Source organism: Anolis sagrei, chromosome Y (assembly GCF_037176765.1).
Source record: "Anolis sagrei isolate rAnoSag1 chromosome Y, rAnoSag1.mat, whole genome shotgun sequence".
NCBI lineage: Eukaryota > Metazoa > Chordata > Lepidosauria > Squamata > Dactyloidae > Anolis > Anolis sagrei.
In genome coordinates, this window is record NC_090035.1 from 33,516,837 (window position 1) to 33,745,471 (window position 228,635).

Sequence of the window (228,635 nt, forward strand, 5' to 3'; positions counted from 1 at the left end):
TGTACTGTGTTTAAAGTAAACTCTACAGAAAATGCTTCAGCTGTACTTCATAAATAGCTGATTTATTATCACTGTTATATTTTATAACTATTTTATATACATATATACCTGAGATCCCATACACATTTCTCAGCTGAAAAGAGGCCACAAGTGGAAAAGGTTTAAGGAGCCCTGGGTTACAGCCAGTCCTTGGGGATTTCACACTAGACTTGGTGTCACCTGATGTGGCAGAGAGCGCAGTGGTGCAATGGGTTAAAACCTTGTGCCAGCTGAACTGCTGACCTGAAGGTCGGCAGTTTGAATCTGCAAGATGGGGTGAGCTCCTATCTGTCAGCTCCAGCTTCTCATACAGGGACATGACAGAAGCCCCGCACAGGATGATAATACATCCAGAAATCCCCGGGGCAATTTCCCTGCAGACAGCCAATTATCTCACACCAGAAACAACTTGCAGTTTCTCAAGTCACTTCGGACATGATTGAAAAAAAATGCAATGTGGCAACCCATGGTATCACCCCCACAGAACATACCACAAGACTATAGCTAAAATAGGAGAAAAACCTAACAATGAAAACTGTATGTTTGGGGCACATGTAGATTCAAAGAATCGTGATAATTGCGTAATAATGACAACTCTGGCCAAATTACATGCAAATTAGAAGGTTCAAAAGTACATGAAAATTCAAATTAAGCCTTGTAGGTATAAAGACATGATACATGTAAGGTAAAGCTGGGATATTTTTATTTTAAGATAATTCTGCTGAAACACTGTGGAAAACCCTTCTATTGACATCACCTGGTACAGTCTGCACCTCCTGCACCCTCCTTAGTGATGCCACTGTTTACATACTTGCTAACATTTTTCCTTCCTCTTTCTTTAGGTTGGAAATGGTAGAAATTGAAGCTTAATGTGAGGAGTGATACCTACTGCCTATCCCCAAGGTTATGCTCTGACTTCTATCCAATGAGGGACATTGATTTCAATGGAGGACTTAAGGTCAATAATAGTAGTAGTAGTAGTTGTAGTAGTAATAATAATAACCTTTATTTATACCCCTCCACCATCTCCCCAATGTGGACTTGGGGTGGCTAACATGAGGCCAAGCCCATTTAAAAATACAGTACAACACAGTGAAATACAGAATACAAAAAAAATGCATCAGAAAATAAATTAAAATAACAAAAAGTAATAATAGAGCAAATTGACACAATATAGGATGGGCAGGCTAAATGGACAAGATAAAATGATAAAACCTTGCGTGAGGTAGGAATATTTATTTATTTATTTATGCGCTTGTATACCGCTAATATCTCAGCCTAAATCGGCAACTCATTGCGGTTTACAACACTTAAAAAACAACAATATTCAGTTTAAAAGCATAAAACACATATACAATACAAATTATTGGGCCACCAATAACCATCCAATGCATCTCGTAACTGGAGTCGCAATCCAAATTCATCGTCCATGATTACCAGTCCTTTAGTCATCATAATTCGTTGCAACGGATTAACCGAATGCTTGTTTAAACATCCATGTCTTCAATCTTTTCCGAAACACCATCAGCGAGGGGGCTGATCTTCCAATGTATGTCCAGCACTGTGGGTGGGGCCAGATACCTGTTGGGACAGCCCCATGGTTGCCATGGTAACATGAAGTCCTGAGCCGCTCCCGATAAGAAAATATATAATTGATGTGAGCCCAAGAAATAGAATAAAACAGTGAGATGAGGCTTTCCGTTTAGAATGGGGGAAAGTGCATCATAGGGGGCACGTTATTGATGGGGCAACAAGATTGGGATGGGTGGTCAATAGCAATGTTCAGCAGTAAATTTTAAATTCATCATGATAATCTGCATATCTATGCCCTGAAGAAGGATCAGAGAGTGTAGCCAGTAGGCCTGGGTAACAACGGAAAAATTTGTTTCTAAAATCGATTCGTTTTCTGGGGTTTTTTGCGTTTCGATTTTTAAAAGATTTTCGAAATTTTCCTTTAAAAAAGTTCGATATTTACGAAATCTCGTTATTATTAACGAATCGATTCGTAAAAATGGCGGGCGCAATTGCGCATGCGCGAAAACGGACTTTGGAAACTTCGTTATTAAATACAAATTGATTCGTTATTAAAATGATAACGAATTGATTCGTTAAAATGGCGGACGCGATTGCGCAATGCTGAATGCTCTACAAACAAAATCATTTCATAAAATAAAACAAATCAAATAATCAAATAGAATAAGATATTAAATTAAAAAGTAATAAGATAAAGTAGCCAAAACTGAGTCAAATAATATAATGAAATAAACAATAATATAATAATAACATTTAAATAAATATAAATAATAAATTTTAATAATTTATAAATAATAATAATAAATTATAATAAATAATATAAAATTATATAATATATATTATATAATATAAAATAATATAATATATAATATATTATTATATAAATGAAATAAATAATAATATAAATAATTATTATATCATATATTATAACATTTAATAATTATTTAATATTTATTTAAAAATAATATATAAAATTAAATTATAAATTATTAATAATATATAAAAAATAATGTTATTATAAAAACGAGCACTGTATTATAGCACTTTGTGTTGGCCAAAGGGCCGCACTGGTTGGAACTACACAAATAATGAGCACTGTATTATAGCACTTTGTGTTGGCAAAAGGGCTGCACTGCTTGGAACTACACAAATAATGAGCACTGTATTATAGCACTTTGTGTTGGCCAAAGGGCCGCACTGGTTGGAACTACACAAATAATGAGCACTGTATTATAGCACTTTGTGTTGGCAAAAGGGCCGCACTGCTTGGAACTACACACAAATAATGAGCACTGTATTATAGCACTTTGTGGTGGCTAATGCGCCGCACTGGTTGGAACTACACAAATAATGAGCACTGTATTATAGCACTTTGTGTTGGCAAAAGGGCCGCACTGCTTGGAACTACACAAATAATGAGCACTGTAATCACTTTGTGTTGGCAAAAGGGCCGCACTGGTTGGAACTACAGAAATGAAGTGCTTGCCCTGTAGTGGGGCAAAATATTTAGCAGAAAAAGTTTAAAAATAGAAAATTAACACAATGCTTGCCCTGTAGTGGGGCAAAAACAGCCACAACAACTGGGTGAAACACCTTTTGTTTCACCAAAGAGAACTGTGCTTTTTTTCTTTTTTTAAAATATTTTTTTAATTTTTTAAAATAATAAAAGAAATATTTAGCAGAAAAAGTTTAAAAATAGAAAATTAACACAATGCTTGCCCTGTAGTGGGGCAAAAACAGCCACAACAACTGGGTGAAACACCTTTTGTTTCACCAAAGAGAACTGTGCTTTTTTTCTTTTTTAAAAAATATTTTTTTAATTTTTTTAAATAATAAAAGAAATATTTAGCAGAAAAAATTTAAAAATAGAAAATTAACAAAATGCTTGGCCTGTAGTGGGGCAAAAACAGCCACAACAACAAAGACAAACACACACACACAAGAGCAGCAAGCTAGCAATGCCTCCTGTTCCCACCCTCCTCGCTCTCCCTAGTCCCAAGCAGCAGCCACAGCCAGCCAGCAACGCTTTAAAGCCACCCGCACCTCCCGGCTCCTCGCCTCAGCCCAGACTGAGCAATAAGGACACGCGGAGCCGCTTTTAAAGGGCAGCCCACCCAATCAGAAGGAGACACGGTGCTTGGGAGCGCCGGATTGGCTCCCGGCACACCCAGCATCCTTCCATCATTAAACGTTATTTCCGAAACGGTTGGAAGCTCGTAAAAAAAATGGAGGATGCTGTTTCGCTATTAAAAAACACTTCCGGGTTTGAAAATAAGTTTTGAAATCATTTTGTAGATAAAAAAAATAACGAATAATTAACGAATTACAAAATTAACGAACGAAACCGTCCAGCCCTAGTAGGCAGCTGTTATGAATCCACAGGGAGAAAAAGAGCAACTTGCATTCCATTTGAAGCAGGGCTTTTGTAGAGCTAACGGCTCTTCATTCCCATTCAAAACCAAATGCATCAGAAAACAGAGAATTCACAACACACTATTGTTGCTGGGAAAGACTTGTATCTCTGTCACACACATACACATCACTCTGTGAAGGTTGCAGATTATCTCAATGAGATTAAAAAGAACTGCAATGTGCACTGTAGCCTATGCTTAAGTGAGGTTGAATGGGCCTTAAGAAGCATTGCTAACAACAAGGCAGCAGGAGACGGCGGGATCCCAACTGAACTGTTTAAAATCTTAAAAGATGATGCTGTCAAGGTGATCCATGCCATATGCCAACAAATATGAAAAACACAAGAATGGCCACCAGACTGGAAAAAATCAACTTATATCCCCATACCAAAAAAGGGAAATGCGAAAGACTGCTCAAACCGTACAGTGGCCCTTATTTCTCATGCCAGTAAGGTAATGCTCAAGATCCTGCAAGGAAGACTCCAGCAATACATGGAGCGAGAGTTGCCAGATGTTCAAGCTGGGTTTAGAAAAGGCAGAGGTACGAGAGACCAAATTGCCAATATCCGCTGGATAATGGAGAAAGGCAGGGAGTTTCAGAAAAACATCTATTTCTGCTTCATTGACTATTCTAAAGCCTTTGACTGTGTGGATCATAATAAACTGTGGCAAGTTCTTGGTGGGATGGGCATCCCAAGCCACCTTGTCTCTCTCCTGAGGAATCTGTACAAGGACCAAGTAGCAACAGTAAGAACTGACCACGGAACAACAGGCTGGTTCAAGATTGGGAAAGGCGTACGGCAAGGCTGCATACTCTCACCCAACCTTTTTAACGTGTATGCAGAACACATCATGCGATGTGTGGGGCTTGATGAATGCAAAGCTGGGGTGAAAATTGCTGGAAGAAACATTAACAACCTCAGATATGCAGATGACACCACTCTGATGGCTGAAAGCGAGGAGGAGCTGAGGAGCCTTCTAATCAAGGTGAAAGAAGAAAGCGCCAAAGCCGGGTTGCAGCTAAACATTAAAAAAACCAAGATTATGGCAACAAGAATGATTGACAACTGGAAAATAGAGGGAGAAAACGTAGAGGCCGTGACAGACTTTGTATTTCTAGGTGCAAAGATTACTGCAGATGCAGACTGTGGCCAGGAAATCAGAAGATGCTTACTTCTTGGGAGAGAGAGCAATGTCCAGTCTCGATAAAATTGTAAAGAGTAGAGACATCAGACTGGCAACAAAGATCTGCATAGTCAAAGCCATGATATTCCCTGTAGTAACCTACGGATGTGAGAGCTGGACCTTAGGGAAGGCTGAGCGAAGGAAGATAGATGCTTTTGAACTGTGGTGTTGGAGGAAGGTTCTGAGAGTGCCTTGGACTGTGAGAAGATCCAACCAGTCCATCCTCCAGAAAATAAAGCCCGACTGCTCATTGGAGAGAATGATACTAGAGACAAAGTTGAAGTACTTTGGCCACATCATGAGGAGACAGCAATGCCTGGAGAAGACAATTATGCTGGGGAAGGTGGAAGGTAAAAGGAAGAGGGGCCGACCAAGGGCAAGATGGATGGATGGCATCCTTGAAGTGACAGGACTGACCTTGAAGGAGCTGGGGGTGGTGACGGCCGACAGGGAGCTCTGGCGTGGGCTGGTCCATGAGGTCACGAAGAGTCGGAGACAACTGAACGAATGAACAACAACAAGAATCATAGAGTTGAAAGAGACCTTTCAGGCCATGCAGTCCAACCCCCTGCCAAGAAGCAGGACAATCGCGTTCAAAGCACCCCCAATAAATGGCCATCCAGCCTCTGTTTAAAACCTCCATAGAAGGGGCCTCCACCACACTTCGGGGCAGAGAGTTCCACTGCTGAACAGCTCTCATGATCAGAAAGTTCTTTCTAATGTTTAGGTGGAATTTCCTTTCCTGTAGTTTGAAGCCATTGCTCCACGTCCTAGTCTCCAGGGCAGCAGAAAACAAGCTTGCTCCCTCCTCCCTATGGATTCCCCTCACATATTTATACATGGCTATCATGTCTCCTCTCAGTCTTCTCTTTTGAAAGCTAAACATGACCAGCTCTTTAAGCCGCTCCTTATAGGGCTTGTTCTCCAGACCCTTGATCATTTTAGTTGCCCTCCTCTGGACACATTCCAGCTTGTCAATATCTCTCTTCAATTGTGGTGCACAGAAATTATATGCTTCAACCACAGTATATACTTGCAACTAGCAAGTGAGTGGTAGAGATTGCTGTACTCTACATTTTGATTCCTCTTGTGTACAGCCTTGCACTATGTTGACACTGTGGCAATGCATCTTCTGGAACTTGATGTGGCAGAGTAGATGTCACACAGTTGTCTCTGACAGAGGTGGGAGCCTGATGTGGAGAGAAGGCACAGCCATCTTGGAATGTTTCTGCCTCTTATCCATGTTATCAACCACACATTTATGTTCTTTAGTTCTATTCTGATTGTTTATTTTTGGGATAACATGCCAAAAATCATAATCCTTGATCTGTTTCATCTGCCCAGGGTGAAGAGTGTGATGGTGCGAGTGGCGCCACCTATGTGTAGAACTGTTAGTTGCAAGATTTAAACTGTTGTATCATGCTTAATCCTGCCTTTTTACCTTGCTTATGTATAGTTGGATGGATTGGTTACTTATAGCTGTCAATCAGTACAGTTTGGCTCCACCTCTTCCTGCAGGAGGGGAGTGCTTCCTTTCTTTTCATTCTGTCATCAGAGTTTCTACCAGATGGACGTGAGTAAGAGACTTGACTCTAAAAGACCCTGATTTAATTACCTCTCAGCACCAGTTCTGACGTTTTTTTACCCTTGAGACTTGTGCTTCATGTTCAGACCAATCTAAATGACGTTAGAAGTCTCATCGCCTTCAAACCGGTTCTTTTGGCACCAGAGGAAGATCCTGAGTCATCAAACATAGGCCATCTGAACTGGGGTTGTGGTTTGCTCCAGCATTCACAGCCATTGAGGAAAGAGGAAACTTGGAAAGGCTTCTCAGCTTCAAACACCTTGGACCCAGGACTAACTGAGACTGTAACATATATTTTCCTTCACCCCTCTGAAGTTTCCAGCTCATTGCTTTAAAGAAATAACTATTTGTGATCAATAAAACTTATTTTGAGTTATTTATGGTGTTTTGGGTTTATGAGAGTTCCAGTTTCCTATAGGACGGCAAGAAGCAATCCCCTGGGGAAAGATGCCACATCCATGCCTCCTTCATTAAGAATTATAGCCCCTAGGTGTGACGGCACAGTGCTGAGAGATAAACAGAGTGCTTAGAGAAACCTTCTTTTCCAGAAGTGCTAAGAAAGGAAAAGAAAGAACCAAAGCGTCTTATTTTGCCAAGCTTATAGTTTTCTAAAGAAAAAATAGAATCAAAAGGAAGCCTGCCTTTCCCTTCAGAGGGGAAGCCCAGCCTTTGCAAAGTGGATACATTTTCCTGGGGTTCCCGCCTTTTGCTTCTCAAACAAGCCACAGCAAATGGCAACAACCAGATTTTGCAGCTCAGCCAGCTCCTTCTGCAAGGTGTTACTTCTACAAGGTGTTACTTCTGCAAGTTGATACATTTTTGCAAGGTTTCCAGCTTTAGAAGCAAGTCTTTGCATCTCAGAAGTAAGCAAACCTTCTACAAAGCTACTGTTTCTTCTGCCACTTCCCGCCTGTTCCAGAAGCAAGGCTTCTACAGCAGGTTGCAACATCCAGTCTTTACAGCCAGAAGCAAGCAAATTTTCTGCAGAGTGTTTCTTCTGCAAAGTTTCCTGCCTTCTGCAGTTCCCACCTTTTTTGCAGAGCCAGCCTCCAGCCCTCCAGGATTGAGGGATGGGAGGAACCAGTCTTTGCTTGCCCAGCAACAGTTCCTGAGAGCTTTCAATAGGCTAAACAAAGCAAGGTTTACCTTCTAAAGAAAGCAGCTGTTGTAATTGTTCTTTTCAAAAGATTGCATTGCCTTTTTTTGTGTGCTTTTTCCATTGTATGCTTAAATTGTATTGCATTTGTACTGTTTAAACTGCGGGATAAGTTTCCTTTGAATTTTGCATTATGGCAAGTCAAAACTTTGAGATCCCACAAGTTAGTCAAATCCCCTCCCCCACCCAGCCAGAGAAAGGCATCGCACACAGAAGGCCATGCTCTGTCTTTTGCAGCAGGAAAGCCAGCTCCATCAAAAACTTAAAAGAGCTTGGAAGAACTTCCTCATTTTACATTATTCAATTGGGGTTTCTCTTTGCCCAAAGGAAAAAGAAGTTCTTAAACAAGAATTTTTGAAGGCCTTCAATGATGGTGGCACTATCGCAGAAGAAATAATTTATGTACTGAACAAAATTAATACCCCAGAGTCTTTAGATAGGGCTAAAGAAATTTCTTTTAGCCTACAGGAAGAGAGGAGGCACTACAACGCGGTTCTATTGGAACTAGAGCCTAGTTCCTTATTCAAAGGTGCAGAGGAAAGGGTTCAAGGCTCCTCATGTGTAAGCCTTAGATCCAGTCTGCTTAAGTTTTCATCTAAGGCTGCTAGCATTAGATCCAAACATTCATCTAGGCATAGCAGTTCCTCCCAATCCACACATTCGTTTTTGGCACATCTTCCAAAGCAGTCTACTACAACAGAGAGGCTGTCCATTTGGAAATAAGGAAAGAGATTTGGAAGCAGAGGCGTCTGCGGAGATGGCTAAGCAAGGTCTAGCATTCAACGAGGAGCTCCTCCTTCAACAGGCTAAAGCCCGGCAGGAACTGCTTCTGGCACAGGCTAGGGCCCAACAAGAAGCTGAGCTAGCACAGGCTAGGGCCCAGAGAGAGATAGAGCTTGCAAGACAAGCAAGACAAGCTACAACGGGACCTAGATCTGCTCCAAACAAAAAGAAACACAGCACAGAAAATAGTCACAGCCAATGTTCTAGCCAAAGCTCTATCGCAGGAACTAATCCAAGAAAACCTTAGCCTCCTGCCATCACAAGAGCCTATAGCAAAGGTCTCAGCACACCTGCATCTGGAACCACCTGTAGTGAAGGGTCATGTCTTCTTTGACCATTCTGAAAATTGCTCACCTGTTCCAGTGTTCGCGACTTCAAAGCCAGCCCATTTTCCCAAAGTGCAGCAAAGTATGGCCAAGAGGGTGCCATCGTCTCTGTCAGAGTCCATCCCTGTAATTAGGCCTCAGAGATACCGTCTGTCTACATGGGAACCAAAGGATGACATCTTTCAACAGGATCCAGATGTCCCCTCAGATTGGCAAAGCATGACCGGGAGTGAATCACCACATCCACTTTTGCATACCAAGCCTATTGTCCCTTCACTGAAGACAAAAGCTTCAGAGGTACTGCCTGCCAACAATCTGCTGAACCCAGCATCCCTACCATCACAACAAGACGTGTTCAATCAAAGAACTTTGACTTTGTCACACCACAGCAGACTCCTCAGATGTTCCCCTACTCACCGGATTCACAATTGGGCTCTCTCCTGCGAAATCCAAGAAAAGACATCAGAAACAAAAGGGTCCAGAAATTCGCTGACTGGCCAGATGACTACCTTCTGTGGAAAATTACCTTCAAGAGGGCCATCCGAGATTTCAAGCTAGAAGCGGATGAAGAATTGTCCCTTCTTATGGCGTGGCTTGGACCCAGCTCAACCGAGCAAATAAAAGAGATTTATGCTGCTCATGTGGCAGACCCCCAAACAGCATTGTCCACAGCGTGGTCTTGCTTGGACCAGGGCTACGGTGCAAGCACCGAGATAGAAGCATCCCTTATGGATCGACTCAACAGGTTCCCATCGCAGTTATCTGGATCCCTAGATATTTAATTTTTGGGACAATTTGAACTTTCCCTTTGTTTTGTATTTCCTCTTTTTCCCTTTCTTCGATATTTTTGACTATTGCTTTTGTTTTTCCCAAGTTCATTCTAAATCCTGCCACTTCCCAGTATTTTTTTATTTCTTCCAGCCAAAGTCCTGTTTTTTCCTTTGGGTTCTCTATGACACAGATTATATCGTCTGCGAAGACTTTATATTTGTAGTCTAATCCCTGTATTCTAGCCCCCTCTAAAGTCTTTTCTTCTCTTATCCTTTTTAGCAGCACCTCTAATGATAGGACAAATAATAGGGGTGATAAGGGGCATCCCTGCCTAGTTCCCTTTTCTATTTGAATCGTTTCTGTTTCATGTCCATTGATTATAATTTTGGCCTCCTGTTTTTCATAAATTGCTTCCACCGCATTTCGAAAATAGTATCCTACGTCAATCTCCCTCATTAAAAATTTGAAAAAATCCCAATTGACATTATCAAATGTTTTTCAGCATCCACCGCCATAAACATAACTTTTTTTTTATGGTAAATTTCATAGTATTCAATCAGGTCTATTACCGTCCTTACATTATCTTTCTGTTGTCTATTAGGTATGAAGCCCGCTTGATCTTCGTCTATATATGTTTCGAGAATTTTTTTTAATCTTTCTGCCATGATACTGGTAAAAATTTTGTAATCCACATTGAGTAGTGATATTGGTCAATAATTTTTGACATCCTCTGGGTCCGAATTTTCTTTGTAAATTACTGTTATATTGGCCTGTCTCCATGAGCTTGGTTTTCTTTATTTATTCTTGCATTATTCATTATTTTCTTGAGATATGGTGTGAGTTCTTGTTGGAATATTTTATAATATCCTGCTGATAGCCCGTCCGGGCCCGGTGCCTTGTTAGGTTTTAAGTTTTTTATTGTTATTTTTATTTCTGATTCCGTTATTTCCTTATTTAGGATTTCCCTTTGTTTGTCTGAGATTTTTTGAATTTTTTGCTCTCCTAGGTATTGGTATATCTTTTCCCTATCGATCTTCTCATCCTGATATAATTTCTTATAAAAATTGAAAAATTGATTCCTAATCTCTTTTTCTTCAATGTATATTGTGTTTTTATCTTTTATCTTTGTAATATGGGATTTCTCTCTTTTTTTCCTTAGTTTGTTCGCCAACCATCTTCCTGATTTATTTGCGTTCATAAAATAATTTTGCCTTATATATTTTAGTTGTTTTTCTTTTTCTTCCAAATCCAAGTATTCTAATTGTTTATGAAAATTTTCTAATTTGTTTTTTATTTCTTTATTTTTTGGGCTCTTTTTGAGTTTATCCTCCTCCCTCTCTAATTCTCTCATGATTTCATCCCTCTTTTTCCTTTTTTGTTTATTTCTATATATTTTTTGTTGTATGAAGTGGCCCCTCATTACAGCTTTACTTGCTTCCCACAGAATTGTTGTATTTGTCTCCCTGTTATCATTTAATTCGAAATATTCTTTTAGTTTGTTTCTAATTCTCTCAATATCTTCCTCTCTTTTTATCAGATTTTCATCTAGTCTCCATTTTTTTGTTTTTTCTCCCAATTCTATCCTTAATTCTAGTGGACAGTGATCTGAATCGATCCTTGGTAGGATCCATAAACTCTTAACTTTCCCTAATATTAACGTTGTTGCCCACATCATGTCGATCCTCGACCAATTTTGGAATCTTGCCGAATAAAATGTGCAATCCTTTTTGTTTCCATGTTTTAATCTCCATATATCTCTCAAGTGTAATTTTTCCATCATTTTTATCAGTGTAATCGGGAGGTTTCCTTTATCTTTAGATTTCTTTATGGTGTAATCTGTCTTACGTCTATCCAGATCTCTATCTATGACCACGTTAAAGTCCCCCATAATTATTAGGTGATCATAATTTTGGTCCTCTATCTTCTCTTTTAATTTCTCAGCAAATTTTATCTTGGAGTCGTTGGGCGCATAAATAGTACAGATTAATAATTTCTGATCTTGCACTTTTATGTTTACCCCCAAAAATCTCCCCTCTTCATCTTTAAATGCTAATTCAGCTGGGATATCTTTATCAACATAGGTTACCACCCCTTTCTTTTTTTCCTGTGCTGAAGCTGTGAATGACTGACCCAAGCTTTTGTTTTCTAGGTATTTTGTGTGTTCTTTCTTTATATGTGTCTCTTGTAGTGCTATAATATGAAACTTTTTCTTTTTTAGGTTATAAAAAACTTTATTTCTTTTATTTGGAGAATTTAATCCATTAATATGGTTTGAATATAGTTTTAATTCCTTCATTTCTTGTTTTCTTCTTCTCTTCTCTCTTCTTCCTTTTCCTCTCCTTCTTCTTCTGGCTCTTCCCTCTCTTCTTCTTTCTCCTCCTCACTCTCCTCTGCTTCTCCTTCTCTTGTCACTTCTTCTTGGGGTCCATCTTGTTCCATACTATTTGGGTTTCGTCCATCGCTATTTCTTTTCGTGGCCCTCTCTCGCTCTTCCTTCTCTCTCTCACTCTCCTCCTTCCCTGTTTCTTCTTCTATATTTTTTTCTTCATTTTACCTTTTGTAATGTCTTTATTCTTTTCCTTTTCTTCCCTTTTTATCTTCTCTAAAAATTCTTTTGCTCTTTCTGTATTCTTAATCCAATATCTCTGGTCTCCATAGGATGCCATCAGGCCTTCCTCTCATTCCCATCTATATCTTATTCTCCTCCTCTTGAGCTCTTCTGTCAAAAAATTATATTTTCTTCTTTTCGTTAGGACCGTGGATGGATATTCCTTTAAAACGATGATTTTTTTCCCTCTGTAATAGACTGTTCTTCTGTTATTTGTTTTTAGTACTTTGTCCCTTGTGGCTTTCTTCACAAAATGCACCACAACATCACGAGTTACTCTGTTTCTTGTCGCAAAGTTTGTGTTCACTCTGTAAACCCTGTCTGTTTGCTCCTGCATTTCCTGGTCCGTGTATTCTAGGAATTCAGCCAAGATTTCGATTACTTTCTCTCTTATATTCTCTTTTGGGTCTTCATCTATATTTCTTAGTCTCAGCTGAAACTCCAATTCCTTTGCCTCCAACCTTTCACATTTTTCTTCTAGTTTTGTCGCTTTCTGTTCTAGGGTTTTGATTTTCACTTGTAGAACTTCCTGTGTTTTCTTGATTTCTGTCTTTTCCATCTTTAACTCTTTGAATTCTTGTTGCATTGATGTCAGTTCCTTTTTAACTCCTCCAATTTCTTCTTTTATTTCTCTTTTCGTCAGCTATCTGTTCTTGGGATGCTTTTTGTGCCGCATCCTGTTTCTCTTTAACTGACTGTAGTTCTGTCATCATCTGCTCTGTCATCTTCTCCAACATATCTTTTAATGTTTGTTCCTCTACTAGAGAGATTCTCCTTGTGCTACTTTTTGCTTCCTTCTGCTCTTTCTCGCTCTTTTCATTCCTCTCTCCCTTTTCCATCTTCTCCATCTTATTTCTTGTGTTATACATTTTTCAAATATTCACCTGGCTCTTGTCTTCACTGCTCCTCCTTGCCTCCACTTCCTTGTCCTTCCTGTATATTCTTTATCTAGTTTTTTGGAATAGTAATTGCAGTTATTTTGATAGCAGGCTACTTCCTTTTAGTTAATTACCTCCCCTCCCCCTTTTACTCCTCTAGAGAGGGGAGTAGAGAAGATTTTTTCCCCAATTACGTTTTCTTATTGATTATTGTTATTATTAATATTTTGCTATTATTTCTTTATTTCCTTGAATTTATTCTATTTTCCAGTTTGCTTTACTATTTCTAATTGGCTTACAGTTCTTCTTTGTCTAATGGTCCTTTATCCTTGTGTATCCTTGTGTTATGTCTTATAGTATCTGATTCTTTAATTTTTTTATTTTATTGTTATTACTATTTTCTTATTAGTATTATTGTTGTTAACCCACCTTCGCTTTTCAGCCATCTGTATTTTTGCAGTTCTTCTCTCTGTTTCTTTGGCTCCCCTTCTCTGTGCCGCGATTTGTGCCCCTTCCTCAGTCTTGCTTTATTCTGTATTTATTTGGTTAAATTTCCTGTCTCACTCTCACCGCTTCTCGCGATGCTTCTCCTATTCACTTCCTGGTTCTCTTCCCGTTGAGGCTCTCGCGATCTCTCCTATTCTCGCTGTGTTTGTGTCTCCTTCTTTTCGCTCTTCTCGATGGCCCCCACCTTTTTCTCCTTCTTCCTCGCCGCTTCTCGTGATTTCTCGGCGCGGGTTCCCGCGCGTTTTCCCTGCGTGCTTCCTTGCCTTGGCGTCGCCACAGCAAGGTGGCGCGGTCACATGGCTACCCAACAAGCGGCTCGTCAACTCGGCGGGGATGTCGGGGCTTCTCCAGGGTCACCTCCCCCTCGATGCCACTTGCTGCCACTCCTCCTACCCGCCACCTCCTTGTTCTCCTCACCTCTCCCCAGTCAAAACACTCCTCGCTTCAAGGTCAGTTGGGTTTGTCTCCTTTGTTTACTTATTCACTTGGCCGACTCTTCTCTCTTCTGTTTCAAGGTCAATCCAATCCAATTCACGTCAGTTTTAAGTAGATATTTAATTAGGTTAACTATTCAAGCGATTTCTGAAAGACTTTACTGATCTTATTTTTATATTGATTTACTTGTATATATATTGGGGTCTTCCTTCTTCTTTTCCTTCCCCTTAGTTCTTGCTTCTTATTTTAATTTTAATTTGTTTTAATTTGTTTCCTTATTCCTTATCTTTGTTACTCCGTTTCCTCTTGTTCTCTCTCTTCCCTTTCCTTCCTTTCCTTCCCTGTCTTGCCTTTTCTCTGTAGTTACATTCAGTTAAGTTATGTTGTTGTATTATTATATCTTTCCTTTCCTTTAATATGGACTTCCGATTTCAACCCCTCCTCCTCCTTTCCTTCCTTCTTCCACGTTTAATATTTCTCAATCTCCTTTCTTTCTTTCTTCTTCTGGGAAAGCTCTTTAAAGACCCCCATCCGATACCCTTTTCTTCCTTTAATTGCTCTTACCTCCTCCTTCTTTCCTTCTTTCAAAAGAGCATGTGGCTGGAGATATGCAGGCTTTTCAGTCTGCTGCGTTTTGGAGCAATCCGCCGTACCTCGGGGCCAATACCGGGTCCGTTCGGAGATCTCCTCTTGAGGAGAAGACCCCCTTTTGGACCATCGGCTGACCCACCCGGTTTCGCTGTTCCCTCTGTATCGATCCACAGTTGGGAAGGGAGCTCAAGCTCTACCCGATCCACTCCAACGCTCACACACTTTGCAGAGCTCTAGTGTGTGCGTCTCTCCGCCATCTTCATGCACCCGGAAGTCCCAGGATTGGCATGTCTGGACCAGCACACGTCGCAGAGTGCCATTCTCTGCAAACTTCCCTTTCCCCTTTGAGAAGCTTGGGGAAAAGAGGTATTCAACTACAAGGAGGTGAATACAAATGTATACCCGCCCTTCAACTTTTTGGTGGATTTCGTTACTAAAGCAGCCCAGGAGAGGAATGACCCTCAAACAGGTCTTCTTGCTTTTTACCAAGGCCTAAAGCCTGAAAAGACTTCCAAAGAAGACAAAGTTCAGGGCAAAGAACTTAAAAGGAACTTGAGTGTCAAGATGACAAACACTACTCCTCCAGCTTCGGTTCAACCAGTCGGCAACAGCAGCATCACTTGTTGCATTCATCAAAGGCCACACAGCCTAGCTGAATGCAGAGAGTTCGCGAAGAAGCCCTACAAAGAATGGCTCCAAATAGTCCAAAAGGCCAAGGTGTGCTATAGATGTTGCGGCTCCACTATTCACTTCTCCAAAGACTGCAAGGAGAAGGTGAAATGTCAGCACTGCAATAGCCTCAAGCATTGCTCTGCAATGCACAACTTCAATTCTGCTCAATTCAAAGCAAAATCGAAGTCTCCTGTCAAAGAAGAAACTAAAGATGACCAAAAGCCTACAGAACCTGAGGTAGCCCTCAAGTCTCCTGCTATTGGCTTCACCAAGCTTTGCCAAAATAACAAGCCCAGGATTTGTCACCCAATCTGCCTGGCAGAGGTGTATCCAGATAAGCAGCCGTGGAACAGAAAAAAGGTCTATGTTGCCTTGGATGCCCAAAGTGATGCTTTTCTTGCAACCCCAGAGTTCTTTGACATGCTAGACCTTCACAGCAAGACAGTGGAGTACACCATATCCACTTGTTCAGGAAAGAATAAGATGTATGGCAGAGTTGCAACAAAGTTCAAAATTTCACCTTTTGAACAAAAGGCCAGTTACGAACTTCTTGACCTTATAGAATGCAATCTGATCCCCACGAACAAAGAACAAATAGCCACAAAGGAGGTGGTACAAGCCCATCCTCATCTCAAAGGCATCCAAGATCTAATTCCAACTTTAGACTTGGAAACAACATTGTCATGCTTATCGGCGCAGATTGTCCCACGCTGTTCCGTATTAGCAAACAGATTGAAGGTCCTAAGGGATTGCCCATAGCATGAAAGATTGCAAACAGCAATGGATGGACGATGTTAGGCCCAGTCTGCCTGAACAAGAAGTTCCAGCCTGTTACAAAAAGGCCTTCACTAATGCAAGGATGTGCCAGCCACATTTCAATTTGTTGCCAGGGAGTAATGCCTGATTACTCTTCCATCTTCGAAGTCACAGAGAGAGATGAGCAAACAGCCTTCTCTAAAGATGAACAGAAGTTCCTTGAGATGATGAACAACCAAGTCACTCAAGATCCTCAAGGTAATTGGATAGCATCTTTACCTTTCAAGCCGGAAAGACCATCTGTACCCAACAACAGAGATGTTGCCCTTCATCATCTCCTGTCCTTAAGAAGAAGGATGCTAAAGGATCCTAAGGTGAAGACGCAGATCACCCAGTTTGTGGAGGACCTTTTCAGCAGCAACTATGCCGAACCAGCCAGTGCCTGTGCGGAGGGAGAAGAGCAGTGGTTCCTGCCGTACCACAAAGTGACACATCCTCAGAAACCCGACAAAGTCCGCATTGTTTTTGATGCTAGTGCTGAATGTCAAGGCAGAGCTTTAAACCATGTTCTTCTTAAAGTCCCTGACTTGCTTAACAGCCTGCTTGGAGTTCTTTTAAGGTTCAGAGAAAAGAAGTATGCAGTAATAGCCGATATACACAAAATGTTTTACGCATTCTTAGTTTGCCCAGAACATCGAAGGTTCTTGAAGTTTTTATGGTTTAGACATACTGAGTCCCTCTCTGATGTGACCAAATACCAGATGAGGGTTCACGTGTTTGATAACACTCCATCTCCAGCAGTTGCCAATTATTGTTTAAAAAAGACTGCAGACAAATGTGACCATTTGTTTAGCCAATCAACATCAGTGATTGTCAACCAGAACTTTTATGTCAATGATCTTTGTAAAGGAGCGTAAAATTACTGCCACCAAATTTGTGAGGAAAGCCGGTCAATGATCAATATCAGCTTAAGAGTTGGTTTATAAGGGACTATTAATTACAGAAGGATTTATTCATTTGATAGCGTAGTGTTTACTGTCGCTGGTTTGGTTTTACTTCTTATGCAGGCTGTTTGACTTAGGAGAAACTGTATCAGGCAAGGCTTGAGGAAAACAGTAACAAGTTTATTGGAACAAGCAAGGTATAACAGATTCGATGTTTCTTCTCTAGAGGCACAAATCTTGAAAGGTTACATTAGTAAGGTTTCATGAGTAACTTTAGGTACAGACTTTAAGAGATTTCTTTGAGTAGATATATCTTTCTTCAACAAGTGTTCTTTTACTACAAATAAGCCACCTGACTTATCTAACTATATTGGATCACAGCCAAACCCTGATTCTTAATATTAAAGAACCAGTCTTCCCTATAGTTCTCTAACTATAGTATTCCTGATGGTTTTCCACACACCACAGGATCAACTACCTCTCCTGTAACTCTTTGGTCACAGACTGCCACTTTCAAACAGCTGCACCGTGAAGTGACAGTTGGCTCCGCCCCCATTGCTATGGCAACTCTGCTCAAGCCAAACCAGCCACTATCTCTAACAAAATATAATCCTACATACTTACCATTTATTAACTACTGTTTAAACAACACATAACCATAAGAATAAAAGTTACACATTGTCACAATCTTCTTACGTCCTTTGATTCTGCGCAGCAAGCTTCAAAGACAGTTAAAGAAATTCAAGAATTGCTGAACAAGGCCAATATTCGCCTTCACAAGATAAATTCAAATAGTCCAGAGATACTTCAGGCTTTCCCACCAGAAGACTTGGTGGAAAAGGATGCATCAAAGTTGTTTCAAGACTTGAACGCTCAAGCCAGTCTAGGTTTGTTATGGAACGTAGCTACAGGCTGTTTTACTCTAAGAGCCCCCAAATTGGGCAGAGTCACCTCCAAAAGACTTATGTTGACTGCCATTTAGGATCCTTTGGGTATAGTGTCTCCAGTAGTCATCTCAGCCAAATTGCTTTTCAAACAGGCAATCCAGCATAAGCTCACCTGGGATCAAGAGTTTCCTCAGGATCTCATGTCACAATGGAAAAATTGGACTTGCCAAGCCCAAGGCATAGAAAACATACAACTGCCAAGACAGTACATAGTAAACAGTTCCTCACCTTCAGAGATCATGGAACTGCACATATTCTGTGATGTATCCAGCAAGGCCATTGCTGCGGTTGCATATGCCAGGCAAAGAGGCATCAGTACCTGCTCTTCAGGATTTGTGATGTCAAAGGCTAAAGTAGCACCCATGGACTCTACAGTGCCCAGATTAGAACTCTGTGCCACTGTCTTACCCACTCAGTTGAGTCAAACCATCAGAGAAGAAACTGGACAATTGTTTCAAATGATATTCTTTCACACAGACAGCATGGTTGTGTTAGGTTACCTACAAAACACCACCAATAGATACAAAGTTTATGTTTCAAACAGGATTAACACCATCCTGAAGAGTTCCAACTGCAATCAGTGGCATGACATATCCACTTCAGAAAATCCGGCAGATGTAGCATCTCGAGGAAGATCAGCCTCAAAGTTGTCTAAGTCATCTTGGATCACCAGTCCCAAATGTCTTCAAAATCCTTCTTTTCCAGAAAGCATCACAGTGCCCAAAGACACTGAGTTGCCAGAAATTCAGTCTTGCAAATCTACCATCGATGGCCAAGACTCACCAAGGCAAGGTTTAAATCCAACCAAATTTGAAAGATTCAGCAAATGGTCTAGACTTATTATTATTATTATTATTATTATTATTATTATTTGTAACCCGCTAGCATCTCCCGAAGGACTCAATGCGGCTTACAAAGGCCAAGGCCTCAAAACACAACATAACAATACAAAACCTAAAGCAAATTAAAAACAATTAAAGCAATAAAAAACAACAAGCAATAAACAATACACCAAGACACAATAAAACTGGGCTGGGCCAGAGTAATGGGTACAGAATTAAAAGTGCTGATGTGACAGGTGATATGTAAGGATTATAGGGTAAGTGCAGTGTGCAGTGTGCAGTAGTCTTAATTCTAAAAAGTGCTTCTGGAACTTGTTATTGGAGTTTTCCTATTCTGGAAAGGCACATCAGAACAGCCGTGTCTTCAAGTTCTTTCTAAAGACTGCCAATGTAGGGGCCTGTCCAAAATCTTTGGGGAGGGTGTTCCAGAGTCAGGGGCCACCACAGAAAAGGCCCTGTCCTGCATCCCCACCAAACGCGCCTGCGACACAGGCGGAATCACAAGCAGGGTCTCTCCGGATGAACAAAGAGTGCGCATGGGTTCGTAGACGGAGATGCGGTCAGGCAGGTAGGATGATCCCAAACTGTTTAGGGCTTTGTATGTAAGCACCAGCACCTTAAATTGGGCTCGGAAAATAAACGGCAGCCAGTGGAGCTCCTTGAACAGGAGGGTTGACCTCTCTCTGTAGGGAGCACCAGTTAACATCCTGGCCACTGCCCGTTGGACCAGTTGGAATTTCCGAGCCGTTTTCAAGGGCAGCCCCACATAGAGAGCATTACAGCAGTCCAATCTAGAGGTGACCAAGGCAATGGACCACCCCTGCCAGATCAGCCTTCGCGAGGTATGGTCGCAGTTGGTGCACGAGTCTCAATTGTGCAAAAGCCCTCCCGGACACCGCCGACGCCTGAGCCTCAAGCGTAAGCGATGTATCCAAGAGGACTCCCAAACTGCGGACCTGTGGCTTCAGGGGGAGTGTAACCCCGTCCAACACAGGTTGCCACCTTATACCCCGATCAGGTTTACAATCGACCAGGAGGACCTCTATCTTGTCGGGATTGATCTTCAGCTTGTTCCTTCTCATCCAGATAGACACAGTTGCCAGGCACTCGTCCAGCACCCGAGAGGCCTCCTTGGAGTTAGGTGGAAATGAGTAATAGAGTTGTGTGTCATTTGCATAGAGGTGGCACCTAATTCCAAAACTCTGGATGACCTCTCCCAGCGGTTTCATGTAGATGTTGAAAAGCATGGGAGACAGAATAGATCCTTGCGGGACCCCACAGGTCAAAGGCCAGGGGTCCGAGCAGGCATCTCCCAGCTTCACCATCTGGGATCGACCCTCCAGGAAGGATTGGAGCCACGACAAAACCGTGCCCCCGAGACCCATCCCAGAGAGTCGACCCAGAAGGATACCATGATTGATGGTATTGAAAGCTGCTGAGATGTCCAAGAGAATCAGCAAAGTCACACTCACCCTGTCCAGCTCTCTATGGAGGTCATCCACCAAGGTGAACAAGGCTGTCTTGGTACTGTGACCAGGTCTGAAACCAGACTGTGACTGATCTAGGTAGTTGATGTCATCTAAAAAGCCCTGGAGCTGGGAGGCAACCACCCACTCCAGCACCTTACCCAAAAAAGGGAGGTTGGAGATCGGTCTGTAATTGTTCAGCACCGTGGGGTCAAGGGAGACCTTTTTAAGGAGTGGACGAACCACAGCTTGTTTCAATTGGGATGGAAATATCCCCTGCTCCAACAATGCATTAATGATCAACACAAACCAATCAGCCAGCCCCTCCCTGGCCGATTTAATTAGCCAAGATGGGCAAAGGTCTAGAGCCGACATGGTCGCCCTCACAGCCCCAAGGACCTCTTCCACGGTCTCAGGAAAAACAAGTGACTGACCACTGTAGTTTTATATTTAGTGTTTTTATATTTAGTGTTTTTAAAGTTGTTTTGTAATTTGTGATATATGATATTTTAATGAATGTATATGTTTTTATGGATGTAAACCGGGCTGAGTCCCTCGACGAGGTTGAGAAGCTCAGTATACAAAACTGTGAAATAAATAAATAAATAAATAAATAAGCCTAAAAGAATCCCACAAAATTGGACAAGCAGGTGCCTCAATCACCTCCTCTGGCACTGTGATGAAATTGGAGTCGAGCTCAAGGCGTATCTGAGCAACTTTGCCTGCAAAATGGTGTGCGAACTCGCAACACCAAGTTGCTGGGTCGTCGAAGGTCTCCTCCACCACAGGTGGCTGAAGGAGTTCCCCGACGACCCGAAACAACTCCAATGATCTATTTGCTGCAGATGCTATTTGGGCAGTCGTGAAGGACTCCTTGGCTACCCATATAGCCACGGTATACACCCTAAGAGAGGTAGTAGCCCGTGCTTGGTCAGACACATCCCGACATCTCCTCCAAATGCGCTCTAGCCCCCTTCTCGTGTGCTTCATCAGAGCCAACTCCTCGGTGAACCAGGGAGATGGCATGTCATGAAGCAACGTGATGGGGCGTTCGGGAGCGATCAGCTCTATCGCCCTGGTCATCTCCCTGTTATAGAGATCGACCAAGACGTCGACAGAATCGCCAGGCTCCATGGCAGGAAGAACCCCAAGATTCCTCAGGAATCCCTCCGCATCCATCAGTCTCCTGGGGTGGACCATCTTAATTTGTCCTCCACCCCTGCGGAGGTTAAGGGTCGCAGAGAGTCTAAAACTGACCAGATAGTGATCAGACCATGACACAGGAAGGATGTTTGTTCTTCCACTCTGATCATTCCACTGTCCACCACAAAAACTAGGTCGAGTGTATGTCCAGCCTGATGGGTGGATCCAGATATGATTTGTGATAGCCCCATGGTCATCATGGCGGCCATGAAGTCCTGAGCTGCACCAGTCAAGGAGGTCTCAGCATGAATGTTAAAGTCTCCCAGCACAACCAGGCGCTGGAGACCAAGGCCGAATTAGAGACCACCTCTGCTAGCTCAGACAGGGAAGCTACTGGGTCACAGGGTGTGCAGTACACAAGCAGAAACCCCATGCTATCATGGTTCCCCACCCTCAGGTGGACACACTCAAACCCAGATGATTTCAGAACAGAACATCTGACTACGGTGATGGATTGCCGATAGACGACTGCGCCCCCTCCTCCCCGCCCCCCCCCCCAGCCTGGCCTGCTAATGCACTCCGAAACTCGGTGGGCACAGTTGAGTCAGATTTACTCCCCCCAGCTCGTCCAATCAGGTCTCGGTAATGCAAGCCAGATCTGCCCTCTCATCCAGGATCAGGTCCTGAATGGCAGCGGTCTTACCATTGATGGATCTGGCATTGATCAGCAAGACCTTAAGACCGAGGGGTCTGCCATGGGGCCTACCACTTCCTACCTTCTCCAGGGTTGCAAGAACTCTGTTGCGCTTCTCCCTGGGGCGTTGGTGACCAGTAATACTCCTCCCCCACATGACTTGGATGGTGCCCCCCTCCTCCGGTCCCCCCCCCCCCAACATGGTTGGAATCTGTGGCTAGTCAACTTTCAGAAGTAAGGCTGGAGTATAATCTCCCTTGGATTTCAGATAGGGATGCTTCCGATGTTAAACTGGAAAGGGAGACATCAAGGGAACTGAGTGGGCTGAAAAGGGGGAGTATTCTTGGGCGGGAGAGTATGGCCGATTGTGTAGGGGCAACTGGGGCAGATGGGGTTTCAAATTGATACAGTCCTAGAGGGGAGGCCCTAACTGGAGAGCTATTTGTGGATTTATCACAGGGACCTGATGGAACAGAACGAGAAGGTACCACTGTGTCAACAAGGGGGCGAATATGAGGGTCCACAACCACCCTTCTGATAATGGTAATGCCCCATTTCTTTATGCAGGATTGTATTGCCAGCAGCTCGCCAAGCCATAAGTTGTCTTCTAGTGTAATTAGGAGGCAGGTAGAGCGATCAAATTACTGATAGTCTCTCTGCAACCAAGTTATGGCTTTTAGTCTTATTTCCCATGGTCTTTTTGACAGGATTTGGGCCAAAGAATCACAAACTGCCCTCCTAGAGGTCCATCTGCTTCTATTAATCATTGTCAGCAATCTCTACCGCAAAGGTGTCTGATCTTAAAAGATGTTGGTCCTGGCCACAAACTGTGGTCGGCTGTTACATTAGCAGCTGTCCCCTGAATGTTCATGGATGTCACCTGCCAATCCAAGATGTTCTCATTCCCATGCATGCAAAATAGCCCTCCCCTTCCCTCAGTCACCTCATCATCCATCCCTCCTTCCAACCCAAAGTCCGGTGTGTCTTTCTCACCAGGCAGCCATTGCTAGGTTCATACATTACATCACTACAAAAAAACAGTGGTGTTACTTAAACAAAAAGATGCTCCTAGACACCAATGGGCTAAGGGTATTGTGTCAAAATGATATCCTAGCTTTGACAATAGAGTGCGCAGAGCCCAAGTTAAGGTCATTTCTAACTAAAAGGTTTCCTTATTTGACAGGCCTATTTGCGACATGGTTGTGTTATTTTCGCAAGACATACAGTCTTAGAGTTATAAAAGTTAAAGGTATTTAACTTCATTTTGTTTAGATTTTGGAAAGTCCGAAAATCTAGGCCGGTAGTGTGATGGCGTGAGTGGCACCACCTATGTGTAGAACTGTTAGTTGTAAGATTTAAACTGTTGTGTTATGCTTAATCCTGCATTTTTACTCTGCTTATGTATAGTTGGATGGATTGGTTACTTATAGCTGTCAATCAGTACAGTTTGGCTCCACCTCTTCCTGCAGAAGGGGAGGGCTTCCTTTCTTTTCATTCTGCCATCAGAGTTTCTACCAGATGGACGTGAGTAAGAGACATGACTCTGAAAAACCATGATTTAATTACCTCTCAGCACTAGTTCTAAGGTTTTTTACCTTTGAGACTTGTGCTTCATGTTCAGACCAACTTAAACGACGTTGGAAGTCTCAAGCGCCTTCAGACCGGTTCTTTTGGCACCAGAGGAAGATCCTGAGTCTTCAAACATAGGCCATCTGAACTGGGGTTGTGGTTTGCTCCGGCATTCACAGCCATTGAGGATAGAGGAAACTTGGAAAGGCTTCTCAGCTTCAAACACCTTGGACCCAGGACTAACTGAGACTGTAACATTCCTTCACCCCTCTGAAGTTTCCAGCTCATTGCTTTAAAGAAATAATTCTTTGTGATCAATAAAACTTATTTTGAGGTATTTACAGCGTTTTGGGTTTTTGAGAGTTCCAGTTTCCTATAGGACGGCAAGAAGCAATCCCCTGGGGAAAGATGCCACATCCATGCCTCCTTCATTAAGAATTATAGCCCCCAGGCATGATGGCACAAAGAGACTTGCCAGATGTTCCTGCAAACAAACAGATAAATTCTGCTATACAATGTAACTGGCAAAGGTTTTAGGACAGGCTCATCTGATTTCTCTGCTGGAAAGATTCTAGGGCATCCAATAATTCATTGGGTTTCCTGAAATTTCCAGGTCAGATTGTTATCAAGCGTTGCAACTAGAGATACAACAGGTTCCAAAATCTCCTTCATCTTGGAGTCCTTGTGGACAACATGTTTAAACATGAGCCAACAATGTGATGCAACATCTTAAATAGCCAATGGTATTTTGGTCTACATAAATAAGAGTCTAGTGTCTAGATCCAGGGAAGTCATGCTACCATTCTATTCTGCCTTGGTCAGACCACACTTGGAATCACACTGTGCCCAGTTCTGGGCACCACAACTGGGCACAGTGTGATTCTAGGTGTGGTCTGACCAATTGAAGGAAGATGTTGACAAGCTGGAAAATGTCCAGAGGAGGGTGACTAAAATGATCAAGTGTCTGGAGAACAAGACCTATGAGGAGCAGCTTAAAAAGCTGGGCATGTTTAGCCTGCAGAAGAGAAGGCTGAGAAGAGACATGATGAGGGCCATGTGTAAATATGTGAGGGGAAGTCACAGGGAGGAGGGAGCAAGCTTGTTTTCTGCTGCCCTGGAGACTGGGATGCAGAACAATGGCTTCAAACTACAGGAAAGGAGATTCCACCTGAACATTAGGAATAACTTCCTAACTGTGAGAGCTGTTCAGCAGTGCAACTCTCTGCCACGGAGTGTGGAGGAGGCTCCTTCTTTGGAGGCTTTTAAACAGAAGCTGGATGGCCATTTGTCAGGGGTGCTTTGAATGCGATTTTCCTGCTTCTTTGCAGGGGAGGGGGGAGTGGACTGGATGTCCCATGAGGTCTCTTCCAACTCTATGATTCTATGACTCATACTACACATAATAATACTTCAATATCACTTCAATTACAATGTTCCATCCAAAGGAATAGTGACATTTTTAGTTTTGCAATAAATTTAGACTTCTTTGGCAGAGACCTCTAGTACTTCATCAGCTACAAATCCCAGGATTCCTTGGAAGAAGCAGTCCTGGCAGATAAAATGTAATCATAGTATTGTAATTGTTTAGTGCTGTGGTTCTCAACCTTTCTAATGCCACAACCCTTGAATACAGTTCCTCATGTTGTAGTGATCCCCAACCATAACATTATTTTCATTGCTACTTCATAACTGTAATTTTGCTACTGTAAATAGATAATATGCAGGATGTATTTCCATTCAGCAGACCTAATTTGGCACAAGGACCCGATATGCCCCAATTTGAATACTTATGGAATTGATTTTGTCACCAGGGAGTTGTAGTTGCTGCGATTTATAGTTCACCTATAATCAAAGAGCATTCTGAACTCCACCAACGACGAAATTGAAACAAACTTTGCACACAGAACTCCCCTGGCCAACAGAAAATACTGGAAGGGTTTGGTGGACATTGAACTTGAATTTTGGAGTTGTAGTTCACCTCCATCCAGAGAGCACTGTGTACTCAAACAATGATGGATCTGGACCAAATGTGGACACTGGTGGAGTTTGGGGAAAATGGACCTTGCAATTTGGGAGTTGTGGTTGCTGGGATTTATAGTTCACTTACAATCAAAGAGCATTCTGAACTCCACCAACGATGGAATTGAACCAAACTTGGCACATAGAACTCCCATGACCAACAGAAAAGACAGTGTTTTCTGATGGTTTTTAATTACCCCTCTGACACCCCCTCGCGACCTCCCCCAGGGGTCCCGACCCCCAGGTTGAGAAATGCTGGCTGTATGTGAACAAGTCCAAACTTTACCAGGAAGTGGACAGAGTCTGACAATGGGGTTACTTGACAACCATCAATGATTATAAAAACCAAAGTTATACCCACCTTAAATCCAAATCTGGGAGAAAGATGGATCATAAATCCAATGCATGCATACTACATACATGCATCTACAGGGAGAAGGTGGTAGTACCTAATGACAAATACTAAATTACTGGTAATTAAGCTTTCTTTGTATTAAGGGAAAAGAAGAGAAATGGTAAAGAGGTACAGTTTTGTATTTTAGTAAAGACCCACCTACCAACACCTGCACACGTCAGACTTCAAGCTATGACATTCCTGCACATTAGCCCTCTTATCTATGATTAAATTGTGAATGAGCACAGTCTGGCATTTGTGTGCAGCACTGAAAGGGTGGTGGAGGAGAAAAGGAAACCAGGCAACTGAGAACAAAGGAATACAGAAGCACAGCAGAGCTGAAAGATCTCTCTTCCGGCTACACACCCCATTCTGGGCTTTTTCTACAGCCCTGATATGTCAGAACAACAACAACAAAAACAAATCCTTTCAAAAAAGACACCAGTTTCCAACCCATATTTTCATACACAAATGGCATTGCAGATGCAATCCAGTTTTACAGTGCAAGGCTGTAAAAGAGGATTGAATCTGCAATGCTGTTTATTAGGCATAGTTAGTTAGGTATCCTCAGAATCTTTTATTATTATTATTATTATTATTATTATTATTATTATTATTGTGCACATTTTCTTATTACATAAACAAGGAACAATGAAACAATAGAGCATTTCAGAAGAGCCGTGAAAACGTGAAGGCAGAGAAAAAAAAGGAAGAAAAGACACACAAACAGATAAAGCACATCCCCCCACCACCACCCTCCCTCCCCGTGCTGCGACTTCCCATCATCTTCAAAGAGTTCAGTATTGTAATTAGTAATATATCTGCAGTTCTGCGATTACCGGCGTTTCTTCGATACTTGGGATTCCTTCAAATGCTGGATATGTCTATCATAAGTGTCATCTTCCTTTTGGCTGTAATAAAGTCTTTGAAACCCTCCTAGTTTGTCTTTTTTGACGAGTTGTTCAGGTGTTGTGATAAGCTGTCCATCTGTATTATATCAAATATTTTTAGGATCCAGTCCTCAATTGTTGGAGTGTCTTTTTGTTTCCATATTTTGGCTAGAGTTATCCTAGCAGCTGTACTTAACAGAAAAAATATTCTATCTTGGTTCACATTAAATTTTTGATAGGAAATGCCCAGAAGATACATTTCAGGTGATGATGGAAAATTGACTTTTAGAATTTTTTGTGTTGCTAAATGTATTTCTCTCCAATATTTCTTAATTTTTTTACAGGTCCACATTGGTGGAAGTACGTCCCTGTCTCTTTTTGACATTTCCAGCATTTATTTGAAATAGATTTGTTGAATTTGGAGATTTTTTCTGGGTAGTAGTGCCATCTATAGAACATTTTATACCAATTCTCAGTCAGATCATTGGCAATTGTATATTTTAATTTCCTATTCCAAATATCTTCCCACTGTTTCAATAGGATACTATGTCCTATGTCTTTTGCCCATTTTATCTGGCAGTTCTTGATTTGTTCTTCTTCTGTTTCCCAGCATAGGAATTGTTTATATAGCTATTTAATTAGGTTCCTTTCTTTTTGCATAATTACTTCCCAGATTCCTTTTTCCTGGCAAAAGCCCAGCCTTTCATCTATTCTAAAACTCTCATGCAGTTGATGATATTGTAGCCATGTGAAGTTGGGTTTTATTTGCTTTATTTCCTCTATTGATTTGATGGTTAATTTTCTCTCTTCTGTTACTTTTAAAATTTGTTTATATGTTAGCCAATTTTCACATCCTAATTCCCTTTTGTGTCTTGCCTCTATCGGAGAGATCCAGGTTGGTATTTTGTTGTATAATCTTGGTTTGTGTTTCTCCCAAGTTTTAATTATAGCAGCCCTTACGTAATGATTATTGAAATTCTTTTCCACTTTTCTCTTTCCATACCATATATGCCCGTGCCACCCAAATCTAAGGTCAAACCCCTCCAAAGCTAGTAATTCTTTTTTTTTAATTTTTTTATTGGTTTGTGGTGCATACAGAAAACAAAACCGACACCAAAGGAAAACCGAAATAAGTAAAAAGTAAAAAAGAAAGAGAGAAAAAACAGAAAAAAAGAAAAAAGAAATACAAAAGAGTATGCCAGTTAGCAGAATGGTATACAGTCAGCGCTCATTAAACATATACAAAATCAACTTTGACTGTACAGTTATAATACATTAACATTTATTGTCCCTCTAACCCCACACCCGTGAACCCAACCCCTGTGACCTCCGACACCACTCCGTATGGATCCGTATGGATCACATAACTAACCCGCAACTACCCATGTATCTTCTTTCACTGAATCCCCTTTATGGAATCCTCAAATCTACTTTTGTCTTCTTTTCGAGATATCCAATTGCCAACCGCCATTTTTCAACAAATTCTTCATTATTTCCACCTCTGCTGCTATTTGTCAGTTTGGCCATTTGGATATAGTCTACTAATTTATCTCTCCAATCCTTAATATTTAACTCTTTTTCCCCCTTCCACGATTTAGCTATTATTAGTCTCGCAGCAACAAAACAATACTGACAAATTTCTTCATCTCCTGTGCTAATACGCCTCCTAAATATTCCTAATAAGCATATTTCTGGGTTTTTCTTGATTTTTTTGCTGATCATTTTGTTTGTTTCTTTCATCACTTTTTTCCAGAATTCTTTAACTATGTTACAGGTCCACCATACGTGGAAAAAAGATCCCTTCACCTTCTTGCATCTCCAGCAAGCCCCTTGTCCTGTTTTCTCTATTTTAGCTAGTACCTCTGGGGTTATATAGGTTCTGTAAAACATTTTAAACATATTTTCTCTAATTGAGCTGGCCACTGAGAATCTAAAGCCCTTATTCCAAAGACATTCCCACTCTTCCAGATCGATATTTCTGCCAACATCTTGGGCCCACATGATCATAACGGATTTTATTTGGTTGTCTACTACTAAGTTATATTCTAAAATGTATTTGTAAAGTCTGGATATTAGGCTTTTGTTGCCCTTCTCGAAAATACTTTCTAACTCCGATTTATTAGAGGCAAATCCTAGTTTTGCATCCTTCCTAAATCTGTCGTGTAGTTGGAAAAAACTGAACCAATCTTTTAACCCAGATTCTTCTCTGCTTTTAAGTATCCATTGTCCTTTCTCATTGACCAAATAATCCTTGTATGTGCCGGAGTCAGCATGTGTGGCCGGTCTCTGGACTGCTTCCAATGGGCACAGCCATAAGGGGTTTTTTGGCTCCATACCCTTCTTATATCTTTTCCATGTTGCTAAAAGGCTGGCTCTTATTACGTGCCCGTTGAATTCTTTATTCACCCTGTCCTTATAATCCCAAAGATAGGCGTGCCATCCGTATCTTAAATTATGGCCCTCTAACTTAAGCAACTCCTTATTGTCCATTTTAATCCATTCCTTTAGCCAGCTGAAATTTGCAGCTTCATAGTAGTACCTGAGATCTGGCAATGCCAGGCCCCCTCTGTTTTTCCCATCAATAAGATTCCTGTAGGCAATTCTCGCTTTTTTCCCTTTCCAAATGAATTTGACCAGATCTCGTTTCCATATTCCGAACACCTTTACTCCCTTAATAATTGGTAGGTTTTGAAACAACAACAGTATTTTGGGCAATACTATCATTTTTATCACTGCTATACTCCCTAACCAGGTGAGTTGAAGTCTTTGCCAATTTTCCAAATCTCTTTTTATCTCCTTTCAGGTTTTGTCGTAATTATATTGGTAAAGTTTACTATTTTTGTTACTTAGCCATAGTCCAAGATATTTTACTTTGGGGACTACCTTACAATTAGTTATATTCTCCAATTTAACAATATCACTTTTAGATAGGTTCTTAGTTAGAAATACAGATTTCTCCTTGTTAATTTTAAAGCCTGACACAACACTAAATTCATTAACAATTTCCAATAAGGCATGTATGCTTCTTAAAGGTTCCCTTAAAAAACAGACCAGATCATCTGCATATGCCTTCCCTTTAAATTCATACCCTTTAACCTTAAATTCCTTTAATTTTATTAACTTCTCTAATTCTATTATTCAAAATTTCTAATATCCAAATGAACAGTAAGGGCAACAAGGGACAGCCTTGTCTTGTCCCTTTTTGAATTTCTATATAATTTGACATTTGATTATTTATTTTTAATTTGGCTTTTTGCCTTGAATAAATAGCTCCTATTGCCTTTCTGAAATTTTGACCTACTCCGAAATGGTCCAATACTTTAAACATATAATCCCACCACATATTATCAAATGCTTTCTCAGCATCTAAAAACAGTAACGCGATCTCTCTACTTGGATCATGTTCGGCATATTCTAGTATATCTAACACTGTTCTCACATTTTAGCTCATATGCCTACCTGGGAGGAAGCCTGCTTGATCCCCGTGTACTATTTTGGTTAAGATTTTTTTCAACCTGTTCGCTAGAATTTCTGCGAATAACTTATAATCGTTATTGACCAATGAAATTGGTCTATAATTCTTTACTTGCTCAATATCTCTATTTTAGGTAATAGAACTATAGTAGCTTCCTCTCAGGACTCAGGCATCTCTCCTTTTTGGAGCACTTGATTCATTGTAGAAAGCAATAGCGGGCCTAATTCTTCTTTATACACCTTATAAAACAGAGCAGAGAAACCATCTGGACCTGGGGCTTTATTTAATTTAGCTTTATCTATAGCTGTGCTTAATTCCTCCCATGTAATTTGTCTATCCAAATCTGATTTCATATCTTCTGTGAGCTTGGAGACATTCATATCAGCTAGGTATTGGTCTATTTTTTTAGTATCTATTGGGTTATTTTTGTAGAGGTTTCTGTAATAGTCTTCAAAAACTTTTTGAATTCTTCTTATGTTTGTAATTGTCTCTCCTTTGTGCCTTATCTTGGCTATTATTGGTCTCTCCCTGTGATCTTTCACTTGCCATGCCAAGAGCCTGCCCGGTTTATTAGCATTTTCAAAAAAATTATGTCTATTATACATAATTTTCTTTTCTAATTCATTTGATAAGAATAATTCATATTGCTGCTGAACTTTGGCTAACTCTTGTTTTGCTTTTCTCTTATCCCCCTTAGACATCTCTAATTCTTTTTCTTTCTCTCTAATTTTGGTAAGCATCTCTAATTGCATATTGTTTCTTTTTTTTACACCAAATAGCATGTTGTTGAATTAGTAAACCTCTTACCACCGCTTTTCCTGCATCCCAAACTGTCTTTTCCGCTATGTCCTCGTTACTATTCTCTTTAATGTAATTTTGTATTCCTAACCTGATCTTGTCCTTAATTTTTTCATCTTTCAGTATATAATCATTTAGTCTCCAAGGCTTCCTTTCCCAAATCCCCCCTTTTAATTGTAACAACATCTGGTTATGGTCTGCAAACACTCTGGGAAGGAATTCCACCTTTTCAGTTTTAACTACCAATTCTTTAGTAGTAAAAATGTAATCTATTCTGGATGATGACCCATGTCTATGAGAGTAGTATGAATATTCCCTTCTGTCTAACTTTTGTATCCTCCATAGGTCATATAAATCCCCGTATTTTAAGTCTGCAAATAGGGTGCCCGGGAGCCTTCCTTCCTTAGAGTCTTTTTTTCTTTTACAATTCCTATGTATTTTTGGATTGATTACTCCATTAAAGTCCCCTAACCATAGCATTTCTTTCTCCCCTACTTCTGCTACGATATTTGATAACTTTTTATAAAACATTTTTTGATTTGTGTTGGGTGCATAGTAGGCCTGGGTAACAATGGAAAAATTTGTTTCTAAAATCGATTTGTATTTGGGGGGTTTTTTTGTTTCAATATTTAAAATAATTACAAAATTTTCCTTTTAAAAAGTTCGATATTTACGAAATTTCGTAAATGGTAAAAAATTAACGAATCGATTTCCGAAACAATAACGAATCGATTCGTTAATGGTGGACGCAACCGCGAAATATGCTAAAAAACCTCCAAAGCCTTCTGAAGCTTCCCTCTCCCTCTGTTGTTGACTGTTGGTGTGATATTATAATTTTTTTTCACTAATTAAACCATAAAACTGGCCCAGACATGCGGAAATAACAAAACGACCTCAAAACAATAACGAAACGAATACAATATCGAAATACGAAGCATTTACAAAACGTTTTTGAAAATTCGTTTTTTTAAATAATTGCTCCAGAATGGTTCGTTATCGTTTTGTAATTGAAAAAATTAACGAATTATTAACGAATTACGAATTAACGAAACGAAACCGCCCAGCCCTAGTGCATAGATCCCTACTAAAAGAATATATTTATATTGCAACCTAACTTTAACCATTAATATTCTACCTTCTTCATCCTCAAATACTTTCTCTGGTTTTAGATCCTTATTTATATAAAACAGTACCCGTTGGTTTTCTTAACATTGCACGCCGTAAATAACTGTCCCAATTTATCTTGGACTAATAAGTGTTTATCTTTTGTTACAAAATGGGATTCTTGAATGCAAGTTATGTCCACCTTATTTTTATGTAAGAAGTGAAAAACCCTTTTCCTCTTAATACAGTTGTTCAAACCATTCGCATTCATAGAAATAATTTTTAACCCTTGTGATTTCATCTGTTAACCCTCTCCTCCTTCTCCCTCCCCCCTCCTCAAACCGCCATTTCCCCCCACCTCTTGTTACCCTTAATTTTATACCCCCCAAGATATTACACAGTATCAAAACAGTCTCATTTATTCTTCTTCTGCTTCTTCTCCTTCTTCTTCTTCCACTTCTTCTTCTGCTTCTTCTTCCTCATCATCATCTGTCCCCTTCTGGCAACTCTGATCTTCCCCATCTGCATGTTGGCTCAGAGACACAGCTGAAGATCCCTGGTCCTTCTGCATCCCCTTTCTTTGCGGGCAAATCTCCTCTCGATCAGTGTCCTCAAAATCCTTGTTGTATTTACGTAGAAATTGTTCTGCTTTTGTTACGTCCAAAATTGTGTGTCTTTTAGATTTATAGTAGAATGATAAACCTTGAGGGAATTGCCATCGGAAGACAATGCCTTTCCTCTTCAATTTTGTCACTAAAAAGGCAAATTCTTTTCTTTTTCTTAGCAGCCTCGTTGGGATCTCCTTGAGAAACAGGAGTTTGCGTCCTTCCACCATTATTGGAGTTTCATATTGCTTACTTATAATGAGCTTTTTGAAGGATTTAGAAATGAGATGGAGGATACAGTCTCTAGGCACTTTCTTAATTCTTGCGTAGGCTGTGTTGACCCTATAGGCTGCTGACACCATTGTGTATACCACATCTGTATCTTTTTCCTCCAGAAGTGTTGTGATGTTCTGAATCAGATAGGATTTCAAATCTCCTTTCTCAACTTCCTCCGGCAGGCCTCTAATTCTAATTGAACATTCGTTAACCTTTAGTTCCAGTAAATCCATCTGATCTTGTAATATCTCATTTTTCTCTCGCAGTTCACTTATCTGATCACTGTGTGCCGCTACCTTTTTTTTCAGGGATTTGCCTTCTGTCTCAAGTTTTGTTACTTTATTTTCGATGACATCTTGTCTTTCTGTGATTTTCTTGACATCTTCCTTTAGTGAGTCCATGCTTCCTTGTAAGGCCTGGATCATAGATCTAATTTCCAGAAGTATTTGCTCAGGGAAGCCACTAGAAGGAGTATTGGCACTTGGCTGCTTTTTGGCTTTTCAGCTCCACCCACCACTGTGACATATGATGTCATCAGCCCTTTGGCATTCAGCCTGGACAGGCGAGGTGATTGGGCTTTTTTCTCCATGACTTTTTGGTGCTGAGCAGCTTCCTTATCTTTCAAGGCCACACTTAGCCACAACAATGAAGAAAAAGCTGTACTGAAGTTGAGGGGGGAGGGAGTGTGAGTTTTATCCTTTAATCATGCAAAGTTCTCTTATTCCAACTTAAAGTTCATTAGCAAGACGAAATAGCACTATTCTTTAGAGTATTGGTTAATTCATGATAGGGTCCCACTTAACATAGCACTGATTGAGTTTGCATTTGCGTTTGAATCCTTTTCTGTCTTTTGGATGGGCTGAGATTAAAGTATGCAATATGAATCCAGACAATTAAACTCTTTTTCATCAGCCAATAGAGGGAATTAAACAGTCTATCTTTCTTTAGCCCAGGGTATGAATGCAAACAGATCCTCTTTGAGTGGTGCACTTTAAATTTCTTTGAGAAGAGCAAAGAAAAGAAATAAACAAAAAATGTCCTTACTGTAGAAATGAAACGAAACCGGCAGCCAACTCTGCTGGAGAGAGAGTGAGACAGGAGCTCCTTTGGAACCTTGCTGCTGTTTAAAATTGATGAAGAAGGATCCTCCGTTTCTTAAACTTCTAGCTTTTTTTGATTCCAGTTATCTCCTCACGGTCTGTTTATATAACAGATTTGAGTTAGGCACGGGAGAATTAGTGTTATCTCCCAACTGTCTCAATAAATCAGCCGAGGCTTGATGGTATGCGACCTCTCCGCTCCGCTGCCGGCCGGAAGTCCAAAGCTAGTAATTCTTGATTTTTTAATGTGGCCCATTCCTTAAGACCTACTAAGTTGCATGCCTCATAGTATGCTTTAAAGTTTGGTAATCCCAGACCACCTCTTTTTTTTCGTCAGTCAAAATTTTGTAACTGACTCTGGCTTTCTTGTTTTTCCATATAAATTTAATTATGTCCGAGTTCCATTTTTTGAAAAGAGGGTCGTTTCTTATAACTGGTAGTGTTTGAAATAGGAAGAGTAGTTTGGGTAATATATTCATTTTTACTGTGGCAATTCTTCCTAGCATGGAAATATTTTGATGTTTCCATCTGTCTATATCTTTTTTAATGGATTTCCATAGGATTTCATAGTTATTCTTTAATAAATTAATATTGTTTGGAGTTATGGTCACCCCCAGATATTTTATTTTGTTTTCAATTTTTAGGCCTGATTTTTCTTGCAATAATTCTTTGGATTTTTTATCCATATTTTTAACTAACATTTTGGTTTTTTGTTTGTTAAGTTTAAAGCCAGCCAAATTTCCGAATGTTTCAATTGTCTTTATCCAATTGTTTATATATTTTAAAGGATCTTCCGCAATACAGACCACATCATCGGCGTAAACTTTTAATTTGAATGGGTATTTTTGGATTTTCATTCCTCTTAAATTTGGGTCCTCATTTATGTTTTTGATCATTGTATCCATTATTAATATAAATAGCAACGGTGATAATGGGCAGCCTTGCCGTGTTCCTTGGTTAATTTGTATCATGGTGTTTAATTCTTGCCCATTAATTATTAGGGTAGCTTCCTGTTTTGTGTAAATGGCCTCTACTGCATTGCTAAAATTGTAGCCGATGTCGATTTCTTTTAATAATAGTTTTAAATAATCCCAGTTAATCTTATCAAATGCTTTCTCAGCATCGATAAATAATAATGCCAGTTGCTTTTCATTATGTTTTTCATAGTACTCAATAGTATCTATTATCATCCGGGTGTTGTCTTTTATATGCCTATTTGGTAAGAAGCCTGTTTGTTCTGTGGATATCCAATCTTTTAATAACATTTTGAGTCTGTTGGCCATAATGCTTGTGAATATTTTATAATCATTGTTTAAAAGGGAAATGGGTCGGAAATTTTTGATTTTTGTTGGGTCCGTGCCCTCTTTGTGAATTAAAGTTATGTTGGCCTTTTCCCAAGTCTTAGGGATTGTTTTGTTATCTAGTACGTTATTTAGTATTTATTGCAGCAAAGGGGTTAATTCATCTTTATATCGTTTGTAGAATAGTGAAGTATAGCCCTATGGGCCAGGTGCCTTGTTGTTTTTTAGATTGTGGATGGCCTTATCAATTTCTGCTACTGTTATGGGACCATTGATTAGTTCCCTCTGTTTTTCTGTTAATTTTGGTAGTTTGGATTGACTTAGGTATTCTGTGATACGTTCTTTTGGTGTATCGGTAGCCTTATAGAGTTCCTTATAAAATTTGGTGAATTTATTTATGATATCATTGCTCTCTGTGTAGATTCTTCCTTCCGATTGTATCTTTGTAATATATTGTTTTTGCTTTCGTTCTCTCAATTTGTTTGCTAACCATTTTCCAATTTTATTTGCGTTTTGGAAGTGATTCAATTTCATATATTTCATTTGTTAGTCTAAGCTTTCTCTTTCTAATAGATTCAATTGTTTTTTGAGTATCCCTAATTGTAATTTTATTTTTTTATCTGTTGGGTTCTTTTTTAATCTTTGTTCCTCTTTGTCTAATTCCTCCATAATTCTTTTAGATTCTTTGTTTTTGTTTGCCTTTTTAATCTTTTCTTGTTGGATGAAGTAACCCCTCATCACTGCCTTCATTGCTTCCCATTGCGTGATTTTTGTTATTTCTTCCTTATTATTTAGATCTAAGTATTCTTGTAATAGTTTCCTGTTTTTTTCTATATCTTTTTCTGAGGATAGCAAGTTGTTCTTTAACCGCCATCTATAGGGGGTCTCTTGTCCTTTTATTGTGATTTCTAAAGCGCAGTGGCCAGAAAAGAGTCTGGGAATTATTTTGATGTGTTTTAAACTTAGGTTTAATGTGTTTGTGGCCCAAGCCATATCTATACGGGACCATGTTTTGTATCTTCCTGAAAAATATGTATAGTCTGTATCTGACCCCTTGGAGTGTCTCCACATATCGATTAGATTTAACTCTTCCAGGTGTGATAGAAAATTTTTGGGTAGTTGACTTGAGCTGTTTTTGCCAGGATTCCCCCCCCCCTTTTTTGGTGGGATTTATCTAATTTTGAATCTACCACTCCATTAAAGTCTCCAGTTATTAGTAATTTGTCATATTCTCGTTTTGCTATTATTCTCTTTAATTCTTTTATAAATTTTAATTTAGGACCATTTGGAAAGTAAGTATTACAAATCAGAATTTTTTGATTGTTTATTTCAACTTTAATTCCTAAAAATCTTCCATCATCATATTTAAAAGTCAGTTTAGGGTTCAACCATTCTTTGACATATGTAACAACGCCTCTCTTCTTCTCACTTCCAGAGGAGTGGAATTCCTTGCCTAATTTTCCGTTGGTTAGATGTTTGACATGTTTGTCCATAATGTTGTCTCTTGAAGTGTTATGACATCTAAGTTTTTTTGTTTTAGATGATTAAAAAGTTTCTTTCTTTTATTCTAGGAATTCAGTCCGTTAATGTTATTCGAGTAGATTCTTATGTTCTTATTCATTGTTGTTGTCCTGCATTTCCCACTGGATCACTTCTTGTGGGAGCACAAGTTAGTAATTTTCCGGTGAGAATTCCCTCAGTCTCTTAGTATCTCTCTCTTTATGTTCTCTTCCTTCTTTGTTGTATTTGTTACTTCCATCATCCTCAATTTCTTCAGTTGTGGTTCCTTTCCTTACTTCTGCCGTGCTTTCTTTGGGTTGGTACTCTGTATTGTTACTTTGAAATTTCCTCTGTGGTGGGTCTTCAGTTTGTTTTTGGATGTAATTTGAATAGAAGGCTCTGGCTTTCTCTTCTGTATTCAACCAAAATCTTGTTTCGTTCAGATTACAGTTATTCCTTCCGTTTTCTCCCATCTAAATTTAATTTTCTTTTTGATAAGTTCTTCCGTTAGAAAGGAATATTTTCGACGTTTTGCAAGGGTATATTGGGTGACTTCTTTCATTATTATTAGTCTTTTGTCTTTGTAGTAGATGGGTTTCTTAGCATTTTCTTTTAGAATTTCGTCCCGAGTGCTTTTCCGGCAGAAACTTACTATGATGTCTCTTGGGGTCTTGTTCTTTTTTGCGTAACCTGTGGGTACCCTATAGGTCCTGTCCACGTCTTGTCCAATGATTTCTTCACTCACTTCCATTAGATCCACTAGTAATTCAATTATTGTTCTTTTTAAGTTTTCCCCTTTCATTTCTTCCATGTTTCTTATCCTTAGTTGGTATTCCAGTTCCTTATTTTCCAGGATGTCCAATCTTTGCTGCATTTTCTGGTTGATATCCTCTAGCTTATTCACTTTGTATTCCCATTTTCCCTGGGCCTTGATTATCTTTTGATTTTCCTTTTTTATGTTGTCCACATCTGTTTGTAATTTGTTTATGTCTTCCTTCAGGTCTGTCTTTATTTTTTGGATTTCCTGTTGTAGTTCTTTATGTTGTGTGTCTTGTTTAGCTGAAAGACTCTTGATTTCTGCCAGAATAACCTTGAGAATAGATTCTTCTGTTATAGAATCTTTTTTTGTGTGTGTTTGTGTAGGGGTTTGCGGCTGTGTCTTAACAAGTTGTGTTTGCTTTCCTTTGGAGCTTGGTGTAGTCATCTCTTATCGTTGGGTCTATGTGGATTGTTGGATGTATGTTTTGTTATTATGTAGTTTCTCTTGTTGCCCTTCTGTCAGGGTTAGATTTCTGTCAAAATTAGGTTTACAAATTGGGGTTCTCTAGTTTCTTACCTCCTTTTCTCTCTGGCTTGATCTCCTCCCTCTCTCTGCTTGGGTCTTCTCTCACCTTTATCACCCCCTTTCTTTCCTTCTCCCACCCTTGCCTCCTTTGTAGTTCCTGGATTATGATCTTCTCTCTTTCTGTATTATTTCTCTGTATATCTCTATTAATCTCTCCTTGTTGGGGTCTTACCTGCTTGCTCTTCTTCTAGTCTCCTCCTTTATTTCCCTTTGGTTATTATTATTGTTATTTTCTGTCTTTTATTCAAAGTTTCTTCAAAGTTCCGTCCACCTTTCGTTCGTCTTCGGCCCCTCTTCCGCCCTGCCGAGATTTACTACAGAGTCTCTTCTCGCGTGATTTGCTTGGTCCTGCGAGGCTTCCCCCTCCTTTTTCCTTCTCGCTTCTTCTCGCACAGTCAGCTTGGTCTCGCGAGAGTTCTCTTTCTCCTTCTTCTTCCTTTTCCCCCTCCTTGTTGCTCTCGCGGTGCATGGCGCATGAGAGGTTTGAAGTCGCGCATGTAAGTGGCGCTGCGTTGCCTCCCCCACCTCGCTTCTGCCTTCATGTGGTGCTGTTCCTATTGTTCCTATTGTTTGTTGATTCGTCTGGCCTTGATCCCAAGGTTGCCCTCTTTCCTCATTTGGCTCAGCTCTAGTGGTGTTTTGGCTTCAATTTCCAAGGTCAGTAAATAGTCTTATCTTTTATCCCGCTGGAATTGATAAGGGGTAAAGGTCTTGCCTTGCTTTAAGAAACTTTTATTGGGTTACTTCCCCTTTCCCAGTTTCAGAGTTTTAAATTAATTAATTAATTTGTAATAGTTATATTTGTATTTCTTTGTAGATATTTGCAGTTTTGGGATGTTTAAATTGTCTTCACCTTCACCTTTTACTGTATACAGCCCGCTATACCTGGGTCTGATGGGGTTCTTCGGTCGCCCCTTTCCAGGGGCGATCTTAGATATCCCCTCTTACCCTTTGTCGGTTTTGCTATCCCTATAAAGAGGGAGGGAGCTTTGTATTAGCTCTACCCAGCTGTATCAGTGTAGCAGTATGAAGGTCCGCTTGAGTTGATATACTTTGTCAGAGAGTTGGCGGATCTCGCCCTGTCCTTCTTTTGTCCCTTATATTTTGATATTGCTTAACGTTACCTTTGATATCTTGTTTTCGGGAGGGTTCCCGTAGTTCTCTCCTTGTCCCGATAAGTCGTTTCGTCTTGCAGTATTCCAGGTATTTGTTGTTGTTGTTCATAACATAGTCATGACGTCGATTATCTGCTTTGAAGATTGATGCCTTGTACTTTAAGAGATACTATTTTCTTCTCTTCTCACCCTTTTCTCACTAATCTTGTATCGGTGGCTATGGAGGTAGTTGGACGCCTATGGCGTCCTGCCGTGGAGACGGGTCGGAACCAGATGTGCCACGTTGCCGGGTATTTTTGGGGATCTCCTTGAGGGGGACCCCTCTTAAATACCGTCGGCCGTCTGCACTACTGGGTCACTGCTTCTGTGGCCTTAGACCACCTACCAGAAGGAGGGGGGATACCCCTCAAATCCATCAAACCAGGCTATCTCTTTGGAGAGCCGGAGAGACACGTCCTCCACCATTCAGCCACCAACCGGAAGTTTTCCAGTATCCTCAGAATCTTGGTAATTCGGAATAAAGTCGGAAAAATTACCTTTTTGAAGCAATTTTTAATTTTTTAAGAACTGGAAATCCCTTTGCCCTTCCGAAGCTTTTTCCGCCATTTTTTATTACGACTCATGAAGTGAGTTGGAAATTATTCAGCTTTCCCCTGCTTTTGGTCCCTGGGCTTGGCTCAAGCCAGAGAAGCCAGTTTTAAAGCCAGAGAAGACAGTTTTAAACCAGAGAAGGAAGGAATTTCCTCCGCTTGCTTTTCCCTGCTTCTGGAGTAAAACAACTATTTTCAAAGAAAAACCACCCAATGAAACAGAAAATAACACTTTCAAACAATTAACAAAATGATTCATAAGTCTTGGAAGTTTCAAAAAGTTTTGAACATTTTTTTCTGTGAAAATTTGAACTGACTTTAGAATCAAACCACCAGCACCCCTACATCCAAAACGAGTTTTTAACCCTTGGGTGTTTTTTTATCAACCAAGCCTACTGTTTATGTATGAAAATTCACATGATGAATTGGATTTCATGGCAGTGTAGACTCATATAATCCAGCATAAGACAGAAACACCTGCATTTGAAAACATATTTGAAAAGGTTTAAAAATAAATGAGTACCTGTAACCATTTATGTTCTTAACAAGCCATCTGTTGATGAGGAGCATCAACTGCCCACACTAGACAAAGTGCCAGTATTATTTGCTTTGAACTGGATTATATGAGTCTACACTGACATAAAATCCAGTTCAAAGCAGATAATCTAGATTTAATATGGCAGTGTAGAAAAGACCCAGGTCTCCTTCCTCTGATAACCTTCTTTACTCCATTACAATTAGCCACTCCGCAACCCAGAAAATCAAATTCTGTAATCTGATGTGAAAAGCAAATGATGACATTACCAAAACCAAAACATTACACTCATTAGATTTTAAATAATTTAAAATGAGCTGATTTTCATCTTATCAGCTTGTCCAGCTTTTACAGCCATATATAGAAATGGGAAATATGATAATGTACATAATTTTCAGGGATATATCTTTATACTGCAGGATTTTGACTCAGGCCTTCCAAACTGAACATTTAATGCAGTTCAAACTGCAATAAATGTTCAGGGTAGACACATATAATGCAATTTAACTGCATTGAACTGCATTATATAATAATGCAATTGGAAATGCATTCAGTGGTTAGTGTAGATGGAGCCTAATTTCTTCCGTCTGGTCTTTTTCTGATTTCTTGACTGCAGTCTTCATTCCTATTAATGACTGACCCAAGATTTTAAGAAGCCTTAAAATTATAAAAAGATTTTAAATCCTTGTGTAGTAAGCCATATTTATTGTATTAAAGCAGGTTTGTTGTTTTTTTTCTTTTACAATGATCCTTAACTTTAAAGTATACTAGCTTGGGGACCCGGTGCTGCCTGGGTTATTAGAAAAGGAATTGTGTATCAAGGTTGATCTTTATCAGTTATTTATATGGCTCGCAGTGGTCTCAGGAAGTTAGTGAAGGTACTGCGAATCCCATTATCTGTGGTCCATCCTCCTCCAAATTGCATCAGAATGGAGAGTGGGTCGTGGGGGCTCTGTGTGCCAAGTTTGGTCTTGATCAATCATTGGATGAGGGTCACAGTGGTCTCAGAAAGTGAGTTTAGGTACTGCAAGTCCCATCATCCATAGTCTGTTCTCCCCCAAACCTCACCAGAATGTTGAGTTGGCCAAGGGGGCTCTCTGTGCCAAGTTTGGTCTTTCTTGATATGTTGATAAATGTCACTGTGGTTTCAGGAAATGGGTGAAGGTACTGGAAGTCCCATCATCCATCGTCCATCCTCCTCCAAACAGCATCGGGATGTAGAGTGGGTCATGGGGGCTCTTTGTGCCAAGTTTGGTCTTGATCGGACATTAGATGAGGGTTGCAGCCATCTTGGGAAGGGAGTGGAAGTACTTGAAGTCCCATCATCCATGGTCTGTCCTCAAAAGTGCACCAGGATGTAGAGTGGGTAATGGGGATTCTGTGTGCCAAGTTTGGTCTTGATCAGTCATTGGCGAGGGTCTCAGTGGTCTCAGGAAGTGAGTGAAGTGACTGCAAGTCCCATCATCCATTGTCAAATTCTTCCAAAGTGCACCAGGATGTAGAAGGGTCATGCGCGCTCTCTGTGTAAATTGTGGTCCTGATCCATCATTGTTGGCAGTTGTAATGGTCTTCGGAAGGGAGTGCAGGTATTGCAAGTCCCTTCGTCCATGGTGCATCCTCCTCCAAACCACAGAAGGATGTAGGGTGGGTCATGGAGACTCAGTGTGCCGTTTGGTCTTTATCAGTAATTGGATGAGGGTTGCAGTGATCTCAAGAATTGAGCAAAGGTACTGCAAGTCCCATTATCCATGGTCCATCCCCGGCCAAACCACACCAGGACCAAGTGGGTCATGAGAGGTCTATGTGCCAAGTTTGGTCCTGATCAGTCATTGGATGAGGTTAACAGCAGTCTCAGAATGTGAGTGATGGTACTGCAAGTCCCATCATCCATGGTTCATCCTCCTCCAAACTGCAGTAGGATGTAGAGTGGGTCATGGGGGCTTTGTGTGCCAAGTGTGGTCTGTATTGGTAATTTTCTGATGCAGCTCCTGCCCTTTTCCTTTCCTCTGTTTGTCATCTCGGAATCTTGGAATTGTGGCTGGCCAATCAGAGACCATATGCAAATTTCCTTCTCTCATGTCTCCGTTTCTGTTATGAACCCTTTTCTCCACCAGGGGCTCATCTTGAAACTGGCCAATCAAAGACCATATGCAAATAGCACCACAGTGGCAGCCAATCAGAAAGCTGCCACATATCCCTCTGCCCTACGTCCGCCGCACTTCCACCGCATACAAACTTTGACTTTTATTATATACTAGCTTGGGGTCCTGGTGCTACTGCATGTCCCATCATCCATGGTCCATCCTCCTCCAAACTGCACCAGGAGGTAGAATGAGGCATGGGGGCTCTGTGTGCCAAGTTTGGTCTTGATCAGCCATTGGATGAGGTTCACAGCAGTCTTGGGAAGTAAGTAAAGGTACTTCAAGTCCCATCATCCATGCTCTGCCCTCCTCCAAACTGCACCAGGATGTAGAGTGGGTCATGGGGGCTCTGTATGGCAAGTTTGGTCTTGATCAGTCATTGAATGATGGTCACAGTGGTCTCGGGAAGTGAGTAAAGTTACTTCAAGTCCCATCATCTGTGGTCCATCCTCCAAACTGCACCAGGTTGTAGAGTGGATCATGGGGGCTATGTGTGCCAAGTTTGGTCTTGATCAGTCATTGGATTAGGTTGAGCCACTCTCGGGAAGTGAGTGAAGGAACTTCAAGTCCCTTCATCCATGGTCCGTCATCCTCAAAATTGCACCAGGATGTAGAATGGGTTATGGGGGTTCTGTGTGCCAACTTTGTTCTTGATCAGTCACTGATGAGGTTCGCAGCTGTCTCGGGAAGTGACTGAAGGTACTTCAAGTCCCATCATCCATGGTCTGCCCTCCTTCAAACTGCACCAGGATATAGAGTGGGTCATGGGAGCTATGTGTGCCAAGTTTGGTCTTCATCAGTCATTGGATGAGAGTCATAGCGGTCTCAAGAAATGAGTGGAGGTACTTCAAGTCCCATCATTCATGGTCCAGCCTCCTCCAAACTGCAGTAGGATGTAGAATGGGTCATGGGTGCTCTGTGTGCCAAGTTTGGTGTTTATTGGTCATTTTTGGGAGCCTCAGTGGTCTCTGGGAGCCGAAGTGTTGGAAAGTACTATAAATCCTATCATACATTGTCCGCCCTCCCCCAAACCTCATCAGGATGTAAAAGGGGTCTTGGGGGTTATGTGTGGCAAGTTTGGTCTTGTTCAGTCATTGGTTGAGGGTTGCTGCGGTCTCAGAAAGTGAGTAGAGGTACTTCAAGTCCATCATCCATCGTTCATACTCCTCCAAACTGCAGTAGGATGTAGAGTGGGTCATGGGGGCTCAGTGTGCCAAGTTTAGTCTTTATCGGTCTTTGTTGGGGGCCACAGTGGTTGCTGGGAACCACACTGTTGGAAAGTACTACAGATCCCATAATCCATGAAACACCTCCCACAAACTGCACCAGGATATAAAGGGGTTCATAGGGGTTATGTGTGCCAAGTTTGGTCTAAGTGCGTCACCCATGTTGGTCACAGTGGCCTGTGAAAGTGGCAGCCAATCAGAAAGCTGGCACATACACTTCTGCCCTTCCGCCCTCCACACTTCCGTCCTCCGCATACAAACACTCTCTTTTATTATATACTAGCTTGGGGACCCGGCGCTGCCCAGGTTATTTGAGAAAGGAATTGTGTATCAAGGTTGGTCTTTATTAGTTATTTATATGGTTCACAGTGGTCTCAGGTAGTTAGTGAAGGTACTGCAAGTCCCATCATCTATGGTCCATCCTCCTTCAAACCCCACCAGGATGGAGAGTGGGTCATGGGGGCTCTGTTTGCCAAGTTTGGTCTAGATCAGTCATTGGTTCAGGGTCGCAGTGGTTTCACAAAGTAAGTTTAGATACTGCAAGTCCCATCATCCATGGTCCATCCTCCTCCAAACTGCAGTAGTATGCAGAGTGGGTCATGGGGGCTCTTTGTGCCAAGTTTGTTCTTGATTGGGCATTAGATGAGGGTTGCAGCAGTCTTGAGAAGGGAGTGGAGGTACTTGAAGTCCCATCATCCATGGTCTGTCCATCTCGAAAGTGCACCAGAATGTAGAGTGGGTCATGGGGACTCTGTGTGCCAAGTGTGGTCTTGATCAGTCATTGGCGAGGGTCTCAGTGGTCTCAGGATGTGAGTGAAGTCACTGCAAGTCCCATCATCCATTGTCAAATTCTTCCAAACCGCACCAGGATGTAGAGTGGGTTATGCGGGCTCTCTGTGTAAATTGTGGTCCTGATCCATCATTGTTGGCAGTTGTAATGGTCTTAGGAAGTGTGTGCAGGTATTGCAAGTCCCATCGTCCATGGTGCATCCTCCTCCAAACTGCACCAGGATGTAGAGTGCGTCATGGAGACTCAGTGTGCCAAGTTTGATCTTTATCGCTAATTGGATGAGGATTGCAGTGGTCTGAAGAATTGAGCAAAAGTACTGCAAGTCCCATAATCCATGGTCCATCCCTGGCCAAACCACACCAGGACATAAAGTAGGTCATGAGAGGTCTGTGTACCAAGTTTGGTCCCGATCAGTCATTGGATGAGGTTAACAGTGATCTCAGAATGTGAGTGATGGTACTGCAAGTCCCATCATCCATGGTTCATCCTCCTCCAAACTGCAGTAGGATGTAGAGTGGATCATGGGGGCTCTGTGTGCCAAGTTCGGTCTGTATTGGTAATTTTCTGTATTGGCCTTTTCTTTTCCTCTCTTTGTCATCTCGGAATCTTGGAATTGAGGCTGGCCAATCAGAGATCATATGCAAATTTCCTTCTCTCTTGTCTCTGTTTCTGTCATGAACCCTTTTCTCCACCAGGGGCTCCTATTGAAGCTGGCCAAACAGAGACAATATGCGAATAGCACCACTGCTTATGATTTACTAAAGAGTGCCTTAATGACTGAACCTGTGTTGATAGCGCCTAATTTTGAGCAACCTTTCATTTTAAACACAGATGCATCCAAGGTAGGACTTGGAGCAGTGTTAGGACAGGAAAATGAAGAAGGTGTGATGCACCCTGTGCTGTATCTCAGTAAGAAATTAATAGAAAGAGAACAGCACTTATCTGTGATTGAAAGGGAGTGTTTGGCTATAGTGTGGGCCATCACTAAGCTAAAGCCATACTTATGGGGGAGAAGGTTTACTCTTTGCATCATTCACCCTTAAGGTGGTTACATCAGGTTAAGAGCACTAATTGTAAATTAATTCGATGGAGTTTAGCACTCCAAGATTATGATTTTGATGTAAAACATATAAAGGGCACTCAAAATGTCATTGCAGATACGTTGTCCAGAGCCATGAGCTAAAAATTAGAGTCCAGGATGGGAAAAGGTATTGTATGTTGTGATTGATTGTTTATTTGCATTATTATAATGTATTTAACATGTTTTTTTCACAGGAATGCATTTATTGTGTATAATGTATTGATTGCTTGATATGTATAGTAGGCCTGGGTAACAACGGAAAAATTTGTTTCTAAAATCGATCCGTTTTTTGGGGTTTTTTGCGTTTCGTTATTTAAAATAATTAAAAAATTTTCCTTTTTAAAAGTTTGATATTTACGAAATTTCGTTATTATTAACGAATCGATTCGTAAGATGGCGGGCGCATGCGCAAATCACTTCCGAAACTTCGTTATTGAAACGGGGTCAATTCGTTAAGGTAATAACGAATCGATTCGTAAAAATGGCGAAGCGATTGCGCATGCGCGAAAATGACCTCCGAAACTTCGTTATTAAAAACGAATCGATTTGTTATTAGGATAATAATGAATCGATTCGTTAAAATGGCGGATGCGATTGCGCAATGCTAAATGCTCTATAAACAAAATCATTTCATAAAATAAATCAAATAAAATAAATAAAATAAAATAAATCAAATATAATAATCAAATAGAACAAGATATTAAGATATTAAATAAAAAAGTAATAAGATAAAGTAGCCAAAACTGAGTCAAATAATATAATGAAATAAACAATAATATAATAATTAAATTTAAATAAATATAAATAATAATAATAAATAATAATTTATAAATAATAATAATAAATATTAATAATAAATAATATAAAATTATATAATATATAGTAATATAAAATGAAATAATATAATAATATATTATTATTATATATAAATGAAATAAATAATAATATAAAATATAAGTATTTAAACAAAATATAATTAAATTTATAAAATATTTATAAAATATAATTATAAATAATAATAAAAATAATATATAAAATTAAATTATAAATTATTAATAATATATAAAAATAATGTTATTATAAAAACTTAGAAAGTAAATATAAGAAATAAATAAAGAAAAAGTAACAAAAAGTAACAGAAATTGCACTTTGAAAAAACTCTGAAAATTATCTGGGAAGTATTGCATACATACTAATTTCTGTAGCAGTATTGCAAGGTAAGTAAGAAGGACCAATTCCCACTGGGTGGGTGGGTGGTTGGTTGGTTGGTTGGTTGTTTGGCTTCAAAATCGAAATCATTAAGTATATAATTTAGAAATTAATTTATAAATGAAAAAACATTACATATCCGTCCCCTAGGGAGACAGCATCTAGGACCTCCCGGGGGGGAGGGGGGGGCTTGACTCCAAGATCTTTTTCACACGTACTGCTCTCGAGCCAGGCATCCCCCATTCTGTATATTTGCATTTCATTTTTTCTGCCAAAGTGGAGTATCTTGCATTTGTCACTGTTGAACTTCATTTTGTTAGTTTTGGCCCATCTCTCTAATCTGTCAAGATCGTTTTGAATTCTGCTCCTGTCCTCTGGACTATTGGCTATCCCTCCCAATTTGGTGTCGTCTGCAAACTTGATGATCATGCCTTCTAGCCCTTCATCTAAGTCATTAATAAAGATGTTGAACAGGACCGGGCCCACTTGTCACTTCTTTCCAAGATGAAGAGGAAGCATTAGTGAGCACTCTCTGTGTTCGTCCACTTAACCAGTTACAGATCCACCTCACCGTAGTTTTGCCTAGCCCACATTGGACTAGTTTCCTTGCCAGAAGGTCATGGGGGACCTTGTCGAAGGCCTTACTGAAATCCAGGTACGCTACATCCACGGCATTCCCCGCATCTACCCAGCTTGTAGCTCTATCGAAGAAAGTGATCAGATTAGTCTGGCATGACTTGCTTTTGATAAATCCATGTTGACTATTAGCGATGACTGCATTTGTTTCTAAGTGTTTGCAGACCGCTTCCTTAACAATCTTTTCCAGAATCTTGCCCGGTATCGACGTGAGGCTGATCGGACGGTAGTTGTTTGGGTCATCCTTTTTTCCCTTCTTGAAGATTGGGACCACATTGCTGGAATTGCTCCAATCTGCTGGAACTTCTCCCGTTCTCCAAGAACACTCAAAGATAGTTGCCAATGGTTCCGAAATGACTTCCGCTAGTTCCTTCAATACTCTGGGGTGTAGTTGATCTGGCCCTGGGGACTTGAACTCACTAAGAGCGGCCAGGTATTCCTGGACGACTTCTTTCCCAATTTGGGGTTGGATGTCCTCCAATCCCTCATCCACTCCATCTTGCTGAGGTTGAAGACTCTCTTTTTGTGAGAAGACCGAGGCAAAGAAGACATTAAGTAGTTCTGCCTTTTCCCTACCCCCTGTCAGCATTGCCCCATCTTCTCCGCGAAGAGGTCCTATCGCCTCCTTGTTTTTCCTTTTTCTACTGACATAAGAATAGAAGCCCTTTTTATTGTTTTTAATGTCCCTGGCAAGTCTGAGCTCGTTTTTTGCTTTAGCCTTGCGGACCTTTTCCCCACTGGTGTTGGCTATTTGTTTGAATTCTTCTTTGGTGATTTCTCCCTTTTTCCACTTCTTGTGCATTTCTCTTTTGTGTCTTAGCACAGTTAGAAGTTCTTTGGACATCCATTCTGGCTTCTTTGCACTTGTCCTATTTTTTCTCTTTGTTGGCACGGTTTGCAATTGCGCCTTGAGTATTTCACTCTTGAGAAATTCCTATCCATCCGTAACTCCCTTGTCTTTTAGTATCTGTGTCCACGGAATGCTGCTCAGCGTTTCCTTCATTTTTTGGAAATCAGCTCTCCTAAAGTCCAAAATGCGGGTTTGACTTGTCTTAGTTTTGGCCTTCCTTTGTACAAATTGCAGGAGCACATGGTCACTTGCCCCTAAGGATCCTACCACTTCGACCGCATCGATCAGATCCTCCGCATTTGTTAGGATGAGATCAAGAGTAGCCAATCCCCTTGTTGCCTCTTCTACCTTCTGGACCATGAAATTGTCTGCAAGGCAAGCAAGAAATTTGTTGGACCTTGTACTCTTGGCCGAGTTTGTTTTCCAGCAAATATCGGGATAGTTGAAATCGCCCATGACTACTACATCTCTTTTCTGTGCCTGTTTGGTCAACTGTTGGCAGAAGACTTCATCAAGTTCTTCCTCCTGGCTTGGGGGTCTGTAGTAGACACCTACAACAACATCTTTTTGAGTCCCCGTTCCCTTGATTCTCATCCAGATGATTTCAAGCTGGTTTCCCAGATTGCTGTCTTGAATCTCTTCTGCAGCATAAGAGTTTTTGACATATAAGGCTACTCCGCCTCCTCTCCCCTTTGTTCGGTTTCTGTGAAAGAGGTTATACTCCTCGATATCTACATTCCAGCCATAGGAGTCATCCCACCAGGTTTCAGTGATGGCTATGATATCATATTTGTGGTGTTGTGCTAAAAGTTGGAGTTCGTCTTGTTTATTTCCCATGCTCCTTGCATTAGTGTAAAGACATGTGAGCCCCTGGGATCTTCCCTTGAGCTGTTTAATTGGGATTATTGTGCTTTTGGTACTTGGTCCTTGTTGTGTTTGTGCAGCCCAAAAGCTCTTTCACCCAGTTGTTGTGTGTCCTGTGGCTGTTTTTGCCCCACTACAGGGCAAGCATTTTGATAATTTTCTTTTTTTAAACTTTTACTGCTAAATATTTCTTTTATTCTTAAAAAAAATTAAAAAAATATTTTTTAAAAAAGAAAACACTGCTGCACATTTGTCTTTGGTGAAACAAAAGCTGTTTCACCCAGTTGTTGTGTGCCCTGTGGCTGTTTCGATCCACAACAGGGCAAGCATTTCTTTTGTGTAGTTCCAACCAGTGCAGCCCTTCTGCTGCGACCCCCAGTTGAAGACTTAAAGCCAAATTGACACACATATTAACCACAATGACCCGGTTTATTTTCTTGCAAGATTTGGGGGAGGACAGACAATGGCTTAAGGGAAGTTTACTAGGGCTGGGCGGTTTCGTTCGTTAAAATTGTATTTCATGATTTTTTCGGGGTTTTTTTTAAATAAAGAATTGATTTTGGTTTTTCTTTTAACCAGGAAGTGTGTCTTAAATTTCAAAGCATCCGCCATCTTTGAAACGACTTCCGCCAATTTCGGAAGTGACATTACAGATGGTAGGATGCTGGGAGCGCTGGTAGCCAATACGGGGTTAGTAAGGGCGGCCATTGCCCTTTAAAAGCGGCTGCGCGTCCGCGTGGCAGCATTGTAGCTGAGGAAGCGAGGGTGGACGGAGGGCTTTTTCTTGCGCAAGTGGTGGGGCTTTGGCGTGCATGGGGCAGGGGACAGGGAGCTTGTAGCTGTCTGCCTCCCAGTCCCTGGCTGTGGCTTGTGCTGGCTTTTTTTTGGGAGGGGAAGCATTGGGTTAAATTGATCTTTTATTATTGTTTTTATTTGTAATATTTATTAACAATTATTAATTATTTTTAATTCATTATAACGAAATAATTTCTTTTCTTTTTTTTCTGAAACTGGTGGAAGTCATTTCAAAGATGGCGGATGCCGTTCCTCTTTTTTGGTGCCAAGGGGATTTCTCCCTGGTAATAAGTGTGTTTTGGAAATCCAGTATTCTTTGCTTTTCTGTTAACTCAAAAGTAGTTAATTACAACCAGTGACTGTCTGCGGCCTTTGTGGCCCATTTTGGTCCAGCCCTTTTTGAAATATAATTGCCAGATAATTTGCAAGATAATTTGGCCATCATTCAATATCTTCATAGTTTGTTTCAACAGGAGCAGGGAGGGAACAACTGGGGAAAGGGTGTATGAAAGGGAGTGGGGGGGGGGAAGCGTACACAGGAGTAGAGGAGTGCCTCTTTTCCGGGCACTCCAGAGGCGATGCCCAACAAACAGTTAAGGAGTCAAAGGCCAATAATACCCTTCCCAGCCTTAACCAAGTCCTCCCGGGGGGGGGGGTCATTGACCCCCCGGTAGTGTCTCTCTGCAGTCATCTTTCACAGCATATCAGTCGCGCTCCAGTGAGACTGCCTGCAAGGGGCGACCGGTAACGACTGGGGAAAGGGTGTATGAAAGGGAGTGGGGGGGGGGGGAGCGTACACTGAGGTACAGGAGTGTCTCTTTTCCGGGCACCCCAGAGGCAATGCCCAACAGGCTGAAAGGGGAAAAAGGAAAAAAAACAGGGGCACAGAGAGATTGAAGCCAAGAATACAGTGGCCATGCTCTAGGTATGCTGCAGCATTCGATCAGAGGAGAAAACCAACACTGTTTGGGATGTCAAATAGAAGAGGAAGAAACCAGGCGCCAGCTATGCATAGAAAATGTCATCCAAAGACAAAGGAAACTTCTGAGAACATCACTGTGTGGCAACACAAAGCAAAGTAAACTTGATTTTCAATGTTCCCACATTGATTTTCCCGAATTGATTTTCAAGAAGGGCAGGAAAACAGTGGGGCACTGTATTACAAAATGATACACTGCAATAAGTAAATAAAGTAAGTAAAAAAGTAGTTTCCAAAAAGCACTGATTGCCAGGGATAAATCCCCTTGGCAACCAAAACAAAGGATCAACACTACACTACTAAAGTACTAACTATTTATTTATAATTATTTGCAATTTTTATTTGTAATTTTTTTTATTTTTTTGGTAATTTTTAAAAAAAATTGTATTTTTTTAATTAAATAAAAATATTATATAACGCTAAAATAAATTGTTAAAAATAAAAATCAACTAAATGCTTGCCCTCCCAAGATTCAGTAAGGCAAGCAACAGCCACAGCCAGGGACTGGGACTTCTCCGTGTCCCCAGCCCCAAGCAATCAGTGCCACCAGTTGAAGGAAAAAAGAACCCAAAAAGGCAGTCACAAAGGCAATGTTGTTCCCGCATACAGCAGGCAATAGTAATTTTAGGCAACACAAAGCAAAGTAGACTTGATTTTCAATGTTCCAATGTTCCAAAATAATGCGTGGGGCTCTCCATCAAACTTCATAGGCACGTTCATAAATTTCATTAAGTTCTGGGTGGGATGGGCATACCAAGCCGCCTTGACTCTCTCCCAGGGAGGAAATAAAATAAAGAGTACGGAAAAAATGTAGCAGCTCTGTTCTCTGATAAATAATACATGCAAGTCCCTTCATTTCTAATGGGTTTTTTCATTTTTTTGTTTGTTTTTTGGGTGGGTTTTTTGTGGTTTTTTTGTGGGTTCTTTTGCGGGTTTTTTTGTTTTGTTTTTTGGGGGATTTATTTCTTGTTTTTTGTGGGGTTATTTTTGTTTTTGTTTTTGTTTTTAAATTAAATAAATATATAAATAAATAATAGCAGCATTTTTTGTGAGTTTCTTTGTTTTCCTTTTTTAAATAATTAAATAAATTAAAAAATACATAAATAATAGCAGCTGTTCTCTAATAAATATTAAAATAACAATATACATGCAAGTTTTTTGTTTTTTGTGGATTTATTTCTTGTTTTATGTGGTTTTTTGTTTTGGTTTTTTAAAAATTAAATAAATATATAAATAAATAATAGCAGCAGTTTTTTTGGTGAGTTTCTTTGTTTTCCTTTTTTAATAATTAAATAAATAAATAATAGCAACTGTTCTCTAATAAATATTAAAATAAAAATATAAATGCAAGTCCCTTCATTTTTAATGGGTTTTTCATAAGTTTTTTTGTGGTTTTTTGTGGTTTTTTGTGGGGGTTTTTTTGTTTTTTGTGGGGTTTTTTGTGGGTTTTTTCAGGTTTTCTTGTGGTGTTTTGTTTTTTTGTGGATTTATTTCTTGTTTTACGTGGTTTTTTGTTTTGTTTTTTTAAAAAATATTAAATAAATATATAAGTAAATAATAGCAGCAGTTTTTTGGTGAGTTTCTTTGTTTTCCTTTTTTAATTAATTAATTAAATAAATAATAGCAGCTGTTCTCTAATAAATATTAAAATAAAAATATACATGCAAGTCCCTTCATTTTTAATGGGTTTTTCATTAGGGTTTTTTTTTGTGGTTTTTTAATGAGGTAGGTAGTTTATGGGTAAGGGAGTTGGGGGGAAAGCGTACACAGGAGTAGAGGAGTGCCTCTTTTCCGGGCACTCCAGAGGCAATGCCTAACAGGCTGAAAGGGGACCGGCAGGGAACGACTGGGGAAAGGGAGTTGGGGGGGGAGGGTTCCAGAGTAATTGCAGTGCTTGTATTTGGATAGATCCAACCGATCGAGACTCACATTTTTCCTCACACTATTACGAAATGGATCTGTATTCGATTGTAAAATAATTTAATTTTAAATCATTAACGAAATACAAAATTATCGAACGAAAACGGCCAAGCCTACTAAGTCTTTCGAGGGACCCAAATGGGTACCGTGGTTGGAACTTGCGATCGAGCTGGTGGTCTGCTGCGAGGCAAGCTACCACCAGTCCCAGCCCCTGCCTCTCGGCGCTCCCCCCGTGCTCTTAAATAAGTGTCCCTGTGGTCCGAAACGTTTACTTTGAAAAAATTAGTGCGTTCAAAGCAGGCCGCTCACATTAATCAAGAACGAAAGTCAGAGGTTTTTGTTTTTTTGTGGATTTATTTCTTGTTTTTTGTGGTTATACATATTTTCTATTTAGAGGTGCCTGTGGCGAGGTCAAGCTTGCTTTCGAAAGAGAAACTTGCCTAAAAGTCACCATTAAAATCATCAATAAAAAGAAGTGCTTCCACAAAAATGTAGAGAGGACGGCTCTCCCCCGATGCTCTTAAATGAGTGTCCCTGTGGTCCGAAGCGTTTACTTTGAAAAAATTAGTGTGTTCAAAGCAGGCCGCTCGCATTAATCAAGAACAAAAGTCGGAGGTTTTTGTTTTTTGGGGATTTATTTCTTGTTTTTTGTGGTTATGCATATTTTCTATTTAGAGGTGCCTGTGGCGAGGTCAAGCTTGCTTTCGAAAGAGAAACTTGCCTAAAAGTCACCATTAAAATCATCAATAAAAAGAAGTGCTTCCACAAAAATGTAGAGAGGACGGCTCTCCCCCGATGCTCTTAAATGAGTGTCCCTGTGGTCCAAAGCGTTTACTTTGAAAAAATTAGTGTGTTCAAAGCAGGCCGCTCACATTAATCAAGAACAAAAGTCGGAGGTTTTTGTTTTTTTGTGGATTTATTTCTTGTTTTTTTGTGGTTATGCATATTTTCTATTTAGAGGTGCCTGTGGTGAGGTCAAGCTTGCTTTCGAAAGAGAAACTTGCCTAAAAGTCGCCATTAAAATCATCAATAAAAAGAAGTGCTTCCACGAAAATGTAGAGAGGACAGTGCTCCCCCGATTCTCTTAAATGAGTGTCCCTGTGGTCCGAAGCGTTTACTTTGAAAAAATTAGTGAAAGCTAAGGTCACGCAAACACTGGTTGAAACTGACAGCACGCAATACTTATATTACAAAAGCCCTATGCCTGGCCCTCTTTTCCGGGCACCCCAGAGAAACGTAGGCTGAGAAGTGCACCCCAGAGGCGATGCCCAACAGCTGCCTTTTTGCCTGCTGTGAGAAGGCCAAAACCTTCCTGGCCTTCATGCCCTCCGGGGGGAGGGGCATAGGACATTCACAGCATCTTTCACTGCATCTTTCACAGCATCTCAGCCATCCCCCAGTGAGACAGGCTGTAAGTCCTCCCGGGGGGGCTGGGGCTCTTGACCCTGCCCCCAGGATTGGTTGCCTTTTTGCCTGCAGTGAGAAGGCCAAAACCTTCCCGGCAAACTCCATGCCCTCCCGGGGGGGGGGGCATTGGACATTCAACCCCCCCCCCCCCGGAGTGTCATGCTGTGTACTTATCTTTCGCAGCATCTAATCCCAGCCATCCCCCAGTGAGACCGACTGTACGACCTCCCGGGGAGGGTGCCTTGACCCTGTCCCCCTGGGAATGGCTGGCTGCCTGCTTTGTGAAGGCCAATTCCCTTCCCGGCATTCTCCAAATCCTTTCAGGGGGGGCCTTGACCCTGGCCCCCCCGGGATTGGCTGCCTTTTTGTCTGCTGTGGGAAGGCCAAGACCCTTCCCGGCCTTCTCTCATGCCCTCCCGGGGGGACATTGGTCAGTGCCCTCCAGGGAGTGTCGTGGTGTGCACTTATCTTTCACAGCATATCAGCCGTCCCCCAGTGAGGCAGTGAGACAGTGAGACAGACTGTAAGCACATGCTTACGTTGCGTCTGAATGACTGCTCCTCTGCAGTGATGGTGCCTGGTTTCTTCCTCTTCTCTTTGTCAACCAATGCTGTGTTGACACCCCAAAGAATCTCTGGCTGTACAGGAGGTCAGGGTATGAATATGCCCATAACGTAATCAGGCTGGGCGGTTTCGTTCGTTATTTTCGTATTTAGTTTTTTTATATAATGATAACACAACGATATCGATGTTTTTTTCAAACCCGGAAGTGTATTTTCTAAATCGAAGCATCATCCGCCATCTCACAGGGAGCTTGTAGCTGTCTGCCTCCCGGTCCCTGGCTGTGGATGCGGCTTGTGCCACCTTTTTTTTGGGGAGGGGAAGCATTGGGTTAAATTGATATTTTATTATTATTGTTTTTATTTTTAATATTTATAAACAATTACAAATTACTTTTAAATCATTACAACGAAATAATTTCTTTTCTTTTTTTTCCTAAACTGGTGGAAGTTGTTTCAAAGATGGCGGATGCTGTTCCTGTTTTTTGGTGCCAAGGGGATTTCACCCTGGCAATAAGTGTGTTTTGGAAATCCAGTGTTCTTTGCTTTTCTGTTAACTCAAAGTAGTTACAACCAGTGACTGCGGCCTCTGTGGGCCATTTTGGTCCAGCCCTTTTTGAAAATCCACTGTTCTTTGCAGTGGCAGAGCAAGATCGAACTTGGCGCACAGAGCCAACATAACCCACTCTACATTCAGGGGATGAGTGGAGAAGGAATAACCATGCATAATGGAATTTGATTTGCAGTACCTTCACGAACTGATAACCGATAAAGAACACCTTTGTAACATTATGCCTTTCTCAAGTAATCCTGCTTGTGCCATGTCCCCAATGTAGTTTGTAATAAATGTCAATTTGTAACACCACGAATGAGGAAGACAAGGAATCCTTTAAGTGAATTTATGCAGCACTCCTTATATCGGGTAACACAAAAAAAAGACAAAAAGGTAACTCATCAAGGAATGTCGAACAGAGCACAGATTCATAGAGTGCAATCAGTTTGCAAACTGTGAGCAAGTAAGAACCACTAACACCCTTCAAGCAGAGGATGATGGTTATTCAGGAGGCAAATCTGGGATGAAACATGATTTTCTTCACCAAGGGTCTTATGACTCTTATTCATTAGAGAAACGTGATGGTTGTACCATCAAGGTACATCCTCCGCCGATAGATCCAACCTATCCACAACCGATCCACACTCACCCAGTAATCAAGCAGTAGTTGCCCGGAGACAAAGGAGATAAAGAGGGAAGTTTGTTATGGGTGGATAGCAGACAGATTGGAGTTCCAGGAGCAGGGAGGGAACAACTGGGGAAAGGTTGTAGGAAAGGGAGTTGGGGGGGGGGGAGGGTTGCAGAGTAATTGCAGTGCTTGTATTTGGGATGGCAATTTGCATTGCATTGCATTGCATTGCATTGTAACATGGGATGAAGTACTGGCCTACACACAGCAGCCAAGAAGACATTTCAAACCAGAGAATTTGTACATTTTCCGAAACGGCAAGAGAAGATTCACAGAACTGTCCTGCAAGAAATCGTGCTTGAGAAGAAGAATCGACGACTAATTGCAGAAAGCTTCCCAAATCCACCTAGAACGAAACTCTTGCAGGCTAAGGGAAAGCACATTGGTTCCACCACGGAGGAGTGCACTAATAAAGCAGTAAAGCAGACACACGACCACCACAACACAGCAGACATACTGAGAACCCTCAAGGAGAGGAAACCTACGGTAAGCTCCAGAGGTTAGAGAGTATGCAACTGAAGCAGACTCTTGAAAACCTTGGAAGGCTCAGAACAAGCAAGAAGCATTGAGCAGAGGATACTGTATTCCAGTTGAAACTCTGCGAAAAAAGAACTTGCCTACACAAAGCAGCCAGGCAGACACAACCCTCTGGGTACCATACTACTAAAGCATTAGGAAAACTAGTTTCTTAGGAGTACTCATTTTTTATAAACAAAAAGAAATTAGGAGGCCACCCAGGAATTGCACACATAAGGTGATGTGAGGCAATCAGAGTAATTCCGGATGACAGCGCAGGTAACACAGAACTTTGTAATGCATCGGAAGATGGGAAAGACGATTACAGATTTCCGAACTAACGATCACGTAGTGGTCCAGGAGGGAGGAGAAACGGAGATTGTAACACTTGCACCAGACATACAAAAAAGTTACAAAACAATTACAAAAATTGGAGTCATTAATTTGATTCTTCATTGTTCCTCATACTATTACAAAATGGCTCTATATTCGATTGTAAAATAATTTAAATACAAATCATTAACGAAATACAAAAGTATCGAACGAAACTGGCCAAGCCTAGTAAATCTTTCGAGGAAACAGAAAGCAAAATAAAATTCATTTTCAATAAGTGCTGGACACCAAAGGGCCAATGTCCCCGCAATAAGTGCTGGGATTTATTAAAAGTGCGGCCAATGTCCCCGCAATAAGTGCTGGGATTTATTAAAAGTGCGGCCAATGTCCCCGCATGCAGCAGGTGTGTGTGTCTGTGTAACTCATTTGAGGTTAAAGTAAAGCAAAGCAAAATTGATTTTCAATAAGTGCTGGACCCCAAAGGGCCAATGTCCCTGCAGACAGCAGGTGTGTGTGTGCGGGCAGGGGCTGTGGGAAGGGGCTCCAGGAATGCCTGCCTGCTTGCCTGCGGTGAAAGCTAAATGGATCTTGGGATCAAGCTGGCGGTCCGCCGCGAGGCGAGCTACCACCTGTCCCAGCCCATGCCTCTCAGCGCTCCCCCCATGCTCTTAAATGAGTGTCCCTGTGGTCCGAAGCATTTACTTTGAAAAAATTAGTGTGTTCAAAGGAGGCCGCTCTCATTAATCAAGAACGAAAGTCGGAGGTTCAAAGACGATCAGATATCGTTCCGACCACAAACGATGCGGACTAGCGATCCACCACAAAATGCTTGCCCTGTAGCGGGGCAAAAACAGCCACAACAAATGGGTGAAACAGCTTGTGTTTCACTACCAAAGAGAAATGTGTTTTTTTCTTTTTTTTTGGAATATTTTTTGAATTCTTTTTAATAATAAAAGAAATATTTAGCAGAAAAAGAAAATTAACAAAATGCTAGCCCTGAAGTGGGGCAAAAACAGCCACAACAACTGGGTAAAACAGCTTGTGTTTCACCACCAAAGAGAAATTTTTATTCTTTTTTTTGGAATATTTTTTAAAATTTTTTTAATAATAAAAAATAACAGGACAGACAACAACTGTGCAAATGTGCAGTGTATTCCTTTTTTCCCAGTATTTTTTAATTTTTTTTAAGAATAAAAGAAGTATTTAGCAGGAAGTTTTAAAAAAGAAAATAGTCAAAATGCTTGCCCTGTAGCAGGGCAAAAACAGCCACAGGACACACAACAACTGTGCAAATGTGCAGTGTATTCCTTTTTTTACAGTATTTTTTAATTTTTTTAAGAATAAAAGAAGTATTTAGCAGGAAAAGTTTTAAGAAAGAAAATAGCCAAAATGCTTGCCCTGTAGCGGGGCAAAAACAGCCACAGGACACACAACAACTGTGCAAAAGTGCAGTGTTTTCTTTTTTTTTTTTTTTTTAAATATTTTTTTAATTTTTTTTAAAGAATAAAAGAAATATTTAGCAGAAAATTATCTAAATGCTTTAAGGCAACACAAAGCAAAGTACACATCAGGACAATGTTCCCGCATTCAGCAGGCAGTAGTAATTTAAGGCAACACAAAGCAAAGTACACATGGTGATCAATAAGGGCAGTGTTCCCTCATTCAGCAGGCAATATACCGATCTACGGGACAGAGCAAGGGTTAGGGTTAGGGTAAGGGTAAGGGTTTCAAAGTAATTCAAATCGGGTTTTTGAAAACAGGAGGCTACTAAGGTGATCTACGGCACGGAGCAAGGGTTGCTGTCGAAATCAATCTCAGGGTAGCCCAAAAGTGGCAAGTTGGCCTTTAAGAAGACCAGCTTTTCCACCGCAAGGGGGTCGAGCGAGGTACGTTGGAGGGTGACGACATCTCCTGCCAGGCTGAAGACCCTCTCACTCTGCACGCTAGTTGGTGGGCAGCTGAGATACTTGCGTGCAACGGTTGAGAGGTCAGGCATGTATTGCTTCGGGAGGACCAGTACACCAATGGATCGCTGGGTACAATCTCCTGAGGCTCCTAGAAGTAACAATTGACAGAGAACTCTGCCGAGTCCATCTTTGCCGCCTGGGCCGACAAAGATGTTCCTTGCCCTGCCATCAAAACGATACTGTCGGTTATGAAATGCTCCGCTCTCCTCTTTTTCAGCTGCACTGCTCTTCCTTCATCCCTGGTAGGTGGCAAGGTGGGACTAATGTTATCGGTGCTGCCGTAACCGCTGGTGTTTCAGGGAGTAACGGCAGCAGGAGCGTTCCCCCACCCTCCGAGAGTATTCTTCTCTCACGAGCGAGAGAGCGCAGAGTGCTGCCAAAACATGAGTCTTACTCTCCGTCAACGGTAGAAGACGTTTACGGAGGGCGAAATTCAACTTTCTGACCACCTCCTGGGCCTGTGGAGTCAGTGGACCAGCCATAGACTGCAATGTACTGTGTCCACCCAGCGACTCCAAATGGCTCTTCAAACGCAAGATGACTGGGACCACATGGCTGAGTAGTGCTTTCTGTGCTGAAAGTTGTTCGGTGGCCAGTTTGAATGGTTCTAGGATCTCAACCAGCTGAGTGATGGTCATCCACTCCTGGTTGTTGGGGACCAGCTTGTTTATCGGAGCCGCAATTGATAGTGAGACAGCATGGACTGCCCTCTGTTGCTCCACCATGCGCTCCAACATGATGTAGGTGGAGTACCAGCGGGTGGGGACATCCTGCAGTAACCGGTGTTGTGGGAGGCACTCCAGGATCTGCCTGTCATGCAGCAGTTTTGCGGATTTAGAGCTACGGTGGAAGAAGCCCGTGATTCTGCGGCAGCTCTCAATGCGTTCAGTGACGGCGGTGGCACTGTTCTCATCGGGCCCCTTGAAGCCATTTTTTACACAATTATGCAGCAAGTGCGCCATGCATGTTACGTTTGAGAAGCCGGCATTTTCGACTGCCCGGATCATGTTCCTTCCTGCGTCTGTGACCATGAATCCCGAGTTAGTACCACTGGAATGAGTATGCCGCATCCAGTCTCTCATCATCTCTCACAAGTACTCAGAAATGGTGTCGGCCCTGTCATCCGTATCGATCACCTCCAGTGACAGGAGTGCCCAACGATGACCCGAGTCTAGGCAACCCTCCATCTCCCACCAGTGCGCGGTCAGGGACAAATAGGAATGCCCTCCTCCCATGCTTGTCCAAATGTCCGAGGTGAAATGTACATGGACGGGTTGTGATTTGTTCAACAGGGTTCTGAGACGTTGCTTGCATCCCTCGAACAAAGCGGGAATGACCGTTCAAGAGAAAGTTCTGCGACTTGGGATATTGTACCATGGTGCCAGGAGGTGAACAAATCGGCGGAAACCTTCCCGTTCCACCATACGGAAGGGCTGGTGGTCCAGAGCCATCATCTCTCCCAGGCAACGTGTTATTTCCTTCACTGATGGCGGCTTAAATCCAGATCTCACCCTTGTAACTTGGACTCCCCAAGCATCGAGGGTTTTCTGCATGGGGCCTGTTGGTGTGGTTGGAGTGCTCTGTGTACTGCTGCATGTGCTGCCGACTTCTACTGCGTCCAACTTCACATTTGGGTGGTGTCTCTTAATGTGCATCCTTAGCCCTGTTGTGGCAAGATGCCTCATATCCTTTCCTCTGCTGACGCTCACACCGCAATGCCTGCAAACTGCCAAAGTGGCCCTCTGATTATGGACGTCGTAATGATCCCATAGGAGCAATCTCGGCCTACCCCTACTACGCACTTCAGGTGTACTCATGCTCGTGTTTGGACTGTCGGTGTTTGTGGAAGGGAGTATAATTGTTGGTTGTTTCCGTAGCTCGCCCTCCAGCAGCATGCAGTCCTCTTGAGCACTAATTCCTGTGGTGGAATCAGATTCCATATTGTCTTCCACCCATTCCTCTGACACGTCCGCCTCCTCGCCCTCCTCTTCATAACAAGTAGTATCTGAGGTACTTGGAAGGACATCAGGTTCTGAACATAAAGTCTTTTGAACTGATGATGAAGAAGGTTCTGCCATCTCACAGCTGGTTGAAGCATCTGTGGGTGTTTCAATAACCATCTCGTTGGTTGAATGTTCCCTTCTTGTCAATGTGTTCATCTTCAGTCCCCTGCCTTTCTTAGGTATTCGCGATAGCACTTGGCCCTTGCGACTAGAAAAGCCGGGAAGGAAGCGTTTCATCACACTGGTTGGAACTACACAAATAAGGAAGGAGCACTGTATTATAGCACTTTGTGTTGGCAAAAGGACTGCACTGGAACTACACAAATAAGGAAGGAGCAATGTATTATAGCACTTTGAGGTGGCTAATGCGCCGCAGTGGTTGGAACTACACAAATAAGGAAGGAGCACTGTATTATAGCACTTTGTGTTGGCAAAAGGACTGCACTGGAACTACACAAATAAGGAAGGAGCAATGTATTATAGCACTTTGAGGTGGCTAATGTGCCGCAGTGATTGGAACTACACAAATAAGGAAGGAGCACTGTATTATAGCACTTTGAGGTGGCTAATGCGCCGCAGTGGTTGGAACTACACAAATAAGGAAGGAGCAATGTATTATAGCACTTTGTGTTGGCAAAAGGACTGCACTGGAACTACACAAATAAGGAAGGAGCAATGTATTATAGCTCTTTGAGGTGGCTAATGTGCCGCAGTGGTTGGAACTACACAAATAAGGAAGGAGCACTGTATTATAGCACTTTGTGTTGGCAAAAGGACTGCACTGGAACTACACAAATAAAGAAGGAGCAATGTATTATAACACTTTGAGGTGGCTAATGCGCCGCAGTGGTTGGAACTACAGAAATAAGGAAGGAGCACTGTATTATAGCACTTTGAGGTGGCTAATGCGCCGCAGTGGTTGGAACTACACAAATAATGAGCGAGCACCGTTGTGGAGCAAAAACAGCCACAACAACTGGGTGAAACAGGGACGAACACACACAGGCACACAAGTTTTTTTTCCTTTTTTTGGAATATTTTTTGTTTTTTTTAAGAATAAAAGAAATATTTAGCAGAAATATTTAAAAATAGAAAATTAACAAAATGATTGCCCTGTTGTAGAGCGAAAACAGCCACAGGACAGCCACAACAACTGGGTGAAACACAGCTTTTGTTTCACCAAAGAGAAATGTTTTTTTTCCCTTTTTTTGGAATATTTTTTGTATTTTTTTAAGAATAAAAGAAATATTTAGCAGAAATAATTAAAAATAGAAAATTAACAAAATGATTGCCCTGTTGTGGAGCGAAAACAGCCACAGGACAGCCACAACAACTGGGTGAAACACAGCTTTTGTTTCACCAAAGAGAAATGTTTTTTTTTCCCTTTTTTTGGAATATTTTTTGTATTTTTTTAAGAATAAAAGAAATATTTAGCAGAAATATTTAAAAATAGAAAATTAACAAAATGATTGCCTGTTGTGGAGCGAAAACAGCCACAGGACAGCCACAACAATTGGGTGAAACACAGCTTTTGTTTCACCAAAGAGAAATGTTTTTTATTCCTTTTTGTAGAATATTTTTTGTATTTTTTAAGAATAAAAGAAATATTTAGCAGAAATATTTAAAAATAGAAAATTAACAAAATGATTGCCCTGTTGTGGAGCGAAAACAGCCACAGGACAGCCACAACAACTGGGTGAAACACAGCTTTTGTTTCACCAAAGAGAAATGTTTTTTTTTCCTTTTTTTGGAATATTTTTTGTATTTTTTTAAGAATAAAAGAAATATTTAGCAGAAATATTTAAAAATAGAAAATTAACAAAATGATTGCCCTGTTGTGGAGCGAATACAGCCACAGGACAGCCACAACAACTGGGTGAAACAGGGACAAACACACACACAGGCACACAAGTTTTTTCCTTTTTTTAAAGAATATTTTTTGATTTTTTTTAAGAATAAAAGAAATATTTAGCAGAAATATTTAAAAATAGAAAATTAACAAAATGATTGCCCTGTTGTGGAGCGAAAACACCCACAGGACAGCCACAACAACTGGGTGAAACAGGGACAAACACACACACAGGCACACAAGTTTTTTTCTTTTTTTAGAATATTTTTTGTATTTTTTTAAGAATAAAAGAAATATTTAGCAAAAATATTTAAAAATAGAAAATTAACAAAATGATTGCCCTGCCCTGTTGTGGGGCGAAAACAGCCACAACAACTGGGTGAAACAGGGACAAACACACAGGCAGAGCAGCAGGCAAAGCCTCCCCGCTGCTCCCAGCTCCTTAAACCGCCCTCGCTCTCCCAACAGACACTGAATGAATGCAAGCAAGCAGCCAACCAAGCCTCCCTCCCGAACCTCCCGTCTCCTCGCCTTCCCCAGCAATGAGCAATGCGGCCACGTGGAGCCGCTTTTAAAGGGCAGCCCGCCCAATCACAATGAGCCACGGTGCTTGGGAGCGCCGGATTGGCTCCCGGCGCACCCAGCATCCTCCATCCCAAAACGTCATTTCCGAAACGGGCGGAAGCTCGTAAAAAAGATGGAGGATGTCGTTTCGATATTTAAAAACACTTCCAGGTTTGAAAATAAGTTTTGAAATCATTTTGTAATTGTTAAAAATAACGAATAATTAACGAATTACAAAATTAACGAACGAAACCGCCCAGCCCTACTCTTTACAAATTGCTGTTGAGTGAGTTGACTTCTGTTATTTTTCTCTTGCAGATTGTTGATACAATGCTCTTTGGAAAGGACCATTTGTTTTGTAAGTAAGTTGCTGAATTAAGCTACATTTTATTTTGAATGCTGAAGGATTATATTTTTTGCTACATATGGATAAAGCTGTTTATTTTCTTATCTGTTGTAAAGAGTAAATGATTTTTCTTTTTGCACAAACCTACTGCTACCCTGGTGTCATTTTATCTTCTAAGGAGACTGCAATTGGACTTTGAGTTTGTTGCTATAGAGGGATGGATTGTTTTTTGGAACTAAATGCAACAAGATGCTATCAACCTGTTTCCAGGATTGAAGTCTTGCATCTCTTCACAGGTGTAAATAATTTTGACCTATAATGTTATTCCACTCCTCTCATGTTTGGTCTATTTCTCTAAAATAGCTTATACCCCTCATATTCCAATTATAGGACCTTTCCAAACCAGGTTTCAGTTATGTCTATTACATCGTAACTGCCTATTACATCGTAACTGTTTTGTTGTGCTAAGAGTTCAAGCTCATCTTGTTTATTTCCCATGATCTGGGCATTCATGTAAAGACAGCTAAGCCCGTGGGACATTCCCCTTAGCTGTTTATTTGAGAATATTGTCCTTTCACTGTTTGGTACTCTTGGTGTTTGTCCAACTCTCTCTTTAGCCTTCTGGCTATTTAATCCGGGCCTTGATAAACTATTGTTCCCCAAGGATAATGTCACCCTCCCCCACACAACCTAGTTTAATGTCCACCTTGTTAGGACTGCCAGTCTCTGAACAAAACCATTCCTTCCTACTTCTGTGAAGTGCAATCCATCCTGTGCCAGTAGGTCATCTTCCTGGAAGAGCAGCCCACGATCCAAGAAGCCAAATTGTTCTTCCTGAAACCAACATTAGAGCCAGTTATTCGCCTCTACTATTTTCCTCACTCTTCCTGGGCCGCGTCGTGCAACGGGGAGGAAAGATGAAAAGACCACTGTCTTCTGGCTGTCTTCTGAGAGTTTCAAAAGCCTTTCTGATCTTTTGAAGTCTATGCCTTGCAGTATCATTGGTTCCTACATGAGCCAACATGGAAGGGGGGGGGGGTCAGTAGGCTTGATGAGCTTTCCTGTTATTATCTTAACAATCATATATTTTTAAAATATATAAATAAAAGGTTTTAATAAGACATGTTGTGTCCTCTGACTTGCTAGCAAAACTGAATTACCATGTTGCGAAATGAGACATGTCTAAAATGTTTGTCATCCACTTGAAAGGTTTGGAAAGCTTGGGAGTTGAATCCGTATCATGGAGTTTGATAAGTGGCATTCTAGGGGTCTATATACTGACCAGCTTGAAACTACATGGAATAGCAGCATAGATCCAGCCACAAATATTCATGGGAGGGAAAAGCCATCCTCTTCATCTCCTTGCCTGCCTATGGAAGTCAAACAGAGAAGCAAGGGGTGAATATCTTTTGCCTTCTCTGCTGCATTCGTGTCCCCGTTAAATAGTGATAGAGGTCTAATTTCCTTAGTTTCCGAACAAAGTACAACGTCCTAGTTTTAACCTTTAAATGCTCTACATAGTTTGGGTCCTGGTTACCTACTGGATCACCTTCTCTTGCACAATCCATGGCCATTTAGGACATTGAGGACCTCTGGTGGATGCTGACTCCAACCAGCCAGAACCCAGAGGAACCCCTTTTTCACAGCTACCCGAAGTCTTTGGAAGACCTGCCATAGGCCAACATTCAATACCTTTACAATCATATACAAGGAGACACACAAACACAAAGGCAGAGGCTTCTCTTTTCATTTCTAGCTTCTGGAGGTGGTGCTCATCTCTGGCTCTGGGAGGGGGGGGGGTGCTTTTTCTCCGTTTTCAAGCCAAGGAGCCTACGTTGTCACCTCCTGGTTGTGTGACCAGCAAGCAGAGGAGGCCCTAGATGATTTTCAATAGTAAGCAAACAGTATTTTGCCCCCCCCCCCAACCAATCACTGATACATATTTTCTATTTGTTGTGGGAGTTCTGTGTGCCATATTTGGTTCAATTCCATCATTGGTGGAGTTCAGAATGCTCTTTGATTGTAGGTGAACTATACATCCCAGCAACTACAACTCGCATATGTCAAGGTCTATTTTCCCCCAAGAGCACCTCAAGAGCGTCCCTGGGCAAAATCAACTATACTGCAAATGCTTACTTTGCGTAATGGGTTGAGCCACCCCTGCCGGCAAGATTGCTTGGAGTGTCGTCTCTTTGCCTTTTCCCGGTACCTATTTATCTACTCATATTTGCATGTTTTGAACTGCTAGGTTGGCAGGAGCTGGAGCTGACAGATAAGTGATTGTGCTGTCCATCTGTGTCATCCATCTGTGTTGGCCATCCCTTACCATCGGACTGTCCGGCTGTGGCCAACGACCACCACCGCGGACGTTAATTTTAGTCCCGGAAGGACCAATATCATCCACCCCTGGATCCGCTTTCTGTCGTCTATTGTCCTGTAACTGTTTGCCTTAATATCTTTGTCAACATACCGAGTGCTGCGGTTAATCTGCATAATTCCAACATTTTAATCTCTCAGCACCTTAATTTTCCAGCACTTTAAATTGCTATTTGTACTTTATTGGTCCATTACCCTGCTCAACTTAGCACTTTAACTCAGTGTTCTAGTCTTCTAGCACTTAAATCAGCAGTCCTCCATGACGCACCTTATTGTAGCACTTTAGAACAATCTTGTTAAACCTATCGCACTTTAAGAACTGTGAGGTTGATACAACTACCTGCTGCACTTTAAAAACTTGGTAGCTCTATTGATAGTGTTTAACACTCACCTACTGCACTTTAAGAACTGTGAGGTTGATACAACTACCTGTTGCACTTTAAGAACTTGGTAACGCCATTGAAAGTGCTTAACATATATCTAACGCACTTTAAGAACTGTGAGGTTGATACAACTACCTGCTGCACTTTAAGAACTTTGGTAGCTTTGTTGATTGTGTTTACCACCCACCCAACATTCATGCTGTTCCCGATTCCCTGGTACTTGCTAACCCTTCTGTTAATTATTTGTGGGGGAGGTAAGGAGGGGAGTGAATCGGAGATTTCTGGAAATAGCAGAGTCCGGGTAAGAAATGAATGGAAGGGAAAACTAGAACGAATTGTATCAGTAACAAATCAGATAACCAGCAGCGAAGCATGGGGTGAAATTATGGATGTGAATTGCGTCATGGAGGAGGGAGGGTGTTCCGTTGGTTGGGGAGCCCCCATAGAAGTCGTGGTGGGGAGGGGGAGATACGGGAAAAGGAGACCCCGAATTTGGCCTAGGGACCGTACAACAATTTTAGTAATTCCAAATCGGTCTCCCGATACGGTAAATTGGTGTAACCAGGATGGCGGTCCCTCCGAATTGAAGGTGGTGCTGTTGAACGCCAGATCTGTCAATGGCAAAACAGCCTTCATCCAGGATTTAATCCTGGATGAACGGGCAGATCTGGCGTGCATCACGGAGACCTGGCTGGACGAAGCTGGAGGTGTGAATCTGACCCAGCTTTGCCCGCCAGGTTTCTCTGTGCAGCACCAGCCAAGATCCGGAGGGCGGGGAGGTGGGGTTGCAGTGGTCTATAGAGATTCCATTCTTCTGACCAGGCCCCCCATCCCGCAGTCAACAAATTTTGAATGCGTCCACCTGAGGGTGGGTGACCGGGACAGATTAGGGATTCTGTTAGTGTACCGTCCACCTCGCTGCACTACAGACTCCCTGACTGAGCTAGCGGGGGTGGTCTCGGACCTGGCATTGGAGTCCCAGCGGCTGCTTGTGCTGGGGGACTTCAATGTCCACGCTGAGACAGCCTTATTGGGAGCGGCTCAGGACTTCATGTCTGCCATGGCAACCATGGGGCTGTCCCAACAGGTATCTGGCCCCACCCAGTGCTGGACACACATTGGACTTGGTTTTCTGCCAGGGATGGGAGGAAGGTGGCGGTGTTGAGGAGTTATCCATCTCTCCGTTGCTGTGGACCGACCACCACCTGGTCAGCTTTTGACTAACTGCACCCCCTAACCTCTGCAGAGGTGGAGGACCCATTAAGTTGGTCCGCCCCAGGAGGCTTATGGATCCGGATGGATTCCTGACGGCTCTTGGGGAATTTCCCGCCGCCTCGGTTGGTGATCCTGTCGATGCCCTGGTCGCTCTCTGGAATGGGGACATGGCTAGAGCAATAGACACGATCGCTCCAGAACATCCCCTCTCAAGTAGCCAAGCTAAACCAGCTCCTTGGTTCACTGAGGAGCTGGCAGCGTTGAAGCGAAAGAAGAGGGAACTAGAGAGTGTGTGGCGTTCGAATCCGAGCGAGCCAAATCGAACACGGTTTGTGTCCTTTTTAAGGGCATATGCCGCGGCAATAAAAGCCGCAAAGAAGACTTTCTTTGCGGCTACTATTGCGTCTGCAAAGAACCGTCCGGCTGAACTGTTCCGAGTTGTCAGAGGCCTTTTAAAACCCACCATCCAGGATGGGTGCCCTGATGACTCGGCAGTTCGCTGTGAAGCCTTTGCTCAGTTCTTTGCAGACAAAGTCGCTTTGATCCGCTCTGGTCTGGACACCATATTAACGGCAGTCTCTGAGGATGTAACACGAGCATCTGCTTGTCCGGTTTTGATGGATTCATTTCAATTGGTTCAATCCGAGGATGTGGACAAGGTGCTTGGAGGAATGAGAGCTACCACATGCATCCTAGACCCCTGCCCATCCTGGCTTCTGAAGGAGGCCAGAGGGGGATTGGCCGAGTGGGTGAAGGTGGTGGTTAATGCCTCCCTCCGGGAAGGCAAAATTCCAGCCAGCTTAAAGCAAGCTGTAATAAAACCGCTGTTGAAAAAACCATCACTGGACCCCACTCAATTTGTCAACTTTCGGCCTGTTTCCAATCTCCCCTTTTTGGGCAAAGTCTTGTAACGTGTGGTGGCCTCACAACTCCAGGCATTCTTGGTAGACACGGATTATCTGGATCCGGCACAGTCTGGCTTTAGGCTGGGGCATGGTACCGAGACAGCCTTGGTCGCCTTAGTGGATGATCTGCGCCGGGAGCTCGACAGGGGGAGTGTGTCCCTGTTGGTGCTGTTGGATCTCTCAGCGGCCTTTGATACCGTCGACCACGGTATCCTTCTGGGACGCCTCGCGGGGATGGGTCTTGGAGGTACTGTTTTACAGTGGCTCCGCTCATTCCTCGAGGGCCGGTCTCAGAAGGTGTTACTGGGAGACTCCTGTTCAACCCCACAACCTTTGTCTTGTGGGGTTCCTCAGGGTTCAATACTGTCTCCCATGTTATTTAACATCTACATGAAGCCGCTGGGTGAGATCATCCGGAGTTTCGGAGTGCGATGTCATCTGTACGCGGATGATGTCCAACTCTGTCACTCCTTTCCACCTGCTACTAAGGAGGCTGTCGAGGTCCTGAACCGGTGCTTGGCCGCTGAGACGGTCTGGATGGGGGCGAACAAATTGAAATTGAATCCAGACAAGACAGAGGTACTCCTGGTCAGTCGTAAGGCCGAACAGGGTATAGGGTTACAGCCTGTGTTGGATGGGGTCGCACTCCCCCTGAAGACACAGGTTCGCAGTTTGGGTGTGATCCTGGACTCATCGTTGAGCCTGGAACCCCAGGTTTCAGCGGTGACCAGGGGAGCATTCGCACAGTTAAAACTTGTGCGCCATCTGCGCCCGTACCTTGGGAAGTCTGACTTGGCCATGGTAGTCCACGCTCTGGTTACATCCCGTTTAGACTACTTCAACGCTCTCTACGTGGGGTTGCCTTTGAAGACGGCTCGGAAGCTCCAACTACTCCAACGCTCGGCAGCCATGATACTAACAGGAGCGGAGTGCAGGGAGCATACTACTCCCCTGCTGCACCAGCTCCACTGGCTGCCGATTTGCTACCGGGCTCAATTCAAAGTGCTGGCGCTGGCCTTTAAAGCCCTAAACGGTTCTGGCCCAAGCTACCTATCCGAACGTATCTCTGCCTATCAGCCCGCCAGGACCCTAAGATCTTCTGGGGAGGCCCTGCTCTCTATCCCGCCTGCTTCACAGGTGCGGCTGGCGGGGACGAGAGACAGGGCCTTTTCTGTGGTGACCCCTCGGCTGTGGAACACCCTTCCCATGGAGGTGAGATCAGCCCCCTCGCTAATGGGTGTTTCGAAGAAGATTAAAAACTTGGATGTTCGAACGGGCATTTGGATAAACAGTGCAATGAATGTGATGATCACAGGAATGGAAATATGGACGACGAATTGGATCACGACTCTAGTGATGAGATGTATTGGGTTCTTACTGTTGTGTTAATATTTTTATACTGTGTTCTTATGGTTTTAAATTGTATATCGTTGATTGACTTTTTACCCTTGTTGTAAACCGCATTGAGTCACCTGTTGGGCTGAGAAACTGTGGTATACAAGTAAAGCAAATAAATAAAATAAATAAATAAGAAGAGAGGGAAGGAGGGAGGAAAGAGAAAAGGAAGGAAAGACAAAAGGGAAGGAAGGAGAAAGAGGGAGGAAAGAGGGAAGGTAGGATGAAAAGGTGGAAGGGAAGAAGGAGAGAAAGAGGAAGCAAGGGGGAGAGAGAAAGAAGGAAAGAGAAGGAAAGAGAAGGGAAGGAAGGACAAAAAGATGGAATGGAAGGAGGGACAAAGAGGGAGGTAAAGATGGAAGGAAGAGAGGGAAGGAGGAAGGAGAAAAGGAAGGAAAGACAAAAGGGAAGGAAGGAAGGAGAAAGGGAGGAAACATGAAAAGATGGAATAGAAGGAACGAGGAAGGAAAAGGGAAGGAAGGAAGGCAGAGAGGGAAGGAGGAAGGAAAATAAGAAGGAAAGGCAAAAGGGAAGGAGAAAAAGAGAGAGGGAGGGATGAATGAAGGAAAGACAAAGGGAAGGAAGGAGAAGAGAGAGAGAGGAAGAGGGAAGGAAGGACGAAAAGATGGAAGGAAGGAGGGAGAAAGAGGGAAGGAAGGAAGGAAAAGAGGGAAGGAGGAAGGAGAGAAGGAAAGAAAGACAAAAGGGAAGGAAGGAAGGAGAAAGAGAGGAAAGGGAAGAAGCACGAAAAGATGGAATGGAAGGGAAAAAGGGAAGAAAGGAAAGACAAAAGGGAAGGAAGGAGAGAGGGAGGGAGGAAAGAGAAGGAAGGACAAAAAGGTGGGAGGGAAGGTGGGAGGGAGAAAGAGGGAAATAAGAAAGGTAGGGAGAGAGGGAAGGAGGTAGGAAAGAGAAGGAAGGAAAGGCAAAGGGAAGGAAGCAAGGGAGGGATGGAGGGGAAAGAGAGGGAAGAAGGAAGGAAAGACAAAAAGGAAGGAGAAAGAGAGGAAGGGAGGAAAGAGGGAAGGACGAAAAGAGGGAAGGAGGGCGGGAAAAAGAGGGAGGGAGGGAGGGAAGGAGGGAGGAAAGAGAGAAGGAAGAATAGAATGGTGAGAAAGAGGTTGTTCATTCATTCAGTCGTCTCCGACTCTTCGTGACCTCATGGACCAGCCCACGCCAGAGCTCCCTGTCAGCCGTCACCACCCCCAGCTCCTTCAAGGTCAGTCCAGTCACTTCAAGGATGCCATCCATCCATCTTGCCCTTGGTCGGCCCCTCTTCCTTTTGCCTTCCACTTTCCCCAGCATAATTGTCTTCTCCAGGCTTTCCTGTCTCCTCATGATGTGGCCAAAGTACTTCAACTTTGTCTCTAGTATCCTTCCCTCCAGTGAGCAGTCAGGCTTTATTGCTGGAGTCTTCCTTGCAGGATCTTGAGCATTACCTTACTGGCATGAGAAATAAGGGCCACTGTACGGAAGTTTGAGCAGTCTTTCGCATTTCCCTTTTTTGGTATGGGGATATAAGTTGATTTTTTCCAGTCTGATGGCCATTCTTGTGTTTTCCATATTTGCTGGCATATGGCATGCATCACTTTGACAGCATCATCTTTTAAGATTTTAAACAGTTCAGCTGGAATCCTGTCGTCCCCTGCTGCCTTGTTGTTAGCAATGCTTCTTAAGGCCCATTCAACCTCACTCCTCAGGATGTCTGGTTCTAATTCATTCACCACACCGTCAAAGCTATCCTCAATATTATTATCCTTCCTATACAGATCTTCTGTATAGTCTCGCCACCTTCTCTTGATCTCTTCAGCTTCTGTTAGGTCCCTGCCATCTTTGTTTCTTATCATACATATTTTTGCCTGAAATTTACCTCCAATGTTTCTAATTTTCTGGAAGAGGTCTCTTGTCCTTCCTATTCTGTTGTCTTCCTCCACTTCCATGCATTGCTTGTTTAAAAATAGTTCCTTATCTCTTCTAGCTAACCTCTGGAATTGCGCATTTAACTGGGCATATCTCCCCTTTTCACTGTTTCCTTTTGCTTTCCTCCTTTCTTGGGCTACTTCCAGTGTCTCAGCAGACAACCATTTTGCCTTCTTGGTTTTCTTTTTCTTTGGGACGTACTTTGTTGCCGCCTTCTGAACAATGTCGCGGACTTCTGTCCATAGTTCTTCTGGGACTCTGTTTACTAAATCTAGTCCTTCAAATCTGTTCTTCACTTCCACTGTATATTCGCTAGGAATGTTAGTGAGATCATATCTAACTGGTCTGTGTATTTTCCCTGATCTCTTTAGTTTTATTCTCAATTGAGCAATAAGAAGTTCATGATCTGAGCTACAGTCAGCCCCAGGTCTTGTTTTCACCGACTGGATGGATGTCCGCCACCTTTGGCTGCAAAGGATGTAGTCAATCTGATTTTGGTGCTGACCATCTGGTGAAGTCCATGTGTAAAGCCGTCTTTTAGGTTGCTGGAAGAGAGTGTTTGTTATACTCAACGAGTTTTCCTGGCAAAATTCTATCAGCCTGCATCCCGCTTCATTTTGTTCGCCCAGACCATGCTTGCCTGTGATCCCAGTTGTCATTTGACTTCCCACCTTGGCATTCCAGTCTCCTGTAATAAAGATAATGTCTCTTTTTGGTGCATTATCCAGTAGGTCCTGCAGATCCTCATAGAACTGATCTACTTCTGCTTCTTCAGCAGCTGTGGTTGGGGCGTATATTTGGATCACTGTGATGTTGAAAGGCTTTCCTTGCACTCGAATTGAGATCATTCTGTCATTTTTTTGGGTTGTATCCAAGCACTGCTTTAGCGAATTTCTTATTAATTATGAAGGCTACTCCATTTCTTCGATGTTCCTCTTGTCCACTGTAGTAGATCTGGTGGTCATCTGATGTGAAGTGGCCCATTCCAGTCCATTTCAGTTCGCTGACCCCCAGAATGTCTATTTTTAGTCTTGACATCTCACCAATAACAACATCCAATTTGCCCTGGCTCATAGATCTTACATTCCAGGTTCCTGTGGTGTGTTGATCTTTAGAGCATCGGATTCGTCGTTCACCTCCAGTACCGTCGGCCGCTAGCCTTCCTTTTGGCTTTGAGCTAGCTGCGTCATCACATCTGGGGCTAGATGAACTTATCCTCTGCTCCTCCCCAGTAGCATTTTGGTCATCTTCCGACCTGGGAGTCCCATCTTCCAATGGCATACCGACATATCTCTGGTTGTACTGGTCCATTTAGTTTCCTTGGCAAGGATACTGGGGTGGTTTGCCATTGCCTTCCCCAGGGATCACGCTTGGTCTGACCTCTCTGCCACGACCGTCCTGTCTTGGGTGGCCCTTCACGGTTTCGCTCATGACATCATTGAGGTGCTCAAGCTCCAGCGCCACAACAAGGCGGTGATCCTTTGCTGGAGAAAGAGGAGGGCCTGAGAAAAGGGCATCCGGCCCCTGGGCCTGGGTTTGCTCAGACCTGCTTTAACTCCTATAGTGTGTGTCTGGTTTACATCATGATTGTATATCTTTTATATTCATATGTTTTTGATAGTGGTTCCCTTGTCTCCAGCTATTAAAAGAAGGGGGTAGAATAATAATAATAATAATAATCATCATCATCATCATCATCATCATAGAACACCAGAAGTGACTTGCAGTTTCTCAAGTCGCTTCTGACATGAATAATAATGATAATGAAATATAATGATACAACAATGATACAATATATGTCTATGTATTGCTATGATTGTTTCCCGTGGCCCCTCCCGCTCCGCCTGCAGCCAGGGCCCGCCCCAAAGGGAGGAGCCTGAGTGGAGTCTCGAACTCGCGACTGGGTCTGGGTCTGGGGCTCCTCCCTGCGGGGCGTGTCGTGCCTGCAGGCAGAGCAGGAGGGGGGCGGCGGAAAGCTGCAGCAACAGCAGCGGCGGGCAACAGCAGGCACAGCAGCAGCAGTGTCGGGGCCGGCGCCTCCTGTCACTCACTCTCTCACTCCCTGTCTGCCCAGCTGGTGCCCAGAAGCCGGCGAGCCCCGAGGAAGGCATCCGTCCGCTTGGAGAGCCTCTCCTCTTGACCTGGGAAAAAAAGAAGAAAGGGGGAAAACCCCACCTTCGGGGGCTTCGGGAAAAGGAAAGGCGCAGGGTGGCTTGAGCCATGGCCGAGGGCGCGCGGAGCCTGCTGGCGGTAGCTTCGCTGCTCCTGGTGGGAGCCAACACCCAGGTAAGGGGAGGGGATCGGGGAGCGGGAAGTGAGGGGAAGGGGCTCCCACGGTCACTGGGCCAGCAAGGAAGAGACCTGGCTCCCCGGTGATGGATGTCCCCGGTTTCCATTCCCACTCTGATCCTCTCCATGGATAAGAGGAGTCTTTTGCTTTGGAGGGGGCTTTATGTAAGAATCCAGGAAAAGGGATTGGATGGGCAGCCAAAAAGGCACCCTCTTGCAATGCCTTAGTTTCTGCCAATGCCTTGGTTTTTGCCAATGCCTTGGTTTCTGTGCTTGGAGCAGGACTGCATCCCTCCCACCTTTCAAAAGGAGACAAGGGCCTTGGCATGGCATCCTTTCTTCTCTCCCATCTGCCTCCCTCCTCCTCCACTGCAACATCATCCTCCAGGTTGAGAAGGGAAAGCCTTAGCTTGCCCAAGGCTGAAGGGCCTGCAACCAAGCAGAGACACCTGACAAACACACCCATGCAGTCACCCCTTTGTTGCTTTCCCCCCTCTGCATGTGGCCCTTTGGTCTTTTCCTGACCTCTTTGCAAATAAACCTCACTGACCTGACTGTGTTGTCGAAGGCTTTCATGCCTAGAATCACAGGGTTGCTTGGAGTTTTCCCTGCTGTCTAGCCATGTTCCAGAAGCACCCTCTCCTGATGTTTTGCCTGCATATATGGCATGCATTCTCATGGCTGGAATCACTGGGTTGCTTTGAGTTTTTGTAACTGTATGGCCATGTTCCAGAAGCATTCTCTCCTGACATTTCACCCACATCTATGGCAAGCATCCTCAGAGGTTGAGGGGTTTGTTGGAAACTAGGCAAGGAATGTTTATATCTCTGTGGAATGTCCAGGGTGGGAGAAAGAACTCTTATCTGCTCGAGGCAAGTGTGACTGTTGCAACTGGCCACCTTGATTAGCATTGAATGGCCTTGCAGCTTCAAAGCCTGCTGCTTCCTGCCTGGGGGGAATCCCTTGTTGGTAGGTGTTAGCTAGCCCTAATTGATTCTTGTCTGGAATTCCCATGCCTTTTGAGTGTAAGTATTTTTTTGATTCTTATGTAAGAATCCAGGAAAGGGATTGGATGTCAACCTCTGCCAATTCCTTGGTTTCTGCCAGTGCTGTGAATGTTGCAATTGGCCAGCTTGATTAGCATTGCCTGGCCTTGCAGCTTCAAAGCCTGACTGCTTTCTGTCTGGGGGAATCCTTTGTTGAGGAGGTGTTAGCCGGCCTTAATTGATTCTTGACTGGAATTCCCCTGCTTTTTGAGTGTAAGAATTTTTTGATTCTATGTAAGAATCCAGGAAAAGAATTGGATGGGGAATTAAGAAGGCACCCTCTGCCAATGCCTTGACTTCGGCCAATGCTGTGGCCTTACTTCCTCTCTCCCGGGGGAGGGAGAGAGGAGGTAAGGCCCGCTGACACTGCATCAGGCCTGCTAGGCCCCACCGCCGAGCGCCCTCCCTCCCGCCGACCCGGGGGAGGGAGAGAAGAGGCAAGGCCTGCCGACGCCTCATCGGGCCTGCTAGGCCCCACCGCTGAGCGCCCTCCCTCCCACCGACCCGGGGGAGGGAGAGAGGAGGCAAGGCCCGTCGACACTGCATCGGGCCTGCTAGGCCCCACCGCCGAGCGCCCTCCCTCCCGCTGACCCGGGGGAGGGAGAGAAGAGGCAAGGCCCGCCAATGCTGCACTGGGCCTGCTAGGCCCCACTGCTGAGCGCCCCTCCCTCCCATCGACCCGGGGGAGGGAGAGAAGAGGCAAGGCCCACCGGCGCTCCATCGATTGTGCTGACCAACTTCCTGGGCAGACCGACCCGTGTGTAGACCAACTTCCTGTGCAGGCCGACCCGTGTGTAGACCAACTTCCTGTGTAGACCGACTCGTGTGTAGACCAACTGTGCGGCCAGGCTGTGTGTGGATCAACTGTGCTGACCAGCACTGCTGACCGACCACCTGTGTTGACCACCTCCGGAAGAACTAAGATCCATTCATTGGTTTACACCATCTGTCCATTGTTTACATCTATGACCCACAATAACTTCACCTATGATTACTGGTCATTAAGATTTTTGCAGAATTGCTTACGATTCACCTAGCATAGCACTTTATTGCTTCTTAGTCCTATTTGCTGCTACTCCCAACTCAGCACTTTAAATATTCCATTCCTTCCATGCCGCACTTTAAGTAGCGCTAGCGCTAGACTTCGGTTCTCTTGCACTTAAGAACTGCACTTTAAGATCGCATTTTAGGTAGCGCTTAGTGCTAGATTTGAGTTCCTTGCACTTTAAGAACTTGCACTTTAAGATCGGCTCCAGCTGTGCGTAGTCTACCACCACTAATGTGGTCCCCTACTTCCCATTTTTATTATCCTTGGTGCTAATTACTTGTGGAAGGGACACGGGACGAAACGGGCTGGAGGTTGTGGGAAATGATAAGGCGGGGGGGGGGGGGGGGATTAAAGGGAATGGAAGAACGTGGCAAAGTAAGACCTTAACAAAGCATACAACCAATAATGGGATAGAAATAAAGATCGTAGAAATGGACTGCGGCATGGAGGAGGGGAGGTGTTCCACTAGCCGAGGAGCCCCCATAGAAGTCGTGGTGGGGAGGGGGAGAGGCGGGAAAAGGAGACCATTAATTCGGCCTAGGGATCGCACAACTACATTAGTAATTCCAAATAGGTCTCCTAATATGGTAAATTGGTGTAACCGGGGTGGTAGTCCCTCTGGATTGAAGGTGGTGCTGTTGAACGCCAGATCTGTCAATGGGAAAACCATTACCATACAGGATCTAATCCTGGACGAGCGGGCAGATCTGCATGCATCACGGAGACCTGGTTGGACGAAGCTGGAGGCGTGAATCTGACCCAGCTTTGCCCACCAGGTTTTTCCGTGCAGCATCAGCCGAGATCCGGAGGGCGGGGAGGTGGGGTCGCAGTGGTCTATAGAGATTCCATCCCTCTGACCAGGGGCCCCATCCCGCAGTCAACAAATTTTGAATCCGTTCACCTGAGGGTGGGTGACCGGGACAGAATAGGGATTCTGCTAGTGTACCGTCCACCTCGCTGCACTACAGTCTCCCTACCTGAGCTAGCGGGGGTGGTCTCGAGCCTGGTATTGGAGTCTCAACGGCTCCTTGTGCTGGGAGACTTCAATGTCCATGCAGAGGCGACCCTCTCAGGAGCGGCTCAGGACTTCATGTCTGCCATGCCAACCATGGGGCTGTCCCAACAAGTATCTGGCCCCACCCACTGTGCTGGACATACATTGGACTTAGTTTTCTGCCAGGGATGGGAGGAAGGTAGCGGTGTGGAGGAGTTGACCATCTCTCCATTGCCATGGACCGACCACTTCCTGGTAAGATTTAGACTCACTGCGCCCCCTAACCTCTGCAGAGGTGGAGAACCCATTAAGTTGGTCCGCCCCAGGAGGCTTATGGATCCGGATGGATTCCTGATGGCTAGGGTTGGTGATCCTCGGTAGGTGATCGGTAGGTGATCCTGTTGATGCCCTGGTCGCTCTCTGGAATGGGGAGATGACTAGGGCAATTGACACAATCGCTCCGGAACGTCCCCTCTCAAGTAGCCGAGCTAAACCAGCTCCTTGGTTCACTGAGGAGCTGGCAGTGATGAAGCAAAGGAAGAGGGAACTAGAAAGTGTGGCGATCGGATCCGAGCGAGCCAAATCGAACACGGTTTGTGTCTTTTTTAATGACATATGCCGCGGCAATAAAAGCTGCAAAGAAAACTTTCTTTGCGGCCACTATTGCATCTGCAAAGAACTGTCCGGCTGAGTTGTTCCGGATTGTCAGAGGCCTTTTAAATCCCGCCCTTCTAGGCGGGAACCCTGACAACTCAGCAGCTCGCTGTGAAGCTTTTGCTCGGTTCTTTGCAGACAAAGTCGCTTTGATCCGCTCTGGTCTGGACACCATATTAAGGGCAGTCTCTGAGGATGTAACACGAGCACCCGCTTGTGTTACATCCTCAACGGGTACATCCGCTTGTCCTATTTTGATGGACTCATTTCAGTTGATGAAGCCCGAGGATGTGGACAAGATACTTGGAGGAATGAGACCTACCACGTCCATCCTAGACCCCTGCCCATCCTGGCTTCCAAAGGAGGCCAGAGGGGGATTGGCTGAGTGGGTTGAGGTGGTGGTAAATGCCTCCCTTCAGGAAGGCAGAATTCCAGCGAGCTTAAAACAAGCTATAATAAAACCGCTGTTGAAAAAACCATCACTGGATCCCACTAAATTTGACAACTTTCGGCCAGTTTCCAATCTTCCCTTCTTGGGCAAAGTCCTGGAACACGTGGTGGCCTCACAACTCCAGGTATTCTTGGGAGACATGGATTATCTGGATCCGGCACAGTCTGGTTTCAGACCGGGACATGGAACCGAGACAGTCTTGGTCGCCTTAGTGGATGATCTGCGCCGGGAGCTCGACAGGGGGTGTGTGTCCCTGTTGGTGCTGCTGGACCTCTCAACGGCCTTCGATATCGTCAACCACGGTATCCTTCTGGAACGCCTTGCAGGGATGGGTCTTGGGGGCACTGTTCTACAGTGGCTCCGGTCATTCCTGGAGGGTCGGTCCCAGAAGGTGTTATTGGGGGGACACCTGTTCAACCCCACAACCCTTGTTGTGTGGGGTTCCTCAGGGCTCAATACTGTCCCCCATGTTGTTTAATATCTACATGAAGCCGCTGGGTGATATCATCCGGAGTTTCGGGGTACGGTGTCATCTGTACGCAGATGATGTCTGTGGCGATGTGTAAGTTTTATTCTTTGGTTATGTGTAGTTTAGACAGTGGTTTTGGGATGTTAAGTATGGGAGAATATATTTTGTTAGAGATGGTGGCTAGTGACTTGAGCTGAGTTGCCATAGCAACGGGGGCGGAGCCAACTATCACTTCACGGCGCAGCTTTTTGAAAGTGGCAGTCTGTGGCCGGTGAGCTACAGGAAGAGACTGATTTCTCTAGTGGGAGAAACAGGGAATTAGTCAGTGGCCGGAGAGCTACTGAGAGAACACTGAATCTTTTGGTGGAGATTCAGGGAATGTGTCTGTAGCCAGTGTGCTATAGGGAAAAACTGAATCTCTTGGAGATTCAGGGAATCAATTGGTGACCAAAGTGGTTGCAGAGAAGGACCCGGTACAGGGGGTTGTTGATTCTAAATTAAGAATCAAGGTTTGGCTGGGTTTAAGCCTGTTGTGCCAGCTGTGAAACCTTATGAAGTGTTTGCCTGAGTTTACTCATGAAACCTTTCCAATGTATCCATCAAGATTTGTGCCTCTTTTGAAGAAACAGTTAAACTTATTAAACTGCTGTTAAAATAAACTTGTTACTGTTCTCCTCAAGTCTTGCCTGATACAGTTTCTTCTAAGTTGAACAGCTTGCAATAGTGCAGTCAGCCAGAGATAGTAAACGCTACGCTATCCACTGAATAAAACCTTCTGTCATTAACAATTCCTTTATAAAATAGCTCCTAGGCTGATATTGATCGTTGCCCAGCTTCCCTCATAGATTAGGTGGCAGTGGGTGTTTTACCACTCGCACCTTCACATTTGGTGATATGCGGTGGCATTAAAACGGTCTCCTTTACAATTGGTGACAGCAGTTTAATAACGACTCCTTTACATTTGGTGGCAAGCGACGGGATACGTTTAACATCTGATTTAGTGCCTAAGATCGCCTAAAGGAAAAATCTTAAGGTAAAAGTTGGAGCCAAAGATGGCAGCTAAAAAGCAAGGCAAAGTAACAAAGGAGGTTGAGGCTTATCAAGAAGAGGGAAGCTCAGACTCAGACCAAAATCCTATGTCTGAGTTACAGTGCAAATATCAGCTGGAGTTAAGGAAATTGGAAATTGAGGCACAGGACAGGGCAAGACAGGCAGAAATGGAAGCCCAAAAGGCTCAAATGGAGTTTGAGGAGAGAGAAAAAATCAGGCAGGCTGAATTACGAAAAATGGAATTAGAAATTGAAAAACAACGTTTAACTCTCCCTCAGACACAAGTGAATATACAGGAGAGACCAGAGGAGATCCCTATGGATCATATTTTGAGAAAATTCCCAAGATACAATAAAGAAGACAATATCGAAAAGTTTTTAATTTCCTTTGAACGATGTTGTAAAGACTTTAATGTAGCTGAGGAAAAATGGATGGCATATTTAAGGCCACAGATTTGTGGTAAACTCCTGGAGATTTACAGCGACATGGCAGAGACAGAACATAGAGATTACTCTAAGTTCAAACGACAAATTCAACAGAAATTGCAGCTGACGCCTGAATTTTATAGGATGAAGTTCAGGATGATCAAAAAAGAAAAATATGAGAGTTATTCTCAATTAGCTTCCAAGCAGGCACAATACTTTGAGAGCTGGATCAAAGGCGCTGAGGTAAATTACTTCCAGCAGCTCAAAAACTTAATTCAAAAGGAGCAGTTTTATCAACAGGTCCCCCTTGATTATAAATGGATTATACAGGATAGAAACCCTGAAACTTCAACACAAGCAGCTATCACGGTGGACCAGTTGATTACTTTAAAGGAAGGATTTAAAGAAGAAGAAGGAGTCAAAAAGGAAACAAGACAATCCCAACCACCATTTAAAAAATCCCCTTACAGTCAGCCAGGGAGAGGCTTTTCAGTAGAAGACCCCACCTGTAGGATGGCAGGTGCCATGCAGCCTAACAGTGCTGAGGGAAATAAGGCTTGTTTCCATTGTGGAAAATTGGGACATTTTAGGTCCCAATGTAATCTCCTGAGAAAAGAGAAGTCCACCTTCTTCATTAGAGAAAGAAATACCCCTGGAAAAGAAATGGAACCCAGTGCTAATGAGGATTGCACTGAGGTGGTTCAAAAAGGGGAACAGGTGGAAAGACAGTGTTTGGTTGTGATGCTAAACACAGTCCCAAATGACTATTTGGAACCCATCAAAATAGATGGAAACCTGTTACAAGGGTGGAGAGACAAGGGTTCCAAAGTTTGTGTAATTCATTCAAAGATGGTACCTGAGAGGTATCGAAATCCTACTTCTCAGATTAATTTAAAAGGCTTAGGACCAGCGATTACTTCAAACGTGGTCTCTTTACCTATAAAATATGGCAATTGGACAGGCATGTGGGATTTTGTCATGAGTTCAGAGATCCCTTACTCATGCTTGATTGGAAATGACCTGGCCAGAAGAATTTAAAAAAATTACCTAAAGAGGGAAAGGACCTGACTGTGGAACAGACTGGAGAATGAAACACTTCATGTTTGCCTATCTGTCAACCTCTGGGACAGAAACCCGAAGCAAGCTCTATTGTAACTGAGTTGGTTCAAGGGACGAAAGGAGAAAATGAAATTTCTAAAGAACAAAAGGCTGATGACACACTTCAGACCTTGTTTGATACAACTCAAACCGAAAAGACAGAGTTAACCTCAGAAAAACCAAACCAATTTGTAATCAGAAATGAAGTTCTATGCAGGGAAGTTTTGGACCACAAGTCTCCAGCTGTTTCTTACACTCAAAGTGTGGTACCTCAGAAACATGATGACCACCCAGATAGAGCCAGTGATGAGAATATAGAAACAGTGGTTCCTGCAGAACAAGTGATAAATTCTGAGGAGAAAAAAGAGCTGAAAGAATCGTTAACTTTGGAGGAGGTATTACCTTCAGCTGCAAGTAAGGAGATTGACTTTGCCGAGTTCATTGACAAAGACAATGAAATACAATCAGAAGAAAGAGTCTTCTGTGAAGAAAAAATCCACACATCTGAAAGATTAGTTGAAGTGAAGATAACTTCCAAACATGATTCGTTCACTATGGAGTTTCCAGATGATCGCACAAAAGAAGTTTTGAAGATCGGAACTGTGATTGAAGTTAAGAATCTAAGTGAAACTTATCGAAAAGAAGAGATACAGTTTGCTGAGAATGAAACATTGGATCAGCTTCTTCTTACTAAACCTGAACACTTTGAAATGCCTACAGATGAAAAGAAAATAAGCAGAGAGAGAAGATCTCATCATATATCGGAGGAAGAAGAGGATAAACACCAAGCTGATGGACTGTTAAGAAAAGTGATATACACTGACTATGTTAGTCTTGATAAAAAGACAAATCTCCAGTCCCAAGGTTTAAAGGTTCATCCAGACAGCAGTGATGAGACTACAATAGAGAAAGACAATGTTCTTGTTCGTTCTTCCAATGATGGCGAATTCTCTTCAATACCAAGAAGAGATGTTCAAGGAACTACAAATTCTTCATTAAGACCTGATGATACGTTAAAGCAAGCCTTTATTCGAGCCTTAAAACTCAATGAAAGCAGAACTGTTCCTGATAATTGGAAGGTCAGGCTGAAGGAAGAAGCTCCAGCAGCAAAAGAAGAGAAGGGAGAAAATTTCCTACAGCAGCGTAGTAAGTTCGTGGAGAACCAAGAGACTCTTGATTGTGAACAACCTGTGATTGACTATAGAGACTTAAATCTCTTCAAATTGTCCAAACTTGCTCATAAGTTTAAAGGACTTAATGATATTGTAGGACTGATAAATGTAAAAATATTGAGAAGGTATGTCAGTAGAGTCACAGGGAAATTAGCCAAATATGTTGCAAAGGAGATGGGAGGAATGTTAGAGATGTGAGACTTTGATATTGCATACATGGATGATATTGAATAACTGATCAATATATGGTTTGTATATAGTTATATGATGTTGATATTATCCAAATTATTTTTGACCATTCTAGTCGGTAGAAAAGTCAAAAATAATCCCTATGGGTTGGGAGGTGTGGCGATGTGTAAGTTTTATTCTTTGGTTATGTGTAGTTTGGACAGTGGTTTAGGGATGGTAAGTATGAGAGAATATATTTTGTTAGAGATGGTGGCTAGTGGCTTGAGCTGAGTTGCCATAGCAACGGGGGCGGAGCCAACTATCACTTCACAGTGCAGCTTTTTGAAAGTGGCAGTCTGTGGCCGGTGAGCTACAGGAAGAGACTGATTTCTCTAGTGGGAGAAACAGGGAATTAGTTAGTGGCCGGAGAGCTACTGAGAGAACACTGAATTTTTTGGTGGAGATTCAGGGAATGTGTCTGTAGCCAGTGTGCTATAGGGAAAAACTGAATCTCTTGGAGATTCAGGGAATCAATTGGTGACCAAAGTGATTGCAGAGAAGGACCCGGTACAGGGGGTTGTTGATTCTAAATTAAGAATCAAGGTTTGGCTGGGTTTAAGCCTGTTGTGCCAGCTGTGAAACCTTATGAAGTGTTTGCCTGAGTTTACTCATGAAACCTTTCCAATGTATCCATCAAGATTTGTGCCTCTTTTGAAGAAACAGTTAAACTTATTAAACTGCTGTTAAAATAAACTTGTTACTGTTCTCCTCAAGTCTTGCCTGATACAGTTTCTTCTAAGTTGAACAGCTTGCAATAGTGCAGTCAGCCAGAGATAGTAAACGCTACGCTATCCACTGAATAAAACCTTCTGTCATTAACAATTCCTTTATAAAATAGCTCCTAGGCTGATATTGATCGTTGCCCAGCTTCCCTCATAGATTAGGTGGCAGTGGGTGTTTTACCACTCGCACCTTCACATTTGGTGACATTCTGTGGCATTAAAATGGTCTCCTTTACAATTGGTGGCAGCCGTTTAACAACCACTCGTTCACAATGTCTGTCACTCCTTTCCTCCTGCTACTAAGGAGGCTGTCGAGGTCCTGAACCGGTGCCTGGCCGCTGTAACGGTCTGGATGAGGGCGAACAAATTGAAATTGAATCCAGACAAGACAGAGGTACTCCTGGTCAGTCGAAAGGCCGAACAGGGTATAGGGTTACAGCCTGTGCTGGATGGGGTCGCACTCCCCTTGAAGGCGCAGGTTCGCAGCTTGGGTGTGATCCTGGATTCATCGCTGAGCCTGAAGCCCCAGGTCTTGGTGGTGACCAGGAGAGCATTTGCACAGCTTAGGCTCGTGCTCCAGCTGCGCCCGTACCTTGGGAAGTCTGACTTGGCCACAGTAGTCCACGCTCTGGTTACATCCAGTTTAGACTACTGCAACGCTCTCTACGTGGGGTTGCCTTTGAAGACGGCCCGGAAGTTCCAACTGGTCCAACGTGCGGCAGCCATGATGCTAACAGGAGCGGGACACAGGGAGCATACAACTCCTCTGCTGTACCCCCTCCACTGGCTGCCGATCTGCTACCGGGCTCAATTCAAGGTGCTGGCATTGGCCTATAAAGCCCTAAACGGTTCCGGCCCAAGATACCTAACTGACCGCCTCTCAGCCTATGAGCCCACGAGGACTTTGAGATCTTCCGGGGAGGCCCTGCTCTCGATCCCGCCTGCATCACAGGCACGGCTGGAGGGGACGAGAGATAGGGCCTTCTCGGTGGTGGCTCCTCGGCTGTGGAACACCCTTCCCGTGGACATCAGGCTAGCCCCCTCCCTGTTGATATTCTGCAGGAAGTTAAAGACCTGGCTGTTTAAGAAGGCATTTGAGCAAGAAGTGCAATGACCGGTAATTTGACCATAGGAATGGAACAACAGAAATGATATCAGATTGTGGGTTTGATGATGACACAACTCGGAATGGATTTTGTAGTAATGTTGATGTTGATAAGATGTTTTTCTGATAATTGTGGATTATTTTATACTATGTTTGTAATTTGCACTGTTTTCCATGTTGTACACCGCAATGAGTCGCCCTCGGGCTGAGAATTGCAGTCTATAAGCGCAGTAAATAAATAAATAAATGTTGCAATTGGCCACCTTGATTAGCATTGCATGGCCTTGCAGCTTCAAATCCTGGCTACTTCCTGCGTGGTGGAATCCTTTGTTTGGAGGTGTTAGCTGGCCCTGATTTATTCTTGTCTGGAATTTCCCTGCTGTTTGAGTATTTACTGTCCTGATTTTAAAGGGTCTTTAAAAAAAAATATTGGTAGCTGGATTTTCTTCATTTGCATGGTTTTCTCCACATGCTCATGGATTTCAATGGCTTCTCTGTGTAGTCTGACATGGTGGTTGTTAGAGTGGCCCATTTGGAAGAACTTCTCGACAGCGACAGGATATGCTGCCGCAGAGTGTGTAGGAGTCTCCTTCTCGGGAGGCATTTATGTAGAGGTCGGGTGGACCATCTGTTGGAGTTGCCTTGATTGTGCTTTTCCTGCATGGCAGAAGGGGGTTGGGCTGAATGGCTATCTTCCAAGGATTCTATGACCTGCTGTATTAGTCATAGCTGCAAATGGTTACTCCTGCCTTGGATGTCCAAAACTTGGCCAGGTTATTTGGGCAAGCATCTCTGAATAGAAGAAAAACAAATGCAGCAAAAGATTGTAGAGGTGACCGCTCGTGCCTTTTCCTGCGAACCAACACCAGTAAACATCTTGCTTGGGAACAGCAGACCCCTGGGAAAGGGAACTACTCAAAATTGCCAGGCCTCCGCTTAGGTCGAGAGGAGGAGCCCTTTGATTTATCTACCTGACACAATGATGAGGGTTAAAGAGAGGTTCTCCTGCCTCAGGACAGCAAAGTGTCAGATGCAAACACTGTGAAAACCAGCGTAGATGCCCTCCCACCCTTTAGGATGAGGGCTGCAGAGTTCTTCCCATCTGCTTGGTAGGGAGAGCCTGGTGGGAGCCAAACCATGCCTGGTGCTGCTTTGAGTCCTCCCATCTGTGTGGTCAAGGCTGCCACTCTCCGGTTTCTCTGGCCAGCCTGCAAGTGTAGGCCATCGTGTGTTTCTCCAACCAGTATTCCCTGCCCAGGATCCAGTGCTGACCAGCTGCTGGGTTCTGAGTGGGTCTTCTCTTACTATATATCTTCCTTGTATTGTCGAAGGCTTTCATTGCTGGAATCACTGGGATGTTGTGAGATTTCCGGTCTGTATGGTTTGAGAAGCATTCTCTCCTGATGTTTCGCCTGCATCTAGGCAGGTATCCTCAGAAGTTGTGAGGTCTGTTGGAAAATAGGAAAATGGGGTTTATATATTTGAAGAATGTCCAGGGCAGGAGAAGTCACCGCCCAACAAAGGAGGGATAGCCAATAGTCCAGAGGACAGGAGCAGAATTCAAAACGATCTTGACAGATTAGAGAGATGGGCCAAAACTAACAAAATGAAGTTCAACAGTGACAAATGCAAGATACTCCACTTTGGCAGAAAAAATGAAATGCAAAGATACAGAATGGGGGATGCCTGGCTCGAGAGCAGTACGTGTGAAAAAGATCTTGGAGTCCTCGTGGACAACAAGTTAAACATGAGCCAACAATGTGATGTGGCGGCAAAAAAAGCCAATGGGATTTTGGCCTGCATCAATAGGAGCATAGTGTCTAGATCTAAGAAAGTAATGCTACCCCTCTATTCTGCTTTGGTTAGACCACATCTGGAATATTGTGTCCAATTCTGGGCACCACAATTCAAGAGAGATATTGACAAGCTGGAATGTGTCCAGAGGAGGGCGACTAAAATGATCAAGGGTCTGGAGAACAAGCCCTATGAGGAGCGGCTTAGGGAACTGGGCATGTTTAGCCTGAAGAAGAGAAGGCTGAGAGGAGATATTATAGCCATGTATAAATATGTGAGAGGAAGCCACAGGGAGGAGGGAGCAAGTTTGTTTTCTGCTTCCTTGGAGACTAGGACGCGGAACAATGGCTTCAAACTACAAGAGAGGAGATTCCATCTGAACATTAGGAAGAACTTCCTGACTGTGAGAGCCTTTCAGCAGTGGAACTCTCTGCCCCAGAGTGTGGTGGAGGCTCCTTCTTTGGAAGCTTTTAAGCAGAGGCTGGATGGCCATTTGTCAGGGGTGATTTGAATGCAATATTCCTGCTTCTTGGCAGGGGGTTGGACTGGATGGCCCATGAGGTCTCTTCCAACTCTTTGATTCTATGATTCTATGATTCCCCCAGGCAGTAAGAAGCCAGACCTGTCAAGCCATTAAATGCAAATTAAGGTGGCCAATTGAAACAGTCACACCTACCTCCAACAGACAACAGTTCTTTCTCCTGCCCTGAACATTCTACAGATGTATACATCCTATTTTCCTAGTTTCCAACAGATCTCAAAACCTCTGAGGATTTTTTATCATGAGCGACTTGAGAAACTGCAAGTCGCTTCTGGTGTGAGAGAATTGGCCGTCTGCAAGGATATTTCCCAGGGGATGCCCAGATGTTTTACCATCCTTGTGGGAGCCTTTTCTCATGTCCCTGCACGGGGAGCTGGAGCTGACAGAGGGAGCTCATCCATGCTGTCCCCAGATTCGAATCTTTGACCTGCCAGTCTTAAGTCCTGCCGGCACAAGGGTTTAACCTATTGTGTCACCTCTGAGGATGCCTTCCATAAATGCAGGCAAAACATCAGGAGAACGGCTTCTCTGTGTAGTCGGACATAGTGGTTGTTAGAGTGGTTCAGGATTTCTGTGTACTCAAATAATATGCTGTGTCTAGGTTGGTTCACCAAGTGCTCTGCTATGGCTGGTCACCTCCCAACAAAGGATTCCCCCAAGCAGTGAGCAGCCAGACCTTGAAACTGGAAGGTAGCCAATTGCAACATTCACACCTGCCTCAAACAGACAAGAGGTTTTTTTTTTTCTTCCACCCTGGACATGCCACAGATATATAAACCCAATTTTTCTAGTTTCCAACTAGGGCCAACTAATGCCTTCCAACAAAGGACTCCCACAGGCAAGAAGCAGCCAGGCTTTGAAATTGCAAGGCCATTAAATGCTAATCATGGTGGCCAATTGCAACATTCACACTTGCCTCAAGCAGACAAGAGTTCTTTCTCCCACCCTGGACATCATTCCATCCATCTATCTATCTATCTATCTATCTATCTATCTATCTATCTATCTATCTATATCTATGTATACAATAAAAGTCAAAACTTGTATGCGGAGGACAAAAGTGTGGCGGGAGGAGTATGTGCCAGCGTTCTGATTGGCTGCCGCTGTGGTGCTATTTGCATATGGTCTCTGATTGGCCAGCTTCAATAGGAGCCCCTGGTGGAGAAAAGAGTTCATGGCAGAAACGGGGACATGAGAAGGAAATTTGCATATGGTCTCTGATTGGCCAGTCTCAATTTCAAGATTCCGAGATGACCAAGAGAGGAAAGGAAAAGGCCAGAGGGGGCTGAGTCAGACAATTACCAATACAGACCACACTTGGCACACAGAGCCCCCATAACCCACTCGACATCCTACTGCAGTTTGGAGGAGGATGAACCATGGATGATGGGACTTGCAGTACCATCACTCACATTCTGAGACCGCTGTTAATCTCATCCAATGACTGATCAGGACAAAACTTGGCACATAGACCTCTCATGACCCACTTTACGTCCTGGTGTGGTTTGGCGGGGGATGGACCATGGATTATGGGACTTGCAGTACCTTTGCTCAATTCTTGAGACCACTGCAACCCTCATCCAATTACCGATAGACCAAACTTGGCACACTGAGTCTCCATGACACACTCTACATCCTGGTGCAGTTTGGAGGAGGATGCACCATGGACGATGGGACTTGCAATACCTGCACTCCCTTCCTAAGACCATTACAACTTCTAACAATGATGGATCAGGACAACAATTTACATAGAGAGCCCGTATGACCCACTCTACATCCTGGTGCGGTTTGGAAGAATTTGACAATGGATGATGGGACTTGCAGCCACCACTCACTTCCTGAGACCACTGAGACCCTCGCCAATGATTGATCAAGACCAAATATGGCACACATAGTCCCTATTGCCCACTCTACATCCTGGTGCACTTTCGAGGAGGACAGACCATGGATGATGGGACTTCAAGTACCTCCACTCCCTTCCCAAGACTGCTGCAACCCTCATCTAATGTCCGATCAAAACCAAACTTGGCACACAGAGCACCCATGATCCACTCTACATCCCAATGCTGTTTGAAGGAGGACGGACGATGGATGATGGGACTCCAAGTACCTTCACTCACTCCCTGAAACCACAGCGACACTTATACGAATACCAATAAAGACCAAACTTGGTACAGAGAGCCCCCTTGGCCAACTCAACATTCAAATGAGGTTTGGGGGAGAACAGACTATGGAGGATGGGACTTGCAGTACCTAAACTCACTTTCTGAGACCACTGTGACCCTCATCCAATGACTGAGCAAGAACAAAACTTGGCACACAGGGCCCTCATGACCCACTCTCCATTCTGGTGCAGTTTAGAGGAGGATGGACCACAGATGATGGGACTCGCAGTACCTTCACTAACTTCCTAAGACCACTGTAAGCCATATAAATAACTGATAAAGACCAATCTTGAGACCCAATTCCTTTCTCAAATAACCCGGGCAGCGCCGGGTCCCCAAGCTAGTCTATATCTATACATATAATAAAGGTGAAAGTTTGTATGTGGAGGACAAAAGTGTGGTGGTGCGACGGGAGGAGTATGTGCCAGCGTTTTGATTGGCCAGCCTGAAAGTTCCAACATTCTGATTGGCTGCCGCAGTGGTGCTATTTGCATATGGTCTCTGATTGGCCAGCTTCAAGAGGAGCCCCTGGTGGAGAAAAGAGTTCATGGCAGAATCGGGGACATGAGAAGGAAATTTGCATATGGTCTCTGATTGGCCAGCCTCAATTCCAAGATTCCGAGATGACTAAGAGAGGAAAGGAAAAGGCCAGAGGGGGCTGAGTCAGACAATTACCAATACAGACTACACTTGGCACACAGAGCCTGCAAGACCGACTCGACATCCTACTGCAACCATGGATGATGGGACTTGCAGTACCATCACTCACATTCTGAGACCACTGTTAACCTCTTCCAATGACTGATCAGGACCAAACTTGGCACGTAGGCCTCTCATGACCCACTTCACGCCTGGTGTGGTTTGGCGGGGGATGGACCATGGATTATGGGACTTGCAGTACCATTGCTCAATTCTTCAGACCACTGCAACCCTCATCCAATTACCGATAAAGACCAAACTTGGCACACTGAGTCTCCATGACCCACTCTACATCCTGGTGCAGTTTGGAGGAGGATGCACCATGGACGATGGGACTTGCAATACCTGCACTCCCTTCCTAAGACCATTAAAACTGCCAACTATGATGGATCAGGACCACAATTTACACAGAGAGCTGGCATGACCCACTCTACATCCTGGTGCAGTTTGGAAGAATTTGACAATGGATGATGGGACTTGCAGTCACTTCACTCACTTCCTTGAGACCACTGAGACCCTCGCCAATGACTGATCAAGACCAAACTTGGCACACAGAGTCCCCATGACCCACTCTACATCCTGGTGCACTTTCGAGGAGGACAGACCATGGATGGTGGGACTTCAAGTACCTCCACTCCCTTCCCAAGACTGCTGCAACCCTTACTAATGTCCGATCAAGACCAAACTTGGCACACAGAGCCACCTTGACCCACTCTACATCCCGATGCTGTTTGGAGAAGGACGGACGATTGATGACGGGACTTCCAGTCCAGTTCAGGGCAGGATGGGCCACTAATGATGGGATTTGCAGTACCTTCACCCGATTCACTTCCCACAGAACATTGTAGCCCTTACAAATCACATACCAGGCCCAAACTTGGCACACAGAGTACTCATGGCCCACTCTACATCCTGATGCAGTTCTAAGGGGGATGGACCATGGATGATGGGATTTGCAGTATCTTTACTCACTTACTGAAACCACTGCGACCCTCATCCAATGACCAATCAAGGCCAAATTGGCACACAAAGCCCCCATAACCCACTCTACATCCTGGTGCACTTTCGAGGAGGACGGACCATGGATGATGGGACTTCAAGTACCTCCACTCCCCAAAACTGCTTCAACCCTCATCTAATGACCAATCAAGACCAAACTTGGCACACAGAGCCCCCATGACCTACTCTACATATTGCTGCAGTTTTGGAGGACGGTTGACCATGGATGATGGGACTTTCAGTACCTTCACTCACATTCTGAGACCTCTGCGAACCTCATCCAATGACTGATCAAGACCAAACTTGGCACATAGACCTCTCATGACCCACTTTAGGTCCTGGTATCGTTTGGAAAAATTTGGCGATGGATGATGGGACTTGAAGTACCTTCACTCACTTACTGAAACCACTGCGACCCTAATCCAATGACTGATAAAGACCAAATTTGGCACACAGAGCCCCCATGACCCACTCTATATCCTGCTGCTGTTTGGAGGAGGGTGGACCATGGATGATGGGACTTCAAGTTCCTTCACTCACTTCCTGAAAACAATGCAGCCGTTATCCAATGACCAATAGAGACCAAATTTGGCATATAGAACCGCCATTACCCACTTTCTCTAATAACCCGAGCAGCGCCGGGTCCCCAAGCTAGTATATAATAAAGAAGAGTGTTTGTATGCGAAGGGCGGAAGTGCGGAGGGCGGAAGTGTGGAGGGCGGACGTGTTTGTGGCAGCTTTCCGATTGTCTAGCCTGAAAGTTCCAAGATTCTGATTGGCTGCCGCTGTGGAGCTATTTGCATATGGTCTCTGATTGGCCAGCTTCAATAGGAGCCCCTGGTGGAGAAGAGGGCTCATGGCAGAAACGGGGCATGACAGAGGGAAATTTGCATATGGTCTCTGATTGGCCAGCCTCAAATCCAAGATTCCGAGATGAGAAAGAGAGGAAAGGAAAGGCCGGGGGCTGGGTCAGAACACTCCCAATACAGACCGAAATAGGCACACAGAGCCCCCATCACCCACTCTACATCCTACTGCAGTTTGGAGGACTATGAACCATGGATGATGGGACTTGCAGTACCATCACTCACATTCTGAGACCGCTGCTAACCTCATCCAATGACTGATCAGGACCAAACTTGGCACATACACCTCTCATGACCCACTTTACGTCCTGGTGTGGTTTGGTCGGGGATGGACCATGGATTATGGGACTTGCAGTACCATTGCTCAATTCTTGAGACCACTGCAACCCTCATCCAATTACCGATAAAGACCAAACTTGGCACACTGAGTCTCCATGACCCACTCTACATCCTGGTGCGGCTTGGAGGAGGATGCACCATGGACGATGGGACTTGCAATACCTGCACTCCCTTCCTAAAACCATTATAACTACCAACAATGATGGATCAGGACCACAATTTACACAGAGAGCCCGCATAATCCACTCTACATCCTGGTGCGGTTTCGAAGAATTTGAAAATGGATGATGGGACTTGCAGTCACTTCACTCACTTCCTGAGACCACTGAGATCCTTGCCAATGACTGATCAAGACCAAACTTGGCACACAGAGTCCCCATGACCCACTCTACATCCTGGTGCACTTTTGAGGAGGACAGACCATGGATGGTGGGACTTGAAGTACCACCACTCCCTTCCCAAGACAGCTGCAACCCTCATCCAATGTCTGATCAAGATCAAACTTGGCACACAGAGCCCCCATGACCCACTCTGCATCCTGTTGCAGTTTGAAGAAGAATCGACTTTGGATGATGGGACTTACAGTACCATCACTCACATTCTGAGACCGCTGTTAACCTCATCCAATGTCTGATCAGGACCAAACTTGCCACATAGACCTCTCATTACCCACTTTACCTCCTGGTGTGTGTTTGGCTGGGGATAGACCATGGATTATGGGACTTGCAGTACTTTTGCGCAATTCCTGAGACCACTGCAACGCTCATCCAATTACTGATAAAGAACAAACTTGGCACACTGAGTCTCCATGACGCACTCTACATCCAGGTGCAGTTTGAAGGAGGGTGCACCATGGACGATGGGACTTGCAATACCTGCACTCCCTTCCTAAGACCATTACAACTGCCAAAAATGATGGATCAGGACCACAATTTACACAGAGACCCAGCATGACCCACTCTACATCCTGGTGCGGTTTGGAAAAATTTGACAATGGATGATGGGACTTGCAGTACCTTCACTCACTTACTGACACCACTGCCACCCTCATCTAATGACTGATAAAGACCAAACTTGGCACACAGAGCCCCCATGACCCACTCTATATCCTGCTGCTGTTTGGAGGAGGATGGGCCATGGATGATGGGACTTCAAGTACCTTCACTCACTTCCTGAAAATAATGCAGCCGTTATCCAAAGACCAATAAAGACCTAACTTGGCATACAGAACCGCCATTACCCACTTTCTCTAATAACCCGGGCAACGCCGGGTCCCCAAGCTAGTATATAATAAAGAAGAGTGTTTGTATCGGACAGAGGAAGGGCGGTGTGTGTGGCAGCGTTCTGATTGGCTGCCACTGTGGTGCTATTTGCATATGGTCTCTGATTGGGCAGCTTCAATAGGAGCCCCTGGTGGAGAAGAGGGTTCATGGCAGAAATGGGGCATGACAGAGGGAAATTTGCATATGGACTCTGACTGGCCAGCCTCAAATCCAACATTCCGAGATGACAAAGAGAGGAAAGGAAAGGCCGGGGGATGGGTCAGAACACTCCCAATACAGACCGAAATAGGCACACAGAGCCCCCATGACCCACTCTACATCCTACTGCAGTTTGGAGGAGTATGAACCAAGGATGATGGGACTTGCAGTACCACCACTCACATTCTGAGACCGCTGTTAACCTTATCCAATGACTGATCAGGACCAAACTTCGCACAGAGACCTCTCATGACCCACTTTACGTCCTGGTGTGGTTTGGCCGGGGATGGACCGTGGATTATGGGACTTGCAGTACCATTGCTTAATTCTTCAGACCACTGCAACCCTCATCCAATTACCAATAAATACCAAACTTGGCACACTGAGTCTCCATGACGCACTCTACATCCAGGTGCAGTTTGAAGGAGGATGCACCATGGACGATGGGACTTGCAATACCTGCACTCCCTTACTAAGACCATTACAACTGCCAACGATGATGGATCAGGACCACAATTTACACAGAGACCCAGCATGACCCACTCTACATCCTCGTGCGGTTTGGAAGAAATTAACAATGGATGATGGGACTTGCAGTACCTTTGCTCACTTCCTGAGACCACTGAGACCCTCGCCAATGACTCATCAAGACTAAATTTGGCACATGGAGCTCCAATGACCCACTCTACATCCTGGAGCAGTTTGGAGGACAACAGACCATGGATAATGGGACTTCAAGTACCTCCACTCCCTTCCAAAGATTGCTGCAACCCTCTTCTAATGACCAATCAAGACCACACTTGGCACACAGAGCCCCCATGATCCACTCTACATCCTGCTGCAGTTTGAAAGGGGATGGACCTTCGATGATGGGACTTGCAGTACCTTCACTCACTTACTGACACCACTGCCACCCTCATCTAATGACTGATAAAGACCAAACTTGGCACACAGAGGCCCCATGACCCTCTCTATATCCTGCTGCTGTTTGTAGGAGGATGGCCCATGGATGATGGGACTTCAAGTACCTTCACTCACTTCCTGAAAATAATGCAGCAGTTATCCAAAGACCAATAAAGACCAAACTTGGCATACAGAACCGCCATTACCCACTTTCTCTAATAACCCGGGCAACGCCGGGCCCCCAAGCTAGTATATAATAAAAGTCAAAACTTGTATGCGGAGGACAAAAGTGTGGCGGTGTATGTGCTCGCTTTCTGATTGGCTGCCACTGTGGTCTCTGATTGGCCAGCCTGAAAGTTCAAAGATTCCGATTGGCTGGGCAGCGGTGCTATTTGCATATGGTCTCTGATTGGCCAGCTTCAAGAGGAGCCCCTGGTGGAGAAAAGAGTTCATGACAGAAACGGAGTCATGAGAAGGAAATTTGCATATGGTCTCTGATTGGCCAGCCTCAAATCCAACATTCCAAGATGACAAAGAGAGGAAAGGAAATGCCGGGGGCTGGGTCAGAACACTCCCAATACAGACCGAAATAGGCACACAGAGCCCCCATCACCCACTCTACATCCTACTGCAGTTTGGAGGAGTATGAACCATGGATGATGGGACTTGCAGTACCACCTCTCACATTCTGAGACCGCTGTTAACCTTATCCAATGACTGATCAGGACCAAATTTCACACAGAGACCTCTCATGACCCACTTTACATCCTGGTGTGGTTTGGCCAAGATGGACCGTGGATTATGGGACTTGCAGTACCATTGCTCAATTCTTCAGACCACTGCAACCCTCATCCAATTACCGATAAATATCAAACTTGGCACACTGAGTCTCCATGACGCACTCTACATCCAGGTGCAGTTTGAGGGAGGATGCACCATGGATGATGGAACTTGCAATACCTGCACTCCCTTCCTAAGACCATTACAACTGCCTGGATCAGGACCACAATTTACACAGAGAGCCTGCATAACTCACTCTACATCCTGGTGTGTTTTGGAAGAATATGACAATGGATAATGGGACTTGCAGTCACATCACTCACTTCCTGAGGCCACTGAGACCCTCGCCAATGACTCATCAAGACTAAACTTGGCACATGGAGCATCAATGACCCACTCTACATCCTGGAGCACTTTGGAGGACGACAGACCATGGATGATGGGACTTCAAGTACCCCCACTACCCAAGACTGCTGCAAAACTCATCTAATGACCAATCAAGACCAGCGTTGGCACACAGAGCCCCCATGACCCACTCTACATCCTGCTGCAGTTTTGGAGAAGGGTGGACCATGGATGATGGAACTTCCAGTACCTTCACTCACATTCTGAGACCTCTGCAAACCTCATCCAATGACGGATCAAGACCAAACTTGGCACATAGACCTCTCATGACCCACTTTACATCCTGGTGTTGTTTGGAAAAATTTGGAGATGGATGATGGGACTTGCAGTACCTTTGCTCACTTCCTGAGACCACTGAGACCCTCGCCAATGACTCATCAAGACTAAACTTGCCACATGGAGCTCCAATGACCCACTCTACATCCTGGTGCAGTTTGGAGGAGGACAGACCATGGATGATGGGACTTCAAGTACCTCCACTCCCTTCCAAAGATTGCTGCAACCCTCTTCTAATGACCAGTCAAGACCACACTTGGCACACAGAGCCCCCATGATCCACTCTACATCCTGCTGCAGTTTGAAAGGGGATGGACTTTGGATGATGGGACTTGCAGTACCTTCACTCACTTACTGCCACCACTGCCACCCTCATCTAATGACTGATAAAGACCAAACTTGGCACACAGAGCCCCCATGACCCACTCTATATCCTGCTGCTGTTTGTAGGAGGATGGCCCATGGATGATGGGACTTCAAGTATCTTCACTCACTTCCTGAAAATAATGCAGCCATTATCCAAAGACCAATAAAGACCAAACTTGGCATACAGAACCACCATTACCCACTTTCTCTAATAACCCGGGCAACGCCGGGTCCCCAAGCTAGTGTATATAATAAAAGTCAAAACTTGTATGCGGAGGACAAAAGTGTTGCGGGAGGAGTATGTGCCAGCGTTCTGATTGGCTGCCGCTGTGGTGCTATTTGCATATGGTCTCTGATTGGCCAGCTTCAATAGGAGCCCCTGGTGGAGAAAATAGTTCATGACAGAAACGGGGACATGAGAAGGAAATTTGCATATGGTCTCTGATTGGCCAGCCTCAATTCCAAGATTCCGAGATGACAAAGAGAGGAAAGGAAAAGGCCAGAGGGGGCTGAGTCAGAACATTACCAATACAGACCAGACCTGGCACACAGAGCCCCCATGACCCACTCTACATCCTACTGCAGTTTGGAGGAGCATGAGTCATGGATGTTGGGACTTGCAGTACCATCACTCACATTCTGAGACCACTGTTAACCTTATCTAATGACTGACCAGGACCAAACTTGGCACATAGACCTCTCATGACCCATCTTATGTCCTGGTGCGGTTTGGCCAGGGATGGACCATGGATTATGGGACTTGCAGTACCTTTGCTCAATTCTTGAGACCACTGTAACCCTCATCCAATTACCGATAGACCAAACTTGGCACACTGAGTCTCCATGACACACTCTACATCCTGGTGCAGTTTGGAGGATGGTGCACTATGGACGATGGGACTTGCAATACCTGCACTCCCTTCCTAAGACCATTACAACTGCTAACAATGATGGATCAGGACGACAATTTACACAGAGAGCCCGCATGACCCACTCTACATCCTGGTGCGGTTTGGAAGAATTTGACAATGGATGATGGGACTTGCAGTCACTTCACTCACTTCCTGAGACCACTGAGACCCTCGCCAATGACTGATCAAGACCAAATATGGCACACAGAGTCCCCATAACCCACTCTACATCCTGGTGCACTTTCGAGGAGGACAAACTATGGATGATGGGACTTCAAGTACCTCCACTCCCTTCCCAAGACTGCTGCAACCCTAATCTAATGTCCGATCAAGACCAAACTTGGCACACAGAGCACCCTTGACCCACTCTACATCCCGATGCTGTTTGGAGAAGGAGGGACGATGGATGATGGGACTTTCAGTGCAGTTCAGGGCAGGATGGGCCACTAATGATGGGATTTGCAGTACCTTCACCCGATTCACTTCCCACAGTACATTGTAGCCCCTACAAATCAGAGACCAGGCCCAAACTTGGCACACAGAGTACTCATAGCCCACTCTACATCCTGATGCAGTTCTAAGGGGGATGGGCCATGGATGATGGGACTTGCAGTATCTTTACTCACTTACTGAAACCACTGCGACCCTGAACCAAGGTACTGATCAATACCAAACTTGGCACACAGAGCCCCCGTGACCCTATCTATTTATTTTATTTATTTATTTGGAAGTTTTCTATACCCGCCTTCTTTACATCCTGTTTAACACCAAACTTGGCATACAGAATGGCCATCACCCACTTTCTCTAATAACCCGGGCAGCGCCGGGTCCCCAAGCTAGTAGATATATAAACCTCACTTGCCCAGTTTCCAACACACCTCACAACCTCTGAGGATGCCTGCCATAGATGCAGATGAAATGTCAGGAGATAATGCTTCTGGAACATGACCATACAGTCCAAAAAGCTCACAGGAACCCACTCATAAGATGGTGGGTTGCTGTGTAACATCTGGAGGTTCACATATTGCCCATCCACGTGGCACACAGTGGTGCACAACTTGTGACCCTCCAGGCATATTGGACTTCAGCTCCCAGAATTCCTGATTATTAGACAAGCTGGCTAGGGCTTGTGAGAGTTGGAGGATCTCACAACCTCGGAGGATACCTGCTATAGATGCAGGTGAAACTTTAGGAGAGAATGCTTCTGGAACATGGCCATACAGCCTGGAAAACTCACAGCAACCCAGTAATTCCAGCCATGAAAGCCTTAGACAATACATACCATAATGGATGCCTCAGTTTAACTCCTTAATCTGTTGCAATTTCTACCTGTGTCCATCCCAGATTTAGCAATTTGCTGACTTGGATGAGTTTAGAGCAGGCATGGGCAAACTTCGGCCTTCCAAGTGTTTTGGACTTCAACTCCCACACATGCACATGCCTGGTTTAAAGAGCATAACTAGGGAAGAATTGTTCTCTCTGCAGGTCTTGGAAAGGGGAGAAAGTCAACAAACTGATCCTGTCCAAAAGTGAAGGTAACTTGACCAAACCCTATTTCTTGGGGGTAAGATTGCCCATAATGTGGAGTCTATTTACTATTACCTTCCCCTTGTCTTTTGACTAGCAAGCGTGAAGAAGGCCTGTCCCCTGCTGCTCCTCCCTTCCTCCATCTCAGCACAGCCAGCTGGGGCTGGAGATGATGCATTGAGCAACTTGAATCAGCTGGAGGGAGATGTGGGATGGGTTGGGGTGGGCAATTTCAAAGAGATGCAGAGAAAACAAGAGAACCCCTTTTTATCTCCCTTCCCCATATTCAGATGCACCACAACATCTGCCTCTTTTAGGCTTACATCAGACTACAAGGCAAGGTTGGGGGTAGTCACAATCGCCTTTCCACTCTCCCCACCGCCTTGCTTTTTTGCACAATGCCATCTCTACCCCACCCTCCCAGCCCACCCCAGTTAAGAGGTCCTTGTGGTATAGTTGGAAGGGAAAACAGGTGGACGCTTCCTCTCCCCTCCCTCCTATCTCATCTCGCTAAGTGCTGTGCAGAGGGCACAGGAGAAGAGGGGGATTAGCGCTGCATTTATTAATCCCAGAGCCAATTAACTGCTTCCATGCTGCTCTGTATCCAAGAGACTCTTTGTTTTGTCCCCACCGCCCTCCTCACGCCCCTGGCTCTTAAACAAGATCAGAGAGGCAACCCAGCCTCCTTTTTTCTTCTTTTTTGACCCCCCTTTTTTACCTCTTCCCTGCATGTCTGATGTCTAACCCCACTCCACCCTGGCCTGGAGGGAGGTCAGCCTTCAACCAAATTGTAGCAGCTGCTTAATTGCTCGGAGCACAAGCTTAGTCACGGGATCCAACTTAATCCAGGCCTCACTTCTCAATTGTCCTCCCCCTTCTATATATACACATACACTTATGCGCACGCACACACAGACATAGTGCTTAGTCTATTTCTTTAAGCCCAGAGGAGAAAATGTATTTGGAGTTTGTATACACCCCCATATATTTAGTATATATGCGGTATATATACACCACTTTTCCATTGTCCTCCGCCTTATATATGTACACATATACCTGTGCACACAGAGAGAGAGACACAGTGCTTAGTCTATTTCTTCAGGCCCGAAGAGAAAAATGTATTTGAATTATGTATTTGGAGTATATGCCCTCATCTATTTGGTATATATGTGGTATATCTATGTCCTCCTCCTTAAATAATAATAATAATCATCGTTGTCATCATCATCATCATCTTTATTTATACCCCTCCACCATCTCCCCGAAGGGGACTTGTGGCAGCTAACATGAGGCCAAGCCCAAAGATACAATACAGCAAAATAAAGTGCAAAATACAACAACAAAAATTACATCACAATAAAGTACATACAGTGGCAAAATAAAGTAAACAAAGCAAAATATCATAATAGAAAATCAAACACATATATATGATACACATACACTTACATGCACAAACACACATAGTGCTTAGTCCAGCTCCTCAAGCCCAGGGAGGAAAATGTATTTGGAGGGTATGCCCTCATATATTTGGTATATATGTGGTATATATATGCCACTTCTACATTGTCCTCCCCTTTATATGTACATGTACCCTTATGCACATGCATGAACACACAAACACACACACATAGTACTTAGTCTATTTCTTCAAGCCCAGAGGGGAAAATGTATTTGGAGTTTGTATACACCCCCATATATTTAGTATATATGTGGTATATATACACCACTTTTCCATTGTCCTCCGCCTTATATATGTACACATACACTTATGCACATACGCACGCACACGCACACACACAGAGCACTGAGTCTATGTCTTCAAGCCCGGAGGGAAACATGTATTTGAAGTATGTATTTGGAGTATATGCCCTCATCTATTTGGTATATATGTGGTATATATCTATGCCACTTTGCCATTGTCCTCCACCTTATATAATAATAATAATCATCATCATCTTTATACCACACCATCATCTCCCCAAAGGAGACTCGGGGCAGCTAACATGAGGCCAAGCCCAAGGATACAATACAGCAAAATAAAGTGCAAAATACAACAACAAAAATTACATCACAATAAAGTACATACATTGGCAAAATAAAGTAAACAAAGCAAAATAGCATTATAGAAAATCGAACATATGGTACACACATTTACGTGTACAAACAGACATAGTGCTTAGTCTAGCTCCTCAAGCCTGGGGGGGAAATGTATTTGGAGAGTTTGCCCTCATATACTTGGTATATGTATGTGTGTGTATATGTGTGTGTATATGTGTGTGTGTGTGTGTGGTATATATGGTATATATGTAGTGTATATATACGCCACTTCTCCATTGTCCTCCCCCTTATATGTACATGTACACTTATGCACATGCGCGCGCACACAAACACACACACACAGAGAGCTTAGCCAATTCCTTCAAGCCCGGAGGAGAAAATGTATTTGGAGTATATGCCCTCATATATTTGGTGTATATGTGGTATATATGTGCCACTTCTCCTTTGTCCTCCCCCTTCTATATGTACACATACACTTAAGTGCATGCGCGCATAGTGCTTAGTCTATTTCTTCAGGCCTGGAGGGGAAAATGTATTCAGAGTACATATTTGGGGTATATGCCCACATATATTTGGTATATATGTGGGTTTTTTGGGGTTTTTTGTCGTGTCAGGAGTGACTCCTGGTGTGAGAGAATTGGCCGTCTGCAAGGGCATTGCCCAGGGGATGATTTTGATGTTTTTGTCATCCTTGTGGGAGGCTTCTCTCATGTCCTCGCATGAGGAGATGGAGCTGATAGAGAGAGCTTATCTGCCTCTCCCCAGATTCGAACTTGCAACCTGTTGGTCTTCAGCCCTACCGGCACAGGGGTATATGTACGCCACTTCTCCACTGTCCTCCACCTTATGTATGTACACATACACTTATGCATACAAACAGTGCTTAGTCTATTTCCTCAAGCCTGGAGGGGAAAATGTATTTGGAGTATGTATTTAGAGTATATGCTCCCATATATTTGGTATATATGAGGTATATATATGCCACTTCTCCATTGTCCTCCGCCTTATATATGTACACATACATTTACGCGTGCACACACATAGTGTTTAGTCTATTTCTTCAAGCCCTGAGGGGAAAATGTATTCAGAGTATGCATTTGGAGTATATGCCCTCATATATTTGATATATATGTGGCATATATATTCCACTTCGCCATTGTCCTCTGCCTTATATATGGTACACATACACTTACGTGCACATGCACACATAGTGCTTAGTCTAACTCTTCAAGCCTTGGGGGTGGGGGGGATGTATTTGGTGAATGTATTTGGAGTATATGCCCTCATATATTTGGTATATGTGTGTGTGTGTGTGTGTGTGTGTAGGCCACTTCTCCATTGTCCTCCCCCTTCTATATGTACACATACACTTATGCACATGCATACACACACATAGTGCTTAGTCTATTTCTTCAAGCCCGAGGAGGTGAAGGGGAATGTATTCAGAGTATGTATTTGGGGTATATGCCCTCATATAATTGGTATACATGTGGTATATATACACCACTTCTCTATTGTCTTCCCCTTTCTCTATGTACACATAACACTTAATGCACACATGCGTGCACACATAGTGCTCCGTCTTTTAGAGTCAAACTGCAGGTGGCAAGTGATTCCTTGTTTTTCTTTCATCCAAACTATTCCGACTATCACTTTTCCCTTCAACCAGAGGCAGGAAGTGGAGGCTCCATAGTTAAATTCAGCGAGAGCTGTCTGGGACTGCAAGGAGAGTGGGAGTGGCACACACAGGCACACGCTACAGATACACATTTTGTATCTGTGCTGACACTCTGCAGGCCTGCTCGTTGTTATTGTTATGTGCCTTAAAGTAATTTCCAAACCTTTTTCCAGTTCTTCTGTGGTCTCCCAGTTCCCAAACCTCCAATCCTTTCCTTAGGTTTGTTCTCAGTTGCAGCCATGGTTTCTAGCCTTCAAACCCTTCAAGGCTTTTGTTGACACTTGGTTTGACTGGTCCCCATTCTTTTTTTTTTCTTTTTTTTTTTGGACAAAATATTTGTTTATTGGTAAACATTTCTGAGCCTGAGGGCCCTTCCACATAGCCCTTTATCCCTTTATCACAGGATATCAAGGAAGAAAATCCCACATTATCTTTTTTTTTTTTTTGAAATGATTTTTATTAAGTTTTTCACAATCCACACAAGGAAAGAGGGGGAACAAAAAACAAGAGGATAGATCAGTAGGAAAGGGAGAAATACACACACAAAAAAAACAAAAACCCACCATATCTAACTAACATCTAATACATACAATACAACTACTCAAACTATTCTAAAATGACTTCCACTCCAACCTCAGAATCTTTTCAAAATATTTCTTCACCTTAATATCTATTCTCATCCCATTGTTTTTTCAGCTTTCTTTTCATAATCATATATCAGGGACCAATCTGTCCTCCTCAAAACTCTTCCTTCATTTCTTCTCAACAAAAAAGTTAGTTTGTCCATGTCTCTTATTTCTTTAATTTTCTTCCACCAGTCTTCGGTACTCGGAACCTCACCATTCTTCCAATATTTGGCAAAAACCATCCTAGCCGCCGTTGTGCAATAGGTAAATAATTTATCTTCATTCTCATCCAGTTTACAGTCATCATCTGTAAATCCCAGAAGATAATATTCAGGTTTCTTCTTAAAACTTTTCTTTAATATTTTTTGTAACTCCTCATGAATAATAGACCAGAACTTTGTTGTTTCTTTACATGTCCACCACATGTGGTAAAAAGTGCCTACTTGCTCACTACATTTCCAGCACTTATCTGATACATTTTGATACATATGGCTCAGTCTACTCGGAGTCAAATACCACCTATAAAACATTTTATACCAATTTTCTTTTAAGTCCATAGCGTATGTATATTTCAGTTTTTTATTCCATATCCTTTCCCATTCCCCAAAGTGGATGGGCCTTCTTATATTTTCCGCCCATTTAATCATAGAGGTTTTCACCTGTTCTGTTTCTGTCATCCACTGGAGCAATTTATTATATAATATTGTAACCGTTTTCCTTTGTGTTTTTAATATTCTATCCCATGTATTCTCATTCCAATCAAAACCTGTTGACTGGTCCCCATTCTTGACTTGCAACATGCCCACCACTTCTTTCTCTATCTTTTGCCAACCGTAACTCCCCCTGGTCTTATTTGTCCACTAAGGTCATTGCCCATGTTTTTTGATTTGATACCTTGAGAACACCATTATTATTATTATTATTATTATTATTATTATTAATTATTTTATTATTATTAATAATAATAATATCAGAAGCAAACCAAGGGTACAGTTGTAATGTATTTTTAAAACGCTCATAAAGTTTAAAAACTTGGCATTATACAAGATGTCCTTTGACCAGTAGTTAGCTACTTGGAGTGCCTCTGGTGTTACTGTAAGAAGGTCCTCCATTGTGCATGTGGCAGGGCTCAGACTGCATTGTAATGGATCATTTGCTCTTCTCCACACTAGGGACATGAGAGAAGACTCCCCGCAGGATTGCAATACATCTAGGAGTCCCCTGGGCAACGTCTTTGTAGACAACTGATTCTCTCACACCACAAGCAACCAGAAGTGATGATTATAATAATATTCAACATCTTTGTTAATGACTTATGAAGGGTTAGAAGGCATGATCATCAAGTTTGCAGACGACACCAAATTGAGAGGGATAGACAATACTCCAGGAGGCAGGAGCAGAATTCAAAATGATCTGAACAGATTAGAGAGATGAACCTAAACTAACAAAATGAAGTTCAATGGGGACAAATGCAAGATGCTCCACTTAGGCAGAAAAAATGAAATGCAAAGATACAGAACGCAGAACTCCTGGCTTGACAGCAGTACATGTGAAAAAGACCTTGGAGTCCTTGGGGACAACAAGTTAAATATGAGCCAACAATGTGATGCTGCAGCTAAAAAAACCAATGGTATTTTGGCTGGTATAAATAGGAGTATAGTGTCTAGATCCAGGAAAGTCATGCTACCCCTCTATTCTGCCTTGGTTAGACCACACCTGGAATACTGTGTCCAATTCCAGGCATCGCAATAGAAGAGAGATATTGACAAGCTGGAATGTGTCCAGAGGAGGGTGACTAAAATGATCAAAGGTCTGGAGAACAAGCCCTATGAAGAGCAGCTTAAAGAGTTGGGCATGCAGAAGAGAAGGCTGAAAGGAGACTTGATGAGGGCCGTGTATCAATATGTGAGGGGAAGTCATAGAGAGGAGAGAGCAAGCTTGTTTTCTGCTGCCCTGGAGACTAGGATGCGGAACAATAGTTTCAAACTACAAGAAAGGAGATTCCACCTGAACATGAGGAAGAACTTCCTGACTGTGAAAGCTGTTCAGCAGTGGAACTCTCTACCCCGAAATGTGATGGAGGCTTTTAAACAGAGGCTGGATGGCAATCTGTTGAAGGTGAATGTGATTTTCCTGTTTCTTGGCAGGGAGTTGGAATGGATGGACGATGAAGTCTCTTCTAACTCTATGATACTATCTATACATATAAAATGCTTAAGGGCATCCTTAAGCGGTCAAAAACAGAGAAACTACCGGACGAGATCTCACCAAATTTGCCCTGCTCATACCTCTTCCCCCAAGGTATGACTAACAACCCTCAAAACACCAATATGCAACAACATAAACGCACAATACCTGAAAAACACAGAGCATGCGCAGAGGCCTAAGGGGGAATACTATGAGGAGGAAGGACTCCACTTCCCAGCTTCCGCCACGCCCAACTGGCCCTCCACATACACACTGCCACCTGCCTCCCTCCCTCTACCCCATCAGTCCCGCCGCTACTCAGATACACAGACAGAAAAAGACCAGGACAGATTGCGAGCGCCCACCAGCCCGATGTAAGCACTAACAGCCAGGGAGGGCATGGAAGCTGAGGTGGGCCGCCGAGGGCAACAGAAACAACACGAGACGGGAGGCCCGCCATCTTCTCCTAAGCCGGGGCCTCGATTTCTCCCACGGCCCGACGCCCCTCTTGCCTTCGGCGGCCTCCAAACCTGCCCGGTGGGAGGTGGGTCTCTCCCAACTGGTTCTCCTGCCCGCTGCTTTTTCATTTTTATAACAATGTACTCCTCCTTTCTGGGATTAATGGCTTTGAACCACACTTGCCACACTGAACTCCCATGACCAACAGATAATACTGCAAGGGTTTGGTGGGCATTGACCTTTTGTTTCGGCATTGTAGTACACCTATATCCAGAGAGCACTGTGGACTAGAGCAATGATGGATCTGGACCACACTTGGCACGAATATCCAAACAGATGGACTTTGGGGAAAATACACCTTAACATTTGGGAGTTGTAGTTGCTGGGATTTGTTCACCCACAATCAAAGAGCATTCTGAACTCCATCAACGATGGAATTGAACCAAATTTGGCACACAGAACTCCCATTACTAACAGGAAATACTGGAAGGGTTTGGTGGGCATTGACCGTGAGTTTGGGAGTTGTAGTTCACCTCCATCCAGAGAACACCGTGGACTCAAACAATGATGGATCTGGACCAAACTTGGCACAAGCACTCAGCATATCCAAATATGAACAGAGATGGAGTTTGGGGGAAATAGACCTTGACCTTTGGGAGTTGTAGTCACTGGGATTCACTGTTCACCTACAATCAAAGAGCATTCTGAACCCCACAAACGACAGAATTGGGGCAAACTTCCCACACAGAACCACTATTACCATCAGAAAATACTTAAGCCCATCCAATCCAACTCCCTTCATCAGGGCAAGAAAATGTAATCACAGTCCTCCTGACAAAGAGCCATCCACCCATAGATAGATAGATAGAGATAGATAGATAGATGATAGATAGATAGATATGATTCACACACAAACAGATATAGTATCATAGATTTGAAAGGGACCCCTAAAGAAGGACAATAATATGTTGCATGCTCTAGACCAGACAATCTCTACATCAACACTGACAAAGAAACAGCAAGAAGTACTGTTTACCCACAAGAAGAAAGAAATTACATCTATTAAAAACCAACATTTTCTCATTACTTTATTTTCCAGATCAACAGACTGGGCCACAGCAACGCATGGCAGGGCACCGCTAGTGATTCTATGAATCTATATAAATAAAAATGTAATGTTTGTTTGTGGGATTAACATAACTCAAAAACCACTGGACGAATTGACACCAAATTTGGACACAAGACACCTATCAGGCCAACGAGTGACCATCACTCATAAAAACACAACAGAAGGGAGTTAAAAGGCAAAAAAAGCAAAAAGACATTACAACACATGTGCAAAAACAATTCCTTCTGGCAAACAAAACTCACTAAAGCATATCCACACTCTCTTCCGGACTACAGCTCCCAGCATCCCGTACACCAGGCCCTTTAGGAGAAGAGGATGATCCAAATGCACTGATTCCAAGATGCAAGCTTTCTTCTCCTTGGATTTCTTTGAGAGCATCCCAATCCCTGCATATTTCCAATTTCCTATTACTGAACTCCAGATAGATTAGATAAGATAGATAAGATAGAGATAGATAGGTAGATAGATAGGTAGGTAGGTAGATTGATTGATCAGTCCAAGAATAGGTAAAGAAGGAAGAAAGGTTAGAAAGAAGAAGGGAAAGAAAATGGAAGGAAGGGAATAGAAAGAGAAGGAAGGAGAGAATGAAAGAAAATAAAAAGGAAGGAAGGAAGGGAGGGAGGGAGGAGGGAAGGAAGGAGAGAAAGAAAGGAGGAGAAAAAGAAGGAGGGAATGTTGGCCACAGCAACATGTGGTGGGTACAGCTAGTAGTAGTAGTAGTAGTAGTAGTAATAATAATAATAATCATCATCATCATCATCATCTTTAGTTGTATACCTCCCTATCTCCAAGGGGACGGTTTCCAACATATAAGGCAAAACATTCAATTGCCAGAATAGAAAACCATTCAGACAAATTAAAATGAACATTATAAAGCATACAATCTCAGTAAAACATACATTAAAAAAATAAAAATCAATTCCATTATGCCTCCATCAGAACGGTTCAAAATACTAATGGCCAGAATGACAAAATAGACATGGTAAATATTAAAGGGCTGGGCAAGGGATAGTGCAACTATATTAATGGGCCATTGTTTGTTCTTTGAGTCAGGCAGTAGGGATTATGAAGACAGATTTATCATCGATCCTGAGCCAGGCAGATGTTGGTGTTTCAGTGGCCTGTTGGTGATGGAAGGGAAGCACCTTCTTCTCCACCCTCAGCTCTGTAGGCTAGGATGGTGGGTTCTGGCACTGGGGAAAATACCTCACCTTTGCATCTATGGTAGCACACAATGAAAATGCTGAAGTACTGGGGGGAATCAAGGAGGGGGATGAACTGGAGGATGAACACCCACCGGGAGAGGGATGAATGGGGATATGGAGAGATTTGTGGGCATGGAAGGTAAAAGGGGGAGGAAACGATTGGAGTGGGGGAGGATGGGCTGGCTAGTGGGACCGGGCCCAAGACAAGAAATTGCTGAGGGAGGGGCTGGTGATGCAGTATTAATTTCCATTTGGGAGCTGGTCTCCATGGCAACAGCGAAGATCTGGCAACTCCATGGGGAGCAGTTACCACAGCAACAACATCCCTGTGGTTGCTGAGGAGGAGGAAAAGAGAGATTGGTGGTGCAAACAAACATGGGAGGGGGGAAGGAAGGGACAGGAAGTGAGAAGTCAGGTAGAGGCGAAGATTTTGGGTGGAATTGGGGTGTGTCCAAGACCCCCTTTCCATCCAAGGTCTGGATGATGCCTGAGCTTCCTTTCCTACTTGCTGTGTGATGTAAAACATGTGCCCTTGGCGTTTTCATGGAAGGTGCCGGCTGATCATTTCTGCTCTTCTTGTGTGTTGCAGGGGATGGGAGCGGCCCTTGGCCCGGCCCTTGGGACCCCCCAGGTGGCCATGTTCTGTGGGAAACTGGTCTTGCATCTCAATGTACAGACAGGGCGCTGGGAGCCTGATGCTTCCAGCACCCACACCTGCCTCCACACCACCGACGAGATCCGCAGCTACTGCCAGGAGGTACACTTCCATCTTTGCCTCATGTAAAAAAAAAAAAAAAAAGAATCTCACTAAAGCCCTCTTCTTTTTGTTCACTACACTATTTCTTCAACCGACCTCTATTCCTGCCTCTCTTCCACACTGCCTATCTCTATCTGTGTTTTGATCAGACTAAATCCCTATTTATGGTTCCATTTTATTTATATTGTGTGTCCCCCACTCCCCACCCCCATGTTGCTTAACATATGCATGAAACCTCTGGGAGAGATCATCCAGAGCAGTGGTTCTCAACCTGTGGGTCCCCAGATGTTTTGACTTTCAACTCCCAGAAATCCTAATAGCTATCCTAATAGGATTTTTGGGAGTTGTAGGCCAAAACACCTGGGGACCCACAGGTTGAGAACCTGGAGTTGAATGTCATCTGTATGCAGATGATGTCCAACTCTACTACTCCTTTACTCCTACCGCTAAGGAGGCTGTTCTGGTCCCGAACCGGTGCTTGGCTGCTGTGACAGTCTGGATGAGGGTGAACAAATTAAAATTGAATCCAGACAAGACAGAGGCACTCCTGGTCAGTCGTAAGGTCGAACAGGGTGTAGGATTACAGCCTGTGTTGGAAGGGGTTACACTCCCCCTGAAGACACAGGTTTGCAGCTTGGGAGTAATCCTGGACTCATCACTGAGTCTGAAACCTTATGTTTCGGTGGTAACCAGGGGAGCTTTTGCACAACTAAAGCTTGTGCGCCAGTTGCGCCCATACCTTGGGAAGTCAGACTTGGCCACAGTAGTCCATGCTCTGGTTACATCTTGTATCTGGTTACTTCCCATATAGACTACTGCAACACGCTGTACTTGGAGTTACCTTTGAAGACTGTTCTGAAGGTTCAATTGGTCCAAAGGGTAGCAGCCAGAATACTCAGTGGAGCAGGGTATAGGGAGCATACAACTCCCCCCCCCCCCCCCCCGTTACACCAGTTCCACTGGCTATCAGTCTGCTACTAAGCACAATTCAAAATGCTAGGTTTGGCCTATAAAGCCCTAAACCAGTAGTTCTCAACCTGTGGGTCCTCAGATGTTTTGGCCTACAACCCCCAGAAATCCCAGCCAATTTGTCAGCTGTTAGGATTTCTGGGAGTTGAAGGCCAAAACATCTGGGGATCCAAAGGCTGAGAACCACTCCCCTAAACGGTTCCAGCTCAGCTTACCTGTCCAAATGTATCTCCCTTTATGAACCATCTTGGCGGTTAAGATCTTCTGGAGAGGCCCTGCTCTTGGTCCCACCTCCTTCACAAGTGTGATTGGTGGGGATGAGAGACAGAGCCTTCTCAGTGGTGGCTCCTCAGCTATGGAACTCCCTCCCCAGTGAAATTAGATCAGCACCCTCCCTCCTTGCCTTTGAAAGAAAATTAAAAACTTGGATATGGGAGCACGCCATTGGGCAGTAAGCAGTACAAGGAATGATCAGGGATTATGTGCAATAGATATAATATTTGGAACGGCCTGGACTATGATTGTTGAATTGTGTGATTTTAATGTTTATATTGATATGTTTTTAATTCCATGACTTATTGTTAAATGATGGTGTGTTTTATAATTTAATTGATAATTATATGTTATTATCGTTATGCTAGGTTTCTGTATGTGACACATTAAATTTTGCCCTAATTATGTTGGAAACTGCTTTGAGTCTCCTGCTTGGGGAGAAAAAGCAGTATACAAGTGAAGTAAATAAATAAATTAGTTACATGTTATTACTATAGTGAAATAATATCAGTGTACATAGCTCTCTATTCTCCTGTTTTGCCATCACACCAGGGCCAGATCAGCCAGTGAGCTTTCTGATTCATTGGAGACTAGAATATGAACCTCCCACATCCTGGTTGAACACCATAGCCATTACATCCACTGTAATACATATCATTGTGTTCTGATCTTGTCTGGTGTGATGGTAAAATGAGAGAGCTATGTACACATCACAGCTATGTATCTGCATATAGACTTCATGTCTGAATATTGGACTTTGCCAGGATATATGAGGAAGTACATTACAATCCATAGAAGCTCATGCAAAAATAAATCTTTTTTTATTTTCAAGATGTCATATGACTCCTTTTTTTCTTCACCCAAGCATTTTTATACTGGGACAGATTAATGTAGCCATATAATTAAAATTATTACATCATCCATGGTATTAATCTAACTTCAGTAATAGCTTTTCCCACTTGATCTTCCAATGGTAAATCTGTTTCTGTTCTAAAACCAAGTCCCAGTGGTCTGAATGGTACTTGATAGAGCCAGGATCACTGCCATTATCTTGCTCAGACTATGTGCCTGTTTGGCCAAGGATTGTCCCACTATGTTTGACAATAGCTTCCCAGGGAATTGGGGCAGAGAATGATGTACTTCACATCATCTACCACCTTTAGGCCCTTTTTCTAACTGAATTTATTTATTTATTTATTTATTTATTTATCGCATTTCTACCCCACCTTTCTTACCCTGGAGGGGTCTCAAGGTGGCTTCACAAACAGGCATTCAAACACAATGTACATTTAAATAAATATTAAAATAGAATTTAAAAGTACATTAAAAACAATTAAAATATTTTAAAACAATACATTCAGAGTTAAACACATAATCCACAAGTGTAATCCGGCCATTCCAATGGTCATTGCACATTGTTCCAAGTCTATTGATTGCACAAGTTCTCTAAAGGCTTGGTCACAAAGCCACATTTTCACTCTCTTGCAGAAGGTCAGAAGGGAGGGGGGTTGATCTACTATCCCTGGGGAGTTCCACAGCTGAGGGGCCACCACTGAGAAGGCCCTCAGAAGTTGTCAGAAGTAGATCAGCAAGTAAAACTTTCCAGGCCTAGATGGAAGAGCTGCCTGGACACTCTGCGTGCCCATCTTCCAGGTTGTTGAAGAAAACAAATCTTGGTGTCTTGGTTTTTAGGCCTGTACCTCGGGGTATTTGGGGTGCTGATTCAGAAAATTGCATTGGATGGACCACATCAGCTCCAGTTTCTTAGATATGAATATCATGATTTTCTGTGAGTAAGTTGATGGCAACTGGTATATGACATATGTTTCAAAAACTAGAGCTGATAGGGGGAAACTGGAATCAGCATGTCAAATATACCCAGACACAAGTGTAACTTTTGAGGCACAAAAATATGTGTTTAGCTCGTGATCTCAGCTCATCACTAGCTGAGTGCAAATTTCAATGGCAACTGGGTGCAAATTTCAATGGCAACTTCATTTCTGCACAAACACAAAACAATCTATGCGTAATGTCAAAGTGTATTATCAAAAAAGCATATAATATTCCATTTACCAAAATCCCCAGCACATAGCTCAATTCAGTGGTACACAGAAATCAAAAGGAGCAACCGCTCTCAAACGTAACAGTTCTAGGTCTGGATAAGGATTCCACTGTATATAGGCTTCAGGGATACATTCAATGAGAAAAGTCATATAAACAAAGTAAGCATTGAGTCATGAGGCTATATGTAAACTGAAAACAATAATGAGGATTAAGTGCCACTCTCAAAACAATCTTCATGGAAAAGATCCAACTCAAGTCCAGTGAAAAATGGAGCACTGCTTCTCAAAATAAGTTTTCAAAGGAAAGTCCCAATGGCATTCAACAGGGGTGCCCGGGTATTTTTGTACCCTGTTTTGGGGAAAGCAATCCTCTTCCTCAGGAGTTGATAAATTCAGCAACTCTAGGCTTTTATCTATAACAAAACATAACATCACATAGAGTAACAAGTATTTTCCAGTACAATTACAGTAGTAAAGATAATGGATACATCAAACATATAACATATACATCATGCCAGGTAGCTTATGCAAAAAGTGACTCTGCTTGAAGTAAATTCACACTGCGAGTAATTCTGAAGGATCATCCATAGGTTTATAAAAAGTAATTAGAAACTTAAAGGAAACAGCTAAAATTAAGTGACTCATTAAGTCCTTGAGGGGAAACATTTCCCTTTGGGATAATAGTTCTTCCAAATTCATATGGGGTTTTGGTGTGATGCATTCCAGAGCACAAAATTTAAGAGAATTGGATGAATGTTTGTATTGTGTAAAGTGTGAATATAGAAGGGACTCCATAGATAAACATTTTATTCTAGATTTATGTTCAGAAATTCTAATTCTCAGAGGTCTGGTGGTTTTTCCAATATACCACAAACCACAGTCACATGTTAGAAGGTAGATAAGATTACTGCTATTACAAGTGGAAAAATGTTTGAGCGTGGTGCCCACTTTGTTCCTATAGTTGTGTACCTCCTTAGTTTTCCATCATTGCAGACAACATTTACAGCGTCCACAGGGGTAATGGCCTTTCAAAGTGCTTTTAGGTGTAGTAGTAGAAGTGGTTAAATCTATATGAATTAACAAGTCTCTTATATTTTTAGTACGCCTATTACCGAAAATGGATGGTTTTTGGCAACCTGGAATATCTTGAAGAAGATGCCAGTGCTTTTTGATGATTCGGGTACTCTGTATGGAATAGTGCGATAGTTCTTGTGTCCAAATAATTTGATTTTTTTATGGGTTTAGGGCATTCTTTCAGTAAGGTAGTCCTATCTATTTTATCAGCTTTGGTTAATGCTTTTCTTATTACATGTTTGGGGTGGCCTCTATTTCTGAACTCATGGCTTAAAGTGACACTTTCCTGAATAAACTGTTCTTTGGTGCTTGAGTTACGTTTAAGTCTGAGGAGCTGTGAAAATAGAAGATTGGTTTTTAAACTAAAGTGGTGGAAGCTGTTGTAATGAAGATAAGAATTTTTATCTGTGGGTTTAGTAAAGTTCTTGACCAAAAGTTTATTGTGAACTTTATAGACTGTAACATCCAGAAAATTAATATGTGATAGGTTGAGATGGCTGGTGAACTTAATAGACGTATGTATGATGTTGACCCAATTAGAGAACCCTACTGCGGCCTCGGTTGATTTAAATACCATGAATATGTCGTCAATGAATCATCTGTAATATATAATATTGGTGTGATACATATTTAAAGATGGATTTAATAATACAGTCTTCTCTAAATTTGCCATAAATAAATTGGCAACAGAGGGGGCCAATGGACTGCCCATTGCCACACCAAAGATCTGAAAGTAAAATTGATTTTGAAAACGGAAATAATTTTTCTCCAAAACTATATCTACCAGGTCCATAAGGAAATGTGTGGGTGGGTGTAACTTGGTTCTGTTATGGAGCACATTCTCTATGGTAGTACGGGCCCCATCTAATGGAATGTTGGTATACAGTGAAGTGACGTCAATAGTTACTAAAACACTATCCTGCTCTATTTTGAGATTTTCTATAACATTAATGAAGTGCTTTGTGTCTTTGATATAGGAGTCACAGAGAGGGACAAAGGGTTGGCAAAAAGAGTCCAGATACTTAGCAACTGGTTCCAGCACTGAAGATGAACCTGAAATAATGGGTTGGCCTGGGGGGGGGGGGGGATAACACCTTTGTGGATCTTTGGTAAAGTATAGAAGATGGGTATTCTAGGAAATTCTTTCTGTAGATATTTAAATGTGGAAGAAGAGATAAATCCCAAGGATAATCCCTCTTGGCACACAACCCTGATAAGGGACTGTATGTGTTCAGTGGGGTCTGAAGCAACAGGTTTATAAAATTTACTATTAGATAACTGGAGGTTGATTTCCTTAATGTAATCTTTTTTTCTGAGTAACACTATGGCTCCCCCTTTGTCTGCTGGTTTCCAGACTACCTCTTTAAGGTTACTCAGTTTGTCCAAAGTGGTTCTTTCAATGTCTTTCAATGTCAGACAAATTAGAATGGAATTGAGCTATGTGCTGGGGATTTTGGAAAATGGATAAAATGGAATATTATATGCTGGGTAAATGGAATATTATATGCTTTTTTGATAATACACTTTGACATTACGCATAGATTGTTTTGTGTTTGTGCTGATATCTTACAAGTACTCTGGGATATTGTGTAGTAACTTCATTTCTGCAGCAGCTTTGCCACAGAGCCTGCCAGCTCCCATCACACTTCTGGAGCTGCTCCATTGCAAAACGGCTGTAGAAATGGAGTTGGTGCCAAAAAAAAAATCCGCCGGTGGCAACACGGTTAGCTTCTTGTGGTTGCATTGCCCTCCATGGTGCAAGCCGGCCAATGAACACTTCACCCTCCATGTAATAAATTAGGGGGGGGGGGGGTAACCAGGATGGTGCAGTGTATGGGTAAGGGGTTCCCACGCTCCTGGACATGTACCGCCAGAATCACCATGATCTATGGAGATTCCAGCGACACGCCTGAAGAGGTCCCTAGAAAGATTCCTCTGCACATTGCATTCCCTATATAACTGCTTAGTATTTGAACTTCCATATTTATGTTATGGGTGTGAACAACCACAAGTCTCGTGCTATGTCAATGACTAATAGTTTATTATAGAATGACCCTTCATGAAACATATTTATTAGTTCATTTATATTCCGTCCTTCTCAACCCCGCAGGGGACTCAGGGTGGCTTACACAAAAAGCACAATTCGATGCCACTTTTACATAATAAAACAAAACAAAACATATACTTAAAAATCAGTAGTTAAAACACATCATCTTTAAAACAGTTACATTAAAAACCACACAGTCCAAAAGTATATTCCAGGAGCCATTCTATAAATTGCACTATTCCACAATCACTTATTTTGCAGATCACTTATTGATTGCAGATTACTGTCCAAAGGCTTGGTTCCACAACCATGTCTTCACTTTTTTTCTGAAGGACAGGAGGGAGGGAGCTGATCTAATTTCTCTGTGGAGGGAGTTCCATAGCCAAGACAACACCACTGAGAAGACCCTGTCTCTCATCCCCACCAAGCATCTCTGCAAAGAAGGTGGGACCGAGAACAGGGCCTCCCCAGAAGATCTTAACCTCTGAGATGGTTCATAGAGAGAGATACGTTCAGACAGGTAAGCTGGGCCATAGCCATGAAAGTTGTCAGACAATCACAGAAACCTTGTGCCTGATAAAATTAGACACAGTAGTTTTTAAAGTGTCACTTTTTCAACAATAGATATGTCTTTCTCCCAGTGAATAGCTATTGTCATGAGTGGGTTAGATACATGAACTGTCTAAATACAAACAATGTATCAGGTGTCCATGATTTAAGCTAATACTCCAGAAGACAAGAGCAGAATTCAAAACAAACTTAACAAATTAGAGAGATGGGCCAAAACTAACAAAATGAAATTCAGCAGGGACAAATGCAAAATACTCCACTTAGCAAAAAATAAAATAAAAATGAAATGCAAAGATACAGAATGGGGGATGTCTGGCTTAACAGCAGTATGTGTGAAAAAGATCTTTGGGACCTCATGGGGAACAAGTTAAAGATGAACCAACAATGTCATGTGGCAGTTAAAAAGGCCAATGGGATTTTGGCCCCCATAAATAGGAGTCTAGGGTCTAGATCCAGGGAAGTCATGCTACCCCTCTATTCTGACTTGGTTAGACCACACCTGGAATTGCACTGTGTCCAATTCTTGGCACCGCAATTAAAGGGAGATGTTGACAAGAGGATGGCGACTAAAATGATGTTTCCAGAGGATGGCGACTAAAATGATCAAAGGTCTGGCGAACAAACCGTAAGAGAAGTGGCTTAAAGAGCTGGACATGTTTAGCCTGCAGAAGAGAAGGCTAAGAGGAGACATGAGAGCCATGTGAGAGGAAGTCATAGGGAGGAGTGAACAGGCTTGTTTTCTGCTGCCCTGGAGACTGGGATGCAAAACGATGGCTTCAAACTACAGGAAAGGAAATTCCACCTGAACATTTGGAAGAACTTCTAACTGTGAGAGCTGTCCAGCAGTGGAACTCTTTGCCCCAGAGTGTGGTGAAGGCTCCTTCTTTGAAGGCTTTTAAACAGAGGCTGGATGGCTATTTGTGGGGGTGCTTTGAATGTGATTTTCCTGCTTCTTGGCAGGGGATTGGACTGGATGGCTCATGGGGTCTCTTCCAACTCTTTGATTCTATAACTTGCACATTCCATCTGAAATGAAGTGCTGCTAAGTCCAGAAAAGGACATGTCAAGCATCCAGGACATTTACACCTTGCTGGATTTCTCTCTCTCTTTTATTATCATTTTCACTCACACACATACCAAGCAGTCTGCTCTTCCCTAGCATATCAATGGATTTGGAAGATGACGTGAAACAGCTAACTGTTTTAATGTATCTATAATTGTTTTTAAAGTGATTAATTGTATATTATGCTTGTCTTATTGTTTGGCACCGAATGGTGCCTGTTGGTAGCCAACCTGAGTCCCTCTTCGGAGGCAAGAAGGACAGGATAGAAATGCTCCTAATAAATAAGTAAAGAATAAGTATCTGCACCATTTGCAATAAATCATTGCTCCATCTAGATTACAGTGTGCTCCTCTCTCCCACATGCTTAACACCAGCTTCAGGCACTGCCACTTACAAATACAAATACAATTTGTTGTGACTATATCCACAATTGCACCCAGTCTCAGATGTACGCAGGTGTGCACATGTGCATACTTACGTAGTCTTTTAGGTACCCAGCAGCAGCTGCACTCTGTCCTTTTTGTTAACACAGCCTTGTTAACCTCACTTGCAAAAATATCTAGTTCTAGCTGTATACACATTTTTACTGCTGCGGTGGTCTTAGGCTTTTAAACACCATCTTGGGCAGCTCTTAGTGGAAGAAAGGAATTAAGCTTTTGATAAACAAATCCATGACAGTGATAAAGCTCAACTTGGCTGATTTCGTGAACAGTTGAGAATTTGAGAAGCCATGTTGGCTCATTCTAAAGGCCTGTCTGATCCAGCAGCATTTTCCTATAATGACCTGTGAGATGTTCAAAAGCAGGACATGAAGACCTCTCACTTGCACTCTCCAGCAAATGAAGAAAGTGGCTTCCTTCAGACTGATCCACCCTACAGGGTTGTTATGACTGCATGAGATCAGCTCAAATCAGATGTACACAGGAAAAAAACTTTTGGGATAAAATAATGGAATCTGAAAAAAGTTGATAACAATGATATATATATAAAAAAACTGCTAGTCAATGGAATTAAAAAAAGAAAAGAATTATATGAAAAGATGGAATGAGAATATAAGAAGGAATATAAGAGGAGAAGATGGGAGGAAATATGGAAAAGAAAGATAAAGTTTACATATGCAACAGACCTGAAAGAGAACTGGGTGAAGATCTCACAAAGATGGTACATGACTCCAAAAAAACTGGGAAAATTTTACAAAAATACGAGCACAAACTATTGGAAATGTACAGTAAAGGAAGGTTTCTATTATCACATGTGCTGGACATGTGAGAGAGCAAGGGAATATTGGAAGGGAATACAGAAAGAGACTGAAAAAAATGTTAAGAATACAAATCCCCTGAAACCAGAAATATTTTTATTAGGTATGTACGATACAAAATTAGAAAGAAATACAGACAAACTATTATTTTTGATCGTGATGGCAGCAAGAATGTGTTTTGCAAGAAGATGGAAACAAGAAGTACCAGAGGAAGATGAATGGTTGACAAAATATTAGAAATCAGAAACATGGATAGGCTTACCTACCTGATATCAAAGAATAAAGGAACAAGAACGATAGAAACAGACTGGAAACAAGTAATGGATTATTTGAGACAAAAGAAGAAAATGATCTTGACCTAAAAATTGATAAAGAATGAAGGGAAAGGAAGGAAGAAGGAAAGAAAAGAAGAGAAGATGAATGTGAAGAAGACATATAGAAGATACCAGGGAGCAAAAAATCTATCACTTCTCTATTTCTATCTCTTATATTTTTTTTCTTTTTCTTTTCTTTTCCATTTCTTATTATGATTTTATATAAACTTATATGATGGAAATTCTCAATAAAGATAATTAAAAAATGATTGCATGAGATCAGCTCAATGAATAGGAATTCTTGGAGGTGCAATGGGTCAAACCCTTATGTCAGCAGGATTGAAGACCAACAGGTCAGAGCTTCGAATCTGGGGAGAGCATGGATGAGCTCCCTCTGTCAACTCCAGCTCCCCATGCGGGGACATGAGAGAAGCCTCCCACATGGATAGTAAAACATCTAAACATCTGGGCATCCCTTGGGCAATGTCCTTGCAGATGGCCAATTCTCTCACACCAGAAGCGAGTTGCAGTTTCTCAAGTCACTTCTGACATTATTATTATTATTATTATTATTATTATTATTATTATTACTTTATTTGTACCCCGCTAGCATCTCCCGAAGGACTCGATGTGGCTTACATAGGCCAAGGCCTCAAAACACAACACAACACATGAAAAAAGCTCAATAAATATGACTGGAATAATAGTGTAATCCATCTTCTTGATAAAGGAAATATAGAATTTAGTGTCCAAGAGACTGAATGAATTACAAGTCAGTACATCATCAGTTTTTAATTTCACATCTGAAAAAATGACTATGTAGCCAAAGCTGTGCCACTGCCCCTCAGCCTAACAATTCCACTGTATTGCATATGCAATAGTCAAAACACTTCACTTCTATTTGCATGCTGCTGTAATTACAACACCCCTTTTTAAGTCAAGTGAAAATGCTCTGTTGCTCAGGGGATTGCAAACAAAAAAAGGGATGCATGTGGGAATACATCCAACAGCACATTGCTCTCATTTTACAACACAACCTATTAATGTATTGTGTCTCTCCTTCTCAGACATGATTTAACAAGGCACTTAACAATTGCGAGGCAATATTTTCAGTGATAGATTTTTGGGGTGCTATTAAGCATGTCAGCCCATAAAACTCCCTTTTGTTTCTTCTACAGATCTTGTTAAAGCTAACTGGAACTCAATGAGACTAAAGTAGATTGGTATGCCCTATGTTGATTTTTGGCAGGAGAGCTTCAATTTAGATGTTTCTACTCACCTCATTTGTACTCTCACAGATGTTCATACACACATACAGACAGTCCCCCAGTTACAAACATCTGACTAAGAAACAGCTCCTAGTTAAGAACAGGAGTGAGACAACAGGAAGAGAGAAATCTACCCCTCGGAAGGGAAATTCACTCCTGACAGAGTTATCATGGAAAAAAGTGCCTCCACTGATGCTTGATCACCAACCATTGTTTCCAAAACAAGCCATTCTTTTTTCAAAATCCGATTCTCACAGGGACAGAAAGTGTGGTGACATTTTCTGAACAAGAGCACAGTCAGCAAAGCAAACACCACAGGGGTACTAACTCTTCACTATGCTCTCCAAAATGTGTGTGTAATATATATATATATATATATATATATATATATATATATATATATGTTACGTTGGTTCAACGGGACAGCAAAACTCAAAAAAAACCCAACGAAACTTAACCAAAATTCCCATGCCCATAACACAACCCACAGGTACAAACATATCTACTCAAAATGAAAAACAACACAACAACACACTCACAAAACGGCAAAACAACAAAACTCCACAACCCCCCAACGAAACTTAACCAAAATTCCCATGCCCATAACACAACCCACAAGGTACAAACATATCTACTCAAAATGAAAAACAACACAACAACACACTCACAAAACGGCAAAACAACAAAACTCCACAACCCCCCAATGAAACTTAACCAAAATTCCCATGCCCATAACACAATCCACAAGGTACAAACATATCTACTCAAAATGAAAAACAACACAACAACACACTCACAAAATGGCAAAACAACAAAACTAAAAAAAACCCCAACGAAACTTAACCAAAATTCCCATGCCCATAACACAACCAACAAAGTACAAACATATCTACTCAAAATGAAAAACAACACAACAACACACTCACAATATGGCAAAACAACTGAGCATGCGCATTGGCGCCCAGCTGCAAGTTCCCTGGGCGCGCACACAGCCTTCCGGCCAAAGTTCCCTCTGCATAAGCCATGCCCACTCCAAGCACCGGCACGCCGCTTCCCGCACACACACACCCCCTGCCGCATGCACACACACAACCCCACACTCCATCACTCCCACCACCGCCGCACACACACACACGCAACCCCACGCTCCATCACTCCCCCGGCAGCCGCACACACACATGCAACCCCATGCTCCATCACTCCCCCCGCTGCTGCACACACACACGGAACCCCACTCCCCCCGCTGCCACACACACACGCAACCCCACGCTCCATCACTCCCCCCGCCACCGCACACACAACGCAACCCCATGCTCCATCACTCCCCTCGCCGCCGCACACACACACGCAACCCCATGCTCCATCACTCCTCCACCGCCGCACACACACACGCAACCCCACTCCCCCCGCCGCCGCACACACATGCAACCCCACGCTCCATCACTCCCCCCGCCACCACACACACACACACAATCCCTCTCCCCCTGCCGCCGCGCACACAAACGCAACCCCATGCTCCATCACTCCCCTGCCCCAATCTTACCTCCTTTTACTTCACGCCACCTCCAAACCCCACCCCGCCCCTTCCCGCCCTGTCAAAATCCAGGAAAGACAGGAAGGAAGGAAAGAAGGAAGAAAGAGAAAAGGAGGTAAAGAAAAAGGGGGAAGGAAGGAAAGTTAGAGAAAGAAGGAAGAAGAAAAGGAAAGAAAAGGAAAGATGGAAGGAAAGAAAAGAGAGACAGCAGAAGAGAAAGAAAAAGGGGGAAGGAAGGAAAGAGGTAGAGAAGGAAGAAATGAGATAGAGGAAGGGAAAGAAAAAGGGGGAAGGAAGGAAGGAAGGAGAGAAGGAAAGAAAAAAGGGAATGAAGGAAGGAAAGAGGGAGTGAAGGAAGGGTGAAGATGTAGAGAAAGAGGGAGGGAAGAAAAGAAGGAAAGAGAGAAGGAAGAAAAGAGACCAGAAGAGAAAGAAAAAGGGGGAAGGAAGGAAAGAGAGAGAGAAGGAAGAGGAGAAGGAAAGATGGGAGGGAGGGAAGGAAGGAAGGAAGGAAGGAAGGAAGGAAGGAAGGAAGGGAGGAGGGAAAGTAGGAGAGAAAGAGGGAAGGTTGGCCACAGCAACACGGGCGGGTAAAGGTTGTTATTTCTATTATTATTATGCTATTATTCCTATTAGACCCTGGGGGAATGGGAGAGGTGTCAGGTCCCAGAGGCAATGCATTGCATTATTGTTATTGTTATGATGGTGGTGAAATAAAAAGAAATAAAAAGTGAAAGAAGGAAGCAAACAGGGAGGGAAGAAAGGCAAAGGAAGAAAGGGGGAGGGAATGAAGGAAAGAGAGAAGGATGAAACCAAGGAGCGAAAGAAGGAAAGAAAGAAAGAAGTAGAGACGGAAGAAAGGAGAGAAAGGGGGAGGAAAAGGGGGAAGGAATAGGTAGGTACCTCTCTTTCATAATAGTCCAGATATCTACCTCAACTTTGGTAAGTTTTACTATAGGCCACAGCAACGCGTGGCAGGGCACAGCTAGTGTGTGTGTGTGTGTGTGTATATATATATACACATACATACAATGGTTGGTGATCAAGCATCAGTGGAGGCACTTTTTTCCTTGATAACTCTGTCAGGAGTGAATTTCCCTTCCGAGGGGTAGATTTCTCTCTTCCTGTTGTCTCACTCCTGTTCTTAACTAGGAGCTGTTTCTTAGTCAGATGTTTGTAACTGGGGGACTGTCTGTATGTGTGTATGAACATCTGTGAGAGTACAAATGAGGTGAGTAGAAACATCTAAATTGAAGCTCTCCTGCCAAAAATCAACATAGGGCATACCAATCTACTTTAGTCTAATGGAGTTCCAGTTCCACTCCATATATATACATATACATATACATATACATATACATATACATATACGTATACGTATACGTATACATATACATATACATATATATATGCTTAAGGGCATCTTTAGGCGGTCAAAAATGAAGAAACCACTGGACGAAATCTCACCAAATTTGCCCTGCTCATATCTCTTCCCCCAAGGTATGACCAACAACCCTCAAAACACCAATAAGCAACAACACAAATGCACAATACCCGAAAAGCACGGAACATGCGCAGAGGCCTCGGGAGGAATACGATGAGGAGGAAGGACTCCATTTCCCAGCTTCCCCCGCACCCAACTGGCCCTCCGCATGCGCACTGCCACCTGCCTCCCTCCCTCTACCCCATCAGTCCCGCTGCTGCCTCAGATACACAAACAGAAAAAGACCAGGACACATTGTGAGCGCCCACCAGCCTGATGTAAGCACTAACGGCCGGGGAGGGCATGGAAGCTGCGGGGGGCCGCCGAGGGCAACTAAAACAACACGAGACAGGAAGCCCACTGTCTTCTCCTAAGCCGGGGCCTTGATTTCTCCCGCGGCCCGACGTCCCTCTTGCCTTCGGCAGCCTCCAAACCTGCCTGGTGGGAGGTGGGTCTCGCCCAACTGGTTCTCCTGCCCGCTGCTTTTTCATTTTTATAACAATGTACTCCTCATTTCTACTCCTCAATTACTCCTCATTTCATTTCACTTGCCACACTGAACTCCCATGACCAACAGATAATACTGCAAGGGTTTGGTGGGCATTGACCTTTTGTTTCGGCATTGTAGTACACCTATATCCAGAGAGCACTGTGGACTAGAGCAATGATGGATCTGGACCACACTTGGCACGAATATCCAAACAGATGGACTTTGGGGGAAATACACCTTAACATTTGGGAGTTGTAGTTGCTGGGATTTATAGTTCACCCACAATCAAAGAGCATTCTGAACTCCATCAATGATGGAATTGAACCAAATTTGGCACACAGAACTCCCATTACCAACAGGAAATACTGGAAGGGTTTGGTGGGCATTGACCTTGAGTTGTAGTTCACCTCCATCCAGAGAACACCGTGGACTCAAACAATGATGGATCTGGACCAAACTTGCCACAAGCACTCAGCATACCCAAATATGAACAGAGATGGAGTTTGGGGGAAATAGACCTTGACCTTTGGGAGTTGTAGTCACTGGGATTCACTGCTCACCTACAATTAAAGAGCATTCTGAACCCCACGAATGACAGAATTGGGGCAAACTTCCCACACAGAACCCCTATGACCATCAGAAAATACTTAAGCCCATCCAATCCAACTCCCTTCATCAGGGCAAGAAAACGTAATCACAGTCCTCCTGACAAAGAGCCATCCACCCATAGATAGATAGATAGATAGATAGATAGATAGATAGATAGATATGATTCACACACACACAGATATAGTATCATAGATTTGAAAGGGACCCCTAAAGAAGGACAATAATATGTTGCATGTTCCAGAGTAGGCAAACCAGACAATCTCCACATCAACACTGACAAAGAAACAGCAAGGTCAATTTCCCCCAAACCTCTTGTTCAGTTGCTGATCAAATCTCGTTTGCTATGTACCATACGAAAGGGTAGGAAATGGTTAAGGGAAAGGCAGTGGGCAGGGCTATGCAAATTCCACATCAATTGAGAAAAGAAACCTGAGATGTCCATTCTGGAGGAAAAACAGAATATCTAGGATGAAATTGTCCTTGGATAAAAGCATTCATTTGGTGGTGTGCAGTATGGTGTTTGGAGAGGACATTCATGGCGCCCACATTCATGGCGCCCACTGTAACCTGAAATGTCCTTGGAGGGAGGGCTTTTGGTGGCTCTTCAGCACTGTGTGTTATAGCTGTTTGTGGAGATGGGAGGCTGTCTGTGTAAGGGGACATCTCCCCCACATACACATTTTCACTTTTATTATGTTTATGTAGATAGATAGACACACACAGAGAGAAAGTGTACCAGTTCCAACTTACATACAAATCAAACTGAAGAACAAACCTACAGAACCTATCTTGTTCTTAATTTGGGAACTGCCTGTACCAGGATGCTGACTTCTTTGCCCCAAGTCTATCCTTAAATCTGGCATATAATCTGAAGGAGCTTCCTTTTAGTTTCATCTTTGAAACCTAACAGGTCTAGACCAGTCTGGATGAGAAGCTAGTTAGAAATTCCAGGTATGCCAGGCATCTCAAGCAGAGGGAAATAGAAGTATGTAGCATCATTTCAAGTAAAAAAAGAGAAAAGGACCTCTCCAGTGGTGTAGTAAAGCCTAGGCTTTCTAGTGTGGTGATGATACCATCTGTCACCTATACAGCTTCCATATCTCTTCTGAGGTTAGCTGCCAGCATTAGAGTCTTTGCGGAATTTTTCCTAACGGCAGTGTGTTATGGTGAGCTAACCCTGTTTTAATACAAGTCACTCTGCGGTGCCTTGAACTTGAAGAAGAAACCAAGACCAATTAGCTTTAAACAGACCTGATCATATGTTCCTGGTGGAGAACATACAGATCAGTTCGCCTGTCTACTATTTTGGACTCCTGGGTGGGGACTGCTATGACTCGAACCAGCACATCAGCATTTATAACTAGACCTTCCTCTTTTCTCTGTTGACTTCTGTGATGACCTTCTCCTTCAGGTGTATCCAGAGTTGCAGATAACCAATGCTGTTGAGGGCACCCAGCCAGTCACTATTGACAACTGGTGCAAAAAGGGGAGGCCCAAATGCAAAGGCCATCAGCACATCGTGGTGCCATATCAGTGTCTGGGTAAGTGCTGGATATGGAACAACCTGGGGGGAGGGCAGGAAGTGTAGCAGTGTCATTCCTCCTCAACACCATGAATTGTTAGCACCGTTTAAAATAAGAAGGAAGAGGAACCAGCACAATGTCATGGTTTCAGCATGGGATTACAACTCAGTGATTTGAACGTTGGTGTATGATTCTGGAGACCAGGGTTTGAATCCCCACTCTGCCATGGAAGCCCCACTGAGTGATCTTGGGCAAGTCACTCTCTCCAGACTCAGAAAGGCAAAGGCTGTTGGGTGAGTGGACTTATTAACAAAAGACCCTCCTCATAAATGTACAGCAGAGTAACTTATTAGCAGCAGTGTGACCCAGTACCAGTAGCCAAAAGTGACAAAAAGAATAAAAACACACAGATCATTGTTATATCTTCCTTAGGAGGCTATTCTTTGTAGTAAAATAATATGGTTGCACTATTTACAACAAGGTTTCCATAGTTAGATATAGTTCTTCACACTTCCTTTGTTGCTTCCATGCTAGGATTCTTCCACATGCAGAAAAAATAGCTTTGATCTTACAGAGCTCCCTCCCACAATGAACGTAGACAGGAGCTTCACCAATAGCTTTTTACACACAGCTTTACACACAAGGCCTGGAGCTTATCCCACCTAAGCTTCTCACACCAGGCCTTCTCACAGTCGGCCTTCACACAGACTAAGGCCTACCTCACACTGTGAGGCTTTCTCTCACAGACTAAGGCCTACCTCACACTATGAGGTCTTCCTTCACAGACTAAGGCCTACCTCACTGTGAGGCTTCTCACAGACTGAGACCTTTCTCCCACTGAGGTTTACCTCAGACTCACAGCTACTAAGTTACAGGCACACCTGCATGTAGAACTGCAGCTTTTGCTGAGTCATTGCATCCATTTAACCCGTTCAGTGCTTGAATCACATTTTTGTAATTAAAAAATACCTAGTTAATTTTTAACATTTCTGACAAAAGCAAACCACCTCTGAACGAATATTGCCATGAAAACATTAGGATAGGTTCAACATAGGGTCACCATAAGGTTTGCTACAAGTTCCCACCTTTTTGAAGATCTACTCAGCTAGCTTTGCAAGTTTGCTACAATCCTCAGCCAGTCTTTGTACAGCAGGTCTGCAAGTTTGCAACAATTCTTCCCACTTTTTGGAAGTCCTGCAGAATCAGAAATGATTTGAAGGCATACAACAACAAGAAGGAATTCCCAAGGAGGCCTGGAAAGCTGTGGTCAAGATCTTAGGGACTTTAATTTGTGGATTGCTGGAGAGTTCAATCACCTGGGTTGTTGTAGGTTTTTCCAGGCTATATGGCCATGTTCTGGAGGCAATTTTTCTCCTGACGTTTCGCCTGCATCTATGGCAAGCATCCTCAGAGGTAGTGAGGTCTGTTGGAAGTAGGAAAATTGGGTTTACATATCTGTGGAATGACCAGGGTAATGTTTCAGCTGATCGCCTTGATTTGCATTCAATGGCCTGGAAGCGCCTGGGGGGAATCTCTTGTTGAGAGTGAATTGATGTGCCTGATTGTTTACTCTCTGTTGTTTTGCTGTTGTAATTTTTGAGTTTTTTAATACTGGTAGCCAGATTTTGTTCATCTTCATGGTTTCCTCCTTTCTGTTGAAATTGTCCACATGCTTATGAATTTCAATGGCTTCTCTGTGTAGTCTGACATGGTGGTTGTGAGAGTGGTCCAGCACTTCTGTGTTCTCAAATAATATGCTGTGTCCAGGTTGGTTCATCAGGTGCTCTGCTATGGCTGATTTCTCTGGTTGGAGTAGTTTGCAGTGCCTTTCATGTTCCTTGATGCGTGTCTGGGCGCTGCGTTTGGTGGTCCCTATGTAGACTTGTCCACAGCTGCATGGTACACGGTAGACTCCTGCAGAGGTGAGAGGATCCCTCTTGTCCTTTGCTGAACGTAGCATTTGTTGGATTTTTTTGGTGGGTCTGTAAGTGGTTTGTAGGTTGTGTTTCCTCATCAGTTTCCCTCTGCAGTCAGTGGTTCCCTTGATGTATGGCAAGAACACTTTTCCTCTGGATGGATCTTCATCTTCGACAATACAGTTCAATCACCTGCCCTGCACTAGGGCACAATTTAGGCTAAGATTAGCCACAGTTGGGATTAAATCCCCCCATCCGGCTACAAGATTCACTAGGGCATTCTTAAGCTATGCCTCGCCTATCCTACTTTACAAGGTCATTGGAAACATTAAAATTGAAGAATCTCTATACACTAACCTGAATGTCTTGTAGAAGATGCATGCTAATGTAATGAACAAATGAAAATGATGCCTGCTTGCTTTTCTCTTCCACAGTGGGTGAGTTTGTGAGTGAAGCCCTCCTTGTGCCTGACAAGTGCAAATTCTTACATCAAGAGAAGATGGATTCATGTGAGACCTACTTGTATTGGCACAGTGTGGCCAAAGAGGTGAGGAGTCATGGTTCCATACACTTCAAACAAATTCCAATGGAGGGGGAGTGAATAATCTCATAAGCCTTTTTGGATAAACTTTTATGGAGAAAAATGAACATTAACTTTAGTTACTTAGGCAATCCCTCATTGTCTAAGTAAGATTGTCCTCCAAGTGTGGTGTCCTGGCAGTGGGTACGTTGGTGACTGTGGAGCCTTATTCTTGACTCACATGTTCTCCTGGAATCTGTTTCCAGGTGGAAGGCGGTCCCAGTCAGGGTTGGCTTGACATGCCTTCTTCTTGGCACATTTCTGTCTTTTACCCTCCATTGGTGCCTCTTCAAATTCTACAGCACTTCTGGTCACAGCTGACCTCCAGCTAGAGTGCTCAAGGGGCCAGGGCTTCCCTGTTCTTGGTGTCTATGCCAGAGTTTTTAAGGTTGGCTTTGAACCCATCTTTAAATCTCTTTTCTTGTCTTCCAACATTCGGTTTTCTGTTCTTGAGTTAGGAGTAGTGTGCAGGTACAGCTGTACCAGGAGCTCCTATTTTGTTTGCTTTGCACTGAATGTTTGTTGTAGTCCTAAGTTTCAGGGACTCTGCAGATAGGTGGCTTCTTTTGGCTGCAATCATAGGGCAAGCCACCTGTTAATTACAGTTAGGTTCCCTGGTCCCGCCCCCTTTTGGGGTTTTTGGAGGGAATAGGAGCCTTTTTGGTTCAGTCCACACAGGGAAGCCTTTCGTGCATGACATAATACCAAGAGCTCCCGTCTTCTACGGCTTGGCCAGAAGATATATAGCCTTACAGCTCCTTCGCTGAGGGACTTCAGTCAACCATCACTGAAACCTGAACTCCTTTTTCCCTGGAAGTCTACAAAGCTCTGCTTGATAAGGGTCACTCGCAGAAGCCAGAAGTAGTTGGTACCGGGTGTAGGGGCTCCACGTCAACAGAGGCAAAGACAGACTGCCTAGATTAGAAGTTAAGGATTTCCCCATTAGTTAAATTCTAGTTTATGAAGATAGTGCCTGTTCCCTGTGGACAAGATTGAGAGAGAGCCAATAGACTGTTAAGAAAGCCTTAAAGTACCTGTTTGTTTTCATTAATAAAGAACTTTGTTGAACCTTTAAGCAATCTAAAGACTGTTTTAAGGAAATCCAAAGGCCTTTAATCTGAGGCAGTCCCGGCATCCCGTTGGGCACACAGAATTTATGTCCTGTCTACAGTCTTATGCACAGGCCCAGCATGCGACAGCACAGTAGAAGACAGAAGCTGGTGGCTTCTGCCACCCTGGAGTAGAAAAAAGGACCTTTAGAGCTACAGAAAAGTGTTTAAGGGAGCCTGTACAAGCCATTTCCAGTCTTCTTTACCAGTATCCATCTGTTCGTGTCTGGGGAGTTTCGGCCATCTTGGAGAGGAGCCCATCTGTTCGTGTTTCTTCATTTTTGGCCATTTTGGAAGACACCCCATGTGACCAGAAGGGAAGGGCTGGCAGCCTCCTTCTTTGCTTCAAGCTCCACCTCCCTTGCAGAGAAACCTGAAAGTCTGCAAGGTTTGCTACAAGTTCCCACCTTTTTGAAGATCTACTCAGCTAGCTTTGCAAGTTTGCTACAATCCTCAGCCAGTCTTTGCACAGCAGGTCTGCAAGTTTGCAACAATTCTTCCCACTTTTTGGAAGTCCTGCAGAATTTGCTACTTTGCAAGTCTCTAGCCAGAAGCAAGCTTTTCCCGCCCTTTTGTAGCAAGCCCTGCTACAGCCTTGTGCAACCTTGCCTTTTCAAATTTCTGGGAAGGAGCCTTTGCAATTAACTGCCTTTGGCTTTTTGCAGCCTTACAGCAAGAGTTTAATGTGCATTTGAATTATTGTGTCTGCTGTGTCTATTCTGCCTTAAAGTGATAAGTTTTGAGTGTGCTACTAACTGCCTTGATATTTGTTTGCTCTATTTGTTGTTGTAATTGCATTTATATGCTGTTTGCTGCATCCTATTGAAATTGCATGGTTATATTGCTTGCCCTATCTGTAATATTTGCATTGATACACCGACTACTTTATTACTGCATTGCTATATCTCCTGCTCTTTGTGCTTATGGTTGCATTTTCATATTGTGTGTTCTTTTGACTGTTGGTTATTGATATACTGATTGTTTTACTTGTCAGTTTACCTGCATTGCTAAACTGTCTGGGCAATTTGCTGTCATGGCTCACACCTAGAATTCCCCAAAGTCTGAAGGTAAAGTCTATAGTTTCCGTTCCCAGAATTCCCGGCACCCATCCCAGAAAGCCTTAGATGCACTTCTGCAGGAGGAATCTCTGCTTACAGATAGATTTGAAAGTGTGTGGCTTTCTATTGTCAACCTCAATAGCCAGTTACAGCGTTCTGAGGATTTAGAGAAATCTCAGGATATCAGAACAGATCCTAAGGTTATGATTAATAAGTGGAGAGGTTTAGTTGATGACATCACTCAGTTGCTTAGTAAAATGAACAGCCAGGATGCAGATTTTAGGGCAATTCAGTTTTTGAACAGTGTTAAGCGTAGGGAAGTTAGCTATGCTCATTTGTTTCATGCAGCTGACTTTGGTCCCTCCCCCAGAAGGGACAAAGAAGGTCAAGCTTCGCCCACTGGTAATGTGATCCCTGAGCTCCTTAAGCATTCCCCAAAGGCTTTAAGTGCGCAGAGCAGTCAGAGAGGTGCTTCTGCACACAGTAAGCACAGTCACCTCAGCAGGAAGTCAACAGCAGACATGATTCTGCACCAGGGTCTTCCATCTCCAGAAGCAGCTCCTCATCGATGCCAGCCTTTTACAACAAGGAAGCCAGGCATCTGAAAATGCAGGAAAAAATTCTGGAGGCCGAAGCTGAGGCTGCAGCTATGGATCTAGGCCTGGACTTTGAGCGGGCTCAAATAGAGTTAGAGACAAAGCAGAAGTTGTCGCAAGCCGAGTTAGAGACAAAGCAGAAGTTGTTGCAAGTCGAGTTAGAAGCAAAGTTGAAGTTGTCACGCATCCAACAGGAGGCAGCACAGAAAAGGGTCCGTGCTAACATCCTGGCGAAGACACTGCAAGGAGAGTTGTCTCAAGAAAATGTCAACCTTTTGCCAACCCCTCCAACCATGCCTCTTCTGCCAGCCCACGTTGGTTTCCAAGACAGCAAGCTGGTGCATGCGACAGCAACATCGTATCATGCAGGCAGGCCGAGCAATTCAGGGCTAGGAGCCGACAGCCACCAACTCGGGCACCAAAGCCCAGCCTGGAATCCAGGGTTTCGCCCATTCCTGAGGCCACAGGTGTCCCCTGGAATGAACCTTCTAGATTCCAGAAGAACTTCACCTTTACCCCTGACCAAATATCCCATCCGTTTCTGCAAACTCCTCAGTCGCAGTTTGAGACTTTGTTCAGGAACCCGAAGAAGGATTTGAAGGACAAAGGTGTGGAAAAATTCTCTGACCTGCCAGAAGATTTCCTCCTTTGGAAAAATACTTTTCAGTGTGCCATACAGAGTTTAAGGCTCACCTCTGAGGAGCAATTGACTCTTATGATCGCCTGGCTCGGTCCAATATCAGCTCAGCAGGTGAGAAGGATTTTCTCGGCTCTCATCAACCAACCAGATAGAGCATTGGACACTCCATGGACAAGGCTTGATCAGTGCTACGGGTCCAGCACCCAGATTGAAGCCTCACTGATGGACAGACTTCATAAGTTTCCAGTGCTCAAACCTAAGGACTTTAAACAGCTTTGGGACCTGTCAGACTTATTGATTGAGCTCCAGTCAGCCAAGGGAAACCCACAGCTTCCAGGGTTTGCCTGCCTGGACCAACACTTGTCCCAAACTGCCATCACTCAGAAACTGCCATACTCCTTACAAGAAGAGTGGGGCAGAGAAGTCTTCAGATTCAAGCAGGCCAATCATCAGGTCTACCCACTGTTCACCCATCTTGTGGATTTTGTTACAAATGCCGCCATGCAACTCAACGATCCAAAGACAGGATTTCAACTCTTTATGGAACTCCAAGGACGGACAGGCCCATCAAAGATCCTAAGAAACCTGCAAAGGACAGTGGTGCTAAGAGAAACATCGCCGTCAAGTCCACGGAGACCAATTCTTCTCCACCTGACACCAAGATGACGCCTAAGGATGTTTTGTGCCCACTGCATGCAAAACCCCACAGTTTGGCCGACTGCAGGGAGTTTGCCAAGAAGCCTCACGCAGACAAGGTCAAGATCCTCAAGTCCAGGATCTGCTTCAGGTGCTGCGGTGCAACTTCCCACCGGCCAAAGTCATGCAAAGAAAAGATAAAGTGCGAGGTGTGCCAATCCGAAAAGCATTGCTCAGCTATGCATGACAAGGATTTTGTGCCCTCCAAGGTCAAAAGTGGAGCCATCAGTCAACGCTCCCCAGAAGTTTTGGCTGGTCCTTCATTGGGCCCTGAGGCACCCTCTGTGGCCTGCACATAGCTGTGTGGCAGCCCAAAGAAAACCAGGATTTGCCATCCCATTTGTTTGGCAGAGGTCTTTCCTGCCAGCAAGCCTTAGATGAAGAAGAAAATGTATGTGGCCCTTGACAACCAAAGCAACGGTTCCCTGGCCACCCTTGGCTTCTTCAAAATCTTTAAGGAGCAGGCAAAGACTATTGACTATTGTATTTCTACTTGTACAGGCAAGCAGCGAAGACAGGGCCGTGTTGCATCTGGATTGATTATTTCACCATGTGGCAAAGACATTCAGGTCGGGTTACCTGACCTTATTGAGTGTGCGTCCATCCCATGCAATAAGGACCAGATTGCTACCAGAGAGATGATGCAAGCGCATCCTCACTTGAAAGGACTACAGGACCTCATTCCACCCTTTGAGCCGGGCATTGACATAGTCCTGCTCATCGGATCCAACTGCCCCAGCTTGATGAGCATCCGGGCTGAGAAGAGAAGTCCTCCTGGTGCACTTTTGGCACAGAAGACTCCTTTAGGATGGACCATACAGGGACCTGTATGAATCGACAGAATGCATTCTCCATCTTCTCTGTGTCCAGACCAGCCAAACACCCTTAGCTGTGGCAGAGTCACCCTCATGCAAAGTTGCCTCAGCCACATTTCTGTTTGCTGCCAAGGAGTTTTATCTGAGTTCTCATCCATCTTCGACGCATCCCAGGACAACGAGAACACAGTGCTCTCCCGAGATGAGCAAGCGTTCCTGAACATCATGAACTGCGAGGTCACTCTGAGCGAGGAAGGGAATTAGATCGCCCCTTTGCCCTTCAAAGCAGACCGGCCTACCCTGCCTCCCAACAGACAGGTAGCAGAGAAGAGACTGCAGTCTTTGAGACGCAAGATGCAGCGTGATCCCAAGACCAAACAGCAAATCATTCAGTTTATGGACGACATGTTTTCAGCAAGGTATGCTGAGCTGTCCAGCCCTGGCTCAGACAAGGAAGACTCTTGGTTCCTTCCCTTCCATAAGGTCACTCACCCGCAGAAGCCAGAAAAGGTGCACATTGTGTTTGACTCCAGCGCTAAATGCAAAGACATCTCGTTGAATGATGTGCTCCTGAAGGACCAGATCTTCTGAACAGCCTTATTGGAGTCATACTCAGGTTCAGGGAATCCAAGTATGCTGAGATCGCTGATATCTTCAAAATGTTTTATGCGTTCCGGGTCACACCGGAACACAGAAAGTTTTTAAAGTTTTTATGGTTTAAAGACACCCAGGCTCTAGCAGATGTGAAAGCCTTCCAGATGCGGGTCCATGTGTTTGGAAACACTCCATCCCCTGCTGTGGCCAACTATTGCCTGCGGAAGACTGCTGAAAGATTTGGACATTCCTTTGACCCTCAGGTTGCCCAAGTCATCAACCAGAACTTTTATGTAGATGATTTGCTCGCATCATTTGATTCTGTACAGTCTGCAGTTAGTACAGTGAAAGATGTCCAATCTCTATTGAAAAAGGCCAATGTCAGGCTGCACAAGATCAACTCTAACAGCACCGATATTTTAAGAGCTTTCCCGACTGAGGATCTGATACAAGACAACGTATTGGAGTTGTTCCAGGACGTGTGCCCAGTCTAGCCTAGGACACCCGTCTGGACCTCTTGTCAGTCAGGGCCACAAAGTTCACCTGCGCAAACACCAAGAGACAGATGTTATTGGCAGTTAATGGTGTTTTTGACCCATTGGGAATGGCTGCCCCTGTCATGATAACCACCAAGCTCCTCTTCCGAGAGGTCATTGAAAACAAACTGGATTGGGATCAGGAACTTCCTCAGTCCATCAAAAACTCTTGGACCGCTTGGACCGCCCAGGCTCAAGATTTACACCAGTAGAGCATCCCACGCCAATTCACAGCCAGGAGCCCTTTGCAAAGCTCACACACCAAACATGTCTTCTGCGATGCCTCAGTAAAAGCTGTTGCAGCTGTGGCCTATGCAAGACAAAGAGACTCTAGATCTTGTACTTTAGGTTTTGTCATGGCCGAGGCCAAGATTGCTCCATCTAATGCCACTGTCCCTAGGTTAGAACTCTGTGCTGCTGTGCTAGCCATCTAATTAGCTCAGATAATTAGGAGAGAAACAAGTCATTTCTTTTCAGTTATCTTCACTTGTTTAGTAGGCCTGGGCGGTTTTGTTCGTTAATTTTGTAATTAGTTAAATATTCGTTAATTTTAGCAATTACAAAACGATTACAAAACTTATTTTTAAACCCGGAAGTGTTTTTAAATATCGAAACGGCATGCGCCAAATATTTTTGTATTTCTGTCCATTTCGGAAATACATAAGATGGCTATGCTTGCTGGGAGCTCTCCTCTCTCTCCTCTCCTTAGCCAGTCAGAGCCTGAAAGAGGAGGAGGAGGGCTTTCCACAGAAGTTGAGGAAGCAGGAACGGCATTTTGTTTCCTTCTGCTTCAGGGTAAGCTTTGTTTAAATTTAACTGCTATCAGCACTGCTTTGTTTGAGAGGTGGGGCTTCCTGAGTTTAAAATTAACTACTTTGTTTGAGAGGAGGGGCTTCCTGAGTTTAAAATTAACTGCTTTGTTTGAGAGGCGGGGCTTCCTGAGTTTAAAATTAACTGCTTTGTTTGAGAGGAGGGGCTTCCTGAGTTTAAAAATTAACTGCTTTGTTTGAGAGGAGGGGCTTCCTGAGTTTAAAAATTAACTGCTTTGTTTGAGAGGAGGGGCTTCCTGAGTTTAAAAATTAACTGCTTTGTTTGAGAGGCGGGGCTTCCTGGTTATCCTATATAAACCAGTGTCTGAACCCAAGGGGCAGCTGGGCTTTCCACAGAAGTTGAGGAAGCAGGAACCCATTTTGTTTCCTTCTGCTTCAGGGTAAGCTTTGTTTAAATTTAACTGCTATCAGCACTGCTTTGTTTGAGAGGTGGGGCTTCCTGAGTTTAAAATTAACTGCTTTGTTTGAGAGGAGGGGCTTCCTGAGTTTAAAATTAACTGCTTTGTTTGAGAGGAGGGGCTTCCTGAGTTTAAAAATTAACTGCTTTGTTTGAGAGGCGGGGCTTCCTGAGTTTAAAATTAACTGCTTTGTTTGAGAGGAGGGGCTTCCTGAGTTTAAAAATTAACTGCTTTGTTTGAGAGGCGGGGCTTCCTGGTTATCCTATATAAACCAGTGTCGCGCGTGCCGTACGAGTGAACTCGTACACTCAGTAACCTATACTTTCACCCCTGCATACAGACAACATCAAACACACACCAAGAGGAGGTCATTAGCAACCTCCAGATGGAACAAACACGAAAACTTCCCGTCTCATGCACAAGCTGTGGCATGTTCAGCTTTTTCACACTACAATTACTCAATTACATCTGCCCCAGGTGTACACAGATCACTCGCATGGAACACAGGATACGACAATTCGAGGACCGTATTAATACCCTTAAGGACATTCAGGAACTTGAGCTGTTCTTAGACACCACACACCACACTGTCCTAGACACGCAGCCCATATCACACCAACATTACGGGGAGGCTCAACAGAACAGCACCTCAGATGTGGACAACCCTCGGGCTTGGAGAAATGTCACCCTTAGAAGGACACATAGGACCCGGAAGCCTCCTCAGAATACTTCTGCTCAGCTGCAGTTACACAATAGATTCCAAATTCTCACACAACTAGCACCTGACCAAGAAACACAACATATTGGGGAAGACCAGAATGGCTTAGATACCAAGAAACACAATAATAATTGGGGAAGACCAGAATGGCTTAGATACTGATCAGTGGCTCATCCTTGATCAGTGTGCGGGGGATAGCCCTGACTGGGACAACACTTCACAACATTCACACTTGCACAATCCTGCAGGTGTACCATCCCCAACCATAGACCAGGAGCAACAGGAACACATACAGGAGAACCATAGGCTCTTGGACGAATCTCAATGGATTGTCCTTGACGAATGCACCGGGGATGTCAAGGAGGAGGACAACACTTTTCACCTACACAATTCACACCAACAGGATCACTTTTCTGGAGACCTACACACTACATTGCACAAAAGGGGCCCTGTCATTCCTGAAAGTAAACAGGTCTTGGTAGTAGGCGACTCCATCCTTAGAGGAACGGAAGCTGTCATTTCCAGACCAGATGGGATGGCTCGAGAAATATGCTGCCTACTGGGGGCAAAAATACACCATATCACTCAGAGGCTCACCAGGCTCCTCAAGCCCTATCGCCGTCCTCCCCTCATGTTGATTCATGTAGGAACCAATGATACTGCAAGGCATATGTTTCAAAAGATCACAAATGATTTTCGAGCTCTAGGAGCAAAGCTAAAAGAATGTAATGTACAGGTGGTCTTTTCATCCCTCCCCCCTGTTGTAAGACACGGACCCACAAGAGCCAGAAAATAGTACAGGTCAATGACTGGCTTAGAAAATGGTGTCAGGAGGAACGCTTTGGCTTCCTCGACCATGGCCTGCTTTTCCAGGAGGATGGCCTACTGGCAAGGGATGGGGTGCATCTCACACAAGTAGGAAAACACCTTTTTGCTCACAGACTCGCAAACCTCATTAGACGCACTTTAAACTAGGTCCACCGGGGGAGGGGGACAACAGCCTTGCGAACACTACTTTACCCATAATGTCTGGGAATCGCCAGAAGGCTAAACGGAGGGCTGCACAAACACAACAAGGACCAAATACCAAAAGCACAATAATCCCAATTAAACAGCTCAAGGGAAGATCCCAGGGGCTCACATGTCTTTACACTAATGCACAGAGCATGGGAAATAAACAAGACGAACTCCAACTTTTAGCACAACACCACAAATATGATATCATAGGGATCACTGAAACCTGGTGGGATGACTCCTATCGCTGGAATGTAGATATCGAGGGGTATAACCTCTTTCACAGAAACCGAACAAAGGGGAGAGGAGGCGGAGTAGCCTTATATGTCAAAAACTCTTATGCTGCAGAAGAGATTCAAGACAGCAATCTGGGAAACCAGCTTGAAATCATCTGGATAAGAATCAAGGGAACTGGGACTCAAAAAGATGTCGTTGTAGGCATCTACTACAGACCCCCAAGCCAAGAGGAAGAACTTGATGAAGTCTTCTGCCAACAGTTGACCAAACAGGCACAGAAAAGAGATGTAGTAGTCATGGGCGATTTCAACTATCCCGATATTTGCTAGAAAACAAACTCGGCCAAGAGTACAAGGTCCAACAAATTCCTCGCTTGCCTTGCAGACAATTTCATGGTCCAGAAGGTAGAAGAGGCAACAAGGGGATTGGCTACTCTTGATCTCATCCTAACAAATGCGGAGGACCTGATCGATGCGGTCGAAGTGGTAGGATCCTTAGGGGCAAGTGACCATGTGCTCCCGCAATTCGAGGTACAAAGGAAGGCCGAAACTAAGACAAGTCAAACCCGCATTTTGGACTTTAGGAGAGCTGATTTCCAAAAAATGAAGGAAACACTGAGCAGCATTCCGTGGACACAGATACTAAAAGACAAGGGAGTTACGGATGGATGGGAATTTCTCAAGAGTGAAATACTCAAGGCGCAATTGCAAACCGTGCCAACAAAGAGAAAAAATAGGACAAGTGCAAAGAAGCCAGAATGGATGTCCAAAGAACTTCTAACTGTGCTAAGACACAAAAGAGACATGCACAAGAAGTGGAAAAAGGGAGAAATCACCAAAGAAGAATTCAAACAGATAGCCAACACCTGTAGGGAAAAGGTCCGCAAGGCTAAAGCAAAAAACGAGCTCAGACTTGCCAGGGACATTAAAAACAATAAAAAGGGCTTCTATTCTTATGTCAGTAGAAAAAGGAAAAACAAGGAGGCGATAGGACCTCTTCGAGGAGAAGATGGGGCAATGCTGACAGGGGGTAGGGAAAAGGCAGAACTACTTAATGCCTTCTTTGCCTCGGTCTTCTCACATAAAGAGAGTCTTCAACCTCAGCAAGATGGAGTGGATGAGGGATTGGAGGACATCCAACCCCAAATTGGGAAAGAAGTCGTCCAGGAATACCTGGCCGCTCTTAATGAGTTCAAGTCCCCAGGGCCAGATCAACTACACCCCAGAGTATTGAAGGAACTAGCGGAAGTCATTTCGGAACCATTGGCAACCATCTTTGAGAGTTCTTGAAGAACCGGAGAAGTTCCAGCAGATTGGAGGAGGGCCAATGTGGTCCCAATCTTCAAGAAGGGAAAAAAGGATGACCCAAACAACTACCGTCTGGTCAGCCTCACGTCAATACCGGGCAAGATTCTGGAAAAGATTGTTAAGGAAGCGGTCTGCAAACACTTAGAAACAAATGCAGTCATCGCTAATAGTCAACATGGATTTATCAAAAACAAGTCATGCCAGACTAATCTGATCTCTTTCTTTGATAGAGCTACAAGCTGGGTAGATGCGGGGAATGCCGTGGATGTAGCGTACCTGGATTTCAGTAAGGCCTTCGACAAGGTCCCCCATGACCTTCTGGCAAGGAAACTAGTCCAATGTGGGCTAGGCAAAACTATGGTGAGGTGGATCTGTAATTGGTTAAGTGGACGAACACAGAGAGTACTCACTAATGCTTCCTCTTCATCTTGGAAAGAAGTGACAAGTGGAGTGCCTCAGGGTTCCGTCCTGGGCCCGGTCCTGTTCAACATCTTTATTAATGACTTAGATGAAGGGCTAGAAGGCATGATCATCAAGTTTGCAGATGACACCAAATTGGGAGGGATAGCCAATAGTCCAGAGGACAGGAGCAGAATTCAAAACGATCTTGAAAGATTAGAGAGATGGGCCAAAACTAACAAAATGAAGTTCAACAGTGACAAATGCAAGATACTCCACTTTGGCAGAAAAAATGAAATGCAAAGATACAGAATGGGGGACGCCTGGCTCGAAAGCAGTACGTGTGAAAAAGATCTTGGAATCCTCGTGGACAACAAGTTAAACATGAGCCAACAATGTGATGTGGCGGCAAAAAAAGCCAATGGGATTTTGGCCTGCATCAATAGGAGCATAGTGTCTAGATCTAAGGAAGTAATGCTACCCCTCTATTCTGCTTTGGTTAGACCACATCTGGAATATTGTGTCCAATTCTGGGCACCACAATTCAGGAGAGATATTGACAAGTTGGAATGTGTCCAGAGGAGGGCGACTAAAATGATCAAGGGTCTGGAGAACAAGCCCTATGAGGAGCGGCTTAGGGAACTGGGCATGTTTAGCCTGAAGAAGAGAAGGCTGAGATATGATAGCCATGTATAAATATGTGAGAGGAAGCCACAGGGAGGCGGGAGCAAGCTTGTTTTCTGCTTCCTTGGAGACTAGGACGCGGAACAATGGCTTCAAACTACAAGAGAGGAGATTCCATCTGAACATTAGGAAGAACTTCCTGACTGTGAGAGCCGTTCAGCAGTGGAACTCTGCCCCGGAGTGTGGTGGAGGCTCCTTCTTTGGAAGCTTTTAAGCAGAGGCTGGATGGCCATCTGTCAGGGGTGATTTGAATGCAATATTCCTGCTTTTTGGCAGGGGGTTGGACTGGATGGCCCATGAGGTCTCTTCCAACTCTTTGATTCTATGATTCTAGGAGGAGGAGGAGAGGGCGGGGAAGGCGCCGGCTGAGCAAGCGAGCGAGAGGGCGAGCGACCCTCAGCGGGAAGGCGGCCCGTCCCTCCTTCCTCACCTTTGCGGTGGGTGTGCTTCGTTCTCCCAATTCCGCACTGAAACCTTAGCGGAGGGCTGGGCTAGATGGCCTTTGGGGAGCCCTTCTCCTAATTTCGCATTGAGACCATAGCAGAGGGCGGGACTAGATGGCCTTTGGGGAGCCCCTTCTCCCAATTCCACACTGAAACCTTAGCTTCGGAGGAGCCGGGCCCGACTCGGCGGCAGCGCTTGTAAATAGCCGCCCATTGGTGCCCATCACCACAAACTCAGACATTCCACTGCTTCTCATTTCTGCGTCCATTTTGACTCAAAAGACTTCTGAATGGCAGGAAATTCTGTACCCTGTCCTGGAAGGGTCTTACAAAGCACTTTGGAAACAAACTCAAACTCTTGCTAATCAGTTTTGGAGATTCTGGAAGGTAGAGTACCTGGCTCAACTCCAGAGTCACAGGAAGTGGAAAGACTCTAAGCCCAACCTCCAAATTGGGGACATTGTTTTGCTGAAAGACAAATCCTTACCTCGTTTCAAGTGTCCTTTGGCCAAAGTTACAGAGACCTTTCCAAGTCCGGACGGATTGGTAAGGAAGGTAAAACTATGAGTGTGCCAAAATGGCAATGTTTCTGTGTTACACAGACCAATTTGTGATATTGTGTTGTTATTGAATGGGTAATTGGGAAGATGTGAACACAACGATGGACAGGGTATAGGGATTTTATCTTTGAAGATCCCCACCGCTTTCACCAATTGCGAGGAAGTGCTTGTGTGTTGCTGAGGTTGGCAATGGCAGGCCCTAATAATGGAGGTATTTTACCTCAAGCACTTTTTAATCCCACCGCTGCCACCAATTGTACAGATGTGGATGTTATGGAGGGAATTTACCTCAGGCCTCAATTGTGTAGAAGAGTATATTATGGAGGAGGCCAATTATTATTTGTAAATTAAGGTAACTGCCACCAACGATCTGGTTCTACAGACGCAGATTAGTTGAGATGAGACGGTTTCCAACAAAAGATAACAAGTTTATTGTGTACAAAGCTTATAGTTGCAGGCTGTTAAATAACTTATGGAACTTTGAATATCACGTGGTTTATAATACAGTCCACTCTTCCAGATAACAGCTTGTGGCTAACTTTCACTGAGGTGAAGCTCTCTGGTGAACAATGTTTCACTACTATAAATAGCCTTTCAATTTGATCTTCCCTCGATCAAATCTCTGATCTCTAGTCCTTCCTTAACTAGGGATCTTAACTAGGTTTCCTTTAGTCTTCTTTGACTAAAGAATCTGGCCAGGTTTCTTTCTTCAGCCCTCCTAGACTGAAAAAACTTCAGCCTCTCACACACAAGCCTCTCTCTCTCAGGCCTTTCCAAGCCTCTCTCTCTCTGCGGTTTTTTTTAAATGCACATAACTTTTCCTGCTTGGCTCTGCCCACTTCTCCCTCTTATGAGCTAGCCAGCCTCGTCTCCTTGGCAACGCTCACTGTGGATTCAAACCAGATGACTCCAGTTTTAGCTACTGTTACAAACAGAAATACATACTCTAACAGTTAAACACAAACATAATAACAATGACTTCTGCACAGTAATTATTCATTGCCAAATTAGATTTGTCATTGTTATAGTGTATAGTGTATTTGTCATCATTGAGAAATCTAGGCTAGGAGTGTGCAGGTACAGCTGTACCAGGAGCTCCAATTTTGTTTGCTTTGCACTGAATGTTTGTTGTAGTCCTAAGTTTCAGGGACTCTGTAGATTGGTGGCTTCTTTTGGCTGCAATCATAGGACAAGCCACCTGTTAATTATAGTTAGGTTCCCTGGTCCCGCCCCCTTTTTGGGGTTTTGGAGGGAATATGAGCCTTTTTGGTTTAGTCCACACAGAGAAGCCTTTTGTGCAGAACATAATACCAAGAGCTCCTGTAGAAAGCTTTGTCTTCTACAGCTTGGCCAGAAGATATACAGCCTTACAGCTCCTTCACTGAAGGACTTCAGTCAGCCATCACTGAAACCTGAACTCCTTTTCCCCTGGAAGTCTACAAAGCTCTGCTTGGTAAGGGTCTCTCGCGGAAGCCAGAAGCAGTTGGTACCGGGTGTAGGAGCTCCATGCCAACAGAGGCAAAGACAGACTGCCCAGATTAGAAGTTAAGGATTTCCCCATTAGTTAAATTCTAGTTTATGAAGATAGTGCCTGTTCCCTGTGGACAAGATGGAGAGCCAATAGACTGTTAAGAAAGCCTTAAAGTACCTGTTTGTTTTCATTAATAAAGAACTTTGTTGAACCTTTAAGCAATCTAAAGACTCTGTTTTAAGGAAATCCAAAGGCCTTTACTCTGAGGCAGCCCCAGCATCCCGTTGGGCACACAGAATTTATGTCCTGTCTACAGTCTTATGCACAGGCCCAGCGTGCGACAGCACAAGTAGAGTGCTGCCGCAAAACACAAAACACATTCTACACAAAACACATTCTACAATACAATAAAAAATTCCAAATAAATGAACACAATTGCAAAGTATTAATACAGTGCTCAGTACTTAATCTAGTCTCCAGGGTTAATGTCTAATTCAGTCAAGTACATCATTCCATTTACATCAGTGGTTCTCAACCTGTGGTCTGTAAGAACTAAAATATGGTTCACTGTTACTACACCATTGCAACAAGAGAGGCTGGTCTCGCGAAGCCCTCATATTGTGTCAAGACTTATTCAGTGTGGTTTTCTGTGGGCAAGCAGATGGCAATTACTGGATGCCATAAGTTCTGTGTCAGAAACTAGAGCTGATGTGGTCTATCCAATGCAATTTTCTGAATCAGCACCCCAAATAACCAAACCAAATCTAAAGATGACCAAAAACGAATTCGTAACCCTTTGAATCCCTGTTCTGCCATGGAAGCCCACTAATGCTGGATAGTGGTCCCTGGTCAAAATGGTTCCTGGTCAATAGATTGGGAACCACTGATGTACACATATGAGTTCTTGGGATTTGATTCACATAGCAAATAAAAGTGGTCCAAGTTATTTATGTCAATTTCATCATCTAATTCTTTGACTCTTTGTGTTTACCTTTTTGAAACAGTGAAGTCCCATGTTCTTGCATGCTATGAAATGTTGTTCAGTGCATTTCCAGATTTCCCTTGTGTAGTTAATTGTCTAGTAGTTAAGAGTAAAAATATTACTAGATCCTTATGTGGTAACAGCATTGAAAGCAGAGGAAATGTTCAGCAGTGCTAAGTCTGGAACAAATTGAACTTGTTGGTTGATAATGCTACATATTTTGTGAAAGATATCCCTCCAGAACATTGAGACAACAACACAATCTCACCACATGTTCATGTAGCTTCCTGGTAAATCACATCCCCTCCAGCACAGCAGATATATAATTTCTGATAATCTGTGATATCTTCATTGGTGTTAAGCACCATTTATAAAGAAGTTTATATGCTATCACCTTAAAATGTGGTGAAATGATTTTAAGAGATATTTACAAATTCTATTCCAATTGCCATAAGCCAAAAGTTCCCATTGGTCCTCCAGGTTTTTGGACTTCAGCTCCCACGATTCCTAACAGCTGATAAGTTGGCTGGGATTTCTGGGAATTGAAGTCCAAAGCACCTGGAGGACAAAAGGTTGGGAACCACTGCCATAAATGATGGTGTGTACTAGATCATGTTCCTATTGGAGTTTGAAGCCATGCCTCTTTGAGCTCCTAGTAGAAAAGAAAAATGAATGGAAACCAAACCCCTAGATTGAAAGTTGTGCAATTTCATTAAAGACTCAAAGGGAGTAAGAGTGGAATTAACCTGTTTATTACATCTTTATTTCTTAAAAAATGTAAACTACAGTTCAAACTGTGAGCATTGGTTACCTTTGGAGATAATTTTAAAGCATGGTTTAATGCAGGATCTGTCTCCATGTGAATTTATAGATCACGTTTATATGCAATATATATCTAATGTTAGTTGGAACAGATGGCTTTGGTCAGTAATGATTGCTAAGTGCCATTGTTCCTCTGTCTCGTGTAACAAAATTGAGCCTTGGAATGTTTCTTGCTTTCTGGAAGACTCTCTGATTGTTGGTCTCAAAGGGTAACATCTTCATATTCTGATTCAAGCCACTGGCTTGATCTACAGTGCGGTTTGAAACTACATTATATGATCAGCGTAGACTCGTATAATGCAATTCAATGCAGTTAAACTTCATGATATTGCAGTGTAGATCCAGCCACTATTCGTTCTTAACTATGGTCCCATTATCCAAATTAAGTCACTATTTCGCTGTAAGTTTTTCAGGCTGCATGGCCATGTTCCAGAAACATTCTCCCCTGACGTTTCACCCGCATCTATGGCGGGCATGCTCAGAGGTTGTGTGGTCTCTTGGAAACTAGGCAAGTGGGGTTTATATATCTGTGGAGTGTCCAGACAAGAAAGAACTCTTGTCTGTTGGAGGTAGGTGTGAATGTTCCAATTGACCACCTTGATTAGCATTTAATGGCCTAGCAGTTTTCATGGTCTAGCTTCTTACTGCCTGGGGCGTCCTTTGTTGAGAGATGATTAGCTGTTCCTGATTGTTTATTGTCTGGAGCGCCTCTGTCTTTATTTACTGTTATGATTTTAGAGTTTTTTAATACCTATAGCCAGATTTTCTTCATTTCCATGGTTTCTTCCTTTTTGTTGAAATTGTCCACATGCTTGTGGATTTCAATAACTTCTCTGTGTAGTCTGACATGGTGGTTGCTAGAGTGGTCCAGCATTTCTGTGCTCTCAAATAATATGCTGTGTCCAGGTTGGTTATCAGGTACTCTGCTGTGGCCGACTTCTCGGTTGTAGTGCCTTTCATGTTCCTTGGCTGTTTATGTTATTTTGTTATTTCTTGTGTTTATTTTGATGCTATTTTGTTTCTTTGAATTTTGTTTTGCATTATTATTCCTGGGCTAGGCCTCATGTTAATTGCCCCAAGTCCCTTTGGGGAGATGGTGGGGGGTATAAATAAAGATGATGATGATGATGATGATGATGATGATGATGATGATTGTTTGGGTACTGCGTTTGGTGGTCCCTATGTAGACTTGTCCACAGCTGCATGGTATACGGTAGTCTCCTGCAGACCTCACAACCTCTGAGGAGGCCTGCCAAGATGCAGGCAAAATGTCAGGAGAGAATGCTCCTGGAACATGGTCAAACAGCCTGAAAAACTTACAACAACTCAGTGATTGGAACCATGAAAGCCTTCGACAACACATTAAGTCATTAGTGTTGTTTGCCTCTTATTCCTAGGCCTGTAGTGAAGAGGACCTGGAGCTTCACAGCTATGGCATGCTGCTTCCCTGTGGGGCTGATCGTTTCCGAGGTGTTGAGTATGTGTGCTGCCCTTCACGCCCCCCACCAATTAGATTGGAACAAGCGACTGATGCTCTCCAGGTCCTCCCCCATCAAAGGGAGGAAGCCTTGCACAGGTGAGCAGATCGCTTCTGAGTTAAGCCCACTCTGACTTCTCATGTGGTTTTCCCCTTTTGGATCTGGAATTTCAAAGGCACACTATTCACCCCACCCCACATATTGGCAGATTTGAATTCAGCAGCGTATTTCCACAAAAATTGAGGGGGAGCTCCTACGTAATGGCATCCATTATAATTGGAGTCATGGTTCTCATCGTAGAAAACTGCTGAATTGGCAAATCCTACTCTGTCCCAATTTCACAAAATGTGTCTCTTCTCCCCGCTTTCTGTACCTTCTTGCCACCCACACAATTGCACTGTTTTCCTTGATCTTTTCCTATGGGAACATCCTGATTTAATTATATTTTCTACAGCAACAAAGTTCCAACAGGACACATGCCAATGGAAGAGGAAGGTTTGGAAATAGTAGAGGAAGGGGCCATTGATGCAGAGGAAGAAGTGGATGAAGAAGATGAAGAGGATGGGGAGGAGATTCCTAGAGATGGCGTCCTTGATACCGATCCCTTCCCTCCTGCCTGGGATAACTATTTTGTAGAGCCAGGTTATTATGACAACAGCATTACTCAGACCACGATCACCACTACCACACAGACCACTGAAGAAGACATCAAAGGTGAATTGAGAAGGACTGGACAAGTGTTAATGGTCAGGTTTGTTGTGTATCTGTTGCGGTCCATGATCCAGTTGAGGGATTATTGCTAATCTCTGGATCGAGGAGTGAATTGCTTTGATCTTAGGGACTGGATTATTCTCTGGGATCAATCCAGGAAGCAGTCATCTACCAGGAGTTGGGATTCTGCCCTTTCAAGTTCCTCTGCTCATCAGATTTATTAATTATTATTATTATTATTATTATTATTATTATTATTTACCGTATTTGTATACTGCCTTTCTCAGCCTGAAGGCATTTCAAGGCAGTTTACAGTTGGCAACAATTCAATGCCCCAACAACATAGAATACAATTGAAACATTAGCATATAATATAAAAACCATATTAAAACATAAACTATCAGCATCTCCTTACTAAAATCATTTTCCAGTCATGATGTCCAGTCATTCCGTAGTTCTATATTTACCAGTTACACTGCATTTGCGAAAGCTTGCTCCAAAAGCCAGGTTTTGACTTGTTTACAAAATGTCAAAAGGGAGGAGGCTGATCTAATATCCCTAGGAAGAGTATTCCACAGCTGAAGAGCCACCACTGAGAAGGCCCTGTCTCTCATCCCTGCAAGACACATCTGCGAAGAAGGTGGGATCGAGAGCAGGGCCTCCCCAGATGATCTTAATTTCCTAGATGGTTCATAAGGAGAGTACGTTCGGATAGGTAAGTTGGGCCAGAACCGTTTAGGGCAGGGGTCCACAAACTTTTTAAGCAGAGGGCCAGGTCACAGTCCCTCAAACTGTTGGAGGGCCGGATTATAATTTGAAAAATAAAACATGAATTCCTGTGCATGCTGCACATATCTTTTTTGTAGTGTAATAAACACTTAAAAACAATACAATAATTAAAATGAGGAACAATGTTAACAAATATAAAGTTATTAGTATTTCAATGGGAAATGTGGGCCTGCTTTTGGCTGATGAGATAGGATTGTTGTTGTTATGTGCTTTCAAGCCACTGACTTGGCGGGAGAGTGGAGCACGCAAGGGCACCTGGCGCAAGGCCTTGCTCCAAAGCCCCTGCCTGCTCCATACCCCCACCGGCCGGCGGGAGAGCGGAGCAGGCAAGGGCGCCTGGCGCAAGGCTTTGCTCCAAAGGCCCTCGCCTGCTCCGCACCCCACCGGCCGGCAGGAGAGCAGAGCAGGCGAGGGACGCCCAAGGAGCCACTCGCCCATCCCTCACCTCCTTCTGCCATCAGAAGGAAGCAAGGGACGGGCAGATGGCTTCGCGCGTGGCCTAGCCGACCGCGGAGCTGCTTGCCCGTCCCTCGCCTCCTTCTGTCATCAGAAGGAGATGAGGGACAGGCGGATGGCTTCGCGCGGGGAATGCCAGTGGCCCAGGGGGTCGGCCGCCATTTTGGAGGGGGTGTGGCCAGCCAATGTGGCTTCGCGACCCTCAGAAAATGACCAAACGATCCCCCGAGAGGTCGCGACCCCCAGGTTGAGAAACGCTGCTGTAGAAAGAGAGCTAGTGTACAGTGTCTGTCAAAGTTGGGAGAGGCCCGTAAGAAGACAGGTTATTCCCAAGAGTTTCCTCAAACCTAGAACCAGCTGTGAGGTTATCATTACCAGTTGGGGCATTTCCAAATGGTAGAAGTGTTGGAATATCTGCTGCAGGTGGATGGCTGCTGGCACACAAAAGGAGGGGTGCTTCCAATCAGCAACAACAGGGAGAGGGTGGGAAGGAAATGCTCAGCTGCTTCTCATGGGCACGTCTCCTTCTCTTCCTCCTCACAATGGGATGTCTGTTTTGAGGCAGCTCGGAACCTGACTCTTCCTGACACAAAAGAGAGTGTGCCTTGAGCCAAAGTAGCCCTCAATGTGGGGCCCATAGGAGCACTCGTGCCTCCATCAGCACATAACTGAGTGTCTCTGGGTTGTTGCTGTGGGATGTTATACCATGGAAAATTGAGGAAGTTTTTCATTGTGTGTGTGTGTGTGTGTGTGTGTGTTATAAAAGGCTGTAGATAGGTCAATTCCATAATGTACAGTCAGAGCTTGGGACAATTGTGTGTGTGTTGTTATTATTATTATTATTATTATTATATCCAATAATATTGTTATTATTATTATATCCACAATTATTTTATTGTACTATGATAGTATGTCTAAGCTGGTTGAAGATTCTGGGAGTAACTGTACAGAGTACAGTTACTAGTACGGAGTAACTGTTGCAAGACATGTGTGAGTTTGTATTACAGTACGTATACTCGAGTATAAGCCAAGTTTTTCAGCCCTTTTTTTAGGCTGAAAAAGCACCCCCTTGGCTTATACTCAAGTCAAGGTTATTTATTGGTTATTATAAACCAACGAGATTGGTTTATGATTCTACAATGAGACGGCGTGGATGATTTAGTGTAATTTGTATTGTTGATTGTTATGTTGATATTGTTGTTGTGATATGCCCTTGTTGTAAACTGTTTTTATATGTTGTAAACTGCCGTGAGTCGCCTTAGGGCTGAGAACGGCGGTCAACAAATGAAGAAGAAAAAAATCAACTTATATCCCCATACCAAAAAAGGTAAATGCGAAAGACTGCTCAAACTTCCGTACAGTGGCCCTTATTTCTCATGCCAGTAAGGTAATGCTCAAGATCCTGCAAGGAAGACTCCAGCAATACATGGAGCGAGAGTTGCCAGATGTTCAGGCTGGGTTTAGAAAAGGTAGAGGAACGAGAGACCAAATTGCCAATATCCGCTGGATAATGAAGAAAAGCAGGGAGTTTCAGAAAAATATCTACTTCTGCTTCATTGACTATTCTAAAGCCTTTGACTGTGTGGATCATAATAAATTGTGGCAAGTTCTTAGTGGGATGGGCATCCCAAGCCACCTTGTCTTTCTCCTGAGGAATCTGTACAAGGACCAAGTAGCAACAGTCAGAACTGACCACGGAACAACAGACTGGTTCAAGATTGGGAAAGGCGTACGGCAAGGCTGCATCCTCTCACCCAACCTTTTTAACATGTATGCAGAACACATCATGCAATGTGCGGGGCTGGATGAATGCAAAGCTGGGGTGAAAATTGCTGGAAGAAACATTAACAACCTCAGATATGCAGATGACACAACCCTGATGGCCGAAAGCGAGGAGGAGCTGAGGAGCCTTCTAATCAAGGTGAAAGAAGAAAGCGCAAAAGCCGGGTTGCAGCTAAACGTCAAAAAAACCAAGATTATGGCAACAAGAATGATTGACAACTGGAAAATAGATGGAGAAACCGTGGAGGCCGTGACAGACTTTGTATTTCTAGGTGCAAAGATTGCTGCAGATGCAGACTGTGGCCAGGAAATCAGAAGACGCTTACTTCTTGGGAAGAGAGCAATGTCCAGTCTCGATAAAATAGTAAAGAGTAGAGACATCAGACTGGCAACAAAGATCCGCCTAGTTAAAGCCATGGTATTCCCTGTAGTCACCTATGGATGTGAGAGCTGGACCTTAGGGAAGGCTGAGCGAAGGAAGATCGATGCTTTTGAGCTGTGGTGCTGGAGGAAAGTGCTGAGAGTGCCTTGGACTGCGAGAAGATCCAACCAGTCCATCCTCCAGGAAATAAAGCCCGACTGCTCACTGGAGGGAAAGATACTAGAGACAAAGTTGAAGTACTTTGGCCACATCATGAGGAGACAGGAAAGCCTAGAGAAGACAATTATGCTGGGGAAAGTGGAAGGCAAAAGGAAGAGGGGCCGACCAAGGGCAAGATGGATGGATGGCATCCTTGAAGTGACTGGACTGACCTTGAGGGAGCTGGGGGTGGTAACGGCCGACAGGGAGCTCTGGCGTGGGCTGGTCCATGAGGTCACGAAGAGTCGGAGACGACTGAACGAATGAACAACAACAACAACAATTATTTTACTCTGTTATTATTATTATTATTTTACTCTATTTATTATTACATATATTATTTTACTCTATTATTATTACATTTATTATTTTACTACTGTTATTATTACATTTCCATTATATTACTCTATTGTTGTTGTTGTTGTTGTTGTTACATTTATTATTTTACTCTCATTATTATTGGAAGGATATGTAAGCACATTTACATTGAAGTAAGTTAGAATAATGAATTAATCAGAGTTGGACAGTCTTATCTTAAATTACAGTTAAATGTAAATATTTAAAACCTTCTGATGCCTCAATTAATGTAATTTTATTGCTATCTATTTTATTTTGAAATTTACCAGTAGCTGCTATATTTACCACCCTTGGCTTATACTCGAGTCTATACATTTTCCCAGTTTATGTGGTAAAATAAGGTACCTCGGTTAATGTTCGGGTCAGCTTGTATGCAAATATATATGGTACGTTGACATCAGAGTTGAAAGGTTATACTTGAGTTTTGGCTGTATCCACTTTAAATAGTGAAGTTGAAAGAGGTCAATAGGTATGTGCTTAACAAATGACTTATCTTTGTAGTGACTCCCACTCCTCGCCCCTCTGATGGTGTGGATGTTTATTTTGAAATGCCTGGAGATGGGAATGAGCATGCTAACTTTCTGCGTGCCAAGATGGACTTGGAAGAGCGCCGCATGAAACAGATCAATGAGGTAAGTGCAGATGAACTGAAAAAAGTGACGTTGATTGGCATCTCTCCTCTTTCATAGTTTGTGGATATTTGTTTTTAATTACATACATAACACACTTTGTATTTTTGAAGATCATTTGGGCCATCTTAGAAAATAACAAAAGTTTTAGATCTTTCTCCAAATCCAAATTAAGTCATATCATGGAAAATTACCTTTTTGGAAGAAAACTCCCAGGATCCTCCAAGTAGTATGGCCACGAGAGATGGTGTTGGGAAATTATATCATAAAATGAAACTTTTCTAAGTTCTTTAAGTTTTGGAGTGTTTAGTACACTAGTCTTGAAGGCTTCACCATAATAAAATTAGGAGATGGTTAGGTGGATACCAAAAAGCACAAAACAGTTGTTAAGTTGTATGGCAGGGGAAGATGTGAACTTCTAAGCAAAGACATTATTGATACTCATTACTTTGTTTCAATTTGACAGGTAATGAAGGAATGGGCCGAGGCTGACAACCAAGCAAAGAACCTGCCGAAGACAGACCGACAGGCCCTCAATGAGGTGAGATTTGCTTTGGATCCAACCTGTCTTTGAGATCTAATCTCCTTCTATGAACTAGTGCAGGCCTTGAGATCTGCTGGGGAGGCCCTTCTCTCAGTCCCACCACCGTCACAGCTGTGGTTGGTGGGGACAAGAGAGAGGACCATCTTGGTGGTGGCTTCTTGGCTCTGGAATGCCCTCTCAAGGGAGATTAGATTATCCCCAAATCTCCAAACCTTCAATTCGAACCTAAAAACATAGCTATTTACATGGGCTTTTGACCTGGATTAATGTACTGTGGTCATGTGTTGACGTCGACCATTGTTACTCAACACTTTAGTTTGTATTTGAAGAAACCCAATGACCCACAGGTATGACTGTGTTTTAGAATTTTTTTAAATTTTATCAATTGACATTGTCCATTGTTTGTATTCAGTCAAATTGTGCATTATTTTGATTATATGTAATTCTATTTTGTGTTTTATTAGCCGCCCCTAGTCCCTTCAGGAAGATGATGGCAGGGTACAAATTAATTATTATTATTATTATTATTATTATTATTATTATTATTATTATTCTTTGAAGCAGATTTCATTGAAATGAACTTTAAAAAAGCTTCTTCCATTTGCTTCTTATAAAGTCAGTTTGCTGAAAGGTACAAGATAGTCCTCTTTAGTATTGGCCCCATGCATATGGAATTCCATGTGTCCTCTATATTTTCCTCCATCATTTGAAGGGGCAGCAAAGGTGGCCTTGATAGTGGTGCCTGCTTTATAAAATACTCTTCCTGAAGAGATTCCCTAGCATTATTGCAGTATAATCTGGATACCAAGTGAATTCTTCTAAAAGTGAAACCTTACATCCCTGTGATGTTCTTGTAATCCTCTTTTTAAAAAATAATTGCCCCAATCCTCTATGTGTTTATTTTATGTTTATTGTGGAGTTGAAAGCCACTCCACAAATTTATTTGAAATTTGGAGTGTACATTCTCTGAATAAATGTAAGAATTAATATCATAGAATCATAAACTTGGACGAGACCTCATGGGCCCATCCAATCCAACCCCCTGCCAAAAAGCAGGAAAATCACATTCAAAGCACCCCTGACAGATGGCCTTCCAGCCTCTGTTTAAAAGCCTCCAAAGAAGGAGACTCCACCACAGTCTGGGACAGAGAGTTCCAATGCTGAACAATTCTCACAGTCAGGAAGTTCTTCCAAATGCTCAAGTAGAATCTCCTTTCCTGTAGCTTGAAGCCATTGTTCCATTGTGTCCTAGTCTTCAGGGCACCAAAAAAAAAACCAACAAAAAAACAAGCTTGCTCCCTCCCCTATGACTTCTCCTCACATATTTATACATGGCCCTCATCATGTCTCCCCTCAGTCTTCTCTTTTGCAAGCTAAACATGCCCTATTATTTAAGCCGCTCCCCATAAGGCTTGTTCTCCAGACCCTTGATCATTTTAGTCACCCTCCTCTGGACATATTCCAGCTTGTCAATATCTCTCTTCAATTGTGGTGCCCAGAATTGGACACAGTATTTCAGCTATGGTCTAACCGAGGCAGAATAGAAGGGTAGCATGACTTCCCTAGATCTAGACACTAGGGCTGGGCGGTTTAGTTTCGTTAATTGTTTCGGATTCGTTGTGAAGTCGTTTCGTTATTATTTCTGCATGTCTGGGGCAAGTTTTATAGTTGTTTTTTGTTTAATTAGTGAAAAAAAATTACAATATCACACCAACAGTCAACAACAGAGGGAGAGGGAAGCTTCAGAAGTTCCCCCTGTCCCATTTGGAGGTTTTTTAGCGTATTTCACGGTCGCGTCCGCCATTAACGAATCGATTCGTTATTGTTTCGAAATCGATTCGTTATTGTTTCGTAATTTTTTAACATTTATGAAATTTCGTAAATATCGAACTTTTTAAAAGAAAAATTTCGGAATTCTTTTTAAAATCGAAATGCAAAAACCCCCCAAAAACGAATCGATTTTAGAAACAATTTTTTCCGTTGTTACCCAGGCCTACTAGACACTAAACTCCTATTTATGCAGGCCAAAATCCCATCGGCTTTTAAAGCCACTGCATGACATTGTTGGCTCATGTTTAACTTGCTGTCCACGAGGACTCCAAGATCTTTTTCACACGTACTGCTGTCAGGCCAGGCATCCTCCATTCTGTATCTTTGCATTTCATTTTTTTCTGCCTAAATGGAGTATCTTGTCCCTGTTGAATTTCATTTTGCAAGTTTTGGGCATTCATCTCTCTGATCTGTTAAGATCATTTTGAATTCTGCTCCTGTCTTCTGGAGTATTAGCTATCTCTCCCAATTTGGTGTTGTCTGCAAACTTGATTCTTTTCCTAAGAACAGGAGCTGAGGCCTTTAGATCTGGCTCTTTTTTTCCAATTGTAGGAATTTGGAAGAGCAACCCACACAAGGATATTCCTCCCTTCACTGCTGGAGGGAGGAATTGATCTGTGGGTTGTTCTCAACCTACAAAGCCACCTGTCTATTAGAGGAGAAAATGCATGCAAAAACCAACCTTCAAATATAGAACAGAAATGGGCAACTTGTGGCCCTGCAAAAGCTATGGGACTGCAGGTTCTATCACTCTTCAGCATAGTCTGTACTGCCCAGGACTGAGTGCCACTTCAGTCCAACAACATTTGGTTTCCTGATGGTTTCCTGCTGAATTCTTCAATATGTACTGGCCTGTTTAACTTCGGCATTGTGGCAACACTGTATGCTCTCAGCTAATCATCAGTATACTCAACCTTGACTGAATTTTCTGTTTTCCCAGCACTTCCAGTCTATTTTTCAGACACTGGAAGAACAGGTGGTGAGGGAGAGGCAGCAGCTGGTGGAGACTCATCTGGCCCGTGTTGTGGCACTGCTGAATGATAATCGCCGTGCAGCTTTGGAGAGTTACCTGACTGCTGTGCAGAGTGATAATCCCCAGGTGAGTACAGGTGTGGTGAGGGAGTTCAGTGTGGGAAGCTTTGAGTAAGGGCTCCCTAGAAATCAGCTCAAAGCTACTGTAATTTATTTATGAATTATATTTATATCCTATCTTTTCTCCAGTGAGCTTAAGAAAATGTGTATGCTTTTTGTCGCTGTCCATTGTGTTCATGGCTCCCTGGTGGCACAGCAGGTTAAACCTGCTGACCAAAAGGTCAGCAGTTCGAATCTGGGGAGTAGGTGAGTTCCCGCTGTTAGTCCCAGCTTCTGCCAACCTAGCAGTTCAAAAGCATGCAAAAATGAGTAGATCAATGCGAGAAGGTAACAGTACTCCATGGAGTCATGCTGGCTACATGACCTTAGAGGTGTCTACGGACAATGCCGGCTCTTCAGCTTAGAAATTGAGATGAGCACCACCCCAGAGTCGGACACAACTAGGCTTAATGTCAGGGGAAACCTTTACCTTTATTTTATCGTGCTCACAATCACAGGTAAGGGAGGCAGAGAGGGAGTGTCAGGTCCAAACTCAATCAGTGAGTTCCATGACTCGGTGGAGGATCTGAATTTTTGAAATTCCCACTCACCACCCGCAACAATAGTCATACCAGCTGTATGTAATGGGGGGATAAAGGCATGTTCCCTCTCTTGGGATGATTTTGCTTTCTTCTGCTTCCTCAGTTGTTTCTTTCATTTGGCCATTTCCAGAAACAATTAATTCCTCTCCATACCTTTTACAATGGCACCTTTGTACTTGTTCTAGAGGCAATTCCTTATTCAGTTGACAGTAACCTCTTTAACCATTCTTTCCCATTGCCTGCACTCCCTTTCATGCTTCTGTTTTTTTTTCTCATTTTTTTAAGAAAACATACATTTGCAAGTGTTTGTTGCATACAGTGCAATACTCGCCATCTATTAATGTTCTATAATCCTTTATCTCATAGTATATTTCTATTAAGGGGTCACAGTCTACTATCTAAATATTACATAAAAAGATATCATAGATTCTTACTTTGCATCTACTTCTTCCTTGTCTACAGTCTTATAGGATCCTCTATATACATTTTTAATTTAACTTTACATTAAGGTGTTGAATCATTGGTTGCCATTCATTAACGAAGTTGTCTAGTATTTCTCCTCTTAACAATACAGTTATTTTGTCCATTATCAACATATCTATAATATATTTTCCCATTCTTCTAAAGGAGGTATATCTGGGTTTTTCCAATATCTAGCATATACTATTCTAGCTGCCACTGTTGTGTAAAACAAAATTTTTCCAAATTTTCTTTCTAATTCTTCCTTGGGCATATTCAAAAGGTACATTTGAGGTGTCATTTTGAAATTTGTGTTTAACATTTTTTCAAGATATATGTGGATCTGTTTCCAGTAATTTTTTACTTTGCTACAAAACCACCATGTGTGATAGAATGTACTTTTTTCTTTCCCACATTTCCAACATTTGTTGGAACAATTGTACATCTTAGCTAGTCTCTCTGGAGAGAGATACCATCGCAAATGCATTTTATAAACATTTTCCTTTAAGTTTTGACATGCAGTGTATTTCATTCTTCTCCTCCATGTCTTTTCCCACTGGGACATTTTTATCTCTTGGCCTGTATTTTGGGCCCATCTAACTATTTCCTCTTCCGTGTGCCAAGTCAGTAAATTTTTGTATATATATGATATAAGACCTTTTGGTTTCTGAAACATTGCCACATCAAACCATGTTTTCGCTGTCTGGAAGCCTGAGGTTCTAAGTTGTTCTTTAAATTTCTCTCGCAGTTGTCTATGCAGAAGCCAATTGCATTTAAGGCCCTTTTGGTTTAGTTCTTCTAGGGATTTCATTTCTGATTTTTCTAAATCAGTCTGGATCAGTTCCCCGTAGGTTAGCCATTTCCCTTGGAGGTTATTCTCCTTTTTATAATATGCTTCATGCGGGGACATCCACCCTTACTCAATTTACACAAAGACATCCATTGGTCTTTGTGTAAATTCTATTTTTATATCTGTTCCAGGTATTTAGAATTGGTCTCCGTATTTAGTGATCATTAAATATGCCTGTTGGTTTGGCCTTTTGTATGTCCAGATAGGCATGCCATCCGAATGGGAGATTTAGACCTTCTAGATCGAGTAGTTCATTGTCTTCTAAGGACACCCATTCTTTAATCCAATCAAAACAGCATGCGTGAAAATAGAGTTGGAGATTTGGAAGAGAGAGGCCGCCTCTTGTTTTATCGTCATTAAGTATCTTCATTTTTACTCTTGGTTTTTTCCCAGCCCAAATAAACTTTGAAATGTCTTTTTGCCAAATTTTGAAGATTTTTTCATTGTTGATGATGGGTATGTTTTGGAACAAAAATAACATTTTCGGTAATGTTGTCATCTTGATGGATGATATCCTCCCTAGTAGGGAGAGTCCTCGTTTGTTTCATTCCTCTAATTCTTTTCTTATCTCTCTCCACACCTTTTCGTAATTATTTTTAAATAATTCTGAATTTTTTATTGTAATGTATATTCCTAAGTATTTGACTTTTTGTGCAATATTAAATTCTGTATTCTCTTTTAATTCTTGTTTTTCCAATTCTGTCAGGTTCTTTGTTAAGAGTTGACTTTTTTCTTTGTTTACTTTTAACCCAGCTAATTCCGAGAAGTTTGTCAGGGTATTTTTTAGTTCTTCCTTTGAATCATTGGGGTTTTCCAGAGTCAGGACAATGTCGTCAGCAAAGGCACGGATCTTGTGTTCCTTGCCTCCTACACGTACACCTTTTATTTCCTTATTCTCATTTATTTGTCTTATGAGCATCTCTATGCACATTATAAACAGGAGTGGGGATAATGGACAGCCTTGCCTGGTACCCCGTCTTATTTCAATTCTTTGTGTTTTCTCCCCATTGATTATTAACTGTGCATATTGGTCTTTATATATAGTTCTTATTATTTTTATATATTGATCTCCCATGTTATGTGCTTTCAGAGCTTCCGTCATGAATTCCCAGTATAGGCTGTCAAATGCTTTTTCTATGTCTAGAAAAAGTAGTGCTAATTTCCTGCTGGGGTTTTTGTCGAATAGTTCAATTATGTCAATGAGGCATCTTGTGTTCTGTTTGATTTGTCTGTTTGGTAGAAAGCCAGCTTGGTTTTTTGAAATTGTTTTCTTTAGGATATTTTTCAATCTGTTTGCTAAGATGGACATGAAAAGTTTGTAGTCTTCATTCAAGAGTGATATAGGTCTATAATTCTTTGGTTGCAGAGGGTCTCTATCTTCCTTTGGTATTAATGTTATATATGCATCTTTCCATGTTTCAGGTATTTTCCCTTCTTTTATCGAATTCATAATGGCTTGTAGAGGTTTAGTTAAATTCTCCTGGAATACTTTGTAATATTTTGTTGTGAAGCCATCTGGCCCCGGAGCTTTATTACTTTTGGAAGATCGTATTGCCTCTTCTATTTCTTCTATGCTGATTGTTTGATTCAAACTTCTTCTGTCTTCCTCTGTGAACCTATTTATCTTTAACTCATCCAGATACTTTTTGATTTCTTCCTTATCAGTTGTTTTTCTCTTGTATAGATTTGTATAGAATTGTTCAAATACTTTTTTGATTTTGGATGTTTCATGGTGTATATGTTTACCATCTGTTATTTTTGTAATGGGTGCATAGCTTTGTTCCTTCCTTAATCGTAGTGCTAGCCATATTCCAGCTTTATTAGCCCATTCAAAGTTTTTCTGTTTCCATCTTGTTAATTTCTTTGCTATCTCCTCTGATAAGATCAAATCTAGCTGCTTTTGTAGTAACCTTATTTCTTCTTTTATTTTTTTGTCAGATGGATTTTTGTGTTCTCTTTCCTTTTCCTTGATTGCTTCATTTATTTTATCCAGTTGTTCCCTTTTTCTTTTGTTTCTAGTTGCATTTTGTTATATAAAGAACCCTCTTATGACGGCTTTACTTGCATCCCAAACTGTCTCCATTTTTACTTCTCCTGGTTTGTTTCCTGTAAAATATAGTGTTAGGATTTCTTTTGCTTTCTTAACTAGGAAAGGAAAGGAAAAGGAAAAACAGGGAGATGATAGGACCTCTTCGCGGAGAAGATGGGGCAATGTTGACAGGGGATAGGGAAAAGGCAGAACTACTTAATGCCTTCTTTGCCTCGGTCTTCTCACAAAAAGAGAGTCTTCAACCTCAGCAAGATGGAGTGGATGAGGGATTGGAGGACAACCCCAAATTGGGAAAGAAGTCGTCCAGGAATACCTGGCCGCTCTTAATGAGTTCAAGTCCCCAGGGCCAGATCAACTACACCCCAGAGTATTGAAGGAACTAGCGGAAGTCATTTCGGAACCATTGGCAACCATCTTTGAGAGTTCTTGGAGAACGGGAGAAGTTCCAGCAGATTGGAGGAGGGCCAATGTGGTCCCAATCTTCAAGAAGGGAAAAAAGGATGACCCAAACAACTACTGTCCGGTCAGCCTCACGTCGATACCGGGCAAGATTCTGGAAAAGATTGTTAAGGAAGCGGTCTGCAAACACTTAGAAACAAATGCAGTCATCGCTAATAGTCAACATGGATTTATCAAAAACAAGTCATGCCAGACTAATCTGATCTCTTTCTTCGATAGAGCTACAAGCTGGGTAGATGCGGGGAATGCCGTGGATGTAGCGTACCTGGATTTCAGTAAGGCCTTCGACAAGGTCCCCCATGACCTTCTGGCAAGGAAACTAGTCCAATGTGGGCTAGGCAAAACTACGGTGAGGTGGATCTGTAATTGGTTAAGTGGACGAACACAGAGAGTGCTCACTAATGCTTCCTCTTAATCTTGGAAAGAAGTGACAAGTGGAGTGCCGCAGGGTTCCGTCCTGGGCCCGGTCCTGTTCAACATCTTTATTAATGACTTAGATGAAGGGCTAGAAGGCATGATCATCAAGTTTGCAGACGACACCAAATTGGGAGGGATAGCCAATAGTCCAGAGGACAGGAGCAGAATTCAAAACGATCTTGAAAGATTAGAGAGATGGGCCAAAACTAACAAAATGAAGTTCAACAGTGACAAATGCAAGATACTCCACTTTGGCAGAAAAAATGAAATGCAAAGATACAGAATGGGGGATGCCTGGCTCGAGAGCAGTACGTGTGAAAAAGATCTTGGAGTCCTCGTGGACAACAAGTTAAACATGAGCCAACAATGTGATGTGGCGGCAAAAAAAGCCAATGGGATTTTGGCCTGCATCAATAGGAGCATAGTGTCTAGATCTAAGGAAGTAATGCTACCCCTCTATTCTGCTTTGGTTAGACCACATCTGGAATATTGTGTCCAATTCTGGGCACCACAATTCAAGAGAGATATTGACAAGCTGGAATGTGTCCAGAGGAGGGCGACTAAAATGATCAAGGGTCTGGAGAACAAGCCCTATGAGGAGCGGCTTAGGGAACTGGGCATGTTTAGCCTGAAGAAGAGAAGGCTGAGAGGAGATATGATAGCCATGTATAAATATGTGAGAGGAAGCCACAGGGAGGAGGGAGCAAGCTTGTTTTCTGCTTCCTTGGAGACTAGGACGCGGAACAATGGCTTCAAACTACAAGAGAAGAGATTCCATCTGAACATTAGGAAGAACTTCCTGACTGTGAGAGCCTTTCAGCAGTGGAACTCTCTGCCCCGGAGTGTGGTGGAGGCTCCTTCTTTGGAAGCTTTTAAGCAGAGGCTGGATGGCCATTTGTCAGGGGTGATTTGAATGCAATATTCCTGCTTCTTGGCAGGGGGTTGGACTGGATGGCCCATGAGGTCTCTTCCAACTCTTTGATTCTATGATTCTATGATTCTGAGTCCTGTAACAGGTTTTCATTTAGTTTCCAGGAGAAGTCAGTTCTCTTCTTTTTGAAGACTAGCAGAATTGCATTGTGATCTGAGAGGGTTCTCGGCAAAATTTCCATTTTCTTATTCTGTGGGATAAGAGTTTTTGATGTGAGAAACATATCTATTCTTGACAGGGATGAATGTACTTCTGAGTAGAATGTGAATCCTTTCTGATTCTCATATAGGTGTCTCCAGACATCAACCACCCCTGTTGTTTGCAGTAGTGTGTCAAAAGCTATGGGCAATTTCCCTTGATCTTGCTTGATCTTCTTTCCAGAATGTCTATCTATTTGTGGGTTCAGGACTCCATTCCAATCTCCCAGCAAGATGATTTCTTCATAATCTTTGTCTAATAATTCTTTCTCTTATAAAATTTTTCTTTTGCATTATGTGGTCCATACACTCCAACCAGTAGGATTTTTTGGTTTTGCCAGGTAATTTCTATTGCTAATTGGTGTCCAGATTTATCTTTGAAGATTTCTTGTGCTGGAATGTTATCTCTTATATAAATTGTAATACCCCTTTTCTTTTCATCTGCTAGTGAGCAAAAGTATTTCCCAAGTCTTTCATTCTGCATTAAATAGTTTTTCTCTCTTTTGACTCTCACTTCTTCTAAACAGATAATATCAAGTTTTTGTTTGCTTAAGAAGTGATAGATTTTCCTTCTTTTCTCTGGTGTGGACATTCCTTTAATGTTCCAAGATAAAATACATAGATCTGCCATGTTTATTTTATTCGGATATGTCCAGAGTCGCCATATTTGCCGTCGCTAGTGAAAAGTCCTGTCTCTCTTTGTGTTGCATATGTGTGAGTCGGGCTTGATTTCCTTTCTCATTCTCTACTTCTGGGATCAATTTCTGTTGTTGTGTTTTACTAAGGGATATTCTCTCATATCCTCCCACCGCTCCTTCTAATTCTTCCAGTTCTCCCTCTTCTGGTGGTGAATTTCTTTTTTGGTTGTCTTCTTTTCCAAATCTTCTCATAAATTCCTTTGCCTCATCTACTGAGTTGATTGCAAACCATTTAGTCTGGTATCGAAAGCTTATTCCTACAGGCCTGGCCCATCGGTATTGAATTGTTTGCTCTCGGAGAAAGGAAGTTAAAAAATTGAGCTCTCTCCTCTTTTGCAAAATTCTTACATGTAATGTAATGGGGGGATAAAGGCATGTTCCTTCTCTTGGGATGATTTTGCTTTCTTCTGCTTCCTCAGTTGTTTCTTTCATTTGGCCATTTCCAGAAACAATTAATTCCTCTCCATACCCTTTACAATGGCACCTTTGTACTTGTTCTAGAGGCAATTCCTTATTCGGTTGACAGTAACCTCTTTAACCATTCTTTCCCATTGCCTGCACTCCCTTTCATGCTTCTGTTTTTATGCCAGTGATGATGCCAGTACTTGTACTGGGATTTAGGATGGCAAGTTCAACAAGAATGCTAATTAAATCAAGGACCTCTGGCAGTTTGGATTCATTCAATAACAAGCTTGACAGATACCAAGTCTTTTCTTCGGCGGCTTATCTCTTTTTTAATAATAATAATAATAATAATAATAATAATAATAATAACAACAACAACAACAACAACAATGGAGCCCCCAGTGGTGCAATGGATTAAACCCTTGTGCTAGCAGGAATGAAGTCCAACAGGTCAGTGGTTCAGCAGTGCCACAACATGGGCCAGAGAGTGCAGATGAGCTCCATTTGTCAGCTCCAGCACCCCCATGCAGTGACATGAGAAAAGCCTCCCACAGTGATGTAAAACATCAAAATATCTGGACATCCCCTGGGCAATGTCCTTGCAGTTTTTCAAGTCACTCCTGACATGATGATGATGGTGGTGGTGGTGATGATGATGATGATGATGATGATTATTATTTATTTGTAGACCACACTAAATCCCGAAGAGATTCGGGGTGGTTTCCAACATATATGGCAAACATTCAGTGCCAACAAGGAGAAGAAATATAAACAAATTACATCAAAGCAAAAAAGGAGCCTAATTTTAAACTGAATGATAAACAAAATTAACCAAAGATAAAACTTAACATAATCCAATATTTGCTTTAGAAATATTTTTTCATTAAAAAATAATGGTAGCTGTCGAAGATTTGGAACAATTGGCTTCCAAATCTTCAATCATTTTGGTCACCCTTGTCTAACTTGTCTTTTTTTAAATTAATTTTTATTGGTTTATGGTGCATACAGAAAACAAAACTGACACCAGAGGAAAACAGAAATAAATAGAAAACAATAGGTTCTTGTGGGTTTTTTCGGGCTATATGGCCGTGTTCTAGAGGCATTTCTCCTGACTTTCGCCTGCATCTATGGCAAGCATCCTCAGAGGTAGTGAGGTAGAGAGACCTCACTACCTCTGAGGATGCTTGCCATAGATGCAGGCAAAATGTCAGGAGAAATGCCTCTAGAACATGGCCATATAGCCCGAAAAAACCCACAAGAACCTAGTGATTCCGACCATGAAAGGCTTCGACAATAAATAGAAAACAAACAAAACAACAGAAAAGAAAAAAAGGATATACAAAAGGGTATGCAAGTTTACAGAATAGTATACAGTCAGTGCTCGTTAAACATATGAAAAACCAACTTTGACTGTACAGTTATAATACATTAACATTTATTGTCCCTCTAACCCCACACCCGTGAACCCAACCCCCCTGACCTCCGACACTACTCCGTGTGGATCACATAACTAACCCACAACTACCCACATGTTTTCTTTCACTTAATCCCCTTTATGGTGATCTTCAAATCTATTTTTGTCTTCTTTTCGAGATATCCAATTGCCAACCTCCATTTTTAAACAAATTCTTCATTATTTTCTCCTCTGCTGCTATTTGTCAGTTTGGCCATTTGGATATAATCTACTAATTTATCTCTCCAATCCTTAATAGTTAACTCTCCCCCCCCCCCCTTCCATGTTTTAGCTATTGTTAATTTTGCAGCGACAAAACAATACTGACAAATTTCTTCATCTGCTGCGCTAATATGACTTCTAAATATTCCTAATAAGCACATTTCTGGGGTTTTCTTGATTTTTTTTTTTTTGCTAATCATTTTGTTTGTTTCTTTCACCACTTTTTTCCCAGAATTCTTTAACTATGTTGCAGGTCCACCATACGTGGAAAAAAGATCCCTTGCATCTCCAGCAAGCCACTTGTCCTGTTTTATCTATTTTGGCTAGTAACTCTGGCGTTATGTAGGTTCTGTAAAACATTTTAAACATATTTTCTCTAATTGAGCTGGCCACTGAGAATCTTTATTCCAAAGATGTTCCCACTCTTCCAGATCAATATTTCTGCCTACATCTTTGGCCCACATGATCATAACGGTTTTTATTTGGTTATCTACTAAATTGTATTCTAAAATATATTTGTAAAGTCTGGATATTAGGCCTTTGTTCCCCTTCTCGTATTTACTTTCTAACTCTGATTTATTAGAGGCAAATCCTACTTTTGCATCCTTCCTAAATCTGTCATGTAGTTGGGAAAAACTGAACCAAACTTTTAACCCAGATTCTTCTTTGCTTTTAAGTAATCATTGTCCTTTCTCTTTGACTAGATAATTCTTGTATGTGCCGGAGTCAGCATGTGTGGTTGGTCTCTGGACGGCTTCCAGTGGGCACAGCCAAAGGGGATTTTTTGGCTCCATACCCTTCTTGTATCTTTTCCATGTTGCTAAAAGGCTGGCTCTTATTACATGCCTGTTAAATTCTTTGTTCACCCTGTCCTTATAATCCCATAGATAGTCATGCAATCCGTATCTTAAATTATGGCCCTCTAACTTAAACAACTCCTTATTGTCCATTTTAATCCATTCCTTTAGCCAGCTGAAATTTGCAGCTTCATAGTAGTACCTGAGATCTGGCAGTGCCAGGTCCCCTCTGTTTTTCCCATCAATAAGATTCCTGTAGGCAATTCTCCCTGTTTTACCTTTCCAAATGAATTTGACCAGATCTTGTTTCCATATTCCAAACACCTTTACTCCCTTAATAATTGGTAGGTTTTGAAACAAAAACAACATTTTGAGCAATACTATCATTTTTACCACTGCTATACTCCCTAACCAGGTGAGTTGAAGTCTTTGCCAATTTTTAAGATCCCTTTTTATCTCTTTCAGGTTTTGTCATATTTGTATTGGTAATGTTTACTATTTTTGTTACTTAACCATAGTCCAAGATATTTTACTTTGGGGGCTACCTTACAATTAGTTATATTCTCCAATTTAACAATATCACTTTTAGATAGGTTCTTAGTTAGAAATACAGATTTCTCCTTGTTAATTTTAAAGCCTGACACAACACTAAATTCATTAATAATTTCCAATAAGGCATGTATGCTTCTTAAAGGTTCCCTTAAAAAACAGACCAAATCATCTGCATACGCCTTCCCTTTAAATTCATACCCTTTTACTTTAATTCCTTTAATTTCATTAACTTCTCTAATTCTATTATTCAAAATTTCTAATATCCAAATGAACAGTAAGGGCGACAAGGGACAGCCTTGTCTTGTCCCTTTTTGAATTTCTATATAATTTGACATTTGATCATTTATTTTTAATTTGGCTCTTTGCCTTGAATAAATATTGCCTTTCTGAAATATTGACCTACTCCAAAGTGGTCCAATACTTTAAACATATAGTCCCACCTCACATTGTCAAATGCTTTCTCAGCATCTAAAAACAATAACGCGATCTCTCTACTCGGATCTTGTTCAGCGTATTCTAGTGTATCTATCACTGTTCTCACATTTTGGCTCATATGCCTACCTGGGAGGAAGCCTGCTTGATCCCCGTGTACTATTTTGGTTAAGGTTTTTTTTTCAACCTGTTGGCTAGAATTTCTGCGAATAGCTTATAATTGTTACTGACCAATGAAATTGGCCTATAATTCTTCACTTGCTCAATATCTCTGTCTAGTTTAGATAAAAGAACTATTGTAGCTTCCTCCCAGGACTCAGGCATCTCTCCTTGATTCATCGTAGAAAGCAATAAGGGGCCTAATTCTTCTTTATACACCTTATAAAGCAGAGCAGAGAAACCATCTGGATCCTGGGCTTTATTTAATTTAGCTTTATCTATAGCTATTTTCAATTCTTCCCATGTGATTTGTCTATCCAAATCTGATTTCATATCTTCTGTGAGTTTGGTGACCTTTATGTCAGCTAGGTATTGATCTATTTTTTTTTAGTATCTATTGGATTATTTTTATAGAGGTTTCTATAATACTCTTCAAAAACTTTTTGAGTTCTTCTTATGTTCGTGATTGTCTCTCCTTTGCGCCTTATCTTGGCTATTATTGGTCTCTTCCTGTGATCTTTCACTTGCCATGCCAAGAGCCTGCCCAGTTTATTAGCATTTTCAAAAAGTTTTGCCTATTATACATAATTTTCTTTTCTAATTCATTTGATAAGAATAATTCATATTGCTGCTGAACTTTGGCTAGCTCTTGTTTTGCTTTTTTCTTATCCTCCTTAGACTTCTCTAATTCATTTTTCTCTCTAATTTTGGTAAGCATCTCTAATTGCATATTATTTCTTTTTTTACACCAAATAGCATGATGTTGAATTAGTAAACCTCTTACCACCGCTTTTCTGTGTCCCAAACAGTCTTTTCCGCTATATCCTTGTTACTATTTTCTTTAATGTAATTTTGTATTCCTAACCTGATCTTATCCTTTAGTTGTTCAGATCATTCACATTCATAGAAATTTTAACCCATGTGATTTCATCTATTAACCCCCTCCTCTTTCTCCCTCCCCCCTCCTCAAACCACAAATTCATCCCACATCTTGTTACCCATAGTTATATACCCCCCAAGATATTACACAGTATCGAAACAGTCTCTCTTCTTCTTCTTCTTCTTCTTCTTCTTCTTCTTCTTCTTCTTCCTCATCATCATCTGCCCGCTTCTGGCTACTCTGTTCCTTCCCCTTCTGCTTGTGGGCTCAGGCACGCAGCTGAAGATCCCTGGTCCTTCTGCATCCCCTTTCTTCATGGGCGTATCTCCTCTCGATCAGTGTCCTCCTCAAAATCCCTCTTATATTTACATAGAAATTGTTCTGCTTTTGTTACATCCAAAATTGTGTGTCTTTTAGATTTATAGTAAAATGAAAAACCCTGGGGGAATTGCCATTAGAAGACAATGCCTTTCCTCTTCAATTTTGTCACTAAAAAGGCAAATTCTTTTCTTTTTCTTAACAGCCTCATTGGGATCTCTTTGAGAAACCGGATTTTGCGACCTTCCACCATTATTGGAGCTTCATATTGTTTGCTTATAATGAGCTCTTTGAAGGATTTAGAAATTAGCTGGAGGATACAGTCTCTAGGCACTTTTTTAATTCTTGTGTAGGCAGTGTTGACCCTATAGGCTGCCGACACCATTGTGTACACCACATCTGTATCTTTTTCTGCCAAAAGTGTTGTGATGGTCTGAATCAGATAGGATTTCAAATCTCCTTTCTCAACTCCCTCTGGCAGGCCTCTGATTCCGATTGAGCTTTCATTAACCTTTAGTTCCAATAATTCCATCTGATCTTGTAATGTCTCTTGTTTCAGTTGTGCCTCTTTTATCAGGTCTCTGTTCCCCACGGCCTTCTTTTTCAGGGATTTACTCTCTGTCTCTAGTTTTGTTACTTTATTTTCGATGGCATCTTGTCTTTCTGTAATTTTCTTGACAACTTCCCTTAATGAATCCATGCTCCCTTTTAAATCCTGGATCATAGATCTAATTTCCAGAAGAATTTGCTCAGAGAGGCCACCAAGGGGAGTATTGGCATTTGGCTGCTTTTTTGGCTTTTCAGCTCCACCCACCACAGTGGCATATGATGTTATCAGCCCTTTGGCACTCAGCCCAGACAGGCGAGGTGATTGGCCTTTTTTCTCCATTTGTCTTTTTGGTGATGAGCAGCTGTCTTATCGTTCAAGGCCACACGTAGCCACAACAATGAAGAAAAAGCTATGCTGAAGTTGAGGGGGGAAGGGACTGTGGGTTTTATCCTTTAATCATGCAAAGTTGTCTTATTCCAACTTAAAGTTCATTAGGAAGACAAAATAACAATTTCCTTTAGAGTTTTCATTGATTCATAACAAAGTTAATAAAAGCACAGTTTAAGTTTGAGTCCTTTTCTGTCTTCTAGATGGGCTGAGATTGAGGTATGCAGTATGAATCCAGACAATTAAACCCCTTCTCATCAGCCAATAGAGGGAATTAAACAGTCTATCTGTCTTTTGCCCAGGGTATGAATACAAACAGATCCTCTCTGAGTGGTGCACTTTAAATTTCTTTGAGAAGAGCAAAGAAGAGAAATAAACAAAAAGTGTCCTTACTGTGAAAACAAAACTGGCAGCCAATTCTGCTGGTGAGATAATGAGACAGGAGCTCCTTTGGAACCTAGCCGCTGTTTAGATTGACGAAGAGAAATCCTCCGTTTCTTAAATGCTTGCTTTGGTAGTTCCAGCTATCTCCTCACGGTCTGTTCAAATAACAGATTTGAGTTAAGCACAGGAGAATTAATGTTATCTCCCAACTATCTCAATAAATCAGCTGAGGCTTGATGGTAGGCGACCACTCCGCTGCCAGCCGGAAGTCTAACTTGTCAATACCCTTCTGGAATTGTGGTGCCCAGAACATTGGATATCCAAATTCCAGGGCAGTCTGAAAATAATCTTTTTGAGCTCTGTTGTCAGATTGAAAATTGGCAGGATTTGTAGAGTAGAAAAAGCTGAATTCAGAAAAGCTGTTTCTTAACGGCAAAATTGCATGTCAAGTTATAAGTGATGTTAATTATTGTGCTTAGAATTGACTCCACCTCTTCCTTTAGAAAAAGCAGCTGCAAAGGATGGGTAATGGTGTAGGTCAGGACAGTGAGGTCAGAGAAGGGAAATTTAACACACACACAGCACCATTTCCTATTACAAATCCACTGTGAGAGCTCATGTCCAGTAGAGGTATGACACGGAAGGAGAGCAGGACAGAAATACAGGGTTCAACCCTCCTCCCCTATCCTGTGTTCCTTTTGTAAAGGAAGCTTCCCAATTAATCCTTTATATTTTACATCATTGTGCCACCGGGGTCTCCTGGATTTCTAGTTATCTGCTACTCTCACACTTTAACACAATAGCTATAATCACCAGCCCAATGGTAGCATGGCAGTATATTGACAACTAAGGACCAGCTTTAGCACAGCAGGTTAATCACCAGCTGCAGTTGCAGTAAACCTTCCCCACCAAAAGGTTGACGGTTCGAATCCGGGTCAAGGTGAGCTCCTGGCCTTCAGCCCAGCTCCCCCACCCAACTAACAGATTAAAAACAGCAATATGAGTAGATGAATAGGAACCCCATTAAGTGGGGATATATTTTAGACACAGTGTTTCAGAGCAAAGTTTACAAACAAAGAAAGCTCTTCGGCAAGGAGATGAAGCAACAGCACCCTCCTGTGGCCAAAACCGAGCACAGCTTCCAAAAGATGCCGAATGATGAAAAAAAATCCGAAATATACCTATATCTGTTGTCTATCTTGTCATTGTATAGTCAGCATTGAATGTTTGCTGTATATGTGTTCTGTGATCTGCAGAGAGTCCCCTTTGGGGTGAGAAAGGCAGAATATAAGTACTGTAAATATATAAATAAATAGGTAAGGTTTATGTCCATGGGAGCATGACTAAATGGGTCATGGCTCAGGTTACACAGGTGATGTCTTTCACTGTGGCTCACATTCTGTACTTTCCACGCTTATGCCAAATATGGGTGTCAATAAAGAGAAAGACATAAGTGTGCATGCTGGTTGTTCAAATATGAGCAAAAAATGGGAAAGGGATAACTAGCATTCAGCTGATATATTTCATATTTTTCCCCTTTATCCCAGCCGGATCGTGCCCTGGCAGCTCTGAAGAGGTATGTGAAGGCAGAACAGAAGGATCAACGCCACACTCTCCGCCATTACCAACACGTGGCTGCTGCTGATCCTGAGAAGGCTGAACAAATGAAGTTCCAGGTGTGAATCCCCCTCCACCTTTAATCCATCCTCCCATTTCTGACTTGTGTCTACCTTTCTATGTAAGAGGGTGGCCAGCATGTAACTCATGGGCCTTGTGTTCCACTTCCAATTTTTTTGCAGTCCCAGAGTGCTTTAACTGACTGAACTTAAACACCAAAAAAAGAACATAGCTGTCTTAGAAACCTCTAGAAATCATACTTTGCCTTAAAATCCCATTGCATACCCCTCTGTACTTATTTTGACTTCAAGAGATGTAATTAAACAGGGGCTGGAATTCTAGCCACTTTTGCTTGAAGAGGGTGGTGCAACCCATAGGGGCTCCCAGAAACTTTGTCATTCGGGGAACGTTGGTTCATGTTGGCTTCTTCTTCTCTAGGTGTACACACACCTCCATGTAATTGAAGAACGGATGAATCAGAGCCTGGCTTTGCTCTATAAGAATCCCCAGCTGGCTCAGGAGCTTCGAGGAGACATTGGTAAGTACCCAAATCCATTTCACACAATGCAGTATCTCCCTTCCCCTTTCAATTCTCTTCCCAACCTCACTATTCAAACCAGGGACAGTTTTACCATTAGCCAAGAGCCGTGATGGTACAATGGGTTAATGTTGTTGTTGTTAGGCAATCCCTCGTAGCTCAAGGATGATTGTCTTCCAGATGTGGTGTCTTGGCGATTGGTCTGTAGATGGCTGTGGAGCCCTATTCTTGATCCAGATGTTCTTCCAGGCAGAAGGTGGTTCTAGTCAGGGTTGGCTTGATGTGCCTTCCTCTTGGCATGTTTCTCCCTTTCACCCTCCATTCATGCCTCTTCAAATTCTGCAGCACTGTTGGTCACAGCTGACCTCCAGATAGAGCGCTCAAATGCCAGGGCTTCCCAGTTCTCAGTGTCTATGCCAGAGTTTTTAAGGTTGGCTTTGAGCCCATCTTTAAATCTCCTTTCCTGTCCACCAACATTCCATTTCCCATTCTTGAGTTCGCAGCAGAGTAACTGCTTTGGGAGACGGTGACAGGGCATTTGGACAACACGTAGTTGATGGCATAGGAGCATCACTTCAATGCTGGTGGTCTTTGCTTTTTCCAGCACACAGACATTTGTCCGCCAGTCATCCCAAGAGATTTGCAGGATTTTTTTGAAGGCAGCATTAATGGAATAGTTCCAGGAGTTTCTTATAACATCTGTAGACAGTCCACATTTCACAGGCGTATAACAGGGTTGGGAGGATAATGGCTTTATAAATAAGCACCTTGGTCTCCCTACAGATGTCCCGGTCCTCAAACACTCTCTGCTTCATTCGGAAAAATGCTGTACTCGCAGAGCTCAGTTAGTGTTGTATTTCACTGTCAATGATGACTTTTGTGGAGAGGTAGCTGCCAAGGTAACGGAAATAGTCAACATTTTCTAATGCTACACCATTAAGCTGTATTTCTGACATTGCAAAGGGATTGGCTGTTGTCTACTGCAGAGGTCCACTGGATAGCATGTAGAAGAGGGCTCTCATTGGTGTTACTCCAACACTGTAGAAAACACTTCCTTAAAGTGGGCATCAGTTTCCACTCCGGCTGGTTTTAGGAAGGGTATGAAGACATGTTTCAGCCTGGCCTTTTTCGCTATTTTGATTATTGTGACAGTTTGTATGATTAGTTATTGGTGATGTGTCTTAGCTGTCATATACATCACGTTTCTTCACTGAAAAGGAGAGGTGAATACAGTATTGATTGATTGATTGCACTTATATACTGTTTTTTTCAACCCTGCGGGGATCTCAAGGTGGTTCACAACATAATCAATGCCAGATTTAATGGTAATACTATTACTAGAAGCAATAATATTACTAGTAGTGGCAGATTTGGTGGTAATATTGGCAATAATATTTGGCAATAATATTGAAATCTAATGCTTACAAAACAAGATAAAAAGCAATCTTTTACCAATTTCCATTATCCTGAACCAAACTAGAAAAAGGTATTTTCTGAAGAAGAAAAAAAAGATTTACACAGAAATTATTTCCACCATAACAATTGCAAACAATTGTGAAACCTGAATATGCATTTTCCTCATCTTTCTAGATGTTGCCTTCATTAAGTGGGTTTTGAGTGAAGGAAGAGACTTAGTTCTTTGGGGGAAAAGTGGGGGGGGGGGGGTCAAGTATTTATTGATGACAAGTTAAAATCTCGGTCCTTGGCTAGACCTCAGAATAATTTACTGTTCTCTTTTTGGGGACAATGTTCTTTCAGAGGAGTTGCTGCGATCAGAACGTGTCTCCACCAGCGACCTCCTCACTACTTCCATCTCAGAGACTCATTCCACAGAGGAGTTCTTGCCCATGGACAGCAATGAGGACCTTGTTTCAGAGAGCCGCTCTTACCCTCATGATGGAGAAGGTGAGTGCCCTATGTCTGGATTAGACACTTTGCTTTGCTTTGCAGAGGTGAGGAGTGTAGCCTACTGGCAGTCCTTGCATATCATAGCTGATATCAGGACAGTACAAATGATATTGACTCATAGGAAATGTGGCCTATGGATGAAACTAGAAGGATTCCCAGGGAAGCCAGAATGGCTCCCTTCCTCTTGTCCTTCCGGTGACAGCCTAAACCCTTTTTTATTCAGACAGGAGGTGCTGTGGTTTTATAATAATCATACTAATACTAATAATAATAGTAATAATAATAATACAACAGCCAGCAGAATGATTTTGTTTGCTGTGGACTCATCTTGTTGTGTTTCAAATAATAATAATAATAATAATAATAATAATAATAATAATAATAATCACAATCCAGTAAAGGTGGTCCCAGTGGTGATTGGCACACTCGGTGCAGTGCCTAAAGACCTTGGCCTGCACTTAAACATAATTGGCGCTGACAAGAATACCATCTGACAGCTGCAGAAGGCCACCTTACTGGGATCTGCACGCATTATTCGCCGATACATCACACAGTCCTAGACACTTGGGAAGTGTCCGACATGTGATCCAATACAACAGCCAGCAGACTGATCCTGTTTGCTGTGGACTCATCTTGTTGTGTTTCAAATAATAATAATAATAATAATAATAATAATAATTATTATTATTATTATTATTATTATTATTATATCACATCACCATCTCTCAAAAGGGACATGGGGTGGCTTACAAAAGCACATAGTAGTGTAACAAAATACACAAGATACAGTAAAATATATATAACAGTGTCAATCTACATAAACAAATATATCCAGGACAGATATAAATCCCTTCTAGTTTAAATAAAATACTCAGTAAAATGCAGCAGTAGCTGCAAATTAAAATACAGCCATATCAATGTCAGTCACATGAAATGAAAGAGTATATGCATTGAATATGTTGAATTATTTTTAACTGCCAATTTTAATACTGTTTATATTTTATTCTGTTTTAATGTTTGTATATTCGTATCTTTTAATATTAAGCCACTTTTATTTTAAGCCGCTTTGAGTCCCATTCGGGGGAGATAAAGTGAGATATAAATAAATATAATTATAATAATAATAATTTTAAAAGAACAAGAAAACAATAGCAAAACAAACCAGAAGAGAGTAGTCCACGCTCTTGTTACATCCCGAATAGATTACTGCAATGCACTCTATGTGGGGTTGCCTTTGAAGACTGTTCGGAAACTTCAATTAGTCCACTGAGCGGCAGCCAGATTAATCACCAGAGCGTCATACAGGGAGCATATCACCCCACTGTTATGTCAGCTCCACTGGCTGCCGATCCAGTTCCGAGCACAATTCAAAGTGCTGGTTTTGACCTACAAAACCCTATACGTATCTATCCGAACGCATCTCCTTCTACGTCCCACCTCGGAGTTTGAGATCTTCTAGGGAGGCCCTCTACTCAGCCCCACCTCTATCACAAGTGAGGTTGGTGGGATGAGGAGCAGGGCCTTCTCGGTGGTGGCCCCTCACCTGTGGAATTCACTCCCCGGGGAAATTAGGTCATCGACATTTCTCCTCTCTTTTAGAAGGAAATTAAAACATGGATTTGGAACCAGGCTTTCGGGTAATCTGGCAGATAGACAAAGGACAAGGGACGACTAGAATTGATGGATTTGACAATGTGGAATTGAATTTACGGACTCTGAGCTGGCAAACACTGAGCACTAGATTGGTTTTAGGGATTGTGATGTATAATGGATTGTTTTTAATTATTTTAATTACTGTTTATATATGTTTTATTTTATCTTATTGTTGTGCTGGCATCAAATTGTGCCTTTTGTAAGTGCCCTGAGTCCCCCCTCAGGGGTTGAGAAGGTCGGGGTGCGAGGGGGGGAAGTGTGAGAAATCTATACATATAACAAAAGTCAAAGTTTGTATGCGGCGGTGCGACCGGGTATGTGCCAGCTTTCTGATTGGCTGCCACTGTGGTGCTATTTGCATATGGTCTCTGATTGGCCAGCTGCAACAGGAGCCCCTGGTGGAGAAAAGGGTTCATGACAGAAACGGAGACATGAGAGAAGGAAATTTGCATATGGTCTCTGATTGGCCAGCCACAATTCCAAGATTCCGAGATGACAGAGGAAAGGAAAAGGCCAGGGGCTCTGTCAGAAAATTACCAATACAGACCAAACGTGGCACACAGAGCCCCCAAGATGCACTCGACATCCTACTGCAGTTTGGAGGAGGATGAACCATGGATGGTGGGACTTGCAGTCCTATCACTCACTTTCTGAGACCGCTGTGAACCTCATCCAATGATCAAGACCAAAATTGGCACATAGACCTTTCATGACCCACTTTATGTCCTGGTGTGGTTTGGACGGGGATGGACCATGGATTATGGGACTTGCAGTACCTTTGCTCAATTCTTGAGACCACTGCAACCTTCATCCAATTACCGAAAAAGACCAAACTTGACACACTGAGTCTCCATGATGCACTCTACATCCTGGTGTGATTTGGAGGAGGATGCACCATGGACGGTGGGACTTGCAATACCTCCACTCCCTTCCTGAGACCATTACAACTGCCAACAATGATGGATCAGGGTCACAATTCACACAGAGAGCCCACATGACCCACTCTACATCCTGGTGCGGTTTGTAAAAATTTGACAATGGATGATGGGACTTGCAGTCACTTCACTCACTTCCTGAGACCCTCGCCAATGACCGATCAAGACCAAACTTGGCACACAGAGTCCCCATGACCTACTCTACATCCTGGTGCACTTTCGAGGAGGACAGACCATGGATGATGGGACTTCAATTACCTCAACTCCCTGCCCAAGACTGCTGCAACCCTCATCTAATAACCAATCAAGACCAAACTTGGCATACAGAGCCCCCATGACCCAACCTACATCCCGGTGCTATTTGAAGGAAGATGGACGATGGATGATGGGACTTGCAGTACCTTCACTCACTTCCTGAAACCACAGTGACACACATCCAAATACTAATAAAGACCAAACTTGGCACAGAGAGCCCCCATGGCAAACTCAATATTCTGGTGAAGTTTGGGGGAGAACGATGGATGATGGGATTTCAAGTACCTCCGCTCACTTCCCAAGACTTCTGCAGCACTCATCTAATGACCAATCAAGACCAAACTTGGCACACAGAGCCACCATGACCCACTCTCCATCCTGGAGCAGTTTGGAGGAGGATGGACCACAGATGATGGGTCTCACAGTACCTTCACTAACTTCCTGAGACCACTGCGAGCCATATAAATAACTGATGAAGACCAACCTTGATACACAATTCCTTTCTCAAATAACCCGGGCAGCGCCGGTTCCCCAAGCTAGTAAATAAATAAATGTGGAATGTTTTACTACAGCAGTTAATTGTCAAACAGATCTTCTAATGTTTCCCTTTTGTAATAACCCAACAAATACAAGGTATCTATTTGAAGGTATCGGATGATGAGCTGTTAAATTGCATTTTCCAGTACCATTTTGACTTTACATCTTATACTTGTTTTGTTATTTTGTATGTTTGTTTTTACTATGCTGATGGTACATTGTCTGTGTTTTATTGCAATTCTAGTAGATAAAACTTTTTTAGTTCATAGACATCTGTTTTTTAGTTCATTGATACTTGGGAAGACGTTTCCCACTGGAAGATCTGGGCCTATCTGTGGATCTGCTAATGTTAAAGATAAATTCCTTGGTTCTGTATTTTCACTTTTGTCAAGTTCTCAATGATTAAAGCAGACTCACTACCTTTAAACCAAGGGTTCCCAGCCTTTAGTCTTCCTGGTGTTTTAGACTTCAACTCCCAACGAAGTACTGGACAAATAATATAGTCAACTCTCCTCATTTCAACATGTGTGGATTTGATCACTGTATTCATGCATTTTAGCAGCTGTTAGGAATTATGGGAGTTTAAGTCCAAAACACTGGGAGGACAAAAGTTTGGGAACCACTGCAAAACCTATGTTGAATCAGGTGGTTGGGATTTTAAAAAAATATATCTTTTGCATTTTACAATGTGCTTGGGGAGGGTGGGAACTTGTGTAGTTTCTCCTGATTTAGATTGTGTTATATATATATTTACACACACACACACACACACATAAATATATTGTAGAACTTTTTGACCATTTCAGCAACTTGTAGTTGTGTTTTAACTCCATTGTTTAACCAATAGTTCATGTTTTTAAACCAAAGCAAATTATTAAAAAACCTGAACTCTTCCTGGAAGAAAAATTATTATGCAGTGTCTCATTCAGTTTTAAAGCCATATAAATTATCCCATTCTGAATCCCCAAGAGCTGACCCATTAAGTCAATGGGATTCTCCTTTCTGTGTGTCATTTTGTTTTTTTGTTTTTTTATCGTGTCAGAAGTGACTTGAGAAATTGCAAGTCGCTTCTGATGTGAGATAATTTGCTATCTGCAGAGACGTTGCTCAGGGGACGGTTGTGGGAGGCTTCTCTCATGTTCCCACATAGAAAGCTGGAGCTCACAGATGGGAGCTCACCCTGTCTCATAGATTCGAACCAATGACCTTCAGGTCAGCTGTTCAGCCAGCACAAGGGTTTCACCCATTGCACAATCATGTAAGAAGCAACTCGAGAAACTACAAGTCGCTTCTGATGTGAGAGAATTGGCCATCTGCAGAGACGTTGCCCAGGGGGACGCCCAAGGGAGGTTTCTCTCATGTCCCCACATAGGAAGCTGGAGCTGACAAATGGGAGCTCACCCCATCTCACAGATTCGAACCGCCGACCTTGGTTGCTTCCCATGTTTTAGCTTCCACATATGTGAAGGTCTTTTGGAAGACCTTTTGGGATATTCTAGAAAAATGTGTAGACATAGTTCTTTCTATATCCCATGCCTGTTTCCATGCCAGCTACACATTTCCCTTTTTGAAGATGTAATTTCCTCTCCTCGCCATCAAATTCTCCTTCTTGAACAAAGAAGCAAATTAGAAATGGAAGCTACCTCCATACAACTCTTGGTCACTGGTGGTAGAGTTTCCATTAGAATTTGGATCTGGATGTTTATGATGCCCTTAATCACTATGTTGAAAACTCAGCCATAATCCTTGTGTCTTCTCCATGATAAAAAGTGATACTGGGATTTGAAAAAGAAAACATTTGGAGAGTTAAAAGTTCCCTGTTCTTGCCCTAAATTGGCCAGAAATCTGACTTAAACTTTTTTTGGATTTTGTGCCTTTGGGGTTTAAATTCAGTCCATTGAATTTTCCCCTGTGCTCTTTATGTTTACAAATAAATAGACCAAGAGTAAAAATATACATAGAAGAGTAAGTATGATGGCTATGTTTAAAATGTATGTTTTCAATGGAGAAGTCATCTGAACAATATTGATTATAAGTTTGAAGTGACCTGGTTTTAACTGGTGTTTTATCTATACATTATACCTCTCATTAATGTTCTCAAGACTAATTTTTATATAAATACTAGCCATCCCCTGCCACAAGTTGCTGTGGCCCAGTCTGTGTATATGTGGTTTTATGCATGCATTGTAATGTATTTATTTATTTATTTTGCTTTTTAAGTCTCTCCTGCTGTGTTTTTCAGTGTGTTTATGAGTGATGGGCCTGATAGGTCTATTGTGTCCAAATTTGGTATCAATTCATCCAGTGGTTTTTGGGTTATGTTAATCCCACAAACGAACATTACATTTTTATTTATATAGATTTCTTTTTCCACACACACAAAAATATAGTAGTGGAAGAATGAATGCCCCTCTCGCTGCTATTTGGTAGAAGGAATTTTTTTGAAAATGTTCTTATTATTTTATTATTATTTTCCATATAGTTAGCAATACATAACACTACATACCTGGTACAAGGAGCCAGGCCATTTGGCTACAAGGAGCTTACTGGTTGTATTTTTAACAATTGACATGGGATGACATGTCAGAAAAGAAATCTTGACAGCATTTCAAAAAAAATCGAAGTATGACACTTTTTTGTTTTCCATAAAAACAGACAAATTCTTTTATAGTCAGAAAGATGGCACTCTTGACTCCCAAAAACCTGTTCCATGGCGTTGGGGAAACCATCTGAAGCCAGTTCTGAGGAAACTTCAGGGCCTTGGGAGAGATTGCAAGGACATTATGTTCTGTTGGTCCTGCAGCGTAATGATGGATTTAGGTTTAAGTATTGTGACACAAATTAGAAATACTATACTTAGCACGTGGTCAAATGCTGAAAACCACACTACATGCAAAAAAATTGCAATATTCATAAAAAGTTGAAAATCAAATTTTAAATTAAGTAAATAACAATAATATGTGATTTTCCTGCTCCTTGGCAGGGAGTTGGACTGGATGGCCCACAAGGTCTCTTCCAACTCTATGATTCTATAATACTTTATTTGTATTCAGCCCTATCTCCCCGAGGGGACTTAGAGTGGATTCCAACATTTATATACAGACACAGGCAAACATTAAATGCCTTTGTAACCACAATGAAATACAAATAGACAGGCAAAGGCAAAGGCTTCCCCTTTCATCTCCGGCTCTAGAGGCAGTGCTCATCGCTGGTTCTGGGGGAGGTGCTCATCTCCATTTCCAAGCCGAGAAGCCTGTGTTGTCCATAGACACCTCCTGGTCACATGGCCAGCATGACTTCATGGAGTGACCTTATACCTTCCTGCCGAGGCAGTACCTATTGATCTACTCACATTTGCATGTTTTTGAACTGCTAGGTTGGCAGGAACTGGGGCTAACAGCGGGCGCTCACCCCATCTTGCAGATTCAAACTGCCAACCTTCAGGTTAGAAAGCTCAGCAGCTCAACGATTTAAATGATGAGTGATTTTTCTTTCTAGTAAACTGAATGATAAAAAATAACATGTTCAATATTTCCAGCCTTAAGCTTAGATTGAGCCCACCACAGTTATAGAGGCTAATGGAAGGACCCAACGTTGCTCAGTATTTTCTTGTAGCATTCAGATTTACATTCCGATTGTGACGGTAAAATATTTTTCAGGCACTTGAAAAATGCAGTGATGTTGGATTGTATGATAGATAGATCAGAGGAAAAGGTCAGCGAAGCAGTGAGAAGAATCTCACAGTAATAAAGTGAAAATAACAGGAAAAGCGACTATAGCAACCACAGTATCAATAGAGAGAGAAAAACAGTTTGTAGAGCTATTCCAGATGTGAAAAAAATGGTTGGTTTCAGTGGCAGATTGTATCTGAGGATCAAAGGAGAATAAAGAGTTGAGAATGATGCTGGAGTTGCATTCCTGGGGCGGAGTATGAGATGATCAACGTCCAAAGAATCAGACAGTAAAAGGGCCATGAAAGAAAGAAAAATAGAATTTCTGTTAGATTCAATGGGCAGGGATCTTTTGGTCAGAGCAGGACAATAGTTTAGCCAAATATGTATGCTTTTCATGATGGAAGCCTCAGGTTCAGTCCCTAATCTCTCCAAAGTCAATGGGATCTGTATAGAAATGATTGAAAAAGTATTTCTCCTATAGGCTTTTCAAAGCCATTATTGTGCTCTGACCTAGATTAAGGTGCTTTCTTGTGGGTTGTTGGCCTGTTCCTGTATTTTCTTTCAATGCATTCCTGGATCCAGCATTTGTAATCTCGGGAATATTTGAGCACTACCTCACTACCTCTGAGGATGCTTGCCATAGATGCAGGTGAAACATCAGGAGAGAATGCCTCTAGATCATGGCCATACAGCCTGAAAAAAACCTACAACAACCCAGTGATTCCGGCCTTGAAAGCCTTCGACAATACATATTTGAGCACTGTTACTTGCCTCTTTTTGCAGTTTATATTCAGTTAAAGCAGATTTTGCTGATTCTTTGAAGTCATTTGTTATACTTGTGCTAGATAATGAAGTAGTATTGGTCTAGTTATTGGTAGTCCACACTCTGGTTACATCTCATATAGACTACTGCAATGCGCTCTACGTGAGGCTGCCTTTGAAGACAGTTCGGAAGCTACAAGTGGTCCAATTGGTGGCAGTCAGATTGCTCACTGAAGTGGCATAAAGAGAGCCTACAACCCCCCTGTTACATCAGCTCCACTGGCTGCCAATCTGCTACTGAGCACAGTTCAAAGTGCTGTCTTTAGCCTATAAAGCCCAAAATGGTTCTGGCCTAGCTTATCTGTCCTGACATATCTCCCTCTATGAACTACCACAGCGTTTAAGATCATCTGGAGAGGCCCTGCTCTTGGTCCCGCCCCCTTCGCAGGCATGATTGGCGGGGACCAGAGACAGGACCTTCCCAGTGGTGGCTCCTTGGCTGGGGAACTCCCTCCCCAGAGATATTAGATCACCCCTCCCCCCTGACCTTCCACAAGAGAGTGAAAATGTGACTTTGTGACCAAGCCTTTAGAGAACTCATGCAATAGATAGACCTGGAACAATATGCAATGATTATTGTAACAGCTCGGATTACACTCATGGATTACATATTTAAGTCAAAATGTATTGTTTTTAAATGTTTTAATTGTTTTTAATGCACTTTTTAATTCTGTTTTAATATATATTTAAGTGTACATTGTGTTTGAAGGCATCAGATTGTTGCCTGTTTTTGAAGCCACCTTCAGTCCCCTCCAGGTGAGAGAAGCGGGGTATAAATATAAATAAAAAAATAAAAATTCAGTTAGAAAAAGGATCTAGGGTGGGGTTTATTTATTTGTCGTGTCAGGGCAACCAGTCAATTATATTACATTTCTAACAGAACAAAGCAAACAAACAGACAAAATACAAAATTTGTGAGTTTGGTAGTTGATTAAATGTCCTTTGACCAGTATCTGGCCACTTGGAGTGCTTCTGGTGTTGCCGCAAGAAGGTCCTCCATTGTGCATGTGGCAGGGCTCAAGTTGCATTGCAGCAGGTGGTCAGTGGTTTGCTCCTCTCCACACTCGCATGTCGAGGATTCCACTTTGTAGCCCCATTTCTGAAGGTTGGCTCTGCATCTCGTGGTTCCAGAGCACAGTCTGTTCAGCGCCTTCCAAGTCACCCAGTCCTCTGTGTGCCCAGGTGGGAGTCTCTCATTTGATATCAGCCATTGGTTGAGGTTCTGGGTTTGAGCCTGCCACTTTGCTTGCTGAGGTGTTCCAGCGAGTGTCTCTGTAGATCTTAGAAAACTATTTCTAGATTTAAGTTGTTGACGTGCTGACTATAACCCAAATAGGGGATGAGCTGGAGATGTCTCTGCCTTGGCCCTTTCACTATTGGTTGCTACTTCCCAGCAGATGTCAGGTGGTGCAATACCGGCTAGACAGTGTAATTTCTCCAGTGGTGTAGGGCGCAGACACCCCGTGATAATGCGGCATGTCTCATTAAGAGCCACATCTACTGTTTTAGTGTGGTGAGATGTGTTCCACACTGGGCATGTATACTCAGCAGCAGAGTAGCACAGTGCAAGGGCAGATGTCTTAATGTATCTGGTTGTGATCCCCAGGTTGTGCCAGTCAGCTTTCATATGATATTGTTTCTAGCACCCACTTTTTGCTTGATGTTCAGGCAGTGCTTCTTGTAGGTAATTTGGGTGCTCCAATGCTATTGAGGCTTGAATGAAAAGTAATGCCTCCACCTTTGTAACTCCTCCACAGTGCAACGTACAGTCATTAAATTCTCAACAGCAGAAGGTGTCACCCCAAAGGAGATTCATCAGAGAATGCAAGCTGTTTGTGGTGATTGTGTTGATGTGAGTACTGTGTGTCATTGGGCGAGTAAGTTTAAAGATGTTGAGGTGACACTTTCTGCTGTCAAGAATTAATGACTGCACATTGCTTAAGTTGCATTGACCGACCATGTGCGCAGGGTCCCATACTTCGCACTTTAACAACACAACTGTTCAATGCTAAGGCTTCCCGCCAAAATGGAACTGTAGAGGAGAGTCTACTGAACAAGCAGTACCTGCTACATACCAGTACTGTCATCTGTTGAGGAGTTACAAAGTGGAGACATTACTTTTTAAACAACCCTCGTAAAAACAAAAGTAAAATTGGGTTGTTGTAGGTTTTTTGGGGCTGTATGGCCATGTTCTAGAGAGTAAAAAGTAAAATTCCCTAGCTATGGAATAGCTCTCTGCTGATATAGATTTTTCCGAGTGTTGTGGTTGTGGTTGTGAGCCACACTGAGCAAAAGCAAGCACTGGAAAGAAGTTGATCTACCATGTCTACACTGACTCGATCAATCCAGGGTCAATCGTTCTGGAGATGCAGCAATTCAACCTAGGGATGTGTTACAGCATGTAAGAAATCAGTTAGTGTGTGAGTGTCAACTGTAAAATAAGATGCATGAAGTTGATTGGTTGAGCTACGCCTGGAGAGATGGTTGAGCCTGGGACTCTTGGATACTGTTTCATTTATCAGGCTTGAGCTGTGCAGGTGCTTATAGAGAGAGAAACAGAGAAAGAGAGACAGAGTTTGGAGTATGCCCTTGCTACTTGAAGTGCTAAAGGAGTTTATTCCCATGGACAAAGAAAGACCTTTTTAAATCTTTCATAAAATGACATTATAATAATAATAAATAATAAACTTTATTTATTACCCTGCCCAATGGGGACTCAAAGCGGCTTACATGAGGCCAAGCCCAAATAACAATTACAATAAAAAAAAACCAAAAACACAAACCGAAAACGCGAACAATAAGCAATAACATAGTTACATAAAACATATGAATACATAACAATATAAAAAATAAAAAAATGCACAGGCACAATAATAATGGGCGGGCTACATGTAGTGATTAAAAGGACAAACTGATTAAAACTAATTATGTGAGTCGATACAACTGATCACATGATTGTAAATATCTTGTTCTGAAATATGATGAGTAAACTATTTGTTCTTTACTGTTCATCTGCATGGCGTATTTCCTTTCTCTGGCAAGGCAGTGTATGGACTGACCAAACGTGAACTACACATTATTTTCATTTCATCACAGGATGTCCCCAAAACTCTTTTGCTATGCAAATTGCTGGCTAAGCCAAGGGCACCTTGGAGGTGCCATCACACCACTGTTGCTGACGACAACCGGCTCCCTCACACAGGCTTCCTGGTGAAATAGATTTTCCTGGTCACATGCCTGGCACCCTGGTGTGATCTCACCAGAAGCAATATCTCACAGGCGAGCCTCTGTCAGGGAGCTGCTTATGGTCAGTGATAAAGCAGTGGGTCCTTTGGAGGTGTGAACAATGGATTGGCCTGGATACAATCAGATCCAGCTGTCCACACCTTCAAAGCTTCCTGGATCACTGGAGCTTGTTGGAAGTTCTGGAGTAAAATCTTTTTTTCTCCTTAGGCCACATTAATGATTAGATGCAATGCTTCCGCTAATAATCCAACCATGTGTCATGGACTCCCAACAGGAGCAGAAAGGCAAGTCCACTTTACTTGGGCCCTATAGGCCCCCTGGTAGCCTAGCGGGTTAAACCACTGAGCTGCTGAATTTGCTGACTGAAAGGTCAGTGGTTCAAATCCAGGGAGTGGGGTGAGCTCCCGCAGTTAGGCCCAGCTTCTGTCAACCTAGCAGTTCGAAAACATGCAAATGTGAGTAGATCAATAGATACCGCTTCTGCAGGAAGGTAACAGCGCTCCATGCAGTCATGCCAGTCACATGACTTTGTAGAAGTCTACGGGCAACGCTGGTTCTTCGGCTTAGAGATAGAGATGAGCGCCACTCCCAGAGTCAGACATGACTAGATTTAATGTTGGGGAAACCTTTAATATATACACATTCCTAGCCTCGTATCCAAGACATGCTCTTCTGTAATCTGGTAATGAGAAAAGAGATTTAGTTTTCAATGAGGTTTCAAAACATGATACCTCTCATGATGGCCTTCCCATATTATGGAATTATGTAAATTTGAAACATGGAACAGCTTAAATGATGCTACTAGAAAATGAGATTAACAGAAAGACATTGTTTCAATGGTTTTTATATTTTTATAATGTTGTTTTAAATGTTTTAATTGTATATTGTGGACTGTTATGGCATCAAATGGCTGCCAATTTGTAAGCCTCCTTGAGTCGCCTTCGGGCTTGAGAAAGGCGGGATAAAAGTATAATAAATAAATACATATCAAGAAGAGAAATAATCCAAGAAACAAAGTCTCTTTTGGTGCATCCTGAAAGTTCAATGATGAAAAATGGCCTCTCTTATGATTAAGAAGTTGCCGTAGCTACTAACCTTGTTTCTGTTGTTGTCCCTCCCCCCCCCACCCCCCACCCCTTAGTCTCAAACATATCTTTCTCTTTCTATTCTTTTTTCTCCCTTTGTGCCATGCTCTCTCTTTCCTTCTGGTGCTCTTTGGGAAATGGGCAGATTCTGAACAAGCTGAGAAGAAGGGTGAGTGCCCAGCTCTGTACTTGAGGTCTTCTTCCTTGGTCTGATTTCATGATGGGTGGTAGGAGTAAGGGCTCTGTCTTGCTCTAAACCCAAAGGAACCAGGGTGCTTAATCCAACATTAAAAATCAAAGGATTGTCTTTCCCTACAGCTTCGGGACTGGCAGAATATGACTACCCAACCAGTGACAAGGCCTTGCTGTATGAATATGAACGCAAGGTAGTCTCTGAAGACATTCTTTGGCATTTGTTGTTTTTGTTATTAATTATTACATTATATCCTCCTTGTTTTCCCAAATCAACATAGGATTTGTGGTTCTCCCCTTCTTCCCGCTCCTTTTAGGATCATAACAATGCTGCAAATTTATTTATTTATTTACGACATTTATATGCCGCTCTTCTCACCCCAAAGGGTACTCTGAGAGGCTTACAAGATAGATTATGTTATTAACTTAGTACAATATCAGTATTAAATATTACTATATTGTACTATACTATTACATTGTTATTATTAGTAATATTACATGTAACATAAATATATAATTATAATATATAATTATTAGTAGTAGTATATTGCATTATGTTATAATATAAATATTATATGTATATACAATATATTATATTAATTAGCATAGCACAGGAAACAAATTGAGCTGTACTAGGGTGAGAAGGCAGGACTATGGATAGATTTCTGAATGGATTCAGCCCTCCATTTCTGAGCTGCTGAACTTGTTGACCAAAAGGTCGCAGGTTCGAATCCAGGGAGCAGTGTGAGTTTCCACTGTCAGCCCCAGCTTCTGCCAACCTAGCAGTTCAAAAACATGCAAATGTGAGTAGATCAATAGGTACAGCTTCGACGGGAAGGTAACGGTGCTCCATGCAGTCATGCCAGCCACGTTGACCTTGGAGCTGTCTATGGACAATGCCGGCTCTCCAGTTTAGAAATGGAGATGAGCACCACACTCCAGAGTCGGACACGACGGGACTTAATGTCAGGGAAAAACCTTTACCTTTACCTAAATAAATAAATAAAATATTTTGGCATTTTGTATAAGGGACATCATTAACTGAGCAGTTGGATATAATGAGACTTAAACATCTACAAGTTTTGGTATCTGTGGAAATCTTGGAACCAAATAATAGTAGATACCAAAGGCCCTTTGTATTCCAATATTTTTTTAGTAAAATCTGAAACCCAAATCACTTCTGGTCTCAAGCATTTTGGATGAGGAATACTCAACTTGAATATTGTTTGTGGGGTCACATTAAATACAAAAGAGAAATGCACAAATCTGTAAGTGCTGTGGTGAGTACAGAACCAACTTTATGGTTAATTAAAGGATGTCTGCTACACATGAGCTTCAGATGCCCTTTTAATCAGAATGTTCTTCTCCTGCATAAATAATCCCAAATTTTTACAAAATGCACCTTTGACTCCCTAGGTCAATGTCTCTGCCTCAGATGTAAAAGGCATGGTGTACAAGTCCCAAGAGATCCAACGTGACGAGCTGGTAAGTGGCTTGGGTGCACTTACCAGCTGCACCTCACCCTCATAGAATCATAGAATCAAAGAGTTGGAAGAGACCTCTTGGGCCATCCAGTCCAACCCCCTGCCAAGAAGCAGGAATATTGCATTCAAATCACCCCTGACAGATGGCCATCCAGCCCCTGTTTAAAAGCTTCCAAAGAAGGAGCCTCCACCACACTCCGGGGCAGAGAGTTCCACTGCTGAACGGCTCTCACAGTCAGGAAGTTCTTCCTAATGTTCAGATGGAATCTCCTCTCTTGTAGTTTGAAGCCATTGTTCCGCGTCCTAGTCTCCAAGGAAGCAGAAAACAAGCTTGCTCCCTCCTCCCTGTGGCTTCCTCTCACATATTTATACATGGCTATCATATCTCCACTCAGCCTTCTCTTCTTCAGGCTAAACATGCCCAGCTCCTTAAGCCACTCCTCATAGGGCTTGTTCTCCAGACCCTTGATCATGTTAGTCATTCTTTGAGTCCACAGTGCTCTCTGGGTGTACAACTCCAAAACTCAAGGTCAATGCCCACCAAACCCTTCCATATTTTCTGCTGGTCGTGGGAGATCTGTATGCCAAGATTGGTTCGGTTCCATCATTGGTGGTGTTCAGAATGCTCTTTGATTGTAGATGAACTATAAATCCCATCAACTACAACTCCCAAATGACAAAATAAATCCCCCCCCCCCAACCCCACCAGTATTCAAATTTGGGCATATCGGATATTTGTGCCAAATTTGGTCCATATCAGATATTTACATTACGATTCATAACAGTAGCAAAATTACAGTTATGAAGTAGCAATGAAAATAATGTGATGGTTGGGGGTGGGGGGTCACCACAACATGAGAAACTTTATTAAGGGTTGCGGCATTAGGAAGGTTGAGAACCACTGCACTAATGTGTTATGACCCACAGTTTGTAAAGCTCTGTGATAGAAGATAGCTCTGTTGGCCCCATGTTTACAGGTGGATGGACATGGGCAGGATGTTTGGTACATACTGTGTTCTTGAACAGGCTCACCTCCTTTCCAGTTGTTTCATCCTTTGAGACCCAGTGTCTACAGTTACTTAGGCATTTAGAGCAAGCTGATTATTTTCTTTGCCTGTTATTTCTCACTTTACTTCTCAATTAACTGAGATAATAGTTGATGAAGTGGTCAGAGCAATGAGAAGAGAGGGTTCCAGAGTTGACAACTAGTTGCCTTCTTAAAAGTATGTCATTAGTTTTGTCATATTCAGCACTGTTGTTGCGCAGAGCATTCATCACTTCTGAAAGAAAGAGGATGGTTAGATTTTTATTTCTTAGCCCCAGCACACACACATTTTTTAGAGATTGTTTATGATTATGTGGGGGGAACCATTAAGAGAAATACCGTATCTCTTCATGTCAGTAACGTGTCTCATAAAGAAAGTGCCATGTGTCTGCTGTAATTGTTTCTATATCATCTTTATTAGTTTGTTTTGCTTTTAGTTCAAACATTTGTGCTCTAACATGATTGCCTTAAAATACAGTTTCTCATTTGTTGAAGCTTTATGGGATTTTGGATTATATGGCCATGTTCTAGAGGCATTCTCTCCTGACGTTTCACATGCATCTATGGCAAGCATCCTCAGAGGTAGTGAGGTCTGTTGGAACTAGGAAAAAGGGTTTATATATCTGTGGAATGACCAGGGTGGGACAAAGGACTCTTGTCTGTTGGAGCTAGGTGTGATTGTTTCAACTGACCACCTTGATTATCATATGATGGCCTGACAATGCCTGGGGCAATTTTTTGTTGAGAGGTGATTAGATGTCCTTGTTTGTTTCCTCTCTGTTGTTGTGCTGTTGTAATTTTAGAGTTTTTTAATACTGGTAGCCAGATTTTGTCCCACCCTGGTCATTCCACAGCTATATAAACCCTTTTTCCTAGTTCCAACAGACATCACTACCTCTGAGGATGCTTGCCATAGATGTAGGCGAAACGTCAGGAGAGAATGCCTCTAGAACATGGCCATATAGCCCAAAAAAACCTACAACAACCCAGTAATTCCGGCCATGAAAGCCTTCAACAATACATTTATGGGATTTTGTTAACTTCTTACATGCCTTCTTACATAGTTAAGATCAGAGCTTAGGAAGTGCCTTTTCCAAAGTGACTAAGGTGTAATTACAGTATATATAAATAAAGCATTATTATTATTATTATTATTATTATTATTAATTTTCCATACTAGATACACATTTTAGAAAGTAATTCAATTCTTTGCTATGTCATGTCTGTACAGTAACTAAAGCATGTGTTTTAATTGCTTTTAAAGTAATGAGGGTGCAAATTTTATCCATTGATAAAAGGCACATGGATGTCAAGGCGCATGGATGATTCTCTCTCCCAAACACATGTTTGCCACTGTCACCTTTGCTGCTATCAATCACCTCTGGGAGGTTAGAACAGGGTGCTTAGATTCAATCCCACTACCCTCGCCTCCCTGGCCCCATCAAAATATAATGGATGCTGCTGTCAAAAGCTGGCAGAGCGGAGCATCTGCTTGGTAGGTGTGGGCATGATTTCTGTTCAGCAGTGAATTTCCTCCAGTGTGCAGGGTTTTGCCATGCCCAGCACATTTTTGTGCCTGCTGTCATCATTCTGTGGGAGACATTCTTCCTGCAGGATCCGGGCTTGAGAGCACACATCTCTTTGCTCAATCCCGGGTGCTAATGCTACAGCTATCTCATATCTTGAATTTCTGTAAGAGTATCGGGAGACTTCCATATGGTCCTGGTGATTTATGAGTTTAATCTATTAGTTTGCTCTAAAATGTCCTCCGAAGATGATTTAGGTTATGCCATTTATTCAGATTTATTGCCTTTGTGGGGAACAGCTTGGGTGTCTCTCCCCTACCTTGTCTTTGTCTGAGACAGATGCAAAGCACTCATTTAACTTCTCTGCAATATTTCTGTCTTCCTTAAGTGCTCTTTTTTACATCTTGATTGTCTAATGACCTGAGCAATTCTCCCTGGCAGCCTTCCAACCTCTAATGCAACCCTTTTAAAATTCTTCTCCTTGGCTTTTATGTCTCTATCTTGATGTTTCTCATTCTTCCTTCTCCTGCCCCCTTTATTGGATGGGAGGGGTGCTGCTAGCCCATTAGGCATTTAAATTATGCTTCAGCTGGTGGAATTTCAGGGTGTTTTTTTATTTGTCTTTCAATTTGGCCACATTTTTGCTTTTTTTTAGAAAAGCATACTTTTTAATGCCATTTTGCCATGCAAGCATATTTTGAGGGGGTTTTTTTTATTCTAAGGAAGGTTCTTGAAAATTGGATCAGCAAAGTTTTAGATGCGTTTGGCCATGTTTTTGGAATTTATGTTTACATATGGACAGATTTATGAAATTGGGCATCGGGTGGAAGGAAGGAAGGAAGGAAGGAAGGAAGGAAGGAAGGAAGGAAGGATAATAATAATAATAATAATAATAATAATAATAATAATAATGGGTTGTTGTAGGTTTTTTCGGGCTATATGGCCATGTTCCAAAGGCATTCTCTCCTGATGTTTCGCCTGCATCTATGGTAAGCATCCTCAGAGGTAGTGAGGTCTGTTGGAACTACCTCTGAGGATGCTTGCCATAGATGCAGGCAAAACGTCAGGAGAGAATGCCTCTAGAACATGGCCATATAGCCTGAAAAAACCTACAACAACCCAGTGATTCCAGCCATGAAAGCCTCCGAAATAAAATAATAATAATAATAATAATAATCTTCCCCCCGATGAGTGCCACCTTATTGTGGAAAAGAAAAAAAGTTTGGATTACTGATGTCACCATACCAGGTGACAGTTGCATTGAGGAAAAACAACAGGAAAAACTCAGCTGTTATCAGGACCTCAAAATCAAACTGCAAAGGCTCTGGCATAAACCAGTACAGGTGGTCCCAGTGGTCATCGGCACACTGGGTGCCATGCCAAAAGATCTCAGCCGGCATTTGGAAACAATAAACATTGACAAAATTATCATCTGTCAACTGCAAAAGGCCGCCTTACTTGGATCTGCGTGCATCATTCAAAAATACATCACACAGTCCTAGATGCTTGGGAAGTGTTGGACTTGTGATTTTGTGATACGAAATCCAGCATATAGATCTCATTTGCAGTGACATACTGTGTTTTTGTGTCAGAATAATAATCATCATCATCATCTTCATTGTCATCTTTATTTATACCCCGCCACCATCTCCCCAAAGGGGAGTCAGAGTGGCTTACACGAGGCTAAGCCCGGTGATACGTTACAGCAAAATAAAATACAGAACAACAAAAATAACATCACAATAAAATAAATGAAACATTCAGATAAAATAAATAGCGCAAAATAACATAACGGAAAATCAAACACAGTGGGTGGGCCAAATGCACAACATAAAATGATAGAACTCTGGATGAGATAGCAATGAAAAAGGTATATTTGTGGGGGAGGAGCTCCTAGGGGATGGAACAGTGGGGTTAGGCCTTCAAAAGGTGGAGGGGAGTGCAACACTGTGGGTGAAACAACAGAAATTGAATATATGGTCACTCTCCAAACATGATCCTTCCAAACATGATCAAGTTTGCAGATGACTCCAAATTGAGAGGGATAGCTAATACTCCAGAAGACAGGAGCAGAATTCAAAACAATCTTAACAGATTAGAGGGATGAGTAGCCAAAACTAACAAAATGCAGTTCAACAGAAACAAATGCATGGTTCTCCACTTAGGCAAAAAACTTGAAATGCAAAAATACAGAATGGTGGACACCTGGCTAGACAGGAGTACCTGTGAAGAGATCTTGAAGTCTTTGTGGAAAGGAAAGTGAACATAAGCCAACGATGTCATGCAGTGGCAAAAAAGCCAATGGGATTTTGGCTTGCATCAATAGGATTATAGTGTCTAGATCCAGGGAAGTAATGCTACCCTTCATTCTACCTTGGTCAGACCACACCTGGAATACTGTGTCCAATTATGGACACCACAATTGAAGGAAGATATTGACAAGCTGGAATGTGTCCAGAGGAGGGCAACTAAAATGATCAAGGGTCTGGAGAATAAGCCCTATGAGGAGCAGCTTAAAGAGCTAGGCATGTTTAGCCTGAAGATGAAAAGGTTGAGGGGAGACATGATGAGAGCCATGCATAAATATGCAAGGAAAAGTCATAGAGAGAAGGGAGCAAGCTTGTTTTCTGTTGCCCTGGAGACTAGGATGCAATGGAACAATATCTTCAAACTACAGGAAAGGAGACGCCACCTGAACATGAGGAAGGACTTCCTAACTGAGAGAGCTGTTCAGCAGTGGAACTCTCTGCCCCGGAATATGGTGGAGGTTTTTCAACAGAGACTGGATGGCTCTCTGCCCCGGAGTGTGGTGGAGGCTCCTTCTTTGGAAGCTTTTAAGCAGAGGCTGGATGTCCATCTGTCAGGGGTGCTTTGAATGCGATTTTCCTGCTTCTTGGCAAGAGGTTGGACTGGATGGCCCATGAGATCTCTTCCAACTCTATGAATCTAGAAGGAAGGAAGGAAGGAAGGAAGGAAGGAAGGAAGGAAGGAAGGAAGGAAGGAAGGAAGGAAGGAAGGAAGGAATTGCTATCCTGTATTGCTATCCTGCTATCCTGCTATCCTGTAAAAAACAACTGGATGTTTCTAGGAAGGCTAGAAGATTATAATGGTCCTGAAGACACATGTCTATTATGCTTCAAGACATGTTTACATATTTCTTGAAAAATATGCAGTTTTTTAAAATAGTTTTTTCTACTATTTAGAGGTGCTACTTCAGTGTAACAAATTATAGAAATAATAGTTTACTGTTCTTTTACAAAGGAATTGGTGTTACCTCCTTTCGTTATCGAGGAAAGGGATTAATTATAAGCCACTGATTATTTGTCATTAGTCACAGTACTTATTTATTTATTTACAGTATTTATATTTCACCCTTCTCACCCCATAGGGGACTCAGGATGGATTTCAATGTTCATATACATAGAAAACATTCAATGCCATACACACAACATATACAGACAGACACAGAGAGGCTATTTAACATTCCAGCTTTTTATGAGGGTATTCTGGCCATCAGGGGAGCTGTTGCTTCACCGTTTATTAGTGACAATGATGGAGTACTATCTCATTCCTTTTGCACAATTGCTGGAGAATTTTATGGCACCGTAAATTAGTTAAATTAGCCACCGCATAAGCGGTACCTAAATTTCCTACTTGACAGATGCAACTGTCTTTCGGGCTGCAAAGGTTGACAGCAAGCTACACAATGGTCAGAAGCTCACTCCAACCCGGGCTGGCTTTGAACTCATGATTTTTTGGTCAGTAGTGATCTTAATGCAGCTGACTTCCGGGCAGCTGTGCCACAGTCCTGGTGCTTCCAAACTCTGAAGAAAGGAATTGTGGTCCATCATCCTAATACTCTCCTCATTGTCCCTCAGCAGTTGATTTTAAGTTTGAGCTACAACTTGGCCTCAGCCTTCTCTATTGTGGTGCTTGCCTGTTAGTTGAGTTCTTTTTCAAAAGCATCGCTGGCATCAGATTACATGGCAGGAAACCAAGAAGTTAGGCTGATTGTCTGCAGAATCCACACTAAAGAAAACTTATCCTTGGGAGTCCAAGTTTTATTTTTATCATCATTTCTGCAACTAAGGTCACCCTCTGCTTCATGGCATGTTTCGCTTGATTGTTTATGGATTTTTGAATTGTATCTGAAGGGAAGGCAGTTTCTGCTGCATTTCTTTGATTTGTGGACCCTTAGGAATCAGGAATGGGGGAATTAGAGGTGGAGGCCATTTCTCTTTAGAGAAATTGAAAGTGGTGTGATCGATTTAGCTTGGCTGCAGGCATGTTTTCTTGGCTGTGGAACGAAAGGATGGCAACATCTAAGCTTGGCGTGTGATGCTAAGGTTGCCTTTTAGTATGTTCCAAACATGTTGAAATTGATAGAAAGCAAAAGGATTCCTTTTAAAATTCAGGAGTATTGTATATACTCAAGTATAGAGTTCTTGGAGAACGGGAGAAGTTCCAGCAGATTGGAGGAGGGCCAATGTGGTCCCAATCTTCAAGAAGGGAAAAAAGGATGACCCAAACAACTACCGTCCGGTCAGCCTCACGTCGATACCGGGCAAGATTCTGGAAAAGATTGTTAAGGAAGTGGTCTGCAAACACTTAGAAACAAATGCAGTCATCGCTAATAGTCAACATGGATTTATCAAAAACAAGTCATGCCAGACTAATCTGATCTCTTTCTTCGATAGAGCTACAAGCTGGGTAGATGCGGGGAATGCCGTGGATGTAGCGTACCTGGATTTCAGTAAGGCCTTCGACAAGGTCCCCCATGACCTTCTGGCTAGGAAACTAGTCCAATGTGGGCTAGGCAAAACTACGGTGAGGTGGATCTGTAATTGGTTAAGTGGACGAACACAGAGAGTGCTCACTAATGCTTCCTCTTCATCTTGGAAAGAAGTGACAAGTGGAGTGCCGCAGGGTTCCGTCCTGGGCCCGGTCCTGTTCAACATCTTTATTAATGACTTAGATGAAAGGCTAGAAGGCATGATCATCAAGTTTGCAGACGACACCAAATTGGGAGGGATAGCCAATAGTCCAGAGGACAGGAGCAGAATTCAAAACGATCTTGACAGATTAGAGAGATGGGCCAAAACTAACAAAATGAAGTTCAACAGTGACAAATGCAAGATACTCCACTTTGGCAGAAAAAATGAAATGCAAAGATACAGAATGGGTGACGCCTGGCTCGAGAGCAGTACGTGTGAAAAAGATCTTGGAGTCCTCGTGGACAACAAGTTAAACATGAGCCAACAATGTGATGTGGCGGCAAAAAAGCCAATGGGATTTTGGCCTGCATCAATAGGAGCATAGTGTCTAGATCTAAGGAAGTAATGCTACCCCTCTATTCTGCTTTGGTTAGACCACATCTGGAATATTGTGTCCAATTCTGGGCACCACAATTCAAGAGAGATATTGACAAGCTGGAATGTGTCCAGAGGAGGGCGACTAAAATGATCAAGGGTCTGGAGAACAAGCCCTATGAGGAACGGCTTAGGGAACTGGGCATGTTTAGCCTGAAGAAGAGAAGGCTGAGAGGAGACATGATAGCCATGTATAAATATGTGAGAGGAAGCCACAGGGAGGAGGGAGCAAGCTTGTTTTCTGCTTCCTTGGAGACTAGGACGCGGAACAATGGCTTCAAACTACAAGAGAGGAGATTCCATCTGAACATTAGGAAGAACTTCCTGACTGTGAGAGCCGTTCAGCAGTGGAACTCTCTGCCCCGGAGTGTGGTGGAGGCTCCTTCTTTGGAAGCTTTTAAGCAGAGGCTGGATGTCCATCTGTCAGGGGTGATTTGAATGCAATATTCCTGCTTCTTGGCAGGGGGTTGGACTGGATGGCCCATGAGGTCTCTTCCAACTCTTTGATTCTATGATTCTATGATTCTATGATAAGCCTAGTTATACAGCCCCTTTTTTACTGAAAAAGCTCCCCTTGGCTTATACTTGAGTCAAGATTATTGATTATTTTACTCTTATTAGTATTAATTTATTACATTTATTATTTTACTCTGTTATTATTATATTTACATTATTTTACTCTATTATTATTTTTATTACATTTATTATTTTACTTTATTTATTTATTTATTTATTATTATTATTATTAATATTATTAATATTTGAAACACAACAAGAAAGGTCCACAGCAGACAAGATCACTCTGCTGGCTGTTGTATTGGATCACACGTCGGACACTTCCAAAGTGTCTAGGACTGTGTGACGTATCGGCGAATAATGTGTGCAGATCCCAGTAGGTCGGCCTTTTGCAGCTGGCATATGGTAATTGTCAGTGCTGACTGTGTTTAAGTGCAGGCCAAGGTCTTTAGGCACTGCACCCAGTGTGCGGATCACCACTGAGATCACCTTTACTGGTTTGTGCCAGAGTCTTTGCAGTTTGATCTTAAAATCCTCATATTGTGTCAGCTTATCCAGTTGTTTCTCTTCAATCCTGCTGTCACCTAGGATTGCAGCATCAACAATCCATACTCTGTTTTTTAACATGACCGTGATGTCAGGAGTATTGTGCTTCCAAAACTCTGTTTTTTATTATTATTGTGATTGTGATTGTTATTACATTTATTATTTTACTCTATTATTATTATTACATTTCCATTATTTTACTCTATTATTATTACATTTATTATTTTACTTTATTATTCTTATTATTACATTTCCATTATTTTACTCTATTATTACTGTTATGATTTCATTTCAATTATTTTACTCTATTATTATTTTTATTACATTTATTATTTTACTCTGCTTATTATTGGAAGGATATGTAAGCACATTTATATTGTAGAAGGTTAGAATAATGGTTTAATCAGAGTTGGACAGCCTTGTCTTAAATTACAGTTTTATATATGTATTCAAAACCATTTAACTTACTGAGGCCTCAATTAATGTAATTTTATAGGTATCTATATTTATTTTGAAATTTACCAGTAGGTACTGCATTTCTCACCCTTGGCTTATACTCGAGTCAATACATTTTCCCATGTTTTTGTGTAAAATTAGGTGCCTCAGCTTATATTTGGGTCGGCTTATACTCGAGTATATACAGTATATTCACACCTTGCTGGCTTTTACATTTGAATGGCAGATGTACAAACCAGAAACATTGACTTCAGTATCGTTTATGAAAATGGCCCTGGGCATAAGAAGTCTAGTTTTGTTTCTGCTCTGAATGCCTGAATAATACTGAAGGGATCAAAAAGCTTAGTGTGAACACTTTTTTAATTTTGTAAAGGCTGGTATAATCTTCACCTACAGTAAGTAGTACTTTTTGTGTTCAAATTACTTTCCAGTTTTTCTCCTTTCAGTAACCCAATAACCAAGACCACTGTTCTCAATGATATAGGTAAAAATAGAGATGGCAAAAAGTGGTTTTCCTTCAGCATCATGATTGCCAGCAATGTTCCATACATGACATGACAATAAATCCATGCTGGCAGCTGAGTCCCCTCAGACCTGTACCCAGCAATCTTGAATTCAGGTGGTTGAACATTGGTCAGTGTAGAAGTGAAACAGATATTCCAAAAATAAGGTACCGTATATACTCGAGTATAAGTCAACCCGGATATAAGCCAAATCAACTAATTTTACCACCAAGAACTAGGAAAACGAATTGATTTGAGTATAAGCCAAGGGTGGGAAATACAGCAGGTTAAATGTTTTTGAATATTTACATAAAACTGTAATTTAAGGTTAAACTGTCCAACTCTAATTAAACCACTATTTAAACATTCTTCAATGTAAATATGCTTATGTATCCTTCCAATAATAATAGCGTAAAATAATAAATGTAATAATAATAATAATAATAATAATAATTAAAATAATGGAAATGTAATAATAACAGTAATAATAGAGTAAAATAATAAATGTAATAATAATAATAATAGAGTAAAATAATACATGTAATAATAACAGTAATAAAGAGAGGAAAAATAATAAATGTAATAACAATAATAATAGAGTAAAATAATGGAAATGTGAAAATAACAACAATAATAGAGTAAAAGAATCACTCTAATAATAAGAGAGTAAAATAATCAATCTAATATTAACAATAATAAATAGAGAAAAATAATAAACGTCATCTATATAAATAAAAATGTAATGTTCGTTTAAGGGATTAACGTAACTCAAAAACCACTAGAGAGATTGACACCAAATTTGGACACAAGACACCTATCAGGCCAATGAATGACCATCACTCATAAAAAAACATACAGTAGAAAAGACTTTAAACCCCCCCCCCCCAAAACCCCGCAAAAAGACATTACTACACATGCACAAAAACAACTCCTTGGCGCCACCCCCCTCCATTTCTACTTGAGCATTTGCACACCTAGATTACCTGTGAATAGCCTTGTACCTTAAAAGCCTGGCTTCTACCTGCCAGCAGGAAATCATTGGTGGTAGGAGTTCCCTAGCCCAGATTGTTCCATGCTTTTTACGGATACAGCCAGTAAATAATAATAGAGTAAAATAATATACAAGGGGTATTTTTTAAGTAAGGTCCGTTTTGTTGTAGACACTAGTAGTTCGTGCGCATACTGCAACGAGCACGTGTGTCGTGTATCGGCATGCCTTGGGAACAACTGTGCTCAGTTTCCGCTCTGTAGCTAACCTGTATGGTTCTGTTCTGTGCTTTAAAAATGTTTAAGACTATCAACTCACCCGCCGATGAATTTCTGCAGCAGGCAGGTTCCTTGCTGACAAAAACGGTATCACTGAGCGAACCTCACATGCGGTGGGTGAGTTGATAGTCTTAAACATTTTTAAAGCACAGAACAGAACCATACAGGTTAACTACAGAGCGGAAACTGAGCACAGTTGATCCCGAGGCATGCCGGTACATGACACACACGCTCGTTGCGGTATGCGCGCAAACTACTAGTGTCTACAACAAAACTGACCTTACTTAAAAAATACCCCTCATAAATGTAATAAATAATAATAACAGAGTAAAATAATAAATATCTTTTTCAGCCTTAAAAAGGTGCTGAAAAACTCTGCTTATGCTCAAATATATATGGTATATAGTTATAGACCTCCCAAAGTTTGCAGAAGTATATATTTTTGGTTATCATGATAATAAATGAGAAGACTCAAAATAGATCTATTAGCCCTATACACCACGCCTAGAGAGATAAGATACTTAAAAGAGTGAGAATAATTGATCTTGTTGTCTGGAGACAGAACTTCTGATGCATTTAAGACTATAGGATTGCCTTACACAATCCACCCTTTAGGATACTTGAATCCTCTTAGGGATGCTTTACTCCAACCAGCCAGAACCCGAACGGCAACTGTCACCAAGAGGACCTTTTCATCAGATGCCCCACGACTGTGGAGTGACCTGCCGGAAGAGATCCAACAGCTAAACAAAGTGTCGGAATTTAAAACAAAACTGAAGACTCATCTCTTCCGGCAGACCTACCCAGGAGTTTCAATTTACATTCTGTTGCTACTATATGTCAGTTCTGTATGTGTTTGGTGCAAATTTTTATATTTTTATGTTTTAATCTATATAATTTATTGCATATATTTTTAGTGCGTAAGTTTTTAAAGTTGTTGTACACCGCCTTGAGCCAACGGGAGAGGCTATTATTATTATTATTATTATTATTATTATTATTATTATTATCTTGGAATTTTAGATACTAGAGATACGATGCAGAGTTTCCACCTCATGAGTTAATTCCAGCATTAGTCCTACCTTGGAAAAAAAACTCGAAACATAAAAAGTTGGGTAGATAAAGCAGTTGAGATTGGAGTCTCATTCATCCTCTTCCCCTACAGGAGCCAGACACCTTGGTCACCATCAACCCGGGCGCTCTGATCGGCCTCCTTGTGGTGGCAGTGGCTGTTGCCATGGTGATTATCATTAGCCTTCTCATGGTTCGCCGGAAGCCCTATGGGACCATCAGCCATGGCATTGTTGAGGTATGGAAGCCAAGGACTCTGACAGTGAACCTTTTAGGACTTTGAGAACAATTGCCAGAGTCACAGGAGTGGAGACCGCTTCAGGGGAGTGGATCAGTGCTCCCTGGCAGGGACTACTAAGTGGTTCAGGGTTGAGTAAGATGGAGCCATTGTCATTAAAGTGGCATCAATGTTTTGAAATGATCTAGTGTTGATATATACTCATTGTGCTATCTTTGCCATGTTGATTCAATCACTGCTAGAAGGACTTTTATGCTCTGTCCAATCAGGAGTTGGAGGTGTTTAGTCAATGGGAAAGAGCAAGTCAATTTATTTTATTTCTTTTTTATTTACATCATTTTTACCCCACTCTTCTCACCCCCACAGGGGGACTCAGAGCGACTTGCAATGGCAACGATTCAATGCCGCAATACTTACCAGTATAAAAGCAGAATAAAAACATACCATACAACACATTAAAAAAACATCAGTCATAAAGGCATTTCCATTATAACAATCATCGTCTGGTCCAATTCACTGTTCAGGTGCTGTCATATCCATTAGCCAAAAGTCTGGTTCCACAACCACGTTTTCAGTTTTCTTCTGAAAGAAAGGAGGGAGGGCACTGATCTAATTTCACTGGGGAGTGGGTCACCATTGAGAAGGCCCTGTCTCTCATCCCCACCAGCCGCATTTGTGAAGTTGGTGGGACCGAGAGCAGGGCCTCCCCAGCAGAACTTAAACTACGAGAAGGAACGTAGAGGGAGATATGTTTGGACAAGTAAGCTGGGCCGGAATCCTATAGGGCTTTATTGGCCAAGGCCAGCACTTTTAATTATGCTCAGAAATGGACTGGCAGTCAGTGGAGTTGACGTAACAGGGGGTGGTATGCTCCCTGTAAAATGCTCCAGTGAGCAGTCTGGCTACCGCCCGTTGGACTAGTTGCAGTTTCCGGACAGTCTTCAAAGGCAACCCCACATAGAGTGCATTGCAGTAATCTAGCCAGGATGTAACTAGAGCATGGACCACCGTGGCCAGTCAAGTCAGCATGCTTAGAATTTTGGTGGGGGATTTTTGCTATTTTGAATAATTCGGTTCATAGAGGGAGCACTGGCTTTTGAAAAGGCTGATATAATTATATAAAGTATAGAAGTGAAAAGAAATTCCTCCTCTGGGATGACATTCTCTCTGTGTAAGGGAGTTTTGGGATTTAGTGCTGGTGAGTCTAGCAAGTGCTTTATTTATTTGTTTTTTTGTTTGCTTGTTTGCAGTACTTATATTCCGCCCTACTCACCTCAAAGGGGACTCAGTCTGGAACACAGAACACATATACAGAAAACATGTAGGCATTTTATTTATTTATTTATTTAGGGCATTTATATCCCATCCTATCTCACCTCCACAGAGTGACTCGGGGTGGCTAACAAGCGGCACAGGAAAGTGCCCACTATAAGAAAAGCATAAAAATACATAATATAATAAAAAGCAGTATAAAAACAATATAAAACCATTAAATACAATGCAATTCAGTCATAATCCTAAAACAGTCCATCATAGTCCATTAAAACCATAAGTTTACTAGCAAGTCAGTCTAGTCTGCAAAGGCTTGATCCCACAAGCAGGATTTGACTTTTTTTCGAAAGGACAGGAGCGATGGAGCAGATCTGATTTCGTTTGGGAGGGAATTCCATAGCTGAGAAGGCCCTGTCTCTCGTCCCTACCAAGCATGATTGCGATGGGGAAGGGCTGAGAGCAGAACCTCCCCTGATGATCTGAAGGTCCTAAGTGGCTTGTAGGGAGCGATACGTTTGGACAGGTAAACTGGGCCAGAACCATTCAGCATCTTTTGGAGATTGTGCTCGTTCCAACCACAGGGGGGTGCTGTCACTCCTTCTCCTTCCCGAAGACCTTTCTTTGTTTGTAAGCTTTCCTCCAAAACCTTGTGCCTAAAATACCTCCCTGCTTAATGTGGTTCGTATTCATCTACTCACATCACTGTTTTCAATCCACTAGGTGGGTGGGGAGCTGGACTGAAGATCAGGAGCTCCCCCTGACCCAGCTTCAAACTGTCAACCTTTCAGTTGGCAAGATTTAATGCAGCTGCAGCAGGTGATTAACCTGCTGTGCTAAAGCCGACCCTTTAGAGCTCTTCTATTCGAATCAGTGGTCAGTGGGCCAGTACTTGTCCACAAGGCATCACCTGCCAACCCTGAAAAGTTTCCAAGAAAGAAAGAACTGTAGTAATGAACACAAATATGTTACCAGTCCCAGGAGAGGGAGAATTGACAGTTCTCCACATCAAATAGCTTAAAGCGCACTGTTTTGTTGCATGTCTATGATCAACTGTTGAGAACTAGTAATTTTTTCTTCAATAAGTGATCATAGAAAAACTTTTCATCTTAGGCTAAAGCTGGGGAATCTATAACCTTGATGTTGGTGACAAGCCGTTGTTCCCATCACCCCATAATGTCTAATGGGGACAACAATATTTGGAGGATCACAAGCTTTGTCTTCACCATAGAACAGTGGTTCACAACCTGTGCGTTTTGGTTTACAAGACCCAGAAATTCCAGCCAGTTTACCAGTTGTTAGGATTTCTGGGAGTTGAAGGCCAAAACATCTGGTGACCCACATGTTGAGAACCACTGCCATAAAACTAGAGTCGAAGGGAAGTTGGGTTATATTTCTCTCTGTGGGTCATGTAACACTCTTACAGATGTTATCTCAGACCCCTTCTACCCTGCTGTATACAATACAGTCTTACTTATACAACATAAATGGGCTGGCAGAACATTGGATAAGCAAAAATGTTGGATAATAAGGAGGGATTAAGGAAAAGCCTATTAAAAATCCAATTATGTTATGATTTTATAAATTAAGCAACAAAACATCACTTTTTACCACAAATTGACAGAAAAAGCAGTTCAGTACATGGTAATGCTATGTAGTAATCACTGTATTTACAAATTTAGCACCAAAACATTGCAATGTATCAAAACAACAACAAAAACTGTATTTATATACTGCTCTATCTCCCTGAGGGGACTCAGTGGTTTCCAAGTAACATCATCAATACATACAAAGTAATTAACATAAACATAAAATTAACAAGACAATATAAGCATAAAAAATCACAGCTGTGGATCTGTCCAGGAGGCAAACTGCGTTGGATAATACAGAATGTTGGATGAGTGAAGGTTGGATAAGTGAGACTCTACCGTAATCCAGATTATCAAATGAGATAATCCACATTATCTGCTTTGAACTGGATTATATGAGTCCACACTGCCATATAATCCAATTCAAAGCAATTCAATTCAATGTATATTTTAAATTGCAGGGTAGAAGAGGTCTTAGTGACTCCCACTGCCATGCTTGACCTTCTCTTTTTTTTCCCCCACATGGCAGGTGGACCCCATGGTTAGCCCTGAGGAGCGGCAGCTGAACAAGATGCAGAACCATGGCTACGAGAACCCCTCCTACAAATTCTTTGAAAAGATGAATTGAGTTTCCTTGGCACAAGGGGATGTGGGGTCACTGGTGTGGTGGGCATTACCATGTAGGTGGAAGGGAGTGGTATCTACTGGAGAGAGGGGTAGATTCCACATACCTTTTCGCACAACGCCCCCTCTTTTTCTCTGCCCTGGCTGAGCCTTGCCCTCACCCCAGCCCCATTCCCTAGCCTGCCATGTTTTTGTTCTTCCATTTGCCACATTCCTCCTCTCACATATCCATCCATCCGAGCTTTACAGCTATCATCACTGGCCAACCACTTGCCATTTCCACCACCACCATTAATTTCCTCACATCTTCACCAGTTCTAACCCTCCAACACATACACAAACACACATGCAAGCTCCTGGTATCAGGTGCCATATTTGGTTATTTCGACTACCATCATCTGAACACCACCCACACAGTGTGCAGCTTTCCAAACCACTTGTTGGATCTGCTGTGCAACTGTAGGTACCAAGAACTACATGCACACATCTCATGAATGCTCTCATGTGTGCACATCGCTCACCAATGCTCCTTTGCCCAGGGCTATCACATGTGCATCGTTCTAACTTGCACAGGACCAGCGGTTGTTACAAAAATACAGCCTACACATTGTAACCTATGCTCATGACCTGAAAATCATAGATAGATCAATAACACTGTATCAAAAGCTGCAGCCTCCCTCTATTCCATCCATGGCACCCATTTGTGACTTCATTTTGCAGAGATTTTTTAAGAAAAACATAGAAAAGCCCATACCTTATGCCTGAGACCAGAGTGTTGTGTGCACTCACATTCCCATTGCTACCCTAGCCAGCCTCAGCATAGGAATCACCTCCACTCCTTTCCTGTCTCCACTTGTATTATGCTTCCTTTTGAATCTCTCACTAGTTGCACTTAATTTATTGGAAAGCCAGCTTAGCAGGGTTGACCAGATTACATTTACCCTCTGCTTCCTTTGGCCTAGTTAAGTTCCATCAGCACCTTATATACTAGTTTGGACAGGGGGAAACTAAAGAAATAAGCTCTCCTTGTCACCCACCTATTTCTTTCTCTCTCCCTCCCCAAAAGATATAAGGGATAGGAGCAAAGTCACAGAAATAGAATAAAGGGCTGGCCATCCCTGAAGCTCCAACCTTAAAAAGTCAGTGATTAGGGGTAGGCTGGGGGAATCCCATTATAGGGCTGGGCCAATAACCATACTCTAATTTTTGCCACTTGCAGTTGGGAGGTTTCCTTCTGGGAGAAATTTGCCAATAGGTTGCTGCCATATGACTGGTTTCCTTTCCAAAAGTAATGCATCTTCTGGGATTTGCCATCTTGGCTTCTGAAATGGAGAGGGGGGAGGATTGGGACCACTTTGGTTATGTTGTCTTTCCATCTCTGATGGTGTCACCAAAGGCACTGTAATGTCTGTCTACTACTGGAGGGTGTGAGATTATAGGCTTTGATATGCCTTTGGGTTGTACCATTTTGCTAGCTCTTTAAAGGTTGCAATTGGGCAGCAGACTAAAGAAAATAACATAGGATTTGCATATACTAATGGGGCTCTTGAGATTGATTGGAGGTTTGATTCATATAGATTACCGTTGATTTTATTTTTGTCTCCTCTCACCTTCCCTACGAGAGGTAATCCTTTTGGACATCCTAGAACTAAAAGTTTGCCAGGTCCCCCCTCCCTCACACAGGGCTCTTGGCTTCGTAAGACTTGTATGGAAGAAAGGAGGGTGGGATGTTCTGCTATTGTACCTAAGATGATGACATGTTTAGGGAAGCACTTCCTGTGACAGAGCTCGACACCTTGCTTGCATTTTGAGAAGGAAAAATGTACAACTTTGTGTTCCGAATGCTCTCCATTCTTTTTCTGTTGCCAATTTACTTCCTGCCCTTACTCATTCTGTTCTGCTTCAGTTCCTGTCCTTTTCAAGCAGACATTCTTGAAATCAAGATGCAAATGACAAGAGACAAACCAGGAGAGTGGATTTCAATTTCCAGTCCTCCCAACAAACTAATAAAATATTGTCACTTCTCTAACCCCATTGCTGAGCCTGGACTTTTAAACAAAGTGGTGGTGGGGAACAGTTAAAGGGAGATAATAGAGTTGGATTTGCATCTCACTGTGTTCCAAACCTTTTTTAAAAAACCAGGGACCACTATGACCAGGGACCACTTTGACCAGGGACCACTCTCCAACATTAGTACAAAAGGGTTACGAATCAGTTTTTGGTCAACTTCCGATTCGGTTTGGTTATTTGGAGCACTGATTCAGAAAATTGCATTGATAGACCACATTGGATAGATTACATCGGCTCTAGTTTTTGATGCAGAACATATTCCATCCAATAGTTGCCGTCTCCTCGCCATCCAGTAGTCTTCTCCTGAATTTTATATGGCAGTGTAGAAAGGGCCCTATAGGCTCTACACATTGCAGTACCCAATTATGCCCAGCAAACTTTAGCAAGCTGTGGCTCGGTGAGTAGAAGATCACAAACGAGAGTTGAGCCCACCAAAACAGGAGAATTTGTACCCATTATATTATAGTATTCTGAATGTTAAACTATGCCTATGGAGACCAGTTGCGGGATGGAAATATTTTTTTAAATTACAGTATGTCACAGCAAACGAGATCTCTATGCTGGATTTCGTATCAAAAAATCACAAGTCGAACACTTCCCAAGCATCTAGGACTGTGTGATGTATTTTCGACTGATGCGCGCAAATCCAAGTAAGGTGGCCTTTTGCAGTTGACAGATCATGATTTTGTCAATGTTTATTGTTTCTAAATGCCAGTTGAGATCTTTTGGCATGGCATTCAACATGCCAATGACCACTGGGACCACCTGTACAGGTTTATGCCAGAGCCTTTGCAGTTCGATTTTGAGGTCTTGATAACGGCTGAGTTTTTCCTATTGTTTTTCCTCAATGTGGCTGTCACCTGGTATGGTGACATCAATAATCCAGATTTTTTTTTCTTTTCCACAATCATGATGTCTGGTGTATTGTGTTCCAAAACTTTGTCAGTCTGGATTTGAAAGTCCCACAGTATTTTTGCATGTTCACTTTCCATGACCTTTGCTGGTTTATGATCCCACCAATTCTTTACTACTTTTCCTCCTCCTTCTCCTCCTCCTCCTCCTCCTCATTATTATTATTATTATTATTTGAAACACAGCAAGATGAGTCCACAGCAGAAACTCTGCTGGCTGTTGTATTGGATCACATGTCAGACACTTCCCAAGTGTCTAGGACTGTGTGATGTATTGGCGAATAATGCATGCAGATCCCAGTAAGGTGGCCTTTTGCAGCTGGAAGATGGTAATTTTTTCAGCACCGATTGTGTTTAAGTACAGGCCAAAGTCTTTAGGCACTGCACCCAGTGTGTGGATCACCACTGGGACCACCTTTACTGGTTTGTGTCAGAGTCTTTGCAGTTCAATTTTTAAATCCACATATCGTGTCAGCTTTTCCAGTTGTTTATCTGCAATCCTGCGGTTACCTGGGTTTGCGACATCAATGATCCATACTATAGCATTATTATTATTATTATTATTATTATTATTATTATTATTATTATTTTCCCTGATCTGTCATGGAAACCCAGTGGGTGAACTTAGGCAAGTCTCACACTCTCAGGCCTCTTCTACACTGCCATATAAAATCCAGGTTATCTGCAAACGGGTTGCTGTTTACCGTGTGAGAAATACAAACATGCAGATAAATTGCTGGTATCATATAATAATGAATGAGGAGGGCAAGGACACCAACATACAGTGACCAAGTGTTGACTTTCACACAGACATTTAATTACTTAGCCATAGCTAGAATAACCACAGCACTTAAACATTTACTGCCCGTGAAATCCAGGCTTTCAACATGTTGAAATTAACTTCACAGTTCAGCAGCAGATTAGTTGCACAACTTCAGCACTTTCCAGTAGCTTCTTCCTGCACAGTTCTTTTCAGTCAACTATGCCCACAGCCTGCAGCCACGCTGGAACCTTTTACAAACACTTGAGCACATGCCTGGCCATTGTCAGTTTTACCATTGTCTTTCCCCCAGTCTAGATGATATTACAGACTCACCACAGCACACAGCCATATCTTGTCCTAGAAGACAGGTTCTTTAATTACATATAGCCTTCGACGAACAACATTACAGCACAAGGAGAAATATACACTGTACATGGTTTCCTTATATACAATTCATTTACACATAGCAATCTCTGATTGGTTACCAACTAATTGACCCAACCCAAACCCAGGATTGCATCATTCACAATCACCTGGAGTAGGCCAGAACACATTCCCCAAATGATTCCCCATATACAATCATTGTATGACTCAGCATTCCCAATAGAAGCCTATTAGCAGTGCATGACTCAGTTTATTACATTACAATACATTGTAAAAACCTGGCATATATACTGTCCCTGCCAATGTAACTTTTTAAAAATGGGATTTTTAAAGTGGATAGGGGATTACACAATCTGTTGCGTCACAGATCTCATGATCCATCTACAATCAGGAAAAGCCTGTTTACGGGGAATTTACTTGCAAATATTTCTATCATGCAATGGCTTAAAAATGTGAAATGTTTCTACACCTGGAAAACTGAAGATAATGGAATTCCAGTTGTTCAGAACCTTTGCCATTTGAGCCACCAAAATGTACATCTCTGTTAAGAAGTTTTTCAAACACATTTAACCTTTCCCTAAGGCAATAATTAAGGGCCTGTCTGAACAGACTTTTTTTTTTAAAAAAAAAAATCATACTTTGTAGCAGCTATTATCCTGACACAGCTTACGTGATGTTTTGCATCCCAACCAGTTCTTTGCTTTTCAAACTATTTTGAGGTTTAAAAATTAGCTATCACTCTCATTCTGGACAAAGATCTACATGATTCCAGGGGCTTTGTCATGTGACCCTCCCCAAGAGATAGCTTTTCATTGGAGCTGAGGGAGAGTTAAGGGTGGGCAGAACAGGTGACAAGAGTCAGCGGAAGACACGATCATCCTCACCAGGAACTGCACTCGGTCATGTTTTAAAAAAAATATTTTTTTAAAGGATTATGCATGCAGATACTTGCAAATCAGTAAACTATTATACAGGCAAGTTATGAACAATATAGGTTCTATAGGTTTGTTTTTGAGTTGAATTTGTAAGTCGGAAGGGGTACATTTTTTAAGTGTAACCCTAGCTACACACACACACACACACACACACACACACACACTAGCTTGGATAATCAGCATTGCCCAGGTTATTTGAAAAAGTCAATTTTTAATAGTACAAAATGCATAAGGTTGTGAGTGAACTACAACTCACATCATGCCAGGTTAACCCCCAAAAACTCCATCAGTACTTAAAGTTTGTTATGTTGGGCAAGCTTGCTCCAGATGCATCATCGGTGGACTTCAGTGTGCTCTCTGGCAGTAGGGTAAACTACAACTACCACTATGGTGATCAGTCCCCTCAAATCCCTTGAGTAGATAGAATTAGTCATGCGGGTTCTGTGTGCCAAGTTTGCTCCAGGTCCATTATCGGTGGAGGACACAGTTTCTCTAGTCATGGGTGAACTACAACTCCCAAAAAGAAAGGTCAGTTTCCCACAAATCCCTCCAGTAATCAAATTTTGGCATATCAGGTATGCGTGCCAAGTTTGGTCCATAATAAATCTTCCAGAAGTGAATTTCCCTTCTGAGGGGTAGAGTTCCCTCACCTCCTGATGTCTCACCCACTTTCTTAACTAGGAGTCATTTGTGTCGTTTGTAACTCAGGGACTGCCTGTACTGGGTTTAGCAACCTCCTCATAACAAGATGTCTGAAGCTGTTCTGAGTTATGGGGTAAAAGTTTGAAGAGTCTCATTGTTATCCAAAATCTCAAATCCAAGAATCAGACATCCCCCATCCCACCCCAAAACAAGTCTTGGATGATCTCTTGATGCGCCCTCCTAACAGCAGGAATAGGAAGCCTTATTTGTTTTTTCTCCTTTCCACACCACAATGGGCAGAAGTGGAGTATAGGAACTTCCGTATCAGCTAGCCACAATGCAAACACCTGGGCTAACACAATGAGTTGGAATATCCAATTGTTTAATGACACCATACATACATCTCATCTAAAGTAATCCAAAAGCTCATCACCACAACCCAGCTCCCATTGTCCCATTCAGGAGGGAATGGGAAATCCCATCACTTAAGGGTAATTGAAGCCATAGTCTTAAAACCCATTTTCTCTTCTGGAAAACCCTGTCTATGGGAAGGGGACAGACATCAGACATCAACAAATTCAGAAATGTATATAAATAAAATGTAATGTTCATTTGTGGGATTAACATAACTCAAAAACCACTGGACAAATTAACACCAAATTTGGACACAATATACCTATCAGGCCAACAAGTGAAAAACATAGCAGAAGAAACTTAAATAGCCAAAAAAAAACAAAACATTACAACGCATGTGCAAAACTACACACACACACACACACATATATATATATACACACACACATACATACATACATACATACATACATACATACACACACACGCAAACATGCATATATACACATCTACACAAATATATACACACACATATATACACAAAACAAGCATTCACAGACTGGGCCAAAGCAACAAGTGGCAGGGAATAGATAGTCTCCAATAAAAGTTTGTTTAAATTCCATACACAGCCCACCAATCTCAGCTATAAAACATGACAACAATAAATGTACATCAAACCAATGGGGGGGGGGGATCACAAATTAGAGCAATTGGAACACAATCCATTGCTTTTGAAGACCATAAAATATTGATAGCCATAAACGGGTAAGTCAGATCTGTGACTCTCTCCCCCTGACATCCTTCCTTGATCAAAAAGCAATAAATGGATCTCTGATTGTCTAGGTTGAGAAACTTTGGAGCTGGCACACACAGAAGAGGACCCATTTTGGGACAATGTCATGGGGAAGGAAAGAAACCCTGGACTTCTACTCCATTTGGGATGAAAAGAAGGTCCAGGACCAACTTAAGGGATCACCCTGAAACATTTATGGTTTTGAGAATATTTCTATACAGATGAAGATCAAGGGCCATGACCCCTCTGAAACCCTTTCATGACCCCCCTAGGGGTCCTGACCCCCAGATTGAGAAACGCTGCACTAGTTGCATTTTCACTGACACAAGAGATAGAGATTGAACTGCTACACAGATTTATTTTCCTCACCCTTAACTATGCTGGCTAGTAGGGCTGTCCGTTTTCGTTCGTTAATTCGTTTTTTCGGAATTTATTCGTATTTTTTAGCATATCCGACGCAATATCAAAACATATTTTCAAACCCGGAAGGGTTTGAAAATATCGATACAGCAGCCCCATTCTTTTTACGAGCTGAAGCTCCGCTCGTTAATGGAATGGCGGCTGCTATGCTGACTTCAGTGCTGTGGTCATGTGCTGGTGCCTGGGGGAGCCAATCAGGCGCTCCCAAGCACCCAGCAGTGCACCGTGGCAGCTTTTCATTGGCGGGGAAGTCCTTTAAAAGGAGCTCCGCGGCCGCGCGGAGCTCATTTCTAGCGCGCGGAGGCAAGAGGGAGGAGAAGTGGGAGGGTTGTGCTCGACTCGTGCTGCTTGGTGCTGCAGTGCTGGTTGCTTGCTTGCGTTTCCTTGCTGTTTCTCGCCCACAGCAGGGCACTTTTCTGCTGTATTTCGCATTTCTGACTATTTCGCATTTCTGACTATTTTATATACACTATTTTTAGTGTATTTTATTTTCCGAAAAATATTCAAAAAAATTCCAAAAAAATCTGAAACTCTCCTGTGTGTCTGTGTCTCTAGTTGGTCCCTGTTTGTGGCTGTTCCTCGCCCACGGCAGCGCCATTTTCTGCTTCATTTTGCATTGCTGACTATTTTTAAAAAATACCTTTAGTGTATTTCATTTTTCCAAAAAATACTCAAAAAATTCCAAAAAATACTGAAACTCTCCTGTGTGTCTGTGTCTCTAGTTGGTCCCTGTTTGTGGCTGTTCCTCGCCCACGGCAGCGCCATTTTCTGCTTCATTTTGCATTGCTGACTATTTTTAAAAAATACCTTTAGTGTATTTCATTTTTCCAAAAAATACTCAAAAAATTCCAAAAAATACTGAAACTCTCCTGTGTGTCTGTGTCTCTAGTTGGTCCCTGTTTGTGGCTGTTCCTCGCCCACGGCAGCGCCATTTTCTGCTTCATTTTGCATTGCTGACTATTTTTAAAAAATACCTTTAGTGTATTTCATTTTTTCAAAAAATACTCAAAAAATTCCAAAAAAATCTGAAACTCTCCTGTGTGTCTGTGTCTCTAGTTGGTCCCTGTTTGTGGCTGTTCCTCGCCCACGGCAGCGCCATTTTCTGCTTCATTTTGCATTGCTGACTATTTTTTAAAAATACCTTTAGTGTATTTCATTTTTCCAAAAAATACTCAAAAAATTCCAAAAAAAACTGAAACTCTCCTGTGTGTCTGTGTCTCTAGTTGGTCCCTGTTTGAGGCTGTTCCTCGCCCACGGCAGCGCCATTTTCTGCTTCATTTTGCATTGCTGACTATTTTTAAAAAATACCTTTAGTGTATTTCATTTTTTCAAAAAATACTCAAAAAATTCCAAAAAAAAACTGAAACTCTCCTGTGTGTCTGTGTCTCTAGTTGGTCCCTGTTTGTGGCTGTTCCTCGCCCACGGCAGCGCCATTTTCTGCTTCATTTTGCATTGCTGACTATTTTTAAAAAATACCTTTAGTGTATTTCATTTTTCCAAAAAATACTCAAAAAATTCCAAAAAATACTGAAACTCTCCTGTGTGTCTGTGTCTCTAGTTGGTCCCTGTTTGTGGCTGTTCCTCGCCCACGGCAGCGCCATTTTCTGCTTTATTTTGCATTGCTGACTATTTTTAAAAAATACCTTTAGTGTATTTCATTTTTCCAAAAAATACTCAAAAAATTCCAAAAAAAACTGAAACTCTCCTGTGTGTCTGTGTCTCTAGTTGCCAACTCAAAGTCATACAATACAGTGCTTGATCGCTCATTTGTTTGCTTCCAACCTGTGTGATGAAACGCTTCCTTCCTGGCTTTTCTAGTCGCAAGGGCCAAGTGCTATCGCGAATACCAAAGAAAGGCAGGGGACTGCAGATGGACACATTGACAAGAAGGGAACATTCAACCGACGAGATGGTTATTGAAACACCCACAGATGCTTCAACCACCAGTGAGATGGGAGGACCTCCTCCTTATTCCTCAGTTCGAAAGACTCTACATTCAGATCCTGATGTCCTTCCAAGTACCTCTCATACTAGTAGTTGTTATGAAGAGGAGGGCGAGGAGGCGGACGTGTCTGAGGAATGGGAGGAAGGAGACAATAATATGGAATCTGCTTCCACCACAGGAATTAGTGATCAAGAGGACTGCTTGGTGCTGCAGGGCGAGCCACAGAAACAACCAACAACAACCCCTTTTACAAACACCGACAGTCCAAACACGAGCATGAGTAGTACATCTCAAGTGCGTGGTAGGGGTAAGCCGAGATCGCTCCTATGGGATCATTACGACGTCCATAAGGACAAGGCCACTTTGGCCGTTTGCAGGCATTGCGGTGCGAACGTCAGCAGAGGAAAAGATACGAGGCATCTTGCCACAACAGGGCTAAGGACGCACATGAGGAGACACCACCCAACTGTGAAGTTGGATGTAGTTGAAGTCGCCAGCACATGCAGCAGCACTCCGAACACACCAACAGGCCCCGTGCAGAAAACCTTCGATGCTTGGGGCCTGCAAGTTACAAGGATGAGATCTGGAGTTAAGCCGCCATCAGTGAAGGAAATAACACGTCGCCTGGGAGAGATGATGGCTCTGGACCACCAGCCCTTCCGTATGGTGGAACGGGAAGGTTTCCGCCGATTTGTTCACCTCCTGGCACCATGGTACAAGATCCCAAGTCGCATAACTTTCTCTCAAACAGTCATTCCCGCTTTGTTCGAGGGATGCAAGCAACGTCTCAGGAACCTTTTGAGCAAGTCACAACCCGTCCATGTACATTTCACCTCTGACATCTGGACGAGCACGGGAGGAGGGCATTCCTATTTGTCCCTGACCGCTCACTGGTGGGAGATGGAGGGTTGCCAAGACTCGGGTCATCGTTGGGCACTCCTGTCCCTTGAGGTGATCGATACGGATCACAGGGCCGACACCATTTCTGAGTACTTGCGAGAGATGATGAGAGACTGGATGCGGCATACTCATTCTGGTGGTACTAACTCGGGATTCATGGTCACAGACGCAGGAAGGAACATGATCCGGGCGGTCGAAACTGCCGGCTTCACTAACGTAACATGCATGGCGCACTTGCTGCATAACTGCGTAAAAGATGGGTTCAAGGGGACCGATGAGAACAGCGCCACCGCCGTCTCTCAACTCATTGAGCGTTGCCGCAGAATCTCGGGCTTCTTCCACCGTAGCTCTAAGTCTGCAAAACTGCTGCGTGACAGGCATATCCTGGAGCGCCTCCCACAACACCGGTTACTGCAGGATGTCCCCACCCGCTGGAACTCCACCTACATCATGTTGGAGCGCATGGTGGAGCAACAGAGGGCAGTCCACGCTGTCTCGCTGTCAATTGCGGCTCCGATAAACAAGCTGGTCCCCAACAACCAGGAGTGGATGACCATCACTCAGCTGGTTGAGATCCTAGAACCGTTCAAACTGGCCACCGAAAAACTTTCAGGAGACAAAGCAATACTCAGCCATGTGCTCCCAGTCGTCTCGCGTTTGAAGAGCCATTTGGAGTCGCTGGGTGGACAAAGTACATTGCAGTGTACGGCTGGGCCCTTGACTCCACAGGCCCAGGAGGTGGTCAGAAAGTTGAATTTGTCCCTCCGTAAACGTCTTCTACCGTTGACAGAGAGTAAGACTCATGTTTTGGCAGCACTCTGCGACCCTTCCATCAAGGACACTGTCAGCTCCAAAGAACTGCCAAAGTGGAAGGCCGAACTTATCTCGCTTGTGAGAGAAGAATACTCTCGGAGGGTGGGGGAACGCTCAGAGCAAATTCCTTCTGCCGTTACTCCCCCAAACACCAGCGGTTATGGCAGCACCGATAACGTCAGACCCACCTTGCCACCTATCAGGGATGAAGCAAGAGCACTGCAGCTGAAAAAGAGGAGAGCGGAGCGTTTCATTCCCGACAGCATAGCTTTGATGGCAGGGCAAGGAACATCTTCGTCGGCCCGGGCAGCAAATATGGACTCGGCAGAGTTCTCTGTCAATCGGTACTTTGACGAGCCTCAGGAGGATGTAGACACCGATCCATTGGCGTACTGGTCCTCAAAAAGGAGTACATGGCCTGACCTCTCAACCGTAGCCCGCAAGTTTCTCAGCTGCCCACCAACTAGCGTGCAGAGTGAGAGGGTCTTCAGCCTGGCAGGAGATGTTGTCACCCTCCAACGTACCTCACTCAACCCCCTTTCGGTGGAAAAGCTGGTGTTCTTAAAGGCCAACTTGCCACTTTTGGGCTACCCGGAGATAGATTTCGACACCAACCCTTCCTCCGTGCGGTAGATCACCTTAGTTGCTTTGTGCTTTGTGTTGCCTTACGTTACCACTGCCTGCTCAACGCGGGAACATTGCCTGCCCTGATGCGTACTTTTGTGCTTTGTGTTGCCTTACGTTACCACTGCCTGCTCAACGCGGGAACATTGCCTGCCCTGATGCGTACTTTTGTGCTTTGTGTTGCCTTACGTTTCCAATGCCTGCTCAACGCGGGAACATTGCCTGCCCTGATGCGTACTTTTGTGCTTTGTGTTGCCTTACGTTTCCAATGCCTGCTCAACGCGGGAACATTGCCTGCCCTGATGCGTACTTTTGTGCTTTGTGTTGCCTTACGTTTCCAATGCCTGCTCAACGCGGGAACATTGCCTGCCCTGATGCGTACTTTTGTGCTTTGTGTTGCCTTACGTTACCACTGCCTGCTCAACGCGGGAACATTGCCTGCCCTGATGCGTACTTTTGTGCTTTGTGTTGCCTTACGTTTCCAATGCCTGCTCAACGCGGGAACATTGCCTGCCCTGATGCGTACTTTTGTGCTTTGTGTTGCCTTACGTTACCACTGCCTGCTCAACGCGGGAACATTGCCTGCCCTGATGCGTACTTTTGTGCTTTGTGTTGCCTTACGTTTCCAATGCCTGCTCAACGCGGGAACATTGCCTGCCCTGATGCGTACTTTTGTGCTTTGTGTTGCCTTACGTTTCCAATGCCTGCTCAACGCGGGAACATTGCCTGCCCTGATGCGTACTTTTGTGCTTTGTGTTGCCTTACGTTACCACTGCCTGCTCAACGCGGGAACATTGCCTGCCCTGATGCGTACTTTTGTGCTTTGTGTTGCCTTACGTTTCCAATGCCTGCTCAACGCGGGAACATTGCCTGCCCTGATGCGTACTTTTGTGCTTTGTGTTGCCTTACGTTACCACTGCCTGCTCAACGCGGGAACATTGCCTGCCCTGATGCGTACTTTTGTGCTTTGTGTTGCCTTACGTTTCCAATGCCTGCTCAACGCGGGAACATTGCCTGCCCTGATGCGTACTTTTGTGCTTTGTGTTGCCTTACGTTTCCAATGCCTGCTCAACGCGGGAACATTGCCTGCCCTGATGCGTACTTTTGTGCTTTGTGTTGCCTTACGTTTCCAATGCCTGCTCAACGCGGGAACATTGCCTGCCCTGATGCGTACTTTTGTGCTTTGTGTTGCCCCCCCAAAATCCCTTTCATACACCCTTTCCCCAGTCGTCCCCTACCGGTCCCCTTTCAGCCTGTTGGGCATTGCCTCTGGGGTGCCAGAGAAGAGGCACTCCTGTACTCCTGTGTACGCTTCCCCCCCTCCCCCAACTCCCTCACCCATAAACAAACTACCTACCTCATAAAAAAAAACACCAAAACAAAAAAAATAAAATAAAAATGAAGGAACTTATATTTTAATTTTTATAAGTAGAACAGCTGCTTTTATTCATTGATTTAATTATTTAAAAAAGGAAAACAAAGATACTCACCAAAAAATGCTGCTATTATATTTATTATATATTTCTTTAAGAGGCACTCCTGTAGTCCTGTGTACGCTTCACAACAGGGCGTTTGTCCTCTAGTTTGTCCTGTCTCGTGGCTGTGTTTGGTCCACAACAGGGCCAGTTTTTTGTTAATTTTCAATTTCTGTATATTTCCTAAAAATACCTGTCTTTTATTCTTAAAAAAAAATAAATATTCGCTTTCACGAATCGATTCGTTATTAATCTCAATATCGATTCGAATCGTATGTAATAACGACGTTTCGGAAGACGCTTTTGCGCATGCGCGATCGCGTCCGCCGTACTAACTAATCGATTCGTTATATCCTTAACGAATCGACCACGCGCCAATAACGAAGCTTCGGGAGTGTATTTTAAGAGCCTCAGGAGAATTTATCCAGCGATCCATTTGGTGTACTGGTCCTCCCGAAGCAATCATGGCAAATCAAAGAACAATCTCTTCCCAAGCTTCCTCTCCCATCCTTCCCTCTCAGGCAAGAAGCCCAACTGCCTGTGCTCCAGTGTACGCTTCCCCCCCGTGACCCCGTAAAAACAGGGATTACTTCAAAATGGGAAAGTTCAGAAAAGCAAAGGGGAAGCAAACTACAAGCTATCATTAGCTAAATATTTCTTTTATTCTGGATTAATGATGAATGATTAATGATTGATTGTAATGGCAACTTGCTGTGTGCTCTCACTAGCCCTGTCTCCTGGCAGTGTTTGGTCCACATCACGGCCAGTTTTTGGTAAAGTTTCCATTTTTGAATATTTTCTAAAAATACCTTTCTTTTATTCTTTAAAAAAAAACAAAAAATATTCTAAAAAAGAAAAGACTCTTCTGTTGGTGTGTGCTCTTGTTTGTCCTGTATCGTGGCTGCGTTTGGTCCACAGGGCCAGTTTTTGGTTCATTTTGCATTTCTGAATAAAAATAACGCCTGTGTCTACTTTACATGCATGCGTTTCAACCAACAATCCCTCCCACAAACACCGACACTCCGACAGTACAAACAGGAGAATTAGTACACCTGAAGTGCGTAGGGGTATGCCGAGATCGCTCCTATGGGATCATTACGATGTCTCCTGACATTTCGCCCACATCTATGGCAGGCATCCTCAGAGGTTGCGAGGTCTCTTGGAAACTAGTCAAGTGGGGTTTATATATCTGTAGAATAATGTCCAGGGTGGGAGAAAGAAGTCTTGTTTGCTTGAGGCAAGTGTGAATGTTGCCATTGGTCACTTTGATTACCATTGAATAGCCTTGCAGCTTCAAAGCCTGGCTGTTTCCTGGGACTGGGAAATAAAGGCGGAAGAGGTCTCTGCCCTATCATGCAGCCTTTGGCACCCGCATACCCATCCAGATCATCCGAATCAACCCTGGCGATCAATGGCTACTTATTTTAATTGCGACTTTATGGCAAGTTTCCCCTGATCTGCTTGGCTGTGGGTGACTTTCCCCCCCCCCCCCAACTCCCTGTCATGCAGCCTTTGGCACCCGCATACCCATCCAGATCATCCGAATCAACCCTGGCGATCAATGGCTACTTATTTTAATTGCGACTTTATGGCAAGTTTCCCCTGATCTGCTTGGCTGTGGGTGACTTTCCCCCCCCCCAACTCCCTGTCATGCAGCCTTTGGCACCCGCATACCCATCCAGATCATCCGAATCAACCCTGGCGATCAATGGCTACTTATTTTAATTGCGACTTTATGGCAAGTTTCCCCTGATCTGCTTGGCTGTGGGTGACTTTCCCCCCCCAACTCCCTGTCATGCAGCCGTTGGCACTCCTTTCCCTTCCCCCCCCCCCCAACTCATCACAATAGCATCGCCTTGTCAGGCAGCCTTTGGCACTCCTGTGCCCTCCCCCCCCACCCCCTGTCATGCACCCAAGGAAGGGGTCATCACGAATAGGGTTCAACGGGTTACCGGCACCTGTTTGGCACTCCTGTGCCCTCCCCCCCCAACTCATGCAGCCTTTGGCACTCCTGTGCCCTCCCCCCCCCAACTCCCTGTCATGCAGCCTTTGGCACATCGCCCTGATGCGATCGGACCCAGGTTATCTAGAGTAACCAAAGCGGCCGTTTGCCCGGTGTTCCTGAGCAGTGAATACAGAAGACATAGCTGCCCGGCTCCAGCCTTGATTATTTTAATGAGCCATTTTCAGTTTCACTGTAACGCCCTTGTGTACTTTACATCCCAAGCTTCCTCTCCCATCCTTCCCTCTCAGCCTTTGGCACTGCGACAGTCCAAACAGGAGAATGAGTACACCTGAAGTGTACTTTCAGCCTGTTGGGCATCGTCTCTGGGGTGCCCGGAGAAGAGGCACTACACGCTCCCCCCCCAACTCCCTGTCATGCAGCCTTTGGCACATCGCCCTGATGCGATCGGACCCAGGTTATCTAGAGTAACCAAAGCGGCCGTTTGCCCGGTGTTCCTGAGCAGTGAATACAGAAGACATAGCTGCCCGGCTCCAGCCTTGATTATTTTAATGAGCCATTTTCAGTTTCACTGTAACGCCCTTGTGTACTTTACATCCCAACCTTCCTCTCCCATCCTTCCCTCTCTGCCTTTGGCACTGCGACAGTCCAAACAGGAGAAAGAGTACACGAAGTGTACTTTCAGCCTGTTGGGCATCGTCTCTGGAGTGCCCGGAAAAGAGGCACTCCTGTGTGTACGCTTTCCCCCCCCCCAACTCCCTGTCAGGCAGCCTTTGGCACTCCTGTGCCCTCCCCCCCCCCCACTCCCTGTCATGCACCCAAGGAAGGGGTCATCACGAATAGGGTTCAACGGGTTACCGGCACCTGTTTGGCACTCCTGTGCCTTCCCCCCCCCCAACTCATGCAGCCTTTGGCACTCCTGTGCCCTCCCCCCCCCAACTCATGCAGCCTTTGGCACTCCTGTGCCCTCCCCCCCCCCAACTCCCTGTCATGCAGCCGTTGGCACTCCTTTCCCTTCCCCCCCCCCAACTCATCACAATAGCATCGGTAGTGAAGCACATTGAGCGGTGAATACAGAAGACATGGCTCCCCGGCTCCAGACCTAACCCCCCCCCCCAACTCCCTGTCATGCACCCAACTCCCTGTCATGCAGCCTTGATTATTGTAATGAGCCATTATCAGTTTCACTGTAACTCTCAGCCTTTGCATGCGTGTCATTTGTTCATTTTTGTAGTAACTTCCAACCGGTGCAGCCAGCCCATAAGCCTACACGAAGCCCCAACTCATCACAACAGCTTTGGGAGAGAAGCACATGGAGCGGTGAGGGAGGAAGGGGACACCCGCATAGCCAGCCAGATCATATTCTAAAAAATTTTTAAAACTCTTCTGTGGCTGTGTGCTGTAGTTGCCAACTCTAGTTTACCCCAACTCCCCGTCATGCAGCCTTTGGCACTCCTGTGCCCTCCCCCCCCAACTCCCTGTCATACAGCCTTTGGCACTCCCTGTCATACAGCCTTGATTATTTTAATGAGCCATTTTCAGTTTCACTGTAACGCCCTTGTGTACTTTACATCCCAAGCTTCCTCTCCCATCCTTCCCTCTCAGCCTTTGGCACTCCGACAGTCCAAACAGGAGAAAGAGTACACGAAGTGTACTTTCAGCCTGTTGGGCATCGTCTCAGAGGTGCCCGGAAAAGAGGCACTCCTGTGTGTACGCTTCCCCCCCCCCAACTCCCTGTCAGGCAGCCTTTGGCACTCCTGTGCCCTCCCCCCCCACTCCCTGTCATGCAACTGCTATCGCGAATACTAAAGAAAGGCAGGGGACTGCAGATGGACACATTGAAACGCCCGCATTGCCATCCAGATCATCCGAATCAACCCTGGCGATCAATGGCAACAACTTATTTTAATGGCGACTTTATGGCAAGTTTCCCCCAACTCCCTGTCATGCAGCCTTTGGAAAAATGAATGCAACTTTATTTTGGTATAAAAAATAGGGATTACAACAAAATGGGAAAGTACTGCGCGTGCAGCCCCGGACATCTAAGGGCATCACAGGAACCCCTGGACACTTTTTATTTATGATTTTTATGGTGACTTTGTGGCAAGTTTCCCCCAACTCCCTGTCCCACAAACTCACAAACACCGACACTGCGACAGTCCAAACAGGAGAATGAGTACACCTGAAGTGTACTTTCAGCCTGTTGGGCATCGTCTCTGGGGTGCCCGGAGAAGAGGCACTCCTGTACTCCAGTGTACGCTTCCCCCCCCCCCAACTCCCTTTCATAAGTACAAAATGGGAAAGTAGTGTGCGTGCAGCCCCGGACATCTAAGGGCATCACAGGAACCCCAGGACACTTTTTATTTATGATTTTTATGGCGACTTTATAGCAAGATTCCCACAACTCCCTGTCATGCAGCCTTTGGCACTACTGTGACCTCCCCCCCCCCCCAACTCATCACAACAGCTTCAGGATGGTCACCAAAATACTGTATATTTCTGGTTTGTGATTGATGATTACCAGTCTTTGAATTACTCAAAAGATTTTCTATCTTCAAACCTCCGACTTTCGTTCTTGATTGATGCAAGCGGCCAGCTTTGACCGCACTAATTTTTTCAAAGTAAATGCTTCGGTCCTCCACATTTTCATAGAAACACTTCGTTTTATTGATGATTTTAATTGCGACTTTATGGCAAGTTTCTGTGCCCTTCCTCTTGGCACTCCTGTGCCTTCCCCCCCAACTCCCCGTCATGCAGCCTTTGGCACTCCTGTGCCCTCCCCCCCCCAACTCCCTGTCATGCAGCCTTTGGCACTCTAAGGGCATCACAGGAACCCCAGGACACTTTTTATTGATTATTTTAAAGGCGACTTTAGTACTGGAGACTTCAGTACACTCCTTCTTTACCTTTGATGTCGTCCTCTGCCACCGAGCGCCATCAAGCGGCGGAAGCCTTCCCGCTCTACCATATGGAAGGGTTTGGCAGTTGGCAAAGTGGGAGTATTCTTCCTGCGGCTCCAGGTGCTGCCAGTTTCTCTTACTCTCACCTTGATCATTGGGTGATGCCTCTTCATATGCATCTCAAACCCTTCCTTGACAGATGGGTAGCCTGTCTCTACTGAATCATAGAATCCTGAATCACAAAATCCTACATTTGGAAGAGACCCAAAAGGCCACCTAGATGGCTTCCCCCCCCCCCCCAACTCCCTTTCATACACACATCCCTGAGGTCTGCGCTCGTCGGCATGTATTAGCTCTAGAGGGTGAGCATGATTTTAATTACAACTTTTTGTCAATTTTTTCATTCAGTTTTTTGTCAAGTTTAAAATAGCTTTTGTTTCACCAAAGAGAAATTCTCCCATAACATTCCCTGCCAGTCCCCATTTTCGTAGAAGCACTTATTTTTATTGATGATTTTAATTTTCAGGGCTGGGAGAGGCGGTAGCTCGCCTCTCGGCGGACCGCCAGCTCGATCCCAAGATCCATTTAGCTTTCTAAATTTTCTTGGTGGATTTGGGAAGCCTTACGCAAGTAGTCGTCGTTTCTTCTTGTCCAGCACAATTTCTTGCAAGGCACTTCTGTGAGTCTTCTCTTGCCGTTCCATTTCGGAAAACGTTGAAATTCTCTGGTTTGAAATGTCTTCCTGGCTGCAGAGAGGCCAGTATTTTATTCCAGGGGTCAGCACACACGGAGTGCAATGGATGAGCCTAACCCGGGAAGACCACCTTCGGGATCATGGTGTCTCCCCGGTCATTCCCTGCCAGTCTCCCCTAACTCCCCTAACTCCCCCCGAACTAGAAGCACTTCTTTTTATTGATGATTTTAATCGCGACTTTTCGTCAAGTTTATAAAATTAAAATTAAACTCTAGAATTACCACAGTTATATCTAAGGAACAGTTATATCTAAGGAAAACATTATGCAGTCGAGTTTCCCGCATTTGGGGAAATCGCAAGGTTAAGCACACACGGAATAACTTTTGTTTCACCTCAGAGAAATGCTCCCATAACTTCATTCCCTGCCACTCCCCATTTTCGTAGAAGCACTTCTTTTCATTTATTGTTTTTATTGCCAGTCCTGTACTCTAGTGTACGCTCCCCCCCCCCCACAACACAACGTTCTTTGAGCACAGTAGTTTTTTCAAAGTAAATGCTTCGGAAACGCGGGACTCAAATGAAAATTTGACTTTGAATGACTGTGAGACCAAAGTTCGTCTTTACCTCCCTTAACTCTCTTTCATACACACTTTCCCCTCCTCTTTACCTCCCTTAACTCCCTGTCATACACCCTTTCCCCATACACCTTTCCTCCGGTATCTGTTCGTCTGCAAATTAAACTCTAGAATTACCACAGTTATATCTAAGGAACAGGGGGAGCGACCAAAGGAACCATAACAGATTCAAATCAACTCTGTGAAATACATACCCCCCCCCCCCAAACTCCCTTTCATACACGCATCCCGGAGGTCTGGGCTCGTCGGCATGGATTAGCTCTAGAGGGTGAGCATTTGGAAAATTTTCCATTTTTAAATAGAGGCAAAGAACTCGGTGAAATTGTTTTTGTTTCACCATGGGAAAACCACCTTCGTGAGGACTTCTTCATCATGGAGGACTGCGCTCGTCGGCATGGATTAGCTCTAGAGGGTGAGCATTTGGTTAATTTCCCATTTTTGAATGGAAACCCTCCCCCCCCCCCCCAACTCGCCTTCATACACCAGGGTTCAGAGACGTTGCTCGCATCCCTCATACAAGGATGGAATTACATTTTGGGAGGGTGCCCTGATGCATACTACTTTGCTTTCTGCGTTGTGGTTTCTTACATTGTCACTGCCTGTTGAACGCGGGAACATTGCCTTGATGCGATCGGAGAGAGGTTGCCCTGTCTCCTCGCTGTGTTAGCTGTTCATCAGGGCCAGTTGAGCAGTGAATACAGAAGACATAGCTGCCCGGCTCCAGCCTTGATTATTTTAATGAGCCATTTTCAGTTTCACTGTAACGCCCTTGTGTACTTTACATCCCAAGCTTCCTCTCCCATCCTTCCCTCTCAGCCTTTGGCACTGCGACAGTCCAAACAGGAGAATGAGTACACCTGAAGTGTACTTTCAGCCTGTTGGGCATCGTCTCTGGGGTGCCCGGAGAAGAGGCACTACACGCTCCCCCCCCCAACTCCCTGTCATGCAGCCTTTGGCACATCGCCCTGATGCGATCGGACCCAGGTTATCTAGAGTAACCAAAGCGGCCGTTTGCCCGGTGTTCCTGAGCAGTGAATACAGAAGACATAGCTGCCCGGCTCCAGCCTTGATTATTTTAATGAGCCATTTTCAGTTTCACTGTAACGCCCTTGTGTACTTTACATCCCAACCTTCCTCTCCCATCCTTCCCTCTCTGCCTTTGGCACTGCGACAGTCCAAACAGGAGAATGAGTACACCTGAAGTGTACTTTCAGCCTGTTGGGCATCGTCTCTGGGGTGCCCGGAGAAGAGGCACTACACGCTCCCCCCCCCAACTCCCTGTCATGCAGCCTTTGGCACTCCTGTGCCCTCCCCCCCCCCAACTCATCACAACAGCTTCGGGAGGGAAGCACATGGAGCGGTGAGGGAGGAAGGGGACACCCGCATAGCCAGCCAGATCATTTCTGTAGTTCCAACCAGTGTGATGAAACGCTTCCTTCCCGGCGAATACCAAAGAAAGGCAGGGGACTGCAGATGGACACATTGAAACACCCGCATAGCCAGCCAGATCATCCGCATCAACCCTGGCGATCAATGGCACTCCTGTACTCGTGCACTTGTTCCTGATTGATGGGACCGGCCTGCTTTGAACACACTAAAAAGGAAACACTTTGGACCACAGGGACACTCGTTTAAGAGCATGGGGGGAGCGCCGAGAGAAGTTAAAATTTGACTTTGCATGGCTTCCCAACCCCCCAACTCCCCTTCATACACCAGGGTTCAGAGACGTTGCTCGCATCCCTCATTTAATGCTGGAATTATGTTTTGGGAGGGTGGTAACTGTCTTCCTGGCTGCTGAGAGTAGGCCAGTACTTAATCCCAGACATTTTCCTGGAAGCACTTCTTTTTATTTATGATTATAATCACGACTTTTGGTTGGTTTTGGGAGGGTGGTAACTGTCTTCCTGGCTGCTGAGAGTAGGCCAGTACTTAATCCCAGACATTTTCCTGGAAGCACTTCTTTTTATTTATGATTATAATCGCGACTTTTGGTTGGTTTTGGGAGGGTGGTAACTGTCTTCCTGGCTGCTGAGAGTAGGCCAGTACTTCATCCCAGACATTTTCAAGGAAGCACTTCTTTTTATTTATGATTATAATCGCGACTTTTGGTTGGTTTTGGGAGGGTGGTAACTGTCTTCCTGGCTGCTGAGAGTAGGCCAGTACTTAATCCCAGACATTTTCCTGGAAGCACTTCTTTTTATTTATGATTATAATCGCGACTTTTGGTTGGTTTTGGGAGGGTGGTAACTGTCTTCCTGGCTGCTGAGAGTAGGCCAGTACTTCATCCCAGACATTTTCAAGGAAGCACTTCTTTTTATTTATGATTATAATCGCGACTTTTGGTTGGTTTTGGGAGGGTGGTAACTGTCTTCCTGGCTGCTGAGAGTAGGCCAGTACTTAATCCCAGACATTTTCCTGGAAGCACTTCTTTTTATCTATGATTATAATCGCGACTTTTGGTTGGTTTTGGGAGGGTGGTAACTGTCTTCCTGGCTGCTGAGAGTAGGCCAGTACTTCATCCCAGACATTTTCAAGGAAGCACTTCTTTTTTTATTGATGAGTTTTATTTTTATTGATGATTTTAATCAATTTTTTTTCAAATCAATTTTTTTCAAAGAGTACGGGGGGAGCACCGAGAGAAGTTGAAATTTGACTTTGCATGGCTTCCCAACCCCCCAACTACATAAAAGAATGAATGCATAGCCTGGAAAATTATTTTGCGGTATAAATTCATAGTCAAGAAAATTATTTTACATACATATTATTTCATACACCCTTTCCCCAGTCGTTACTTGCCCCCTCCCCCCCCCCCACTAACTGTCTTCCTGGCTGCTGAGAGTAGGCCAGTACTTAATCCCAGACATTTTCCTGGAAGCACTTCTTTTTATTTATGATTATAATCGCGACTTTTGGTTGGTTTTGGGAGGGTGGTAACTGTCTTCCTGGCTGCTGAGAGTAGGCCAGTACTTCATCCCAGACATTTTCAAGGAAGCACTTCTTTTTTTATTGATGAGTTTTATTTTTATTGATGATTTTGATCAATTTTTTTTCAAATCAATTTTTTTCAAAGAGTACGGGGGGGAGCACCGAGAGAAGTTGAAATTTGACTTTGCATGGCTTCCCAACCCCCCAACTCACACACACGGAGTGCAATGGATGAGCCTAACCCGGGAAGACCGCGGGACTCAAATGAAAATTTGTCTTTGAATGGCTGTGAGACCAAAGTTCGTCTTTACCTCCCTTAACTCTCTTTCATACACACTTTCCCCTCCTCTTTGCCTCCCTTAACTCCCTTAACTCCCTTAACTCCCAGAAAGGCCGCACCGGTTGGAACTACACAAATAATGAGCACTGTAAGCATTTTGTGTTGGCTTATGGGCCGCACTAGTTGGAACTACACAAATGAAATGCTTGCCCTGATGTGCAGCGAAAATGCCACAGGGCACACAAAAACTGCAGACAAATGTGCTGCAGTGTTTTCATTTTATTTCAAATATTTTATAAATTTTTTTTAAGAATAAAAGAAATATGTAGCAGTGAAACTTCTAAAAAAGAAAAATTTCAAAATGCTTGCCCTGTAGTGATGCAAAAACAGCTGCAGGACAGCCACAACAACTGGGTGAAACAGCTTTTGTGACAAATGTGAAGACGTCTACGGATGGCGAAAGTCAACTTTCTGACCACCTCCTAAGCCTGTGGAGTGAACAGGGGCCCAGCCATGATAGCAATGTACTTTGTCCACCCAGCGACTTACCACAGAAAAGGCTGTAGTGATCTACGCGTCCATGCTAGTATCCAGATCAATCTGGGGATAGCCCTAAACTGGCAAGTTGGCCTTCAAGAAGACCAGCTTTTCCACAGCAAGGGGGTCGAGCAAGTTACGTTGGAGGGTGTGACGATTGCAATGTACTTTGTCCACGCAGTGACTCCAAATGCCTCTTCAAACGCAGGACGACAGGGACCACATGGCTGAGTAGTGCTTTCTGTGCTGAAAGATGAAAGGGTGAAGAGCCCACCCCGGGAGGAGTTAGTCTGTCTCAGTGGCATGGGAGGGAGAAGGCCGGGAAGGGTATCGGCCTTCTCTCAGCAGACAAAAAGGCGGTCAATCCCGGGGGGGCCAGGGTGAAGAGCCCACCCCGGGAGGAGTTAGTCTGTCTCAGTGGCATGGGAGGGAGAAGGCCGGGAAGGGTATCGGCCTTCTCTCAGCAGACAAAAAGGCAGTCAATCCCGGGGGGGCCAGGGTGAAGAGCCCACCCCGGGAGGAGTTAGTCTGTCTCAGTGGCATGGGAGGGAGAAGGCCGGGAAGGGTATCGGCCTTCTCTCAGCAGACAAAAAGGCGGTCAATCCCGGGAGGACTCAGTCTGTCTCACTGGGGGACGGCCAATATGCTGTGTAAGAAATGTGCACACCATGACAGTCCCGGGGGGGGGGGGGGGGGCGGGGCAGAGCAATGTCCCCCTGGAAGGGAGAAGGCCGGGAAGGGGACGGCCAATATACTATGAAAGATATATTGTTTTGAAGGAGTTAAGTTATTGGGAGTTTTTGGCCAAAAAAGCTTAACAAAAAAACTGTTATTTTAAGAAAAATTGCCCAAGAACTGGAGTTAAAAAGATGCATGGTCAAGGAACCCTTATTTAAAACTTCGATTTAGAACTTCGATTTAGAAGAAACACTTCCGGGTTTGAAAGAAATACCGATATAGTACTGTTATAAAAAAAAACAATTTACAAAATTGTCGAACAAAACCACCCAGCCAGATAATTTCCCTTAATTTGATATTCATAGTTGTTTCAAAGTGAAATTTATGATATTTTCTTCTTTTGATTTAATTTACTTTCTGCATTTTTAACAATTAATTTGTAATAACTAATATATATTATAAATAAATAATTTATATTTCGTATTGTTATGTTAAAAAAAATAATACATTTCTTATGTATTACATTTTATTACAGTCTTAAGTAATTTAATTTCAATTTCTTACCTTGCTTCTTGTTTAGCAACTGACTGTATTTTAATTTTTGGTTTAACTTTTTATTAATTTATATTCTATTTGATATTCTATATTGATATTTATATTCTATTTTATATTCTATTCTTATTTGTTATGTTTAGTTATTTTATTGTAGCAGTTATATTATTTTATTTTATTTATTATTTATTATGTTACACTACTTTATTAATATATGTTTTTTTAATTTTTACATTTCTTTTAATTACCAACCATTCTAATTAAAAATATATGGGGGAAGGGGTGAAGATAAGGGAGGAAAAAAATCATAAATGCAAAAAAAAAATTGACTCCCTTCTATTCTGCTCGTGCAATATCTTTTCATTTTCTAATGTATATATGAAAAAAAACCAAAATGAGTTCCATCTAAATGTATGATGAAGCTGTAAGGTAATGTTTTTGTTAACGAATCGATTCGTTATTAACGAATACTTGATTAACGAATTTCGTTAATGCCTCCGCGCATGCGCTAAAGCGCAGAAGCGCCATCTTAACGAATCGATTCGTTATTAACGAATAACGAAATTTCGTTAATATAAAATTCGTTAATCGATTCGTAATAGCGAAATAACGAATTAACGAATTTCGTTAATGTTCGCGCATGCGCTAAAAAACGCGGGCGCCATCTTAACGAATCGATTCGTTATTGTCTCCAAATAACGAAATTCGTTAATATTAACGAAATTTTCGTAAATAACGAAACTTGTTTTTGGAAAGTTTTGTAAATATTTTAAATATCGAAACAAAAAAAAACCCCAATTACAAATCGATTTTAGAAACAAATTTTTTCTTGATCAAACAGGCCTACTGGCTAGGGCTTCTGAGGAATGAAATCCAACAAGGTCTGTGCCATTTCCCTCCATACTCTGGGGTGCAGATATGTGAGATCATCATAAATCACACAAACATACATGCCAAAACCAAAAGGGAATTATAACTTGTGGTATGGGCTGTAGGGACTAGAATCCATCTCCCTAATGTTTTAAAGCAGTGGTTCTCAACCTTCCTAATGCCATGACCCCTTAATACAGTTCCTCATGTTCAGATGACTCACAGCCATACAATTATTTTCATTGCTATTTTATAACTGGGTTCCCAGGTGGCGCAGTGGGTTAAAGCACTGAGCAGCTGAATTTGCTGAATTTGCGATTCGAATCCAGGGAGCAGGGTGAGCTCCTGCTGTTAGGCCTGCCGTTAGGCCTAGCTTCTGCCAACCTAGTGGTGCCGAGAGCCCCCGCCCAGCAATTGGTCTGCACTGCAGCAGAGAGTTCCGTAGTTCATCATAGCCAAAAATTGAAAAAAAAACTGGTGCAATGTGACCCAACAGGCAGCTCTAAGATTGCACTCAGCCTCTATTACTTTCCCTCTAGCCCTGACTTTGTATCAAATCTCTAATAGAGGTACTTGAAACTTGCAACTTTTAACCTTTCCACTTGATACATTGTATCTTCCCCTGCCTCAAACTAACTCAATCTTGAAATAAACTTCTTTCCGGGCACCGGAAAGCCGTGAGCCTGCCTGGGATGATTTCTGGGCATCCCGGGGAGGCCGAATCTGCGTCCATTAAAACCACAGATATGGGGACCTTCCTATTGGACCCCTGTATCTGCTAAAATCTCAAAATGGCAGATCGGCTCCGTTTCAATTTTATATTTTTCTATGATTAATTCTAAGCCTAACTGCTATCTCGCTTTTCTCACTTTGGTCCCCTTTGCCCAGGAAATAATTATTTTGTTTTAAGTAATATAATTTGACAGAAATCAGCTGATTGTCAAACTCCGCCGGCTCTGCAAAAAGGAATCCATTTTTTCTTGCTGCCATTCATTCCTGCTTAGCCCCGCCACCGGGGACTCGCTACGGCTGCCCCCAGGAGACTTCGGAGGAGGGGCCGGGCAGGAGGCCCGGTCCTTGGGAGGGAGTTATAGTCTCCCAAGGCCCGAATGATGGATTTTGTTTTTTATCAGTTCAGCACCCATCTGCAAACTTCTGCCAGGAAAAGTGAATTTCTGCAGCTTGGCCTGAGCTGCAGGCCACCTCCGCTTCCGCGAACTTTACCAGGAGCTTGGGTTTTCTAGTTCTTTTTAATAAAAAATCAATATTTTAATAAAATGATAAAGGTGTGGGGTGGGTATGGGATATTTTTATATGAACTTTGTGTAAGGAAATAATACATGAAATATCATACATTTCCCCCTTTCCCCTTGACTTTTGCCCCATAAAGAAGTGGCCAAGGACTGTTGCAATGCTCGAGGGAGAATCCCTGCCTCCCTCGAAACTTCCCTTTGATTGACTCATCTGCATGGACAAAAGAAAAGCCATTTGTGATTTCCTTTTCTCGCCCTCTGAGTTTGTCTAGCGAGATGAGGAAGTCCATTTGGACACGGACACTATGATTGATTTACGAAGGACAGCGTTGATTCCCCCCCCCCCCCGAGGTCCGCTGCCCGGATTCTGTTTGTTCCTTAGTCTAGGTTTGCTATGGAATGTAGCTACAGACTGTTTTACTTTAAGAGCCCCTAAATTGGGAAGAGTCACCTCCAAAAGACTTATGTTGTCTGCCATCAATGGCATTTATGATCCTTTGGGTATAGCCAAATTGCTTGTCAAACAGGCAATCCAGCACAAGCTCACCTGGGATCAAGAGCTTCCCCAAGATCTCATGTCACAATGGAAAAAATTGGACTTGCCAAGCCCAAGGCATAAAAAACATACAACTGCCAAGACAGTACATAGTAAACAGTTCCTCACCTTCAGAGATCATGGAACTGCACATATTCTGCAATGCATCCACCAAGGCCATCGCTGC

General features: G+C 42.9%; 1 protein-coding gene across 7 annotated transcripts; it reads left to right on the forward strand.

The window, feature by feature from the left end:
- Positions 1-74,325: 74,325 nt before the first annotated feature.
- Positions 74,326-203,631, forward strand: LOC137095060 (amyloid beta precursor like protein 1-like). Of its 7 annotated transcripts, XM_067461260.1 has the most exons (19): positions 74,614-74,645; positions 99,121-99,170; positions 109,094-109,261; positions 125,688-125,817; positions 128,150-128,262; positions 145,602-145,780; positions 146,137-146,396; positions 150,859-150,989; positions 151,453-151,527; positions 154,301-154,459; positions 169,181-169,309; positions 169,689-169,788; positions 171,547-171,693; positions 184,049-184,072; positions 184,222-184,289; positions 185,512-185,580; positions 197,972-198,115; positions 199,366-199,436; positions 201,503-203,631. In XM_067461260.1, exons 3-19 carry the CDS (start codon positions 109,097-109,099, stop codon positions 201,537-201,539), a joined length of 2,001 nt encoding a protein of 666 aa, XP_067317361.1. In that variant the 5' UTR covers positions 74,614-74,645; positions 99,121-99,170; positions 109,094-109,096; the 3' UTR covers positions 201,540-203,631. The 7 variants fall into 7 exon arrangements, 6 of the variants coding, with proteins under 6 accessions (XP_067317358.1, XP_067317360.1, XP_067317359.1 ...); XM_067461257.1 differs by lacking the exon at positions 99,121-99,170 and having other exon boundaries at positions 74,326-74,645; XM_067461261.1 differs by lacking the exons at positions 74,614-74,645; positions 99,121-99,170 and adding an exon at positions 103,737-103,788.
- The last annotated feature ends 25,004 nt before the right edge of the window (positions 203,632-228,635 follow it).

Bases quoted from the DNA above. Each gene is read 5' to 3' on its own strand.
- LOC137095060 (XM_067461257.1), top strand. From the start codon at position 74,580: ATGGCCGAGGGCGCGCGGAGCCTGCTGGCGGTAGCTTCGCTGCTCCTG. The intron at 169,310-169,688 runs GTGTGAATCCCC...CTTCTTCTCTAG, and splicing joins CTGAACAAATGAAGTTCCAG to GTGTACACACACCTCCATGT. The intron at 198,116-199,365 runs GTATGGAAGCCA...GCTTGTTTGCAG, and splicing joins TCAGCCATGGCATTGTTGAG to TACTTATATTCCGCCCTACT.